Genomic DNA, 288,358 nt, shown 5'->3' with positions numbered 1-288,358 from the left:
AATCGAAAGGTGCTAGTTGGAGAATGATTAAGGATTTACACCCTTTTATTGACATTGTACAGGCAGAGTTCTCAGTGGTTCTGAACCCTGCTACAATATTGTGTAATATACCATTTCACTGTTGTGGACTTGAAAAATGCTTTCTTCTCAGTGCACCTGCATCAATATTCGCAGTATCTCACCATGTTCACCGGGAGCCGATTACAACATACTATGCTTCCTCAAGGGTACTGTGAGTCCTTGAGTATTTTTAAAAGGGGGTTACATGAACATTTTGGTACCATTTCGGTTCCCAGTACCATAATCCAATATGTGGATGACTTATTGGTGTGTAGCAGTACAGAGTATCAATGCAGGGAAGACTCCATAACGTTGTTACAATGGTTGGCTGACAAAGGGTACACGATGGATTAAACAAAATTGCAATATTGTCAGCAGGGAGTGTTGTATTTGGGACAGTTTATTTCCATGAATGGAAAAAGAATAACCCCCAAGCAAGCAGCAGCAGCGTGCTCCACGCCCCAGTCAGTGACAGAGAACGATATGCAGACATTTCGGGCCTATGTAATGACTGGAGAGCATGGATTTTTGATTACACATCATATACCAAACCATTGCTTCAGGCCCTCAATGAAGCACAGTGTACAAAGAGTATGATTATTTGGACTGCTGAGATGGTCACTAACTATCAGGATCTTAAAGATGTTATTTCAACCTCCCCAGTATTGGCTACCCCTTTTTACAAGTAAGAGCTTTATCTCTTTTCACATTCTGATGGTCAGATGATGAGTGCTGTACTGACACAACACAGCACAATGGGGCATAAACCTTTGGCCTAGTACAGTGGCATGTATATTCCGTTATGGAAAGACAGTTTCCATGTGAACAAACGCTGGCTGCTGCTTCTTTCACTATTGAGAATTCTGCAACTGTTGCCATGGGTTGTTTACTAACATGTTATGTGGCACATGCAGTTTCTGCAATACTAGAGCGGTCCAAATCCCCTTTGACCACGCAAAGGGCTTCTGCATATGAAGTAATATTGTTAATCCTGTCTATTTATATTGTTTGTTGCAAGACAGTGAATCCAGCAACTTTTTTGACTGAATACATTAGTGACGATGATGAGGTGGATCACTGTGTCACCTATAAAGGCCCAGAGGATGGTGTTCCTAAGGCCTGTGAATATGCCCTTGATGGGGGAGAAGAGCATTTTGTTGACGTGTCGTCAACTATCGACCAGGAGATGGGTCAGAGACATACTGCAGTGGCGGTGGTACATCTGGTAGAGGTAAAATTTGAGGTTGTCTTTCAGAAGAGGCTTCCAGGTCATTATTCAGCACAAGTAGAAGAACTGATGGCCCTTACTGAAATGCTTGAGGCAGCACAGGGAAGCCGAGTAATGATATATTCAGACTCAGCATATGTTCTGTCGACTGTCCACTCAGGATTGTTGAGATGGATGAGGGGAGGGTTTAGTAGAGCTGATGGATCTCCCGTACAGTATACAGCTTTGTTGTACAGACTGATTAGCACGCTCGCACAACCTATGCTTGCCAAAATAGTAAAGTGAGCCACCCACACAAGCGGCATAAGCTTTGTCTCTCTCGAGAACGAAGCAGCAGACAGTGCGGCAAAACAGGACGCTTATTTGCCAGAGATACCTGAGCATTCAGCGTTTGTGAACAGGCAGCTCCAGTTGCAGGTGACATACACAGCCACCCCCAATAAAGAAATTATTGAGATACAAGTACAGTGAAAAGTTAGTGTAGCAAAAGAGAGGGTGTGCACAACACTCAACGATTTGGTGTGGAGGCAAATGAGTATAAGGAAGGTCATGATGCCTCAAGTACTGGCTTTGGGGGCCTTTGACCAGCTCCATTACCCTATCCACCTATCTAAACAACATATTGCAGCACATATTTAGGAAGATGGGTATGTGCCTAATATTCAGGAATTGTTATCTTTGTTTACAGTCAATTGTGTGGTGTGGCAGACTTATAACACAGGGCAAACTTTTAAAACTTTAAAAGGCACCTTGCCTCTCCCTCTTGGCCCATTACACAATTTAGATATAGATTTTTCTGACATGGGAGAGAGGTGTAACTCATTTCCGTACTTGATAGTGATTGGGTGCATTGTCTGCCCTTGGCCTTGTTCAGTTTAAGGACCCAAACCTGTAAGGATCATCACCTCTCCCCTCATGAAATTGTGACGGGAAAATGTATGCACATGCCTCTAACTCCTGTGCGGGTTGCTTCAGATGCTCAAAAGAGTACATCAATCTTGAGGGATGAATTTCATTAGTATTTGACTCAGTTAACAAAGTATATTAAATACTTTTTTCAACAGATTGCTCCACCGAGAATGGAAACACTGATTAAAGCGCTGCAACTGAAACTGCAAGTTCGCCACCATTACAATTGTTCCCAAGTGACAAGGTGTATATTAAATATTTTTGTGAGCACATGTAGAGAGCCCCGTTATAATGGCCCATAGACTGTAGTATACGCTACTCCCCTCGCTGTTAAAGTAAAGGAATTGCGGTATTGGGTACATTTATCTGATGTTCGAAAAGCACAATACGTGCTCCCACCTGCGAGCATTCTGACCAAATGTTTTTGAGCTATTGTTAATGTATGATGAATATAGGGTTTTATTCATAGCAGTATTGATTGAATTATTTTGAGTATTTTTAGTTATTATTGTTGGACCATGTTCATTCAACTACTGAGATTGTGGCACAAGTTCAAAAAAGTGTATTATTATCGTATTTGCAGTGCAATGTTATATCTGCTTTTTTGTGGGTTTGTTTTTATACTGTTTTTATATATTTAGTGTTGTTATATGGGTAGGCCATATAAAGGGGGGGAATGGAATGTAGTAGTAGTACTTAAAAGGAATGTATAAATGTTCACATTTTTGCCACATTCTTTGAAGCTACAACACCAAATGATGAATATCTAACCACGGTGGGAAATTTTAAGTGGACAAAGATACAGCATACTTTATTATGGGATCTCAAGATACGACTAAACAGGGTTTAGAGGAGGAAAAAGAATATTGGTCTCATTACAACCCTAGCACTTCCCTAATGAAGGGGGCCGGTACGGGACCGGCCCCCTTTATTAGGGAACGCCGATTACAAGCTTCCCATCGCGGGACCCAGATCGGACGCCTGGTAAAACCAGGCGTGCTTTCTGGGTCCCGCGAGGGGAAGAAGGAGGTAACAACGGGCCAGTTGTAATCTGCCCGTTGTTACCTCCATCCCCATTCCCATTGAGCCCTATGGGGGCTCAAATGGGAATGGGGAATGGTTCCTGCAAGAAGGAATAAGCGGGTCCTCCAATGTTGGAAGGACCCGGTTATTCATCATTGCAGGAACCCGGTAAATGATCCCGGTTTGGTGGCAGCCATGGAGCTAACAGCTCCATGGCTACCGCCAAACTCGTAATGAGGGTCTATGAACATTACAAAGGAATAGTGCTTTATACAATGTCCTATGTGCACCACCCAGAGTTTTACAATGTATGGTACAGTTATATGAACTCAGTGGAGAAACAGAGGTACAGCAGGAGTGTATATGTGTGTTCCCTCACCCCCCATGATTCGGGAGCACCCAAAATGTTAGTACGTCAGCAGATATTGCCCTTAGAGGCTCAGTGTTTGGTACACTTAGCACTGTGTCGGGTTTGAAGTCTACTCCAGCGCACAAAGTACAAGTTGCACTAATGGACAAAGATTAAGAAACATGCGCAAAGGACAACAGTGCCCCCAATGCAAGTCCTCGCCTATGTTGAAATTGGATGGAGTATTGTTTATATAGAACAGATGGCAGAAGGCAGTGGTGAGCTGTGTAGCAAGGGGGTTGACAGGGTTCAGAGAAGAAGCTACATGCCATCTTAATAAGAATTGTTTCGAGATATGGTCTGCACACATATCTAAGCCGACATGGATTGAAGCAAGTGAAGCACCAGTAAGAGTTCAAGCGAGGGATGAATACAAGTTTTGCTTTCAGGGCATGGAACTGCTCCAGAAGGCACTAACACTAAGTGCAATAAGACACTGTAGTAGAGAAGCAGAAATATACATCTGCAGGAGATCCTATCCCCCTACCTCCCCTGTATTATAGACATGAGACCGTGCCCTAACACCAGATATTGTACCAATATTGTAGCAAGTATTTGTAAGACAGTATCCATTAAGACAACCATATCGAAAGTATCCTCAAGTTCATGACAGCTTGCAGGAGGAGATTCCTGAAGCAATATGAGAAAAAGCTTAGCAAATGGACTGATGATATCATAAGAAAGTGTGCGCATAGTGCTGAAATACTGAATAAATACAATGTCTGAATCCTAGAGGAGAAATGACAAAGTAAAGAATCAAGTGAACCTTAAAAGTGTAAAAGAGAAAGATTACTTGGTAGAAAGTGCTGCAGAAATCAGAAGTATAATGAATGCACATACGCTGAAACGCAAGATAAATCAAGTAATTCTATAGGCTAGATACAATTAGTGAATAGAATGCAGGCGGAGCCGCCATTATTCAGAGACTGGACATTGCTACCATTAAATAAGTAAGCCAAAGAACCATGAAGAGAAAATGAAAGACTGTGTCGCAGTAGAATAGCATGTTGTTGGAGCTGCCTTGGGAGGCTGTCTGGCCTGAAGTCAATAACCGAGAAGTTGTGGTGAGCTATCTACCCTGAAGAGGAACATGTGTACGGAGAATGAATCCTCTCACATTAAGCTGCAAGAAAGAACATAGAAGATGGCAAGTCTTCATTCATTAAAACGTTAAAAAATGTGCAGAATTGTGGTCTCTTGTCACGTGAGTTGAGGCTGAAAATAGGACTTGAACTTGGAGTTCCAGACACGATAGCGAGTGCCCACAGAGATATTGGGCTAATTGGGTGGTAGGGCAGCTCCATGTCCTAGCTACTTGCAGCTGGGTCTTGGCTTATGTGCTGCTAACTGAACCGTATGTTCCAGACATGGCACAAGTGTGCCAAACCAATTAAATTAGTCCATGTAACAAAGGACATTATAGCTTGAGAAACCAATGAAATACTGCTTAACTGATTTTTCTTAAATGACACATATTAATAGGTAGTCAGAAGTTGTCCACCTGATATCTGACAGCCAGTAACAAACCTAGCTCCTATATGATTGTAAATCTAGATGTGTTCCTTAACAAATCCCAATCCTTGATAGGCTTTTGTAGTATTGCAACGTAGCATGTCGTCATTCTGATGCACAAAGAAAGAATATAATTGTATTTCATGTGGAAATCACTGAGAATGAGCGAACGTCCGTTGATGTTCTTTGTAGACTCCCTGTTCTCGATCTTTGCTAATAAAACAGCAACTTGCCATCTTCTTGAGTTTGTCCAATTATTTGGACTCAGAATTATTCTAATTTAATGCCATCCAGTAACAGATGCACATTTCCAAGGGCCAAATGATAACTGTCCATTACAGACAGCGGCTTTGATGCAAATGTACTGGGTATGCGTTTAACAAGCATACCTAAACCTTCCACCCGTTTGGTGAGGCACCTGTGCATTGACAACCCTGCACCCAGCTATCCTGGTGGTGCCAGAAGTACACTTGACACTAGTTTCTGAACGAGAGGTGGTTCAGTCAATTATACTGCCTAACCAAGCCCCCAGGTGAAAAAGAACAGGTGGTCGGTGAAGGTGAGAAGAAAGAGATCAAACTATCTGTCGAAAGAATCATCCAAACTGCTTAAGGCAATTCCAGATAAGGACCAGCTGTAATCTAAACTGAAGTATTCTTCACCTCCCTCATGACCCCAGGAATCCAGGCTGCAGCAAATGCCAAGTGGCTGCAGATCCTTTGGTGGGAAGTGATCCAGTTGCCGAATGACACTGAACAAGGCCTTAATGCTATTGAAAGTGAACGTAGGGCGATTCAGCTGATGACGCTTCAAAATAGATACATTCAAGTTCTCCTAACTGCGATGGAAGTGACAGTGCAAGAATAGAGTTTTGTCATGCTGCATGTGCATAATCCCAAATGAAGTGTAGAACAGGTCCCTGAAGTTGAAGACCGGAATGGAAAATGAAGCAGGAGTGCAGCCTGAAGATTGGTTTGATACATTGTCTCAAGTGGCTGGTTCTGATCATGGTGTTCCTGTAGGTGCTGTTTTTTGACATGCCAGATGATGCTTCGATGCTGTGCCAAGATTATCCCGAGCAGCGCAAAAATGATGGTCACTGGAGGGGCAAGAGTGGCTCTCACAGGCACAAAAGATGGGCAGGCCCAAACTGAGTATTTGAATGAACCACTCATGGTTAGAGTTGAGCAGCCCCTCCAACCCCTGGGAACACTAACATCATCCCCACCAGACGCTGAGAACTACACTGAGCCCTGAGTGGATTTAACAGGTGATGGAGATTGTATATATATATCACATGTGATCCAGAAAAGTATGCCCATGATGGAGGTAGCTTGTGCCATGTGTGTAGGGCATGGGTTCCCAAGGATGAAGCGTATCGGCAAAGAGAAAGAGATGAGTTAGTTAATGAAGTATTAACTAAAGGGGGGGATGTTGGGATGCATTTCCAGACCACCGCCCCTCCTAGACAATTTTGATTGCAAAAAACATATTAGATTATGGAAAAGAACACGGGACGGTGTAGGTGGGAAAAGGAGTGTTATTTGGAGGGGCAATTAGTGGGAATAGGAAAACCATAAAAGGGAAAAAGTTGAGTAAGCAATGTCATAAGTCAATTATGTAGGCTATAGTATGTTTGTACGCATGATAATCATAGCACAAACTAACATCTTATTTACGAGTATTCCTGAATCCTTGTGGGCTGTGTTTCCGTAGACAACACAGAACAATAAGTAAGGCCTCTATTCTTGTCTCACGCTTACATCCCAATTCCCAGGTGCAGCAAAAGTAACACTCACAAGCCCCCACATCAGTTAAAGTCTTTGAACTAATTAGGTAGGATTGTTTGTAGCTGAAGAAGTGAAGGGCTGCGGCTTCGTACCAAGGTTGTATTTCTGAGAACGAAGGCTGAGGTCTCGGGATCCCAAAACACAAACCAAGATTTAAGACGTTAGCGCCCCCCAGAATGATGGTCACTCCATTCGAATTACTAGATTTGTAGAGAAATGGGCTCTAAATCCTTCATGAACTGGATTGATTAGAGGGACATTAAGTTCACTATTGGGAAGGGGGAACTGATAAATAGGAAAACAGAGAAAAACATGATGAACGTTTTGTGCCACGCAGATTTAACGAATGATGCCCATACAGTGTCAAGGGCATGATGGGGGTGCCAATGTGTCTGGGATTATAAAAGGGCTGCTTTGTCCGCAAGAACCAGGCTGACCTTGAGGAGTTCATATTGATAAGCAGGGGCATGTCACGTGGCTAGGATAAAATATAGGGTGGTTCAAGATGATGTTAACCATGTGGGATGTATCAACCCACTCATCCAAGCCCTCCAACATCACTGTGCATTGCTGGCAGCAGAAACATCAGAATGGCCACTGGAAAGCATGCTGCTCGCTCAAAATCACAGAAAATGCGCAGTGAAAACCTGAAAAACAGGCCACCATCCACTTTTGCCTATGTCAGTGGTAACACAGGTGACCACTGCCAAAACCATCCGTTGGCCGCACACAGAGCAAAGTCATTGCAAGAGAATACAGAGCTGTTCAAAAATCAGTTTTCTTGGGTGGCAAATTGCTAAAATCCTGGCTCGCAAATCACCTAAAAGATCCAACCTCTTTGCTGGGTGCTCCACATTATTCTAATGCAAGAATCCACATCAATACAATGTCAGCAAGAATCATATGCTATCAAGCAAAATCCCCTTTTAAAGATACTGATGGAAAGACAGCTGTCAAAAATGGGTGCAATACCGTTACTCACCTCTACCAGAAAGCCGGCGTTTTAAACCATTTTCCTTGTAAAGTTGAACATGGAACCCCAAACTATGCCAAAGAAATACTTGATATCAGAAGCCTAAGGGGTGGAGACAATTTAAAACTATATTCTGAAATGACTTGAAGGAAGCAATTGTTTAATGTATGTATTAAAAATGTGGGTTATATTGTCAGAAAAGACAATTTGTAGACATTGGGTGCAGAGTTAAAAAGTTTCCCACACTGGGATCAAACAGATTCCACACCTTTTCCCTGGACAAAAGAAGCTTCCTTCTGCCCTTGGCCAAGAGATTGACAGACTGATATGAACAGGAACTAGCCAAGGCACCCTGGCATGTTGCTGTCAGTCAAGACAATGGATTCTTTGGGATGAATAGGAATATGCTGATTTGGGTGTAACTGGTCAACAACTCATGGCAGGAAACAAAACATGTGACCCTCTGAGTCAGCCAGCCCGGGGGGCGGAGACAAACCATTGTGTGAATTGAATTGAAAGCAAATGTATGTCTTATAAAAATGCTTATAACAAATTTTACCAAGCTGACAAAAATATGAAACTTTGGGATTCTTAAAATGAAAAATTCACTCACAATTTAAGACTAAGCTGAACTCTGTGCGATGTTCTGAGACTAAACCCCGAAATTATTCATATTGTAGATACCGTGTTTATGCTACAAACATAAAATCTTACAGAAATATGCTCAGAGACGGTGTGCAGGTATGTCGAAAAATTGGTGCAGAAATAATGTTGGGAAACCCACCAAAACCTCGAATAAGTGGTCATTTCTGAACCTAAGCTCGTAGGAACATGGGACTTGAACAGAGACATGCCTTAAACAATCTGGGATGTGTATATGTATTATGAACAACTTGTGTATCTGGGAAATATGTTTTTTGGGAAAAATGATTTTCTATGTAAAAGCAGAGGGGAGGGATTTCAGCTAAGCTATAAACACAGCATCACACTGACTCATTCTGACACGCTGATCCTTTCTGCAGTCAGGGGACAGAGAATCCTCTAACCTATAAAATCCTTAGAGGGTTGGGCATGTAGCATCAGCCTTCCCACCCACTTTGGAAACACATAAAGAAGGACTGCAGAGACCCAGAAAGGCCCACTCTTTCCACTCTTCAACCGATGTCTTGCGAAGCACTCTGCAGGAAGACTCTAGACTCCAGATAGATCCAGACTACAGATAGAACCAAACTCTAGAACCCAAACTCTAGAACCTTGAAGCAGAGATGCCTAAACCAAAAGCTGAATCCTTTTCAGCAGGATTCAGAATCTTTTGCAAACCTGATTCTAACCCCTAAACTTCCACGGGGCCTACCAAACATTTCAACAGCAGGGCGTGCTGTTTGCTTCTAGCGAAGAACCCTGTGCTAGAACCAAGATCCAGACCCAGGAAGCAGCGCTGTATCCAGAACCCGTCAGACCCAGACCAGAGGCCGTGCTGTGAGCAGAACCCAGTACCTGAGACCGTCCAGTGGTGAAAGTGAAGTCCAAACCCTTGACCAGATTTGTGACGAGGCCCATTCCATTCCAAAGCCTAGGAGTGAGTAGCCAGTCTTGAACTGTCCATAACCAATCTCTTAGTTTAAAGTAATCCTTTTCCAACCATTCTAACCTGTCCAGAACTGCATTATAGAATCTTGTGTCCATCCTGTTGATTCCAAATCTGTAAAGCGCGATCTGCCATTTCTGAAATCTTGATTCTATTTCTGAAAAATCTACCTTTACAAAAACCTCTGTAACTTTTGAACCGCACCTCCTAGAAGCAAAATGTAACTGTCATTTTAAAGCTAAGATCCTAAGCGACATTCGCATTCATTATAGTTTTTCCATAATCGCGATTTATGCACGTGGAAAAATTGCCGCGAATTGCAATCTAGCTCAATTTCAACACATGTCAGAATAGCGGTTTCTTGTTTGCAACTGCTGAATTTCGTTTTGAATTTGATAATCATTCATGAATCATTGCTAGTGTTGACCTGAAACAATCTAAAGTAATTCTCATTAGTGCTGAATCTCCTTTAGTGAATTAAAATCAATTTAGCATATTTTCACTTTCACTGCAATCACATTCAAAAGTATTTTTGCCTGTTTTAAAATCATACCTGTTTCTCTAAGCTTGCTGGGGGAACTGGAATTGAACTGCCTTCTTGATTGTATTTCTGAAACCTGTGTGCCCTAATTTACATCTCTTCATATTGCATAGGGGGGGAGTGAGTAGTCACAGGGGAAAAAGTGACCATATTATCTTTTGATTGAAATCATATTGAGTCTATTTCTGTGTTGCATTCTTTCCCATTATTGCAATTTCTGGAATCACATAAAGTATGCTCGGCTACCGTATCCTCCATATTCATACTCTTAAGTAATTAAAGAGATTGTTGATTTTGTGATGTTACCCATTGTTGATTACCGTCCATATTCATAAGTGTGCTATCCAGATATTATTTTGTTCATAAAAGTGTGATATATATATTGTTTAATTCTTCAAATAAACCTTTTAATTTGCAAAAAAAACCTACTTCTTGGCACAGTGAGGTCAGGGGGATTCAAAGAGAGGGGCGTTATATAAGGCTTCATCATCCAGATTTATAGAACTTTGACATACAAATATATAAATAAGGGCTTCCATTGGGCCCTTATGGAAGGCCCAGACTAGGCATTGACTTAGTTGGAGCGCTGCATTGAAGTCACTTACAACCAATTGCTTTGAAGCATTCCATGATGGACGCAGATGTTACTCATGTGTGGTGAAGATGAGTGAACAAACAGCGATACCAATTGGAGAATGGGTCATATGTAATCATTAGCATGTAAATAGGCGGCAGCCAATGAGGGTGGGGGATTAATATGGTATATCAATTAAGTCATGAGTGACGATTTTTGTGTTTAAACCCTGTATCTTGTACGAAAGACGCCAGAGAGCTCTAAAGCAGTGGATTCATAATACCCTGTCACCTTTTCCCTTTTGTATACAAAATAAAACTCTTGTCTTTCTCAAAAGCGGGTGCACCGAGTCCTTTTTCCTAGTGGGTTGTATTTTCTTGGTATGATGATTGGGAGTTGCCCCACAGCTGCCACTCAACCAATTTCTGGATTTGACTTTTAACTTGTTTGCTTGGTTCCTCAGTAACGTTGTCTGCCTAAAGACCTGAATTATGGATTGGACCTATAACTATTTTATCTTGTACTGAAGACTCATTCCCTGCCACAAGACTTGTTTGCTGTACTGTACTGAGGTGGCAATACCTGATTTGAGTTGGCTTAACGTATTAGAGGGTAACTTTTGGAGGAAAACCTTGTCATTTGTAAAAGTTAATTTGAACTGAAACACATAAAGATTATTATTATGCTCACTTGCCTTGTACATATACCCTTACCTCTGAGATATGTCTGCCATCAGACGTGCTTTGGATAAAACTTTTCTTGTACTTTTGCTGGATTCTCAATCTCTTGTTTTATTCCTCGTGTACTCTGGAGCATCCACAGTATTGGTTGTTCCAAAGATCTGCGTCTTTCCTTCAGTTTTGATTCAGTTCCGATCCCCATGGACAGTTCATTATTGTTCCTGTGGTAAGTCAATGTTCCACTCTGTCCTGTGGACTCATGCTTCCCAAAAGAGTATGGAAGAAAGCAAAGTCCACACAAAGAATTTGGCAATGCAATGCAATACTCTTCTGCCTGCTCCCTTGTGAACTGAAAGCAGCAACCCTCTCAGTTTCTTGGTGCTAACAAAGGTTTTTTATCAGATGTCCTTATTTGGCCTTGGAGATTGATGCAATCCCTGCGAAGATGCATTTTCTTGCTGCAGGAAGTAAACTCCTGCATGTCCTTTGTTAGTGTCTCTTATACTTGCCACTTCCTCTGGTCACATTAACATAGTACTTCATGAAATGCCCCATCTTGAAAGTAACCTTCAGAGCTACCTGCCACCTTCTCCAAAGCAGGGCATGCGGTGGGATTCCTATTTGAAACCAGTAGGCCTTTATCCCACATATTGTTGCCAAATTCGTCCCTGTTTCACTTACCTGTGAAAGGATTCATCTAGCAAACTCATCATTTTACATAGGGCCAACAACCCTAGTGGCTGGAGCCTAATATGTTTTCAAGCGACTGCCAACTTCTGTGTTTAATATTTGTTACTAAAATGTTAGAGGCACATGGAGGAATATGATTGTATATATCTCACAGGGAGAAATGCCTACTTAGGTACAATCTTTCTAGTACCCTGCAAGCCGACCCCTCCTACCGCTCGTTCCGCAAAAACCTCAAGATCTTCTATTTTGCTAAATCTGCTTCACCTTTCTCACTTCACCAGTTGTGTTCCTTTGCCTGACGCATATTGCTGATGCCCCCAGGCTTTGTGCGCTTGTACAAATACAAAAATCAATAAATAGGTACCCAGAACGCTACTACTCTCTCTCTCTGAGATACTGTGCAAAAAATAGGGGGCCAGGTGGATCATAACTTGATATTAACTGCCTAGCGAATTTACTCACTTGTGTTTATGATTTATAGCCTGGGGTGGGGGACTTGCAGCATTCCTCTCACCTTTTCAAATGACTGTTCACAACTGTGCTGTTTCTACATCCTACACTGCTCTGTTGGGGCAACGTTTTACTACCATCATGGGTTTACTTGATATTTTGTCATCAGTCTTGCAATTTGTCCACTCCCTCCAAATACAGATGTCATCTTGTGATTTTATATTCCCTCTGGAAACACACTTATTCCACCAAATTATACCTACATCTGTTTCATGAGCCCTGATCTAAATATAATTTTAATCCAAGCTTTTTCCAAATGTGTTCCTAATAATCTATGCCTCTTCTTAACTAATCTCCCTCATTACACACACTCGCCCTGAGCAGAAGATGCCAATGTGCCTTCCCCAACATGTTACTGAACCTCAAGCGTTGTGCCTTATAAAGGTGTAAAGTGAAACTTGTGTAAACCTCATTTAACGCAACCTCAGAAAGCCTCAGGATCAGCGGAGGATGTATTTACTATCTGGGATGAATGAAAGTTGAGCATATGGGGTATTATCATTAGTTTGGTAATGCTTCAAAACGCAATAGGGATAGAAGAGAGAATACCCTCAGTTTGGAAACCTCCTTCAAAATGACCAAAGGGTATTGTTTTCTCAAACCTATTGGCAAAACTAGTTGAGGCAAGTCATCGGATGAACTTGAATTAGCCCAACAAGTGGAATGGTTTATGTTCTTTATAAAGACAAGCCTTCAGGGAGTCTGAGAACAGGGCTAGGAAATGGAAGGCAAACAGGCTAAAGAAATTGGAAGACTCTAGGAAGGTAGGCTCTCTTATTGATGACCAGGTAAATGTTCTGATCCCTTCTAGATATATCAACACAGAATTTCAAGATTATTACCTGCCATATATCACCCATCCAACACCAAACCCTGAAGATCTTAACTCCTTTTTTAGAGACTTTGCTGTCTCATTGATACAGGAAGATAGCAAATGGGCATTGAACCCCACTGTGACAGTGGGTGAGGTTGAGGAGGGACTGATGAACACGAACAGGTGCCTTGGGATCAATGACCTCCCAATGGAATGCTGGAGAATGTTTGGAATTGCACTTGGAATGTTTGGAATGTTGTGGAATCCTTGCTAGAACATATACGCATGAACTTAGATTCAATGACATAGGAACCTATTCCTCATGTACCAAAGACTGTCAGGCCCCATAGCATATGTGGCAATTTTAATCTGATCTCCCTCCTAAACTATGATGTTTAATTGTTGGTTGGTAACTTTAAGTTACTTTCTGCATGGGATAATGGCCTTTCGAATTTATGTTTATTAAGAATTGCCAAGGAACTAATGAAATGAGAGAGTTGACTGCAATGATTCATTTGCATTAAAAAAAATCCCCTACCCCTTGCAGTTATTTCTATCATTACCCAAAAGGCTCTCTGGTGGGGTGGGAATCTCTCGCATATGTTTTGGGCAATATTGGCTTTGCACCAGATTGTATTAACATATTTAGTCAACTGGCCACATCTCAGTAAACGGAATGGTATCTCTGATAGCCTTGTGATTATTGTGGGTATTTGTTGGGGTGCCCTCTCTCACCCTATTATTAACCTGGTTAATTGCAGCCATGACAATAGTCTGAAATGGCAATGCATATATAGAGGAATAAATGCTCCTACTCCAAATAATGACATGCATGATGCGGTTTCCCCTCAGGCCAAGTCCACTGTACTGTGACTTTATGATGGACCCTTGTGGTTGGGAAAGGGAGGTGTGTGCTTTAAACTAGTATATAGAACTGCACACTTTTTCTGGATTCCATAACATAACTTGAGTCTGGCCCATTGCTGCACAACATAGGCCCTTATTCACAGAGCGTTTTCCAATGGGGTTTTGCCATTATAAAACGCGTCTGTGAATTAGGCCCATAGTGTCCCTGTGATCAGGTATGTGCTGTATATTGGTTTTGAGCACCAGGCAGTCATGGTGCACTCGTTCAGGTATGTGTATGCTCGTGGTATTTTTACTACAACTCCTGTCAGCCCTACTCAGGATCTTCAATAAGGATGCCTGATTGGAGTAGTAGTCCAAAACATCTGCCTCCCCATCTTCCCTCGTTATGCAGATGTCAATCTACAGTAGTATTCTACTGTACCCCTGATGTTGGTTAATGTTTATTAATGTTAACTGACCTGACCTTTCTCTATTTCCTACTGCACTGCCCCTCATTGACCCAAATATAAATACATTAAGAATTTTTTCTTCTTTATGTGCAGAGGTAGATTCAGCAGGAAGGCATAAATACATGAATGTATGGATTCATGTAGAATTGAGTTTGCATTCATCCAGGGGGGTTCCATCTGGGAGCGGGTTACTGTGTGTCAGGAGAGTTGTTGTGTGTTCGCCCAATGCGGAAGTGAATGACACTTGCCTGACTAATGAGGGGAGTAGGTGAGTGAGCAAGCAAAACTGTCCGGGACTGTCCATGAACCAGTAGCAATACATTGTTTATCTTATCCTTAATATGCTGGGTGTTGTACCCTATCAAGTGTGCATGCACAAATGACAGTGTAATGGCACTTAGTTTGAGAGACATGGATCTATCTATCTATCTATCTATCTATCTATCTATCTATCTATCTATCTATCTATCTATCTATCTATTTTTTGCATAGCACCACACACCCAGGGGCCTCAGAGTGCTGACAAGACTAACAAACTGAAAACACGTACTCGAAAGCTGTTAGAACCCCAACCTCCTTAATCTTTGCCTTTATCAGAAAAGAAAGTCTTCAGGCCTTTATTAAACTGGGCTATAGATGGTATTGTCCTCAAAGGAAGAGACAATGCGTTCAATAGCAGCCGAGCCCAGATATCAAAGATGGTACCCCATAACCTTTTTAGAAATAAATGTGGACAAACCAGGAGGGCACCCTTATTAGAGCGCAACGTCCATCTTATAGATGCCCTTTAATACGAGAACTAAGATACAAAGGGACACACCTGACAGACACTTGTGTACAAGGGTATTGGCTATATGCCACACTCTTTGCTCCGTGGGTAGCCAATGTAGCATTCGAGAGGCATCAGACACATGCAAATGCCTCCTGAGCCGACAAACTGCCCCATTCTGAATGACCTTCAGTTTCTTAATGTTAGAATGTGAGGTGCCAACCGAAAGACTATCAGGTTTTGTACCGCCCTATTCTATTTAGCCACATAAGGACGTATCTGCCAAAACAGTCTAGTCATGCATGAGCACGATGAACTCAAATGTGCCATATATGTAATCAATGTTAATTGAGAGTCTACATAGACTCCCAGCGTTTTTACATACTGGGAACCAGGAAAAACATTACCCGCAATCAAAAAGTGGCTATATTGGGAGGAATCCATTTTCTTTAGCCTCGCACCAGTTCCATTAATAAGCAGTTCAGTGTTTTTATCATTTAATGCTAGGGAATTTAACACCATCCATGACTAAATTGCCAGAAAGACTTGATTAACCCTGTTCACATCCTGGGAATAAACTCCATAGTTCAAGGAGGATCTGGGTGTCATTTGCATAATTGGCGAACTTTACACCAGACCATCCAAAAGGTCACATAAAGACCTGATGTAAATATTAAATAATAAAGGAGAAAGGCATGTTCCCTGTGGCACACCATTGGTGGTAATTTTTAATAACGTTGGCGTGTCTGGGCCCAAGTAAAGAATTGAACCATTTTGCAGCATTAAATGAACATTTCCCTATCCTGACAAGTCTATCAATCAGAAGTTCATGATTGACTAAATCGAAAGCAGCTGATGAGTCGAGCAACAAAAGCAACACAGTCTGACCTTTGTCAACATTTTTTACGATATTTGACTTCAAATCCAACAAAGCCATTTCCGTACTGTGAACGAAATCCAGATTGACGTGACTCAAGTATTTCATGTTGCTAAATGCATTCATAGTAAGCAATTTTATCGAGAATCTTTAAAAAAAAACGCACGTTAGTTATAGGCCTAAAATTGTGCCAACATACAGATCCAAGTTAACTTTTTTTAGAAGAGATCCAGGCTTCCATCAAATATTTGGTACTTCAGCTTCAGAAAGTGACATATTGATTGATTTCGTCACCCATGGTAGCAGAGGGACAAGAACATCTTTGAATAGGGAGGCAGTAAAAAGTTCACCTTTACATGAAACAGGTTTCATTGCTTGCACAGTGTTTTGGACCTCTATTTCTGATAGCGCCTTAAAAGTAAAGAGCAGTATTGATTCCAGTGATTCACCTGGATCAGCTTGGAATTGGGATTCAGCCACAGGTTTCTCAAGCAAGATAACACACTTGGAAATTCATTCTTGATGACAAGCAACTTTCCAGGAGAAAACGTCCTGGATCTTCTGACACCGGCTATTATCAACTTCAAAGCTAGATTTAGTGTTTTTTCCTTCTAGTTCCTTCTAGTTCATGAAGAATGGAAAACAGTTCACACGAATTGGACTCAGCTGTACTGTTCTATTATTTAGGTTGGCTTGCTTGGCCTTAACAATACCATCTTATTACCTTTTTACGACCATCTTATAGGCCGCCAGTGTGGAGTCACAGGGATTCTTCCTCCAGCTCCATTCAGCTGCAAGTGTATTTTTCCTAAATGAGATTATCTCAGTGGTAAACCAATAATTTTGCTTGGAGGATTTTTTTTGACATACTAAGAGTTAAAGGTACCAAGGTTTCGAATGCACTGTTAGTAATTGATCTAAAATGCTTTGTAAGATTTTCCACGGACATATCATGTGATCGATTAGCTAGCTGAGGTAAGTACCAAAGAGGCAAAAGCCTCAGAGGTCACTTTCTGAACATTTCTGACCATTACACGTTTAATTACCTACAGGTGTCTGTGATGAAGACTGTCAAATGGCGTCCGTCCTGCATACTAGGCAAGGACGTAGCCAACTGCCTGGGTGACAAATCCACAGAGGATTTTAAAATGATTTGAAGAAAAGCCTCAACCGAGGGGGCAGAAAGAACAGGTGCCAAAGGGGACAAATATCTGTTTTTTATGGTATGCTGAGTACTATTAGGCTGATATTCACTATCAGTGCGAGTGTCTGCATTAACCGCTAGATCCATAAATAGATAGCGAGACACTATTTACAACTATTTGCAACATTTTATTTTAACTAGAGCAGCCATTGTATCCTCTAGTTGAGACATATTAAGAACAAATCAACGTACAAAAAAGAAATACAAATTAAAACGATAGCGGAGGAAAAAGCGACTCACCTTCCCTGTGAAAGAAGTACAGCCTGAACAGTACACACAAAGCACTCTCACGCATACCGGCTGTGAAGTGGCGCAAACCGGGAACACGCGCCAGCGCTCACGCACTTGATGAGGTGGTCAAGTAGTACAGGGTAGCTGGGAAATGTTGTTTTTTGCAACGTGGAAGTCAATGGGCACCGTTACAAGAGGATTCTAAAAGTAGCACAGTCAACACTTCTTCTGGCTAAAAACAGAGACTGGCTGACAAAAGATAAGATGTTATAGTCTTTCAGCAATAAAGGAGCTATAAAATCGAAGAGCACAGTACAATATAACATTGTTTCTAATTAATTCATACAAGCATAAAAACAGAGTGCAATGCAAACATACAACATTTTGAACGAGGCAAGTGCTCAAAGCCTTTTTATAATGCCACAGACCGGGCACATGCACCGGTGCTTACACGCCTGATGAGGTAGTTAAGTAGTATAGGAAAGCACAATAAAAGATGAAACTGTTTGGATACCTTGTGGTCAGACCTATCAAAATGTAATAAAATGCAGACTGTCTCACCCAGGTAATGTCTGCAGATGTTACGAATGAGCAGTCTATCTTCTACGGCAATGGCTCTCAACAGACACTTCTTTCTTGGATCCATGGAAAGTGGGAAGGAATCTATGCTACAATCGTGAGCAACTGGGAAAAAGGGGTTGCAAGAAGGAGTTGGGGTTAATCGGGTGCCAATGTCCAGAACACGCGTTAGGGAGAATTCTCCAGAATGGCTAAGTTCCCTTAGCCATTCTGAGTCCCTCCGCAGCTTTGCTGGATTTCTAGGATTTATTTTTTTCACCTGGTAAGAGTGTGAGCCTTTTTTCCCACTCTTACATGTGTTTTGCTGTGTGTGTTTAACATGTTTGTGTTCATAGACTGTGGAGCCTCACCTACTCCATAGGTATCATCTTTATATTGTGTGTTACACAGCACCCTAAGTGCAGTGACACAGGGTTGTCTTTTTCAGACTTCCCACTTCAAACTCCATTTTCTGGGACTGACTACTGTCTCCTAGAACATGTAAAGTTGCCATTGACTTTATTAGTCTTTTTTAACTCACAGACCCAATACAAACTATCTTACATAGAGTCCTGGAAAGGCTTAATCATTATCCCTTTTTGTCTGTTTCTCATGGAACATTATTCCGTTCCCCTTTCTTTAAGATTTGTCTGGTGGCAGTGGTATCTACCCTATTTTTCCTACCGCGGCCTATTTAAATAGCCTTGGTACTGTTTTAGGCTAAATTAGTAGCCTCAAACTTAAATCTGCTGGACCCCATTTACTTTTATTTGGTTCCAGCTGGGTTTATTCTCCATTTCTTTTTGTAAAGGTCTTTCTTGTGTTTTACTCTGCGCACCAAACCAGGTTTGGTTCCTTTGTTCGCCGTCCTTTGGTGGGCTTCTGCACAGAAGCCCTCCTTAGGCGCCTGAATGTCTGAGGGGGACAGGATATGAGGGAGGGGTTTGAGACTCCCTGCACAGGGTCTCCTTGGAGACCCATGTCACACTCTGTATGATTGGCTGTGGTGACTGTCCCGCCGAGACAGTCACCCTGCTGTGTGATTGACAGCCAGGCTGTGTGAATGGGGGAAAACTGCATAAAAAGCAGGTCTCTGGGACTGAGGAGGCAGAGTCGCCACTGGATCGAGAGAACCAAAGAGAAGCTTACAGAAGAGGACCTCTACCATGACTGAACCTCCCGGTGAAGCCCTGCTGTGGGTCCGAATCTCCAAACTTCGATGACGGAAGATCTTTAAGGAATCTTCTCCCCTTGAGCGGTGGGACCAACCAGTTCACCAAACTACAAGCCAGGCCTCCCTCCTCTAGTTGAATTTGCTGTGCACAGCTACAGTGAACCGGATAGCCAGGAGGACCGGAGCCTGCTTGGGTTTTAAGGAGCAAACCTTGTATTCATTGCTTTGCTCTGCTGGTGTCTTCCCTGGGAAGTGCAGGACCCTCCAGTCTTCCTACTTCGTGTCAGTCCAACAGTTGATTCAGGAACCGTGAGCCTGCAGGAGCTGCCAGGAGCTTCTGCCTCAGCTACAGCCTTCTTCTTCATTTAAGGTACTGTTCTAACCCGGTTGTTCATTCCGTCCGACTGCAGTGAAAGTGTTTGAAATCCTTTGCCAATCCGAGGGCTTGTCCTTTTCAATTCTGTAAAGTAACTTTTCTTCCGACCAACTTCGTTCCGAACTCTTGGCAAAGACTTAACTGTAAACTACTCTGAACTGTGTGATCCTCTGCAAAGACTCTGGTCCATTGATATTGGCTCAGGCCTCTTGATTTGATTTCCTCACCATAGTAGCCTTTTCTAGATTGCCCAGCTTATTTACTTGTTGGTGCTGCTTAATTTCTGTCTACCCTTGTCTTTCCCTCCCTTTTAAATTGCTAGAGTGCCATTTTGCTCACACTTCTTTTTGAGCTTAACTTGTCCAGAATCTATGATTCTTCTACTGCTTTACTTTAGTGAATTGTTTTACAACTGATGTGTAAATAAATGTATATTCTTTTACTCAGAAACCTTGAGTCAGTGTTTGTTTGAACCATAGTAATTGCTGTCCTTTGTGTAACTATTGATACTGCTCACTTTACTCTTGAGATAAGTCTGGCTGCTCAGCCATCGCTACCACTTTACTGTGTAGTACAGGCTTGTACCAAAGGTGAATTTGTACTGTCACTTGTAGTCTTAATTGTGTGTGGTGTTCCCAAAGTATCAAGTATAGTGATTACACTTAGAGTGCTGCTATTACCTTGGATCAACTAACCACAAGGCTAAACATCACTAAAAAGCAATATTAATCATGCCTTGTATGGAAAGCTACAGTCAGGAGACCCTCCTTAGTTACACTGCGGAATATCTGAAAAATATGTGTAGAGATAGGAATCTCTCTGTTAAAGGCAAAAAGTCAGAATTGATTGAAATGTTGTTAGAGAAACAAAGTCTGGAGGGTGGGTCTGAAATACCTAACCCCTCAGCAAATGTGGAAAATGATGAGGATGATAGTGTATCAATTGATGAGTTAGATGAGGCAGATGTGTCTCACAATGTAGGCCTCACTGTTCCTCTGCCGGCTCAACATCCTCAATCTTTTCTAGAGCAATGAATTCAGGACTGAGTGTAGGACCTGTAGGGGTCCCAGTGGACAAAGGTTATGATATGATATGATATGATATGACATTTATAACGTGCCTATACACAAGTGCTTTCGTGCCTTGAAACACTTGTGTATAGGTGCGTTATAAATGCCATATCATATCATATCATAACCTTTGTCCACTGGGACCCCTACAGGTCCTACACTCAGTCCTGAATTCATTGCTCTAGAAAAGATGAGGCTGGAATTGGAATTTAAATGTATAAATGCTCAAATTGAACAAAAGCATCAAGAACTTAAGCTCAGAGAAATGGAGTTGAATCATGCCTTAGAAATGAAAAAGTTGTCTTTTGAAAATGCTTTCCTATCAGAGTCCCTCGAAGAGACCCTGTATGCCTAAAGAAATTGTTGGTATGTATGAGGCTAAGCTTGATATTTTTTAGTGGTTGGCAATGTTTGAATCTAACCATGGGATTCAAGACATTACAGGGAATCAGTTGCTTCCTTGGCTCTTCTGTAGGCTACCCACTGTTGCATCTGATGTTGTGATGGATTTGAGGGAGGTGGATAGGATGGATTATGAGTGTGTGAAGCTAGCATTAATTGCTAGATTTGGGAAGACCTCTTCCCAGTACCTTAAGAGGTTTAGTATCCTCAAAAAGCATGATGGTACCCCTTGGGCTACCTGGGTATGTGAATGTTTGAAAAACTTAGACAGTTGGGTTACGTGTTACAGAGTAAACACTTATGAAGGTATGAGAAATCTTTTTATGTTGGAGTCAATTTATGATGCCTGCTCTCCTGAGCTCAGACAGTACTTGGCTGATTCTAAGGAGATAGATACAAAGAAGTTAGCTAATGTTGCTGACTTGTGGGTTGCCAACAGGGCTACTCACACGGATTCTGGGGCAACTCAGAAGAAGGATGAGGGAAAGCAGCCAAATACAGATATCAAGGAGAATTTTAATACCTCCAATCCAAAAGAGGGCCCCAAACAAAACAATATGGGTAAGCAACAAGGGAAACCGAATCAGGCTAGTACACCATCTAGACCCAAACCGGATGGAGGTCAGAACAAGCCCCCATTCATCAAAACATTTGGGAAATGTTATGTTTGTGGGTCAACTGACCATGTGAAAGGGGATCCCAGATGTAAGAGTAAACCTTCAGGGGTCCACACTGTCTCCTTAGCCTTCTCCCCAGAGGAAGAAATACCTATGGCAAGTGGATACTTTCACCTACTGGCTGATGAACCCATGAGAGTCTCAGCTAGTGTTTCTTTAGTGTCCCTGGGTTTGTGGGAACAACAGAATTTAGATGTCTATAATTCCATCCCAGATAATACTAAAGAGTATTATAAAGATAGTGTTCTTGTGAATGGCCAGGAGACCCCTGCCATCAGAGACACTGGAGCCAGCATAACTGTGGTTGATGAAATATTTTTCAAGATGGAGGATGTTGCTAAGGCACCCAGACACCTATCCAAGTTAGCTGGAGACCCTGTATAAATGCTTCCCCAGTTACCAGCTCTCATCCAGTGCAATGACATGACTGTCAAGATACCTGTTAGTGTGAAGAGTGAAGTGCCTGGGAGAGTCCTGTTGGGTAATGATCGGGAAACTCTTGGAGATGTGTCGAGTACCCGCAGGCCTCCCAGTAAAAGGAAACAGGAGCTCACTAGCCCTGCAAGGGAGAGGACCTTAAGAGGCTCTCCAGAGGAGTTGATAGAGGAAACTATCACTCCCAGTCCACAGGAGTTGCTCACTGCTATTTCTGGAAAGAAAGAGGCAAAGGGGAAACCCAAGACCTCCAAGAAAAAGACAGATAGCACCCCTGTGCTACCAACAAGGGCATCTCTAAGATTGTCCAAAGTCACACCTGCCACTTCTCCGCCTGCTAAGGCAGCGTGTGAGGTACAACCCTGTGTGGTTGATCCAGTTTCTGAAGAGCCAGATCTCAAAGAAGACATAGTTTTAGTTGGAGATCTAGACCCTGTTGACCATCCTGAGCTGCAGTCTTCACTGGCAGAAGGTGGACCCAACAGGGCAGACTTCAGCAGAGGACAAAGAGAGTGTCCTACTCTTGAAGGTCTTCGCCTACAGGCAGCTTCTCAGCTCGATGGGCAAAGGCCTGGGAAGCATAGGTTATGCTGGGAAGATGGCCTCTTCTACAGTGGACCGACTGAGTCTATCCCTGGGGACTGCAAAAGACTTGTAGTGCCCCTAGAAAACAGATTTCCGTTCCAACAGTTGGCCCATGAGATACCTTTGGCTGGTCATTTGAGTTTCAAAAAGACCAAGGAAAGGCTTTCCCTATATTGTACTGGCCTAAGATGGGTTCAGAAGTTGACAAGTTCCGTAGCAGCTGTCACACTTGCCAAACCTCTGGCAAGAGTGGAGCCAAGAATGTGGCACCCCTGGTGCCTCTCCCAGTGGTGGGAGTTCCTTTTGAGAGGGTGGGCATGGACATTGTTGGTCCTCTTGACCCTCCCACATCTTCAGGGAACAGGTTTATCCTGGTTGTAGTAGACCATGCTACTAGGTACCCTGAATCAATACCTACGAGGACTGTTACGGCTCAGGCTGTGGCTAAGGCTCTCCTTGGTATTTTTACCAGAGTAGGGTTTCCTAAGGAAGTGATATCCGACAGGGGATCCAATTTTATGTGCCACTACATGCAAGCCATGTGGAAAAACTGTTGTGTCACTTACAAGTTCTCTACAGCCTACCATCCACAGACAAATGAACTGGCAGAGAGGTTTAATCATACTATGAAGAGCATGATAGGTACCGTAGAAGAACTCCTTAAAATAATGTGAGACCTTCTACTGCCATGCCTTCTCTTTGCTTATAGAGAAGTCCCTCAGGAGGGAGTTGGTTACAGTCCCTTTGAACTTCTCTTTGGCCATCCAGTCAGAGGTCCCTTGGCCATGATTAACGAGGGGTGGAGAGTGCTTCTTCCCCCAAGCCAGTCAGAGTGACTAACTATGTGATAGGTCAGAGGAGAATGTCACACATGATGGCAGAAGCTAGTGATAACTTAAAAGCAGGTCAGGCTCTGGTCAAACATTGGCATGACCAGAAGGCCATCATGGGTGAGTTTACTCAAGACCAGCTTGTATGGTACCGACAAGACAGAGGGCCTTGCAGGACAAATGTATAGGGCCCTTCAAGGTTGTGGGCAAACTTGGAGAGGTGAACTATTTGGTGGAATTGGGCAGACCTAAGGAGGCTCCCAGAGTCTTTCACACAAATCGTTTGAAGGCATATGTCTCAAGACCAGAAGTGGGAGCTTTGCTTCAAGCTTCAACTCAAGAGGGGGAGGAGAGTGAACCTCTACCTGACCTCCTCAGAGGCCAACCTTTGGATCAGAACATAGAAGGAGTCAATCTCTCTTCTAGTCTGACATCTGAACAACAGGAGGAGTGCAAGGTTCTGTTAAATCAGTTTGCCTCCCTGTGTTATGCTCACCTGGTCTCTGCGGAGGTGTTGGGGCACAGTTGCAATCCTCCCTGAACTTGAATCACCCTCTTCATGTCTTTCCCTCAGTAGAAAGGCTGTGAGCGGTGGTACATGGTGATACTTCTCCTGCGTGGAGATAACAGTGTGTGAGTGCGCCAATCTGTGATTCTTGTACCTCTCGAACCCTTCATCCCATAGTACGGTTTCTGTGAGCATACGCCGGCCCATAAAGTTCACCTGTGAATTATGGAAGATAAGCTCTCCATCCAGCTACTTCTGGCAGGGGCGCGTCGAATGGGATCTAGTTCCTTCACTGATCCCTGATAAGGATTAGTCCAGTCCAACTGCGACTATGCTTCTCCTTATGATTGGTAAGTCTTTCTTGAGATCTTGTGATGCCGTTCGTTCTGTTCAATGTCTTTATATGTTGCTCCTATTTATGCCCACAAAAATGTCTCTCTTCTATTTTCTTCCCTTAGAAGGAAATGCGGCCTCCATCGAGCTGAGAGACGCGTGACGCGACCGGATGGAAGATGGATGCTGCCGCAATGTTCGACAGCAGGTAAGTGATGGTTTAAGGAAAGCACTAAGTATGGTGAAGCGCAACCTTAAAATGACTGTTTTTTTATGTCTAACCTTGTCTTCTGTTTTTCCTTGCAGGTGCTGGTGTCGACGATGGAGCGTGTCGTGCTGCGGTGCCAAGATGAAGAATTCGGCGTTCCAGAGAGTGTAAAGATGAATACTTGGTTTCGTCGAAGAGATGCACAGGTAAGCACAACTTCCCCCAGTTGGTAAGTATGCTGGCAGGAAGCAGGATGTCCAGGAAGCAGAATCTTCAAAAGTAAGTCTGACCTCAGGCGACGGTGAGCGTTACGCTGCTTGCAAGTGCAGAAGAACGCGAAGCGTCTGTCATGAGGATCGGGGCAGCTTATATAGCTGAGATCATGGGCATGCCCATTAGGGCCGGCTTACCAGCCACACCCTGCCACTCCTAGTGAGTGAGCACATGCAAAGGCAATCCATTAGTAGCCACAACCAAGAATACACTTGGGGCTACTTAATGGGTGGAATGTTCAAGGTTAATGCATCCTGCTTAATGGATGGAATGTTCAAGGTTAATGCATCTGATGCTATGTCCATAATAAAAGCTTTTTGGTGTTAAATGGATGTTCTTGTTTACTTTTGTTCATGAGCCTGGTGCCAAAGGCGCCAGGACAGTGTCCACCCAGATCTCCTGCGCATGCGACCCCTGCATGCCTGTACCCCTGACTTCATGACCATGACACCCTGTTTTCACTCTCACCAGGCTTGACCCCTTGGGGCCAGCATGATATTGGGCCTCATTACATGGTAGGCGGTAGCCATGGCGCTAATAGTGCCATGGCTACCCCCTACCGCTGTCGGAGTCTGGGTTCCCGGAATAGGGACTTGCCGGTCTATTCCGACCTTTGCGGGACCGGTAATTTCCCATTCCGGGAAACATTCCCCATTCCCATTTGAGACCCCATAGGGCTCAATGGGAGTGGGGAAGGAGCTAATAACGGTACCGCAATTTGCGGTACTGTTATTAGCTCTGAGGTCCCTCAGCGGGAACCGTCCATAATGCCTGGGCAGACCACACGTTAAGGATGGGACCCGCTGAGGGACCTTGTAGTAGGGCGGTAGCAGATTACCGGCACTGGTGCCGTTACCGGTGCCGGTAATCCCCTACCGCCTACCGTGTAATGAGGCACATTCTCACTTGTGACTGTTTACCTGTGAAAAGCAGAGGTTACAGAAGTCAGAACATGTGAGATCCCAAATCAAAGGAGAGGTCAACAAGATGCTTGATCTCGGGGTTATATAGCCCTCTACAAGTCCATGGTCTAGTCCCGTTGTTCTAGCACTAAAGGCAGGATCCAAGGAGTTGAGATTCTGTGTGGACTATAGAGCTCTAAATGCAGTCACTAAGACTGATACTCATCCTTTGCCAATAAGAACAGATGAACTGGTGGATAAACTTGGTGCAGCCAAGTACCTCAGTACATTTGATCTGACGTTAGGCTATTGGCAAATAGCCCTGACAGACCATGCCAAGGAGAAATCTGCATTCTCAACCCCAGCAGGCCTCTACCAGTTTAAGGTCATGCCTTTTGGATTAAAGAATGGATGGTCAATCAAGTTCTAAATGGGATGGAGGACTTCTGCATGGCATACTTGGGTGACGTTGCAGTGTTCAGCCCTACTTGGAAAGAACATGTTGATCACTTAGGATATGTTTTGCAGGCTCTTGAGCAGACCCATCTGACCATAAATACAAGCAAATGTCAAATTGGTCAGAGCAAAGTGGTCTACGTTGGTCATGTGGTAGAAGGAAGTGAAATAAGGCCATTGCCTAGCAAGGTACAAGCTGTACAAAACTGGGCCACCCCTACTACTCAAACCCAAGTAAGAGCCTTCCTATGTCTCACTGGGTACTACAGGAATTTCATTGAGAAATATGAGTCCATAGCTTCTCCTTTGAGTCTAATCTCCTCTCCAAAATTCCCCAAAAAGTTTAGATGGAATGAGGAGTGCACTCAAGCCTTTGAAAACCTGAAGAAAGCCCTTTGTCAAGCTCCAGTCCTAAGAGCTCCTGATTACCACCAACCCTTCATTGTGCAGACAGATGCATCCAATACAGGTGTAGGTGCAGTCCTTAGTCAACTGGATGAGAAAGGTAGGGAGCACCCCATTTGCTTCATCAGTAGGAAGCTGAAGGAACCAGAAACAAGGTGGGCAACCATAGAGCGTGAGTGTTTTGCCATTGTGTGGTCTCTGAAGAGGTTTAGACCATACTTGCATGGATCTACTTTTGTGATTCAGACAGACCACTAACCCTTCAGATGGTTAATGCAAATGAAAGGGGAGAATCCAAAACTTATAAGATTGTCAATCTGCCTGCAAGGGTTTGATTTCAACATTGAGCACAGGTCAGGATGTCACCACAATAAAATTCTGATGGTCTCTCTATGATGTGTATAACTGACTAGAGTGAAGACATTCATGCAGGAGTAGATTAAATCATCCTGTCCCTTAGTCTGTGGGGGAGAGTGTTAGGGAGAATTCTCCAGAATGGCTAATTTCCCTTACCTACTGAGTCCCTCTGCAGCTTTGCTGCATTTCTGGGATTTATTTTTTTCACCTGGTAAGAGTGTGAGCCTTTTTTCCCACTCTTACATGTGTTTTACTGTGTGAGTTTTACATTTTTGTGTTGATAGACTGTGGAGCCTCACCTACTCCATAGGCATCATCTTTGTACGGTGTGTTACACAGCACCTTTAGTGCAGTGACACAGGGTTGTCTTTTTCAGACTTCCCACTTCAAACTCCATTTTCTGCGACTGACTACTGTCTCCCAGAACATGTAAAGTTGCCATTGACTTTATTAGTCTTTTTTAATTCACAGACCCAGTACAAACTATCTTACATAGAGTCCTGGAAAGGGTTAATAGTTATCCCTTTTTGTCTGTTTCTCGTGGAACATTAATTCCCCTTTCTTTAAGATTTGGCTGGTGGTAGTGATATCTGCCCTATTTTTCCTACCGCGGTCTTTTAAAATAGCCTTGGTACTGTTTTAGGCTAAGTTAGTAACCTCAAACTTAAATCCGCTGGACCCCATTTACTTTTATAGGTTCCGGTTGGGTTTATTCTCCATTTCTTTTTGTAAAGGTCTTTCTCGTGTTTTACTCTGTGCTCCAAACCAGGCTTGGTTCCTTTGTTCACCATCCTTTGGCGGGCTTCTGCTCCCTCCTTAGGCGCCTGAATGTCTGAGGGGGACAGGATGTGAGGGAGGGGTTTGGGACTCTCTGCAGAGGGTCTCCTTGGAAACCCATGTCACACTCTGTATGATTGGCTGTGGTGACTGTCCCCCCGGGACAGCCACCTTGCTGTGTGATTGACAGCCAGGCTGTGTGAATGGGGGAAAACTGCATGAAAAGCAGGTCTCTGGGACTGCGGATGCAGTGTCGCCACTGGATCGAGAGAACCGAAGAGAAGCTGACAGAAGAGGACCTCTACCATGACTGAACCTCCCGATGAAGCCCTGCTGCGGGTGCGAATCTCCAAACTTCGACGACAGGGAAGATCTGCAAGGAATATTCTCCCCTTGAGCTGGTGGGACCAACCAGTTCACCAAACTACAAGCCAGGCCTCCCTCCTCTAGTCGAATTTGCTGTGCACAGCTACAGTGAACCGGATAGCCCGGAGTACCGGACCCTGCTTGGGTTTTATGGAGCATACCTTTTATTTGTTGCTTTGCTCTGCTTCTGGTTTCTTCCCTGGGCAGTGCAAGAACCTCCAGTCTTCCTACTTTGTGTCAGTCCGACAGTCGATTCAGGAACCATGAGCCTGCAGGAGCTGTTAGGAACTTCTGCCTCAGCTACAGCCTTCTTCTTCATTTAGGTACTGTTCTAACCTGGTTGTTCGTTCCGTCCGACCACAGTGAAAGTGTTTGAAATCTTTTGCCTATCCGAGGGCTTGTCCTTCTCTATTTTTTAAAGTAACTTTCTTCCGACCAACTCCGTTCCGAACTCTTGGCAAAGACTTAACTGTAAACTACTCTGAACTGTGTGATCCTCTGCAAAGACTCTTGCCCATTGACATTGGCTCAGGCCTCTTGATTTGATTTCCTCACCATAGTAGCCTTTTCTATATTGCCCTACCTATTTACTTGTTGGTGCTGTTTAATTTTTGGCTAACCTTGTCTTTCTCTCCCTTTTAATTTGCTGGAGTGCCATTTTGCGCTTAACTTGTCACTACCACTTTACTATGTAGTACAGGCTTGTACCAAAGGTGAATTTCTACTTGCATTTGTAGTCTTAATTGTGTGTGGTGTTCCCAAAGGGTACTGCATATGATTCTGCCTAACAACACGTTGAGTTGATATGGGTGAAGGCTCCAGACATAATGCTGTTAACGCATAGATGTCATGAAGCATCTAACGAGGGGTGATTTCAGGGTGGCAACAGCCAGGTTTGGAGGGCAAGGTGTCATGGACCAGCTAAGAGACTAGGGTGATTGCTAATGTTGTAGACTGGGCATACGGGGTACCCAAGATCACCTGCAGTGCCATCTGAGGGTGATGGGGTGCAGGTCATGGATGAGCAGGGTGCACGTCATGGAGTCCTCATACTGGGGCTATTGATTGATGATACATTGTAAATCTATTGAAGACAGTGTCCACTTTGGCAAATGTAGCTTAGAAGCTATCCCCCATGATCCTTTTGCACTGTTCTCCTTAGAAGGAGCACACCGTTTCATAAGAGTGGCAAATGCTGCTTCAGGTGCACAGTTCTGTTTAATTCCTTTGTATCCAGAAGCTCCGGGTGTGTGGGCAGACCTGCAGGTGCTGGGGATATTGCTGGGCTCCAGGAAGCTGTTCTTGTTCATATGAGGGACATTTCTTCACTTACAGGCCATCAGCCTAATCATCAACATCTGCTCCTGTCATCTCTATGCCATTACTGAGAGCATGTGCCTGGCCCCAATGTGTCTCCCACCCCCTGGTGTCATCCAGTGGGAATGCCCCCCCAAGAAGACATCCTTCATTCGTAGAACTAAAAGGGTTTTTGGCGCCAAAGAAAAGAATCATACTGCATAATCTAATGTATACACACAAATGGGAAGAACACAGCAGACAATACTGTACCTTCACAGGATAGCAAACTCTTCTGATGTCAATTGAGAATGAATGAGACACTGATACTAGGAAGGGCTGTCATGGGCTGTGATAGGACACACATAACAGTTACAACTGTACCCAATAATAGCATCAAGCCCTTCCAACGCCAATATAGGAATAGAAAATGTAATATTTGACAATTTGTGAAGAGGCAGCGGAGAGACACACCTTACAGTGGAGTGCACCAATTTACCAGGGATCAAGACGATGGATTTGATTTCCGCTGGAGCCTCTCTGGGTTATAAATGAAGGCACACTTTTTGCTGGGTGTTGTGTGCTTCTCACTGTAGACCTTGCTTTTCCCCATTTAGAGATTGGTGCCATCGGATTGGGTTGGGTTTACTGTGTTCAGGATTAAGGCAGCAGCCAGCAGTGAAGACACACTTGGCGATCGCTACCTGGGCTTCACATGCTGCAAGGGCCACAGTCTCGTCAGTATCATTTGCATCATGCATATGCCTTGCTTTTTTCTGTGTGTAGTGTCTCCATGCTATGGGATGGGGTCACTGTGAGGCTTTAAATCCCACTCACTGCAAAAGGTAGTGCAGTACTGCGCCGCGAAATACCCTTGATGGACCAAAAAGCCACAAAGTTTAGTCCTTGGCACTCCGTCAGGTGTGACATATCAAGGAGGGAATGGCTTCGAGGGGCGGGCAGTTTAGGAGTTAACTTAGGGTATTTTGGTGTTGGTGTTACCCAGGCGCCCCAATGCCTGCTGGCTTTCGGCGCAAGATATAAATACAAATATCAAATAAAAATACAAACAGTGATTTGGAAGAAGTTGGTGCAGTGGAGGGTTTGTGCATGGGATGGCGGTGTGATGGTGTTCTCATGAATTCTGGCACACTTAGCCCTAGATCTCTAGAGGGAAAAGGAAAGGCAGCTGTGCAGGTCTCTAATGCCGCACTGCTGACGATACATGATGCCTAGTCGCTGACTGTCCTGTAACGCCCAATGTCAGAATGGGCCTCATTACGACCCTGGGGCTAATGGGTTAACGGCGCCGTAAAAGGCTGCCGCGCCGCTAACCCATTAGCGCCTGATTATGAGGTCCCTTTGCAGGACCCAGACCTTAACGTAAGGTCCCGCAGTAGTAGTAGGGACCCGCAAAGGGACCTTGGTGCTAAGTACGGTACCGCAATTTCCGGTACCGTCCTTAGCGCCTTCCCCATTCCCATTAAGCCCTATGGGGCAAAAATGGGAATGGGGAAGGCCCATGGAGGAAGGGGGAATTACCGGCCCGCCAACCTTGTAATGGGGTGGTAATTCCCCCTTTCTCCATGGCGGAGTCGGTAAGTTACCGGCATGGACCATGGTGCTATTAGCACCATGGTCCTCCGCCTGGGTCGTAATGAGGCCCATTGACTTTCAAACAAGCATGTAACCCAGTAACCCCATTGTAGGGTAGCTTGATTCCTGCTCTCTTCATTTTGTATGCGCTGTACAGTACTCTAGTTATTTATTTTACAACCAATCAACATTTGTATTATCGGTCTATTCTGGCAACACACTGGGCCTGATTCACAGAGGCGCAATCCCATTGGACAACGTTCTGTGAATCAGGCCCACCATGCACTCTTTGCTGTAATACGAGGCCTTCTGTGTCGGTGAGAAGCCTTTTGGGAGTTTAATGTATTTCTTTTTTCTCCCACCGACAGTATCAGCTAAAAAGAGCGCATTGATTGATTTTAGGGAGCTATCCCCATATGTCTGCTTTACAGTGAAACTGGGAAATATAGTACTCTATACAGTAATGGCGTTACACTATACTGTGTCTTCTAAAAGCAATACAAAATAAATGTATTAATAATGATGCCTGAAAACAAAACCTAGAACGCTCAGTGTTGTTGGCAGTAAATGGTGGGAAAATAACATTAGTGCACAGCATCAAAACCTAGTGCCCAATTGTTTGTGCGGGTCACCCAGTTGATGAATGGTTCACCAGGACTGAAACCTGATTCCCAATCAATTCCGGGTAGACCAGGCAGGCACTCAACCTTGAGTTCACCGATTTAGCTGGCAACCAAGGGCACCTGAATCCTTACGTTTTTGAAAGGATGTCTACAACAGATTCTTCTCTTTGCAGTGCAACGTGACCAGAGTCAGCAAATGCTCTGACCCAAAGAAGCCAACCAGTGGTGAAATGAGCAACAGCATCTCAGGGGGATGTATCTTGAGTGTACCAGAGATATGAAATGATATGCTCAATTACTAATACGCCTATACACAAGTGTTTCTAGGCACGATACATTGGCTATAATATAGAGCTGTGATGTGCTGGCGAGATGGCTAATTTGGAAGATAAACTAGAGCGCTAGGTACACATGCCACTCTTAAGCAAAGTATGTAGTAAACATAGTTGAGCATGTTTTCCAACATTCTTCCACGCCCCAAATGTGGGCCCTCTTTTTATTGTGGGCTTCCTGGCAAGCCCAAATCATGCAGCCTGTACACAGTCTATTCGCCTAGGCCTGGGCCGGCTATTATGGGAAACATCTTTAAAGAGGTGTGCGCTGGACATTAATGGTGTTTGTCCCACTCACTGCAGGGAGTCTGAGATCAGGCGCAAGAGGAGAAGGGATCTTGGAGTGGTTTAAAAAAATATTATCTGTCTGGTCACGATTTGACAATGATCCATAAAGAATAACATTAATTCGTTTTTTTAAATATGGCTCTTATCGAAAGCGCTTAACATAGGTTTATTTACATGTATTACTCAATTGAAAGTGGTACTCATTTATCGATTTCGGAAGGGTGAAAAGCTGAGCAGGTATTTTCCAGGATTTTAACCTGCGACCTGCAGATCAAACAGAGATCACAGCAACGGGCGTTTAACCCCCCCCAGCCATCTTAGCAGCATCCCATAATATCCCATAGCAGCAACTGCAGTGTATAAGGAGCCATTTTATCAGCCGATGGAGTACAGGCACATTATGTGTATAGGATTCTAATTTGTTAACCGCTACAATTAAGTTTCTTTTCACACTAGAGTAATCAGTGAAGTTAATGAAAGGAAAAATATGAAAGCTGGCAAATGTGCCCGCACAATGAAATAATTGCAGATTGTTTTTCTGCGTGAATGCCCACTGAATGGTTTATTTCCTTCAACTTTATTTTAGCAATATTATGTCACTTTGCTGCATTTGTTTGGTGTTACGTCGCAGTTACATTTACACCGCATTAATTTCACTGACAGTACTATTATTATAAAACCCATATTTCTGCATGCACGCTGGAAAGGCGGAGAGGCCACGTGCACATGTGTTTTCCTGACCTCTTCCAGCATAGCATCAGTTGAACATAAGCATGTTGGTTTTTGTTTAAATTAGCATATATAGCTTCTATAATGTGGACCCACAGGCAAGCAGGGAATTTAATGAGACGCATTATTATTAAAGATTGATGTTTTTCCTAGATACACCTTGTTCGGGCACAATTTAGCAGAAACATGCCTTTCTCAGAAATCATCAAATGGTTTGCATACAGTGACTTTAGTAAGGATATTGTAATGCTAAAATAGCAAAAGAAACATGTTAATAAGAGCTGAGAATGTATATGTGTCCCTTTAAATATGTTGCATATTGTTCTACAGTTTGTATATTTTCTAATTTGCGACATGTTGTCTATGACTCATGGGCAACGTGATGTGATAAGTCTGTAATAAATTGTATCACCAAAAAATGAAAATAAGTGCTATGCCTAACATACCATCCCGTATAGATATGTGCACTGTAATATCAGGGCAGAAGCTCACTCGCCTACCTAAAACTCTTGGGCATTTGGTGCATTTCATGCCATGCAGCGTTCTACTCTTCCCTTCCCTTTAGAATATAATTATAATTTAAAGATTTATTTTAACCCATAACATATTTTCTCCCATAACAATGACTAGATCTACTCCTTTTGTCTTCATTCAGCTCTCCTCCAACTTCCACAGTCATCCAAGTTCATGCAACATAAAAATATATTTATTATAGGCCGGAGGTCGCTGGCCCCATAGTTAAGGTAAAACTGAGTTACATAGGCAATCGAAAAAATGATTTGCTAATAGCTTTTGACTTGTGTGACGGATTTGGTCGAATAGCAGTTTCGGCCTACTACCCATTATTCATTTTCCCATAGACAAAAAAGGTCAATTTATGCCTGACCACACAGCCAAAATCGCTGGATAGATTTGGGTCAGGTCTGAAACAACCTGAGCACACTGAGTTGACTGACGGTCCCTTTGTGGTTTGAGGTTATTCCACCCAGTATTTTATTTAGTATTTGACAGAGACAGAGTGCACCCTTCTCCAAAATAGAAAGCTATATCTAGGGTAAATTGGCAAGAAACCAGGATTAATCAGCCACCATCATTTATTTTGCTCAATGTGATAGATAACTTTGTCTAAAGCCTTAGTCAGACAAAAATGAAAAAGCAGGATAATGTCATTTGTAGGTGCAAAATCAGGGAAATGCCTTTAGGGTAGAGGTGGGGGGGCGAGGGCTTGGGGTGTAAGAGGACACCAAGTTCAATTTGGTAGCTGGAGGATGTGTAGGGGCTGAGTTTGCAACACTAAGCTTTTCTCTAACCTCAGCTATCTGACAGAATAGCTGTGAATAGTCGACATTTCATAGCAAACCGTGTCACAGAAACATCTAGTGCTGAGGAGGGAATAGGCGAGGGCAGGGGAGGTCAGGAGTGTATCAGGGGAGTGAGGGGAGCAGGCACATATGAGGGGCACTTTATGAGGGTCTGGGGGAATAGAGGTAGCATTTTTGGCTTTCGTAATTTTTCCCAATAACCGCAGGTATATGGACTACAGAATATTAACCGTGGACATAAGTTAGGGTATTTGTAGTTCATAGCCACAGTTATAGAAATATATTAATATTAATATTATAGGCCAGCAATAGGGTCCCTATAGTTAAGGTGAGTCGGACACCCATAGGAACCCTTCAAATTTATATTGTAAATAACTTTTGATTTGAATAACAGATTTGACCGAAATCCATCGAAAGGGATTAGGGACTCGCCCCCCACCCCCACAGAGCAAGGCAAATGTAAAGATGTAAAGATACATTAAAAAATAAGAACGTTTTTAAGAAGACAAAAGATTTTTTTTCTCCAAAAGTGCACCCTACTTCCTATTCATTTTCCCATAGAGAAACAGGGTCAATTTTTGCCAAAGTGCACAGCCCAAACAGCTGGACGGATTTGGACCAGGTCCAAAACAACTTGGGCACAAAGCATTGTCTCGCGATCCATGTATGGTTTGGGGTTATTCCCTGCAATAGTTATTTAAATATTTGACGGAGAAGGTGTGCCCACTTCTCGAAACTGGTTTGTTATATCTCCCATGGTTCATTGCAGGATCATGGTTTTCAGAAATGAAAAAGCCGCCATCTTGTTTTTCTCTAGATGCGAGAGATATTTGAGGGTATAGCCGAGGATATTGGAAAATGAAACATGAAAAAGCTATTTGCAGGTCAGAAAATATGCAAATACCATCAGTTTAGAGGTGGGGAGTGGCTGGAGGGCACCAAGTTAAATGTGGGAGTTGGAGGGTGTCTAGGGACTGATTTTGCAACACAAAGCTTTCTGTAACCTCGGCTATAGCCCACATCTCAAAGCAAACGGCTCAGAGAAACAGCGTGTGTTGTGGGGGGAAAGGGAGAGGGCAGGGGAGGTGAGAAGGGCATTTCGGAAGTGGAGGTAGTTGGCACAGAAGAGGGGGGCACTTGGTCAGGGCCTGAGGGGCAGGAATATGAAACAAATAGTGTCCAATCTATGGACACTCCCGTTCCCTGCACAGCTTAATGCTGCTATATCGGTCAAAATGTTTGTTTTGAATTGACAGAGTTAAAAATAAATTCAAGACAATGGGCCTCACCACAACCCTGGCGGTAGCCCACACAGGCACGGCTGCCGCCAGAGTTGTATTTTTTCCAGCCCCTGGCTATGGGGACGTACAGGGACATTCCGACCTTGGCGGACCCTGTATGTCCCCATTGCCAGGGGCCGGAAAACAATACTTCCCATTCCCATTTGAGCCCCACAGGGCTCAATGGAATGGGTAGGCCGGATGCACCGGCACCGTTTATAACGGTGCCGGTGCATCCAACATGCTCGCGAGTGCCTTTCTGCCCGACCTGGCGGGCAGAAGGGCACCCGCAAGCACAAATCGTAGTTTGCCGGACCGGGAACTACAATACTGGCAAGCTTACCAGTACCGTAGTTCCCGGACCGGCAAACTTGTAATGAGGTCCAATGTCTCATTAACAAAATTCCATTGGAGTCTTTCAATTTTCTTTATTCAATATTCTTTGCATGTTCAAATCACAGCCAGAAGTACTCAATGCATTTTGGGGCTATATTCCCCTTTTTCAGGAGCAGAATTCTGCAGACGCAATCACAGATAAACCCAATTTCTTATACATACAATTTGTTCATATTTGTACAATGTTCCTTAAATCCACGTGGTCAACATGCCAGGAGGTTTCCAGACTAAGTCCTGTGGTTCACTGTGAGCATCCTTCGGGAATTGTATTAATGTATGTGATAAACCAAGCATCCATGAAACAAGTAAACACCAGATTTCACTCACCCCAATTATATTCTCAGTGTATTTAGAACCAACTCTTAATTGTCACCCAAATCAGTGAGGTGGATAGGTAGAACCATAAATCCTACCTGGCCTAAACAACTATTTTTCACCCAGATATTGTATTCGATGGGAACAAACTATAAGGAAAACAAATTATTGAGATACATGGTCAGCCATAACATTAACTTCCAATTACTATTCCAAAGTGCAAAAGTTGATGTAGTGTCCAAGACTGACCTAAGCCTTCAAATAACTTCACATTGGCTCAGACCATAGGTGCTGTGGAGGCTAACTGGAAGTTAATCTTATGACTGACCATGTATCTCAATAATTTGATTTCGTTATAGTTTGTTCCCATTGAATATGATATCTTGGTAAAAAAAACAGTTGACTAGGCCAATGATTTGGGTGACAATTAAGAGTTGGTTCTAAATACACAAAGAATACAATTGTGCTGACTGAATGCTTGTTTTTGTGTTTCATAGATACTTGGTTTATCACATACTCAAATACATTTCCAGAGCAATGCTCACGGTCAACCAAAGACTTAGGGCCTCATTACGAGTTTGGAGGCAGCCATGCCCTCCAAATTCGGGTCTGGGTCCGTGATCCCTGAATGGGGAAATACCGGGCATTCCAACTTTGGAGGGCCCGGTATTTCACCATTCAGGGAACCTGGACCATTCCCATTCCCATTTGAGCCCCCATTGGGCTCAATGGGAATGGGGAGCATGCTAACAACGGGCCCGTTAATGACGGGCCCGTTGTTAGCATGCTTGTCCCCTCGCGGGACCCGCAAAGGACGTATAGTAAAACCAGACGTCCAGAGCGGGTCCCGCGAGGGGACCTTGTAATAGGGCAGTACAGGGTTAACGGCTCCGGCACCTTTACCGGCGCCGTTAACCCCTTACCGCCCTCCTTGAAATGAGGTCCTTAGTCTGTAAACCTCCTGGCATGTTGACACATGTGAAAATATTATATATATAAGAAATTGTGTTTGGCTGTGCTTGTGTCTGCAGAATTTTAGTCCTGAAGAAGGGGAATATACCCACGAAACACGTGGAGTACTACAGACTGTATTTTGAACTCAGAAAATGTGAAGACTCTAATGGAATTTTGTTAATGAGCCATTGTCTTGAATATATTTTGAACTCTGTCAATTTAAAACAAACATTTTGGCTGATATACCAGCATTAAGATGTGCAGGGGACGGGAGTGTCCATAGATTGGACACTATTCATTTAATATTTTGTTACAGCTATGTGACAGGGCTGTTATTCCTCCCGTGACCCATACCTTTACTAAATTATTCATTTTCTGGGTGAGACTACAAAAATTGATTTTCTGTGCACTGATTGAAATTGATTGATTTCCTGAGGGGCTGTTTTTCCAATATTCGCAGCTACATTTAAGGCTATATTTTTTAAAGATATTGTTACAGCTTGTGACATTGGGGGAGAAAAATCACTGCCCATGGCCAGTGGCATGATTGCCATCCAAGTCTCCCATCAATGCAGTAACCAGGATAAATTCTGCTTAGCTTCAAAGTGAGGAAGGGGTCGGACTCCTCAAGCCATGTTGGCCAATAAATGAGTCAAAGTTACAAAACCACTTAGAGAAACGGGCCATCCCCTTCCCTTGCTTTGAAGCTAAACAGTGTCAGTCTAGCTTTGAAGCTAAGCAGGGTGAATCCCGGTTACTGCATGGATGGGTGACAAAATGGGCATCCAAATTAATTTTTTTTTAAACCATGCCACTGTCAGTCCTTGGATGTTTTGCACTGAGGGACCATTATTTGCCTTTTGCTGAATTGTATTCTGGTGTTTGTAATCTTCCAGTCAATAATACAACAACAATTAATATTTTTACAGCAACAGTGCATTTTACATCCCTGCAGTAACTGGATGAACCCTGCTTAGCTGCAAAGCGAGGACAGAGTCAGCTCCCTAAGGCGTGTTGCCTAATAAATGAGCCCACCTTACAAGACCACTTAGAAAAACATGGCCAAAGGGGCTGGATCCTTCCTCGCTTTGAAACTAAGCAGCGTTGGTCCCGGTTACTGCATGGATGGGAGATAGTCCATAGTCCTGAATGCTTAGTGTTTTTTTAGTTTTAATTATCTCATAGTACACAGCATCCACATTCTTTTTTTAAAACCGTGCTACTTGTACTCCTTGAAAGTTTTGCACTCAGAAACCTTTTTTTGCCTTTAGCTGAATTGCATTTTGGTATTTGTAGTCTCAGTCAAGATGGGGGGAAAATTACCACAAATGTACACTTTTTGCCTAACACAGTTCTATAAGGATTTATATATTTTTGAGTGACATTATGGTATGTGTACTTTTCAAGTTAGCTTTAAAAAGCAGTGTATTGTTGAAAGCCAGATATGGGAGTAAGAAGGGGAAATGATGAGAGGGCAAGTAAGTCATGAGTATTTGCCTACAATGTATCAAGAAAGTTTGCAATCCTGGACACTGGTGCAGGTGTCTTCCCCTGATTATGGCTGCTTTTCAGGGCACCAGTAAAGGACACATGTGGTGAACAGCTTAACTTGTTTTCAGAGGGCAGACACAACCCATTGAGGTTTTTTTAGGTTGGCAAGCTTGCTCAACTATTTGGCTACCAGGATTTTACTCAGATTGTCATGTTCCCAGTGCAGACGTTAACTCACAAGACTGCAAGCACGTGTTTCATATTGGGATTTAGTTTTCCAGGGAATATTTCATGACAGATTGCTAAATTTAAAAGGTGAGCACCTTTTATACTTTGCCAGCAAATTTATTGGAACATTTCTTCTCTCAGGTTATTTTTCTGGTGTTTGTGACTTTTTTTTAGAAGTTCAGTGCTATTTTGTCTTGCACACTTTCGGCTAAAGAGTAGGTCTATTGAACTACATTTCTATATTTCACTTTAAGATATATGTCCACGTACTGTGCGTATATTCATGGGTGCCAACTTTTGATTTTCTCTATAGGGGCAAACGTACCTGGGCATGTGTCATTCTTGCAGCCGGTCATGTTTTTGCCATTTCCGTGCTGATTAAATGTGGTTAGTTGGGGTTGCACGATGTATCACAACAGTCACCAAGAGATGGCCATAAAACAAGGGGCTTGTAGCACACTGCTTAACCAAAGTGTGTGATCCTCGGCAAATCATTTATTCGCACAGGGCATTAACTAAAATCATTGGGAGTTCTCAAAGTCTGCAATCGTTTATACATAATAAAAACATACATATTTTTACAGCTACTGTGACATCAGGGGTGAAATATCACTGGTGACCCAGGTCTCCCATACATGCAGTAAGCAGGAGCAATCCTGTGTTGCTTCAAAGCAAAGAAAATTCCAACCCCCTCAGGCCATGGTGCCTAATGAGTGAGGCAACGTTTCAAGGACACTTAGAGCAACATGTCCTGAGGGGGCTGGCCCCTTCCTCATTTTAAAGCTAAACAGGATTAGTCCCAGTTACTGCATGGATGGGAGACAGTCCACAGTCTGGTGCTGTGTGTTTTCTTGATTTTAAATGTCTCATAACGCATTAAGAAAACACATGGCATCTGCTTTATTTTTTAAACTGTTCTACTTTCAGTCCTTGAAAATCTTGCACTCAGAGACAATTATTTTGCCTTTTTATGAATTGCATTCTGGTATTTGTAGTCTGCCAGTCAAGAGGTGGGGATAATGGCACAATTGCCTAACATAGTTCAATAGGATTTATATATTTGAGCGACACTATGGAATGTGTACTTGTCAAGTTATCTGTATAAAGCAGAGTATTCCTGAAAGCCAGGAAGAAGGGTGTGGAGGGGAAATTATAAGAGGAAGTCATGAGTATTTGCCCATGATGTGGCAAGAGAGTTTGTAAGTCTGGACACTGGTCAGTTATTCTCCCCTGATTGTGGCTACTTTTCAGGGCACAAGCAAGTAAAGGACACATATGGGTGAAGAGCGTAACTTTTCTTTAGAGGGCAGAAGAAACACATGGGTTTTTTGAGGTTGGCATCTTGCTCAAGTATTTGGCTACCAGGATTTTACTCAGGTTGTCATGTTCCCAGTGCAGACGATTACCCACAAGACCACAATCACTTGTTCTGTATTGGGATTTTGTTTACCAGGGAATATTTCATGACAGATTGCTGGGTTTAAAAGGTGGGCACTTTTTATACTTTTCCAGCATATTTATTGGGACATTTCCTCTCTCAGGTTATTTTTCTGGTGTTCATTACTTTTTTAAAGATTCCAATGCTATTTTGTTTTGCACACTTTCTTCTAAGGGGAAGGTCAAATGAACTACATTTGAATGTTTCACTTTAAGATATAGAAAGGTTTGGTGGGGCAAACTGGACAGCAAAGGCGCTTGGGGTATCTTTACCCCTAAATCTGTTGAATATGCAATAGATTTGAATCACCTTGCCGGTAATGTGCTTATCTTATAAATATTTTACTAAACACATTGTTTAATAATCTGTAACTCAAAACAGTAATCCACAATATAGATTTGTTTAATTGTTAATTCCTCAGATTTTGCTGACATGTGTTTTGACCGCTGGTCGTTTTCAAGGCATTGATATGTACTAATAAAACAGGTAATTTGTAATCAAGGTTAATGATATAATATTCACGATAGATTCAAATTGTATAAAAAGACATATAAAACCATTGTTTATACATTGTCATTACCATACCAGTTCAGATGTATATCAATGATTGAGGCAAGGTCTAGATTGAACATACTCTATAACCTATTACAGAGACCAATCACAGTATATTTATCTTTATAGATTTTAAAGCATATGCTGTGCCAAAACATCATTTGGTTTGTTTTAAATTGTCCACATTTGCACTTCCTAGTTATCTTAATTCTCACAACATTTTGTTACTGTGGATAGGTTGCTCACCCACACTTGTGCCTGTAGAAAAGTGTGAATGTGGTGTTGGTTGATTCTCAGCATGCCCCTCAAGTGATATATTTAACCTCATGCATGTAAGCCAATTACCTACTCTGTGGTAGTTGTACTTGTTCATGCGTTATGCATGTTATACCATCAACCCCATTCCAATATTGCTGGGTTTCTGTGTTAGGATAATGGAGATAGCTTAACTCCATAATAAACTCCCCAAGACAGTGTTTCTTCTCTGTACTCCTGATGTTGGAATCTACATTTATGTTTTAATATATAGATCTGCACTCAGTCCATTGCATTGTGAGTATTATTATCAGATTATAATACAGTTGTGCAAGGGCAAAGTTTTAATGTTCTCACCCTTCATTCACTGTTTGAATGGATATCAGATCTGGCTCTCAGAATTGCAAAATTATTATTATCAGCATCTGTGTGAATAATCACCATTGTAGATCCTTATTTATCCTATTGGCGCTGATCTAATGACGTCATGATGCACATTGCATCTAGATCTGCAAGTCTTTTCGACCTGACTACTGTAGTTCGTAAATACCAAAGAATCTAATCTTTTAAAATTTGACTATTTAAATATTTTAAGGAGCCTTGACTCATAAATGGGTAGAGTATTGTTACAATTCTATTGTAGGGTGAATTAACTTATAAATGCCAGTGACTGGTCTAAACAAGTATATTTGTTAATCTCTGATCCGCTATTTATTAAGGTTACGAGACAAACCTCAGATATCCTTCCATTTTGCCTGTGTAACTATGTCAGTCTTAATATAGAGTATGAGATATATATGTTTATCTAGCTCTTTATGGGTACAGGATTATACCCCATTAATTGATGTTAATTCTCTTCATAATGACTCAATCGATTCAATATTTTTGACTCACTATATTGGACCAATAATGAATTCACATTCACATGATTAAACATCGTAAGTTGTCTAACTGAATGGACCATTTAATGATGCCATGATTTCACCCCGTTAATTAACATTGGATGTCATAGATTTGCTATTATTGTGCAATTGCTAACAAATAAGTCTTCCTAATAAGATATCTTTGCCTCGGTCTGGGTGATCGACCAATCCCAATTTGGACTTCATTAATCACAACAGTTTATATAAGCATGGAAAACATTTTACAATTTAGAATTGACAATTTACATACTGTTATGAATATTGGTAGGAATATAACTGAGTATAATAGGCCCAGTTTCTTAAAATCATTACTTATTTTCCTTTCCACATCTGTCAGTTATATTTGATTTTATTTCATACCTCAAAGAAAGACATTCATCTCATGTTGCCAGTTCAATCTGGTTTTTAAACACAGTATTTGACCAGAGGTCGAAACAGGTGTCGGCAATGTCTGAGGAATTAAAAACTAAGCACATCTATACTGAGGATTACCGTTTCGAGGTACAGATTACTTAACAATGTGTTTAGTGAATTATTTATAAGATAAGGGCATTACCCGGAAGGTGATTCAAATCAATCACTTTAAGATATATGTTCACTTACTGTGCGTTTATTCTTGGGTGCCATCTCTTGATTTTCATTATGGGTGCAGGAAGTACCTGGGCATATGCAATTCTTGCAGCCGGTCATGTTTTTGCCATTTTCATGCTGCTTGAATGCAGTCAGTTGGGGTTGTGCAATGTATCACAACAGTCATCAAAAAACCGGCCATAAAACAAGGGGCTTGGAGCACGCTGCTTCACCAAAGTATGTGCTCTATGACAACAAATTTAATCTCACTGCACATTGCCTAAAAACTGGTGAGTTCTCAAAGCATGCAGTCTTTTACAATACCACTGTCAAAACAGGAGAAAATCAGTTTGTGATTTATGAACGTCTTTGAGCGATAGGTTGCAAGTGTTTTAAAATATAGTGTTGCCATGCCCACCAGCCATGGCCGAAGACCATGGCTAGTGTTCTGGTTGCATTTTAAAATGGACAGTGGGCATGGCCGAAGGCCAGGCTAGTGGTTGGTCTGAAAGTGTTCAAAAAAATCTATGGAATAAAAAAACCCTTGAAATTCAAGGAAAGAACTTTAGTTGCAGGGACATCAACGTGAGAACTTATTTGCAACAAAACCCCTGAAATTCAGCTAAAGTCACTTTACCTTTGCACCCATGTTGCGCAGTCTATGACCAAAATTATGACATCACAGATCACATTACTGATGGCATCACTAATGACAACACTAATTAGATTGTATATAACTGATTACATCAATAATGGAATTAGACATAAGATCATTTATAAGTTATCTCATGAAAACGTTGATTACCTTAATAACTATTTAGGGTGTGGACTTGGCCATGATAAAGGCTGGGGTCACTGGCCATATCTAGTGGTTGGTTAGTGTTCAAAAATACCAATGTGCGTGGTTAAAAGCCATGCCTAGTAGTCCATCACTGTTGTAAAATATACAGTGGGCAACGTTAAAAGCTTTAGTCAGTGGCCATGGCTAAAGGCCATAGCTAGTGCCCAGTAATATGTTTGAATATACAGGTGGCACAACCAAAGGCTGTGGCCACTGGCTACTATTGTGTTGAAGAACATGGCTAGTGGCTGGTTAGTGTATATAATATATAGTGGGCAGCCCGAATGCCATAGCTAGCGGCTGGTTAGTGTTGTATAATACACAGTGGGCACGGCCGAAGGCCATCACTTATTGCATTTTTATTATTTTATAATATACAGTGTACATGGCCAAACAATGTACAAACTGCTCAAGGTAAAAGCCCATGGCTAGTGGCCCATTTATATATTAGAATATATAGTGGTGTTTGTGCCCTCCCCGTCTTTCTCATGCAAAGGAACAAAACTGACACACCCCTGACGGGGAATGAGGCAAAGAGAGCAGGCTGCGAGAGTTCAAGGCAAGGTTTATATAAGTAAATGGCATTCAAGATCTCTGTTGCCTCTGAGAGCGCTCTGACCAATTTTAATGTTACAATACATTTTATAGGACAAATGACGCAACTAACATAAGATACTACCTTGGTCCCGGATTGGACAGTCCATATGGTGCCCAAGGTGTGGGTGCATCTCTTCCTCCGGTTGGCTGCTTGGTTGGCGAGAGGGTGGATGTCAGGCATCTGTGCTCTGAATGGGTGAAGGTCAGGTCACTGTGAAGCAGGGTGGTCACTATCTAAGCTAACATAATATATTCTCAAAATACATGCACTAAAAAATAATCATTCGTAGTGTTTGAATAATTCATCATGTCCCTAATAAGTCACACATATATCTATACTATCAATTACATTGGATTATAGAGGCTTTGGGTTAAGGGTCTTGACCACCATAATGACAGTGGTTGAAGTTAGGGTCTGCGTTCATAAGAATCTCTGGTATGTGACATTTGTTAGTGGTAGACAATGATATACTGCAGCACGGGTCTAATGTTAGTTTGGTGGATCTGTTGGGTGGGCATCATGACTTGGTCAGTGATCTGGCACATGAAAGGAAAAGCTTGCAGGGGCACAGGGTCACAATGGCAGTAATTTTCCACTGGTGAGGTTGCGGGGGCAAGCACACGTTTGTGGAGATGGACGAGCTATGTGCTTAGCTCAGGCTGGTTCAGATGCAGGACAGTGATCTCAGAGGAAGATGATGTGTTACATTTATTATTTGTTCTAAGCACCTCCGGCTTCAGCGTGAGAATGGAAACGCAGAGTTTTCCAGTCAGAGTGGGTACTATGGTGGGGGCCATGTGCCCTGTGGGTCTGGCCGTTGCGAGAAAGGGAAGAGAAGCGTTTTGTTCTATCGCAGTGAGGCCTAGTCATCAAGATGGAGTCGAAAGAGGGTACAAAAATGGATGCCCTGTGTCCTGCACAGTGGTCCCATCTACGCAAATGTTAACCGAAGTCGACATCACATAAGGGCGAGGGGCGTACCCATCACTGGAGGCACTTGGTCTGAGTTTCGTACTGAGAAGTAAAGGACGCGAGGGGCCCAGATTGTGGCCACTGGCCAGTATTGTGGTAAAGTCCAAGGCTAGTACCTGATCAGTGTAGATAATGTACAGTGGACACGGTTGATAGCTGTATCCACTGGTAAAGGCAATATATATATACAGTTGGAAGGCTGTTAGTGTTTTAAAATATTCAGTGCACATGGGTGAAAGTTGTGAGCACTGTCCATAATTGACTAGTACCCATTCATGTATTAAAATGTATTTGGCCATTCATACTGACCATGGCTGCAGGCCATGCTTAATGGCAGTTACTGTTGTAATGTAATTAGTGATGCCATCAGTGATGTGATCTGTGATGTGATCATTGTGGTCATAGGCTGTGCAACAGGGGGTGTTTAAGTTAAGGTGGCTTTAGCTTAATTTCAAGGGTTTTGTTGTGTTAAGTTCTCACCTTAATGTCCCTACAACTAAAGTTCTTCCCTTGAGAAAAAAAAAAAAAAAAAAAAAAAATATATATATATATATATATATATATATATATATATATATATATATATATATATATATATATATATATATATATATATATATATATATATATATATGTTACACGGCCAGTAGTGGCCGTGTAGTTATAGGTAAATTGCTGTTTTCATAAGAAGAGCACTTTTTGGCCGGCTTATAACTCCGCTCTCCCTTGACGAACCTTCACCAAACTTTGCAAAAAGAGTATATGGGCCACTCAGAATTTTTTTGCAAAGTCTGGTTAGGTCTGGTCCAGGGGGGGGGAAGTTATAGGGGGGGTCCCAAGTTGTCTTTTTTTCCCATAGACTGAATGGGGGAAAAACTTTGCGCATGGCTACAGGCCAAACCGCTGGACGGCTTTTCACCAAATATGCACAGGGGCAGGAGCTTGGTCCCGAAAGCGTGCTTTTGTAAATTTGGTGACAATCCGTCCAGTTGTTTCCTTTAAAATGACCAAAAAGTATGTCTGAAAAAATTAGTGATATCTATGTCTGCTCTGTGGTCACACTTCCCTGTTCGCTCCGTGGACAAGAAATGGATTGGCTACTCTGTAGCGTCATGTCCGCGGACATGTGACGCATTCACTCATTGGTTGTGGAACAGCGTCAAGTGCATCAGATTGTTTCGCTGCGTCTGCCATTTTTTGTTTGTCGATATCGGCGGTAACACTTATAAAACAAGAGAGTATTGCACTTCTTTCACTTGTGAAATACTGTTTCGGAAGGTGAGCATTAATGAGGGTGGGATGGGATGCGGAAGCAGGAAGTCAAACAGTGGTGTTCTAGTGTCACCAAAGCTATACGATAAATTGGAAGTTCATGCACAATATATGGGCAAGACTTACTGCGTCTGTGTTAAAATGTATTTAGAATAGTATTGCAGTCATACTGGCATCCTACAGTTTGAAATCTGAGCCAGCCACCTGCACTGTTTGATGGAAACAGGAGTGCTGCACGTGTAGGGGAGTCGCGGTTCTCATGAATGGATTCTCATATGTTGTTGCGAAGTGAGAATGTATTTGCATTCTGAGTGAAGGTCACTTGATGTGCTTTTTTTGTTTGCGAGCTTGGTAGGCCCACGCATTCCACTAAACCCATAAGGGTCAATTGTTTTTTGACCTTGAGCAAAAGGGAAAAATAAGCCACATTGCAGGGAGTGAGAGTTTGCAAAAAAATACTATTTGATAAGGTTATGTTTCAAAAACTTTTGTAAGGCACATGAAACATCAGTTCACAGAGAATGTTTGGGGGAAATATATTGTTGTCTGGCTTTATCTAAAACCAATGGAGGCGGTAAATATCATGTAAGTTTAATTTTGACGACTCTACACGGGAAATACTTTAAATTTGTTATTATCAGAATAATAATTTTGATAATCTAACTGAAGTATTATCTGACTGTGCAGTTCTTATTTTTTTTCACTTACGAAGAGTGTAGATGGTCCACGTTTGCAGGCTATGACTAGATTTACACTTGTTCAACACTACTATTTCTGCTTTAAAGTGTCATGTTTGACCACATCGCTTTGTGTAGCACTTTGCACGTTCTTTTGGTCTTTTTTGTAATGACGAGATGTAATTTATTGTTGCTTGGAAATTACTTTTGCCTTTGTAACTGAAGTAACATCTTTCTGTGTAGGTGTCATTTTTGTAAACTTATGGAGAGTGCAGATTTTCGGTGTTTGTAGCCTGTCACTGGATTTAGCCATGTTCAACGTTAATATTACATTAAAATGTCCTGTATGACCAATTTGATTTGTGTATTAGTTTCCACGTTATTATCTTCTGTTTTGAAATTGTTTGGTGAAAGCTGGGTATTGATATGTTCTTTCTCTTACGTTTTCCAACCAGCTATATCCTGCCTCACTGTGCGTGTCATGGATTCCAGATGCCGAGTGGTGGTTTCTTTGGGCGCCAGATGCAACTGATCATCAGCGGCTGCCTGACGGTCACAATTTTGTGGGATGATAGCCCCGGACCCTTTTGTCCGTACGCTGAAGTCGCTATAAGGAGTAACATAAGATGTTTTATGGTGGTGTAGGCGAAAGGTCATGGCGATGTCTTTCAAATCACTGTGCGAACAAAGCAGTTGCTTTATTGAAAATGCATACTTTCTGTAATGGAAAAGAACAACGTGTGACTCACCATTAACATTTTCGCTGACGCACATAGAAACAATGTTACAATTTAATTGAAAATGGCCATAGTCCAATGGTCTCGATCAGTTGCTTGTGAAATAAAAATACTTTACAAATTCTAAAATGTTAATGTTTTATTTTAAAAACCAGTGTATTATTTCAAAATGCAACGTGCTATGTTGTACATCGCTGTATGTTCATTTTCAGGTTGTGCGTCACGGCATGTAGTTTTGCTTTTTGCAGGCTGCCATGGAAAGCGAACAGGGCCCATGTTTGGAAGAACTGCCTTCCCTTTCTATGGTGGCCATCTTGGATACTGCTTTGCAAATCTAGATTGTTAATGGCAAATGTTATTACGTCTATGTCCTTTACTGAGAAATATAAAGTAGATGGAGTGTATGCCATTTTATTTCCACTGTGAAAGGTGGTTCTTAAAAGAACATTTACTTTGTTTACGGATGGCGTTTCTTTTGTTGGTAGGACAGCTAATAAGAACATTTGCGAAAGGCAATGAGGAAAGAGGCATCAAACAGTAGTATGTGGGGGTAGGTGGACTGCTAAAAATATTATGCGTTTGTTATTTGAAAGGTAGGGGCAGTGTTTCTCATGCTTCTTCATTACAGCAGTGGTGCTGTTTCGTTGGAAAGGAGGGATGGCTTTAGCTGATGTCATTTTCAGATGAGTAGACCTTTTGATAAAAGTATGTAATGTGTACTACAATGCTAATGGCTGACTACTAATATGTGTTGGAGCTATGCAAGGGAAATGTTGAAGGTGGACGTTCCTACATCAATATAAAATGTATTTCCACACTGTCAACGAGGCATACATCTTATTGTGAAGTGTGTACGGATTCTCGGACACGTCACCGTGCTGTACGCCAGACTACGGTCATGTGGCTTTCTCCGCAAGGTTTGTAATTAAGTCAGAAGTTACTTTACATTATGGTAACTTGCCACTACTAAAAATCGATGACCTTTAGCAAAAAAACTTTGTTAAAGGGACGTTATGGTTAAGTTGCACTAATACAAACCTATGACATTCAGTCGAAAGATGTTGTTAAAAGGACGTTATGGTTACAAGTAAAATCTAAAAACCCTTGAAATTCGCCAGTTATGGTAAGCTACGCAACCATAACTCGTGCCACCACCGTGCCCTGCTAAGACTAACACCCAGGACATCAATGATGACATGACAAATATCATTGATGACATCACTGATGTCTTCTTTTTGTTCACTGCCATATCTAGGCCAGGTGGATTTATTTACTGACCGTCAGAAACTTATTAAAAGGTATTACATTTACTTATATTGCTATTTTCACATGTTCTTAAACTACTTTACTTACAATTTTATCGCATCTTATGATGTACATATATAGGGGAAGAAGCAGGCTTGAAATATAGCAATAATTTTTGTGAATCCATGCAATTATGTAGATTATGCACAGTTGCAAATAATACTGCCTCTTCTTTGCTTACTTTACTGTCCATATATAAGCCCCATATTTGTATGCATTGTACTATATTTATGTTTTGCGTGCATTCGTACTTATATGTAATAACTGATGCATTATTAGCTACTTAGTACATATTTGAAAGTACGGAAAAGTCTAATACAGAAGCATTCACTGTTTTACTGTATAACTTTACAAAATTACAAATATAGCACCTCTGTGGTGTATGCTGCAGTCAATTCCTACATTTCTGCATGAGTAGGTTCCTATACTAGAAAGAACACTGCAATGAGATGTTCTTTAGGATACTACATTGCGTGATGAAGAATGTAGTGTATTTCACATCTCCCGATAATCCCTGAATTTTTTTTGCCAACATTACATTCACAACCCCTTGTATGAAAAGTAAATGCACAAGTGATGTCATCAGTGATATTTGTCATGTCATCATTGATGTCCTGGGTGTTAGACTTAGCAGGGCACAGTGGTGGTGCGAGTTATGGTTGCTTAGCTTACCATAACTGGCGAATTGGCGAATGTCAAGGGTTTTTAGATTTTACTTGTAACCATAACGTCCTTTGAACAACATTTTTCGACTGAATGTCATAGGTTTTTATTAGTGCAACTTAACAATAACGTCCCTTTAACAACGTTTTTTTATTGAATATATATATATATCTATATATATATATCTATATATATATATTTTTTTTTTTTTCAAGGAAGAAACTTCAGTTAACAGGGATGTTAAGGTGAGAACTCAACGCAAACGAAACCCCTGAAATTCAGTCTAAAGCCACCTTAACTTCACCCCTCCTGTTTTGCAGCCTATGACTACAATGATGACATCAATGGTGATGTCACTAATGACATAATCTACGACATCACTGGTGGCATCACTGATGACATCACTGATGAGATTACTGGTGACATCACTAATAGCATTTATGACATCAATCATTATTTAACAAATTATATCAGACATAATATCACTCTAGGTATTTGCCCATATTTAGACCGCCCTAAGGTTTTTTCATATATGATATTAGCATTTTAGAATAGTACCTAACAAGGAGTACATTGTTTCAAACAGTAAACAGCTACTGATGCATCATATCACTACTTGTGAAGCTTTCCTATGCAGTACGTTGGTAAAAGATGATATCTGAATTATAAATAGTACACTGCTTTGAATGTTCGTGTTTGTGCAAAATATATCTAGGACATGTTAAATATAATTCAATCTGTACATACATTTACAAAACAAATTAGTACAAATAAACAGAAAGGGGTAAATGTTGAACCCTAATCATTTACAACATTTTAAAATAAACATATGTAAATACTAAATTGTTTAATTGTTAGAAAAATGTGTGCGCGTAATGTTTTCTTAATAACATGACAAGTGCTTTAAAGCAAGGAACAACTAAGTATTAGGATATATTTTAAGAATTTTCGTACATCGGTATTGAAAAGGAAGCGATTATTACTCTAAGGGGGTGATTCATAGAATCCAGCGCACAAGTGGCGCACGCGGCTGTCGCACAGTGTGCGCGTGCGAATCCCTGCGCCAGCCGCGTGCGATATAATCCAATTCCGCGCACAGCGTATTCATGGATTCCAGCCACCAAAACCAGCCGTGGCGCACAGTGGCGCAGCGACCCTGCAGCAGCGCCAGTTACGCCCCCAAGAACGCCTCTCGCGCAGGTAAAAGCCATCAATATACCCAATCCAGCGCAAAGGGCTGCGCTAACCCTGTACCAGCACAGCAAGCGGGCTACGTGTATCACTGGGGTGCGCGGGAAGTACCTCACGCGATTCCATCAGGGTACGTGTATTTCGGGGTGCGCGTGAAGTTCCACACGCGATATCAGCAGGGTACGTGTATTTCAGGGTGCATGGGAAGTTACACACGCGATTTCCGCAGGGTACGTGTATTACGGGGTGCGGGGGAAGTCTCACACGCGAAATCAGCAGGGTACGTGTATACCAGGGGTGCGCAGGAAGTTCCACACGCGATTCCATCAGGGTACGTGTATTTCGGGGTGCGCGTGAAGTTCCACACGCGATATCAGCAGGGTATGTGTATTTCAGGGGTGCGCGGGAATTTCCACACGCGATTGGGCCCATGCGAGCAGGGTACGCGTATCTCAGGGGTGCGCGGGAAGTTCCACACGCGATTCCATCAGGGTACGTGTATTTCAGGGGTGCGCGGGAATTTCCACACGCGATTGGGCCCGTGCGAGCAGGTACGCATATTTCAGGGGTGCGTGGGGAGTGAATTGCACATGTGGGTCCTCCCAGGTGTTCCCTCTACACCCTCCACGGCTCCTGCAGGTGGCTCACACCACAGGGGCCTACCCTGCACATGTCCTGCAGCACCCCATCCACCATGGCCATGCCCCCCAGCCAACCCACATGTCAACTTGCACTACTGCCCACCAACGCATGTCCCCCTGCACCCCCAGCCACCAGGGGCACCCTCCACAGGCCCCCACCCATGTCTCCCAGCACCCCCACCCCCCAGCAGTGCAGGGGCAGCCTCCACCAAGCCCCCCACCCATGTCTCCCAGCACCCCCACCCCCCAGCCACCAGGGGCAGCCTCCACCAGGCCCCCACCCATGTCTCCCAGCACCCCCACCCCCCAGCAGTGCAGGGGCACCCTCCACCAGGCCCCCACTCATGTCTCCCACCCCCCACCCCCCCCAGCACTGTGGGGCACCTGCCAGCAGGCCCCCACCCATGTCTCCCAGCACCCCCACCCCCCAGCACTGTGGGGCACCTGCCAGCAGGCCCCCACCCATGTCCAACTCATGTTGCCCACCCCCCCAACCCCCCAGCACTGTGGGGCACCTGCCAGCAGGGCCCCACCCATGTCCAACTCATGTTCCCCACCCCTCCCCCGACCCCCCAGCACTGTGGGGCACCTGCCACCAGGCCCCCACCCATGTCTCCCACCACCCCCACCCCCCCAGTCACCAGGGGCAGCCTCCACCAGGCCCCCCCTCATGTCCCCCTGCACCCAGGTCCTCACAATCCCCAATCATGTGCGTTATGGTCAGCCTCCACAGCCAAAAGGCCCTACCAAGTAACCCATTCACCCACATGGAAATGGAAATTACATGTTACACCCCCAATGTTCATAAAGCAAATTAACCCATGTCCGTCACACACAATGGTTGCAAATGAATGGGAAAACACCCAACATGACATGCATGAAACCAATGAGATGATACCACACAGTGAAGTATGAAAACAAAATTGTATTAAAAAAAATTGAATGCAAATGAAATGAAACAAACTACAATGGCAATGAAAAAAAGATAAGCTGCATGTCCGTCCAAATAAATCAAAACTACAAATCCAAATCCAAAAAAAAGTTGTTCAAAGTCACAATAAAAATAAAATCAATCCAATGAAGAACTATGTACAAAACATCCAAGGGTCCATGAGCCCAACTGAACAAAGGAAACCTACAAAAAACCCTAACTAAAATGCAACTATATACAAAAAGTGGAGCTGTGTCCGTCGACTCCAAATCATAAGAAGAAACAAATGAAACCTAAAACTAAAGAACTATATACAAAGGCGGCGGGCAAGTCCAGCGGCTCACTCCATGGTGTTCCGGGCCAGGGCAAAATCAAACTCCTCGTCTATGTCCCGGAGGCGGTCCTGTTCCATGGCCCCGAGGGTCCGCAGGGACGACGCCATCTGCTCCTCCAACCCCCTGCGGATTGCCTCTAGGCACTCGGCCCGCCTCAGGGCCCTCCGCATGGAGTTCTCCGCCCTGACCATTGTGAGCCGCGCCTCTTCCGCCCGCCGCCGCTCCGCACCTATATGCTGGCCCAACCGCTGCCACACGGAAGACAGTTCCCGTCCTGGGTCCTCCTGCCCTCCGGCCGATGCCTGCCCCTCCGATGTTGATGGCCCCGAACCATGATGCCTCCCAAGTTGACTCCGCTGCTGCCTCCGACGCCACTGCCTCTGCCAGCACGACGGCATCCAGGCTGATGGAATCCACCGACGCCGTCGTGCACGTGCCCTGCCTGATGATGCCGGCACATCCTCCATCTGCTGGGGTACAGTTGCTGTGGTGTCCACCCTTGCTGGACCTCTGACTCCCGACTGTGGCAGGGATGGGATCCCCACCGAGCTGGCTGCATTGGTCAGGGCAGGTCCACAGGGGGCCCTGGTGCCATCTGGGCCGGAAGACGGCAAGGAGAACGACTGGCGTATAGTCTCCACAGAGGAGGAGAGGGCCGCCAGATTGGCCGACACATGCAGGAAACCCCCGAACATGGACAATCCCAATTGGGCCACGTCGGCACGGTGCTCTTCGTGATGACGTGCGTGCTCCTCCTGGGAAGCACGCACGGCATCACGAATCACAGCCGTGCGCATCGCGACCCCAATCAGGACCTTCTCCATACGGCCAGGGGTCCCCTCGTCCGTAGGTGGAGGGGAGTCAGATGACATGGACATCCCCTCTACCTGCGGACCGGCCTGGGACGGGGCATCCCTGCTGGTGCATGGTGGTGCACCCACAGGGTCAGGGACAGCGACATGCACAGGCCCCTCCACGGTGACCTGTGCTGCCTCCTGCCCCTACCCCTGGACTGCACCACTTGCACCAGCAGGGATGCCCCCACCAGGACCCATGTGCGCCTCAGTGGCGGCCTCCTCCTCCTCTGTGGAAACCACCAACCTGGATGGCTCCTCACCGTCTTCCGCCATAGCAGGCCCCTGTGGGGGCTCACCCACCCCTTCCGCTGCAGCCGTGGGGGCATCCCCGCCGCCTTGCTCCACAGCGCCGTCTCCGCCCTCTTCTTCACTAGCCGCTGCGTAGAGGGAGACATAGAACACAAGCATCAGGGTACTGTACAATGGTCCCCTAGACAGGAAGCAATAGCAGATGAGTGCCACTGTCAAAGTACACTTCCATCATGTCCCTCCACAACACATGTGTCAGTCCAGGCAAAACACACACAGTGACAGTCATGGTGCATGCCATGGACATTTCTATACATGTCCAATGGACTCTCGAAACATACAATGTAATGGAACTCACATGCATCATGGGTCATGACTATCACATGCACACACTTCACCTCAGTCACATCCATCTGGCCCCGTACACCCCAATCACAGTGGATACAAGGATGACTAGGCTGCATCAGTGAATCTGTACATTGTCACAGACATGTGTCATGCATCCATGGCATCCACAAGTCACAGACACGCAGGTCAGGCACACAGACATGGACACCATATATGTACCTGGCATTAGCACCCATCCCTCACCCCCACCCATGTCCAGGAACAGAGACTGCCATGCTCTCATGTGTACAATCTGCATAGGGCTCCCCATGTCGCATTTAAACACATGCAACAACCGTGCGGTTCACACATACTGGTCGCACATGCATTACCATGATGTCCCTGCACACATACATGCGTACATGGCCTATGTCACACATACAGGCAAGTATCAGACAACCAGCACACTGCAACATGCCCTGTCTCACACAGCAATGCTTGGCCACTTACCGCTCAACTCCAGACGGGTCTCCCTCTCAAGGACCTGGGCGTGGAGCGCTGGGTGTACGCGTTCCAGGACCCCCATCTGGATGGAAGTCATGCGGCCCCGGCCCCCCTCCACGAGGCGCCGGGCCTTCATGAGGGTCCTGGACCTCATGTCTTCCCAGCGCTTCTTGACCTTCTGGATGGTGCGGGTTGCCACCCACTCCGCGTTGATGGCAACCACACAGTCGGCCCAGATCCTCTCCCGTCCTTCCTTGTTGGCGCGGGACGATCCGAAGAGGGCATCATACTGCCCCAGGACTTGCTCCACCAGGACACTAACTTCGGTGGCAGTGAAGCTGGTGCCCCTCTGGCCGGGGGTTGCCACTGGTGCCAGATGTGGATGTGCCCGACATGGCAACCCCAGGGGCAGGAGTGGGTGGGCAACTGGGTCCTGGGGCTGGTCTGTGGAGCGATGTTATCTGAGTCGGGAGTCTTCTGTTCCAGCAGGGGTGGACACAGCAACTGGACCCCTGCAGATGGCTGATGTGCAGGCACCAAATGGCAGGGCACGGTGGCAGCAGGCAGGCAGGCAGGCAGCAGCAGATGGCACGTGGGAGGCTGCTCGGGGCACTGGGGGGCAGTAATTCGGCCTTCTGGGCAGGAGCGTGGTCTTCCGTGTGTTTTCGCGTGGCCAGCTTGATACGGAGTGATTTGGCACGTGAAAATCCTGCACATCAGCGTGAAAATCGAGGAAAGGCCCTTAGCGCGTAAGCGCGTCAGCACGCGTACGCGATTTCATTGGACCAAAGGCCCTTACAGCGTAAGCGCGTCTGTGACTTTTGCGCACGGGCGTACCTTTACACTGTTCTGTACGTGCTTTTCGTGCGGTGCGTGTGTTTTCCATCTGTTGGGGTTCACACGCTATTACTTCACAGCGGGTGTTGGCTACGCGTTCTTCTACACGCAAGGCAGACGGTGAGTGGTACCCCGCTCCCCCAGGCCCGATCGCGTGTAAAACTTCACGCGAACCCCTGATGTACACATAGCCCGCTCCCCCAGGCCCGATCGCGTGAAAAACTTCACGCGAACCCCTGAAGTACACGCAGCCCGCTCCCCCAGGCCCGATCGCGTGAGAAACTTCACGCGAACCCCTGATGTACACGTAGCCCGCTCCCCCAGGCCCGATCGCTTGAAGAAGTTCACGTGGACCCCTGAAATACACGTAGCCCGCTCCCCCAGGCCCGATCGCGTGAAGAAGTTCACGCGAACCCCTGAAATACACGTAGCCCGCTCCCCCAGGCCCGATCGCGTGAAAATGTTCACGCGAACCCCTGAAATACACATAGCCCGCTCCCCCAGGCCCGATCGCGTGAGAAACTTCACGCGAACCCCTGAAATAAACGTAGCCCGCTCCCCCAGGCCCGATCGCGTGAAGAAGTTCACGCAAACCCCTGAAATACACGTAGCCCGCTCCCCCAGGCCCGATCGCGTGAAGAAGTTTACGCGAACCCCTGAAATACACGTAGCCCGCTCCCCCAGGCCCGATCTCGTGAAAATGTTCACTCGAACCCCTGAAATACACGTAGCCCGCTCCCCCAGGCCCGATCGCGTGAAGAAGTTCACGCGAACCCCTGAAATACACGTAGCCCGTTCCCCCAGGCCCGATCGCGTGAAAATGTTCACGCGAACCCCTGAAATACACGTAGCCCGCTCCCCCAGGCCCGATCGCGTGAAGAAGTTCACGCGAACCCCTGAAATACACGTAGCCCGTTCCCCCAGGCCCGATCGCGTGAAAATGTTCACGCGAACCCCTGGAATACACGTAGCCCGCTCAATCGCGTGTGTAACTTCCCGCGCAACCCCGAAATACACGTGCCCCGCTCGCACAGGCACAATTGCTGTATGTTGCCACTTTTGTAATGCGCAGGGACGCTACCGCCTGCCTTCGTGTGGCGGACGTGTTTCGGCTTGTGCATGTCTTTCGCTGTGCGTGGCTTTGCCCTATTCGATTCCATGAATACGTGTGGTTCGGGTGCGTGTGGGCGTTCCGTCTGCTTCCCTGCAGTACATCCCCAGTTACGCCCTTGTTTTCGCGAGTTGTTCCCCATTCCGCGCGTTACGCCTCGTGTTCCGCCCACTTTCTAGTGTATGCGCCGAGGTTGTGCGCTTTCACTGTGCGCGTCGCGCACGTCTTTCGGGATGTTGCAGTGACGTGTGCGCCATGCACGGGTTTGGCGCACATCCCGAGGAAAACACGCGCAGGGACTTCCATGAATCGCACGCGTGCGCGTGCGCCTGTTTTTTTGCGCTTGCACCTGCTTGCGCCTGCTTGCGCCTGCTTGCGCGAAGATTTTCGGCGCACGTCTGTTCCATGAATCGGCCCCTAAATGTATGTATGTATAAAAAAGAAATAACGTTTTAAAATAAAAAAATTGCTTGAAAACATGTAGATAGATGGTTCTTCTGTGTGTTTTTTGCAACTTATTAACATGTTAAAATTGAAAAAACTCATACTGTGATAAGTTAAAGTAATATTTAAATAGTATCCAATGTTTAATGCATTGACCTGTGTGTTTGTCATAGATGATGTAATTAATGATGTCACCAGTGAAGTCATGGGCTGCGCAACAGGAGGTGCAACAGCTTTAGCTGAATATAAGGGGTTTTTTTTACATTGATTTCTCCCCTTACCGTCCCTGCAACTGATGTTTTTTCCTTGAATTTCAAGGGTTTTGTAATTGCATTGATTTTTTCCACACATGGCCAGTGGCCACGGCCTATGCCATGCCCACTGTGTATTTTAGAAGACTACCAGACCACTAGCAAAGGCGTTTGGCCATGGCTGGTGTGCACAGCCGTTGGCTGTGCCCACTGCCCATTTTAAAACACTACCATACCACTAGCCATGGCCTTCATCTGTGTCCTGTGGGCACGGCCACTCTATCTTTTAAAACACCTGCAACCCATGACTCAACGATGTTCATCAATTACAAACTGATTTTGACCTGTTTTGACAGTGGTGTATCAAATATTGCAGACTTTGAAAACCCACAATGTTTTTGGGCAATGTGCAGTGAGATTACATTATTTCCTGAGGATCTCTCACTTTGGTTAAGCAATGTGGTACAAGTCCTTGTTTTATGGCTGTCTGTTGGTGACTGTTGTGATACATAGCACAACCCCAACTAACTGCATTTAAGCCACATGGAAAAAGGAAAAGCATGAACGGCTGCAAGAATAACATATGCCCAGGTACTTTTGCCCCCATAGAGAAAATAAAAAGCTGGCACCTATGAATATACACACAGTAAGTGAACATGTATCTTAAAGTGAAATATACAAATGTAGTTCAATGGACCTTCCCCTTACAAGAAAGTGCACAAGACGAAATGTTCTCTGAGTGCAAAAGATTCAAGGACAGTAGCACAGTTTAAAAACAATAATGTGGATGCTGCGTGTTATGAGATTTTTAAAACTATGAAAACACACAGCATTCTGGACTATCGACTGTCTCCTATCCATGCAGACATTGGGATGACCCTGCTTAGCTTCAAAGCGAGGTACGATCCAGCCCCCTCAGGTCATGTTGCTCTAAGTGGTCTTGTAACATTGCCTCATTTATTAGGCGACATGGCCTAAGTGTGCTGGCCCCTTCCTTGCTTTGAAGCTAAGTCAGGGTCAGTCAGTTTACTGCATGGATGGGAACCCCACTGTAGCAGTAAATATATCTTTTTTTATGACATATAAAATATTGCAAGCTTTGAGCACTCGCAATGTTTTTAGGCAATGCACAGTGAGATTCAATTATTTGCAGAGGATCTCACACTTTGATTTGATTAAGCAGAGTGCTATAAGCCCCTTGTTTTATGGATGGACTCTTGGTGACTGTTGGGATATATTGCATAACCCCATCTAACTGCATTTTAGCAGCAAGGAAAAGGGAAAAAAGAAACTACTGCAAGAATACCATATGCCCAGGTACTTTTCCTCAATAGCGAAAATCAAAAGCTGGCACCCATCAATATAAACACAGTAAGTGAACATATAACTTACAGTGAAATACACTAACACAGTCCATTAGACCTTCTCTTTAGGAGAAAGTGTGCAAGACAAAATAGCATTGGACTTGGTGTTCAAAAAGTAATGAACACCAGAAACATAACCTGAGAGAGGAAATGTTCCAATACATATGCTGGCAGCGTATGAAAGGTGCGCACCTTTTAAACCCACCAATCTGTTTTAGAATATTCTTTGGAAAACAAAAATCCCAATACGAAACCAGTGCCTGTGGTCTTGCGAGTAAGTGTCTGCACTGGAAACATGACAACCTGAGGATATTCCTGCTAGCCAAATACTTGACCAAGTTTGCCAACCTCAAAAAACCAAAGGGGTTGCATCTGCCCTCTGAAAAATAGTTATGCTGTCCAGCGACATCTGTCAATTACTGGTGCCCTGACAAGCAGCCACAATCAGGGGAAAATAACTGCACCAGTGCCCAGGATTGTAAACTCTCCTGCTACATTGTGGGAAAATACTCATGACTTACTTGCCCTCTCATAATTTCTCCTCCTCACCCCCATATCTGGCTTTCAAGAATACTCTGCTTTACAAAGATATCTTGAAAAGTACAAATTCCTTAGTGTCACTCGAATATATAAATCCTTATTGAACTATGTTACACAAAAAGTGTAGAAATTGTGACATTATTCCCCCCTCTTCATTGGGAGACTACAAATACCAGAATGCAATAAAATAACTTAAAACAAGGGCTGGTAGCAGGCTGCTTAACCAAAGTGTGTGATTTAATCTCACTGCACGTTGTCTAAAAAATGTTTTTCTCAAAGCCTGCCATCTTTTATACCTAATAATACCACTGTCAAAACAGGTCAAAAGCAGTCTGTAATTGATGAAGGTCTTTGAGCGGTGGTTTGCAAATGTTTTGAAATACAGAGTGGCACCACCTGTGCATGGCTAGTTATCTGGTAGTGTCTTAAAATGGACAGTGGGCATGGAGGAAAGCCATGGCTAGTGGTCTGGAAGGTTCCTAAAATATACAGTGGCCATGGTCAAAATTCATGGCCAGTGGTGCCAAAACAATCTATGGAATAACACAACCCTTGAAATTAAATGAAAAAACTTGAGTTAATGATCAGTTAAGGTGAGAAACTTATTGCAAAAAAAACCTGTGAAATACAACGTTTTGGGGAACTCTATACCTTAACTCAGCACATTCCTGTTGTAAAGCCCAAGAGGACATATTTATTAGAACAGAAGGGATTCACAGTGCCATACAAAATGGTATTATGGTGGGTATAGTACTGTAGGGGAGATCAACAGGAACACGCTGAGTTAAACCGTTCCTGAGTTCCCCAATGCGTTGTATTACAGCGGTTTTGTTGCAATGCGTTTCTTACCTTAACTGATCATTAACTAAAGTGTTTTCATTGAATTTCAAGGGTTTTGTTATTCCATAGATTGTTTCCGCACCACTGGCCATGAACTTTTCCTTTCTGTCGGAGTGGATGATACTTGTGACTGGAGTTTACCCTCACATTTTGGGGGACCTTTCTTAGCAGGAGGGTGTGAATCTTTATCCTTGCTGTTATCATGTGCCTTGTCATCTGGTTTAGATGTATGTGTCTTAGCCTTCTTTTAGACCCAAGTGGTCACATACTTGTTTGCTGCCTTTGAAAGTTCCCTACAGTCTGTGATACCCTTGTCCACTACATGCTGGTATAACTCCAATTCATGATTTGTAAAGATGTTCTCACAATCAACCAAATTAAACATTCCCCCAAAAAAACGCTTTTTTCTATTCAATTGCATTTAATAGTTTACACAAAACCATAATAGCACTATTAAATGCAATAACATACAAAACATTTGTTTCTGAGAATAACTACAAAGAAGAGACAATTTTAATACTACATTTGGCTTGGCGAAGCCTGTTTGCTGTTACTTCAGTCAGGGAGCTTATAGGACATTACTGTGGCTATGTTTACTGTACCGTATAGAAACTTGGTGTGTGTACTTTGTATTTTGCAAATCTTAGCTCAGGAATCCCAAAATGAAAGCCCTTGGAATTGGAGCCTAGATGCATGTGCTGGATTAGGTAAATGGACTATACAGTAGAGTAAGCACCCACCTTACCCTCACAAGTTGGCATCTGCAGAGTGCATCCCTCGAGATGTTTGGACTTCAACTCCCATAATCCTTCACCATAGAGCTTGTTGGGTAGGGCTGTATGGAGCGGTTGTCTAAAACATCTTGAGAGGTAAAGGATGAAGATCTCTGATTAGTGTAGTGAAAAACCTGTCCCGAATGTTAGGGTATGTTTTTAAAGATTTAAGTTGTGCGAATGCTGCAGCCTGTGAACAAGTAGCGATATATACCACTATGTGGAAAGCATAATCTTTCCAATTTGAGCCCCGAAGCTCAACTTCTTTTGACACAAAAACAGCAGTCTGCCCTAGAACACACCTCTCTGTAATCGCCTGTGCAGTCATTTTCAACTAGCAATGTTGCATTGTATTTACACTAAATAAGGCCATTTAGCAAGAGCCCAGTAGTCTGAAATTGATCATTGTAAAGGGTATAGTATGTACATGGAAATGTATTGAGAGAGAAGTAATTATATTCGGAAAACATAATCCATTAACAAACAGCATACAACATGAATACCTAATGAAACTATTTTTACAAACAATTAAAACACTAGACATTGCTCAGTTTAACCTGCTCTCTAAAAGATCCAAGCTAGGCATATTACATCATTCCGTCTTCTGCAAATTTCATAAAAGAATCATTGATAAAATGTCCTGCATCTGATAAAAAATGTACATCATTATTATACATAAAAAGATCATGGCCACCCACAGAAGTCTTTATACTATTCCTGACGAAGTGAGGCTTGACCCACTGCTTCCTTAAATTGATTAAAAACCTGCAGACCTTAAAAACATCTATTAGATCTTCTTTACATTCCAAACTGCACGAACAGGACATCCCTAGTACTAGCCAAGGTGCCCTGGTTCTCACTAATAAAATATGTAACCGAGCCATCACCACATGTCTATGACACTCAGGCGAACTGAACTTATCTAACGTAGGGACCGACTTAGAACACCTAAGATAAATAGAGACAAGCATATCATGATTTAACAAGGACATCTTAGTAATTCTGTCCTGAAATGCAGCCAATTCTAACTCAGCGCTCCTCTTTTAAGATATAGCTTGTGCTGTAAGTTTGTAAGTGCCCCCACGGCTGCCATATCTTGCAGCTTGCAGCATTTCATTAAACTGATCCTGCTTTTATACCAGCAGTTGCGATTTTTAGTTGACTGATGATGTATGTCCCTCAATGTAGCAGCAAGGTTTGTATTTGTGGGGCTAGTAAACTGACGCTTCAATAAAACCTCCAGAAACTTTTGTTCAGCCAACAGGGTAATGATGACTAGACCTAGTTCATGTATGTCATCAGGGGCACTTGGTGCAAGCCCAGGAGTTTGATAGCTTCCCAGGTGCCCACCTAATGACGCACCCTAGACTTCCGAGCCATAAAGGACTGCCATATTAGTTTTAGATTTCCTCATCTGGAGGCATTTGTCTAGATGTTTGCCACTGAATTTGTGGTAGAAACGAGTGAGTCAAATGAGTGAGTCCTCTAAAACCCATGGTTGCCTTATTTTCCGTCATGTTTACATGGCTTCACCAAGTACCACCATTTGTAAAAAGCAGACCCAAATGCCTACATTAATTTACAACTTTTATTGTCTAGTTGGCGAGAGTCCATTTAAAATTATTCTTACCCCTACCAAATACTAAAATCTTCATTTTACACAGAGTCAGTTAACACCATGTGCCTGGAAATGTTTACTTGCATACTCTTACAACCAATGTAATCCCCTGGCTGTCAGATCCTTAAGGACCATATCATCAGCGAATGAAAGCGTGCTAAATTTAACTCTGTCTACCAAAGAGCGAATCAGGCATTCTGTGGCATTGTGAGGGTTAAAATCGCATAGATATAATGAGAATAGGAGTGGGGTAAGGAGGCAGCATTGCTTTACTCCCTTATTAGTAGAAAAGGATTGTGAGTACCTATGATTCTTGTCACATCTAATGGCTGCCAAAGTGTTCGCATAGAGAAACTTCATTCATCACAAACGCCCAATAGGGACCCCAATTCTGTTGAGCTTGTCCCATAAGAGCTTGCGACATGTTGATTCAAATGCCTTGTACAGATTCAAAAAGGCAGTGAACCAGCAGTTGTTCTTCCTCTTTGTATATTACTCCACTAGTGAATTCTGGATAAAACACTGATCTATAGTGGAGAAGCCTTTACGGAATACAGCCTGTATCTCTGGGAGAACTGAATCCTCTGACACCCATTCCTCCAGGCGTGCCACAAGACAGCCTGCAAAGATCTTATTAGAAGTGTCAATTAGACAAATTGGCCAGTAGCAATGGGGGTCGGTCAGATCTCCTTATTTAAATAAAGGGACTACTAGACTTTTCCAGAATGACAGGAGTAAACTTGCATTGACTAATGAGTTAAATACCAGACAGAACACAGGCATCCACCATTCGCTCACGTCCCCATATTTCTAGAATGTACCCATCCGCCCCTGCTGCCTTACCCTTTTTTAACGTTGTCAGTTGCACCCTGTTTTCTGCTTCTGAGAATGTCATCTCTTCTCTAACCTTAACTTCATCAGTGGATCTTAGAGGTTCAATTGATGAAGCCTCAGCATCTGGGTCAAAGAACAATTCTTTAAAGTGAGAGATCCAACTTTCCCGGGGTGACTAGTCCTGCATCTCCCTTGTTAGCTTCCTCATACCCCTTTGCCCACTAATCTAAACTGTTCTGTCTCAAATCCACCAGTGTGAATACATGCATTTTACTCTGCAGGAGTATAAGGATGAGTAGTGACTAAAACACGTACTCAACCCCCAAACTGCTACTAAAGCAATAGTGATCCCAATCATATAGGCGAAATAGGCACAATTAAGAGATGTACCTCCTTCACCTTTTGCAGTAATGTGGATGAGGGAAGGCTATACTCTCAGAAGGGTTGTGTCTGTGATCCAGTAGTACCTAAACAGCAAAGTACAACAGCCCAAAATGAAAGGAATGTCTGATCAAGGTTCTATAAAAATATACATACCTTGATTAAACACAGCAATGAACAAATAACTATGAAAAACACTGTATAAACACCGACTCATATAAATGAAAGTCAGCGAAATGCAGAATGTAATAGTCTAGCACTCTGGGTCTTCAGCAGGGAGGAAATGCAATATATAATTAAAAAAGGACATGTTCTTAGTGGGAAATGATGCAAAAGTGACTTAGCTAACCTCTAGGGACCCAAAAGGTGGACAAGGTGGAAAGTATCAATACAACATAACTTAATCCAATGTTCTGCAGTTCAACAGCATTGACCCAGACTTCAAGCATCACTGCAGTGTGGGTCAAACCAGGTTTGGTTGTGGTGAGTCATGCTGATACAAGCAGTGATCTGGCATCTAGTCAGATTGAATAAGAAGTTTGGTGTGATCAGGGGCAGTGTTTGCGTCATGAGTTTGGATGGCTCACCACAGTGGATTTGAAGGTTGAGTTGGTTTGAGGCGTTGCTAACCATTGTTTTAGGCAAAATTAATGATAGAAATGTTCCAGAGGTTTGAGTCAAGGTGCATTAGTTCAATAAAGTCACCTTGGTTATCAGATGCAGGGTTCAAAGTGGTGGACGTTTCAAGTTTGTCTACAGTGGTGATCTAGTTGCTCAAGCCATACAGGTGGCATGCTCCTCTTGGTGGTTCAATGGATGCAGAAATGTAGTGGTTCAAAGTACGATCGAGTATCAAAAGTAGCACCTGAGGTTCCCATTGGTTTGAGTGCAGTGAACACAGTTCAAATACGGCTCAACTGGTTCAATGCTGTAGAACAGGAATGCTGGCTGTTTTGGCACTCCAGATTCTGCGATACCCAGTGCAGGGGTTCTAGAACAGGGTGAGTCCTTTCAGAATCTGCTCTGTCAGTTTAGGGAGGCTTGGTGCAAAGTGATATGTCATTGTCCTCAGCATATGTCACTCGCAATGTGCCCGGGGAGTGGATAGAGAGCAGCACTTGCCTTTGCCTTGGAACATTCATTAATCATTGCAATAGCTGATGGCTTTGCAAATATCAACTCTCCTAAACGAGGTCCAAATTAATTCTTTCTATTGACCTCGAAAGTCCAAAAGTGAATCAAGGAATGAGTCAGAGACCGTCTCTTTTATAGGCAAATATCAATAGGTGGTTGGACAAAACCAAGCCTTTGTTTTGGGGTCTTCTACCTATCCCTTTGACAAGTAGTTTTTGACTTCTTGCATCATACCCAATATGCCTGGTGCTAAATGAAGTTGAGGAAAAAGGAAGGAAGGAGATGTTGTTAAGGAGAGTCATTTTTTTTGCTTCATCCCCTCTCCTAGTGAAACCCCCAACACCTTTTGCAGGACTTCTGGACCTTTTTCTTTCAATCCTGAATGCGTGGAGCCTTTGTCCTCTCATTTTTTCTTGTTGGCTGTGTCTTTTGGAACTCGATTCTTTGTATTCTACCTAAACCATGGAGTATGTCTGCTCCATAGCTCTTAAAGGCATCTGTGTTTTTACTACTGCAGCACACAGCTCCTTATGGGCAGTGTTGTTGGGGACCCTTAAGGCCCTTCTTTAAGATTGTTTTTCTGTATCCTCAAGTAAATACAGTTCTTAAGGATAGAGGGGTTCTTAGTATCTCGCCCAAAATTCTAAAGTCTGAGAGATTGGCACACACTACCTTCAGTGGGGTGCCAAAGGGATACCTAGTGCCCCCCTTCTCTCTGCGCCTGTGACTTTTTAGTCACATAGACAATCACCTAGTTATGGCTGGTGGCAGTGGATGTGTTCTACCAACAATTGTGTATTTTTTTGATTTTGCATTTTATGTCCATAGCCTTGGCAGTGCACAACAGGGGGACCCACATACCAACTTGGGGCCTCCCTTCTTTTTTCGCCATTACTAGCATGGTTTTTCTTTGTTAGCCCTTCTTCTACCATTCTGAGAGGTGGTGGTCAATGTGTGTGTTTTGCCTCTGGCGGGAACAAGTAGGTATCCCCGCCTAGGCTCCAGAATGTCAGGGCAGGCAGGAAGTAGGGGAGGAGTTTTCTACCCCCCTGTTCTTTGTCTGCAAGAGTGCCTGAACAGGTCCAGCTCCCAAAGATGGTCTGGCTGTCCTGATTGGACAGCCAAACGCCCCTTTCTGTAAAGTGCTGAGAGAGATTGCAGAGGAGTGTCTGCTGGAATTGTATAAAAGGTGAGGTTTCTGGAGTGAAAAGCAAGTTGATCATTGGAAACAGAAGTAACCAAAGAAGAAGACAACCAGAGACACCTGCAGACTCATTGCAAAACTGTGAAGTAACCACTGCTGTCCTGACCCTGTATTCTGTGTGACAGAGGTGCTCTGAAGAGGATGACTCCTTCCCTTGGCTGGTGGGAACAACCAGTCCCAAAACAAACTTTTAAACAAGCTATTTCCTGAGGTTGCAGGAGCTTACACATCTGCAGAACCCCAATGCCAGGAGACCTGCTGCCCATTTTGTCTGCATCATTTTGGAAAGGCAGGATCTGTCCACATTTTTGATGAACCTGTAAGGACACGCCAGAGATCCGATCCAACTCACCCAGACCCCCTCACCAGAGTGTGGGACTTCAGGAAGCAAAGAAAATTGAAGTGGCAATCTGTGTAGTTTGTTGGTGCTGCAGAAAAGGTGCCAATACCACAGAGTGAACCAAGAAGTTGCAGAAAGTCATGTCCCACGTCCTCCCTCGAGACTGCTGCTAAGAGATCTCATCCATTGTCCTGCCTTCAGTCACCAGACCAAGGAATCTGAAGGTCGGGTCCAGAGCTACAACATCGCAGAGTATCCAGCACAAACATGTTCTTCTAACCTAAGGTACTGTGGGGAAAAGGGTATGGCTTACCTGATTTCAAGAAGTCACCACAGAGCATTGGGGTGCACATAGAGGTGTCCAGGGAAAACCCCTCTTACCTCTGACCCAAGCCACTGCTTGTGTCCCATTCCCGAGTCCGATTTAAGGTCTCTCTTTGTTAGTTGTTAACTAGCTGCTTCAATAACTCTACACACTGGAAGAAATCCACAAGAACCCTTTGTAATTCGCTGCTTGGCAAGACTTCAAGTCTTCTCTAAACTGCCTTTACATAGGGTTGCGTTTTTGGACTTAAAAGAGTTACTAGGTGAAGAAACCATCTCTAGAGCCTTGAACTTAGCTTATGTTGCACTAACTAACCATTTATCTCCCTTTAAGTGACTTTACAATATGTGTTTGCAGAGTAAATGTACTACCGTATAAACCATTGAAAACCACATAAGTGCACAATAACCGATAATACGATAACATTGTCTTTTCCCTTTCTAACATTGCTACAAATGTAACCGCAAACAAACACAAAAGTGAAAGTGCCCTTTGAAGTGTATTATCAAGTAATCCTAAGTGTTCTAGTATAAACGTATGAAGTATTTAATATGATTCTGGTGTAAATATAATAAATATATTCTTTGTATATAACTATATGTGTAAGTGCTTCCTTGTTGTGCCTGTCTTAACTAAGATTCAGTGTACTTACCTAGAGCTCACATCTTCCTCTTAAGATAAGCCTGACTGCTGTGCCACTCTACCAAGGCCCTGAGCTAGTACAGACTGATAGTAAGAGTGGAGTACAAACCACTGGGATAGAATACTAACATCTTGCTGCCAGCAGGACTTTAGAAAAAGCTCCTCTAACAGAGGTACAGAGATAAACAAGATGGTGGAATTGTTCACCAACTATGCTGAGCTATCTCCTTCTATATAAACCCTGCCCCCTTCTCAGACCCATTGTATCAAAGGCCCTTTGGTATACAGCAGCCTTGTGTCAGGTCATTCCTTTTGTATAGGGTGTGCCCTTTAATCCCTGTTTCTCAGGACAGATCCTGATGAGGGGCTGATTTGCTGGAGAGAGGTGTTTTCTGACATCATAAAGGATCAAAAAAGAGTCAGCACCCATTGGCTATGGTCCTGTTTGATGCAGCAGAGACAGACATCCTAGGGAGAAAACACACATCCTCTCCATTGCTGGCCTGGTTCAAAGCTTTGGCACAAGAATGATACAGATCAGGTATGGCTACAGATCAGGTATGGCTTTAATCATTATATGAAATACTAGGCTAAACTAAGGTATGGCTTATGCTTAAAGATTACACTGCCACCATGATGGTATTTCCTTATAATTATTTGCAGGTTTGGAACAGAGGTACACATTTGAAATGAATTTGTATTCGTTAAAGGGTTGAGCATATAGATACTACAGTTTCTGCACTACATTCTGTTTACTCTTGGTGGACAAGACAACAGAACTGGCACAAATATAATGGCTATGCTCAATGCCACAAACAAGAATTGGTAACAATTATGAGTTTGTGCCTTATATGCACTCATGTCCCATTCAGTTTCAAAATTGTCTCTTCATTGCAGTTATTCTCAAAAAACACTTTTTTCTATTCAATTGCATTTAATAGTTTACACAAAACCATAATAGCACTATTAAATGCAATAACATACAAAACATTTGTTTCTGAGAATAACTACAAAGAAGAGACAATTTTAATACCACATTTGGCTTGGAGAAGCCTGTTTGCTGTTACTTCAGTCAGGGAGCTTATAGGACATTACTGTGGCTATGTTTACTGTAGTGTATGTTTAGACATTCATGCCACTAGATATGTAGCTACATCCTTTTAAATGAACAATATAGAAACTTGGTGTGTGTACTTTGTATTTTGCAAATCTTAGCTCAGGAATCCCAAAATGAAAGCCCTTGGAATTGGAGCCTAGATACATGTGCTGGATTAGGTAAATGGACTATACAGTAGAGTAAGCACCCACTTTACCCTCACAAGTTGGCATCTGCAGAGTGCATCCCTCCAGATGTTTGGACTTCAACTCCCATAATCCTTCACCATAGAGCTTGTTGGGTAGGGCTGTTTGGAGCGGTTGTCTAAAACGTCTTGAGAGGTAAAGGATGAAGATCTCTGATTAGTGTAGTGAAAAACCTTTCCCGAATGTTAGGGTATGTTTTTAAAGCTTTAAGTTGTGCGAATGCTGCAGCCTGTGAACAAGTAGCGATATATACCACTATGTGGAAAGCATAATCTTTCCAATTTGAGCCCCCAAGCTCAACTTCTTTTGACACAAAAACAGCAGTCTGCCCTAGAACACACCTCTCTGTAATCGCCTGTGCAGTCATTTTCAACTAGCAATGTTGCATTGTATATACACTAAATAAGGCCATTTAGCAAGAGCCCAGTAGTCTGAAATTGATCATTGTAAAGGGTATAGTATGTACATGGAAATGTATTGAGAGAGAAGTAATTATATTCGGAAAACATAATCCATTAACAAACAGCATACAACATAAATACCTAATTAAACCATTTTTACAAACAATTAAAACACTAGACATTGCTCAGTTTAACCTGCTCTCTAAAAGATCCAAGCTAGGCATATTACATCATTCCGTCTTCTGCAAATTTCATAAAAGAATAATTGATAAAATGTCCTGCATCTGATAAAAAATGTACATCATTATTATACATAAAAAGATCATGGCCACTCACACAAGTCTTTATACTATTCCTGACGAAGTGAGGCTTGACCCACTGCTTCCTTAAATTGATTAAAAACCTGCAGACCTTAAAAACATCTATTAGATCTTCTTTACATTCCAAACTGCACGAACAGGACTTCCCTAGTACTAGCCAAGGTGCCCTGGTTCTCACTAATAAAATATGTAACCGAGCCATCACCACATGTCTATGACACTCAGGCGAACTGAACTTATCTAACGTAGGGACCGACTTAGAACACCTAAGATAAATAGAGACAAGCATATCATGATTTAACAAGGACATCTTAGTAATTCTGTCCTGAAATGTAGCCAATTCTAACTCAGCGCTCCTCTTTTAAGATATAGCTTGTGCTGTAAGTTTGTAAGTGCCCCCAAGGCTGCCATATCTTGCAGCTTGCAGCATTTCATTAAGCTGATCCTGCTTTTATACCAGCAGTTGCGATCTTCACTTGACTGATGATGTATGTCCCTCAATGTAGCAGCAAGGATTGTATTTGTGGGGCTAGTAAATTGACGCTTCAATAAAACCTCCAGAAACTGTTGTTCAGCCAACAGGGTAATGATGACTAGACCTAGTTCATGTATGTCATCAGGGGCACTTGGTTCAAGCCCAGGAGTTTGATAGCTTCCCAGGTGCCCACCTAATGACGCACCCTAGACTTCTGAGCCATAAAGGACTGCCATATTAGTTTTAGATTTCCTCATCTGGAGGCAGTTGTCTAGATGTTTGCCGCTGAATTTGTGTTAGAAACGAGTGAGTCAAATGAGTGAGTCCTCTAAAACCCACGGTTGCCTTATTTTCCGTCATGTTTACATGGCTTCACCAAGTACCACCATTTGTAAAAAGCAGACCCAAATGCCTACATTAATTTACAACTTTTATTGTCTAGTTGGCGAGAGTCCATTTAAATTATTCTTACCCCTACCAAATACTAAAATCTTCATTTTACACAGAGTCAGTTAACACCCGATGCCTGGAAATGTTTACTTGCATACTCTTACAACCAATGTAATCCCCTGGCTGTCAGATCCTTAAGGAGCATATCATCAGCAAATGAAAGCATGCTAAATTTAACTCTGTCTACCAAAGAGCGAATCAGGCATTCTGTGGCATTGTGAGGGTTAAAATCGCATAGATATAATGAGAATAGGAGTGGGGTAAGGAGGCAACATTGCTTTACTCCCTTATTAGTAGAAAAGGATTGTCAGTACCTATGATTCCTGTCACATCTAATGGCTGCCAAAGTGTTCGCATAGAGAAACTTCATTCATCACAAACGACCAATAGGGACCCCAATTCTGTTGAGCTTGTCCCATAAGAGCTTGCGACATGTTGATTCAAATGCCTTGGACAGATTCATAAAGGCAGTGAACCAGCAGTTGTTCTTCCTCTTTGTATATTACTCCACTAGTGAATTCAGGATACAACACTGATCGATAGTGGAGAAGCCTTTACGGAATACAGCCTGTATCTCTGGGAGAACTGAATCCTCTGACACCCATTCCTCCAGGCGTGCCACAAGACAGCCTGCAAAGATCTTATTAGAAGTGTCAATTAGACAAATTGGCCAGTAGCAATGGGGGTCGGTCAGATCTCCTTATTTAAATAAAGGGACTACTAGACTTTTTCCAGGATGACAGGAGTAAACTTGCATTGACTAATGAGTTAAATACCAGACAGAACACAGGCATCCACCATTCGCTCACGTCCCCATATTTCTAGAATGTACCCATCCGCCCCTGCTGCCTTACCCTTTTTTAACGTTGTCAGTTGCGCCCTGTTTTCTGCTTCTGAGAATGTCATCTCTTCTCTAACCTTAACTTCATCAGTGGATCTTAGAGGTTCAATTGATGAAGCCTCAGCATCTGGGTCAAAGAACAATTCTTTAAAGTGAGAGATCCAACTTTCCCGGGGTGACTAGTCCTGCATCTCCCTTGTTAGCTTCCTCATACCCCTTTGCCCACTAATCTAAACTGTTCTCTCAAGTAGATCCCATTGAGCCTAGATGAATTGGTACTTCTTATATTTTAAGAGGTTCTTGTAGGATTTCTTGAGGGAGTAAAGGTGACGTGCAGATATTGAAGACTGCTGTGACACTTGATAGATTGCCGGTTTAGCTGGCATTCATTTGCCATTGAACCAGGGTGCATCACCACTCAATGACCTGCTAATCATTCCATTGGGCAAGATATAGGGCACACTAAGGTGATTGGGGTCTGTAAGAGTTCAAAGAGCCGGACCACTTCGTACTGGTCCTCAGCTCCTTAAAGACTCTCTCGGAGTGTGCTGTTTATGCTATCTTTGAAAAAAGATGACATATCCAAGCTCCTTGTTCTTTGCATTGGGAGTATCTGAATCAGATCCTTGCTATACCGTTCCTGGTGGTTGGTGAAAAGGCCGAAAAAAAAATCCTGAATAACAAAAATCTCGAAAAAAAAGGCCGAAAAATAAAATATAGAATTTATTATTTTTTTATATATATGTATTTTTTGGGTCAGGTAAGTAAAAAAAAGCGTTAAAATAAAAAAAAAAATAGAAAAAAGGGGGGTTGGGCGGGGAACTCCCCCATTTTGAAAAAAAAAGTCATTAAAAAAAAATCTATATTTTTTTGTTCGGCCTTTTTTTTTCGTGATTTTTTTTTCGAGATTTCTAATTTCGGTTTTATGACCATAAACCACCGTTCGTTGGATATAGGCGGTGTGCCTGTCTGTCATTCAACAATCAGAGGGTTATTGTCGCTCTCTGACCTATCAAGAAATCTTCCTTGCAATTACCAAATTGCTTACTTTTGGGAGTTATATAAACATTTATCACTGTTAGGTTCTGAGCCTTAGGATCTTTATTTCTGCCAAATGATACTGTGAGTAGCTGGGGGTTTTCAGCGGCTCTCCTTACTAGTGCTAAATTGTAGGACTTCTTCTCCATTGTCACCATGCCCCTATGCAATCTCTCAGTTTTTGAATGTGCAGCTTTGACATCATAAATGTTATCATCAGGGAATATTATTGCAGACACAACATGTTTCCTGTAGGCATATCACATCACACCTGCTAAGCCACTGTATCCAATCAACATTGTACAATATATTGTTTACGCCAGCAATATTCCAGCTTGCATGAGCCAACTACCACGTCCCTTACACTAAATACACTGTGGGGCTGTACAAGAGACATGTTCATATACACTTTCTTTTGCTTTCCTGGATATTGCCTATGGTATTGCCTTTACCATGTTTTGCCTCTGCATTATGCCCATCAGTACTGCATTTGACACATTTCTGAGTGAAGTTGCGTTCCTGGCACCAAGGCAGAGGCTGGCCAACACTTGATTCAAGCTAGGCATCATGCTGTGGGCATATGTTAAAATTCAAGTTAGGATAGACTAAAATGCATATATCTGCAAAGGCTTATTGACAATTACATATACATTGCCTAATATATGTATTGTCAAAGCCAAAGCGAAGGCTCCAAACCCCAGAATACATACAGTCTGATAATATATGACAAATGGTAAAATTCCTAAAAGAAAGGTCATCCACCCCCTGAATTTCAGTCATTGCTTTAATCAAAAGTCTTTTATACATGTTCTTGTTGCTGTGTGGCTGCCCTTTAAAAGTGCAGATTACATCCCCCTTAGCTGAAACAACACACTGGTAGCCTCACTGAAACTATGCAATGACTTTGCAGACCACTTTAATAAAAATCAGTGCCATCCACCAAATCATACAAAACAGACAGATCAACTAAAACATACAACCGATCATCTCAACCCAGGATCATCAGAACAAACTCCAAAGCTTCCCCGAAATCTCAGAAGAGACATAAGTCAAGCTGGTAAGAAATAGAAACAAAGCAGGCTCCCCCTTGGACCCCTGCCCTCCAGACACATACAAATCAATCCTCACACAAGACACACAGCTGGAATACTACAGAAACCTCTTCAACTTATCACTCTCAACAGGGAAACTACCGCGATCTTACAAATTGGTGTACATCAAACCACTACTCAAGGACACAGCAGGCAATGTGGAAGACCTCTCCAACTACAGACTCATCTCAAACATCCCCTACCCAGCAAAACTACTCTAAACCTACATATATGGAATAACACAAGAACACGTAGAAAAACACCAACTGCTGGACCAGGCACAAGTTGGCTTCAGACCTATGAGAGGAACGTAAATGGCACTCCTCTCAATCTGGGAAAATCTAAAGATAAATGCAGACTCTGACACAAGCTCAGCTCTGATACTTCTGGACCTATCAGCAGCATTCACCATAGTCAACCATTACATCCTCATCAAGAGACTGGAAGAAATAGAAATCCCCGATCTAGCTCTACTCTGGTTCAAATAATTCCTAACAGATAAAAGAGCAACCGTCTGGATTAAACCTTTTAAATCCACTCCAAAGAAAACCACCTGTGGAGTACCACAAGGATCATACTTATCTCCACTGCTCTTCAACATCCACCTGACTCCACTAATCAAGCTCAATAAAAAATGTGGTTTCACATGCTACAACTACAATGATGATACTCAAATAATCTACAAAATACAAGACACACATGAAGAAAACACAATGCTGGAAGACTGTCTAGAAGAACTCTATGGTTGGATAAACACAAACAACCTCAAACTCAAGCCAGGCAAAACAGAAAAAATGTTTATAACCAAACGGGGGAAACAACCACTATATCCCATTGCTGACAGAACTAGGAACAGCACTGATGCCGTTGACAACAGTAAAACATCTTGAGTCCTGATGGACAACAAACTAACACTAGAACCACAAGTAAACGCAATAATCAAGAAATGTTTCTTCCGCCTGCACACAGTAAAAAGGATCCTACCATTCCTCTCCTTCTGCCACAAAACACTCACTATCATCGCACTCATCATGTCCAGAATAGACTACGCCAATAACCTATACCTTAGAATGCTGAAACGCATACTAAAGAAACCAAAACGTATACAAAACATAGCGGCCAGACTGCTGCTCATACTACCACGAAGCGAACACATCACCCCAGTGCTAAAAATGCTACACTGGCTACCCATCAGACAATGAATACGGTTCAAAACAATGTGCATAACGTACAGAGCAATCCATGGCCAAGGAGCAGAATTCCTACAAAAGAAATGACTCATCTACCTCCCGGCAAGACCACTCAGGTCAAGCGACGACCTTCACCTAAAAACGAAAACCATGCAATTAAAGAAAATGTGGAGGGTCGTCTTTCACCACCGGACAACAAAAACCTGGAATTGTCTCACATAAACAATACAAAGTATCACCTAAAATTCAGAAATCTACTAAAAATGTGGCTCTTCACATCAGAATCAGAAGTGAAAGACTAAGAAAAACAAAGACTCTGCTGGAAACAGAACTCACCCCGACAAACTTAGATTGAAAAAACAGGGAGAAAGCTGAAGAAAGAACTACTCTCTACAATAAACAAAGGGGGGTTTGGGAATCTCTCTACCAGCACAAACACAGCCAAATGACCTGTTCTTGGTTGAATAACCCCTGGGAGAGACTCTACCAAATCTTTAGCTCACTGTCCTTTTCACAGAAAAGAAATTTCGCCGCATATCAGCCTTTGTCCTGCCCAGGGGCAGTCCAGTGCCGAAATGCTAGGCAATTCTCCTCTGAACAAGAGTACCATCAGTAACCCCATACATGTGTTTCAGCCTTGTTGGGCATCATCAGTGAAGTGAAACTGTTGCCTCTCTAAGAACAGTGAGCAAGGGGTCCACGTCTGGATTGCCCTGTTAACTTAGGGTGAGACCCAAAGTTAATGTATGCAAACAAAGGGGGGTCTGGGAATCTCTCTACCAGCACGAACACAGCCCAATGACCTGTTCTTGGGTGAATAACCCCTGGGAGAGACTCTACCAAGTCTTTAGCTCACTGTCCTTTTCACAGAGAAGAAATGTCCCCGCATATCAGCCTTTGCCCTGCCCAGGGGCAGTCCAGCGCCAAAATGCTAGGCAATTCTCCTCTGAACAAGAGTACCATCAGTAACCCCATACCTGTGTTTCAGCCTTGTTGGGCATCATCAGTGAGGTGAAACTGTTGCCTCTCTAAGAACAGTGAGCAAGGGGTCCACGTCTGGATTGCCCTGTTTACTTAGGGTGAAACCCAAAGTTAATGTATGCAAACAAAGGGGGGTCTGGGAATCTCTCTACCAGCACGAACACAGCCCAATGACCTGTTCTTGGGTGAATAACCCCTGGGGGAGACTCTACCAAGTCTTTAGCTCACTGTCCTTTTCACAGAGAAGAAATTTCCCCGCATATCAGCCTTTGTCCTGCCCAGGGGCAGTCCAGCGCCGAAATGCTAGGCAATTCTCCTCTGAACAAGAATACCATCAGTAACCCCATACACGTGTTTCAGCCTTGTTGGGCATCATCAGTGAGTTGAAACTGTTGCCTCTCTAAGAACAGTGAGCAAGGGGTCCACGTCTGGATTGCCCTGTTAACTTAGGGTGAAACCCAAAGTTAATGTATGCAAACAAAGGGGGGTCTGGGAATCTCTCTACCAGCACGAACACAGCCCAATGACCTGTTCTTGGGTGAATAACCCCTGGGAGAGACTCTACCAAGTCTTTAGCTCACTGTCCTTTTCACAGAGAAGAAATTTCCCCGCATATCAGCCTTTGTCCTGCCCAGGGGCAGTCCAGCGCCGAAATGCTAGGCAATTCTCCTCTGAACAAGAGTACCATCAGTAACCCCATACACGTGTTTCAGCCTTGTTGGGCATCATCAGTGAGGTGAAACTGTTGCCTCATTAAGAACAGTGAGCAAGGGGTCCACGTTTGGATTGCCCTGTTAACTTAGGGTGAAACCCAAAGTTAATGTATGCAAACAAAGGGGGGTCTGGGAATCTCTCTACCAGCACAAACACAGCCCAATGACCTGTTCTTGGGTGAATAACCCCTGGGAGAGACTCTACCAAGTCTTTAGCTCACTGTCCTTTTCACAGAGAAGAAATTTCCCCGCATATCAGCCTTTGTCCTGCCCAGGGGCAGTCCAGCGCCGAAATGCTAGGCAATTCTCCTCTAAACAAGAGTACCATCAGGAACCCCATACACATGTTTCAGCCTTGTTGGGCATCATCAGTGAGGTGAAACTGTTGCCTCTCTAAGAACAGTGAGCAAGGGGTCCACGTCTGGATTGCCCTGTTAACTGAGGGTGAAACCCAAAATTAATGTATGCAAACAAAGGGGGGTCTGGGAATCTCTCTACCAGCACGAACACAGCCCAATGACCTGTTCTTGGGTGAATAACCCCTGGGAGAGACTCTACCAAGTCTTTAGCTCACTGTCCTTTTCACAGAGAAGAAATCTCCCCACATATCAGCCTTTGTCCTGCCCAGGGGCAGTCCAGCGCCGAAATGCTAGGCAATTCTCCTCTGAACAAAAGTACCATCAGTAACCCCATACACGTGTTTCAGCCTTGTTGGGCATCATCAGTGAGGTGAAACTGTTGCCTCTCTAAGAACAGTGAGCAAGGGGTCCACGTCTGGATTGCCCTGTTAACTTAGGGTGAAACGCAAAGTTAATGTATGCAAACAAAGGGGGGTCTGGGAATCTCTCTACCAGCACGAACACAGCCCAATGACCTGTTCTTGGGTGAATAACCCCTGGGAGAGACTCTACCAAGTCTTTAGCTCACTGTCCTTTTCACAGAGAAGAAATGTCCGCGAAATTGCCCCTGGGCAGGACAAAGACTGATATGCGGGGAAATTTCTTCTCTGTGAAAGGAACAGTGAGCTAAAGACTTGGTTGAGACTCTCCCAGGGGCCATCCACCCAAGAACAAGTTAATGGGCTGTGTTCGTGCTGGTAGAGAGTTTCCCAGACACCCCCTTTTTTTGGCATAAATTAACTTAGGGTCTAACCCTAAGTTACCAGGGCGATCCAGACGTGGACCCCTTGCTCGCTGTTCTTAGAGAGGTGCAGCTTCACCTCACTGATGATGCCCAACAAGACTGAAACATGTCTATGGGGTTGCTGTGGTACTCTTGTTCAGAGGAGAATTGCCTAGCGTTTCGGTGCTGGACTGCCCCTGGGCAGGACAAAGACTGATATGCGGGGAAATTTCTTCTCTGTAAAAGGAACAGTGAGCTAAAGACTTGGTTGAGACTCTCCCAGGGGCCATCCACCCAAGAACAAGTCAATGGGCTGTGTTCGTGCTGGTAGAGAGTTTCCCAGACACCCCCTTTTTTTGCATAAATTAACTTAGGGTCTAACCCTAAGTTACCAGGGCGATCCAGACGTGGACCCCTTGCTCGCTGTTCTTAGAGAGGCGCAGCTTCACCTCACTGATGATGCCCAACAAGGCTGAAACACGTGTATGGGGTTGCTGTGGTACTCTTGTTCAGAGGAGAATTGCCTAGCATTTCGGTGCTGGACTAACCCTCGGCAGGACAAAGACTGATATGCGCGGAAATTTCATCTCTGTGAAAGGAACAGTGAGCTAAAGACTTGGTTGAGACTCTCCCAGGGGCCATCCACCCAAGAACAAGTCAATGGGCTGTGTTCGTGCTGGTAGAGAGTTTCCCAGACACCCCCTTTTTTTTGCATAAATTAATTTAGGGTCTAACCCTAAGTTACCAGGGCGATCCTGACGTGGACCCATTGCTCGCTGTTCTTAGAGAGGCGCAGCTTCACCTCACTGATGATGCCCAACAAGGCTGAAACACGTGTATGGGGTTGCTGTGGTACTCTTGTTCAGAGGAGAATTGACTAGCATTTCGGTGCTGGACTGCTCCTGGGCAGGACAAAGACTGATATGTGGGGAAATTTCTTCTCTGTGAAAGGAACAGTAAGCTTGAGACTCTCCCAGGGGCCATCCACCCAAGAACAAGTCAATGGGCTGTGTTCGTGCTGGTAGAGAGATTCCCAGACACCCCCTTTTTTTTACATAAATTAACTTAGGGTCTAACCCTAAGTTACCAGGGCGATCCAGACGTGGACCCCTTGCTCGCTGTTCTTAGAGAGGCGCAGCTTCACCTCACTGATGATGCCCAACAAGGCTGAAACACGTGTATGGGGTCGCTGTGGTACTCTTGTTCAGAGGAGAATTGCCTAGCATTTCGGTGCTGGACTGCCCCTGGGCAGGACAAAGACTGATATGCGGGGAAATTTCTTCTCTGTGAAAGGAACAGTGAGCTAAAGACTTGGTTGAGACTCTCCCAGGGGCCATCCACCCAAGAACAAGTCAATGGGCTGTGTTCGTGCTGGTAGAGAGTTTCCCAGACAGCCCCTTTTTTTGCATAAATTAACTTAGGGTCTAACCCTAAGTTACCAGGGCAATCCAGACGTGGACCCCTTGCTCGCTGTTCTTAGAGAGGCGCAGCTTCACCTCACTGATGATGCCCAACAAGGCTGAAACACGTGTATGGGGTTGCTGTGGTACTCTTGTTCAGAGAAGAATTGCCTAGCATTTCGGTGCTGGACTGCCCCTGGGCAGGACAAAGACTGATATGCGGGGAAATTTCTTCTCTGTGAAAGGAACAGTGAGCTAAAGACTTGGTTGAGACTCTCCCAGGGGCCATCCACCCAAGAACAAGTCAATGGGCTGTGTTCATGCTGGTAGAGAGTTTCCTAGACACCCCCTTTTTTTTGCATAAATTAACTTAGGGTCTAACCCTAAGTTACCAGGGCGATCCAGACGTGGACCCCTTGCTCGCTGTTCTTAGAGAGGCGCAGCTTCACCTCACTGATGATGCCCAACAAGGCTGAAACACGTGTATGGGGTTGCTGTGGTACTCTTGTTCAGAAGAGAATTGCCTAGCATTTCGGTGCTGGACTGCCCCTGGGCAGGACAAATACTGATATGCGGGGAAATTTCTTCTCTGTGAAAGGAACAGTGAGCTAAAGACTCGGTTGAGACTCTCCCAGGGGCCATCCACCCAAGAACAAGTCAATGGGCTGTGTTCGTGCTGGTAGAGAGTTTCCCAGACACCCCCTTTTTTTTGCATAAATTAACTTAGGGTCTAACCCTAAGTTACCAGGGCGATCCAGACGTGGACCCCTTGCTCGCTGTTCTTAGAGAGGCGCAGCTTCACCTCACTGATGATGCCCAACAAGGCTGAAACACGTGTATGGGGTTGCTGTGGTACTCTTGTTCAGAGGAGAATTGCCTAGCATTTCGGTGCTGGACTGCCCCTGGGCAGGACAAAGACTGATATGCGGGGAAATTTCTTCTCTGTGAAAGGAACAGTGAGCTAAAGACTTGGTTGAGACTCTCCCAGGGGCCATCCACTCAAGAACAAGTCAATGGGCTGTGTTCGTGCTGGTAGAGAGTTTCCCAGACACCCCCTTTTTTTTGCATAAATTAACTTAGGGTCTAACCCTAAGTTACCAGGGCGATCCAGACGTGGACCCCTTGCTCACTGTTCTTAGAGAGGTGCAGCTTCACCTCACTGATGATGCCCAACAAGGCTGAAACACGTGTATGGGGTTGCTGTGGTACTCTTGTTCAGAGGAGAATTGCCTAGCATTTCGGTGCTGGACTGCCCCTGGGCAGGACAAAGACTGATATGTGGGGAAATTTCTTCTCTGTGAAAGGAACAGTGAGCTAAAGACTTGGTTGAGACTCTCCCAGGGGCCATCCACCCAAGAACAAGTCAATGGGCTGTGTTCGTGCTGGTAGAGAGTTTCCCAGACACCCCCTTTTTTTTGCATAAATTAACTTAGGGTCTAACCCTAAATTACCAGGGCGATCCAGACGTGGACCCCTTGCTCGCTGTTCTTAGAGAGGCGCAGCTTCACCTCACTGATGATGCCCAACAAGGCTGAAACACGTGTGTGGGGTTGCTGTGGTACTCTTGTTCAGAGGAGAATTGCCTAGCATTTTGGTGCTGGACTGCCCCTGGGCAGGACAAAGACTGATAGAAATTTCTTCTCTGTGAAAGGAACAGTGGCCCTCATTACGACCCTTGCGGAAATTGACTGACCGGACCGCAACAGCGTAAATAGCGTTTCCGCCATTGCACGAAGGAGCAAAGTGCGGCTAATTACGACCCATCGGGCACGAGCATTACGCCATGGCGGAATCCGAAAGGCTGCGATGGCGGAAATGACCCCAAAACGGCCCTTACCGCCGCCGTACGCTGCACCAGGTGCAATACCGCCACCCATCTTAGCGGTCACCGTAATGAGCGGGCACCGTAATGAGCGGGCACCGCAAATTACGGGCACCGTAAATATACGGAAACGGAAGTAAAAGCATGTGGCCGGAACGGGAAACAGCACGCCGCACAACTATAAAATCCGAATCCCAACACAACCATTAAAAATCCGACCCTGACACACATCCCAACCCGTTAGCAACCCCAGTTAAAAAAATAAATATGGGAAAGGTAGCCAAGAAAGCGTGTGATCGCAAGCGGCAGGTCCACTTCTCCCGAGAGGAACTGACCGTGCTGACCGAGACCCTGCAGGAAAATGCCGCCGTCGTCTTCTCCAGTCAAATGACCAGGACGGCCCTTGCCAACAAGAAGGCCATATGGGCCCTTGTGGCACAGCGCGTAAGTGCGGTGGGGACAACACCCCGCACGCCACAGCAATGTCGCAAGCGGTGGGACGACCTGCGGATCCGCGTACGCAGCATACTTTCTGCGAACAGGAACATCGCCACAGCTACCGGGGGGGGATCAGAGTCGCCCATCAAGTTGACCCCCTGGGAGGAGATCTGCGCCTCCACCATAGGAATGGAGAGCATAGAGGGAGTCGGAGGGATGGAGAAAGGAGTGCCGACATCCGGAGAATCAGGTAGGTTTGCCAAGAGAAACAATGCGAAATCCACAAACCACGAACATGTGCAGTACCATGTGACCCCATAGTGCAATACATACTTTGCCCTGACAGCGCCCTCTAAAAGTCAGAATGAATAAACAAATTAATCAAGATGCCATAAACAACCCCTACATGTGCAGCATGCACCCCCTAACTGCAGGCAGCCAAATGAATGCATCCTCAATCCACACGAAAATGAGACCACCTCCAAGGCCCAGTCCCATATCAGCCTCATGTACCACCCCAATGCATTTGATACGTTGCCATTCCAAATCCGACAGACCCATAACTAACGCTCGCCCCTCTTTACTCCACCACAGGGTCCGATACCAACGACGAGCTGCAGGACACCCCTACCAGCACGCCTGCAAAGAGGGCCAGGACCAACGTCCCAAGAGCCTCCACCTCAGGTGCAAGGATCAAGACACGGCAGCAGCAGGAATCAAGTGCCAGCACACTGGAGGGGACTGCAACAGGCACCCCAGCAGCCAGCAAGTCCACAACCCCAGCACCACAGGTCCCCCCAAAGAACGTATCTGATGGCACTGCCTCTGGTGGTAGCAGCACCATAGGTGACACAGCTGTCATGCCAGCATGCTCCGACACGGAAAACAGTGCTGGCGACGTAGGTACCATCCATGACCTTTCCCAATCCCCCTGCATGTTCCATCCCCTACACCATGACGAAACCACGCAGGGGCACCCTGAAGACGACGACTGGCCAACCCCCACAAGTCCTGTGCCAAGGCAACATGTGTTGAGCAGCCCCCCTGTCACACCACCGCAAATGTCCATGGCCCAGCAGAGGCAACAGTCCCTCGACCTGCTGATCGAGCAACAGCAGGAAGCGTCCACGCTACTCAAGGACCATGCAAATGAATGCGGGGGTTCCAGGGCAGCCATGGAAACATCCACCGAGACACTCAGGGCACAAATAGAGAAAAGTAGTGAGAGCCTCAGGGGAGAAATGGAGAGAAGCACCGAGAGCCTGAGAGCACAAATGGAGAGAAGCACCGAGAGCCTGAGAGCACAAATGGAGAAAAGCACCGAGAGCCTGAGGGGGGAACTGCATGCGACGTCCAAAGACGTTTGTGCTGAACTTGCTGCTGTGCGCCGTGTGCTCTCGGAGCTCTCACAAACCCTCAGAGACATGCATGGACGCGAGCAGGCAGAGACGTCATCCGTGGCAAGTTCCGTCCAGGGCAGCCCCCAACGCAGATCTGGCAGGAACCTGCGCTCCACGGGCAGGGGTGCCCCTGATACCCGTAGAGGGGGCTTGCAATAGCGTCTACCCACGGGCAGCATGCATATCTGGACACTGGTGTTGGGGGGGGAGGAAGTAGGGTGGAGGGGGTGTGTTGGGCTTCACTGGGTGGCGGGTCCATAGGGTGTATGAATCAAATCACATTAACAATACAGCACTTCATTATCATCCAATGACATGTGTGGACATTGATATTTGCGTACGAGGCCTTCATAGGCGTACAGTCCACTATGTGCCTGTACTACACACACACAGTGCCACAGGTCCCCTTTCCGTGTAATAGGCACCATGCGTGGTTGCTAGAAGCATGCATCTATGATGCTCTGTCGGATTGCACGTGCATCCTGTGCCTCATGGACTCCCTGGGGTGCCTCCACATCCCCACCCTCATCATCATCATCTTCAGGTGCATGCAGTACAGCGTCAGGGGGCATGGGCACATTCCTACGTATGCACATGTTGTGCAGCATGACACATGCCATGACCATCTTAGAAACCCTCTCATGGCTGTACATGAGTGCCCCGCCAGACCTGCTGAGGCTGCGGAAACGAGCCTTCAGTAGGCCGAATGCCTGTTCAATGACCACACGGCTACGTGAGTGGGCATGGTTGTAGTCCTCCTCATGCTGGTTCTGTGGGTTCCGGATTGGTGTAAGGAGCCATCTCTTCAGTGGATACCCGGCATCACCTGTATGGGACGAATAAAGGGTGTCAGTGGAATGATAGTGCTAAGTAGCCCCCCCCCCCTCCTGCAAGGTCATTGACGCATCAAATGGGCCACGATGTCATGCATGGAATGAGACTCACCGAGTAGCCAGGATCTGTGCCCTGCGTGTCGCTCCATGTAGCGTGGTATTCTTGTGTTCCTCAGGACCATAGAATCATGGGTAGATCCTGGAAATCTGGCACAACAATGCGTAAAGATCTTGTTGGAGTCACACACCATTTGCACATTGATTGAATGAAATTGTTTCCGGTTGCGGTACTGGACCTCCATGGCATGTGGGACAACCAATTCAACATGGGTGCAGTCGATGGCACCAATGCAACCCGGGATGCCGCCAAGTGCATGGAATCCCACCTTTGCGTTGGTAATCTCCTGGTACGTGCGTGGTAGTGTGATGTGGTCGTCGGCGTGCTTCAGGAGGGCATCGTGCACTTGGGAGAGTGTCCGTGAGAACAGTGGCTGTGAAATGCCATGCAACTGTCCCACTGTGTGCTGGTAGGTGCCTGTGGCCAGGAAGTGGAGTACAGACACCACCTTCAGTAGGGGTGGGATGGCGGTTGGGCTATCTATCATGCTCACGAGGTCAGCATGTGTCATGTCCACAATGGCGATTATGGTGTCCCGGTCCAAACGGTAGAGGGTGTGGATCTGCTCAGCAGTGAGGTTGAACGGATCAGCTCGGAGGCGTGGGATTGCGGGCCGCCTGCGTGGTGGTAGTGGCAGTGCTTGTGGGCCTTGCTGACCCTGCCTTGCCCTCCTCCTCCTCCTTCTCCTCCGTCTCCCCTGTGCGCCCGGTTGTTGTACCTGTTGTTGTTCGTCGTCTTCTTGTAGTTGTAGCACTTGCAGTGCTATCTGGTGCCCCAGGCCCAACATCGCTAGTCCTGCCGGTAGCATTTTGGAGTGGGAGTGGTTGTGGGAGGGGTTTGGGTCTGCTATATATGTGCTGTCGGCCTGTATGGCCTCCACCTGTGCTGATTGAATGAATCTGTGGCAGATGCAATCCCTTCTGGCCGAGCACGTCCCGCACGTAAGGCTGCATTTGGCCGCATGGCATCTTGGGATTGGAATCATGTATCAAATCCCGATGGCAGTGTGATGTACTTTGACTGATTTTCATGCTATGCTCCCATTGTTACACATGCTATGATTGCAGCCGCTTACATACCTGTGAAGAGTCAGTGGTATGTAGGGCTCGATCGATGGCCGACCCTCATGCAGCACAGTATCGTACTTCACCGACGGGCGTGGCGTCCCATTTGTGATTGCAGCCAGTTAGCATTATGACACACAGCCGCACTACATTGATGTAATTGTGAATGCAAGCGTTCACAGAAGCCTTTTCGACGTAATGTTGCAAGTGAGGAATTCGAAGGCCAGGATTTTTGGTTGCGAAGTAGCGGTGAGGAGACGCCCACAGGTCTGCCTGGAAATGTAACGTTCTATTGTTGAATGTCCTTGGGACAGGGCCCATAACGAGCAAGCAATGAATGACATGAATTGAATGGGATGCGCAATAGCGTAGTGGACGATAAGGCAGGACGTTCCCAAGTCCATCTAGCTTCACGACACTACAGATCCGGCCAGGAGCACAGTGGTTTTTGCAGACTGCATTACGCACAGACGCGATGGAAGTTTCACATATTATGTGAGTGAATGTTCATGCGTTTTCATTGCGGGATGAGGGAATGATGAATGGATGCATGGACAGATGATTCCATTTAGGGTCTGCCATGTACATGTGTTTTTTGATTCAATCCCCTTCCCCTGCGCTATGTGATGCAAGGCTGCCATAGTGGGACTTACGTCTATCTGCCCTTGTCGGATCCTCCCTGTCTCGACGCGCCTTCATACACTTGTGTCTAGGCACGTTACTAATCCCATGTCATGGGTTCTATCTTGACGGACGCATGCACAGTAACCGACGTTGCCAATGGTGTATTAACCTCGATTGGTTTCGTTATGTATCGATACTGATTTAGGGGTGTGTATATTCCTTTGGAGTGGGCTAGCATGCATATGGGTGTGGATTTGGTGTGTTGAATGAAGATAGTGATGCATCATGTGTCATGTAGTGCAATCGGTTAATTTGTGTTTCATTTTGGTGACAGGTATCTCCTGCCCTATTGCAGATGCCATCTGTACGCCACTCCTCCAGATGGTTTTTACTCTCGACACCTGCAGCTTCGGGTGAATCAGTGGAGCAGCATTACGATCTTATGGGACGATCGCCAATGGGCCACATGCCCTTACGCTGTTCTGGTGGCTAGGTGCAACATTTCGGCCTTTCAGCTGGACTAGTGCCTGCCTCATGGGACGGACCTGCGGTTCTTGCCGCTTCCATGTTGCCTTTTGGAACGTTGATGTTGGCCCTGTGTGCCATGATGGTACAGGGCGTCACACAAGTGGAAGCTGGTCAATTATTGCAGATGCAGCCCTCGGTGATGATGGATGTTTTGGTGTTATTTTACAAATTGCTGTGAGGCCTTTGTCATTTGGATGTGCATTTAAATTGTATTCCGATATTTGGCGTGTTGCGTTATTCTTTGCAGGTGATGTGGCGATTTTCGATTTGTGGCGGTATGTATTGCGAGATGATCTGCATTGTGTTCCGCCTTCTGAGTTGAGTTGTGTGGTACAGTACTGGCCGCTTTTGCCTACGTAGCACAGTGTGGTCACGGATAGGGGCTGCCATTGTGACTGTTTACATGATGTGCTGTTCAGGGGCGGGGGATTGGCTTTTGGCCGACTGGTGCCTGTCAGCCAGGTCGATTGATGGTATGATGGGATGTTCAGAATGTGGCTGGTCACAGGTGCCTGTGTTTGCGTGCGTTTGTTGGAGGGGGACTGGGGTCATGTCCATTGGAATAGCTTCTGTATTCATGCCATCTGTGCCCTGCAGCTCCCATCGGCCCCTCTTGGGATGTGCCTGGCTGCTCAGTCACTCTGCCAACTTGTGTGGTACATGCTTCTGCTGATGGTTGGTTTGTTTACTGGCAAGAGTACAGGTCTGGTGCAATCCCCCTCAGGATGCTGTTTTGGATGTTGCCTTGCGCTGGTGGCAAGCGATGGGGGACTACTGTTGTTTTGTGTCATGTGTTCTTGATTTCCATTTTGATGTCTTGTACCTTCACATGCCTGTGCTGCATCAGTACGGCTATGGTGAAATGCCGTACATGGATGCCCACTCACGGGGCGCTTCGAACACCTGCATGCATTTCTACGTTGGCATGCATGGGTGAATTGTAGATTTCACTGGTTGCATGGTGTGAGTACATTGCGCCTGCCAGGAGTTGTGCAATGTGGCCAGGGAGTGGAGTACAGGCACTCAGTGGGCCATTTACGGTTGGTTCACGATGCCGTATTTCTCGCCATGGCGGAATGGTCCATTCCGCCATGCCTGATGGCGTTAGGTACATGTCCGCTAGGGTCGGAATTGGCGTACCGTTGCACCATGGTGGTGTTTGCGGTTTGGCATGGTGCGCGCCCGCGTGCTTAGTGCAGTTAGCGTTGGCGTTCACTACGGTGTCGCTAATGGCTTCGTACTTTGCGGTGACGGGTCATAGTCGCACCGAGCGCTTTTCGATGGCGGTATTGCATTTCCGCCATCGTTTTCCCCTTTCCGCCAGGGTCGTAATGAGGGCCAGTGAGCTAAAGACTTGGTTGAGACTCTCCCAGGGGCCATCCACCCAAGAACAAGTCAATGGGCTGTGTTCGTGCTGGTAGAGAGTTTCCCAGACACCCCCTTTTTTTTGCATAAATTAACTTAGGGTCTAACCCTAAATTACCAGGGCGATCCAGACGTGGACCCCTTGCTCGCTGTTCTTAGAGAGGCGCAGCTTCACCTCACTGATGATGCCCAACAAGGCTGAAATACGTGTATGGGGTTGCTGTGGTATTCTTGTTCAGAGGAGAATTGCCTAGCATTTCGGTGCTGGACTGCCCCTGGGCAGGACAAAGACTGATATGCGGGGAAATGTCTTCTCTGTGAAAGGAACAGTGAGCTAAAGACTTGGTTGAGACTCTCCCAGGGGCCATCCACCCAAGAACAAGTCAATGGGCTGTGTTCGTGCTGTAAGAGAGTTTCCCAGACACCCCCTTTTTTTTGCATAAATTAACTTAGGGTCTAACCCTAAGTTACCAGGGCGATCCAGACGTGGACCCCTTGCTCGCTGTTCTTAGAGAGGCGCAGCTTCACCTCACTGATGATGCCCAACAAGGCTGAAACACGTGTATGGGGTTGCTGTGGTATTCTTGTTCAGAGGAGAATTGCCTAGCATTTCGGTGCTGGACTGCCCCTGGGCAGGACAAAGACTGATATGCGGGGAAATGTCTTCTCTGTGAAAGGAACAGTGAGCTAAAGACTTGGTTGAGACTCTCCCAGGGGCCATCCACCCAAGGACAAGTCAATGGGCTGTGTTCGTGCTGGTAGAGAGTTTCCCAGACACCCCCTTTTTTTTACTCTCTACAATAACCCACTTGAATAAATACCCTGGAAACATGATCCCCAGATACAGACGGGGGGAGTATTAACCAATACAGGTAACCCAAGAGGCCTCATGGAACCCGATTCCATGGTCGGTAGGGATCCCTGCACAAGAAACCCAGGGAGGCACCCAAAATCCCTAACCTAATATCTAACCCGGGGGCTGTGGGAAGCCGTCACAACCTATCATGCCCACATATCGCAAGAAAGCTACAGAGAAAAGCCACTGACCTACACAGTGCCTGGCGATTAAACTGCCACATAATATCCAACACACATGACGGACAGAGATGATGAGCACAGAAGTACAAAACAACGAGGTATGAAGAAAAAAAGAAAGAAGAAACAAACCCCCTAACCCAAAAAAACCTACATTTCCACATAAACTTCTCTAACGCAAACACACACAACCCCATCCCTGCGCAGCAGGCCACATGCACTTCAACTCACTGCAACAACAAACAACACATAGCCATGCACAACAGCACCCAGGAATTGTACTGACCTGAAAATGGCACCTAAGCTCAGCGAACAGTGCAAACCGAACTGAGGCTGTTAACAGGACATCACAACTTTCACTCTACCTATTCCTTCTATACTCTAGTAACCCCCTCCACACATTCCTTTTCAGATCTGCCAGAGCACCAGGGGACCAGTAAGATGGTGATAGTGCGCAGTGCAAGTGCCCTTTAACATTACCAATAACATTAACATAAACATTCAGCTAACACCAGCCTGCAATAGTGTCTGGCTGTGTAAAAGACCCCTGCCAATTGGTGCCATGCTTCAATTTGCCAGTTTGCATGCTCTCCCATGTGCCTCATCTTTCCCGATTTGCAGGTGATGTTCTCGTAAGGCATAGTTGCTCTGAAGTTATACACTGAATAGCACAAGATGGCTCCATCCTAATAGACAGGGCTCCACGTTTGAATATAGAATATGGCTCTGTATTGGCTGTCCCCTCCCCCAACTCCATCAGTTACCAGAGGGACTTGCTGGGAGCAGTTGCCAAATTCATATTAAGGAGCTCATTGGCAATTAAAACAACTTCATTGTCTTTCGGGGCAGAGGTGGAGCAATGTTAAGGGTCTATTTCCTATGCTACCAAGGTGAAGGTGCTGGACTGATAGCAGCTGACTCCAGATGGGAGGGGCAAACTCTATGATGCTTTGCCCACTAAGTAGGGTTCCGGTTAAGTGGCCTTTGCAAAATCTGATGTCAGGGGAGTGGCTTAAAGTGGGTGTTGAATGCAACATTTGTTTTAAGAGCAGTTAGAGACAGAAAGGTGAGACCATTTAAGTGCATGGTGAATTGGCAGCCGAGGGTATGGGGTTGGTTGGATAACAAGCGACATGAGACAAAAAGTGTGTGTCGCTTCTTGACCCATGGTCTAATTAAGTAACAACACACAAGAATGGTGCTGAAGCTACTACCAGTGGACTTGGGGAGTGTACACTCTACTGTACCATAACATGGATCCATGGAAAAACAGTGGTGTCCCTGTGCAATATTGTCTATATTACTGCAATTCTATAATCTGGGACTTTCGTGGAGGATTAGAAGAGAATACCTATTTAATTTGTCTTTCATCAACAAGGATAACATGAAGGTGATAGTGGCTTGCTTTGTCTGAATTACTGCGGGCCGATTTCAAAATAGATAATTTATATGGTGTAAGAAATGCCGAAAGATACATAGGATACCGTGAGATTTCTTCTGGTTGAGCTAATGAAGATATTGTTCCTATATTAAGTATGTCAAAATTTTCACTGTTATTTCTAGAGTACCACACTGTGGATCCCTCTTGATCTACCATGGTAGTGAAAGTGTTCCCTGAGACTTTGGCTTGCAATATATTAACTAGTTCTAATGGAATTGCATTTCCAGTTCTGGATATTCACCCCTTGTAATTCCTAAAGTGTGCGGCCAGACAAAGTACAAGATTTGCATTCATGTCCATCTCAGCAGCTGGCAAGCTACTGTGTTTCCTATTGTCAGCCCAACAATGCATATGGACACTCAGACATAAACCCCAAAGTGTCCATGAGGCTCCACCTTCACAGTGTAATAGTACTTTATGAAAAGCAGAAAATGAGGGGACTACAGTGGGACAAGATTGCAAAATGGGTTTGCCATCCCCACAGAAGATCACCTGGAGCCAGGAAGATATTACCTCAACCATTAAGAGTTATTTACCATACAAAAGAGAGAGGAAGGAGTGAAGGGGCAGTCTTTTTGGAGTAAAGTCATGTCGACTCATTTGTAACCTGATATTTACACTTTGACGCAAATTTGGTAGGACCTCAGGAATTAGTGTGACGACATTGGGCCTCATTACGAGGTTGGAGGTAGCCATGCCGGTTTTACCGGCGTGGCTACCCCTAAACTCGGATCCGGCACCTGCGAAAGGGGAATCACGGGCCATTCCAACCTCAGCGGACCCGGTAATTCCCCTTGCACGGGTGCCAGAGCCGGTACGTCCCCATTCCCATTTGAGCCCCCCTAGGGGGGATGGGGAGGATGGTAGCAGAGGTACCGTTCATAAAGGTATCGTTGCTACCATCATGTTCTGCTCGTAGGTGCCGGTATGGCCACCTGGTTAGACCAGGTGGCTGCTAGGGCATCTGCGAGCAGAACTCGTAGTATGGCAGTATAGTAACAACGGTGCCGGTAGTAATACCGGCGCCGTTGTTGCCTTACCGCCATACTCCTAACGAGGCCCATATTGTGTTTGTCTAGTAAAGAGCTAACAAAAATCAATGCCCTATATACATCTCACACCCCTGCTTGTAGACGGATCAGACACATAGTGAACATGCATGTATTGTGAGTAGCAGGTAAAACTGCCCTCAATTTATTCCATGATGAGGAAGAAAATGCCGTCTCTTCTGATGAGTTGAGCACATGTGTTGTTGCAATTTCATCTTGTGCGTGTTCTCCATTTGTTTTCATTTCAACTCTCTTGATCAGTGAATCTTTGTACATCTGAACTGTGCCACCTTCTGCTGGGTTTTCAGAGTTCCCATATGGCTAAAAAGCAGCTGGTCTGATCTTGAAAAGTGCAGCAGGCTAGTTGAGCAGTTGTTTGGTGTTATCTTTCAATGAGGTTATGCCTAGATCTGCACGTAGGGTTGAAAACGCATCCCTCCCTGGATGCACTATGTTTACATGTCCTGCCCACTCAGGCCCTTAACATTTTGGATTATCTGAGCTAAAGCTGTTAAACCAATGGCAGTACTTCAAAAAGTCATGCACTCGTGCCAACTAACATGCTTGGCGTGGGTGGAGAGCGTGGTATGGTCATGTGGACCAGTGGGCAGAACATTCTACACAGCAAAGTGGACTTTCTGGCCCTTGCATGTATCTAGTGAGTTCGCCCTCTACAAAGTACCGCATCACACAACTCTGGAACTGCTTTGCACGAAAAGTAATGTCCACCAAACTAGCAACTTCCGATTGGTGATCAACTTTGCTCATGTTCTCACAGACACTAGATATTTTAAAGAAAGAATAATGGCAAAATGTCAGTAGCCAATAGTACCATCAGGATAGAAGTCGAGTATCCTGCATTATTGCTGTCCATATTCAAACACCACCACCAAACTGAGCTAGCAAGTAGGAGTAAAATCACTTTGGGGAGGGACTCTGGAGCTTTGTACATGCAACAATGTTGGCACACCAGCAATGTATGGGCTAAGGTTGGCATTCTGTTGGGCTGCTGGGGCTGGGGCTTGGGTGGCAGTTGAGGACTTGTGGTTTCATCCCACTCCTGATCATGGTGCAGAACATGCAGGACCACATAAATGTGGTATCCAAGTGGGTCACAGGTTTCCACAGGCAAACCCATTTTATATACAGAGTGCAGGCGAGAAGATGTTGATGATCTTAGTCATGGTTGACAATAATTCCACACTTTGGATTATGGCCTACTCTGCATATTTATTGTGAAGGTGCTGTTGGGGCAGTGTTTGTGGTGTTGATTTCAGTGCTCTTGCTACATCACACTGACAATTGCCACTTTGAAATCGTATAGTCTTTATTTGAAAGACACTGTATATGGGTGGATGAATAACTTTGTCTTTCCTTCTTATTGCTCTAACCTTTATATTGTTCTCCTTGGAATCAGTGGATTCTAGAATCATGTGTTGCTGCTGGCTGTGTTTGGGTTTACGATATTTATTCAGCTCATAATCATCATTATTCTCAGAGTGATTGGATAAAGGACATGAATTTCCGTTGTCCTGATCCTCTGCACTGTGTTAATTTTCTCCTAGCTCATCATGCTCTTATGGACTGTGTGTTTTATGTGCTGGCTCGGTCGGCAACAGGCCTTATTGAAATGGTCTTGCATCAATGATTGGTGAAGAGGTAAGGTCTTTCCCAATCGGAAGCCTGCCTGCTGCCCATAGGGATTAAAACACAGGACACCAGGTTAACCTCACAGCGAGAACCCAGCTTGGGGCAAAAACCTTGGTGGGAATAAAATACCCCAGCAGGTGTGTAGGGCTCCACAATAAGTTCTCATTCCACATGTATCTGTCTGGAGCGCCATCAGCCATCTTTAGTAGTTGACATGTGAGCTGTCATCTTGGGTATAGACTAGACTCTAATGCCAAGTTTGAACAAGGACATATGTCCACTGCAGTCAATTATAAATCCACAATTCAGTGCATTCGTGACAGTATGCCCCTTTCTCAGCCCAGACCACCTTGTTTCTAATCCGTCCAGGCATCTGAATATGGTGAGCAGTCTGCAGGGAGAATACACCTTTGCCTCTATAAAGTACTGGAGTCCCACACAATGAAATCCGGGTAATTCCTGCAACCTCGTACTCTAGTGAATGCCCAACTAGTACAGGCGGTTGATAAGACCTGCGTTGACAGTGGAAATGATCAAGTTGGTGCCTGCACTGAAGATATAAGTGAAAAATACAGATAAATCATTTTCCAGGACGCCGGCAATTGACAATTTTAAGTCACAGTGTTGATATTTTGCAGAAAGGGTTCATTGAACCGAGTTGCATTTTTTTAATGTGATTTGATGCCTGGGCATGTTCTTGGACTATTGCCACAATAGCTCATTCACCCACCTTCAAGTCAGTTTCTGTGCCTCTCTATGCGTCGGTATGTTACTTGGATATTTCTGGGCAGCTAAAAACATGCTGCTGAATGGTCATGTGGGTTTGTTTTGAAAGTGAATTGTACATTGGTCTAATGCAAGCATCTGTGGTTCAGGAACAGGGTTTTTTCAGAATATATGAGGATCAACGGCATACAAACAAAGGAACAGGGTCTTCTTAAGAGCTGAATCAACTGAATTGTTATACGCACACTCTGCGATGGGTAGAAGCTCAGATCAATTATCCTGCAAAGGCCTGCTTATTGCCCCATTTATGTGCACCATGGGCTGAGACCAAACCCCAAGGAAAGTACTTTAGAAACATGCAAGGATTACATCTAGACATAAAGCACCTTTTCAATTTTAATATTCTGACTGTCAGTGAACAAAACCACCTGGCCTAGATATGTCAGTGAACAATAACAAGTGGCCCAGATATGTGATGTCATCAGTGATGTCATCAATGACATTTGGAGGATGTCACATATGTTAACCTGGGTGTTAGTTTTAGCAGTGCACAGAGCTGGCACGAGTTATGGTTGCTTAGCTTACCATAAGTAGCACATTTCTGAGGTTTTTCGGTTTAACTTGTAACCATAACGTCCCTTTAACATCATTTTTTCACTGCATTTCATAGGTTTTTATTAGTGTAACTTAACCACTACGTAACAATGTTTTTCAGTGAATTTCATAGGTTTGTTGTAGTACAACGTAACCATCACATCCCTTTAACAAAGTTGTTTCAGTGAATTTTCATGGGTTTTACCAGTGCATACTCATTTCCTACAACTTACTGATAACATGCTTACCCCAATATAGTAACATTTCTGTCCAATTTAGACAGTTTCACAATAAAACTCTGCCATTTACCACCTTTTCGTATACTTTTTATCACCTGTATCCACTTTTTGCAACTTTTTCAGCTGTTCGTGCGTTCGTCGACATCCGCGAATGTCTGATGTCATTGCAGACTTTCGGACACCCTCACGTAACCTCGCACGGGCGCTTGGCATGATGACGTGTCTGTGAATGTGTCTGCACTTCGCTATCGCGTCCGTGCTTGGCGGACAGTTTGGAAATGCACTTTCTGCTGACCTAGCAAATTGCAAGCTCAAAATGTACCCTTACACAGCTCCTACACTTCTTCTTACTCATTATCCATTAACAATCTCGTACAGAGGACATACTTGGAAGAATATTAGTAAAACAGATATTTATTTTAAACATGGTATCAGCTATTGCCATCCTTCCTCCCCAAGAGCCACCATCACCACCACCACCAGCTGGAGGACCTACACGACACAAAAAGCACAATACTTCCAAAGACAATGAAGAGGACCTAGAAGATGAGGTAGAGGAAGTGCCTACTTCTAGTACTCAGAGAGAATCATGGGTGTGACCGTTCTTTACCACTGTTGGGAATGTACAAAAGGCTAAAGCTGCCAACGTCAAATGCACTGAGTCACCGACTACCTGGACAGTACTCCTGTGGCACCACCTCTATGCACCGCCACACCAAATCCAACCACTGCAATGCTCTCAGAAAAGTTGTTCCTTTCTTAGCAAGAAGTAGGCTGTCTTCCTCCACCTCATCTTCCCCAACCAATACTGTAATGACACAGCCTACTGCTGTGGGACACAAAATGCCACCAGCTACCTTACAAGCAATAAAAGATGCTGTTGATCCATGTAGTTCGAAGACAACAGTTCTCTGTATATACTGCAATACACCACTCTGCAGTGGGGAGCAATTACAAAGTGCTTTTGAAGCTGTAATCAAGGAGCATGAGAAATACTGCCCACTACCTTTGATGTTTCACACGAGAAACATCTTGCCCTGTCCACCTGCCCCTCCATATTAGTGCTTGGTGGCTCTTCCCTCATTTCCCTACCCAACTTACTTTCTAATCTCTCCAGCAAAAATAAAGACAACAAAAAAAGGTTCCTTTAGGAACCACCTTTCAGAGTTAAAAAAATAGAACTTAAAAAAATTCTACTTTACATTTCTCAGTCAAGTACATAGACTCATTAATATTATCCAACATTTCCATTAGCATTTTATGTTATGCTAATGGGACTAATGTTGCATTCATCCCCCGTTCCACGCACTGGAACAGGGGATAGCAGTCCAGCAGCCCAAGTTATCGGCCCAAGCAAACCAAGGACAGATAACAAGGGCTCCGGACCATTGTCCCCTGTTTCAGCCCCTGCAATGGGGGATGAAGGGAATTAGCACCCCGGGTTGCCAAAGCGGTAACCCGGGGTGCTAAAATAAAAAAGGAGTTTCCTTCCTATAGCGGGATGCGCGCACCACCCGGCTGTAGGAAGGAACATTCCTTTCCAAGATGGCCACCAAGGAAAGGGAAGGCAGGGCTCCGTACAGAGCCCCTCTTCCCTTTCCATGGTGGCCTGCAGAAGGCGAAGAGAAAGCCTTATGACCATATTAAGCTTACACACACCAACTGCCACATAACAATCTTTTGCAAATCTTTCCCATCACATTTCCCTTACTTATTTCAGAAAATTGTACACAATGCTCCTATAAATGCACATATGCATTATGCAGTGAGAGAAGTGCATAAATGGAAGGTGCATTATGGATGGACAAATGCTCATGAGAAATCCAGGAGGTAAATGCCAAGGTATGCCAGGGTGGGACACCACTGAATAACTACTGGGGCAGAGGAGGCCCAAGGGTGGGATGCATCTTAACCATAACATCCCTTTAACAAACTTTTTTCTGTCATTTTAATATAGTTTTGTAAGTAAAAATATGGCGTTACATCACTGTATAAACATAATTAATAATTCCTCTTTTCACATATATGAAAAAACTATAAAGCCCCTTTAAGAAACATATTTTGTGCAACATATACTTATGTCTGTTGTTCTCAGCAGTACATGCTGGGGATGGAAATCATTGTTCAATTGCCTACAGCATAAGGCACCAGCCTGACCCCAGCAGTACCAAACCACCACTATTATTCACTACACCTACCCTGCATCCTAGTTCAGTGTCCACTATACCATAATATGTAAGCAATGGCCACTGCTCATGGCTTGCAGCTATGGCCATTCTCCAAATCCATGGGCTTCAGCCATGCCAAATTCCCCAATAAACAAATCAGAGTACACAATTGCATTTGCCGAGGGCTAGGCCCACTACCCAGGCCCCAAATTAATATCACTAGTTCTTCTACTTGCATTCTTACACTTTAGAAAAATAAAACACAACACATATTTCCAAAAACATGCTTTCAGGTCCTTGCTAATGCTCGCCACGCAAGTTTGTTGTATTCTAGTCCAGCACTTCACGCTGTAACCAAAAGCAGAATATTATTTCCCATTCAAACATACCTCTTCGCCCATGCTGCATGCCCCAATAAGCAAATTAGAGTAAACATTTCTACTTTTCATGCAGTTTCATTGAGTGGCAAACAAATTATAAGCCACCCAAAAATGGCTTTTCAACATCCCTGCAATGCAGAAATAGGCATAGATACCCCCAAACATTTTAGAAGTCCGCAAACATCACAGGAACGCCTGAACATGTTAACTGTTCGCGGATGTCAGAGCTGAACAAGCACCCATTTTTTGGGCTTTTCAAGGCCATATCGCATCCCATCCTCACCACCCTTCACCTCCCCAGAGATTGTTTAATGATTTTAACAAGTGCAATGTTGTGTTTTAATAATATGTTTTTACCGTGATGCCCGCGGACACCGGCTGCTGTCCACGAATCCAACATGGCGGGCGTTTCCAAGAATCTGACGCACCTCTCGTATTGTATTGACCAATCACGTCACCCTCTGAGCCAATCGGAGGACCGTCCATGGACTGAACAGGGAGGTGAGTCTGCGGACCGAACCCAGACATTACTCATTTTCTCCTTACCTACTTTTTGGTCCTTTAAAATTTACAAAAGCACGCTTTTTGATCCAAGCATCCCACCTGCCACAAATTTAGTGAAAATCCATGCAACTTTGTGGGGGGAAAACACACATTTTGGGATCCCCCTACAACTTTGCCCCCCCTTGATGAAACCTAACCAAATGTAGCATGTTTGATCTGAAGGGCCATATACTGTTGTTGCAAAGTTTAGGGAGGATTCATTCAGGGGGAAGGGGTGAAATTTAAGCCACTCAAAAAGTGCTCTTCCTATGGGGAGCAATTTAGCCATAACTACGAGGCCGCTACTGCAGGCCCTGTAATATATGCAGCCCTGTAGTTATGGTTAAGTTGCTCGACTCATAGGAAGAGCACTTTTTGGGCGGCTTATAACTTTGCTTCCCCTGGACAAATCCATAACAAACAAACTTTACCAAAAGTATATGACCCAGTCTGAATTGTATTGGCAAGTTTGGTGAGGTTTCATATCACGGGGGGGGGGGGGCAAAGTTATAAGGGGGTCCCAAAATGTTTTTCTTGTTCCATAGACACAATGGGAAAATACATTTGCTCACACCTACAGCCCAAACCCCTGGATGGATTTTCACCAAATTTGCAGCAGGAGCGGCTGCTTGGTCCTGAAAGTGTGCTTTGTAAATTTGGTGTGAATCTGTCCAGTACTTTTCTTTAAAGCAGGCTAAAAGCTGGTCAAAATAAATTTGTGATATCTGGTTTCTGTCCACAGACCCACTTCCCTGTTCGGTCCACGGACGGGCCTCCGATTGGCCTAGAGGGCAGTGTGATGACCGCAGACATCAGATGTGCCCACATGCTGCAGCCATTGCCCAGGTTTATGTATGATTATGTTCCTGTATTAACAACAACACTCCAATACAGTGTTGTTTAGATGAGTACATTCTTCAATAGATTAAGTAGTTCATGATAGGCCTCCCGATCACCCCTGACATCTTGTTACCAACATTATAAACACAACCCCTTGTAGGGACTTTTTATCAAAATAAATTTCACATATGATGTCATCATTGATGTCAGCAATGACATTTGTGATGTCATCTTTGATGTCCTGGGTATTAGTCTTAGCAGTGCATGGTGGTGGCAAGAGTTATGGTTGCTTAGCTTGCCATAACTGGTGAATTTCTGCGGTTTTCGGTTTTACTTGTAACAATACCGTCCCTCTTACAACGTTTTTTCATTGAATTTCATAGGATTTTATCAGTGGAACTTAACCATAACGTCCCTTTAACAAAGTTATTTCAGTGAATTGTATAGGGTTTTATTAGTGCAACTTAAACATAACGTCCCTTTAACGAAGTATATATATTTCTGATACCAATATGATCTGGAATCAAAAACAGGGGATTGTATCAAAGCAGTCAGAGTTTGCATTTCCCTGTCTCCAGCCTGGAGCTACTGGCCAATCTCTGACTAAATTCCCATTTAACCCCTAAAAAGGACATAACATCACCTCATGGTTCTTCTCATTTCTCTTCAGCATACAACGAACCTTGATAGATTCTTATCTGCAGAGGTTCCCTTGCCTCTGGAATCGGAATTTTGGCTCGGGAAGGATGACGTATTGCCTCTGAAACTTCTTTCACTCATACTTAAGCTCCTGGAGCAGTAATCCAACTGCAGCACCACAGGTATTAGGTCAGCAATGGCCAGCAATGGTACCTGAGCGTGTTGCTCTGGAGAATCCAGCCTTAACTTCGCCAGATATGCTCTGTAAGAATAGAGTGTAACAATTTTCCTCTGGCCGGCAGGTCTTCTTTACCAGTTGCTTGATCCTGCGTGACCCAGGATAAAGCACTTTCTGACATATTTGTTACCATGAACCTCGTTTTACAGCTGTCAGTAAGAGGCTGATGAGGATGAAAGGCAAAATGAATGGTGAACTGCTCCAGGAAATCTTTCAATCTTTTTGGTGACTCATCAAAGATCATTCTTCCTGTGCTCCCTCCAAGGAGATCCACAGGAAGACCTTCTCAAGCAGTGATTATCAGGTTCTCCAGTCTTAAATCCTGTACCTCTGTCAATATCTTTTGTACAGCATTTGTTTGCTCTTGTAATTGTTCCATGCCTGGTTGAATTAATTGATGTCACAATCTGTCAGTGATTGGCCTTGCCAGAATTGGCTTGTGTCTGCTTGTGTCTGCAGCTGGTGAAGAGGTAAGGATTGTGCCTACTCAAACTCAGACTGCTTCCCAGTGGGATTAGAAAAAGGGACAACAGGTTAATCTCTGAGGAGGAAACCCAGCCAGAGGGAAAACATGTTGTGGGGAAAAAAAAAACAGTTTGCCATATGCAAAGAGAGTCCTGATTGGAAAACCTTAATGGGGGGCTTAATGGAATCTTCACAGAAGCAAAGGTTGCACTTGTCACCAGATAGTGTGCAATGAGTTTCCTGGGCAAAAGGTATCATGGAGCCTGGAGCTCACTACAGTGAGATAAGATAGATAAGAGGAAAACAAGGCATGAAATATGGAAAAGATAGGGAGACAAACAAAGTTCTGGTACTTGGAAATGTTGGGAAACAACACCTCACAGCGGGCAACAGACCTTGAGTATTACAACCCAGCGTGTGCTGTTCTTCATTTCTTGTTATGAAAGTTATCCTTCTACATGATTCTGGAGCACCGTTGGCCATCTTGGGAGGTCTATATAAGGATAATCATCTAGGATATAAACTAGCCTACTAACTCTTATTATGAAAACAGCATAATGATCCACTGAGAGCAAATTAGTCCATGCATAAGCAACAGGTTCACCTTGCTTCTCCGCACTTTGTCTTGTGTCTCAAAGCTCATCATGCTCCTCATTACTGTGTTTTGGTTGTCCCAGATCATCAGTAGATTCTTCTCCTCTTCCCTTTATCCACCAGAGACAGTGGACTAAACAGCCCCAAACATCATTCCCCGCATATGTACTACTATCCATTGTGCTGCTAGTGCTGTTCAATGCAACATTGATTCCTACAATTAGCAACACACAATACTGAAACATAGGGGAATAAAGCCACTCACAAAGAGGGCATAGAGCAGGAGGTGTCAATTTACACATCACTTGACATAGCAATAGCAAATATTTTTAGTCTACAAGGAATAGTCATACTGTTAAGATGGATTTCTAAACTCTGATGGTGGGCAGAGGTTTAGGAGGCCACCTTATTTTAGTGGAACAGGGAAACCTTCTGGACAAACCAGACCAATCCATGGTAGCTTGGCAGGCGGTCAAGACTAAGTCTCAAGAGGGTGAGAGTGATCGGAAGCCCACAATGAGCAAACACAGTAAAACTCCACAGATTACTCTTAGACAGATGTATCATAAATACATTTATTATAGGCCTTATAATCAAAACACAGTTGAACTACAGTTATGAAGAAACAATACCACACACAATCATACACTAACATATATACGATAATGTGATTAGCCTAAGGCTGATGATGGGAGGAGAAAATAAACATGACCTGGTTCAGCAAAGAGGTTAAATCAACACAGCTATCAGTTTAGGAAGTCATTCATCAACAATACCTAAATTATGTAGTCCAGCCCTGCGAAGAGAGGCGCCTAGCACTCAAAGTACAGTTGTGCTTTACCAACGCATGGTGTGCATAATGGAAAAACCGGTTTCTCTTCAGGGGACTGTAGCTGATCAGGAAGGGGCTTGAGGCGATGAAGAATGTGTTCCTATTCCTAGAAGAGGGTCTATCCTTGTGGATAGAGTGACTTTCATAGTTTGGGAATAGCTGGGGAGCGCAGGCTATCCCAGCCAAAGTGAGTATCTTTTGAGGGACACTTGTGCGTAAAAATGAATGGATGTGCCAAGGGCCACCGGTGAATTAGGAAAGTACTCACTTACCCTTGACACAGTCTGGACCAAACTTTGGCAGTCTAGCCCACTTTGTCTGTTGGTGTTAACCCTGCAGTTTCAGGACTCAGTGACTGCAGTACTGAACTATCATCCATGACGGGATGTTTGCTTTTTCTCAGCCCTTGAAGGAGGAAGAAGGTTTGTTCTGGTGCGGCTCTGCTCAGGACACGGATAGCAAGAACTGCAGGCATGTTCGGCGAGGTTCGCCAGAGCAGGGCAACACAGGCACCGCAAATGCTTGTGGTGTGGCACACTCTCGTAAATCACAACCCAGAGGAGTTAGGACAGGAGAGGGACCAAGACCACAAGCTAGCGATTCTCCAAGTCTCGAGTTTCAACTCCAGAAGTTGGCGTTCCTGTGTGATACCCTGGGTTTGAGCTAGTTAGTTCACTGGATGGCCCAGGAATACTTCCGAAGAGGCTCTGTGTGAGGGTAAGTAGGAGAAGCCGAGAGTAGTTCTTCACACTACTCCAGAGGGGTGAAGCGCCCTTGCAGGCCTTCTTGGTTTGATGAAGAAACAGGTGTCCAATGGTACAACAGTGTGGTCAGGGTGCTAAACCTTCCGTCACCGGCGATTCCTCAAGTCTGATTTCTTCTTAAGGATACTTGGCTCCTTATGAGGTTCGGTGTGAAACTCAGTAGATCAACCTGGAATGGATGCAGAGCCCCTCCTCTTATCCAAGATTTGGTTTGTGCTCAAATCTCAGATAGCCAATGGAAGATCTGCTCTCTTGTATGCTTGCCAGATGTGAGCCAGTCGTTGCCCACAGTGGTTCCAGTCATTCGTGGCTACCAGACATACTGCCACCAGTAGTGTGCATTGGGACCAGACAGTCCCAACCCTCTTCCTGGGCACTAGCAGATGCGAAATGCAGCAGCCCGCAAAAGTTGCGCTTTTTTTTCCCAGGAGGCTGCATGCCCAAATAAGGAATACCCGGATCTCTTGACCTGGTGGAAGGAAAAGGGACAAAATGGCCTGAGGACAGAACAAAAGACTTTGTTGCACAGCCATTTTCAGCACTGGCTATACAGTCTTGGGCCAAACATAGTAACCGCAGTATGGTCCACAAAAATGAGGTAAAAATACTTTAAATCTAAACTGATGCCACCAGTTCATCCTAGGCACACTTGTACAAAACACCCAAAAATCCTTAGGGGCTGGCTAGGACCATAAAACAAAAGGACCGCTATGTGCGGTTGTGTAAGGTACTTGGCACATAGATAAAAAGTTACAGAGAAATGACAACAAAGTCGACAACTAAGGAAAATATATTTTCCCAGTACTGACAGCCCGAAGGATGTGGTAGTTTCCCCATAACAAATGAGCAAAAGCCCAGAGGAGTACAGTTGAAGGCTCTACTTCCCTGGGAAAAATCACGTTAGGTACTCCAAACAAAAGCAAAACGTTTGAGGGGGGGTTCACATTTAAAACTTTATCACCGATAATTGCATCCTGTTCATCCAACGATGCAACGCAGAAGTGTGTCATCCTTCAATCCCTTAAACACACGAGGAGGAAGAAACATCTCCATCATTACCAACCCCACAGTAATACTAGATATTCCTGCGTCTCTCAGCATAACACTGGACACCTCCTGTGTCCTGGCCCTGCACATTCCGAGAGTGGAGTGTGCAGGAAGAGTTGATCATAGATCACTCATGTTCAAGTCTGAAACTGTAATTCTATAATGCCTGACATGGGCTGCTAGGGACTCTGGTTAGGGGTCATTGAGGACGGACATCCTACAAGTCCTACCCGTCACCTCTCACAGGCTTTATCCCTCACTCTCAACTGTATTTATACAGCATTCAGAATAGAAATTTCTCTGGTCAATCACAGTTCATGCAAAACTAGCGATTCCACATCTTATCATTCAGCACCATTTTCGAGTGCCCAACCTTTAACCCGGAGCATTTTCACACACCAAATACTTGATCTAATTTGACAAATTCACAAAGGTGGCTCGGTAGCTCTAAGCAAGGTTCCCCATTTCAAAGCTGTGTTTCCCCTGTGCCATGCACCAGACCTTTCTGCTATGTTATGTTATATGGCACTTCTATAGCGCCTACTGCCATTGTTATGGTTTCAAAGCTCTGTGGGGTTGAACGCCCTTCAGAAGACCATAGTCAGAGATGTCAGAGGTGAGAAAGGATTTAAAAAATGTGTGTGTGTGTGTGCATTTTTAGCCAAAGGTGGGAAGGGAGAGGCTAGGTTCTTAGCAGTGACCCATAGTTATCGTATGAGAGAATGGGTGCCGTGACAAATTGTCAGGGGAGTGGGATATTGAGAAGGGTCAGCTTATGTGAACGGCTTGTCCGGATTTTGCATGGCTCTCAGCTGTATTCTATTGGATGTGGTGGTGAATGTTTTGAGTGTGTGAAATTGAGTGATATTTATTGAGAGCAATGCAGGTGAGTGGATTTACTGGAAGGAATCACCACACACAATTCCTCATTTAGGCTAGTATTATACTATGTTGATAGACATAGGTGGCATAAAAATGCCCATATAAGTAAAACACCTACACTTTCTTCAATAAGTGTGGATTTAACCAGGTTGATAGTTTAAAAGACTATAAGGAAGTACCACTGGGTATTTTCCTTTTTCACATTTAAACTCTGCAACTCCTTTACCTTATGAGCTGCATTAGAGTCTAAATTGAACCCAGTTATTAGAGTTGGTAGCTACCTGAGTTTTTTCATCCAAACGCATTCTCCTTTTATAGCCTTTTCAGTTTTGGCTATTAGCTGGTACCAACACAACTATTGCATTAGAGTACAGCTAGGGAGAAATGGCAAATGGGTAGGGATACAAAGGGTGTAGGTGTTGTTTGGTTATTTACCCACCCATTGACTGCCATGCTAATATCTATGGCCATCCCACCCACTTCCTGCCCACCTCCACCCAAAATATATCCTCTTAGGATCTCTTTGAGCTAACTTTATCAAGCCTTACCATCACAATTTACACTGCAAGTCTTCTGAGAGGTAATAACTTAAGTGGCCCTGTAAACCGTTTGTTGTAAAAAAAAGAAAATGTCTTAACCAGGTCAGCCTTCAGCCATTCGATGTATAAGCCTCATGCCTTTCCTTCATTGAAATCCTGTTTAAAAAAAGCTTTGGCAAAGTCAACTGTTTTGGCTCTCATATACATGTATTAGGCATTTTACGCCCACATACTCGCACCAGTTTACAGTTGCTACCACCAATGGTCAGATATTACAACTACGGCAGTGGCTGGCAAATGCCTTTCCCATGCCCACACAAAATTGTTGCCATTGCCAATGCCTGTTATGTTTGTGGCTGGTCTTGGCTCCTCCATCTTGTTTGATGTGTGTCCCTCGTTACCTCTTTGTTTTTCATCCACAGGAGTCTTTGCATCTTCTTCCATGTTCAGACATTATTGAATGCATGATAAGTAATCTTTTTGAACTTGTGTCTTCATTTTAGCTGTTGCCTTGTTTTCTGGGTCCTAATTCATGAGTACATTGTGTTGACTGTGGAGCATGGATATCCTTTGGGTCCACTCTGTATTCCATAGGGGCTGCCTGATTTCAGTACTGCAGTGAGTGCACCTGCTCCTTTTGGAGGATCTTGACCTGCTGCTTCAAGTGTAATGTTCTAGGAACGGTTATACAGTTATAGCTCTTTGCGAAAAAAGTACTGTTATAATCACCCCTGACCCCTCAAACCTTTGTGAAACAGCAACACTAACCAAAGAGCAGTGTATGTTTAGTTCTTGAGGTTTGTCCCTTGCACGATAGATTCCTTATTTTTCCTTGCAGGACTTCAACACACATGTTGATCCAAACAGCACTGACCACGTCCCCCATTTGCAGCTGTCAGCTGATAGTGCTTCTAGGAAATGATGTGTGACTCACATCCTCTCTGTTGCATTCCCTTGAAAAGAGGGGGCACACATTGCTTAGTGCACATCACTCTAGACCTTGCTAGGGACCACCCCCAGTCATTCTAATTTTTAAATGTTTATTTAGCATTTTTATTTCTCGACATTGCAGTAGCACAGTAACAACTTTATAGTAGTTGTTTCGCGATATAACATTAGTAAGAACCACTCCTCTCTCCTCCCTTATGCTATGAACACAGGTATTTATAGAGATTGCCCTTAGGACACACATAATCATAATAAATATAATAAAAGGCCAGATGTATGTTTGTCCGATGCAGTGACGCACAGTAGAGAGTGCCAGCTTCACCTGTTGTAACCGCTAGAGGGAGCTGTTGCCTTAGGAAATCTATTAGTCCAGCTGTGTGCTTGTGTCTGCTTCTCAAGCACGGTGGCTTGTGTAACGGGCTGTCACACTAGTACATAATAATTACCAGTGTATATAAAACAGTCAAAATTACGTATGACCAAAATATTCTACCAACAGCATTATAGATGTTCCATATTTGGCTCTTACTTTGGTTCATGAATAGCATTTGGTACATCAGATGACCTGGATACCTCCATTTTCTAGCTGGGAATCAAGCAAATGGTTTGCACCACAAACATGTCATTAGATAAGCACGGAACTCCACCCTGATATCCTTTGGGCAGCACCTGGGATGTGAAATCATCTGTATTTCCCCTCGATCTCATTAGAAAACACTAAGGAGCACTTTTTTGTCATGGGCACAACGTTAATGGATGCGCAACATTAATGGATGGCGTAAATGCCTTGTGTAAGGTTTTTATACCTTCCATTAACGTCACATCCCATTTTCATCCCTTTGTATGATTGAGAGGAAGGGCGGAATGCAACTTGAGTTTCCACCGCCTCCCTTCCTATCCCCCATACAAATGCCCAGCATTTGCACTGGCATGGATTTTCACGCTGGCGTAAACGCTGGGGAACCCTATGGAGCTGACAGTGGCTCCATAGGGATCCATTGGCAGGCATTATTTACAACAATTAAACGCTGCCTGACCTGCACGCATGGTAGGCAGCTTTTAATTGTAATCGTAAACGGTGCATGCCATGCAAGCATGGTAGGCATTGTTTACTCATTTTCAAGTTGCAGTTGAAATGTGAAGGGCAAAAGGGGTCATACACATGTGCCATGCAAATGACCAAACGTTGCTGGCGGGGAGCACCCTACCCATATGTCTACACATAATGGTTCCCTGCTGACAAATGACCTTATGGAGCAAAACTAGCTCTGAAGTCCATGATTGAATTTACGCACCTCTGCATACTGTTCCCATATGCCTGGGCCCTTTGACTCAAGCCCACCATACACAGGCATAACCTCTGCACAGGGAAGGTGTCCAGATCATGCATATTTTATGCAACATTTTTAAAGGCATTCTTTTTACACATTAATGTATTACGAATATGAGGCTTAGGAGGATGTTAATTGAACTTTGCACTGGTGTTTGTATCAGGGTTTACTCCAAAAAAGAGCACCTGCTGAGATCAGGTGCAATGTTACATAATAAAAATGGCCTTTCACACAGGAGGCACCAATCTTCATAACAAGTCATTCAACCCTCACAACAAGCTGGACATGCAAAGAACCATTAATTGGGGTTGAGGGGAAACATACAAAAACACTGAATACAGCAGGCACACTTGTCCAAGCACCATTGAAAGGGAACTACCCACTTCAAATGAGGCAGATATGGAGAACAATGTTTCATGAACAGTTGGGCCAGCAGCAGCAGTTCCCACCACCAGCAGCAGTCTTCACCCTAGGCAGCTTGGCACCCTGCTCCAATAATAGACATCCCATCAGCCTGGATCCCAGCCCCTATATATGGAGTCCATCAGCCTAGACCTTATCCCCTACTCCAGGCAGCCCATCACTCTGGACCCCAACTCCCACCCCAGGCATCCTATGAGCCTAGACCTCATCCCCTACTCCTGATAATTTTGTCCATTAGGTATGGGGGTGCTAGATTATTCAGGCATTTGGAGTTGAGCGATGCTGCTTTGAGGAGAATTCTATCCGATGTTTTTAGCCAGTTCACCTCTTTCCTAAATTGGATGATATGCTCTCTGTAAGTGATGTTCAAGGCTGCTCTCAGGGCATTGTTCTGCATACTTTGAATTTTGTCTGTAATGTATTTATTAGCTCCTGAGTACAGGCCATTACAGTAATCTAGTCTTGACATAATAAGAGCATTAGCTAGTGTAGTGCAGCTAGCTCTCGAGAGGTACGGTCTAGAGGCTCTGATGAGTTTGCAAGTATAATTTGTAGAGGATGTAAGGGAGTTGACTTGCTTTTTGAGAGTGAGGGACGAGTCCCGGTAGAATCCTAAGGTTTTGACAACGGACATCACCTTGATAGGATTGTTATCAATGTTGAAGTTGTTGTAGTTTGAGATAGGTTTCTGGATATTAGCTTCAGACCCTAAGATTAGAAGCTCTGTTTTTTCGTCATTCAGCAGAGGCCATGGGATTCCATCCATGCCTGAATGAGGGTGTATATCTTGTTCCCACCCCAGGCATCCTATCAGCCTAGACCTTATCCCCTACTCCAGGCCGCCCAGTCTCTGCACCCCAGGCAGCCTATCAGCCTGGACCCCATCTAGGAGAACTTGGAAGCCCTACCCACGAAGAGAGTAAAAGCCTAGGCTGTTCAACCAAGACCACACAGAATGGCAGGTCCTCACTACCTACTGCCTAGACATGCCCACCATCTTCAGCCTCCTGGCAGAATATTAGCTCTACATACAGCCTGACAGCCACCACCCCTCCCTGTTGAAGTTCCACATAGTGCTCCATATCTGGACCTCAGGCAGTTTTCAGCATACTGTGGCCCTGACGCATGACATCACGCAGGAAATCCTCACGCAAATATCATCATCCACGACGAGATGAACACAACACCACAATGCCCTCGCCACAGACCCTGTGGTACTAAATCACATAAACTCTGGACTGCGCACACACACATGGCCCTTGTAGCACCAAGGGCACATGAACAAATCTTCAACAACACATGCATGTGGCACACAAACAGTGTGTAGTTTGGTCTATGTAACACAATATTCTGCAGAAGTACATAAATGAGCAGTGGCTAAACTGTTTACTCATCCACAAACTGCTATTAAACTGCAATTAAACCAGCAGGGATAACAATCTTAAAGGTAAATCAGACACATCCAGATGGGTATATCACCTTTGCTTTTCGAGGTAATATGTGCTGAGGGTAGGCTATACTTTCAGGAGGGCTCTGATATGATGGCAGTAGCAACCCAAACAGCAATAGTACAAAGACTCTGAAATAAAACAATGTCCAATTAAGGTTCTATAAACATATACATACTTTAATTAGACTATCACAAATTCACATAACTAAATAGAAAACACAAGCAAATACCCACCCTCTGTAAGAGGACGCAACACAGAAAATGCAAAACTGGTATAGAATAGCACTGTGGGTACTTGAGCAGTGGTAATCAGGCAAGTAATTGCAGCAATGCCAATATTCAGAGAGCATGTGTCTTTCAAGAAAAGGCTTGAAACGGGGGCATAGGAGTCACTGTTCCCAAAGGTGAACCAGAGTTACAGGGCCAAAGTGAACCGGAAGTACAGGGCCACAGTACTTTATTTTTGGAGGTAGATGGTTGAACCGCGTTGAACTGGGCTTCACAGTGCTTTCCTTGTGGTCGAAGCAGTTTTGTGATGAAGCAAGTCAAACTGATCCAGATGCAGAGTCACCGTCAAGTCAGAATCAAGATGAGTCTTTGTGGCATTTAAGCTAGCACTCAATGAGGTGAAGAGTGCCTAAAACAGCACTGTGGTTCCTGTCTGCTCTACAAGTATCATAGACGGTTGAATGCAGTTTGAAGCTGCGCAAACAGAATTCCAGCTACTCCTGTGCTTTTTGGCTGCTGCAAGTTCCAATTTGTTTACTCCAGGACAAGGACAAATTAAGACCTTTTGTTCTGTACTCCAATTCAAGGGAGATTGGCTGACACCTACAGGGTATCCTTCACCTCCAATGATGTACCTGGTCCCAGTGCAGCTGGCAGAGGGCCAGGCCTTTCTCCAACAGAAATCACACCCACTGTTCCCTTGGAATTGCTAGGGAACAGTGCTCTTCTCTTCATTGGATGAATTCTATATTCACCTAAATGTTGGGGGACTTTCGCTGCACCCCCAATAGAGGTCCAAAGAATTTGTCTTGCTTTCTTGAAAGTCCAAGGAACAATTAAAGATGGAATGGGAGACCCAAACATTACAAATGCAAAATGTCACAGGGGATTGGACAACAGCAAGCCTGCAGTAAGGGATCCAATCCCTATTGCTGTAAAAAGAATGCCTTGTTCTGAAGGACCGGGGTTGAGAGGGTAGAGGGCAGGAAAGAAAAGAGCCTCAACAGAAAACCAAGATGGAAGACCCCTTTCTCTGGTCTGCTTTTCCCTTTTCTGGCTACGGTATCTCCACTCCCTTGCCATGACTGAGAACTTAAAAGACGTGCAGAACTCTGGTATGAGGATGGCCTTTGTTACGTGAGTGCCCTTTTGAAAAAGGGTTCCCCAGATATCTCTTGGTGAGAGCTCTGGGGAATGAGGGGAGATTCTTGGGGAATCAAAGGAAGGCAGCTTTCTGCTTCTTGTCTCATCTGCTGAAGTGGAGACAGCAGGGCTGCCAGGAATACACATTGCCCATATATAATTGGTATGGGCTCAAAGATCTCACACCTGTTTGGCATTATATTGTTGTGGCTTTGCTTAATTGTGTAATCTTATCAGTCACCATACTAGAAACCGACATGGCTTACCCTGCCACCAGACTTATAAGGCAAATATTAAAACGCTTTAGTTCAGAGGTGCAGAACCTAAAATGCCATCTCTGGCTGCAGTGACTTTGAGTCACAGAAGCTGTCAGGAATGTGCATGAGACCTTTTATCCTGCCCAGTGCCACTGAAGAGCTAGTGATGCAGTTGTCAGGATACAGGTGCAGCAAGGGCAAATGTATGCACCATGCTTTTAGCATGGAGATTAATGAAAGGGTGCATGATTAGTAGACTCCCCTGTCAGAAACGGAATTCCATTCAGCATTTTATATAAATAAAAAAAAAAAAGCTAGGACTTTCACACCCTCACCAGATAGCATTCGGTAACAGTCTGTGAAGCAGGTTTTCCGGGCTCAACCTTTGTCTCCATAATCCTTGCTCAGATCAACTAGCCACACCTCATGAATTGGCTACAGCCACGTCGGGCCTGGCTGCTAGGTATGTACATGACAATATATCACCACATTTCAGGTAACCGAAACAGAATACACTGTGCATGGAAATAGGTGCAAGCACCAAGCAGTGATTGGCCACACATGGCTTTTATGGGGGATGATTGTGGTTGTCATCACACTACTGGGTGTATAGCAGTTTACACTGTACATGTATCAAAGCAGGTGGACAGACAACACCATTGCATTTCTGCCAAATGACTCTTGTGATGCCTATTACAGTTCCTTTAGTGGTAACATCTGATATGCCAGTCAAACATACCACTAGCATACTAAACCATCATGCCACTTGTGGCCATGCCCCTGCATGTCTCAATGGCATGTGTGACTAGACAGACCTGTCCAGCTACCATGTCTGGCAACTAGACACTCCCAGCATCTCATCATCATGACTCTTCCAGACCTACAATTTCCACTTCGCAGTCCAGAAGCTCTGAACTCTTACCCAGGCATGTCATGGGGAGAATTCAGAGCAACACATTAGGGAGTATTGAGCCCCTGCCAATCCCACAACAAACCTTGAAGCCAAGTGTACCACATGCAACCCACAAACAAATCCCCAAATCACACCTTGCTTGCACCAGGGTCCTCCACATGAACAATTTGCATTGGTTCATATAGTTGCATGAGTGTCACCTCTCTACCATTGATGCATGAAGGAAATGTGCAAATGTGCATCTGAACCCTGTACCTTCTAACTCCCCCCTAATGTACAAGAGTGTGATCCAACCTTTGCACTCCTCAATGATGCTGATACCCCTTCTGCACTTAGCATATGATGCCACTGTGCAATCCTGTGCTCAGCTATAAAATACCCGCACCTGTGCCCACACAATCATTGAGGTGGCCGTTGGCATCCTGAAAATACTTTCAGTATCTGCACGGAACAGGTGGTGCCTTCATGTACCGGCCAGAGAAAGTCTGCTTCATTGTTGCAATATGCTGCATGTTGCACAATGCAAAAATCAGATGCTACAACCCCATAACCGATGATGGCATTGAAGATGTGGACTCTGATGATGGCAGCTATGGGCAGGACAGACAGCCATCTAGAAATGGCCAGCAACAGGACAACATTGATGGGCTTGTGTTGTTTGAAGCATTTGTCAACAGCTTCTTCAAATAGAGATGACAACATCCCCACACATGTTACCAGATATCACCCCTACAACTCACCCGCCACTCTGATCAAACAGAACCAAAGGACATGCAACAGAACTAATGTAAGAAGGTGATTAATTGAACAGGAAATGAGGCTTAACATGCTGTTCCAACATGTGTGGTCTGGAAAAAGTTTGGGGAAAGAAGCATGTCCAAACCAATGTGGCAAACCACAAATGTCCAGAGACTATGAAAATATAAAGTACATGGTAAAATCCAAGGATCAAGATTCCAGTTTGAGGTCCAACAATTCCTGGTCAAAACAACATAAAAAAACATTGAGGCAGCAGAATAATAAACACAAATAAAATGTCAACTTGAAATTGGGAAGATATTCAAGGGAAGGAACGTTGGAGGGTGGTTCACCTACCCTATAATGGCTCTTTTCCCTGGGTGCCCTGTTTCGGTGATGTTGGTGGGAAGACAAGCCACCAACGGCATAAGTGGTTGCCTGGGGTAGGTCTCACTGGTTACTGATTTACTATTGGGGGAACTAGAGGTGGGATTGGTTCTCTAAGCAGATACCAGTGCATGAGGGTAAGGGACTGCTCCTGGCTGGTCAGCAGGTCTTTTATTGCAACCTGTAACTTGCTATGCCAAATGATGTCCTCTATTCTCTGGCAGCAGAGGGGAACTATGCCCTGGACGAAATCCTGCAGAAGCAGCTGAAAAAGCACGGGCAGCGTTACAGGCAGCATGGAGGCCTACTCACGGGTCATCCATTTCTCTACCAAGGCCCCTGCATAGCCTCCCATAGAGGCAGGAACGGCCAGCTGTCAGATTAGTCAGACATCCTCACTGGTCGCAGCTTAGGCCTCTGATGTCAGCACAGCTGCCTTGCCTTGATTTCCAATTACGAGCGAGGCTGTGACGGATGACTTCTGGTCATCAGTCATTTATGTCTTTAACACGCCAAGCCTGCTGCCAGCGCTTGCATCGTATGCCTAGTTTACTGTGCCACTACCATGATCAAAGACAAACGATCAGGGAAATATGGTTTGAAACCGACTTGCAGATGACATCTCCGAATCGTTGCACAAATTAAAAATGAGGCGTGTGTAATATTTAATGCAGTTTAATGTAACCCATTATTTCTAAAAACATGTGCGCTTATTAGGCAAGGCACGATAATAGCAAATATAAACTAGAAGGCCATCACTCCCAAAAATAAAACAATCACATGAGGGATGAACATCTTAAGAAACAATAAAAACATCATTTTAGTTTATATCCATGAAAAATATTTCTCCGATACTCCATGCCTAGTCTGTATACACGAGACAAGACACTTTATTACGTTGGAAAGAAAAACTGTTTGTACAATAAAAAGCTTCCTCTACTGTGAGCCCTGGTTAGGTACAAGCCCTGGCCTGCTTCATGCTGCTTCTTTTTGCTTCCCCTCTCCCCAGCCCCATTGACTGCTATATGGCTCGCGCTGGTCAGGCAAGACTGCTGACCTTGTGCATTTTTACCCCTGGCCTATATATATTTCTGTTGCTAGCAGAAACTGGCAGCCATTAAATTGGAACAACTCAATGTCTGTTCTTAACAGTCATTAGATCTCTGTTAAGATCTTTGTAACTTCTAATCTTGAAACCTCATTTCATGCAGTCTGGGAAGGCTTGTTACATATGGAAGGTTAGAATTTTTGCTTTAACGTTCAGCTTGTCTAACTGACTTGCTGCACCTTGGGTTTCTCCAACTTCCTGTTTAGCACTGTAGCTAAGAGAAAACAGTTCGAATAGTACTCAATCACACTCTAAACTGAGGTCTGAGAACTGCCCCAATGTCAGAAAACGAACTCATGGAGCCTTCTGTTCTGTCCATGAAGTAGATGGTATATCCACCCCTGTTTTGTTTAGGCCTTGTCTTTTTGAACTTTGTTCCTTCCGAAGCTATGCAATTCGCATTTTCACTCTACAGAAACCTTCTTGGAGCTGACTGTACATTGTGATTACAGAGTTGAGCAAATTCAACTTTGGGCCAAAGCTGTTATGATGGCAATTCTATGTACTATGTAACACTGGAACATTCCTTTTGTGCCCATTCTACAGCCTATTACAGTTGTCTTAAATCAATTGCTTGAGATGAAGTCCATAAGGGCAGGTATCATGTCAGCCTGCTCCCTATAAAGCTGAGGATAGTGCCTCTGGACAGGCATCTGCAGATGCTGCAGTAAACACAGAAGAGGCCTGCTCTCTTGATCATCTGAGCATCCGTTCTGGCTTCTTTCCTTGCTGCTCATACCTCCTCAAGGAGACCTGCCGTCAGTTGGTTGGCTGTCTCTAATTCTTGGTGACAAGCAGGTTTCCAGAATTCCCCTCCCCTTGTCTCTACCCATGTATGGGCTGACTCCATGGCTTAGATGTTCTCGGTGATGTCTTCCACGAGGCTGCCAGCCACAGTCGCAAGTGAATTGGGTGCAGGAGGTAGGCCAGAGATGGTGGATTCCTTCTCTAAAGTTGGGAACAAATGAAGGGTCCCTGGAGAAGGCTCAGCATATTCCATTCTTAGCCTTGGGGGTAATGATCTACTGCACCCCATCAGAGTGTCCTTGGCCCTCATCTGTAGGATCCTACATGGGGCCATGGTGACAGTGTCCATGGTGGTAACAGTTAAAGCAGTGTCCTGGTCATACAGTTGTTTACTATTGCTGGAGGAGGGCTGGTGCTAAATGATGTTGCCTGGTGGTGGGCTGCTGTCCCTTGGATCTTCACTTTCCGGAGCATGTCCATAGCCAGGTTGCCTTACTCACTCCATGGAGTCACTGCCATTGCTGTCATCTTCCTCCACATTGTTCCTATCCTATCAGCCTAGACCTTATTCCCTACTCCAGGCCGCCCAGTCTCTGCACCCCAGTTCCCACCCCAGGCAGCCTATCAGCCTGGACCCCATCTAGGAGAACTTGGAAGCCCTACCCACGAAGAGAGTAAAAGCCTAGGCTGTTCAACCAAGACCACACAGAATGGCAGGTCCTCACCACCTACTGCCTGGACATGCCCACCATCTTCAGCCTCCTGGCAGAATATTAGCTCTACATACAGCCTGACAGCCACCACCCCTCCCTGTTGAAGTTCCACATAGTGCTCCATATCTGGACCTCGGGCAGTTTTCAGCATACTGTGGCCCTGGCGCATGACATCACGCAGGAAATCCTCACGCAGATATCATCATCCACGACGAGATGAACACAACACCACAATGCCCTCGCCACAGACCCTGTGGTACTAAATCACATAAACTCTGGACTGCGCACACACACATGGCCCTTGTAGCACCAAGGGCACATGAACAAATCTTCAACAACACATGCATGTGGCACACAAACAGTGTGTAGTTTGGTCTATGCAGAAGTACATAAATGAGCAGTGGCTAAACTGTTTACTCATCCACAAACTGCTATTAAACTGCAATTAAACCAGCAGAGATAACAATCTTAAAGGTAAATCAGACACATCCAGATGGGTATATCACCTTTGCTTTTCGAGGTAATATGTGCTGAGGGTAGGCTATACTTTCAGGAGGGCTCTGATATGATGGCAGTAGCAACCCAAACAGCAATAGTACAGACTCTGAAATAAAACAATGTCCAATTAAGGTTCTATAAACATATACATACTTTAATTAGACTATCACAAATTCACATAACTAAATAGAAAACACAAGCAAATACCCACCCTCTGTAAGAGGACGCAACACAGAAAATGCAAAACTGGTATAGAATAGCACTGTGGGTACTTGAGCAGTGGTAATCAGGCAAGTAATTGCAGCAATGCCAATATTCAGAGAGCATGTGTCTTTCAAGAAAAGGCTTGAAACGGGGGCATAGGAGTCACTGTTCCCAAAGGTGAACCAGAGTTACAGGGCCAAAGTGAACCGGAGGTACAGGGCCACAGTACTTTATTTTTGGAGGTAGATGGTTGAACCGCGTTGAACTGGGCTTCACAGTGCTTTCCTTGTGGTCGAAGCAGTTTTGTGATGAAGCAAGTCAAACTGATCCAGATGCAGAGTCACCGTCAAGTCAGAATCAAGATGAGTCTTTGTGGCATTTAAGCTGGCACTCAATGAGGTGAAGAGTGCCTAAAACAGCACTGTGGTTCCTGTCTGCTCTACAAGTATCATAGACGGTTGAATGCAGTTTGAAGCTGCGCAAACAGAATTCCAGCTACTCCTGTGCTTTTTGGCTGCTGCAAGTTCCAATTTGTTTACTCCAGGACAAGGACAAATTAAGACCTTTTGTTCTGTACTCCAATTCAAGGGAGATTGGCTGACACCTACAGGGTATCCTTCACCTCCAATGATGTACCTGGTCCCAGTGCAGCTGGCAGAGGGCCAGGCCTTTCTCCAACAGAATTCACACCCACTGTTCCCTTGGAATTGCTAGGGAACAGTGCTCTTCTCTTCATTGGATGAATTCTATATTCACCTAAATGTTGGGGGACTTTCGCTGCACCCCCAATAGAGGTCCCAAGAATTTGTCTTGCCTTCTTGAAAGTCCAAGGAACAATTAAAGATGGAATGGGAGACCCAAACATTATCAATGCAAAATGTCACAGGGGATTGGACAACAGCAAGCCTGCAGTAAGGGATCCAATCCCTATTGCTGTAAAAAGAATGCCTTGTTCTGAAGGACCGGGGTTGAGAGGGTAGAGGGCAGGAAAGAAAAGAGCCTCAACAGAAAACCAAGATGGAAGACCCCTTTCTCTGGTCTGCTTTTCCCTTTTCTGGCTACTGTATCTCCACTCCCTTGCCATGACTGAGAACTTAAAAGACGTGCAGAACTCTGGTATGAGGATGGCCTTTGTTACGTGAGTGCCTTTTTGAAAAAGGGTTCCCCAGATATCTCTTGGTGAGAGCTCTGGGGAATGAGGGGAGATTCTTGGGGAATCAAAGGAAGGCAGCATTCTGCTTCTTGTCTCATCTGCTGAAGTGGAGACAGCAGGGCTGCCAGGAATACACATTGCCCATATATAATTGGTATGGGCTCAAAGATCTCACACCTGTTTGGCATTATATTGTTGTGGCTTTGCTTAATTGTGTGATCTTATCAGTCACCATACTAGAAACCGACATGGCTTACCCTGCCACCAGACTTATAAGGCAAATATTAAAACGCTTTAGTTCAGAGGTGCAGAACCTAAAATGCCATCTCTGGCTGCAGTGACTTTGAGTCACAGAAGCTGTCAGGAATGTGCATGAGACCTTTTATCCTGCCCAGTGCCACTGAAGAGCTAGTGATGCAGTTGTCAGGATACAGGTGCAGCAAGGGCAAATGTATGCACCATGCTTTTAGCATGGAGATTAATGAAAGGGTGCATGATTAGTAGACTCCCCTGTCAGAAACGGAATTCCATTCAGCATTTTATATAAATAAAAAAAAAAAAGCTAGGACTTTCACACCCTCACCAGATAGCATTCGGTAACAGTCTGTGAAGCAGGTTTTCCGGGCTCAACCTTTGTCTCCATAATCCTTGCTCAGATCAACTAGCCACACCTCATGAATTGGCTACAGCCACGTCGGGCCTGGCTGCTAGGTATGTACATGACAATATATCACCACATTTCAGGTAACCGAAACAGAATACACTGTGCATGGAAATAGGTGCAAGCACCAAGCAGTGATTGGCCACACATGGCTTTTATGGGGGCTGATTGTGGTTGTCATCACACTACTGGGTGTATAGCAGTTTACACTGTACATGTATCAAAGCAGGTGGACAGACAACACCATTGCATTTCTGCCAAATGACTCTTGTGATGCCTATTACAGTTCCTTTAGTGGTAACATCTGATATGCCAGTCAAACATACCACTAGCATACTAAACCATCATGCCACTTGTGGCCATGCCCCTGCATGTCTCAATGGCATGTGTGACTAGACAGACCTGTCCAGCTACCATGTCTGGCAATTAGACACTCCCAGCATCTCATCATCATGACTCTTCCAGACCTACAATTTCCACTTCGCAGTCCAGAAGCTCTGAACTCTTACCCAGGCATGTCATGGGGAGAATTCAGAGCAACACATTAGGGAGTATTGAGCCCCTGCCAATCCCACAACAAACCTTGAAGCCAAGTGTACCACATGCAACCCACAAACAAATCCCCAAATCACACCTTGCTTGCACCAGGGGCCTCCACATGAACAATTTGCATTGGTTCATATAGTTGCATGAGTGTCACCTCTCTACCATTGATGCATGAAGGAAATGTGCAAATGTGCATCTGAACCCTGTACCTTCTAACTCCCCCCTAATGTACAAGAGTGTGATCTAACCTTTGCACTCCTCAATGATGCTGATACCCCTTCTGCACTTAGCTTATGATGCCACTGTGCAATCCTGTGCTCAGCTATAAAATACCCGCACCTGTGCCCACACAATCATTGAGGTGGCCGTTGGCATCCTGAAAATACTTTCAGTATCTGCACGGAACAGGTGGTGCCTTCATGTACCGGCCAGAGAAAGTCTGCTTCATTGTTGCAATATGCTGCATGTTGCACAATGCAAAAATCAGATGCTACAACCCCATAACCGATGATGGCATTGAAGATGTGGACTCTGATGATGGCAGCTATGGGCAGGACAGACAGCCATCTAGAAATGGCCAGCAACAGGACAACATTGATGGGCTTGTGTTGTTTGAAGCATTTGTCAACAGCTTCTTCAAATAGAGATGACAACATCCCCACACATGTTACCAGATATCACCCCTACAACTCACCCGCCACTCTGATCAAACAGAACCAAAGGACATGCAACAGAACTAATGTAAGCAGGTGATTAATTGAACAGGAAACGAGGCTTAACATGCTGCTCCAACATGTGTGGTCAGGAAAAAGTTTGGGGAAAGAAGCATGTCCAAACCAATGTGGCAAACCACAAATGTCCAGAGACTATGAAAATATAAAGTACATGGTAAAATCCAAGGATCAAGATTCCAGTTTGAGGTCCAACAATTCCTGGTCAAAACAACATAAAAAAACATTGAGGCAGCAGAATAATAAACACAAATAAAATGTCAACTTGAAATTGGGAAGAGATTCAAGGGAAGGAACGTTGGAGGGTGGTTCACCTACCCTATAATGGCTCTTTTCCTTGGGTGCCCTGTTTCGGTGATGTTGGTGGGAAGACAAGCCACCAACGGCATAAGTGGTTGCCTGGGGTAGGTCTCACTGGTTACTGATTTACTATTGGGGGAACTAGAGGTGGGATTGGTTCTCTAAGCAGATACCAGTGCATGAGGGTAAGGGACTGCTCCTGGCTGGTCAGCAGGTCTTTTATTGCAACCTGTAACTTGCTATGCCAAATGATGGCCTCTATTCTCTGGCAGCAGAGGGGAACTATGCCCTGGACGAAATCCTGCAGAAGCAGCTGAAAAAGCACGGTCAGCGTTACAGGCAGCATGGTGGCCTACTCACGGGTCATCCATTTCTCTACCAAGGCCCCTGCATAGCCTCCCATAGAGGAAGGAACGGCCAGCTGTCAGATTAGTCAGACATCCTCACTGGTCGCAGTTTAGGCCTCTGATGTCAGCACAGCTGCCTTGCCTTGATTTCCAATTACGAGCGAGGCTGTGACGGATGATTTCTGGTCATCAGTCATTTATGTCTTTAACACGCCAAGCCTGCTGCCAGCGCTTGCATCGTATGCCTAGTTTACTGTGCCACTACCATGATCAAAGACAAACGATTAGGGACATATGGTTTGAAACCCACTTGCAGATGACATCTCCGAATCGTTGCACAAATTAAAAATGAGGCGTGTGTAATATTTAATGCAGTTTAATGTAACCCATTATTTCTATAAACATGTGCGCTTATTAGGCAAGGCACGATAATAGCAAATATAAACTAGAAGGCCATCACTCCCAAAAATAAAACAATCACATGAGGGATGAACATCTTAAGAAACAATGAAAACATCATTTTAGTTTATATCCATGAAAAATATTTCTCTGATACTCCATGCCTAGTCTGTATACACGAGACAAGACACTTTATTACGTTGGAAAGAAAAACTGTTTGTACAATAAAAAGCTTCCTCTACTGTGAGCCCTGGTTAGGTACAAGCCCTGGCCTGCATTATGCTGCTTCTTTTTGCTTCCCCTCTCCCCAGCCCCATTGACTGCTATATGGCTCGCGCTGGTCAGGCAAGACTGCTGACCTTGTGCATTTTTACCCCTGGCCTATATATATTTCTGTTGCTAGCAGAAAATGGCAGCCATTAAATTGGAACAACTCAATGTCTGTTCTTAACAGTCATTAGATCTCTGTTAAGATCTTTATAACTTCTAATCTTGAAACCTCATTTCATGCAGTCTGGAAAGGCTTGTTACATATGGAAAGTTAGAATTTTTGCTTTAACGTTCAGCTTGTCTAACTGACTTGCTGCACCTTGGGTTTCTCCAACTTCCTGTTTAGCACTGTAGCTAAGAGAAAACAGTTCGAATAGTACTCAATCACACTCTAAACTGAGGTCTGAGAACTGCCCCAATGTCAGAAAACGAACTCATGGAGCCTTCTGTTCTGTCCATGAAGTAGATGGTATATCCACCCCTGTTTTGTTTAGGCCTTGTCTTTTTGAACTTTGTTCCTTCCGAAGCTATGCAATTCGCATTTTCACTCTACAGAAACCTTCTTGGAGCTGACTGTACATTGTGATTACAGAGCTGAGCAAATTCAACTTTGGGCCAAAGCTGTTATGATGGCAATTCTATGTACTATGTAACACTGGAACATTCCTTTTGTGCCCATTCTACAGCCTATTACAGTTGTCTTAAATCAATTGCTTGAGATGAAGTCCATAAGGGCAGGTATCATGTCAGCCTGCTCCCTATAAAGCTGAGGATAGTGCCTCTGGACAGGCATCTGCAGATGCTGCAGTAAACACAGAAGAGGCCTGCTCTCTTGATCATCTGAGCATCCGTTCTGGCTTCTTTCCTTGCTGCTCATACCTCCTCAAGGAGACCTGCCCTCAGTTGGTTGGCTGTCTCTAATTCTTGGTGACAAGCAGGTTTCCAGAATTCCCCTCCCCTTGTCTCTACCCATGTATGGGCTGACTCCATGGCTTAGACGTTCTCGGTGATGTCTTCCACGAGGCTGCCAGCCACAGTCGCAAGTGAATTGGGTGCAGGAGGTAGGCCAGAGATGGTGGATTCCTTCTCTAAAGTTGGGAACAAATGAAGGGTCCCTGGAGAAGGCTCAGCATATTCCATTCTTAGCCTTGGGGGTAATAATCTACTGCACCCCATCAGAGTGTCCTTGGCCCTCATCTGTAGGATCCTACATGGGGCCATGGTGACAGTGTCCATGGTGGTAACAGTTAAAGCAGTGTCCTGGTCATACAGTTGTTTACTATTGCTGGAGGAGGGCTGGTGCTAAATGATGTTGCCTGCTGGTGGGCTGCTGTCCCTTGGATCTTCACTTTCCGGAGCATGTCCATAGCCAGGTTGCCTTACTCACTCCATGGAGTCACTGCCATTGCTGTCATCTTCCTCCACATCCTCTTCCTCAGCTGTGTCATCTGGGTCCTCTGTGGACACAGGCACCATTTTATTCTAGAAGATAAATAGGGCTATGTGAGCATGAGACAAATGTACAACACGCATGTGTGCATGACTGTGATGTGAACTGTCAAATGCCAACTTGAGGGTTCATTGTACGAGTAAAGGTGCATCACACGCAATGGGTATGTCAATCAACAGGTCTTGGGCATGACAGACTGCACTGTACAGGTTTCCTGCAGCGGAGTACCATGGTGTTGTTTTGCAATGTGTCGTGGCACACAAGACAAGGAAACATGACATTACTGTGTGTACAGAAGGGCAATGCAAAACAGTCCCTCTGGATAGATAGTGCCCTATGCATTTGTTGATCATTCCCGTGGGTAACATTACTGCTGCAAATGCAACCACACATTAGTCATGGAAAAGTATGTCTTTTGCTAGGTGTGCTCAGGCCATCAGTATGACACTGGAAATGTCTAGGCAGTGGAGAGGAGTTCTCAGGAATTGAGGATGGTCTCCCTTCTTCCATGAAACCTATCTGTCTGTGAGTTTTAGATTGTTATACTGAACTCAACGGAATATTGTTGTTTGATTGTCTCAACTGAGCATTATGTTCAATTTCAATTATCATCTGCTGTTTTGTCTGTACCATTTTTTCCTGCATTCCTTCAGACTAGCCTGACTAGTGTCAACTTCTCTAGTTTTGGAGCCATGTTTTCTTTCCACTTGTGTTGCTCCTTCTGCAAATATTTTTTTCTTTGTGTTAAAAATACATTTGTTACACTGACCTTCGGTTTATGGACTGCCTGAGATCTAATTCTTTCCTCAGGCACTCGATCTCTTACATTGCATCATCAAAGTTTATAATTAATGTTTCTAACCAGGCGTCCAGAGCGGCACCCGCGAGCAGACAAGGATGGTAGCAGCAGTACCGTTACATTCCGATTGAGCCCTATGGGGGCTCAAATGGGAATGGGGACGTACCGGGTCCAGGTCCCGCGAATGGGAATTACCGGGCCCTCCAAGGTCAGAATGGCCTGGTAAATCTCCTTTTGTGGGACCCGGACCAGACTTTGGGGGTAGCCATGACCTTATTAAGGGCATGGCTACCTCCAAACTTGTAATGAGGCCCATTGAAGCTTTTGAGCATTTTATGAAAATGAGTGCAAGGAATTTACATTCTCAACTAATCTATCCTCTACCAGCTTAAGGTGGAAGAACAGATGGGCAGAAAAAACCCAGTCATTTCTTTCTCCTCCCTATCTGTATATGTTAAATATAATGTTTGAAATTCATCATCTAGCAGGACCTCTGGTGCTCAAGTATCTATTCCTACATGTTGCACCATGTCTTTCATTTTGTTTTTCCATGACTCAATAACTTGTGCCAGCCACTGCCTCTGCAGGATATATCTAGGCAATGCATGGTCATGGGTCACATTCAAATCAGCTCTGATGTCATGAGTAAATGTGCATATTTTATCACAAGTTTGTATACATCTATATAAAAATGAGCACTACCATAATCAAACATTCTTTCTAACTTATTTTTGTCACTATATATATTTTCCAAAATACAATTTCACAATCTATATCTCAATTCTACTTCTAAAATGTTCGGTAGAATTCTAAGAGGGACAACTTGTCTCTTCTAATGGGACTGTACAACTCGGACCATCTTCACATACATCTGTGATCTTGGACACATTTTGGGTTACTCCATGCATTGGTGTTTCAACCTCAGAAATGGCATCTACCTATTGCCCATAACTAAGTTCCCATGCCTGTAGAGATATTTTGTTGGTATATTGCTCTTTTCTGTAAATGGGCAAAGTTAATCTCACTTCCACTAGTAAAACGTCCCAGTCTACAATTCTGGGACAATAAGCAGGCTATTTGTGATCACAACTCAAATGTACTTAAATTAAACACATCAAAGGTGGTCCACTTCTTTCTGCAGTGGACGCCACCAAAATAAGATACATGAACTATGATGATTTTATTTTGTTGGGCATTTGTAAAGCGCCTATACATCAAGAAATTGTGTTTCAAAAAACCCACAGGGTCAAGGGAAGGGAACAAGGGAACAGCAACACAATAGAATGTGATAACAGATTTGGGCAAAATATAGAAACGGTCCTAGTAGGCCTTGTAAACATTTGGATTGTGCAAGTGCAGAGAGAGTGAGAAGGGAGAGGGGAAGGGGGGGAGTGCTAAAGGTTCCACAGAGGGGTGAAGTGACAGAGAGCCAGTTGCAAGGCAACAGGTAAATGCCAGGCAGTGATCACTAGATGGAAGAGGGGTCACCAGCCCATACAACATGTGCAGGCCTGTGAAAAAACACAGGCCAAGGGGTCCTGAAGGCAAGTGCAGAGGGAGGGCGGATGCCTCGGGCGGTCAGACAAAAAGCTAGGACCCAGAACGGCACATAAGGATCCAGGTCAACAATCACAGCGACTGTGGTGTTTAGCACGGGAGGGATAGAGGCAAGGAGGAGGAGAACAGGAAAGTCTTGAGGTGTTTGAGGAACTTGAGGGGATCCGGCTCAAGATGGAGAAAAAAGGGGAGGCTCTAATGATATGATATGACATAATAATTTATTTGTAACATGCCCATACACAAGTGTTTCAGAGCATGACGAGGCAAGGGAGGGTAAACAAGGGAGGACAAAACAATGATCATACTAGGCCCAGTGACATTGAGAACATGCATGTGCAGGGGCGAGGGAAGGGGAAAGTGTGAGGGGCAGGGGGAGTGGAAAGTGCTGAACTCACGATAGAACAACAAAAGGTAGTGCGGCCAGCAGGTGGTAAGTGAGAGAATAAGGTGTAGACAACAGGTGTCTAATAAGTGCTGGAAGGGGATTGTAGGGTTACAGATACAGATCCAAGTGTAGGGGTTGCCAAGAGGCAGTGTTGGTGTATGGCTGGGAGGGCATGGGTCTGTGCTTGAAATCAGAGGGTAACCAGGTGCCGGTGCCAAAGCAGGCAGATTAGCAGGGGAGAGGAAGAGCGAAGGCAGAAGAAAACAGGAAGGTCTTGAGGTGCTTCTGGAAACGAAGATGGTTCTCCTGAAGTTTCAGAGAGGCAAGGAGGCTGTTCCAGAGGGAGGCTCCAGCCGAGGAAAAGGATCTATCCCCCACTTGTTGCTTGGAGAAGCGACTGACCCTGAGGGAGTTGGAGGTGAAGGAGCGAAGAGCTTGAGTAGGAATGTATTTACGGAGGGAGAGTTGAAGGTATTGTGGGATCAGGCCCCGGAAAGCCTTGTGGACAGTTGACATGGTCTTGAATTTAATCCTTGCAGCCTCTGGGAGCCAAAGAAGAGATTTCAGGGCAGGAGAGATACAATCCCAGGACTTGAGGCCAAGGACAAGTCTTGCAGTCCTGTTCTAGATGAGCTGTAGAGGACAGAGAGTGGTTGCAGGCAGATTTAGAAAGAGGCTGTTGCAATAGTCCATCCTAGAGAGAACCAGAGCTTCTGGGGGAAGGAGAGGAAAGGATGAATACCTCTGAGGAGGTACAGTTGATAGTTGGACTTTTTGGAGACGTCAGAGAACTGCGGAGAAAAGGAAAGCGTGGAGTCAAAGATGACCCTGAGGTTCTTAGCCTCGCACGTGGGAGCAGGGAGAGGGCCAAGGGAGGCCGGCCAGAGAGTGACAGGAAAGGAAGGTGCAGGTGTGCTGGAGGAGAGGAGGGAGCCAGCTAAGGAAAGGGAACCAACATCTGCTCTGTGATTAGAGATTTGTTTATACAATTAGAATTGGACTGGCTGTGACAATTTCACTAGGAAGTGACACAAGCATATTCAATCACCATAATGTCAAATTAATATATTTCTAGCATTTCTAATCAAACAAGTTTTGGTGTTAAACCAAGGTTTCATAGAAAAATTGCATGTATGTTCACATATTCACCTCAATTTGCCCCACTGCGTGAATGTGGGATTGTGGATTTCCAAGGTAAATGTTGGGGGTTTTACCCATAACTACACATGAAAGGGCTCACCTTCATTGCAGTAGAAGGTTATTATTGTAGGCAAATTCTGCCAAGGACATGAAGTCAGCCCAGTCGTCTTGTTTCTGGTTACAGAAGCAGCAGAGATATTGTTCCAAATTGGCAATTAAACATTCAGCTTGGCCATTTGACTGAGGATGGTAACCCGACGATAGTGCTCTCTGGATACCAAACTGATCACATAAGTCTGTCCAGAATTTGGAGGTGAATTGGGTACCACGATCACTCACAAGAGTCTGAGGAAGACTGTGTAGTCTAACAATATCCTGAAAAAAAACAGCTGCAGTCTCTGAAGCCGAAGGTACACCTGGGAAGGTAGAAAAATGGGCCATTTGACTATAATAATCTATAGTAACTAGGATGGCTGTCTTGCCTTTAGAGAGGGGCAATTCTACAATAAAGTCCAGTGAGACATGTGTCCAGGGTCTTGATGGCAGTGAATCTTGTTGGCGAAGGCCCAGTGGTTTGCTTCTAGGAACCTTATGTGATGCACAGAGAGGGCAAGAGAAGACATAAGACTTGACATCCTGACTCAACTTAGGCCACCAAAAACATAAGGATATCAAATCCAATGTAGCCTTCTGTCCCTTATGCCCAGCTAAAGGAAGATTGTGACACCATTGGCGAGCCTTCCTTTGGAGAACTTCATTAGGTAGATACAAGGTTTCCCCTTTAAATAGCAGGCCTTCCTTTTCTATTAATTGGAAATAAAGAAGGTCGCAATTCCTAAGGAGCTTGGACTCCTCTCAAACCTCTTCCAAAAAAGGATGTATAACAGCCAAAAAGGTTCCTTCTGGTAGTAATCTCTCACTGCCCTGATAGATGCCAGTGTCTTCCCCCAAACTATGGGATAATGCATCTGCCACAATATTGAGTGAGCCTGGAATGTAAGTGATGTCAAAATCGAATTGAGAAAAAAAATAAGCCTAGCGGGCATGTCTGGAGTTAGTGCATTCCATCTGTCTCAAAACCTTCACATTTGGATGGTCCGTGCATACCACGAACTGGTGAGTTGATCCTTGAAACGAATGCATCCATTCTTCACATGCTTGCCAAATGGCCAACAATTATTTTTCTAACACAGAGTAATTCCTCTAGCTAGAGGTAAGGGTCCTTGAAAAAATAGGCAAAAGGGTGCTCCAGGTTGTCTTGGGTCTTTTGCAATAGTACTGCTCCTATCGCCCCGTCCCCAAGAGGCATCCACCTCCAGTATGAATGGGGGAGTCTGATCTGGTTGGATCAAAATAGGTGCAGTAATGAACAATATCTTAAGTTTCTGGAAGGCCTTCTGAGCCTCTGAACTCCATGAAAAGGATACTCCCTTCTTGAGTAAGGAGGTAATGGGTAACAACACTGTAGAAAAATTGGCGATGAATCTATGGTAATAATTTGCAAGTCCCAAGAATCTTTGAACTTCTTTAATAGTGGTGTGTGCAACCCAGTTCACAATAGCTTTTACCTTTTCTGGATCCATCCTAATGCCTTCAGAAGATAATATGTACCCCAAATAAGAATCTTCAGAGACCTCAAAAACGCACTTCTGAGGTTTGGCATAAAGCTGGTTGTTCTGAAGACGCTTGAGCACCTCCTCCATATGTTGAATGTGTTCATTCAAGTTAGGGGAAAAAATCAATATATCGTCTAAATAGACAACCACTGAGATGTATAATAGGTCAGAAAATAACTTATCAATAAATCTTTGGAAGAACACTGGAGCGTTTACTAATCCCAAAGGCATAACCCTTTTTTCAAACAGCCCCAGCGGAGTACGGAAGGCAGCGTTCCATTCGTCCCCTCACTTGATTCTGAGCAACTGATATGCCCCTCTGAGGTCCAGCTTGGTAAATACACATGAACCGTGAACTGCTAGTATGTCTCTGATAAGGGGTATGGGGTAGCGATCCCGTATAGTGATCTCATTGAGGCCCCTGTAATCTATACAAGGTCACAATTCTGATGTGCCCTTCTTGTATTTGAAGAAGAGAGACGCCTCTCCTGAAGACTTAGATTCTTGGATAAGCCCGTTCTGCAAACTGGCATCAAGATATTCACGCAAAGCCTCCTTTTCTGGTAAGGACAAAGGATACATTATTCCAAAAGGCACAGGAACATCTGACTTCAGATCAATGCTACAATATTCTGGTCGATGTGGGGTTAGAAGCTTAGGCATCTTGTCCTTGAACACCTCGGAATAGTCTTGGTAGATCATGGGGATGGATGAGATGGTTGACGGTTCCAAGGCAACAGATTCTCCCGGTAGGGTTTCAGTCTCTGGGACTTCTTGACAATGTTGACTGCAGTAATCGGATGCAAACCTTAAGAGATTGGCGCTCCAGTAGATCTCTGGATTCAGTAACCTTAACCACAGGATACCCAGAATAACCGGGAAATTAGCAGCCCGGATCACATTGAAGATCAAAGTCTCTGTGTGACTCCCCATGGTTACTTGGATCGGACCAGTCTCCATGCTTATGGGTCCGGATGACAATGGTTTGCCATCTACACCCTCCAGAGGTATAGCTCTTCCTTCTGTTGGAGAAGTAGGTGGTTTTCTTCTGCCCAAATAATGTCTATGAATTTACCAGCTGCCCCAAAATCGAGCATTGCCAGCACAGTTCGGGAGGGGAGTGAAAAGAAATATGAAAAACCATCATCTTACAGTCTTCCTTAATCATTGGTTGAGTATTGTTGCAGGGACTCTTGCTGCTTACCCCGCTGGCTTGCCTGCTTAGGAACGGGGTGGAGCATTTCCCTGATGCCTTGGTGGTACCTCAGGACAGTTGCGCAATAAATTGGATGAGCCGCAATACATGCACAATCCTATCTCTCTGCGTCGTTTCCTCTCCTCTTGGGTCAGTGGTCCTAGAGCAGCCCCTATCTGCATCTGTTCTTGAAGTGTAATCTTCTCCTTGGGGGTGGCAGGTGGTCCTAATAGGGGAGGATAGCTCCTACCTCTTCTTCTTTCTTGGCGTCTTTCAGTTAGTCTAAACTCAATTTGCAAAGCCAAAGTAACCAGTTCCTGAAAAGTGTTGGGTCTTGCTATCCTTGCCAATTCGTCCTTTATTTCCTCATGTAACCCTCTACAAAACAGCGTTTGTTGCGCTGAGTCTGGCCAACCTGAGTAGGCAGAAATCCTATGAAAGTGTGCGACATAGGATTGCACATCTTGCGCCCCTTGGCGAATGTCCAACATAGCTTCATATGATGAAAACTGTACTTCTGGCCTTTCTAAATGTCTCTTGAATCCTTAAACGAATTGATCATAATCATTCACTGAAGAATCAGCATTGGTGACTATAGGGGTTGCCCATGTCAATGCATTCCCAGACAGATTGGAGATAACGAACCCCACCTTGGCTCTACCTGACTCAAAAGTCTTTGGCCGAAAGGAAAAGTACACTGAACAGGCGTCGAGAAATTCCTTTAAGTGTTTAGGATCTCCATCGAACTTTCCAAAGGAAAGAGGAGTAGGTGGGAGATCCACTCTATGTTCATCATGAGCTACTACTTGCTGCTGTAAAGCCACATTTTCAGCTCAGAGGTTTTGTACCTCCGCTGTCAGCCCTTGTACATTTCTTGAAACTGCTCCAAAGAGGCCATGGGTGTAGTATGGCGTTGTATTCTGTCACGACTTGAAGAAATCTCCCGACCTTTCTCCTCACCTGGGTCATCCACTGTGCTGTCTTGGGCTTCTGAATCCTTCTTCTTCTGAGACCTTCTAGATTCTTTGAGTTTCCTTTCCTTCTTTTGGTGACGATATGGGTGGGCTCCCTCGGAGGCCACCGCGATCAGAAGCAAAACCCTGAATATGGGGACCCCCGGGGAGCCAACCCGAAATTCAGGGAAAAAGCCTTATAGACTGAAAAAACCCTGGAAGATTGTTTGTAGTCCTTTCCTTTTGTTTAGAAATAATATCTGAAGCAGCACAAGATCTGAGTTATCCAAATACAATGTCTGTATAGATGAATACATCTTTAGCAAGTTTGGAATGTGCTTCTGGTTCAGGAGGGAAAGATGACTGTCCTTCAGACACTGGACGAGTTGGAATACCAACTTCAAGAATCTTAACTTCAATGGGAGGTAAACTAACACAAGGTAGAAAATGGAAAACTGAAACGAGGAAAGAAGTAGAATGTTCCGAGGTGAAGGTAAGGGACCCCGGAAGCCTGCAGAGGAATGGAATAGATGTAAACAGAAGCAGAAGAAGAAGGAAGAATGCGCAGCACACGCGAAAATGATGGTAGGAAAAACTAGTACCGGACAAATGTTTGAAACAGTACAGGAAAAAAGGAAGACAGTACAGCTACCAGAGGAAACAGTTGCTGCGGAAGAAATATATGAGTACTACACAAAAGGCGTATCAAGAGTGTAAACAGTAGATAGGGAAACTATGGAGTGAGAGAAAACAGATCCCGTAACCCAGGATTAGGAAGCAAGGGAAAGATCTGAACAATAGCGAAGCATAGTAGATAACAAACCGAATAGGATACAAAGAAAAACATCTCTGGAAAACCCCAAACAGGAATAACGAAGCCTACGAGCACTAAGAGGGAAAAAGCACGAAAAGCACAGAGCATAGAAAGGCGAACAACAGCATTAGACGGATACAACGCAATGAAGGACGTATCCGCCCCCTTCTTATACCGACGACCATGTTGGTGGAAGACTAGACCTGGGCGATAACAAGGGGGAAAAAGAAGGAATTACTGGTGTTTCCAGTGTTGCCATAGCTTCCATGCATGGCGCATGACAATACACAGGATTCCGTTTATGTTTGCTTTCATTAACAAAATGATTGAATGGCAGCGTTGGGAAGTGTACTCTGTTTTACACAGCACACATAGCACAGAAAAGGATTTTTGATCTCATTTAAATGTAATCTCCCTCATTTTAAGTACCATTACATTAGGATATAAATCACAGTAACAAACTAAAATAACCTATTCTCATTCTGCTATTAATAGCATTTCAGACCCGGTTCGCATGTGCTCAGAAAAATGCTATGCTTTCTACATGCAATCAAATCTCACATTTAGAGATTCCGTTCCATTATTTATAAGGAATGAAGTGATTAATTAAAATAAAATGCTACGCTGATTGACTAAGGCAGAATCCCCTATGCAGGGTGCTAAATCTCCCAAAGCAGAAACTGTGCTCATCCTGTGTTGTGATTAACCAACTTTAATATTCTACTGTGCGTGCATGAAATTAAAGTAACAGCCCAGGCAAAAAATGTCACGAATGTAAATAATGAATCATGCTTTAATAACCGCAGTCTAGTTCGTCCTCAACCCCCAACTCCAATTCTAACTGTAATCCCATGCAATCTGTGACCACAGATGCTACTTTACCAAGCTGTGAACCACTGCCAAATGTCCATTAGTGAATTGATTGTAAAACACTGGCAACATTGGCAGCCATTGGCCACCATTGTCAACTGTCAACATCTGTACATTACAAAAGGGGGTGGATTAAAATAGGTCAGGTGCGAATTCAACACTTTGCTGTAAGAGGCGTCAGAGGCAGAACATTCAATTGTAAGAGACCCGTGCATGGGCAGTGGTGAGATGGGGTGGAATAACAACAGAAGGGAGATACACGTGTCTACCTCCTTGTCAGTTGTGCTGCAAGTAATTATGCATCAGAATGGTGGATGACATATCTATATCAGTAACTGTACATTTGAGGGCAATCCCATGTAATGTTGCCTCGACGTTTGGTGCCAAAACCTGGAAATGGTGTGAATGCTGGTCTTTTAATGACAATGCAGTTACGGGTATGTGATAATTATACCACTTGTATGATAGGAATGATAGAGTACATGATGGTAATACACAGTATATGGTGAATACCTGGACAATGTCCTTACCAAAGCCAAAACTAGCCTTCCCAATGCTTGTTTTTGTAACAGTATAAATTGAAACAGACATGCTTAGAACACCAACATGCTGTGAGGACTGTGATATGGTGCAATACAATTGTCGCTGTGTAGCAGAACACATTGTGACATGGAGCCTCATCACGCTTGAGTTGAGTGGTGAACATGCAGTGGTAACACTATTAACGCCACATTACTGCCCTGCACCCGCCCAATCCCGAGTTTAGGTTTAGGTTTAGTTTAGCTCAAAGCTGGAGGTAAATCTTGCGACTTTCTTCCCATTTGTGGTGCTATTACCGCAATGCTATTAGAGCTGGCAGTAATATCACCCACAATGCCCCATTGGTCCAATGGACCCAATGGGAATGGGGATTTACCACCCCCCGCAACTCAGGATCCGGCGCTATTAGTGCCGGACCGAGTTGCAGTAATTTAATTTGTGTTGGACGGTATCTCTGCAGATTTACCGCTGGGATACCGGCCAAGTTGTGAATGGGCAGATGCTTCTCTAAGCTGCTGGCTACACCTTCATGGTGTTGGTTGTTAAGTGGTGAGAGCATTTTCTTGTGGTGGCAGGAATCCATAGGAGGAGATGGGTTCAAGTCCCACCTCCGTCAAAGCCTTTTGGAATGTGCTTTTTCAAACATTTTTTTTTTTTTGTTCTGATGTGTTTGACCAATTAAATTAGAAAACCAGTAATGAAACTACAGAATTCAAAAACTAGTCACAAAATATAGTGCTGTATGTATGCAACAGTTACCATTGTGGCTTAGTTGGCAGAGTATTTCTGTTCACTAACTCGCCCATTGGAAATAGTCTATCAATGCATCGGGATGCCCAACGGTAGCTTAAAATCACCTCTGTAGGTTTCAAACAGTACTGGGTTAGAACTGCTTGACAAGCAATGTAGGTTTAGGTGTTAGGTAAAAAAAAATATAATTTGAATGGTGTCTTTTTGTGACATCTTTCTTGAAATGGGTGCTATGGTTTGCCTTTTTCATTTCTTACTCTTCTAAGAGTACCTTTGTATATTGGACTTTAGTTCTGGGTGAGGGATCGCCACTTATGTGGCAATTGTTAACCTCCTGCAGAGTGCTTTTTACCTTCTGTGTCCATTTTCAAGCCTTTTCACAAGGGGTCCTGATATTGTCAAGAGTTGGCAACTTGGGGAGGTGAGTTTAGCGAGGCTGTAAAAACAGAAAGGAGTTAATAAAATCAGAACAAAATAAACAAGCTTCACTGCACAAAGTCACTGGGTTTTATTTCCAGCTCTTATTTCTATGTAATATGTGTGAAGCCATTATGAAGTAGACAAAGTCAACAGATGAACGTGTGGGATACAAACCTTCATTCAACTTAAAAAAGGTCGGAGAAAGGCTTATCTTGCCCTATGCTATGGTGGAATTTCTGTACCTAAAGGAAACTAATGATAGTCTGTGTCAGGAAGTCCAACGAAAACAACAGTCTCTGTCCAAATCCTACACTTGCCCTCACATCTATTTATATACACTATGTGGGATTCTCAATGTCAAAAGAATACATGTTCAAAGAAAATGTTCTGAGCATCTTCCGCTCCAAAGGAAAAAGTTCTGAGCTTCTTCCAGATCCTGGCCTTCCAAGGGGTTCCCTTCCCCAAGACCCAAGTCCATTCATAATGCCAGGGGTTTGGCTTCCCATAGCTTAATCGTTCTTTCACAACACATTTTCAGGGACACTTTCCAGCTGCTCTGGTTTGGTGATTCTTCACAAGTTTCACAACTACAGTTCAAGCTTCCTTTATTTTCAATCACAGGTTTCTCTGCAAGTATTTTATATGGCTTTTCAATAGGTGGGTGTCCTCTGTCTAGGCGCAGTTGTCAGACCACATGGTCCACCCATCACAGGTCACACAACCGATACACCTTACTTGCTTTACCATAGCTTGCTCTGCCACTTGCTTTTGCCAATCTTTGGTTTCTCAAAGCACACAGTCTCAAATGGCTCTTTCCATTACCGGTTTCACAGATTTCCCATTGGCTCTTGCTAATGCTTGTTTCACACAGTTTCCAATGGCCCTATCCAATGCTTGTATCACACAGTCTCCAATGGCGCTTGCCTATGTAACTCCACTTTGAATAACTTTTGAAGCATCAGCAATGTCAGTGGAGTAATCTTTAATACTCGTATAGCTTTGGTAATGCTGGGTCATATCTTCCCTGTTTGTAACTTGCACATTACATTCTCCACACCGCTCCTTAGACAACACATAATGTACTCTTGGCTTTTTTGGCATAATCGTACAACTATTTCCTTTGTTTCACTTCCCAACAATGCCGGCATCGCAGATTCAGTCTTATTGTAAAGGAACTGTTTGCTCGAAAGCTGTCTATCTACAGCAAAGCTGTTTAACAATGTGTTGCTACTAAGTTGCCATTCACGTGTGAGTTCCTTTTCTCTTGTGAACGTGTTAAAAAATGTCTCATTTACTCATGTTCGCGTTTTAGGTCTATGCAAACCTTCCGGCATTCTTCTTCCACTTTTGGGATTCTTCAGCCTGCCCCATGGACAGTTGATGGGGATCAATGGAATGGCTCTCTTTAGCCCTGCTTTCTGCTGCACCAGCTCTGCATAGCAGAGGTCCTACTCCAGCACCACTCATGGTACCCGACCCAACCAGCACAGGGTTCAGCGTCTCAGCACGCCTTTTGTAACAGAACGGTTTCGCACAGCTCCCTTTTCGCCAGCCACTTCCGCGCCAGTTCTTTCCTCTCCTCTGCTTTCAGTGGCAAAGCCATTTATATTCATTGGGAATGTTAAGTGACCTCAAGTGTGGGTCATTAAGTCCAGTTGCCTGACTCTGGCCAGAGCTATTAGGTGGACTTTCAGAAATTCACAAACTACCAAACCTGCCTTCACGATCACCCCCCGTTGCCCCCAACCCTACTCCACCGAAGCTGGCCCTTACCACCGAACTCAACTGAACCAAGCCTACCACTAGGCCTGCCTCTCTGACCGCCGGCCCTGCACCACCTCAATCCCACAATGCCACACTAATGGTCACTATTGCTCAACAAAGGAAAGCCACCCATTTGCCCTCCTCAAAAGGAATTCGAAGCTCACCCGCACCTCCAGTGCTGACTGCCTCACCTGTTGTACCACAAAATGCCAGGCCCTCATTAGCTCAAGCCAAGCTCACTAGTACTACTCCCATTACAACAGTCGCTAAACGCGACTCACATTCCATCAAGGGAGCCCTAATTAATGCTATATATGTCCCTGCCCATGCAGTGGACATTGCTGACCTAATTACTTCTAACAACTTAGACTTGCTAGCCATTTGGAAACTTGGCACCATGCAGCCTCAGGCTCTGCTCTCTCCCTTACTCTTCCCCAAAACTACACCATCTTCCGCAAAGACAGATCAGATGGGAGAGGAGGTGGGGTAGGTATTATAGCCAAGGACTCCCTAACCATCAGAGACACCAATACCCACATCTTACAATCCAGAGACTTACTATAAGTCAAACGTACCCTCTCACATACAGCCACAACAACCATTCACTTGATATACTGACCTCCTGGCCCTCTACTTTCATCTGAAATCTGAAGATGACACATCCGCTATCCTCTCTGCTAACTCCAAACCCACCTCTAAAAGTTCAATCCTCAGAGACCTAAACCTAGGCCTCTACAACACCACTGACACTAACGCACTGTCCTTGGCTAACACTCTGGACACCGCTGGATTCATGCAGCGTATCACACATCCTACCCATATCAAAGGCCAAATCCTAGACTGGCTTGTGGATTTAAACTGCGACATCACAATCCTCTCTAATGTATCGTGCCCCTGGTCTGATCACAACATCATCACCTTCCAAATACCCATTCAGGTACAGCACACTAGGCCTCCCCCACTGCCTGCCATAGGAACCAGAAATACTAGGAGCATCACACATGCAAGAATTCTACCCTTCCTAAAACCTCTCTAGAGCAAGTCACAGAGTTTAGCAATACTACCATCCTGGTTGATTGAAACAATCAGACCGTGACCACTGCCATCATTGCAGTCGCCCCACTGACCAAGCGGAAAGCCAAACACTGTGCCCATGTCAACACAGGGTTCACCGCAGACCTGAAAATTCTCTGTACGGTGAAACACAAGGCTGAAACATCATGGAGAAACAACTCTCATCAACTAAACATAACCCAATTCGCATCCACAACTAAAGCCTACAAGATCGCCATCCTCGAAACAAAAAGTTCCACATACAATGCCAGAATTCCAAAAGCTAACTCCAGCACTAGAGAGTTCTTCAGCATACTCCATGAGCTTGAATCCCCACCCCCACCTAATACCAACTGCACCAAAGACACTGTCTGGTGCACAAACATCAAACTTGCCTTAATGGGCAAGATTTCTATGCGTCAATGTAAAATCCAGCAAAAGAAAAATACACTGCCTGCCCCTAATAACGCTCCTGACCGGGAACTCAAAGTCACCAATCCCAAAATCCCTCTATTTCAGTTCAAACCTGCCTCAGTCAGTAATGTCAGAACAATAATAAAGGGGCTCAAGCCCAACAGATGTCAAGGAGACATCTGTCCTGCCCCATAAAGACTGTGCAGAAGCTCTAGCACCATTAATTTCCTCCCACATCAATGTCTCCACTCAAAAGACACCTGGGTACTACCACTCTTCAAAAAATCCACACTAGACCCTAACATCCCAACAAACTACCGCCCCATTACCATGGTACCATTCCTTCTGAAAATATTGGATAGATCAGTATATCTGCAGATCCAACAACACCTGGAATCCAAAAACCTTCTAGGCCTGCGACAATCTGGTTTCAGACCAGGCCACGGGATGAAAACAGCCCTACTGCACCTAAATAATCATCTTGATGGATCTACAGACAGAGGCAAACTTGCCATCATGCTACTGCTTGATCTCTCAGCTGCCTTTGATGTAGTGGATCACCAAATATTATGCCAGCGCCTTCTCACTTCATCCCAATTCTCCACCAAAGCCACCTCCAGGATCTCCTCTTTTTTATCAAATAGGACAATGAGAGTCTTCGCCACCACTACCTCGCCACCACTACCTCAGCCCCCTCCCCCCCGGCTCCGGTCACATGTGGTGACCCACAAGGCTCCTGCGTGTCACTGACACTGTACAATATCTTCACAAAGCCACTTTTCAATCTGGTCAATGCCCAGGGAATCTCATATACCAACTATGCTAATGACACGCAGCTACTCCTACCCTTGACCGGTGACTATGCCACTGTCTCATTGAAACAAGTGTACCAAACTATCCGAGACTGCGTGGCATCACATATGCTCTGTCTCAATGTTGACAAAACAGAGCTGCTCATAGTCGGCTCACAAACCTTACTAAATAAACTTGACACAGCATACAAATGCTTTGATCTTAACGGCAGCACTATCCAAGCAGCCAATCATGTCAAAACCCTTGGTGTTTACCTAGACTCTACACTATCACTATCCAGGAAAGTTAACGCCATCGCCTCATCAGCAGCATTCATCACTAAACTTATCTGTGCCTGTAGTACTTCCTCTCCTCAGAAAGTTGCCTCACCATTGCAAGGGCTCTGATAAGGTTGAGTTTCAACTACTGCAACACCCTCTTTGCAGACACCTCATCTGGCAACAAAAACAAGCTACAAGTCATATGAGCTGAGTTGAACATTGTGAAAAAAGAGTACATTTCGCTGGCTATAAGAAATGCTCATTGGCTCCTCATCAAAGAGCTCATCCGCTTAAGAACTCCAGCCATAACTCACAAATGTATGTCAAATTCTGCTCCAAAATACCTCACTTCCATATTCTCAAAAGCCTCAAACTCCAGACCTACTCGATCAACCTAAATGAATCAACTCAACATCCTCAGATTTCGCCTCCAAAGAGCTGGAGGAGCGAGCTTCCTTGTCATCGCCGCCAATTGGTCATTACACAAGCAGCTCAAAACCTTGCGTTTCTCCCAAGATACATAGTGAAGACCCTCCTCATGCAGCTGTGACCAGTCTCCTCAAGCCTGTATTTTATACCATTTAAGACTGTCAATTATTTATTTTTACATATAAATGCTCAAATAAATAAATACAGACTTGCCAGGTTGTTCCAACTGCAAACCTCTATGGGAAAATAGGGGTCTGAACTACAATACCCTGCAAAGGTCTTGGGGCTTGATGGAACATTTTGAAAGGGAAATGGGGGATACCGTGTCTCACCCAAGGGTGCATCATCCGTACTCCCAAAGTCTCCTCCACCCAGGTGATCCTCCCTTGCAAATCCACCACCAGGGTCAGAATCCTAAAGTGATATCCTTTCCCTGAGAGAGACTGATTAGAGTAATTTACAATGCGTGTGTTCATTTTAGCCAATAGTCAGATAGGCAGGGGTGGATAGGTCCCTGCAAGCGACCCATGTAGAGCTGGCTTGTGGGTTAGTGCTGTAAAGGCTGTTGTGAGAGTATGCGAGTCAAGGACAATGATTATGTGTCCAGCTAGACTGAATTTGTATCTTGGGACTTCACTGCATTCTAGTGTCAGAGGTGTTGTGCAAGTTGTCATCAAGTAGCGTTTGATTGCAGATGCATGTGGGTGGGTGGTCATTCCTGTGGCTATTTTCCATCAAAATGGAGTGTGATAGGGACCCAGGAGTCCCAAATGGTTTCTTGTTTCATTGACCTGGCGCGGATCCTGTCTTATGGTCTGCTGAAGTCCTTTCTCTGCATCGTTCAGTAGATTATTGAGGAACTCATTGATGTGCCCACCTAACTGGCAGGGGTTAAAATAACTCGAGGGGTGGAATGGGTTCATCAGGCCTTGAAGGCCTTCCAGAATGCAAGGGGATCCTCTAAGCAGCAGATGCTCATGAGGAATTGCATTCCGAATTGTGGGTTCTTGGACAGAAAAGCGGATCCCCCCATTCCGGTTGATTCAACAGGGGGGATGACAAGGAGTGCAGTGCCTGATCTCATGTTTCTATTGGGCTTGTTAGGGGTGAGCTTGTGTTGCAGATATTCTGGGCCTGTCCTGTGCTCAGCAAGGCGGATGATGCACACAGCTATACACCTAAACAATTACAGTAGATAAAACACATGAAAAAAACAGGCGATGAAGCAAAATAATAAATAAGGGTTTCAGTTGAAGGGATGTTGATATCTGTGAGAAAAAAGGGAAGTGGAGGCACAGTGACTAAGGCCTCATAGTGTCCTGCTCTGTGCATGTCGTTCACTTCATGCTCACACTTGTTATCAGGACTTTAGAGCCTATGAAAGAAATTACCACTATTACCCACACAATGAGATCACATTTCAGCTGGGCTTACCATGCCGAAATACACTCTACTTAATGCAGGTGCACATTATGTTGCCACTGCACAACCTGCAGACCTCAGTGGCCACCCATTGGAACTTTTCACATTTCGACAAGCTACATGAACACTGCAATGATATCACAAACAAATCCGAAACTTACTGCACAGCTCTAGAGGGAGCGTGGGAGCGTTTCTAACCTTGTGTTAGTGGCAGATGCTGGATAATGTCTGCTCAGCTCTTGGATCTTCAATAGAGGCCAAAGTGTTAGCCATCACAATGCATTCCTGAGTGTGATTCTTCAGGCGGTGTGCCTGCTTGAGCTCAACAGGACCAACATGGAGAGAGCCAATGCCAGGAAAGGTGATGACAATGAAGCACAGCTGGTGGGTGACCCCCTTTCTTTCTTGTATTGTGATGCGCTGGTAGCTGTATCAAAAGGTAACATTAAGTGCCTGCTAACCTCGTTTATTGACTGACATCCCAAAGTAAAAGGGTCAGCTTTTCACATGCATGTATCGGGGAAGACACCGTGCAAATATGCACAGATGTTTTGCTACAGTGCCTGAAATATCAATTGGAGAAAGAATGCAAGCATCAGGAAGAAAAATGGCGAAAGGCGAAAGTATCATCCAAACTACAACAGAAATGTCAAGCTGAAGAAGACTGTTGGCATCAATGGGCAGTACATGACAGACACCTTTGAGAGCAGTGTGGCTGCAGCCTATAGGGGGAGAATCTGTAGTAAACCTTCCTAAGCAAATGCAGATTTCATCAGCATGAACAGACAGCAGACCATCAGCCACACAGATGCTGGATGTCGATCGACTGGACACTGCAGTGCTCTCTGATCAGTCTTTCAAATAGAAATAGGATATAGTCACCAAATACCCTGTAGGCTGATCTGCTCGTTGTATCTGGACTATAGGAAATCATATTTAAAGCCATGATTTCTGGATTACATATAAGGTCAACAACTGAAGAGATGCACCACTGTGGACTGACCTGTGATGAGGCAACAGTTTTTGCTGTGGCCAAGTACATGCACAGAGCCTGGCTAAGGAGAAAAGCATTTACATAGGAAAATTGCCTAACGTAGATCACTGTGATAATTGCCTCTTGAAAAACTTGCCATTGATAATGTACTGTACTTCTATTCCTGTAGGCGGGGAGAGCTGGGAGAGAACTATTTATCAATGTGAATGTGCTGTTGTTTTATCTAGGTTAGCAGTGAGAGCTGGGATGCTGAGAACATTGTGCAGCACTTTTTAAAATGTTTTCTGTTGTGATAGCAGCATGTTTTAGTGTTGGTATTTCTCACGTGTACTTATATCGTATTAATGCATACTTTTGTTCTACAGCTGTATAAATTATGCCTTAAGACATTCAGTCTATTATAGGCAAATAAACAAAACAAATGAGACACATAAAATCAATCATACCCTTTGTTGTTAAAAGGGTTTCTAGGTGTACAAGCTGTCCAGATCACAATTTTTCTTGCCAGTCTGTTTTGGAGAAAATGCACTTGTGTTTCAGGCCCATCTGCTCCAATTTGAGCCTCTCAGCATTCCTGGGAGCTTGGACATGAAGATGGTACAGTGCTGTACAAAGAGCAGGTTGTCCAGTAAACTGAGATCTTTTTCCTAAAGCTATCAGTGTTCACCCTACTGCCACCCGTTAACATAACTATGCAATTGCAGCTGAAGGAAGTGGTTGGGAGGGGTGGCTTATATGAAGATTATTCCCAGAGGAGAACAGCAACAATCCAAGAGGGGGCTAGTTTCCCGATATCCCAGGAACCCTTCAAGGCTTGGTGGCCAGGCCCAGTGACTGCTTGGGCAGCAGCCTTGGGTCTGTTTCATCCAGAGGGAATCTGCATACTTATAGCTTCTCTAGCCTGGAAGTGTCTTTATGGTCACCTAGTTATCCCTAATATAGAATTGGCCATTCAGGACCTGATGGAAACTTCATTCCTGATCTTTGGGTGCATTGGTTTCTTGAAGTCTGAATGATTCCCTCCCCACTCCTCATGACTTTAGGTGGCCTCACAGTGGCATAAACCGGTTCAGAAGCAACAAGCTTGAATTAGCTTTATGGTAAATGCATGTAACATACAGAGACCCTGCAAAGGCAACCTGCGCAATCCAGCAACTGGACACTCAGACAATATTTTATCTGAATATTTACCAATTGCCCCCTCCCTCTGCCCAGCTCGCAACATATCCTTGAATGTGCCCAGAGATCTAGTTCTATGTGATATTTCCGTATTTTGAGGTCTGATTTTGTGTGGCCTTCCAAATGCCAAAATATGACTTTCTGAACCCTCCTAACCTTGGGAAGGTGATACGTCCCCCACCCCATCCGCAACCCTCACCAGTGGGAGTTCTATAAAACCCTCACTTTCATCCCCCACCGACCCCCTTCCCAGGCCAACACATTCCCAGTCCAACACATAATCTCCACTACTCACACAAACAGACACACAAACACACTTTTGCCCGCTCCTCCACCTCCTCCCTTGCTCACCACAAACATTCCCTCTCCTCTCCCACAGAGACACACAGACACCACCTCACACCCTCACAAACACACACACACACCCACACACACACATAAGAAACCACTTACCTCACTCCCACTACTCCCCTTGCTCGCTGTGCTTGTCAATCTTGTGCGGCAGGGTCATACAGTTAGATTTAGAAAGAGCTGTCTCTGAGCAGTCTTTTTAAATTGGTCTTTTTAGTTTTTCTAATACATTAAAAAGGACCTATTATCCTTCATGCCAAGTCCCAGACTTGAGGCTGAAAATGGAGCAAATTGGCCTGAAACACAAGTTTATTTTCTCCAAAACAGACAAGCAGGAGCAATTGTGATCTGGATAGCGTTTACACCTAGACACTCTTTTGACATCAGGCATAACATTCATAATTTATACAGTTGCAAAACAAAAGTAATCTTCAAAGATTCTAAATCGACTACTATTTCATCACTGCGCAGATCTCTAAGATAGCTTCTGGTGAAGGAAAGAATCGATTTAAAGATCCTATGTATGGTTGTTAGGAGGAATTCTCAGAAATGTGCTAATTCCCTCCACCTTAGAGACCCCCAGCAACTTTGCTGGATTTTGAGGAATTGATTTTTTTAACCTGGAAAGAGTGAGACCCTTTTCCACCTCTCTCATGTATTTTAAAGTGATTTTGTACACTGTGTTTCTTTTGGTTGTGGAGTCTGATAAACTCCATAGGCATCATCTTTTACATTGTGCCACACAGGTAACTTTCTAGACCCAGCACACACTATCTCACAATAGGGTGCTGAAGGCGTAGCCTAGTATCCCCTTTGTCTAGCTTCTCATGTAAAAAAATGTGTTACACTTTTCTCACTGAATGGCTGGTGGCAGTGGTTTTGTTTGAACTACTGTGGTGTGCATTTACCGCGGACTGTGTTTGCAGCTGCTGTAAAGCACCCAACGGTGCCATTTTTGTCAAAATGGCCGAGTCTTCTTTATTTGCCATTTCTTTGTGGAAAGGTCGTTCTTGAGATTTACCCTGCGCGCCAAACCAGGTTTGGTCCCATTGTTCGATTTGCCTTTGGTGGGATTCACGAGTGAAGCCGTCTCTGGCTCCAGGGTGTCTGGGGTAGGCAGGAAGTGAGGGAGGAGCCTGGAACTCCCTGTGCTTAGTCTTCTAGGAGACCCAAATGCACTCTGCGGTTATTGGCCGGCTGACTGTCCGGCAAGGACAGCCACCCTGCTGCGTGACTGACAGCTAGGCTGGAATGAATGGAAGAGAAATGAATAAAAGGCAAGGCTTTTGGCTTGGAAGGCAGAATCGACCACTGGACGAAGGAACTGAAGAAGAACTTGAAGAGGACGCCTGCTGCAACTCCTGGACCATTGGTTTGCCTGGTGAAGCCTTGTTGCTGTGCTGAAACTCCAAATTCGTTTCGACAGAGAAGCCCCTGCAAGGACGACTTCTCCTTTGAGTTGGTGAGACCAATCAACTCCAAAGTAAGCCACCTGGACATCCATCTCATAGCTGGTTGCATTTCCACAGAGTTGCTGCTGGAGACCATATAGCCAGGGAAAGGAACACCAGATTGTGTGTGCTGCTTTCAAGCTGGCCTAGAGCTTCAGGAAGATCCTCCGGACTCCCAGGAAGCAGGACTGACTGAGTCTGAGCCCCCTCAACAGAGTGCGGTACCCCAGAAGCAAGGAAAGTCCATCTTGACAGCCATGAACCACAGTTTTGGTATTTGCGGTAGACACGAGGAGCTGAAGCACTGAAAAGCCACTGAAAGTGAAGTTTGCTGGTTGCACGTTTTGGCCGTCCCAGCGCGTTGCAGGAGTCCGCTGATGTCCTCCCTCTTGTCCACACGACTGAGCCCCAGGAACAGTGAGATCAGCAGAGCTGCACTCGAAAAAAAGTCATCTGCTGCATCTTTTCTTCATTTCCAAGGTAGTATAAAAAGTCTGAGAGAACTCATCTCTTGCTGTCGAGTTGCTTGCATCTTCTACTTCTCACAAGTCTAATCAGCTTGTGGCCCTATATTTGATTCTTCTTTTCATCAAAGACTGCTAAGAACTTTTGCAAAGACTTTTCCCTTTACTTACCAGAAGTGCTTCATCCTATACAAGACTTTTGCCCATTGACTTTGGCTTAGCCCATTGAAATGATTGACACTTCTAGGGAGATCCAAAAGTATTTGCCTGCTTAAGAATATTTGTGGTCTCTTGTTCTGATAACCTTTGCCTTCTACCAACTTCTAAGAGTATCCTAAATGCCAACAGTAAGATATGAATGTCCCCAGCACCCTAGCTATTGAAGTCACCTGTGGGTGTAGGTTGTGTCTGTGGGTCATCCCAAAAGGGTCTTTATTGATTTAGAAATAAAGAGTGCACAGTATAGAAGTGTATTTGTGTTTTACTATTATATTGCTCCCTTCTGAAGAAGTCTTATTCTAACTGACTGATAAATAAATTAATAATTGTTTATGCAAGAAACCTTGAGTGTAAGAGTTTATTTGAATACATGTAACTGTGAATCTCCGTGTAACTCCACTACGGATCACATTGCCCCTCTTGAGATAAGCCTGGCCGCTGAAAACGCTACCAAAACTGTGTAGTACAGACTTATACCAAAGTTGGGTTTCCTATACCTGTAGTCAGAGTTGTTTGTAGTGTTCCCAGAGGCTACTGCCCACAAACTTTGCCTAACAATGGTCTTTAGATTTCTACATGACCTTGCACCTTCATATCTCACAGAGAAATTGCGCTACTAATGACGAAGCCGACCACTGCGGTCAACTGAAGTTGTTGCTGGTGGTTCCGCCCTCCCGCTGTGTTTCTAGAGGAGATCAGCACTTTGCGGTCCGTGGCTCTAGAATATGGAACACCTTGCCTTGGTCATTACGAAACATGAGAGAGCTAAAACGATTCTGCAAACCCCGTAAAAACATACCTGTTGGAATAAGTTTATGAGCACAGGGTAGCTAATTTAAATCATAGTCCGACAGCCGGATATAGGAATGGAACATTTTTTCTTGGTCACCTGCGTGCAGATGCAGTTAATTCTGTCCGGTTCAGCGCAATATAAATACTTAAAAAAATAAAAATTCAAATTCAATCTAATTCCTTAAGATTTATAGCACATCCGCCCTACAGTGCTGTTCTGCAACTACATTTATCTTTCTCACAGGAAATTCTCGTCCAAGCCACATCTGCCCTCCTCACTTGTCGTCCCAAATTACTATTCAGAATTTGTTCTGTGAAAAGAGTAAAAGGTATCACGGGAAAAAAAGCCACCACAATGTAACTGGGCTGCTGGAGCACATGTCAAGCTCAGTACGCTACGCTGTTGTACACTACATATTAATAACTAGCTTTTGCCCTCCTGTGAAGCTTTCTACAGACAACCCTTTTGATGCCAGATACGTTTTAGACACACCTTCCTAATTACAATCCCAAACTATGGTCTATCTTGATGTATCCATATCCACCAAAGTTATCACAACACATTCCCTCTGCCCTTCAGAAGCAACCCATCCCTACATGCGTTGCCCTTGACCTACTTGACCATCCTCTTGCCTTCTGTCTGTGTCCTTTACCTCCAGAGTCTAAGGTCTAGGTACCCCAGGTGTGGGCACTAAAATGAACTCCATAAAATGAACATTAAGCTAAGAAATGTGTTTAATGTTTAATGTGAATGTCTTGCAGACATAAAACATTTAAAAGCTAAGCCTATTAAAATAGAGTTGTTTTAATAAAACAATAAAACTGTATCACTCGAAAAAAAGTTCATCATTTTTAAACCGTTTTTATTCGGTGAAGAATTTTAATGTAGAATATTGAAGTAACAATGTCCTTCTTTCAGATGAAGCAAGAAGTTTCTGTGAGAAGGACACGTAGTGACAGAATTGTTTGATATGCACTACCAAGGGGAATCGAAGGTATGCTTCTCTTAGGCTCAGATGTTATTAATGTGTGCTTAGGAATATTACTCTGAAATGCAGACTGGTGCAAACATAGCACACAATTCTGCAGTTCTATTCCCAGAAGAACAATGCATCAGAACCACACTTCGAGTGATTTCTTAATCAACAGAGCCTGTTCCACCCTGTTCGGCAACTACTTCTACACGGTTCACATATAATTGTGTTCCAAAACAACTGAAAAGCTTAGACTAAATTTGATATGATATGGAATTTATAATGCGCCTGTACACAAGTGTTTCTAGGCGCGAAAAGACAAGGAGGGGGAGGCAGAGGCAAGACAAAACAATGATCTTACTAGGCTCTGTGTCATTAAGATCGTGCAAGTTCAGGGAAGCGGAAGGGGAGAAGTGCCGTGGGGCAGGGTGGGTTGGAGAAGTGCAGGTAACTCAATAGGTGCAGCCAGCGAGTGGCTCATAAGTGCAGAGAGACAGGACTGTAGGGTTGCAGATATAGACCATAAGTGCTGGGGAGCCTGGAGGCAGTGCAAGGTGCAACTGGACATGTAGGAGCCTGGGACCGAGTTCTGAGAGTGACCAGTGCATAGAGCAGTCAGGTGCATCAGCAGGGGAGCGGAAGAGAGAATGCTGAAGCGAAACGAAAGGTCTTGAGTTGCTTCTGGAACCGGAGGTGGTTCTGCTCAAGTTTGAGAGAGGCAGGGAGACTGTTCCAGAGGGAGTAGGTTCCCATTATGCATACATCGCATGACACACACACTATTTTGCCTGCTAACATACCCTTGTTCTGGAAAATATTTCAGTGTATTAAAACACTTTCCACACCGAGCCGAAACATGGCCAAGCAGTTTATCATTCCACCCAGAGTATTATACCTTTTGGATTGGTAAAATATCTATTCAAACCAACCTGGGAGAAAGCAAACTCAGCTCCCACCATGTGCTTCATTAGAGCTCATCAGAGGAGTATAAATCCTTTGCAGACATGATGCACATTTGTTTTAAGTGTAATGCAAAAACTTCACTACAAGTGTGATATGTTGCAGAATAAAAAAAGAGTAAATCCTCACAAATTCACCCATTATACTAAAGCAACCATAAATTGCCCACCCCATCTTAAAACGACCATAACTCTGCGCTATGATACTCGTGCTCAACTTATGACATCTCTCAATGTGAGGAGTAACATGGAAAATTGATTATTAAAAAAAACGTTTTTGATGTTGCCACTCACATATTACTTAAAGTGGCCCTGGCTTGTTTGGGATAGCAAGGGATTAATGGAAATATGCCTCGAGGAGGTTGGGTCCAGAGAAGGGTTCCAGCAGCATATTACAAATGATTTATTTCTAAATTAAACTAGTTTTCAATGTCGACAAACATATCACTCAAATAATTATGCATGCCTTATGATTGAAAGGTAGCTTCGGAAGGGCTATAGCATGGCAAGCCACCGTTAGAGTCCCTACAATCTAGATTAATTAGGGTACTGGTCAGAGAAAGGGCAAGTGGATCCTGTCACTTGGGATAAGGGGCTTTCAAATCAGAACACTCATATTGAGCTCCCCTGGTACCTCAAAATGTAGAAATGAAAACATGTTGGAGCAGTGGAGAGCAGCAACACTTTAAAGTCTTCCCCATGCTGTCTATCTCCCTCTGACTCAGATCTTAAGTGGGAAACATTCTTGGGATGACAGTGCATCTACACTAAGGTTGGTTTTAGCTAGGCTGAATGGAAGGTCCATCCTTGTGTGAGCTGAGGGATTACCATCTGCCAGCTGGATGTTAAAGACTGGTTGCAAGATCCCTGGGGTGGGATGAGAGGGGAATTTTGTGATCCTGTGGAGGAAGGATTTGAGCTGGAAATGTTAACATTGTTTGCAGAAAGCATCTTTATGAAGTTGCAGAAACAGTTCCCCTAAGCAGATGACCTGCTCATTGCCCCATGTTAGCTGCATCATTCAGCTTCAAAATGTGTTTTCCTTATTACATGTTTTTTTACCAAGTGTCATGGTAGTGTCTCAATCAGAGATTACTCATGTCTGGCTATCAATGTCAAGGCTAGCCTATATGTCAAACAAAATGGTTTCAATTTCAATTCACTTTGATGTTGGGGCCCAGACCTTTTTTTCACCCTGAATGGTTGTAGCATGGTGCACAGCCTTATTTGTTAAAATAGGAACACTCTTGACCTTGTCTTTTTCGATAATTTACAATCCTCCTCAAAGTTCTCCAATGATGTCTCTCCCTCTGTAAACTCTGTTGTTCACTTTAACATATCTATTCTCCACTTTCTACTGCACATCTCCCCTCTTCAATGACTATGAGGAAATTCAGACACGACTCTCTTGGCCCTAACCCTGATGATCTGAAGACCACTCTCCTCTCTCATTGCTCTATTCATGCCTCTTCCATTGACCATACTTTCTATGACTTTCACTATGCACTTATGATTCCATTTGGACAACACTATGCTGCTCGCACATTCACACCTTTCTGTCTTCATCTTCAGTCTCGGATAACCTCTGAAATTCAGATGCTCAAAACAAACATTCATCTTCCCAGCTTTTAGTATCACCTTTTTTCTGATGACACTCAAATATGTTTCTCCTATCCCTCATTCACCCCAGCGGTCTCAGGACCAATTACAAATTGTCCCACTACAATTTGTCACTGGATGGCTATCCATAGCCTCATGCTGAACACATCAAAAATGGAAGTGATCTTTCTCCCAGCATCCGATGCCATCCATGGCCTGCGCTATCCTATCTCCTTCCTGCCTGACCTTCTTACTTTCTCTCCCAAATATATATTGTGGTCTTCTTTGATAGTGACCTGCGACTGCAATAATTCATCACTGCCACAGCCTCTGCTGCTATTATAAATCTCATCAATGTTCAGAAAATTCATCCTTTTCTTTATAAATACTCTGCAAAAAAATCAAATTTCCACTGCTGTACTCCGCAAACTGGACTACTGTTCAAGCACACTCTTTGACCTTCCCCTCTACTCCTTCCTCCCTCTAGACAAAGTTCTCAATTTTTCAGCCACACTCTCTACAACCAACCCAGATCCTCCCCTACTTCTACCTTCTGACAGCATGCTGGTTGGTTGTCCATGCAAAACCGCTCTCTTTCCAAGTTCCTTCTCCTTGTCTACAAAGCTATCAATGGTCTTTTATCCTAAGTACCTGTCTGACTATATCTCAATCTCATTGTCCCTCACCCATACTGTCCCAAACACTGCCTGTGCCGTCTCTAGCTTATGCTTGCTCTCCCTACTCGCCCAGTTCCACTAGAACCGATTTCCCAAATCAATCGAAGCCAGCCTAACTGTGAATCGCCTAAAAGCTTGGCTTAAACGTCATTTATTTATTAAAGAGGGAGCTGCCCATTCGCTATCCCCTATCTGTCCTGCTTGACCCCACCACAGCCTCCAGTGATCCTGAACATGTAATTTTGTATATTAGCACTCATCTTTAGTTGATACCTTAGGTTACTGTTACCTTTTTAACTGACCAGTATTCTTATATGCATTTTGTTTCTTTTTGGTATGTTTATTCCCAGGTGTATGTCCTAATTTTTTACACCATCATAAATTGGCTCACTATTTGTTCTCATCTTTATGATTTGTACAGGCACCATTCATGGGAACTCTTCGGCCATCTGTATATTTGTTATTGCAAGTAATTTCTGTTTGAAATTGACATCACTGTTCTCCAAGTAAATGTAAATACAACTATGGCCCATAAAATTATGAGCACCTTTGGAACTTTAGCATCAATGTAAAACAAAGTAATCCAATTGAAGTTATTGACAGAAGTTGGTAATCCCTTACTGTCTTGCTGCCTTCCATAGTGCCCAGAATGCACACTGCTTTGCCCCTACTTGCTCCGGTTAGGGCTTATGTTTTCACAGCGAGGCTAGTGGGGGTAAACAAACAAGTGTTCTTCCAGGAAGTGTCCAGAACGCACCAACTCACCTCACTTCTAACAATAAATAGTCTATATCATTATGTTTAGAAGTTACCCTAAACATTGGGTGAGCTGGAATATGACCAATGAATCTGGCATTGTAGGCTAAATCCAGCATAATTCAAACAAGCTGCAAGATGCTCACCATCAGAGTGTTTTCTTAAAGATATAAGTGCTTGTGAACCATGCATCCTCAGCCCTAATTTTAATCATCATGCAGCCTTTTCAGGAAAAAAATGGGTTTGCGTTTAAACTTTGTAGACCTTGCCTAAGGTCCATACAAGGAGTTATTGGCCCTAAAATACATGTTTACAAGCCCATAACTCCCAGTATGGCTTGAAGGGGTCTTTACAGCTATTACGGTATATGGAGGTGGGATGTGGATGTTAAAATAAAAGGAGGCAACCTGCCTAGGATGACTGCTGGGAATGGTCTGGTATTCTGGGTTCCCATTTAGAAACATGCAGAGGAATTGGTGGGGCTTGCTAAATCTGGCCTAACTGCCGCTGCCAGTTGCAGCCCAACAATGTTTTTAGAGTGGCGTCTGGAGGCAGCGCTATTCATTTGGGTTGTGTGCATCAGGAGCAACCCGGGTTTAAGGTAAGAACCGAAGAGGGCAGGAGGGACAGGCGGATTCAGACTGCACAGACTGCGTCTTTCATGTGTAGGAAGGTTAAGGAGGGGAGCAATGATGATGGCAGGGCTCACAGTGGCATTTCTGTTATAAGAGGCTCGCTGAGAGCTGTGCCCGCTGCAGGCAACGGGGGAGTAATGGCGAATTTCTGGTTAATTATCAGATTTCCAAGCCATATCGATTGGCATAGCCTGCAAGAGTACTTCACTTATTACTCCATGGATGCCCTTAAAGGTATAGAAAGTCTGTGTTCAGGATGTAAATGTCGATAAAAGTATTTTCCATGAATCCCTTCCTAGATCATTGTCAATATCCACATTAGGTTCACCTGAGGTTACCCAAGACCTTTAATCGATCTTCACAGTGGCAATAGGCCTCCACATTCCTTAGACCAAGCTCACAGATCAGTTCCTTCCCTTTTCCATAAGGTAACATCTCTGGTTCAAATACTCTCTCTCTAGGTCTCTCCTCAGTGCCATCCACAGTCTATGACACAGTTGATGCAAGGTCCTGGCGAATGAATTTGCTGTGCCAGTGTACGATTTATTTCGGTATTGTCTCTAAGATATCTCCAATCCTATTGCTGGAGATCCAGGTTCGTCTTACAAATGTTTCACAGTGTCTCCCAGAGGTTTGGTAGGTCAGGAGGATGTCTATGTGACTAATTGGGCTCCGGTTCACCTCCCCGCCTAAGAGTCTTGAACCTACCACCACCCAACCACATCCTACTCCCTTCCTCACCAAGTTGATGCTCAAGTGTGCTTATGAGCCTGCCACTAGTTTGTCTCTGGACCTATAACTGATTTTGCAGATTTTGCTTATTCTTCCTCTCACTCACTGACCACAAACAGGATTTAGCTGTCTTACATTTTGTCTGACAATATCCATGTGACTCAAATGAGTTTTCCATTCCCCACTCTCTCACTTCCCGCTTCTTCTCCATACCTTGAAGTACCTTCCAACTTCTCTGTCTTCTTTCCTGATGGTTTACTTATTGTCTTGCCTCTTCACCTTCTCCATTCATTTCTATATTCCCCTCTTCCTTCAATGTCTCTTGCTTTCTCCTCTCCTTCTGGATAACTTCCACTGCATCTTGAACTCCTCTGCATTACCTCTAACTCCATGGAAAAGACATTTATACACGATGGGAAATCAATGAAAAATCAAATAGGAAACATACAGCTACCACCACAAGTGTGGGGCCACTTAACCCTCCAACGCTAACATGTAACTCCAAAAATATAACAGCTTCCAGTATTCTACCACTCCTGGGCTCCATTACCTCTCCTCCACCAACGACAGATGACCCTCCTGCTCTGGTGGCTATTTCTAACACCTCGATGGCCTCTGCTATCAACACTGTAGCCCCATTCACCTTGCACAAAGACAAAACTATACCACACTCAGGAACCAAGTCAAGGGTGCACGTGGGGGGACAGAGTCCCCCCACTTTTTCCAGAGGGTGGACTGGGACCCCCCCATCTAAATGATAAACATTGAGTGTCCTCTTTGAATGTATGCATTAAAGCCGACCTCAGGATTGAACCACAGTCATCAGGTTTGCAGGGTGGACACTTCACCACTGCACTATATAACCTGATGAAAAATAACAACTAAGAGTAAAATGTCGCAATTCGGTACTGCATGTCCCAGGGAAAACAATTGTATTGGTTCTTGGAGTTTAAAACATGCTCACCTTTTAACGTTTTCAAAAACACTTTTAGAAGAAAATATCCACTCTTGGTTTTGTGTGTGTGTGGAGTTTATGAAAGGCAAATCCCATTCGTTCTGTGCAATTTGGGTGATTATGCAGAGCCAATTTAATGAAATGTGCATATTTCATCTTGATATGCTAATTTATTGCAGCGTCACATCCCATTGCATTTCTTGATGAGTCCCTCACTTACATTTTTAGGACTTGACCCCTGACCACTGAAACTCCTGGTTCACTCCCAACCTGAAAGCCTTACACATAATAAAACAGTAGGCATAACTCCCATTCTGCGACAACAAAACAACCTTTAATATCCAAGCCAAATCTAACAAGAAAGTACTCCTCTTAGCTAAAAAATCGACCTATAATGACAGAATCACTAAGGCCAATTCCAGGTCCCACAAACTATTCACCATTTTACAGGACCTAGAAATGAGCCCCTTCCAACCACCGGCCTCCCTCCCCACCTGCCCTGAGCTGCCCTAAGGATAGCTAATTGTGCATTAATGTCCAAAATGCTCTGCTGGACAAATTGACTTTGCACCAGAACAAAATGTCATCAAAAAGAAAAACCTTGACCATAGCCTCCACATTGAAGGTAGCTCTGCCCCTACTGCCCACCTAGCCTTAGACTTTAAACCCCTTCAAGTAACTGACACCTTACAAATCAGTAATGGCCTACAACCATCAAGGTGTCAAGGGGACATCTGCCCAGCACCTGTAATCAAAGATTGTGCTGTAGCACTATCTCCCTTCATCACATCCCTGATAAATGCCTCCTTCACCGCAAACACTGTCCCAACTAACCTAAAAGATGCCTGCGTCCTTCCATTGCTAAAAAAAACTTCACTTCACCCAGATATTCCTACAAACTATTGCCCTATCACTACAGTCCCCTTCCTGCTAAAAATACTCAACAGAGCAGCTTATATCCAAATTCTGTCTTGATATTGATATTAATATTGATATTTTATTTCTATCGCGCTAGTACACAAGTGTTTCAGAGCGCGACAAGGCAAGGGAGGGGAACAGGGGAGAAAAAAACAGCGATCTTACTAGGCCCAGTGACATTGAGAACGCGCAAGTGCATGGGAGAGGGGGAGGGGAAAAGTGCATGGAAGGGGGAGAAGTGGAAAGTGCGAAGCAGAGGAGAAACAGATAAATGAAAATAAATAAATAAGGCAACAAACAATGGTAGTGCAGCCAGCAACTGGCAAGTGCTAGGTTTAAGGCAGTAGACAGGGTAGGTCTGATAAGTGCAGGAAGAAAAAAGGGGGGGCTGTATGGGTACAGATACAGACCCCATTGCAAGGGGTGGCCCGGAGGCAGTTTGAGAGGGTGGCAGGATGAGCAGGTACCTGGGCCCAGAGGACATAGGGTGGCCCGGTGCACAGTGCCAAGAGAGAACAGATCAGCAGGGGAGAGGGGGAGCGAATGCAGAAGAAAAGAGGAAGGTGTTGCAGTGCTTCCAGAACCGGAGATGGTTCTCCTCAAGTTTTAGAGAGGCAGGCAGGCTGTTCCAGAGGGAGGCCCCAGCCGAAGATAAAAACAACCCACGACCTAAGACAGTCTGGCTTTAGACCAGGCCATGGTACTTAAACTGCCCTCGTAGACCTAAACAATCAAATGGATGAAATCAAAGGCCCTGGCAAAGCATCACTGCTACTCTTGCTTGACCTTTTAGGCTGCCTTTGACCTCATGGACCATACAATATTATGCCAACATCTGACTTCAGCAGCCCACTTCTCAGATGAGACCTCCACATGGATTCCATAATTTTTATCCAATAGGCGCTCCAGAGTCTTCTCAGATATAGCAGCAGCCCCTCCTGTACCCATCTCCTGTGGTGTCCCACAAGGGTCTCGTATTTCTCCCACACTCTACAATATATTTCCCAAGCCCCTATTCAATATACTAGATGACATGGGCATCTCCTCCATGAACAATGAGGATGATACACAGATTCTCTTGGCCCTCATGGGTAATTACTTGCTTGAGGCCAATGCACTGCACTCCATCTACTAAACAGTCCAAGCTTGGATGGCCACCAGCTCATTATGCCTCAACGATGAGAAGACAGAAATTCTCCTGACCGCTTCAAAACCATGCTCAACAAACTTGACCACAAATACAAGTCTTTCACCATTAACAGCAGCTCAATACCAGTTTCAAGCTTTATCAAAACCTTAGGTGTATATCTCAACTCCACCTTGTCTCTAAACAGACAGGTCAGCGCTATGCCATCGACCACCTCTCACACCACAAAGCTGATTAATGCATGCAGACACTTCCTTTGAGTGGATAGTTGCCTCACCATCGCCCGTGCCTTGATATGGTCTAGGCTAGACTATTGCAACACCCTTTTTTGCGGGCACCACCAATAGGAACCTCAACAAACTCCAGGTCATCCAGAACAATGCTCTCTGGGCAACCCTGAACATCCTTAGACGTAAGCATATATCTATGGCCAGAAGAGAAGCACACTGGGTTCCTATCAGACAACGGATCATCTTCAAGACTTTGGCCATCATGCACAGATGCCTAGCCAACACCAACCCCAAGTACCTCTCACAGAAATTCCAAAAGGCCAACCTGACTAAACTCACTTGATCAATTCACATGATTCAAGCGCAAAAGATCTGGGGGTTCGAGCTTTCCGGTCATTGCATCTGAGAATTGGAACGCCCTGCCCCCTCGCCTTAAATCAGAAACACTGTACTGGACCATCTGTATGAACCTTAAAGCATTGTTGTTTGCACAGGAAATACCCACCTCTGGCCCTACACATCATCATGGACAATAACATGCAATGTCACCTTCAGATTAATTCATCCTGTCATTGTGTGTCCTTCATGTTCAAATTGATCATTGCTACAACCATGTAACTAACGTCCAGATGCCCAAGGGTTTGGCGCATTGCTATAAATGTTAAAAAAAAAAATGAAATAAATAAATAAAACATAACCGCTAGGTATTAACACACATATACAATACCACACAAAATGGGACAATGCAACAGTAAGAACGCTGTGAAAGATACGCAACATATATATCAACAAATATTGAAGAGTTCAAATTACCCATCACCACACCAAAATAATGACATTGTGACATATCCTAAAACCACATATCTAGTTGCCAATTGTCAGTTATCAGAAATATTAAATAGCATAAAGGTCCATGTACTGCTGCTTCTTCTACCCCAACATGTTTCTGTTCATTTAAATGTGAACATTCCTCAGGGGGATTTTTATTTTGACCTTTTAGAACCATATAAAGATTGGTGTTGGAGAACAAATCCTGGTAAGGCTGAAATAAAGAAACATTTGTAATAAATATATTTGAGTAAAATTACCTCTGGTGCAAATTCATTAGCAAACAATTAAGGGGGTAATTCATAGAATTCAGCGCAGAAGCAGCGCACGCGGGCAGCGCAGAAAGGGAGCGTGCACCAGCCATGTGCGCTAAACAGCATTCTGGCGCACCACATATTCATGGATTTCCCAAGCCATTTTGAGCCGTGGCGCAGCGAACATCCTGCAGCGCCAGTTACACCCCCAAGAACATCCCTTGCGCAAGGAAAAGCCATCGAAATCCCCAATACGGTGCAAAGGACCGCACTAACCCGGGACCAGCTTACACCTCTGCTACACTGTAATCGCATGAAAAACTATGCGCACCCTGCTCGCGGCAGCCAAAATGCATGAAAATCTCCCTGCACACCCCTTCGAAATACGTACCCTGCTCGTTGCAGCCAAAACGCGTGGAAATCTACTAGCGCACCCCCATGAATACGCGTACTCCACCTGCGCCAGGCAAATTGAGTGGAAAATGTCCCCACTGTGGTGTGGGCTGCCTGCGGATTATGGTCTGGGGTGATGGGCTGCCTGTGGGCATGCCCAGGGGTGTAGGGTGGTCCCCTGTGGTGTGGTCTGCCTGCGGGTCATGGCCAGAGGTGATGGCATGCCTGCGGGACATGCCCAGAGGTGTAGGGTGGTCCCCTGTGGTGTGGGCTGCCTGCGGGGCATGGTCAGGGTGGATGGGCTGCCTGCGGGGCATGCCCAGGGGTGTAGGGTGGTCACCTGTGGTGTGGGCTGCCTGCAGGGCATGCCCAGGGGTGTAGGGTGGTCCTCTTTGGTGTGGGCTGCCTGCGGGTCATGGTCAGGGGTGATGGGCCGCCTGCAGGGCATGCCAAGGGGTGTAGGGTGGTGCCCTGTGGTGTGACCTGCCTGTGAGTCATGGTCCGGGGTGATGAGCTGCCTGCGGGGCAAGCCCAGGGGTGTAGGGTGGTCCCCTGTGGTGTGGGCTGCCTGCGGGCATGGTCAAGGTGGATGGGCTGCCTGTGGGGCATGCCCAGGGGTGATGGGCTGCCTGCGGGTCATGGTCAGGGGTGTAGGATGGTCCCCTGTGGTGTGACCTGCCTGTGAGTCATGGTCAGGGGTGATGGGCTGCATGCGGGCAGGCCCTGTGGTGTAGGGTGGTCCCCTCTGGTGTGGGCTGCCTGTGGGCATGGTGAAGGTGGATGGGCTGCCTGTGGGGCATGCCCAGGGGTGTTGGGCTGCCTGCGGGTCATGGTCAGGGGTGTAGGGTGGTCCCCTGTGGTGTGGCCTGCCTGCAGGTCATGGTCTGGAGTGAATGGCTGCTTGCAGGGCATGGTCTGGGGTGATGGAGTGCCTGCAGGGCATGCCCAGGGGTGTATGGTGCTTCCCTATGGTGTGGGCTGGCTGCGGGGCATGGGGAGGGGGGAGGCACCATGCACTTGGGAGCCCTGACACATGTCCCTCCACCCCACCCCCAGTGACGGCAACCTGGCAGCAGGCCCCAACTCATGTCCCCCACCCCACCCCCAGTAACGCCACCTGGCAGCAGGCCCCGACTCATGTCCCCCACCCCACCCCCAGTGACGGCAACCTGCCAGCAGGCCCCGACTCATGTCCCCCACCCCACCTCAGTGATGGTAATCTGCCAGCAGGCCCCGACTCATGTCCCCCCACCCCCAGTGAAGGCAACCTTCCAGCAGGCCCCAACTCATGTTCCCCCACCCAACACGTCATCACAATCCAGAACCATGGCCCTTATGCCAACCCAAATCCCACCCCACACCACCCCAGTCCAAACACCCAGCCAAGCATTCCACCCACTCCACATTGAATTCATTCCCCATGTCATGATAGAAACCAAATAACCATCATGGCCATGAATACATGTCCGTCAGCCCCACACAATGTCGACACATGACTGAGAAAACACACATTGTGACATTCACAAACCGAGTGAGAGAAGACCACACAAGTAAAGTAAAGAAAAAAAAACTGTATTAAATACTAAACTGAATGAATAAAACGAAAGCAAACAAGAATATAAAAAAAAAAAAATCCAAGCCCGGATGTCCAAAATTGAGCAACAAAAATGAAGGCTGTAATCAATAAAATCAAAAGTTAAATGGCTCCATAGCATCAGTCCATAAAACAAAATCCAAAGTTAAAAAAAAAAAAGCATTCGTCCATGGGTGAAATAAATAAAGTAAATCCAGGTCCATAACTATATACAAATGAATATGCAGGGTCCATGAGCCCAACAATCCAAATGAAACCTAACCAAAAACCTAGCTAATAAATAACTATTTACAAAAATGCAGGGCATAGTCCATGCGCCCCAAAGAAAAATAAAAATAAAAGGAAACCTACACCTACATAACTATATCCAAAGGCGGCAAGCTAGTCCGACAGCTCACTTTTTGAGGTTCCAGGCCAGGGCATCATCAAACTCCACATCGATGTTCCGGAGGAGGTCTCGCAGGGATGCAGCCATGGCCTCCTCCAACTCTGTGCGAGTTTCCCAGAGGCACTCAGCCCGCCTCAATGCCCTGTGCATGGAGTTCTCCACCCTGACCATTGTGAGCCATGCCATCTCCCCCCGCCGCCGCTCTGCACCTATTTGCTGGCCCAACCGCTGCCACACGGTAGAAACTTGATGGCCCCGAGGCCACATGCCTCCTATGCCGAGCCTGCCGCCGCCACCTTTCTGCTGCCTGCCGCCACAACCACGACTGCCTCCAGGTAGATGACAACACCCGGGGCCATTGTACAGGTGCCCTGCTTGAATGTGCCTGCACATCGTCAGTTGCCAGGGGTCCAGTTGCTGGGTTGACCACCTGTGCTGGAGCTCCGACTTCCGAATGTGGCAGGGAGGGGATCTCCACCAGCCTGGCTGCATTGGTTGGGGCAGGTCCATAGGGGGCCCTGGTGTAATGTGGGCCGGAAGACGGCATGGAGAATGACTGGCATACAGTGTGCACAGAAGAGGAGAGGGCCGCAAGACAGAGCGACACATGGAGGAAACCCCCAGCCACGAGCCCTCTCAAGTGGGCCACTTTGGCACACGTCTCTTCGTGATGACGTGCGTGGTCCCCCCAGGAAGCACATACGTCATCACGAATTACACGTACATGCAAGCAACACCGATGAGGATGGACTCGATCCTGTCATGGGTCCCCACATCCGCAGGTAGAGGAGTGGCAGATGACGTGGACCTCCCCCCTACCTGCGGACGGCCTGGGACGGGGCATCCCTGCTGGTGCATGGTGATGCAGTCACAGTGTCAGGGACAGTGACATGCACAGGCCCCATCCGCGGCGACCTGTGCTGCCTCCTGCCCCTGCCCCTGGACTGCACCACTTGCACCAGTGGTACCACCCCCACCAGGCCCCATGTGCAGCTTGGATGCGGCCTCCTCTGTACACACCACCAACCTGGATGTCTCTGCACCGTCTTCTGCTGTTGTCAGCCCCTGTGGGGGCTCACCCACCCCTTTTGCTGCAGTCATAGTGGCAGACGTGGCACCAGTCCCCTCGCTCCCGGATGATGTAATGTCCTGGGAGGGTGACTGGGCCTTGTGTTGCCGGCCGGTGGAGGCATCCCTCCCGCTTTTCATCACAGCGCCATCTCCGCCCTCTTCTTCACTCGCCGCTGTGTAAAGGGAGACATTGAACACAAGAATCAGGGTACTGTACAATAGTCCCCTAGACACAAAGCAATAGCACATGAGTGTCACTATCAAAAATCACTTCCATCATGTCCCTCCACAACACATGGGTCAGTGCAGGCAACACGCATGCAGGAGCAGGCATGGCACATGCAACAAACATTTGCATCCATGACCAAGGCACCGTAGAAACATCCAATGGTGGGCTGAAACTCACATGCATCATGTGACGTGCTGATCACATGCACACACATCACCGGAGAGTCATGCATCTGGTCCAGTATACCCCAAGACACAGTGGATACAAGGATGACTAAGCTGTATCAGTGGATCAACACATCGTCATGGACATGTGTCATGCATTCATGGCATTTACCAGTCACTCACACACTACTCAGACTCCCGGACATGTACACTATGCATGTCTATGACAGCAGCACCCATCTCTCATACCCCAAGCATGTCCAAGTACACACACAGGCATGCATACACATGTAAATTTGGCATGCTTCTCTGCATGATGCATTGTGACACATACACTATCCATGTGGGTCACGCCTGACTGAACTCACATGCAGCATCATCATGTCCCTTCACACACACATCCATACATGACCCATGTCACACATACAGCCAAGTAGCTAACTACCATCATTCTGCAACCAACATGCACTGTTTTAGACGGCAATGCATGGGAACCTACCGCTCGACTCCAGATGGGCCTGCATCCTGAGGATTTGGTGGTGAAGCACTGGGCGAATGCGCTCCAGGACCCTCATCTGCTGGAGGGTCCTGGACTTGTAGTCCTCCCAGCGCTTCTGGATGTGTTTGATGTCGTGGGGTGACACCCCCTCCGCATTGATGGCACCCACTATGTCAGTGGAGTAATCTTTAATACTCGTATAGCTTTGGTAATGCTGGGTCATATCTTCCCTGTTTGTAACTTGCACATTACATTCTCCACACCGCTCCTTAGACAACACATAATGTACTCTTGGCTTTTTTGGCATAATCGTACAACTATTTCCTTTGTTTCACTTCCCAACAATGCCGGCATCGCAGATTCAGTCTTATTGTAAAGGAACTGTTTGCTCGAAAGCTGTCTATCTACAGCAAAGCTGTTTAACAATGTGTTGCTACTAAGTTGCCATTCACGTGTGAGTTCCTTTTCTCTTGTGAACGTGTTAAAAAATGTCTCATTTACTCATGTTCGCGTTTTAGGTCTATGCAAACCTTCCGGCATTCTTCTTCCACTTTTGGGATTCTTCAGCCTGCCCCATGGACAGTTGATGGGGATCAATGGAATGGCTCTCTTTAGCCCTGCTTTCTGCTGCACCAGCTCTGCATAGCAGAGGTCCTACTCCAGCACCACTCATGGTACCCGACCCAACCAGCACAGGGTTCAGCGTCTCAGCACGCCTTTTGTAACAGAACGGTTTCGCACAGCTCCCTTTTCGCCAGCCACTTCCGCGCCAGTTCTTTCCTCTCCTCTGCTTTCAGTGGCAAAGCCATTTATATTCATTGGGAATGTTAAGTGACCTCAAGTGTGGGTCATTAAGTCCAGTTGCCTGACTCTGGCCAGAGCTATTAGGTGGACTTTCAGAAATTCACAAACTACCAAACCTGCCTTCACGATCACCCCCCGTTGCCCCCAACCCTACTCCACCGAAGCTGGCCCTTACCACCGAACTCAACTGAACCAAGCCTACCACTAGGCCTGCCTCTCTGACCGCCGGCCCTGCACCACCTCAATCCCACAATGCCACACTAATGGTCACTATTGCTCAACAAAGGAAAGCCACCCATTTGCCCTCCTCAAAAGGAATTCGAAGCTCACCCGCACCTCCAGTGCTGACTGCCTCACCTGTTGTACCACAAAATGCCAGGCCCTCATTAGCTCAAGCCAAGCTCACTAGTACTACTCCCATTACAACAGTCGCTAAACGCGACTCACATTCCATCAAGGGAGCCCTAATTAATGCTATATATGTCCCTGCCCATGCAGTGGACATTGCTGACCTAATTACTTCTAACAACTTAGACTTGCTAGCCATTTGGAAACTTGGCACCATGCAGCCTCAGGCTCTGCTCTCTCCCTTACTCTTCCCCAAAACTACACCATCTTCCGCAAAGACAGATCAGATGGGAGAGGAGGTGGGGTAGGTATTATAGCCAAGGACTCCCTAACCATCAGAGACACCAATACCCACATCTTACAATCCAGAGACTTACTATAAGTCAAACGTACCCTCTCACATACAGCCACAACAACCATTCACTTGATATACTGACCTCCTGGCCCTCTACTTTCATCTGAAATCTGAAGATGACACATCCGCTATCCTCTCTGCTAACTCCAAACCCACCTCTAAAAGTTCAATCCTCAGAGACCTAAACCTAGGCCTCTACAACACCACTGACACTAACGCACTGTCCTTGGCTAACACTCTGGACACCGCTGGATTCATGCAGCGTATCACACATCCTACCCATATCAAAGGCCAAATCCTAGACTGGCTTGTGGATTTAAACTGCGACATCACAATCCTCTCTAATGTATCGTGCCCCTGGTCTGATCACAACATCATCACCTTCCAAATACCCATTCAGGTACAGCACACTAGGCCTCCCCCACTGCCTGCCATAGGAACCAGAAATACTAGGAGCATCACACATGCAAGAATTCTACCCTTCCTAAAACCTCTCTAGAGCAAGTCACAGAGTTTAGCAATACTACCATCCTGGTTGATTGAAACAATCAGACCGTGACCACTGCCATCATTGCAGTCGCCCCACTGACCAAGCGGAAAGCCAAACACTGTGCCCATGTCAACACAGGGTTCACCGCAGACCTGAAAATTCTCTGTACGGTGAAACACAAGGCTGAAACATCATGGAGAAACAACTCTCATCAACTAAACATAACCCAATTCGCATCCACAACTAAAGCCTACAAGATCGCCATCCTCGAAACAAAAAGTTCCACATACAATGCCAGAATTCCAAAAGCTAACTCCAGCACTAGAGAGTTCTTCAGCATACTCCATGAGCTTGAATCCCCACCCCCACCTAATACCAACTGCACCAAAGACACTGTCTGGTGCACAAACATCAAACTTGCCTTAATGGGCAAGATTTCTATGCGTCAATGTAAAATCCAGCAAAAGAAAAATACACTGCCTGCCCCTAATAACGCTCCTGACCGGGAACTCAAAGTCACCAATCCCAAAATCCCTCTATTTCAGTTCAAACCTGCCTCAGTCAGTAATGTCAGAACAATAATAAAGGGGCTCAAGCCCAACAGATGTCAAGGAGACATCTGTCCTGCCCCATAAAGACTGTGCAGAAGCTCTAGCACCATTAATTTCCTCCCACATCAATGTCTCCACTCAAAAGACACCTGGGTACTACCACTCTTCAAAAAATCCACACTAGACCCTAACATCCCAACAAACTACCGCCCCATTACCATGGTACCATTCCTTCTGAAAATATTGGATAGATCAGTATATCTGCAGATCCAACAACACCTGGAATCCAAAAACCTTCTAGGCCTGCGACAATCTGGTTTCAGACCAGGCCACGGGATGAAAACAGCCCTACTGCACCTAAATAATCATCTTGATGGATCTACAGACAGAGGCAAACTTGCCATCATGCTACTGCTTGATCTCTCAGCTGCCTTTGATGTAGTGGATCACCAAATATTATGCCAGCGCCTTCTCACTTCATCCCAATTCTCCACCAAAGCCACCTCCAGGATCTCCTCTTTTTTATCAAATAGGACAATGAGAGTCTTCGCCACCACTACCTCGCCACCACTACCTCAGCCCCCTCCCCCCCGGCTCCGGTCACATGTGGTGACCCACAAGGCTCCTGCGTGTCACTGACACTGTACAATATCTTCACAAAGCCACTTTTCAATCTGGTCAATGCCCAGGGAATCTCATATACCAACTATGCTAATGACACGCAGCTACTCCTACCCTTGACCGGTGACTATGCCACTGTCTCATTGAAACAAGTGTACCAAACTATCCGAGACTGCGTGGCATCACATATGCTCTGTCTCAATGTTGACAAAACAGAGCTGCTCATAGTCGGCTCACAAACCTTACTAAATAAACTTGACACAGCATACAAATGCTTTGATCTTAACGGCAGCACTATCCAAGCAGCCAATCATGTCAAAACCCTTGGTGTTTACCTAGACTCTACACTATCACTATCCAGGAAAGTTAACGCCATCGCCTCATCAGCAGCATTCATCACTAAACTTATCTGTGCCTGTAGTACTTCCTCTCCTCAGAAAGTTGCCTCACCATTGCAAGGGCTCTGATAAGGTTGAGTTTCAACTACTGCAACACCCTCTTTGCAGACACCTCATCTGGCAACAAAAACAAGCTACAAGTCATATGAGCTGAGTTGAACATTGTGAAAAAAGAGTACATTTCGCTGGCTATAAGAAATGCTCATTGGCTCCTCATCAAAGAGCTCATCCGCTTAAGAACTCCAGCCATAACTCACAAATGTATGTCAAATTCTGCTCCAAAATACCTCACTTCCATATTCTCAAAAGCCTCAAACTCCAGACCTACTCGATCAACCTAAATGAATCAACTCAACATCCTCAGATTTCGCCTCCAAAGAGCTGGAGGAGCGAGCTTCCTTGTCATCGCCGCCAATTGGTCATTACACAAGCAGCTCAAAACCTTGCGTTTCTCCCAAGATACATAGTGAAGACCCTCCTCATGCAGCTGTGACCAGTCTCCTCAAGCCTGTATTTTATACCATTTAAGACTGTCAATTATTTATTTTTACATATAAATGCTCAAATAAATAAATACAGACTTGCCAGGTTGTTCCAACTGCAAACCTCTATGGGAAAATAGGGGTCTGAACTACAATACCCTGCAAAGGTCTTGGGGCTTGATGGAACATTTTGAAAGGGAAATGGGGGATACCGTGTCTCACCCAAGGGTGCATCATCCGTACTCCCAAAGTCTCCTCCACCCAGGTGATCCTCCCTTGCAAATCCACCACCAGGGTCAGAATCCTAAAGTGATATCCTTTCCCTGAGAGAGACTGATTAGAGTAATTTACAATGCGTGTGTTCATTTTAGCCAATAGTTAGATAGGCAGGGGTGGATAGGTCCCTGCAAGCGACCCATGTAGAGCTGGCTTGTGGGTTAGTGCTGTAAAGGCTGTTGTGAGAGTATGCGAGTCAAGGACAATGATTATGTGTCCAGCTAGACTGAATTTGTATCTTGGGACTTCACTGCATTCTAGTGTCAGAGGTGTTGTGCAAGTTGTCATCAAGTAGCGTTTGATTGCAGATGCATGTGGGTGGGTGGTCATTCCTGTGGCTATTTTCCATCAAAATGGAGTGTGATAGGGACCCAGGAGTCCCAAATGGTTTCTTGTTTCATTGACCTGGCGCGGATCCTGTCTTATGGTCTGCTGAAGTCCTTTCTCTGCATCGTTCAGTAGATTATTGAGGAACTCATTGATGTGCCCACCTAACTGGCAGGGGTTAAAATAACTCGAGGGGTGGAATGGGTTCATCAGGCCTTGAAGGCCTTCCAGAATGCAAGGGGATCCTCTAAGCAGCAGATGCTCATGAGGAATTGCATTCCGAATTGTGGGTTCTTGGACAGAAAAGCGGATCCCCCCATTCCGGTTGATTCAACAGGGGGGATGACAAGGAGTGCAGTGCCTGATCTCATGTTTCTATTGGGCTTGTTAGGGGTGAGCTTGTGTTGCAGATATTCTGGGCCTGTCCTGTGCTCAGCAAGGCGGATGATGCACACAGCTATACACCTAAACAATTACAGTAGATAAAACACATGAAAAAAACAGGCGATGAAGCAAAATAATAAATAAGGGTTTCAGTTGAAGGGATGTTGATATCTGTGAGAAAAAAGGGAAGTGGAGGCACAGTGACTAAGGCCTCATAGTGTCCTGCTCTGTGCATGTCGTTCACTTCATGCTCACACTTGTTATCAGGACTTTAGAGCCTATGAAAGAAATTACCACTATTACCCACACAATGAGATCACATTTCAGCTGGGCTTACCATGCCGAAATACACTCTACTTAATGCAGGTGCACATTATGTTGCCACTGCACAACCTGCAGACCTCAGTGGCCACCCATTGGAACTTTTCACATTTCGACAAGCTACATGAACACTGCAATGATATCACAAACAAATCCGAAACTTACTGCACAGCTCTAGAGGGAGCGTGGGAGCGTTTCTAACCTTGTGTTAGTGGCAGATGCTGGATAATGTCTGCTCAGCTCTTGGATCTTCAATAGAGGCCAAAGTGTTAGCCATCACAATGCATTCCTGAGTGTGATTCTTCAGGCGGTGTGCCTGCTTGAGCTCAACAGGACCAACATGGAGAGAGCCAATGCCAGGAAAGGTGATGACAATGAAGCACAGCTGGTGGGTGACCCCCTTTCTTTCTTGTATTGTGATGCGCTGGTAGCTGTATCAAAAGGTAACATTAAGTGCCTGCTAACCTCGTTTATTGACTGACATCCCAAAGTAAAAGGGTCAGCTTTTCACATGCATGTATCGGGGAAGACACCGTGCAAATATGCACAGATGTTTTGCTACAGTGCCTGAAATATCAATTGGAGAAAGAATGCAAGCATCAGGAAGAAAAATGGCGAAAGGCGAAAGTATCATCCAAACTACAACAGAAATGTCAAGCTGAAGAAGACTGTTGGCATCAATGGGCAGTACATGACAGACACCTTTGAGAGCAGTGTGGCTGCAGCCTATAGGGGGAGAATCTGTAGTAAACCTTCCTAAGCAAATGCAGATTTCATCAGCATGAACAGACAGCAGACCATCAGCCACACAGATGCTGGATGTCGATCGACTGGACACTGCAGTGCTCTCTGATCAGTCTTTCAAATAGAAATAGGATATAGTCACCAAATACCCTGTAGGCTGATCTGCTCGTTGTATCTGGACTATAGGAAATCATATTTAAAGCCATGATTTCTGGATTACATATAAGGTCAACAACTGAAGAGATGCACCACTGTGGACTGACCTGTGATGAGGCAACAGTTTTTGCTGTGGCCAAGTACATGCACAGAGCCTGGCTAAGGAGAAAAGCATTTACATAGGAAAATTGCCTAACGTAGATCACTGTGATAATTGCCTCTTGAAAAACTTGCCATTGATAATGTACTGTACTTCTATTCCTGTAGGCGGGGAGAGCTGGGAGAGAACTATTTATCAATGTGAATGTGCTGTTGTTTTATCTAGGTTAGCAGTGAGAGCTGGGATGCTGAGAACATTGTGCAGCACTTTTTAAAATGTTTTCTGTTGTGATAGCAGCATGTTTTAGTGTTGGTATTTCTCACGTGTACTTATATCGTATTAATGCATACTTTTGTTCTACAGCTGTATAAATTATGCCTTAAGACATTCAGTCTATTATAGGCAAATAAACAAAACAAATGAGACACATAAAATCAATCATACCCTTTGTTGTTAAAAGGGTTTCTAGGTGTACAAGCTGTCCAGATCACAATTTTTCTTGCCAGTCTGTTTTGGAGAAAATGCACTTGTGTTTCAGGCCCATCTGCTCCAATTTGAGCCTCTCAGCATTCCTGGGAGCTTGGACATGAAGATGGTACAGTGCTGTACAAAGAGCAGGTTGTCCAGTAAACTGAGATCTTTTTCCTAAAGCTATCAGTGTTCACCCTACTGCCACCCGTTAACATAACTATGCAATTGCAGCTGAAGGAAGTGGTTGGGAGGGGTGGCTTATATGAAGATTATTCCCAGAGGAGAACAGCAACAATCCAAGAGGGGGCTAGTTTCCCGATATCCCAGGAACCCTTCAAGGCTTGGTGGCCAGGCCCAGTGACTGCTTGGGCAGCAGCCTTGGGTCTGTTTCATCCAGAGGGAATCTGCATACTTATAGCTTCTCTAGCCTGGAAGTGTCTTTATGGTCACCTAGTTATCCCTAATATAGAATTGGCCATTCAGGACCTGATGGAAACTTCATTCCTGATCTTTGGGTGCATTGGTTTCTTGAAGTCTGAATGATTCCCTCCCCACTCCTCATGACTTTAGGTGGCCTCACAGTGGCATAAACCGGTTCAGAAGCAACAAGCTTGAATTAGCTTTATGGTAAATGCATGTAACATACAGAGACCCTGCAAAGGCAACCTGCGCAATCCAGCAACTGGACACTCAGACAATATTTTATCTGAATATTTACCAATTGCCCCCTCCCTCTGCCCAGCTCGCAACATATCCTTGAATGTGCCCAGAGATCTAGTTCTATGTGATATTTCCGTATTTTGAGGTCTGATTTTGTGTGGCCTTCCAAATGCCAAAATATGACTTTCTGAACCCTCCTAACCTTGGGAAGGTGATACGTCCCCCACCCCATCCGCAACCCTCACCAGTGGGAGTTCTATAAAACCCTCACTTTCATCCCCCACCGACCCCCTTCCCAGGCCAACACATTCCCAGTCCAACACATAATCTCCACTACTCACACAAACAGACACACAAACACACTTTTGCCCGCTCCTCCACCTCCTCCCTTGCTCACCACAAACATTCCCTCTCCTCTCCCACAGAGACACACAGACACCACCTCACACCCTCACAAACACACACACACACCCACACACACACATAAGAAACCACTTACCTCACTCCCACTACTCCCCTTGCTCGCTGTGCTTGTCAATCTTGTGCGGCAGGGTCATACAGTTAGATTTAGAAAGAGCTGTCTCTGAGCAGTCTTTTTAAATTGGTCTTTTTAGTTTTTCTAATACATTAAAAAGGACCTATTATCCTTCATGCCAAGTCCCAGACTTGAGGCTGAAAATGGAGCAAATTGGCCTGAAACACAAGTTTATTTTCTCCAAAACAGACAAGCAGGAGCAATTGTGATCTGGATAGCGTTTACACCTAGACACTCTTTTGACATCAGGCATAACATTCATAATTTATACAGTTGCAAAACAAAAGTAATCTTCAAAGATTCTAAATCGACTACTATTTCATCACTGCGCAGATCTCTAAGATAGCTTCTGGTGAAGGAAAGAATCGATTTAAAGATCCTATGTATGGTTGTTAGGAGGAATTCTCAGAAATGTGCTAATTCCCTCCACCTTAGAGACCCCCAGCAACTTTGCTGGATTTTGAGGAATTGATTTTTTTAACCTGGAAAGAGTGAGACCCTTTTCCACCTCTCTCATGTATTTTAAAGTGATTTTGTACACTGTGTTTCTTTTGGTTGTGGAGTCTGATAAACTCCATAGGCATCATCTTTTACATTGTGCCACACAGGTAACTTTCTAGACCCAGCACACACTATCTCACAATAGGGTGCTGAAGGCGTAGCCTAGTATCCCCTTTGTCTAGCTTCTCATGTAAAAAAATGTGTTACACTTTTCTCACTGAATGGCTGGTGGCAGTGGTTTTGTTTGAACTACTGTGGTGTGCATTTACCGCGGACTGTGTTTGCAGCTGCTGTAAAGCACCCAACGGTGCCATTTTTGTCAAAATGGCCGAGTCTTCTTTATTTGCCATTTCTTTGTGGAAAGGTCGTTCTTGAGATTTACCCTGCGCGCCAAACCAGGTTTGGTCCCATTGTTCGATTTGCCTTTGGTGGGATTCACGAGTGAAGCCGTCTCTGGCTCCAGGGTGTCTGGGGTAGGCAGGAAGTGAGGGAGGAGCCTGGAACTCCCTGTGCTTAGTCTTCTAGGAGACCCAAATGCACTCTGCGGTTATTGGCCGGCTGACTGTCCGGCAAGGACAGCCACCCTGCTGCGTGACTGACAGCTAGGCTGGAATGAATGGAAGAGAAATGAATAAAAGGCAAGGCTTTTGGCTTGGAAGGCAGAATCGACCACTGGACGAAGGAACTGAAGAAGAACTTGAAGAGGACGCCTGCTGCAACTCCTGGACCATTGGTTTGCCTGGTGAAGCCTTGTTGCTGTGCTGAAACTCCAAATTCGTTTCGACAGAGAAGCCCCTGCAAGGACGACTTCTCCTTTGAGTTGGTGAGACCAATCAACTCCAAAGTAAGCCACCTGGACATCCATCTCATAGCTGGTTGCATTTCCACAGAGTTGCTGCTGGAGACCATATAGCCAGGGAAAGGAACACCAGATTGTGTGTGCTGCTTTCAAGCTGGCCTAGAGCTTCAGGAAGATCCTCCGGACTCCCAGGAAGCAGGACTGACTGAGTCTGAGCCCCCTCAACAGAGTGCGGTACCCCAGAAGCAAGGAAAGTCCATCTTGACAGCCATGAACCACAGTTTTGGTATTTGCGGTAGACACGAGGAGCTGAAGCACTGAAAAGCCACTGAAAGTGAAGTTTGCTGGTTGCACGTTTTGGCCGTCCCAGCGCGTTGCAGGAGTCCGCTGATGTCCTCCCTCTTGTCCACACGACTGAGCCCCAGGAACAGTGAGATCAGCAGAGCTGCACTCGAAAAAAAGTCATCTGCTGCATCTTTTCTTCATTTCCAAGGTAGTATAAAAAGTCTGAGAGAACTCATCTCTTGCTGTCGAGTTGCTTGCATCTTCTACTTCTCACAAGTCTAATCAGCTTGTGGCCCTATATTTGATTCTTCTTTTCATCAAAGACTGCTAAGAACTTTTGCAAAGACTTTTCCCTTTACTTACCAGAAGTGCTTCATCCTATACAAGACTTTTGCCCATTGACTTTGGCTTAGCCCATTGAAATGATTGACACTTCTAGGGAGATCCAAAAGTATTTGCCTGCTTAAGAATATTTGTGGTCTCTTGTTCTGATAACCTTTGCCTTCTACCAACTTCTAAGAGTATCCTAAATGCCAACAGTAAGATATGAATGTCCCCAGCACCCTAGCTATTGAAGTCACCTGTGGGTGTAGGTTGTGTCTGTGGGTCATCCCAAAAGGGTCTTTATTGATTTAGAAATAAAGAGTGCACAGTATAGAAGTGTATTTGTGTTTTACTATTATATTGCTCCCTTCTGAAGAAGTCTTATTCTAACTGACTGATAAATAAATTAATAATTGTTTATGCAAGAAACCTTGAGTGTAAGAGTTTATTTGAATACATGTAACTGTGAATCTCCGTGTAACTCCACTACGGATCACATTGCCCCTCTTGAGATAAGCCTGGCCGCTGAAAACGCTACCAAAACTGTGTAGTACAGACTTATACCAAAGTTGGGTTTCCTATACCTGTAGTCAGAGTTGTTTGTAGTGTTCCCAGAGGCTACTGCCCACAAACTTTGCCTAACAATGGTCTTTAGATTTCTACATGACCTTGCACCTTCATATCTCACAGAGAAATTGCGCTACTAATGACGAAGCCGACCACTGCGGTCAACTGAAGTTGTTGCTGGTGGTTCCGCCCTCCCGCTGTGTTTCTAGAGGAGATCAGCACTTTGCGGTCCGTGGCTCTAGAATATGGAACACCTTGCCTTGGTCATTACGAAACATGAGAGAGCTAAAACGATTCTGCAAACCCCGTAAAAACATACCTGTTGGAATAAGTTTATGAGCACAGGGTAGCTAATTTAAATCATAGTCCGACAGCCGGATATAGGAATGGAACATTTTTTCTTGGTCACCTGCGTGCAGATGCAGTTAATTCTGTCCGGTTCAGCGCAATATAAATACTTAAAAAAATAAAAATTCAAATTCAATCTAATTCCTTAAGATTTATAGCACATCCGCCCTACAGTGCTGTTCTGCAACTACATTTATCTTTCTCACAGGAAATTCTCGTCCAAGCCACATCTGCCCTCCTCACTTGTCGTCCCAAATTACTATTCAGAATTTGTTCTGTGAAAAGAGTAAAAGGTATCACGGGAAAAAAAGCCACCACAATGTAACTGGGCTGCTGGAGCACATGTCAAGCTCAGTACGCTACGCTGTTGTACACTACATATTAATAACTAGCTTTTGCCCTCCTGTGAAGCTTTCTACAGACAACCCTTTTGATGCCAGATACGTTTTAGACACACCTTCCTAATTACAATCCCAAACTATGGTCTATCTTGATGTATCCATATCCACCAAAGTTATCACAACACATTCCCTCTGCCCTTCAGAAGCAACCCATCCCTACATGCGTTGCCCTTGACCTACTTGACCATCCTCTTGCCTTCTGTCTGTGTCCTTTACCTCCAGAGTCTAAGGTCTAGGTACCCCAGGTGTGGGCACTAAAATGAACTCCATAAAATGAACATTAAGCTAAGAAATGTGTTTAATGTTTAATGTGAATGTCTTGCAGACATAAAACATTTAAAAGCTAAGCCTATTAAAATAGAGTTGTTTTAATAAAACAATAAAACTGTATCACTCGAAAAAAAGTTCATCATTTTTAAACCGTTTTTATTCGGTGAAGAATTTTAATGTAGAATATTGAAGTAACAATGTCCTTCTTTCAGATGAAGCAAGAAGTTTCTGTGAGAAGGACACGTAGTGACAGAATTGTTTGATATGCACTACCAAGGGGAATCGAAGGTATGCTTCTCTTAGGCTCAGATGTTATTAATGTGTGCTTAGGAATATTACTCTGAAATGCAGACTGGTGCAAACATAGCACACAATTCTGCAGTTCTATTCCCAGAAGAACAATGCATCAGAACCACACTTCGAGTGATTTCTTAATCAACAGAGCCTGTTCCACCCTGTTCGGCAACTACTTCTACACGGTTCACATATAATTGTGTTCCAAAACAACTGAAAAGCTTAGACTAAATTTGATATGATATGGAATTTATAATGCGCCTGTACACAAGTGTTTCTAGGCGCGAAAAGACAAGGAGGGGGAGGCAGAGGCAAGACAAAACAATGATCTTACTAGGCTCTGTGTCATTAAGATCGTGCAAGTTCAGGGAAGCGGAAGGGGAGAAGTGCCGTGGGGCAGGGTGGGTTGGAGAAGTGCAGGTAACTCAATAGGTGCAGCCAGCGAGTGGCTCATAAGTGCAGAGAGACAGGACTGTAGGGTTGCAGATATAGACCATAAGTGCTGGGGAGCCTGGAGGCAGTGCAAGGTGCAACTGGACATGTAGGAGCCTGGGACCGAGTTCTGAGAGTGACCAGTGCATAGAGCAGTCAGGTGCATCAGCAGGGGAGCGGAAGAGAGAATGCTGAAGCGAAACGAAAGGTCTTGAGTTGCTTCTGGAACCGGAGGTGGTTCTGCTCAAGTTTGAGAGAGGCAGGGAGACTGTTCCAGAGGGAGTAGGTTCCCATTATGCATACATCGCATGACACACACACTATTTTGCCTGCTAACATACCCTTGTTCTGGAAAATATTTCAGTGTATTAAAACACTTTCCACACCGAGCCGAAACATGGCCAAGCAGTTTATCATTCCACCCAGAGTATTATACCTTTTGGATTGGTAAAATATCTATTCAAACCAACCTGGGAGAAAGCAAACTCAGCTCCCACCATGTGCTTCATTAGAGCTCATCAGAGGAGTATAAATCCTTTGCAGACATGATGCACATTTGTTTTAAGTGTAATGCAAAAACTTCACTACAAGTGTGATATGTTGCAGAATAAAAAAAGAGTAAATCCTCACAAATTCACCCATTATACTAAAGCAACCATAAATTGCCCACCCCATCTTAAAACGACCATAACTCTGCGCTATGATACTCGTGCTCAACTTATGACATCTCTCAATGTGAGGAGTAACATGGAAAATTGATTATTAAAAAAAACGTTTTTGATGTTGCCACTCACATATTACTTAAAGTGGCCCTGGCTTGTTTGGGATAGCAAGGGATTAATGGAAATATGCCTCGAGGAGGTTGGGTCCAGAGAAGGGTTCCAGCAGCATATTACAAATGATTTATTTCTAAATTAAACTAGTTTTCAATGTCGACAAACATATCACTCAAATAATTATGCATGCCTTATGATTGAAAGGTAGCTTCGGAAGGGCTATAGCATGGCAAGCCACCGTTAGAGTCCCTACAATCTAGATTAATTAGGGTACTGGTCAGAGAAAGGGCAAGTGGATCCTGTCACTTGGGATAAGGGGCTTTCAAATCAGAACACTCATATTGAGCTCCCCTGGTACCTCAAAATGTAGAAATGAAAACATGTTGGAGCAGTGGAGAGCAGCAACACTTTAAAGTCTTCCCCATGCTGTCTATCTCCCTCTGACTCAGATCTTAAGTGGGAAACATTCTTGGGATGACAGTGCATCTACACTAAGGTTGGTTTTAGCTAGGCTGAATGGAAGGTCCATCCTTGTGTGAGCTGAGGGATTACCATCTGCCAGCTGGATGTTAAAGACTGGTTGCAAGATCCCTGGGGTGGGATGAGAGGGGAATTTTGTGATCCTGTGGAGGAAGGATTTGAGCTGGAAATGTTAACATTGTTTGCAGAAAGCATCTTTATGAAGTTGCAGAAACAGTTCCCCTAAGCAGATGACCTGCTCATTGCCCCATGTTAGCTGCATCATTCAGCTTCAAAATGTGTTTTCCTTATTACATGTTTTTTTACCAAGTGTCATGGTAGTGTCTCAATCAGAGATTACTCATGTCTGGCTATCAATGTCAAGGCTAGCCTATATGTCAAACAAAATGGTTTCAATTTCAATTCACTTTGATGTTGGGGCCCAGACCTTTTTTTCACCCTGAATGGTTGTAGCATGGTGCACAGCCTTATTTGTTAAAATAGGAACACTCTTGACCTTGTCTTTTTCGATAATTTACAATCCTCCTCAAAGTTCTCCAATGATGTCTCTCCCTCTGTAAACTCTGTTGTTCACTTTAACATATCTATTCTCCACTTTCTACTGCACATCTCCCCTCTTCAATGACTATGAGGAAATTCAGACACGACTCTCTTGGCCCTAACCCTGATGATCTGAAGACCACTCTCCTCTCTCATTGCTCTATTCATGCCTCTTCCATTGACCATACTTTCTATGACTTTCACTATGCACTTATGATTCCATTTGGACAACACTATGCTGCTCGCACATTCACACCTTTCTGTCTTCATCTTCAGTCTCGGATAACCTCTGAAATTCAGATGCTCAAAACAAACATTCATCTTCCCAGCTTTTAGTATCACCTTTTTTCTGATGACACTCAAATATGTTTCTCCTATCCCTCATTCACCCCAGCGGTCTCAGGACCAATTACAAATTGTCCCACTACAATTTGTCACTGGATGGCTATCCATAGCCTCATGCTGAACACATCAAAAATGGAAGTGATCTTTCTCCCAGCATCCGATGCCATCCATGGCCTGCGCTATCCTATCTCCTTCCTGCCTGACCTTCTTACTTTCTCTCCCAAATATATATTGTGGTCTTCTTTGATAGTGACCTGCGACTGCAATAATTCATCACTGCCACAGCCTCTGCTGCTATTATAAATCTCATCAATGTTCAGAAAATTCATCCTTTTCTTTATAAATACTCTGCAAAAAAATCAAATTTCCACTGCTGTACTCCGCAAACTGGACTACTGTTCAAGCACACTCTTTGACCTTCCCCTCTACTCCTTCCTCCCTCTAGACAAAGTTCTCAATTTTTCAGCCACACTCTCTACAACCAACCCAGATCCTCCCCTACTTCTACCTTCTGACAGCATGCTGGTTGGTTGTCCATGCAAAACCGCTCTCTTTCCAAGTTCCTTCTCCTTGTCTACAAAGCTATCAATGGTCTTTTATCCTAAGTACCTGTCTGACTATATCTCAATCTCATTGTCCCTCACCCATACTGTCCCAAACACTGCCTGTGCCGTCTCTAGCTTATGCTTGCTCTCCCTACTCGCCCAGTTCCACTAGAACCGATTTCCCAAATCAATCGAAGCCAGCCTAACTGTGAATCGCCTAAAAGCTTGGCTTAAACGTCATTTATTTATTAAAGAGGGAGCTGCCCATTCGCTATCCCCTATCTGTCCTGCTTGACCCCACCACAGCCTCCAGTGATCCTGAACATGTAATTTTGTATATTAGCACTCATCTTTAGTTGATACCTTAGGTTACTGTTACCTTTTTAACTGACCAGTATTCTTATATGCATTTTGTTTCTTTTTGGTATGTTTATTCCCAGGTGTATGTCCTAATTTTTTACACCATCATAAATTGGCTCACTATTTGTTCTCATCTTTATGATTTGTACAGGCACCATTCATGGGAACTCTTCGGCCATCTGTATATTTGTTATTGCAAGTAATTTCTGTTTGAAATTGACATCACTGTTCTCCAAGTAAATGTAAATACAACTATGGCCCATAAAATTATGAGCACCTTTGGAACTTTAGCATCAATGTAAAACAAAGTAATCCAATTGAAGTTATTGACAGAAGTTGGTAATCCCTTACTGTCTTGCTGCCTTCCATAGTGCCCAGAATGCACACTGCTTTGCCCCTACTTGCTCCGGTTAGGGCTTATGTTTTCACAGCGAGGCTAGTGGGGGTAAACAAACAAGTGTTCTTCCAGGAAGTGTCCAGAACGCACCAACTCACCTCACTTCTAACAATAAATAGTCTATATCATTATGTTTAGAAGTTACCCTAAACATTGGGTGAGCTGGAATATGACCAATGAATCTGGCATTGTAGGCTAAATCCAGCATAATTCAAACAAGCTGCAAGATGCTCACCATCAGAGTGTTTTCTTAAAGATATAAGTGCTTGTGAACCATGCATCCTCAGCCCTAATTTTAATCATCATGCAGCCTTTTCAGGAAAAAAATGGGTTTGCGTTTAAACTTTGTAGACCTTGCCTAAGGTCCATACAAGGAGTTATTGGCCCTAAAATACATGTTTACAAGCCCATAACTCCCAGTATGGCTTGAAGGGGTCTTTACAGCTATTACGGTATATGGAGGTGGGATGTGGATGTTAAAATAAAAGGAGGCAACCTGCCTAGGATGACTGCTGGGAATGGTCTGGTATTCTGGGTTCCCATTTAGAAACATGCAGAGGAATTGGTGGGGCTTGCTAAATCTGGCCTAACTGCCGCTGCCAGTTGCAGCCCAACAATGTTTTTAGAGTGGCGTCTGGAGGCAGCGCTATTCATTTGGGTTGTGTGCATCAGGAGCAACCCGGGTTTAAGGTAAGAACCGAAGAGGGCAGGAGGGACAGGCGGATTCAGACTGCACAGACTGCGTCTTTCATGTGTAGGAAGGTTAAGGAGGGGAGCAATGATGATGGCAGGGCTCACAGTGGCATTTCTGTTATAAGAGGCTCGCTGAGAGCTGTGCCCGCTGCAGGCAACGGGGGAGTAATGGCGAATTTCTGGTTAATTATCAGATTTCCAAGCCATATCGATTGGCATAGCCTGCAAGAGTACTTCACTTATTACTCCATGGATGCCCTTAAAGGTATAGAAAGTCTGTGTTCAGGATGTAAATGTCGATAAAAGTATTTTCCATGAATCCCTTCCTAGATCATTGTCAATATCCACATTAGGTTCACCTGAGGTTACCCAAGACCTTTAATCGATCTTCACAGTGGCAATAGGCCTCCACATTCCTTAGACCAAGCTCACAGATCAGTTCCTTCCCTTTTCCATAAGGTAACATCTCTGGTTCAAATACTCTCTCTCTAGGTCTCTCCTCAGTGCCATCCACAGTCTATGACACAGTTGATGCAAGGTCCTGGCGAATGAATTTGCTGTGCCAGTGTACGATTTATTTCGGTATTGTCTCTAAGATATCTCCAATCCTATTGCTGGAGATCCAGGTTCGTCTTACAAATGTTTCACAGTGTCTCCCAGAGGTTTGGTAGGTCAGGAGGATGTCTATGTGACTAATTGGGCTCCGGTTCACCTCCCCGCCTAAGAGTCTTGAACCTACCACCACCCAACCACATCCTACTCCCTTCCTCACCAAGTTGATGCTCAAGTGTGCTTATGAGCCTGCCACTAGTTTGTCTCTGGACCTATAACTGATTTTGCAGATTTTGCTTATTCTTCCTCTCACTCACTGACCACAAACAGGATTTAGCTGTCTTACATTTTGTCTGACAATATCCATGTGACTCAAATGAGTTTTCCATTCCCCACTCTCTCACTTCCCGCTTCTTCTCCATACCTTGAAGTACCTTCCAACTTCTCTGTCTTCTTTCCTGATGGTTTACTTATTGTCTTGCCTCTTCACCTTCTCCATTCATTTCTATATTCCCCTCTTCCTTCAATGTCTCTTGCTTTCTCCTCTCCTTCTGGATAACTTCCACTGCATCTTGAACTCCTCTGCATTACCTCTAACTCCATGGAAAAGACATTTATACACGATGGGAAATCAATGAAAAATCAAATAGGAAACATACAGCTACCACCACAAGTGTGGGGCCACTTAACCCTCCAACGCTAACATGTAACTCCAAAAATATAACAGCTTCCAGTATTCTACCACTCCTGGGCTCCATTACCTCTCCTCCACCAACGACAGATGACCCTCCTGCTCTGGTGGCTATTTCTAACACCTCGATGGCCTCTGCTATCAACACTGTAGCCCCATTCACCTTGCACAAAGACAAAACTATACCACACTCAGGAACCAAGTCAAGGGTGCACGTGGGGGGACAGAGTCCCCCCACTTTTTCCAGAGGGTGGACTGGGACCCCCCCATCTAAATGATAAACATTGAGTGTCCTCTTTGAATGTATGCATTAAAGCCGACCTCAGGATTGAACCACAGTCATCAGGTTTGCAGGGTGGACACTTCACCACTGCACTATATAACCTGATGAAAAATAACAACTAAGAGTAAAATGTCGCAATTCGGTACTGCATGTCCCAGGGAAAACAATTGTATTGGTTCTTGGAGTTTAAAACATGCTCACCTTTTAACGTTTTCAAAAACACTTTTAGAAGAAAATATCCACTCTTGGTTTTGTGTGTGTGTGGAGTTTATGAAAGGCAAATCCCATTCGTTCTGTGCAATTTGGGTGATTATGCAGAGCCAATTTAATGAAATGTGCATATTTCATCTTGATATGCTAATTTATTGCAGCGTCACATCCCATTGCATTTCTTGATGAGTCCCTCACTTACATTTTTAGGACTTGACCCCTGACCACTGAAACTCCTGGTTCACTCCCAACCTGAAAGCCTTACACATAATAAAACAGTAGGCATAACTCCCATTCTGCGACAACAAAACAACCTTTAATATCCAAGCCAAATCTAACAAGAAAGTACTCCTCTTAGCTAAAAAATCGACCTATAATGACAGAATCACTAAGGCCAATTCCAGGTCCCACAAACTATTCACCATTTTACAGGACCTAGAAATGAGCCCCTTCCAACCACCGGCCTCCCTCCCCACCTGCCCTGAGCTGCCCTAAGGATAGCTAATTGTGCATTAATGTCCAAAATGCTCTGCTGGACAAATTGACTTTGCACCAGAACAAAATGTCATCAAAAAGAAAAACCTTGACCATAGCCTCCACATTGAAGGTAGCTCTGCCCCTACTGCCCACCTAGCCTTAGACTTTAAACCCCTTCAAGTAACTGACACCTTACAAATCAGTAATGGCCTACAACCATCAAGGTGTCAAGGGGACATCTGCCCAGCACCTGTAATCAAAGATTGTGCTGTAGCACTATCTCCCTTCATCACATCCCTGATAAATGCCTCCTTCACCGCAAACACTGTCCCAACTAACCTAAAAGATGCCTGCGTCCTTCCATTGCTAAAAAAAACTTCACTTCACCCAGATATTCCTACAAACTATTGCCCTATCACTACAGTCCCCTTCCTGCTAAAAATACTCAACAGAGCAGCTTATATCCAAATTCTGTCTTGATATTGATATTAATATTGATATTTTATTTCTATCGCGCTAGTACACAAGTGTTTCAGAGCGCGACAAGGCAAGGGAGGGGAACAGGGGAGAAAAAAACAGCGATCTTACTAGGCCCAGTGACATTGAGAACGCGCAAGTGCATGGGAGAGGGGGAGGGGAAAAGTGCATGGAAGGGGGAGAAGTGGAAAGTGCGAAGCAGAGGAGAAACAGATAAATGAAAATAAATAAATAAGGCAACAAACAATGGTAGTGCAGCCAGCAACTGGCAAGTGCTAGGTTTAAGGCAGTAGACAGGGTAGGTCTGATAAGTGCAGGAAGAAAAAAGGGGGGGCTGTATGGGTACAGATACAGACCCCATTGCAAGGGGTGGCCCGGAGGCAGTTTGAGAGGGTGGCAGGATGAGCAGGTACCTGGGCCCAGAGGACATAGGGTGGCCCGGTGCACAGTGCCAAGAGAGAACAGATCAGCAGGGGAGAGGGGGAGCGAATGCAGAAGAAAAGAGGAAGGTGTTGCAGTGCTTCCAGAACCGGAGATGGTTCTCCTCAAGTTTTAGAGAGGCAGGCAGGCTGTTCCAGAGGGAGGCCCCAGCCGAAGATAAAAACAACCCACGACCTAAGACAGTCTGGCTTTAGACCAGGCCATGGTACTTAAACTGCCCTCGTAGACCTAAACAATCAAATGGATGAAATCAAAGGCCCTGGCAAAGCATCACTGCTACTCTTGCTTGACCTTTTAGGCTGCCTTTGACCTCATGGACCATACAATATTATGCCAACATCTGACTTCAGCAGCCCACTTCTCAGATGAGACCTCCACATGGATTCCATAATTTTTATCCAATAGGCGCTCCAGAGTCTTCTCAGATATAGCAGCAGCCCCTCCTGTACCCATCTCCTGTGGTGTCCCACAAGGGTCTCGTATTTCTCCCACACTCTACAATATATTTCCCAAGCCCCTATTCAATATACTAGATGACATGGGCATCTCCTCCATGAACAATGAGGATGATACACAGATTCTCTTGGCCCTCATGGGTAATTACTTGCTTGAGGCCAATGCACTGCACTCCATCTACTAAACAGTCCAAGCTTGGATGGCCACCAGCTCATTATGCCTCAACGATGAGAAGACAGAAATTCTCCTGACCGCTTCAAAACCATGCTCAACAAACTTGACCACAAATACAAGTCTTTCACCATTAACAGCAGCTCAATACCAGTTTCAAGCTTTATCAAAACCTTAGGTGTATATCTCAACTCCACCTTGTCTCTAAACAGACAGGTCAGCGCTATGCCATCGACCACCTCTCACACCACAAAGCTGATTAATGCATGCAGACACTTCCTTTGAGTGGATAGTTGCCTCACCATCGCCCGTGCCTTGATATGGTCTAGGCTAGACTATTGCAACACCCTTTTTTGCGGGCACCACCAATAGGAACCTCAACAAACTCCAGGTCATCCAGAACAATGCTCTCTGGGCAACCCTGAACATCCTTAGACGTAAGCATATATCTATGGCCAGAAGAGAAGCACACTGGGTTCCTATCAGACAACGGATCATCTTCAAGACTTTGGCCATCATGCACAGATGCCTAGCCAACACCAACCCCAAGTACCTCTCACAGAAATTCCAAAAGGCCAACCTGACTAAACTCACTTGATCAATTCACATGATTCAAGCGCAAAAGATCTGGGGGTTCGAGCTTTCCGGTCATTGCATCTGAGAATTGGAACGCCCTGCCCCCTCGCCTTAAATCAGAAACACTGTACTGGACCATCTGTATGAACCTTAAAGCATTGTTGTTTGCACAGGAAATACCCACCTCTGGCCCTACACATCATCATGGACAATAACATGCAATGTCACCTTCAGATTAATTCATCCTGTCATTGTGTGTCCTTCATGTTCAAATTGATCATTGCTACAACCATGTAACTAACGTCCAGATGCCCAAGGGTTTGGCGCATTGCTATAAATGTTAAAAAAAAAAATGAAATAAATAAATAAAACATAACCGCTAGGTATTAACACACATATACAATACCACACAAAATGGGACAATGCAACAGTAAGAACGCTGTGAAAGATACGCAACATATATATCAACAAATATTGAAGAGTTCAAATTACCCATCACCACACCAAAATAATGACATTGTGACATATCCTAAAACCACATATCTAGTTGCCAATTGTCAGTTATCAGAAATATTAAATAGCATAAAGGTCCATGTACTGCTGCTTCTTCTACCCCAACATGTTTCTGTTCATTTAAATGTGAACATTCCTCAGGGGGATTTTTATTTTGACCTTTTAGAACCATATAAAGATTGGTGTTGGAGAACAAATCCTGGTAAGGCTGAAATAAAGAAACATTTGTAATAAATATATTTGAGTAAAATTACCTCTGGTGCAAATTCATTAGCAAACAATTAAGGGGGTAATTCATAGAATTCAGCGCAGAAGCAGCGCACGCGGGCAGCGCAGAAAGGGAGCGTGCACCAGCCATGTGCGCTAAACAGCATTCTGGCGCACCACATATTCATGGATTTCCCAAGCCATTTTGAGCCGTGGCGCAGCGAACATCCTGCAGCGCCAGTTACACCCCCAAGAACATCCCTTGCGCAAGGAAAAGCCATCGAAATCCCCAATACGGTGCAAAGGACCGCACTAACCCGGGACCAGCTTACACCTCTGCTACACTGTAATCGCATGAAAAACTATGCGCACCCTGCTCGCGGCAGCCAAAATGCATGAAAATCTCCCTGTACACCCCTTCGAAATACGTACCCTGCTCGTTGCAGCCAAAACGCGTGGAAATCTACTAGCGCACCCCCATGAATACGCGTACTCCACCTGCGCCAGGCAAATTGAGTGGAAAATGTCCCCACTGTGGTGTGGGCTGCCTGCGGATTATGGTCTGGGGTGATGGGCTGCCTGTGGGCATGCCCAGGGGTGTAGGGTGGTCCCCTGTGGTGTGGTCTGCCTGCGGGTCATGGCCAGAGGTGATGGCATGCCTGCGGGACATGCCCAGAGGTGTAGGGTGGTCCCCTGTGGTGTGGGCTGCCTGCGGGGCATGGTCAGGGTGGATGGGCTGCCTGCGGGGCATGCCCAGGGGTGTAGGGTGGTCACCTGTGGTGTGGGCTGCCTGCAGGGCATGCCCAGGGGTGTAGGGTGGTCCTCTTTGGTGTGGGCTGCCTGCGGGTCATGGTCAGGGGTGATGGGCCGCCTGCAGGGCATGCCAAGGGGTGTAGGGTGGTGCCCTGTGGTGTGACCTGCCTGTGAGTCATGGTCCGGGGTGATGAGCTGCCTGCGGGGCAAGCCCAGGGGTGTAGGGTGGTCCCCTGTGGTGTGGGCTGCCTGCGGGCATGGTCAAGGTGGATGGGCTGCCTGTGGGGCATGCCCAGGGGTGATGGGCTGCCTGCGGGTCATGGTCAGGGGTGTAGGATGGTCCCCTGTGGTGTGACCTGCCTGTGAGTCATGGTCAGGGGTGATGGGCTGCATGCGGGCAGGCCCTGTGGTGTAGGGTGGTCCCCTCTGGTGTGGGCTGCCTGTGGGCATGGTGAAGGTGGATGGGCTGCCTGTGGGGCATGCCCAGGGGTGTTGGGCTGCCTGCGGGTCATGGTCAGGGGTGTAGGGTGGTCCCCTGTGGTGTGGCCTGCCTGCAGGTCATGGTCTGGAGTGAATGGCTGCTTGCAGGGCATGGTCTGGGGTGATGGAGTGCCTGCAGGGCATGCCCAGGGGTGTATGGTGCTTCCCTATGGTGTGGGCTGGCTGCGGGGCATGGGGAGGGGGGAGGCACCATGCACTTGGGAGCCCTGACACATGTCCCTCCACCCCACCCCCAGTGACGGCAACCTGGCAGCAGGCCCCAACTCATGTCCCCCACCCCACCCCCAGTAACGCCACCTGGCAGCAGGCCCCGACTCATGTCCCCCACCCCACCCCCAGTGACGGCAACCTGCCAGCAGGCCCCGACTCATGTCCCCCACCCCACCTCAGTGATGGTAATCTGCCAGCAGGCCCCGACTCATGTCCCCCCACCCCCAGTGAAGGCAACCTTCCAGCAGGCCCCAACTCATGTTCCCCCACCCAACACGTCATCACAATCCAGAACCATGGCCCTTATGCCAACCCAAATCCCACCCCACACCACCCCAGTCCAAACACCCAGCCAAGCATTCCACCCACTCCACATTGAATTCATTCCCCATGTCATGATAGAAACCAAATAACCATCATGGCCATGAATACATGTCCGTCAGCCCCACACAATGTCGACACATGACTGAGAAAACACACATTGTGACATTCACAAACCGAGTGAGAGAAGACCACACAAGTAAAGTAAAGAAAAAAAAACTGTATTAAATACTAAACTGAATGAATAAAACGAAAGCAAACAAGAATATAAAAAAAAAAAAATCCAAGCCCGGATGTCCAAAATTGAGCAACAAAAATGAAGGCTGTAATCAATAAAATCAAAAGTTAAATGGCTCCATAGCATCAGTCCATAAAACAAAATCCAAAGTTAAAAAAAAAAAAGCATTCGTCCATGGGTGAAATAAATAAAGTAAATCCAGGTCCATAACTATATACAAATGAATATGCAGGGTCCATGAGCCCAACAATCCAAATGAAACCTAACCAAAAACCTAGCTAATAAATAACTATTTACAAAAATGCAGGGCATAGTCCATGCGCCCCAAAGAAAAATAAAAATAAAAGGAAACCTACACCTACATAACTATATCCAAAGGCGGCAAGCTAGTCCGACAGCTCACTTTTTGAGGTTCCAGGCCAGGGCATCATCAAACTCCACATCGATGTTCCGGAGGAGGTCTCGCAGGGATGCAGCCATGGCCTCCTCCAACTCTGTGCGAGTTTCCCAGAGGCACTCAGCCCGCCTCAATGCCCTGTGCATGGAGTTCTCCACCCTGACCATTGTGAGCCATGCCATCTCCCCCCGCCGCCGCTCTGCACCTATTTGCTGGCCCAACCGCTGCCACACGGTAGAAACTTGATGGCCCCGAGGCCACATGCCTCCTATGCCGAGCCTGCCGCCGCCACCTTTCTGCTGCCTGCCGCCACAACCACGACTGCCTCCAGGTAGATGACAACACCCGGGGCCATTGTACAGGTGCCCTGCTTGAATGTGCCTGCACATCGTCAGTTGCCAGGGGTCCAGTTGCTGGGTTGACCACCTGTGCTGGAGCTCCGACTTCCGAATGTGGCAGGGAGGGGATCTCCACCAGCCTGGCTGCATTGGTTGGGGCAGGTCCATAGGGGGCCCTGGTGTAATGTGGGCCGGAAGACGGCATGGAGAATGACTGGCATACAGTGTGCACAGAAGAGGAGAGGGCCGCAAGACAGAGCGACACATGGAGGAAACCCCCAGCCACGAGCCCTCTCAAGTGGGCCACTTTGGCACACGTCTCTTCGTGATGACGTGCGTGGTCCCCCCAGGAAGCACATACGTCATCACGAATTACACGTACATGCAAGCAACACCGATGAGGATGGACTCGATCCTGTCATGGGTCCCCACATCCGCAGGTAGAGGAGTGGCAGATGACGTGGACCTCCCCCCTACCTGCGGACGGCCTGGGACGGGGCATCCCTGCTGGTGCATGGTGATGCAGTCACAGTGTCAGGGACAGTGACATGCACAGGCCCCATCCGCGGCGACCTGTGCTGCCTCCTGCCCCTGCCCCTGGACTGCACCACTTGCACCAGTGGTACCACCCCCACCAGGCCCCATGTGCAGCTTGGATGCGGCCTCCTCTGTACACACCACCAACCTGGATGTCTCTGCACCGTCTTCTGCTGTTGTCAGCCCCTGTGGGGGCTCACCCACCCCTTTTGCTGCAGTCATAGTGGCAGACGTGGCACCAGTCCCCTCGCTCCCGGATGATGTAATGTCCTGGGAGGGTGACTGGGCCTTGTGTTGCCGGCCGGTGGAGGCATCCCTCCCGCTTTTCATCACAGCGCCATCTCCGCCCTCTTCTTCACTCGCCGCTGTGTAAAGGGAGACATTGAACACAAGAATCAGGGTACTGTACAATAGTCCCCTAGACACAAAGCAATAGCACATGAGTGTCACTATCAAAAATCACTTCCATCATGTCCCTCCACAACACATGGGTCAGTGCAGGCAACACGCATGCAGGAGCAGGCATGGCACATGCAACAAACATTTGCATCCATGACCAAGGCACCGTAGAAACATCCAATGGTGGGCTGAAACTCACATGCATCATGTGACGTGCTGATCACATGCACACACATCACCGGAGAGTCATGCATCTGGTCCAGTATACCCCAAGACACAGTGGATACAAGGATGACTAAGCTGTATCAGTGGATCAACACATCGTCATGGACATGTGTCATGCATTCATGGCATTTACCAGTCACTCACACACTACTCAGACTCCCGGACATGTACACTATGCATGTCTATGACAGCAGCACCCATCTCTCATACCCCAAGCATGTCCAAGTACACACACAGGCATGCATACACATGTAAATTTGGCATGCTTCTCTGCATGATGCATTGTGACACATACACTATCCATGTGGGTCACGCCTGACTGAACTCACATGCAGCATCATCATGTCCCTTCACACACACATCCATACATGACCCATGTCACACATACAGCCAAGTAGCTAACTACCATCATTCTGCAACCAACATGCACTGTTTTAGACGGCAATGCATGGGAACCTACCGCTCGACTCCAGATGGGCCTGCATCCTGAGGATTTGGTGGTGAAGCACTGGGCGAATGCGCTCCAGGACCCTCATCTGCTGGAGGGTCCTGGACTTGTAGTCCTCCCAGCGCTTCTGGATGTGTTTGATGTCGTGGGGTGACACCCCCTCCGCATTGATGGCACCCACTATGTCCGTCCAGATCCTCCTCCGTCCTTCCTTGTCGGAGCGCAATGGTGAGAAGAGGGCATCATAATGTCCCAGGACTTGCTCCACCAGGATGCTAACTTCATTGGCAGTGAAGCTGGCAGCCCTCTGCCTCTCTGATGGGGGGTTGCCACTGGTGCTGGATGGTGTTGGTCGGACATGGCAACCCCTGAGGCAGTTGTGGGTGGGTAACTGGGTAATGGGGCTGGGCTGTGGAGCAATGGTACACCAGTCGGGAGTCTTCTGTTCCAGCAGGGGTGGTCACAGCAACTGGACCCCTGCAGATGGCTGATGTGCAGGCACCAAATGGCAGGGCACTGTTGGCAGCAGTAGATGGCTTGTAGAAGGGTCCCAGGGTTCTGGGGGGCAGGAGCGTGGTCTTCCGTGTGTTGTCGCGTGATTTGGCACGTGAAAAAACAGCACATCAGCGTGTAATTCGAAAAAAGTCCCTTAGCGCATAAGCACTTAAGTGACGTGACGCGCACATGCATTTCCCTCAGCACGGGAGTGTAGTGAATACACACGTGCAAAAACATCATGTCAGCGTGTCAATGCGTGTAATTCGAGGAAAGGCCATTAGCACGTTAGCGCGTATGTGACGTGGAACGCATGGTCGTTTCTGTGGACAGGGGTTAAAGGTCTGTGTAGGACGCCATTTCCTTGTACGTGCTTTTTGTGGAGAGCGAGCGGGTGATTACTTCTTGTCGGTTCACATGCAATTACTTTACAACGGTTGCAGTGCGTACTCCTTGTTTACTGAGACAGAGCTCAATTCTTCTTTTGGGGGGGTGTTGCCCACGCGCCCACGCTTGTCTTTTTCACATTATTTTTTCAGGCAGACGGGTCGCGCATGTATTTTTTTTTCCACGGTGGTTGTCCCCGTGTGTCGCGTACGCATTCAGAGGTCATTGTAGCCTGCGTGTACCACGCGTACGCTTATTTTTGTGTCTCTGGGTGCCACAGTGTACTGCGGGTCCTTCTTTCCACGCACGTGGGCTACCGAGGGGTCGCGTGCAGGTTACTTTTTTTGGGGGGTTCTTGAGCGTTGCATGACCCATCATCTTCCCCCAGGGGTCACAGACAGCCTTGCTAGAGCACAGGGGTACGTTTTCCATCTAGTACCCTGCCCTCTTTACCCCATTTGCCCAGGACAATTGTTTACTGCACCTCCCATTCACACAAGAACATGAGTGCTATGGTTGGGAGGCGACCAATTGCTAAGGGAGGCAAAGGTGGCCGACCTCCAAGAGGTGTCCGCGGTAGGGGACATGGCCAGGATGAGCAGGGTGGGCATGTCCAAGGTGGCAGTGGTGGCCAATGTGGGCAGGGTGGCCCAAGAGGCAAGTGTGTCAAGGAACAATCAGGGACACCTATGCCCCCCCAATGGTTCGGGGAGATGCAGCTGATACAATCCCAGCTCAGACCCTGTTAACCTGGCCCAGATTGGTCACGGAACTGGCATGGGATGACTCACAGGCCAGCTTCCGTGTCACAATGTCAAAGCCACGTGTGGCGGTGAACGTTGCTGTCACAAGGCCACGTGGATCTGGGGCAGCAATGTCATCTGCTGCCCCAAGTAGCCAGGGTGAGGAGGCTGCAGGGGCAGCTGTAGCTGGATCCACTCCGGCTCTGAGTCACTCAGACGGGACAGTGTTGGTCCCAGACCATCACACCAAGGCAGTTGGGCTGCTTGTTCCTGGCAACACCACAGCCAATGCCTGCAGTGAGACCTTTGGTCATCGTGTCATTGCCTGCTTCCAGTGGCCAGTCCACCTGCACTTCAGCCCCTACTGACCAGAGCCGCATAAGCCACTCGGGGTCCGCTCCACCTCTTAAGAGGAAGAAGCGTGCTCTTGCGGAACAGGCTGGGACCCCAGACACGGCTCGCCCCTCTGGCACGTCAAGGAAGCAGAGTTTCAATGATGTGGAACTAAACCCATCTGTGGGCTACGTGTCGGCACATGGCCACAACATGCTGGTGACTGCAGGGTGCAAGACTATGACTGCTCAACGTAGGGCCCACTGGCAGTACATCACGGACCAGATTAGTTCCCTTGGATTTGTGAAGTGCACAACTGATGATTGCTCAAAGCGGTGGAATGACCTCAAACGCCAAGCAAAAACAAGCGGGCTTCCAATTATGCCTCTACTCTGGTGACTGGCAGTGGGTCTCCACCAGAGGAGGATGAACTCACAGAACATGAGGCAATCGCTGGAGGGTTCATCGCAGAGGATCAGATCCAAGGCGTGGGAGACCTACCAGATCTTGAGGCAATGTCCAGTGAGTGGCCATGCGTGTGTGTCCAGACCATGGGCCTCATTCCGACCCTGGCCCAAATGGATACCGGGCACCGGTAAGGACACCGGTGCCGGTAATCCCTTTGCGCCCTATTCCGAGGTCCCCCAACGGGACCCGTAAGGTGAGTTTGGTCGGACCAAATGTACCTTACGGTTCCTGTTAGGGGACCAGGGCGCAAATAACGGCCTTGGCATGCGCTGGCCCGTTATTTGCACCCTCCCCATCCCCATTGAGCCCTATGAGGGCTCAAATGGGAATGGGATTGCCATTTTCAATGGGGACTTACCAGTCCCGCAAAGGTCGGAATAGACCAGTAATTCCCCATTGAACCAGGGCAGACTCGGTACCATTATTGGAGGCAGTCATGGCGCTAATTGTGCCATGACTACCTCCAATCTTGGAATGAGGCCCCATGTGTATGTTGCTTGGATGATGTGTTCTGATTAAGTGCCAGGTCAGGCTTTGTAGTCATGACTGCTATATGTGACCCATGTGGTGCCTCCAAACCATCCCCCGCCCTTGGGTTTGGGTTTCACAGTATCCCTACTGACCGCTGAAAACACTTTGCCATAATGACTGCACTTGCCCTTCAACTGCCACAACATTCTTAATAGTGTTTTACTTTTCATTCTTCCTGATTGATGGAATAATTTGCATGATAAACACACATATTTGTGCCGTTCTTCCCCAAATTCAACATACTTCAGACATAGATTTCACCCCACAATGCCCCACATTTGTTACATTTAATGGAAATGATTTCATCAATCAGGCTGATTGACTTTTGTGCACCTACACATGCACTGCACCCGATCACTTCGGAGCCCTGTTCGAATGTTCTACATGACAATTGACTTGTGACACGTCCAAGTGACCTACCATTGATGTAGCCATGTACCTCCCATCACTGTATTAGTAAACACTGGCTTTGTTGCAGCGTGTGACACCTGTGTGTTTTGTCACACTCTTTTGCATGTTCTATTTCATGATGTGCGTCTCACATGGATGGGGGACAATACTGATTTACTACCATCTGGGTGTCTTTGTCAATTCTGCCATGACTATGCTACGTGCAATCTGTCTGCTGGCATTGTGGATTGTCCATGCCACTCACAGGCTAATGTGTGATGCAGGTGCTATGCACCATGCAGCACATGTGTTGTTTTTCAATTTTTGGAGTCCTCAGTGTCTGCTTTTAGGGTCCCCTTCCACTTCATTGCCAGTGCATGCATGCCAGAGTTTGTGTAATGCGTGACATGTCTAATTAATGTATTCGAGGTGTAGATTGTGATGCCTATGTGTGTCGGCTATGCTGTTCATGCCTGTCTTCATTACTTTTTTTAAATGTTTGTGCAGGTGATGAGGCACTAGATTCTGTTGAGGAGGAGGAGATGGCACAGGGGCAGGAGTACTCAGAGCACCAACCAGGCACCAGTGGAGGACATGGGGTGGTGGTGCAGGAAAATCCATTAGTCCTACAGACCATCCTGTTCACGGGTGTCTCTGGGTACACCTCTGATGACGTCTATGGCTCAGGTGCTGAATCAGACATTGACACAAATGTCCCGTCGCAGGTGAGTGTTCTGTCCCACGTACCTGCACTGGGGGTAGACCCTTTAATGGGCCATTCAGTGTTGGAATGTCCGCCTGTGGTGGTTACGGATGCAGGGTCACACTCCACTATATTTGTTCCTGTCCCTGGGCCAGCAGATCAAAGGAGGAATGCAGTCCTGCAGCCTCAGGCAGTGCCAGCACAACAAGGTGCTCATCACCTTGGGCCTAACAGGTGTGGTGTCCGCCAACGTGGTAATGCTGTGTGGGAGAACTCCATGTATACTATTGCAGCACAACAGGGGGCATCGTGTGAGATGATGGCTCAGGCCGTGGATAGGGTGACCACTTCCATTCTCCCCCCAGAAAGGCAGGTGGAGCTCCAGCAGCAGGCAACAGAGTCCACGTGCCGCTCACACAGGGTGGACATGTTGGAGTCCAACAGGGACCCACGGGCTGAACTGGAGACTCTACGCACAGCCTTATCTGCAGAGTCACAGGCCCATAGGGATGCCCTGAGGTTAGAACACAGGTCCCTCAGAGATGCTCTGGGTGCACTTGAGGTGTCCCAGAGTACAAGGTCAGAACAGCAGCTGGAGCAGCTAACACGCACAATCTCAGCTGAGCTCCGGCAATCCGTGAGGAGATCCGGCATCACATGAGGCCTTGCATGCAGAAGTCCATGCTACTTATGAGGTGCTGCATGAGGATCTCCGGACCATCATCCTAAAGAACCAAACCTTTCAGATCCGCATGCTTGCTGCCATGGAGAAGCATGCTAGGGCTTTGCGTGGTCTGCCTCCCATACCATGCACACCTTCTAATGTAACACCAGAGGGTGGCCACAGCGACAGCAGTTCTCCCACTATCGGGTAGCCTTGCAGGCCATGAGCCCATGGAGGGTTTTTTTTTTTCTCAACATCCACGCATGTGGCTGTTGGGGTGCACCCTGTACCTCCTCCCTCCTGGGTGGTCCCCCCTACCCCCTGGTCGACCCATGGCCATTTTTGATGTTTCTTTTTGATTTTTGTTTTTCATTTCTTGTTTGATTTTTGATTTTTAATTTTTCTTCTCGATTTTTATTTTTATTTTTCATTTTTCATTTTTTCTTTTTCATTTTTGATTTTGATTTTTCATTTTCATTTTTATTTTTGATTTGAATTTTTTTAAACCATATTTTTATTAATTTTATACACAAATAGTTAACAAAACATTAACCCTTTACTCCCCCCGCCCACCTTCTTCCGGAAAGTCCCCCTCTCATGCGTCTGCTCTTCACGCTCGTTCATCCTTTCTTAACTGAACAAGTCCAGGATTCTTATTTTATACGGGCACGATTTTTCCATGTAATCTCCCTGCAGGATTTCCAATACCTCGCCCCAGTCTTTTCTGAATTTCTGATATTCCCCTTGGATCATATACGTCATGCGCTCCATTGCTATGTGCAACCAGACTCTTCGTATCCAGTCTATTGCCAAAGGAGGGTGTTTTTGCTTCCGCTTTTGGGCCATTTCTAGCCACGCCCCTATTCATAGCCCACAAAGTTCCTTTTCTGTGTCGCAGAGTCATTTTGCTTATTGGGGTCCCACAGGCGGCACAGCCACACTTCTTCCCCTTGGTTCCCCATGCCTGGGAACATCGCCTGCATTTGATTTTTTGCCTCAGTCCAGTAGTGCTGAAGGGTCGGGCACTTCCACCATATATGTCGCCAGTCACCCCCCTCCTCCGCAGGTGTTAGAATTTTTATTTTTATTTTTTTCTTTTCAATTTTTGAGTTTCTTTTTTCATTTTCATTTTCATTTTCTTTTCATATTTCATTTGAAATTAAAATTTTGATTTTTCATTTTCATTTTCATTTTATTTTCATTTTTATTTTTTATTTTTGTTTTCCTTTTTTTATTGATAACTTTTTTTTCAGATTGTACATTCATGTTACAGTGTGTTGCTTTGTGTGGCACCCGTTGGCATCCACTGTGTGTTCCAGCTGGGGTCCTGGCACATATCCCACTCCTCGTTCCCCTTTCCACGGCTCGCAAGGGTGTCACCGTGTGACAGTAACTTACACAGAGGCATTGGGCTTCCATAAATTGTGTGGGCAATCTGTAGTCCAAACTGTGTATACACCCCTAGTGGGGATTGCTGATGATTTCTCCACTGCATGGTTGATTTGTATATTGTATTACATACTGCCCATTATGCATATTTGCATGTCGCTTCTTCATGTCTTAACTTGGCTGTCTCCATTGCAGATGCAGTTCATGTTGTATGCAGTACACTGCCACATTTACCTACCAGCAACACACTGGGGATGGAAGGGGTCGATGTACTGCCTTTGTCAGGTTGTGTCACTTGCACTATTGTGATTGCTTACTGTGATACGTTGCCATTGTTGGGTCCTTTATTAATTTTTTGTCTTGCTGGTAAGTATTTGTTCATATGTACTGTTTCTTTTTCATTGGTGAGAGGGAATTGTCTCTGGCCTGTTTCCATTTGGGACGGAGCAATTTGTGACACTTGTGTCATGTGTTGTGCATTCATTTGGTTGCTTTGACATTGCATGCCATGCCATGGTGTCTTGGGCAGCTGAGATGGGGTTTGGGAGGGGTTGGGTGACATACCAGTATTTGGGTGTACTGTTTTGCAAGGGGGTAGTTCTTCATGCTGCATGAATGTGTGCCTTTTACTGACACAGTATTGGGTCTAAGTAGCTAGGGATGCACACAATGTAGCACTTCCAGGGAAACAATCTCAGGGTGGTATGGTTGTGACAGTTGACTGTCCCTTTTGTCATCATCATCAATTGTCAGCTGGTATGTGCCAGGCCTGTGTGCACTCCGCAGGGGTGGGATTTTAGGTGAAAAAATTTGCCAAAAACTGGGTACGGGCTGCCTCACCATGTGCCTTTTCCCCTCCCATGCGCAGCGGCCATGCATGTGGTTGGGGATGTGGGGGCACCACCATGTCCACCAGCACGCCCAACCGGGTTGCAACGTTGTGCAGGACACATGCTGCCACTATGACCCTGCACACTACTGGGGGTGCATATAGCAGCTGGCCACCAGAGTGGTCAAGGGAGCAAAAACGTGACTTCAGCACTCCGAATGTGCGCTCCACTATGTCACGGGTTGCAATATGGGCTGTGTTGTATCTTACCTGGGGTGGTGTGGTGGGGTTCCGTATTGGCATCATCATGTAGGTGCTCACAGGGTAGGCACTGTCCCCTGGGGAGGTGATAATGGTTGTTATTATTTGGGTTTTTCCATTTGTCAGTGTCTGACATGCATGCATGTGTAGAGGCATTTCTACTCTCCAATGAGCCATGTGTCGCCATGCTTCCCAGTTTCCATGTGCCGGTTTAGGGGTGACATTCTGAATATAAAACTATCATGACTGGACCCCGGTTGTCGTCATATACAGAGGTGATGATCATCACATACAACCTGCACATTGATGGAATGCCAGTGCTTGCGGTTTCGATAGATGTGCTCAGTTGTCCTAGGAGGACATAGAGCCACATGGGTGCAACCAATGGCAACTAGCACTTTGGGGAAGTGTGCCACCCTTAAAAATCCTGGACCCTGGCCTTGCTTTCTGCGGGTGTTCTGGGCATGTATATGTGCCTGCGGACTGAGGGGCGTGCAGGCATGATCGCCAACCTGGTGTAGGCAGCGTGACTGCGTGGCCTGGGAGACACCCCCAACTATGGCACTTGTCCGCTGAAATGACCCAGTAGCCAAGAAATGCAATACATTGAGAACCTTTTCCAAGGAGCTCAGTGCTTGGGAGCACGGGGTGGGTGATGTGATGTGAGGTCATCCTCCCACTCATCAACCAGTTCTAGGATGATTTGGGGTGGAAACCTGTACCTCCCATAGACCTGGTCATCAGGCATCCCAAAAAGGTTGGTCCTGGGTAAATAAAATGTGGGGCCTGGCTATCCTCCTCCTCCTGCGGTGTCCCACGACCACTGCTGCGAGGAACAGTATATTCATCGTAGCTTATGAGCTTGTTTGTTGTTTGCGTGCACTGCTTCCTGCTGGCGTACGTGTTTCCGGATTAACGCATCTTTTGTGGCGCCCGGGTTTCCCCTGTTCGATTCCATGAATACGTGTTGTTAGCGCGCATGTGGGCGTAGCTAGGATTTAGCAGCGGCACTTCCCCCGTAACGCCCACATTTTCACGTGTTGTTCCCCATTCCGCATTTTCTGCCCCCTATTTAGGTGTGTGCGCTGCCCTGTGTGCGCCTTTACTGGCCATCTCGCGCACAGCCTTCTGAATGTCACAATGACGTGTGCACCACATGCGGATTCAGCGCACATCTCAGGTAAGCCACGCGCAGCGCTTTCCATGAATCGGCAAACGCCTGCGTGCGCGGCTTTCATACGCATGCGCTGCGATTTTCACACTTGCGCTCCCCTTTTCAGCGCACATTAAATCCATGAATTACCCTGCAAATGGATGCCTCATGGGTGCATATTTTTTACCTGCATATGCTTCATAGTCTCACAGCAACCTTGTAATGGACTAGAGCATATCTAATTGTTCGATGTGCCTGCAAACAATCCAAAATAAATGGATGTATATCTCACCTTCCAAAATTTTAGATTTTAACAGAAAATATCCCTATAACAAGTTTATGCAGAACATGGACTACCACTCACCTGGGGTTGTATGCAGAAATGGTACAACACTGGTGTACGAGAAAACTTTTTTGAAAATCACATATGGAGACATGCAGTACTAGTAGTCTTTATGTTCGAGATGCCTGTAAATAATCCAAAATATACATGGATTTAAGTGTGTGTTCATCCACACTATGCAGAGAATTGCACATTTGTTATTGTGTATGCATCCTAAAAGGAGCTACAACTCACCTATAAATGGCTATTGAACGGTCGCCAAGCTCGCATATGGCAAATAGATGCTTTGTTTTTCTTTTTCTTTTATCCCGAAGGATGCAAGCACTTGATTGTGAGACAGCATGTTTCTGGATGCAGGCTATGAAAATGAACAACCCGGATAACTGGAAAAGTGTGTCGCTGCGGAGTGGTTTCACTTTCAATAGATACATTAAATGTATATGTTTATCATGCTCACTGTATAAACACACGTGTGCTAGGCTACATATATTCTATATCGCATGTGTATCTAAGCGGGTCTGTGGTGGCGCATATCTAGCTTGTTATGTATTAGCAAGTGGCAGTGCGCAGTATCAGACCCTATCCTGCCTATATACGGGCTCACAATCCTAAACTGGAAACACGTGTACTGTTTGTGCTATTACGCGCTATATGTTGGCAATTAGCGGCACACGATATTTGACCATATTCAGCCTGTATGAGTGCACGAACACCCATGCTGGAAACACATGTAATGTAATTGCTTGTCCAGGCTTTCCGTGCTTATTAGTTAATGATGGTAGGCTTCTGGCGAATACAAAATCGTATTCCGGGAAGTGTTCTTTAATGACGCCATCTTGAAATGGATGCTAGGCTCCAATGAATTAAGTAAATGCTATGTGTAACCCCAATGTTGTGAGTTAAACTGGCGTTGAAGTTCTCCGGTGGGACATAAACTCGCTCATTTGATGTATGTAGTGGCGAGTCTATTGGATGCGCGTATCTCACACACCGTGTACTAGATCATGTTGAAAATTGGCACGTGATGTGTGACCTTATTATACCTATTATATAGGGGGGCTCATGACCCTATTCTGAAGGAATAAGTTTGTTAGCACCAACAATTGATACCTAGGATGATGAAAACATTATTCCGTAGTATGCAGGATAATATTACCAGAAAACGTTCCTCTTGTAAGTTGCAAACTATCATGTGAGCGGCTGCGGATAATATCGGCTCATTTTTGGCCATCTGACAGCAAGCATGTCAAAGCTGCCAACTTAAAATGGATACTGAGCTTGCAAGGTATTAGTAAACAATGGATGAAACCAGAATGAAAACAATGTACAGGCTGAAGACTCGAATTTATGATGAACGGAGAGAAACTCACAACTTGCTGGGTGAGTGTGAACCACTGGTGGAATCTTAGATGTCAAATATTCCAATGTATTTCCTCGTTAAGCCCTATGCAGTGGCTATTTGGTCAGTCTTCGTTCCCACAGTTCTAGAGATGTTATATCTCAACATTTAAGGACAGTCCAAAATATATATTCTGGTGTATGATTGGTTTCCAGACAATTGGACATATTCTTGGTCCATATCTAGCTTCAGTGATCTGAAATATGAATCATCATTTTTGGTTGTCCTGCCTATATAACTTTTAGAGCATGTGGTAAATTACCATAGTTGAACTGCAATTAGAATGCGTTGTTCCATGGGTTTTTAACCCAATGTCAATGGTTTAAGTGTGCTTAGTATACTCGCATGAACCACACAATCACCCTCACTGAGTCCCCACTCAAAAGGAGGATGCATGCACAGAGGCCAATTCCAAACCCCCTAGAAGGTCTAGGGAAAAATCCATTCAGTTGCTAAGGCTACAACTAGACAGACAAACCAAATTGCTTAGGAAAGCAAATTGCTCCAGACAAAGGTGCGGACCCTTGTGCAGAGTCACATGCAGTAGAGGAAAGAGCAGAGTATATAAGCTGTGAGAGGTCCGAAATGAGAGACGGACACAAAGTTGTAGTTTTCTCAATGTTTGCTATATTAAATAATGTTGAATGGGAATGAGATAAACACCTATTTGTTCCTATCCTAACAAGAATGTTCTTAGCAAACTAATACTAAAGACAAGTGAACCTGTGTCCAAATGTATCTGATCCTCACGCTATAATATACAACCAAAGTGCAAAAGGTAAATTGATCTATTTTTTGTTCAACAAAAATGTGTACAGGTTAAAACTCATAATTCTCACACAGCAATCCTTGTGGCCAGGGTTGAATTGCCTTTCCCCGAATCAATTCCGGAAGACCTTTGAAAGAGTTTTGTTTCAGCAGTGGTCTATTCAGTTCAAATGGCTAATGTATTTTCCATCCAACACGTCTTTGTACTGATAAAGAAAAAGTATCTTTCACAAAACCACTTGCTCAAAACCCAAGGAACTGTTTCTTCCACAAAGTACTCTTCTCAAGATGAAAAGGATTATTTAGAAAGGTGTAAAAGTTTTCCTTTCTGTAGAATACTTTTGTCGGCACAAAACAGCAAATGTCTCTTGCTAATTAACCGTTTTCCAGGATGATACAGTAAATATTTGCTTTTCACAACTCTCTTAAGCACAACCAAGGTTTCTTCTGTAAAGCAAATGTCTCTTGCTAAATAATAGTTTGTGAGTATAATAAAGTAAGTATTTGTTTTCTGCAACTCTCTTAACCACAACCAAGTTTGCTTCTTTAAAACAACTTTTCCTTTCCTGGTTGATTCACCTGCCAGAATTAACTTCCACCTCAAACAACTTGGTCCCTTTCCTGGATTACTTGCCTTCCACGGTTAAACCTCATTTCAAACAATTTGTTCCTTTCCTGGTTTACTTGCCTGCCAGGATTACAGTCCACTTCAATACCACTGTCAATGTTTTTTCTGCATGTGGCAGTGCTTGTTCCACGTATCTCCACCAATATCTCATATGGGAAGAATTGTACAATGTTTGCCTGTTTTATAGTCTTGACTGGTGGAAGTGAAGGTTACAGTTTTCCCCAAACTGAAAAGGTCTCGGGAGGATAGCTGAGGGGCAATGTGCTCATCTTGGAAGTAAGACGAAGCGGAGCAACACAGGTTTGATCACCGGGTCTGCGCTTAGAAACCTCTGGGTATTAAGCACATTATAGATAACCAATGATAACCATATCCCGGGTATGGAGAATTGCACCCTATGTGCCCCTTTATCTCCTCTTTATAGTCTCTTGACTTGTGGCAATGAGGGTAACAGGTTTCCCAAAACTGATATCCTAGGTAAGGAGAATCACACCCTCTATCCCCCTTTATCTCCACTCTATAGTCTCTTGGCTGGTGGCAATGTGGGTTCGTTTTCCCCAAATTGATTTCCCAGTTAAGGAGAATTGCACCCACTTTGCCCTTCTCTTCACTTAGTTGGTATTTAAAATGATCTTTCGATTGTAACTGTTCTTTGCGGAATGCCCTGGGATTACCTCTTCCCTTAGGCCAACTCACCTGCTTCTTTCTGGGTCTCCGTGTAGTTTCCTGATGCTGTGGTGCATTTTTGGTGTAGGTTGGACTTCAGTAAACTGTCAGACACTCCGAGGTCCTACAATACCTTTGACAGCTCTACCGCAGCTACTTTTGTGCACCCGGCTTTTCCCAGGAGCTCAATGGTGTTCATCTGGTCTTCCGGCGCTCCAGCACACTGAAGTGGTTCTCTGTGGCTCAAGAGCACTTCTCCCTTCCAGCCGTGCTTCTCCTCATGCTGCCATCCTTCATGGTCCTCCTTCATGCTTCAGGTACTCTGCAGCACCTCACGACTTCTCTTCCAGCGTCGGCCTCGGCTGCCACTTCCACTTCTGCTTCTGCTTCTCTGGCGTTCCTCGCTTCCATGGCTTCTGTCGTTTCACTAGCTCCCCTTTCATGTGGGTGATTATTCAATTTAAATGTCCCACTTCGCTGACTGGGATTGAAGCAACTGGACTGCAGTCTTCTTAGCGGCACACGTAATCATCATTAGCTCTTTGCTCCTGTTCCTTGTCCCACTATCATAAGCATTATGGGTATTGAAGTTTGCAATGGTTTCAGAGTTTTTAATGTAATTTTGTTTCAATTGTTTGTTGAACTGAATGGTATTAGAAACAGGAGCTGTTCAGTGAGTGGTATGTGTAGTTATATTGGGGTTAAGACTTTTATCCAAGACAAAACCATTAAAATCAGGGGGCATTGAATGTGACCCATAGATTCCCATGGTGGAAAACCTATTCTAGTTAGGTGGTTTCTCGTATACCTTTCCTTGGGTTTTAACTTGGGAATGATTTATGCAGTGACATCATGCCATCATGTATTTGGGGCTTATAGGGTCTTCATCCTCACAGAAAGACAAATGCTGCATCCCTCCTGAGGGAGTCACCACTACACTCCGACAGCCATCTCCTCATGCGATTCTCCCTCATAATGCCACGTACAGGGTTAGGATCAGGTAGCTGCTGCCTTCCCCTGGCCACATGTGAGGAGATTTTAGGCGGGGAATCAGTTATGACTCCGTAGGATCCATCACAAATCACAGCAGCTCAGTCTGCAGGGCAGCTGCTGTAGAGAAGATCACCAGAGAATAAGTTCACATGAGAAGGGGCTTAAGAGAAGGCCCCACAGTTAGAAAGGGTCCATGAGGCGGCCCAAAGATGGAACTGAAGGGGTGTGGGGAAAATATCTAGTGAAAGCAGTGCAGGTTTCACTCAGAGTTTTGGATACAGAGGTACATGGGTCACCCAAAGATGTTGAGATAGAGGTGAAGTGGTCATTCCAAGGATCTAGAAATAGGGGGGGGGGGCTTGAGTCACTGTGCATTTGTGGAAGAGAGGTGTCAGGTCACGCTGAGATTTTGAAAAGGAGATGCAGTGGTCATCTCAAAGTTCACAAAAGTGCAAATAAGCTATCCTGGGATTTGGAAGAGTGATGGTGTGCAGGTATAACCCTGAGGTTTTGGAAAAGTGTGCGGGAGTCACCCTGTTTTGAAGAAGGGTGCAGTAGTCACAAGTAATTAATAAACTAATATTTTGAAGAGGTGGCAGAAGAATCACCCTGTGATTTGGAAGAACAGTGCAAGAGTCAAAGCGAGATGAAGAAAAGTGGGTACAGGAGACTTTTGTGATCTACTCTGTAAGATCAGCATAATAGAATGCTGAAGATGTATTTTGTTTTGTATAGCGCACACAAACCTTCAGGCATCAGGGCGCTGGAGAAACCAGTTATATGTAGCCCAGAGATAAGGATAACATCTACTAACATGCATCCTGGTTGAGTACAGCACATCACAGCACATCACAGGCAGGTTTAAGCGAGGTGTTTGTGTTTCAGTTAATTAAAACTTTTCACATCATAAACAATATCATAAAAAAGACAACTATCATATCAATTTCCTAAAATACTTCATCACAAAACATAACATTCAATTATTCAAATCACCAGCAATCAGTGCTCCACAGCCCACAACAACTAAATAAAAATAAAACAACAATTTCATTCAATTATTCACCATTACATAATTTCTCTAGTGTCCCAAAATATGAGTTAACAGTTCATTGAGCCTCTAATAGGCCCAACTATAGTTCATTTTGGTAGAACTTCCTGCCAAATTCTAAAAAAAGTGCTATCTGCAAAGAACTGGATGATGAATTTAAGCAATGTATCCAGAAGCCCTGATCCTCAGAAGTTTCAGGGTTGTGTACTTGGGAACTCAGTAATTTAATATGAAGTGAAGACCCGATCCGGCAGGCTGGATTGAGTCCCTGGGCCGATAAGCACCCAAAATGGCATGTCAGAGAGGGTCTTAAGACTATTAGCATCCCAGTTACCCAAGCGGTAACCCGGGGTGCTAAAAAAAGTATTTCATTCATTGAACGTGACGCTGCACCTTGTGGGATGTTTTTATCCACGCATCCAAGCCCTACCTCAAAACTGTGCAGTACTGACATGGAAAACATCATGATGGCCAGAGCTTCCCAGAAAATGCCCAGGGAAGTGCATGAAGAATAGGCTGCCACCCATTTTTGCCGATGTTATGGGCACAGAAGGGCACTGCCTAAAACCACCATTGGGCTACCCACACAGTAGTCTGAAACCATTGGGAATGGCAATGCTGATTGCCAAAAGCAAACCCATAACTGTTGGGAATTCATTTTCTTAAATCCCAAAAAGGGGTGCAGTACCAGTACTCACCACTATCCAAAAGCCGGCGTTTTAAAACAACACCAGATTTTACTTTTTTGTAGAAAACTGAATAAATGAACCCAAAACATGCCAACGAAAGACTTACTGAGAGGTGGATACAATGTAAGGTTATTTCTGAAGTGACTTGAAGGTGTATAACAAGACTGGCTGAGCTGTGGATTTCAGCAGTTTAAGTAAATTTGGACTGAAAGACACTAAAAATCTAAATGTTTAAATTGACTGAGTGACCTACTTTTGTGTGTCACATAGGTTTCAATTGTTTAAATGTCATAGTTTTAAACTTAGAATCAGCATTCTAGCTGCATATGTAAAAATGTTCAGTTTTATTTGAATGCAGAAGACTGGGGAACAGAAATGACATGTAGCTAAAAACTGGCTTAAAGAGATTCCAATTTTGCCTGGCAACTACCCCCCATCAGGAGTGAAACTTGAGTCACAGTTGTGTTCCCAGGCCTATCTGCCTTTTGCTGGCCACACTAAGGATATGCCATCTCTCTGATAATTGAATTAAGGGGAGCCCCCACAGAATACAGGAGCTCTGAACGATGCAACCCCCTTCACCCAGGCAGATGGTTTATTGCAGATGTCGTAAATGTAGCTTCCTCCTGGAAGGGAAGGGGAGGGGCACTGCCTGTGAGAGCAAGCTGGCTTGGCAGAACTGGAAAAACCAGAAATTCAACCTAGTGCTGGGGGGAAACCACACCCCTTTGGGGCCAGAACATAACTCTAAAAAGATGAATAACTCATAGTACGGACATGTGAAAATTTTATAAATGATACCATAATTCTTGTGATTTTTCTGCCCACATTTTAAGAGGTTTTTAGAACTGGTGGCATGTTCAGGGGGGTTTTAGCGGAAAAGAGGATATTACTCAAAATGTGTGCATGTGAAAAATCTGACACTTCATCAACTAATGTCCATACTCCTTGCGCACATGTGTGTAAATTTGGGGTAATGTCCGGTATTGCAAACCACTTAAAAAGTGCAAAATATTGCCATTTCTGAATGCAAGCCCCCAGGAAGAGCAGAACAGGGGATACCTCCTGTGATATGTGAGGGGTGCGTGTAATTTTAAAACAATATGTACCTCTGCAAATATGTATTTGGTTCAAATCTAGATTTGTGTGCAAGTTGACAGGAGGAGTGGACTTTCTGCAGGCTGTAAAATGACATCACTCTGACACAACTTAGCTCCCCCAATCAGGGGAGAAATGAAAGCTTGGCCAATGGCAAGTGGAGAGGGGTAGAGCCTAGTGATTCTGCACACACACCCATTTTCAAAACACATAAAAGCAGACAGACAGGACAGATAGGGACCTTCAAATCCATTTGCTGCAACGCGCTCTGCCGGACCATACCACATCCAGAGATCCAGACTTCAAATCCATCAATCTCCAGAGAAAGCTGTGCAGAAAGACCCAGAGAAAGCAGAGCAGTATCCAAAACCAGAGACAGAGCAGAGCTGACCCAGATCACTGAAGTGCAGAGGCCAGACCAGAGTTCAGTCTAAAACCTGACCAGATCCGTGGCGAGGCCCATTTAAATCAAGAATATAGTGTGAGTACCTAGCAAACAGTGCAGAACCAATCTCTTAGTTAAAATAATATAATCCAAGCTATTTTAATCTAAGTAGAACTGTCTCCTAACTGTCACCTGTCATTTGTAAAGCTGTCACTTGTCATTTTCTAGTTGCTAGTTGCTAGCTGCACTTGTCTTTTTGAACTTTAAAATTTCAAATCTGAAAAATGACCTTTATTTAATCGCTCATATCTCCGTGACCGTTTGGCCTAGAGACTTGCAGTAACTTTCCTCTGAAAGCTGAGAATCGTGGCTTTTCTAGGAACCTAGAACCCTACCCCCTATAGTTTTGCCGCAATCGTGAAAAACGCACTCGCGAATTTTGCCGCGATTTGCAAATTTCTCCACGTGTGAAAACAGAAGCTTCTTGCTTTCATTTGCCAAAAATTCGTTTAACCTACCAATTACTCCTAGATCCTTGCTAAAGTGAGCCTGGACTAATATTAACTTGATTTCACTCACCCTGAACCTCCTAGAGGGAATTAAAAGCATTTTAGCGTATTTTTCACTTCATTGCCAGCACATATAAAAGCATTTTGGGCCTGTGTTTAAAACTCTGATCTGTAATCTAAGCTTGCTGGGGTGAACTGAATTACATTTGATTGCATTTCTGAGAACTGTGTGCTTTCCTTCCATTTCCTTGCATTGCATAAAGGGAGGGAGGGGATTGCCAGAGAAAAGTGATTACATTGTTTTGTTGAAATCATATTGAGTATTTTCTGTATTGCATTTTCATTCAACATTACATCCATCTGAACTTACATAAAGCATTCTCTACCACCTTATTCTTCTGTTCCTATTCACAAGTGTGCTAGTGCCAAATTCTCCGTTGTTAATCTTTATCATATCAGATTCAGTGTGATATTCAATTATTAAATTATTATAAAGTGTGATATATATATCTATTGTTTATATTATCAAATAAACCTTTTTAACTTGCAAAACAGAACTACTTCTTGGCTCAGTGGGGTCAGGAGGATTCCAAGAGAGGGGTGTTATATAGGGGTAGTCATCCAGAACGCATGAACTGGACATAAAGATATATCAATAAGGGTTTCCATTCAGTATCCCAGACTAGGCATTGACTTAGCTGTAGTGTTGAATTGAATACTCTTACAAATTGGGGGCTCGTGCCGGACGTTTGGGTTAGATCTATCACTTGTGCAGATTAATACAGCGTGCCAGCTGACCAGATACACATATCCGGTCGGATCACCACGCTGTGTTACGCTGTAAAGCACTCCTCAAAGGAACGCTCTAAGAAAAAGGTCTGTTTTGCAAAAATAAAATACTAATTTCTGTAAGTCAGGACAGAGACCAATCTCTAGAATGATGACCTTGGTAGATATGAAAATAGCCAGAGAGCACTTCTTACATAAGTTATTTGTGAGAGGTGAGTGGACTCACCAGGACCGCATGGTCTGGTTGCAGGCCATCACGCAACAGGTCACTGAAACAGGGTCAGATATATGGGGAGATCAGGGTCCCCTACATGTGGCCCTGAGTGAACTATACATGGCTCCTAAAGCTAAGGATGAACAAGACAAGATGGTTAGGATAGCGGCATACCTGTACCTATATATGGGAGACATGCAGGATAAAGGTACTGAAAGCCAAGATCTGGCGAATAAGCGACAGATGGCGTTAGAGAAGGTCCAATCTGATCTGGTCTCTTCTGAGCAGAGGCTGCAGGGGAGCCAGGAGTCAGAAAATGAGAGTAGACAGCACATCATTAAAATAAAGAGGGATATGGACATCCTGCAACAGGAAAAGGCTGACCAGGATACCAGATTTCTGGCCTTGCAGAAGGAGTACCAAGAAGGTTTGGACTCCCTACTGCAGAGCCAGAAAAAGCTGGAGCAACAGTTAGACTTCAATAGGGCATGTGCTGAGCAGGTAGTCACCCTGCAAAGCCACCTAGATAGGGAGAAGGCAGAGAGCAATAAACTGATTTTGAAAGACCTGGATACCCAGGCAGAATTTGACCAGGAGCTCCAGAAAGCTGGTGCCTTCCAAAGGCAAAGGGACGACCTGGCGGCACAGATGCAGGCTCTTAGCCAGGAAAGGGATACCTTAGGCCAGGAAGTCTGCCACTTAAAAAGGAAAATGGAAGAAAATCACCTGGCCCTCCAGGGACTGGGTGACCTCCAAAAAGAACACCAGGACTTGCTAGAGCACACCAGGAGGGTGGAGGATGCTCTGGCAAGACAGGAGCAGGCCAATAGGGACACAGCTCAGGAGGTAACCCTCCTGCAGCAAAGACTGGCCCAGTGCTCCAGGACCAATCAGGAAACGCAGAGAGAGAATGAGGCTCTCTGCCAGCACAATGATAGGCTCCAACAGCAGGTAGCGATGCAGGAGAGACTGATAGAGTCTAGTAAGGCCTTAACTGAGGAAGTGAAGGCGCAGGCTCTTGCATTGCAACAGGGAGCAGGGGCGGATAGAGATGAGGTTCGCTGGGAAAGAGAAACTCCTGAGCATCACCCCAGGAGCCCTAGTACCAGAGGCCTTTATTTCTCTCAGTCCCTGGACTCTGCCACCCCCATGTCCCCTGGCGCACATGAGCACAGGGCCACAGGGATGGCAGATTACTATCCAGCAAGAAGCATGGGGCTCATAGGCCAGTACCACCCAGGAATGGAGGGGCGGGCATCCGGGTATGGGCACCCAAGCACAGTGCAATTTGATGGGGAACCCCAGGAGAGTAGGCCCATTAAGGGCATCCTGAAAACCTCTGCCCAGTTAGGTCAGTGGGGGGGGTACCCATCAAATCCTGGCAGCAAGGAGGGATCTGAAGACTCCTCTGAGCGGTACAGGACACAGGAGACCAGGTCCCCACATTCTGCCAGCCATTCCCAGGCTTGCAGAATCCGGGAAAACCTGGAAGATCTGACGGGAACCTCTGGGAGCAGTGCCTCTGAGTCAGAAGATGAATGGACCAGGGTTACCCGAACCAAAAGGGCTAGTAAGGCAAAAAGGGCCTTGCTTAAGGACCCCTTAAAGCAGATTAAGGCGATCAGGAGCGTCATCACGCCTTACCATAAGAACGCTAAGTATTCTGTTTGGGAGCACTTAGAGTTGTTTGAGCAAATGATGGAGACTTTTCATTTGAAGGACAGCCAAAGCTGTATTCAATATGTAAAGTGGAACTTCTCCCCGGAATACTCCAGTTTCTTTGCGGGGCTGGAGGACCAAAATCATTTAAAATGGTCCACCTATAAGGCGGCCATCTTGAAACATTTTTCTGTTCACAGAAATCCTCAAGAGGCTCGCAAGGCAGCCTACAATTTGCAATGTGGGGAGGATCAGGCCCCACAAGAATTTGTGCAAGAACTGAAACGTGCTTTTGCGCAGACCACCAGAAGGGTGCGCACAGACAGTAGAGAATTCATTAATACATTTTTTCATGCCTTGCCCAAATACATAATGACCCAGCTCGTGAGGGATTTTCACGAGAAAAGATCTTTAGACTGGGTCATTGAACAGGCTACCCGGATCTATGAGGTGCAGAAACCGGTAGATAGCAAAAGTAATGCCCAGAAAAACCCCAAAGCCAACAACACCCCTGCTGCTGCCAAGGTGGCAGAGGTAAAGGTCACCCCCGTTTTGGATTTGGAGATGGGGGGGCCTAAAAACCTACCTGCACCTAATAATGCTAGGCCCAGGAGGTCCTCGGGTCAGTCACAGACAGGGAACCAGGGAGGCAGCCCCACAAATGGGGTCCCTCGCTCTCCTGATTATGTAAGTCCCCGTTACAAGGGAAATCGACCCATCCTGGGTTATGTGTGGACTCCTCCAGCCCAAGGGGGGGGATCCAGCCAAGCACCTAACCCAGGGAACTTCCCTCCTAACTTCCCACCGGAGGGCAGAAATTCTCCAAATCCTGGGCAGAACTTTTTCCCCAGGTATCCACCCAATTTCCAACCCCAAAATCATCCATCCTTCTTTCCCCAATTCCCTGAGCCCAGACAACCTAATCTGGGAGAGGGGAGGCCAAGGGTGGAGGGGTACCCAAATCTTCCCAACCAGGGGTACTACCAAAGAAGGGATAGCTACCCTTCCCGGGATCAGCCCAGGGGAGAAAACAGGGCCCCGTATCAGCATGAGCGGGCTTCCCAGTTAGAGCGCCAGGTTCAAAACATGGCGCGGGATCTGGGTCACATACTGAGGGCTCAGCAGAACCCTCAGATCGGCATGCCGGCGCAGAACGCAGCCAACTCTGGACCTGGTGCCCCAGAACAATGACGGGGGCAGCACCCCGATAACTCACTGGTTCCCAGGGAGGAGGCACAAAGGGAAGGGGGGTGTAAAGCCTTGGAGGAAGCTTCCTTCCTCACTTGTAAACAGCCCCTGGAAACTCAGGAACCGGAAACAAAATCTCCTGCCCCTGAAAGTCTGCCTCCTAAGGAGCAGAGGGGTGGTAGGAGAAACAAAAGACCCAAACAGACTCAGTTTGAGGAGGAGGTACAGATCTTCCAATTTGAGGGAGAGGGATCCTCAGAGGATCCTGGGAAAAGGATCTTCTCCTTCAGAGAGGGGGGAACTCCTCCCAAAGAAAAATGGGTCCCTAGGGATGCAAATCCAGACTGGGGAGATGGGGAGACTGAGCTGCCGCCGCCCACCATCTCATCCCAGAACCAACAGCAAGAAAATCCCCTGGTTCAAACCCATCCTGGTGACTGCCTTCAAAAAGGGGGGGGCGGCCCAGAACCGGAGCCAGGGGAACCCACAATGGCTCTGATCTCCAGTTGCCAACTTTTTCTTTCAGATTCCCAAGACTCTCCACAGAATTCTGCCCAAATCTCTTCTCTCGCCATGTCCAAAACCAGAAAATTAGCCCACCAGTTGTCCAAAAATGTACATTATCTGTGCCCCCTTGAGGAGAAGGAGGGAAGATATTATGCCCCGGTACAAGTACAGGGGCAGGGTACAATCTCAGCGCTGGTGGACACTGGATCTCAAGCTACCCTTCTGTCCAGAAGGGCCTTTGATGAACTGAATGCAGGAAGGGGAGAGAATTACCAAATTCCTCTCACCTCTCTTCCTGGACAACTGCAGAACTTTGACGGGAAGGAAATTCCCGTTGAGGGGACGGCAGATTTGGACATTAAAATTGGGCGACACAAGTTGAAACACCCGGTCATAATAGTGACCCCAGAGGACACCCCTTGTTTACTAGGGAATGACCTCCTGAGAAGGTTGTCACCCCTAATAGATTGTGTAAACAAGGTCCTCTGGACCCAGACTAGCCGACCAATAAAATTAAAACAGAGTGTCAACCATGTTAGTTTAAACGGCACATGCCACATGGTTGAACAAAAATCTGACCAAGTAGAATTCCACTTCCAGAACAACCAGATTCCAGACGTGACAGTAATAGCAGTAGGACAACAGACTGGTGATGGAGGGTCCTCTCTATTTCTGAAAATCAACCTTCCTTCCAGTCTAAAGTGGTACTCCACGCTGGAAGGAAACACCCTGAAATTCTATACTAATCCACAATCAGAAACTCCCATTCCTATAGTCCAGAAAGATGTGAAATCAGCTCAGAGCCTGGCTGATATTCAGCAAATTGGAGAGCAGTTGTTCATCCCTGTCCAATTAAATGATGGGAAGGACTCTGTTCTCGCTCGAGCGTGTGTGAACAACGGTAAGAGCTTCATCAGCGAAGCCATGTTCCGCCAACTCCCAAAAGATCCAGCCATTCCCACATTCAAACTGATAGACAAATGGGAAATGGACCTGGAAGCACCTAATTCCAAACAGCTCCTGCCAAGCAGGTGTATGCTCAAAATCTCCATTGGCAACAAGAGCATAGTCCATAATTGTTGGGTCGTGCGAGACGTCACTGCCGCCTTTTACTTAGGCAGTGACATTCTCAATCGCTTTGCCATTAGTTTGGACCTAATAAACTTCAAAGCTTGGTCCCGATTAGCGGATAATCCCATGGGCTTTGATGATCCAGAAAAAGCATTTAGGTCAGCTCAATTGCTACCTTATGCAGTTGAAATTCAGGTTAAAGAGGAAGTCACCATCCCAGAAAGGACCCGACAATTCTCCCTGGAAGTGAAAGTTAAAAGGGGACAAGAGTTGAAAAACCCTGATGCTTACATACATCTAAATGCTTCTCTCCAACAGCAAGGGTTGGGGGTAAACCCAACACCATTAGTCAACATAGAACATGACACCATTCTAATAGAGGTGGATAACAGCGACTTAAAGAGTATTACTCTAGCCGCAGGCACCATTATTGGAATGGCGGTTGATGACCGACATTTTTCCATAGACTTAGGTAATGAACTGTTAGGGCCAATCCCCAAGGACTGCTTTGACAGTGACAGTGATGACAATCCAACACCAGACAGGATTTTTACCCGGCATGGGGGGAACTTCCTGGTGTACACTTCCTGCCCCTATGGTAAGGAAGATGTGACTTGTGACTTCAGGAGGGATGAGGTGATTTTCCAGGTCCATGAGGGCTGCCTGTCGCACCTGAAGGCTCCGGTCCAAATCAGCACTCTGACCAGGGACTTCTCCACCCAGCTGGAGGAGGCCGCAGAGATAGCCAAACCAGAAGTCTTTCCAGGCTTCAGGCAGATGGTGGAAGAGAGAGTCAACCTAGCTGATGCCTGTGTGACTCTGGAACAAAAGCAAAAGTTGAAACAAGTTTTCTTGGATTTCCAAGATCTCTTTGCGGTAGACTCATATGACTGTGGTCGCACTGACATCCACACAACAACAATCCCCACGGACCCTGGCATGACTCCAGTGTTTGTGAAGCAATATCGCTTGCTTCTCGCATCAATGGAGTCCCTTACTGAAATAATTAAGAACCTTGAGTCCCGGGGAATAATCCGTCCAGTCCACAGCACCTTCAATAATCCGGTGCTCGGAATATTGAAGCCAAACGGCCAGTGGAGACTCTGCGCCGACCTCAGGGAGCTCAACAAACGGGTCCATACTTCCCGATGGCCTCTGCCCTACATTGACCAAGGGCTGGCCCAGATCCAGGGGTCACAGGTATTCACTGCAATAGACCTGACCAATGGATACTGGACTGTGCCTGTCAGCAGGGAGGACCAATACAAACTGGCTTTTACCTTTGGGGGCCAGCAGTACACAAGGACCCGGACTCCCTTCGGATACCTCAACTCCGGAAATGAATTCAACATTTTCCTACATAAGGCCATGCCCGACCTGGGTGCGAGGGGTAACCTGGCTTATGTAGATGATGTCCTCATCAAAAGTTCATCTGTGGAGGAACACATAGCGGAGATCCGTTATGTTCTGACGCAGTTGAGGGCCGCCGGAGCAAAACTTTCCTTTCAGAAAGCACAGTGGTGTAGAACCCGTGTTAATTTCTTGGGGCATGAGATTACTCCTCAGGGTCTCTGTCCCCAGGAAAAGAAAGTGGAAGCACTTCAGAAACTGAAAGACCCCACAACTCTGCGAGAACTAAGGAGCCTCCTTGGACTGACTAATTATAGCAGAAAGTTCATTGAGGGCTACGCAGAGATCACCAGACCCCTGATTCATCTCCTGAAGGGGGGGGTCAAGTGGGAATGGGGTCCAGAACAAGCCGAGGCAGTAAGACAACTCAAAAGAAGCCTCTCACAAGCGCCTTGCCTAGCTTACCCTGTCAGAAACAAGGAGTTCTTCCTGGAGACGGGGTTCTCTAATACGTGCTTGACGGCAGTATTATACCAAAAGCATGACAAGGTCAATAAAGTAATCTATGCGAGCAAAACTTTATCTTCTGTGGAGGAAAAATTCAACGATTGTGAGAAGGCACTCCTGGCAACGGTGTGGGCATTGAAGAATTACCACCCGTTTATCCAGGGGGAACACATCATAGTGGAGACTCCACACCAGCCTCTGCAATATCTCCAAAGTGACAGAATCCGGGCCGGAAATGTGAGTAATTCCCGAATTACTTCCTGGATTCTGTCAATGCAAGGCTTTCCTGTGGAGGTCAGATGTGGCCAAAACAAGAAGAGTCCCCTCGCGCAAGGTCTGGCTGACTTGCATGATTGTGCCAGAGAAAACTGTCTCGAGGACGAAAGTCTAAAAATACAGGACAACATGGAGGCATACCTTAATTCCCCACACAAATTCTTTGAAGAAGACAAGTGTGAGGGAATGCCCACTGTCTATGTGGATGGATGCTCTTACCATGTTGACAACGACGGGGAAAAAGAACTGGTGGCCGGCGTAGGGAATGCATGGGTGAAGGAGTTCCCAGAACCCTCCGCTGGATACAAAATTGGTCCCCGAAGTAGTCAGGTGGCAGAATTGATGGCTGTGCATCAGGCCATCCTCACTGCTGTCAAGCATCAACTCCACAAACTGGTCATAATCACAGATTCGGATTATGTTCGGAACGGGTTCGTGGAGCACCTGGTTAATTGGAAAACCAGAGGCATGTTATGTGCTAACAACAAACCCTTGAAACATGGGAAGTTGATCCAAAACATTGATGATCTGGTCACATCGAATGAGATGACCATCTATTGGAAAAAGATCAAGGGTCATTCCAAAGTAGAGGGACCAGACAAAACTGGAAATGACTTAGCTGATCAGCTGGCCAAAACCGGGGCCATCCAAGGGGATCTAATTGAGATTCAGTCCCTGTTGGGGGAAGTCCAGGTCACTACTATCACTAGGTCCCAGACAAATGCTCACAATGATCTTTCAATTGCACAATGGAGCAAGGAGACCCCTGATGCTGATTTGATTACCGCTCAGAAGGGGGATCCAATAATTGGTAAATTTTACCAGCACCTTGAGGACCCTGAGAACTTTCCCCTGACAGATACCGATTACATTGGGAAAGAGGACCTAAGAGTGTTGATGAAATGTCCAAAAATGTTCCGAATCCAAGACGGTTTGTTGGTAAGGAAATCCAAAGCTGGCCATGACCAGTGGGTGGTTCCTACCTCATTCCGAAGCCTGATGTTAAGTCACGCCCATGATGCGGCCACCGCCGGTCATAGGGGGTTTCACACAACACTGGAAATCTTAAGAGAGGTTGCATACTGGCCACATATGGGGCAGGACCTCGACCAATATTTGAAGGGGTGTCTTGTGTGTGCACAATTTCAGCCATCATCCCTCACGCACCGTGCGCCTCTCCAAAAGAGGGGGATGACACTGCCATGGTCAGATTTACAAATCGACTTTGTAGGCCCTGTGATTCGCTCGTCTAGGGGGAATAAGTACATGTTGACTGTGACATGCTTGTTTACCAAGTGGGTGGAATGTCTCCCAGCCCCAAATTGCAAGGCAGAAACCACAGCTGCCCTGATGATTAACCACATCTTTTCCCGTTTCGGTCTACCTCAAAGGATTGAGTCAGACAGGGGTAGCCACTTCACCAGTGAAGTAATGACAAAGATGTGGGAAATACTGGGGGTCAAAAGGAAGTTGCATATTGCTTACCGGCCAGCTTCTTCTGGGGCAGTAGAGAGATATAACCGGACAATTGTGAGCATCTTAAAAAAGTTTGTGGCCGATTCTGGGCCAAGTTGGGATATCCGATTACCTCTGGTCCTAATGGCCATCAGATCTACCCCTTCATCTGCAACCAAAATGTCACCATTTGAGTTGATGACTGGGCGCAAGATGGTGCTTCCGCAGCATTTGCTCTACAGGACCCAAGAGCAGACACTGATAAATGCCTCCACAACTCATGAGTATGTGGAGAATTTAAGGAAACACCTTCAACATGCTTTTGCCTATGCTCAGCGGAATCTAGAAAGATCAGCTGATAGCATGAAGATCCATTATGACCTGAAAACTTCCAGGAAGGAATATCAGGTGGGGGACCGGGTCTATCTATACAACTTCCAAAGGAACCAGGCCAAGCAGCGCAAATTTTTGCCTACATGGAAGGGACCCTTTGAGATCATCGACAAGATCTCCCCTGTGGCCTACAAAATCCACATCCCCAAAGGTCCTTTGGCAGAAGGGGAAGACAAGTGGGTCCACATTAACCAGTTGAAGTGTTGCCATCCCAGGCACACTCTGCAACAACTGGAGGAATCCTCTGGAATCCTAGCGGGTACTGTCTCAGACTAATTCAGTTCCAACCATAAAACATACCACATCTAGTCTCTAAAATATTGTGATTTGCATGAAACTGTCTCTTAGTTATACTTTTTTTTTTTTCAAAATAAGAATGTAATGTTTTGTTATGATGAAATGCATATGCTGCCCCACTATCTCAACAGTGGTGGAAAAATGTCTATGAATAGGTATTGCCGCTCTTCCTTTGTCGTCCTAGGAGAAAGAAAACCTGGAGACGGGACAAGGAGGACGATCTGGAGACCGGGAGCAGAGACGCCAGGGGCCCAGAGTACCGCCCAATATTCCCATCAGGACCGGCGAGGAGAACCGATCGATCCGACCGGATGGAGAAAAAGATGCTGAACTGTGCCATCTATTGGAAGAAGATGAGGAAACATCCCAGGTCTTGCGAGTCCCATTAGTGAAATAGAATGGCCATCGCAAGAGGGGGGCTTGTGGGATGTTTTTATCCACGCATCCAAGCCCTACCTCAAAACTGTGAGTACTGACATGGAAAACATCATGATGGCCAGAGCTTCCCAGAAAATGCCCAGGGAAGTGCATGAAGAATAGGCTGCCACCCATTTTTGCCGATGTTATGGGCACAGAAGGGCACTGCCTAAAACCACCATTGGGATACCCACACAGTAGTCTGAAACCATTGGGAATGGCAATGCTGATTGCCAAAAGCAAACCCATAACTGTTGGGAATTCATTTTCTTAAATCCCAAAAAGGGGTGCAGTACCAGTACTCACCACTATCCAAAAGCCGGCGTTTTAAAACAACACCAGATTTTACTTTTTTGTAGAAAACTGAATAAATGAACCCAAAACATGCCAACGAAAGACTTACTGAGAGGTGGATACAATGTAAGGTTATTTCTGAAGTGACTTGAAGGTGTATAACAAGACTGGCTGAGCTGTGGATTTCAGCAGTTTAAGTAAATTTGGACTGAAAGACACTAAAAATCTAAATGTTTAAATTGACTGAGTGACCTACTTTTGTGTGTCACATAGGTTTCAATTGTTTAAATGTCATAGTTTTAAGCTTAGAATCAGTATTCTAGCTGCATATGTAAAAATGTTCAGTTTTATTTGAATGCAGAAGACTGGGGAACAGAAATGACATGTAGCTAAAAACTGGCTTAAAGAGATTCCAATTTTGCCTGGCAACTACCCCCCATCAGGAGTGAAACTTGAGTCACAGCTGTGTTCCCAGGCCTATCTGCCTTTTGCTGGCCACACTAAGGATATGCCATCTCTCTGATAATTGAATTAAGGGGAGCCCCCACAGAATACAGGAGCTCTCAACAATGCAACCCCCTTCACCCAGGCAGATGGTTTATTGCAGATGTCGTAAATGTAGCTTCCTCCTGGAAGGGAAGGGGAGGGGCACTGCCTGTGAGAGCAAGCTGGCTTGGCAGAACTGGAAAAACCAGAAATTCAACCTAGTGCTGGGGGGAAACCACACCCCTTTGGGGCCAGAACATAACTCTAAAAAGATGAATAACTCATAGTACGGACATGTGAACATTTTATAAATGATACCATAATTCTTGTGATTTTTCTGCCCACATTTTAAGAGGTTTTTAGAACCGGTGGCATGTTCAGGGGGGTTTTAGCGGAAAAGAGGATATATTACTCAAAATGTGTGCATGTGAAAAATCTGACACTTCATCAACTAATGTCCATACTCCTTTCGCACATGTGTGTAAATTTGGGGTAATGTCCGGTATTGCAAACCAGTTAAAAAGTGCAAAATATTGCCATTTCTGAATGCAAGCCCCCAGGAAGAGCAGAGTTTGAACAGCGGATACCTCCTGTGATATGTGAGGGGTGCGTGTAATTTTAAAACAATATGTACCTCTGCAAATATGTATTTGGTTCAAATCTAGATTTGTGTGCAAGTTGACAGGAGGAGTGGACTTTCTGCAGGCTGTAAAATGACATCACTCTGACACAACTTAGCTCCCCCAATCAGGGGAGAAATGAAAGCTTGGCCAATGGTGATGCTGCACACACACCCATTTTCAAAACACATAAAAGCAGACAGACAGGACAGATAGGGACCTTAAAATCCATTTGCTGCAACGCGCTCTGCCGGACCATACCAAATCCAGAGATCCAGACTTCAAATCCATCAATCTCCAGAGAAAGCTGTGCAGAAAGACCCAGAGAAAGCAGAGCAGTATCCAAAACCAGAGCGAGAGCAGAGCTGACCCAGATCACTGAAGTGCAGAGGCCAGACCAGAGTTCAGTCTAAAACCGGACCAGATCCGTGGCGAGGCCCATTTAATTCAAGAATATAGTGTGAGTACCTAGCAAACTGTGCAGAACCAATCTCTTAGTTAAAATAATATAATCCAAGCTATTTTAATCTAAGTAGAATTGTCTCCTAACTGTCACCTGTCATTTGTAAAGCTGTCACTTTCTAGTTGCAAGCTGCACTTGTCTTTTTGAACTTTAAAATTTCAAATCTGAAAAACGACCTTTATTTAATCGCTCATATCTCTGTGACCGTTTGTGCTAGAGACTTGCAGTAACTTTCTTCTGAAAGCTGAGAATCGTGGCTTTTCTAGAAACCTAGAACCGCATTCCTACCCCCTATATTTTTGCCGCAATCGTGAAAAACACACTCGCGAATTTTGCCGCGATTTGCAAATTTCTCCACGTGTGAAAACAGAAGCTTCTTGCTTTCATTTGCCAAAAATTCGTTTAACCTACCAATTACTCCTAGATCCTTGCTAAAGTGAGCCTGGACTAATATTAACTTGATTTCACTCACCCTGAACCTCCTAGAGGGAATTAAAAGCATTTTAGCGTATTTTTCACTTCATTGCCAGCAAATATAAAAGCATTTTGGGCCTGTGTTTAAAACTCCGATCTGTAATCTAAGCTTGCTGGGGTGAACTGAATTACATTTGATTGCATTTCTGAGAACTGTGTGCTTTTCTTCCATTTCCTTGCATTGCATAAAGGGAGGGAGGGGATTGCCAGAGAAAAGTGATTACATTGTTTTGTTGAAATCATATTGAGTATTTTCTGTATTGCATTTTCATTCAACATTACATCCATCTGAACTTACATAAAGCATTCTCTACCACCTTATTCTTCTGTTCCTATTCACAAGTGTGCTAGTGCCAGATTCTCCGTTGTTAATCTTTATCATATCAGATTCAGTGTGATATTCAATTATTAAATTATTATAAAGTGTGATATATATATCTATTGTTTACATTATCAAATAAACCTTTTTAACTTGCAAAACAGAACTACTTCTTGGCTCAGTGGGGTCAGGAGGATTCTAAGAGAGGGGTGTTATATAGGGGTAGTCATCCAGAACGCATGAACTGGACATAAAGATATATCAATAAAGGTTTCCATTCAGTATCCCAGACTAGGCATTGACTTAGCTGTAGTGTTGAATTGAATACTCTTACAACGTGTCCCGTTCCATGAATAAAAATACTGTCTAAAGATGGCTGTCATTGAAATGGATGGCGGGGCTCCATACGGAGCTCCTCTTCCAGGACCACGGCTGCCACGGAGCGACAGCAGAAGCACGGAGATGTCAGAAGAGCAAAAGCCGCCTCCATTGAAAACAGGTAAGTAGGGTGGGTGGGTGGAGGGAAACATGAAAATGTTCACAACATTGGATAAGATTAGCGGTTTAAGCCTGTGTTTCTAATATACAATCGTCCCAACTCTGAACATTCTGTCATTATGTGTTTCACTGTCACTGTCTCATGTTGCTCCCTGTTTTTAGAAATTCTGTACACTCTTTCAGACATAGGGAGCTTCTCTGCCAGGCCAAGAGAATCTAAGACAGGCAAACAGTCCAATATAGCAATATAAACCATCTCAATTCTCCATATGGAGTCAGGGAAAGGTAGGCATGTGGCTTCTTAAAAGTATAATTCATATATTTTATAAATCCATATGTTTTTATCCTATCCTAGAGAGGTGGTCAAAATTACATCTCCAGTCACACATCTCCAACTTTCTGGTAAGATTCAATTTGAGAGATTGAAAGTTCTCTTCCCAATTTGGTGCCCAGCCCACTTTCTCGAGAACTTGTTTAATTTGTATCATGTAGGCCACCATGTACTTTTTTTCCATCTCTTTCCCTAAGGAGTAGAGTAGCTGCTCCTTTTGTGACAGCGTAGCCTTTAAAAATAGCAACACCCGTTTTAAGGAAACCATGGATCTGATGAAAATGAACCCTAGTTCTAAACGTGTGATTTCCATCTGCACTCAGGGTGCAAGACCTAGTATTTTTCACCAATAGGTACTTTCAATACTATCCAACCATGCCCAATCGCCTATAGTGTGACACTCCAACCCATAAATCACTGCTCGGGTAAAACACTGACAATATACCATTCTTGCACCCAACAATGAGAAGCTTCCAGTTCTCTTAACATGTTGTGAAATCAATACAGTCAGCTGTTTTGCTCTTCTACTGCATTCATTGATACATTCAAGGTAGCCCTTCTGTGGCTCAAGTAAAATCCACAGGTACTTATATTGATCAATGTATTCAATCGGTTCATCGTCAATGCATAGGACCAGTCTAGCTACATTCTTCTTACCAAAGAAAATGACCTGGGTTTTGTTTTGATTGATAGTCAACTTATTAGTAGATCCATTCTTCCATAGAGCCCCCACAACACTCTATAAACCCATAAAAGTATGATCAAAGACAACCAAGTTGTCAGCATAAGCCAGTACAGGGCAAGATTTGCCATCAACCTTTGGGGGACAACCCCAACCAGACCCAGAATACCAGAGACATCTGCTAGGTAAAGGTAAAAAAGTTAAGGGGCCATGACATAGCCCTGTTTCACACAGCTCCAAAAACCTATTGGTTTGGTCAGAGCCCCCTCTCCATCCAACCTAACCTGTACCTCGTTATTCTTGTGGAACAATTTCAGAAAGTGAAGAATTTGATCCGCGCAACCCAAGACTTCCAACTTCTTCCATAATCTGGCTTTACAAACAGAATCGATGGCTGCGTTGAAATCAATGAATAGGACATATAGACCAGGTCCATCCTTTGTACGCATTCTTTCTATTAGCATGTCTATAGTTCTAAGGTTAACCACCGTAGCGCATCTGGCTCTAAAACCCGTCTGGAATCTATCCAGAATACCAGACTGTGTTACCCAGTCCTGTATTCTTTGCAGCAGGAGAGATGCAAATATTTTCCCTATGATGTTTATCATGGATAGGAGCCTATAGTTCCCTGGTTCCAGTGCATCTCCTTTAGAGTGTACAGGAATCAGTATTGCTCCTGCCAGGATTGGGTATCTTTCCACGTATCAGAATGTTATCGAGCAGTTTACACAACATTTTTGCCAATACTTCAGGTTCTTGTTTTAAGACAACATTTGCCAAGCCATTTGGGCCCGGCGTAATAGGTGTATTCAAATGTATTTTGTATAGAATATCCTCCTCTTCCATTATGAGCTCTTTTTTTATAAGTGCACCTGCTCAGCTTGTTTACCGGAATGCTCACCTCATTACTTTTTGCCTCACCTAAGTACTTCACCCTTTAAATCGCATTAATAGGGTTAATTGTCTTTTGCTTTTTTAACCCCTTGCTTCACCCAGGACCTGCCATATATTTTGAGCATTCTCCTTAGTCAACACCTTGACCAACCGTTGCCATTATTTTATTTTATACGTATCCTTCCACCAGGTTATAAAATTCCTATATTTATTTGTATTTGTTTTTGTGGTTGCCAGAGCATTTCGTTTAATTACATTGCAATCTCGCCCCCGAGTATTTCACGGCACATTTCACGCTTCCTATCTCTAATTACATGATCGTATGGTACCTCTTTTTCACCCTCACTGACTATTTGTGGAGCAGTATATTGACCATTTTCCTTAGTGAAATCCGAGATCCACAGTTCAACCTCATCACTTGTCTTTCACTCAACACCACCAACAGGGTCTCAACACTCTTTACAATGGACTCCTTGGCCTTAGAGATATTTTTGGCTGACCTTTTGATAAAGTTCCCAGCATGGTTAGCTTCCATACATCCCCCACTAGGGCTCTTTCGGCTTTGATTTCTTATGGAGTATTGAAAGGAAACCATTGCATGGTCACTGTAAGCATTGTCTTTTATAGCCATTCCTGTAACTTCTGCCAACACCAAAGGACTGACAAAAATGTAATCAAGCGCAGCACGTTTACCTCTAGACCTCTATGTATACTTAGCTGCGCGATCACCAGCTCTGCGCCCATTAAGCATAGGAAGTTCAAACTCCCTCAGCAGTTTCATCCAACTGGACCCTTCTCTAGATGATTTTTTCTGTAGCATTACACTTCTTGCATCCACATGTTGATTAGAGCAGCGTTCTTCCAAACGTACACATCTGCAATTTAAATGTCCTCCCAATATGATAAGGTCACTGACCATTCACTCAACGTTTCAAACAAGGCATCTTGTAGTGTTTCACTCAAAACAGCCCCAGCGGAGTTACATATATTAACAATGAGTTTTCTACCACCAGGCCTTGGGTTAATTCTGTCAACCTCAACTGCTAACAAGGACACAGAGCAATGGGATGGTCTGAGCTTCCGAGCCTTTAAAGAATGTTTCACTCCAATTGACATACCTCCATACGGCTTACGTCTTTCCCCTTTTTTAACCATTGTTTCAACTACTACAAAGCCCTCCACCAATAAATGAACTCTTATCCATGCTTCCTGTAGGATGAAAATATGATTAGTAGTCAACGATACACCTAGCTCAGCAGACACCAACAAATGAGAAAAACCCTGGGTATTCCAGGTTGTTATTGATATAGTTCATTTTGGAGTTACTGGGAGTGTAGCTAACGCATCTACCAACCATTGGAACATTCGCCCAACCCCAGTAATAGTTATTTCACCATAACCCACTGTCACAGACCATGGTGTCAAAGCACCACTCTTAACCACTTCCCTTTCATGAGGGTAGTTTGGGTCTTCTTCATTGGGGTCAACGTCATGCTCAATCCCATTTGCTTGTAACTGAGTACTATAGGATTTTAGCAGAGTAGCAGTTACAACATTTCAACAGTGAACCCTTGAGACATTAGGGTTATTACATGTTAAGGGCTGTACAAACTCAAAGTCCCCTATGACTAAAACTCGTAGTTGGGGAATTTGATTACATGTTTGTAGAAGCACAGCTCGATTCACCCACTCTTTCCTCTGCTTCTGGTGTAAGTGCTTGAGATTTTTGATACAAGATGTATTTGTTTTTTGCATTGCATCATTATGCTCAGTACTCTCCTTTTCACTACTTAATTGTATTGTCAAATCTGAACCACCCCTTTCAGAAGGTAGAAAATCGATTACAGGTGATTTCCTTTTGTTGAGTAGTTACACTTACACCTGATGCTTGTTCTCCTTCAAAGGATTGTAGAGCTGTGTGTTAAGATTGAGTCTGGAGGCAGCACAGGTAAGTCAGACAAGTTCCTTTATTAAGTAACATCAGGTTACATCTTAATTAAGCAGGAACAGGTAAATGAGCAGAGAGTGAAACCCAATGGCTCCCACCACCCAGATTACATGGTTTCAACTGCCATGGGTGGAACACTCACACAGAACAACATTTCAACACATCCACCATTCCACATGTGACATCATTCAGTCCCTGACATCATTCAATCCCTACACACCCTCAAGACAAGTCATAACACCGTGGGCGTCACTGCACTTTCATTAATTAACCAACTAGTCAGCAGCCCTTAGACAGCTGTTTCCTTGCACGGGACACTTTTTTCCAAGCAGGAATATTAGGGGGCTTTATACTTTTAGACTGCTTTAGACAGCTCGAACTGCCTTTCTCTTTTCTTTTCTTGAGAGTGGTGGACTGTCGTAACACCACCATCAATCACAATATTCTCCTCATTCTGAGCTTGTTGAATCAGTGGAGGTATCACGGTGCTGATGGTAGGAACGTGTTGTGTATCACATTGTCCATTAACATAACTCGTACTTCCCTCGTTGGGAGTGGGAACCGTCTCCACCCCACTAAATTCATGTGTAGGTACCACGAGCATAAACAAAGCATTGTGAATTTTCCCACTTTGTTTTAATAACATGTTCAACTGAAATTGTGTAGTCATCATAAAAGAATGGAAGTCCCCATTTGAAGTCATGCTCTTGCTTTCTGCACAGGGGTGTTGCTAGGTCTGGAAAAGGTCTGGGGCTACACTAATGACAGGACTGTCGGGACTGGGGGCTAGCTAACCTTTTGCATTATGAGAAACAAAGGATTTGCAGTGTATGACCAAATTAGAGGATGCCGACAGTCTCTCACTGGGAACATAAGCTCTGCCATCTATGGAGCTGCCTGGAAGAGATGTGGGTTGAACAGACTCAGCTGTCCCACTCTCTCCCACCAGTGCAATACTTTGTTGCAGAGAGTAACAAAGTTCTAACAGGGAGTTCTTATCGACCCGCTCCAGATCAGAAATATCCCCGTGGCTTGACCTGTTCATGTTTACTCTGTCGCCCATTGTGCAATTCTCCACAGGTGGCAGAGTCTTTGACTTTAGTGCAGCAGCTTCTGTTGTAACAAACTCAGTAATTTTACCACCCTTTTGTTTGTCCAGAATGGGAGCAGTCTTATTTGTATTTGTATTTGGTTTATTTATAATGGCACCCGGCCCAGGGACATCTGGGTGCATATCATACAAAGGTTACAGATAACAACTTCAAGTTACATTCTTCTAGGTACAACTACAGTTGAAATGGCACATAAGAGGCACATATTACAGACTCAATCGAGAAATACACATAATTGTAAATAAATACATAGTACAAGTGGAGGAGGGACATAAGAGACAGAGACTATCAGAACAGGCATGAGATACAAGTACGCATGGACATTACTTATGATTAATGTTACCTTCTCCCTCTTCATTTGTAAGCACAGGGGTAAGGGAAGTTAGATGGTTTGATTTCCCTTTGTGTTTTTCGTTGCTCTGCATCTTGGCAGATATAAAGTTAAATATACAAAATCAATTACCACTGAGTAAATGATTTATTTACTTTGTCGCAGTACGATATTGCATATAGTCTTGCCTGTTTCCTGGGCCCTGGTCCTGCAGCCTGACAGTTCGACAGCACTAAACACGAAGTTGCTGGGAGGGACATCCTAGCCCAGAGTCCATAATGCTGCAAAAACCAGGAGCAGCAGTTTAAACAGCCTCCCTCGGAGCTTGACAGCGCTCAGCAGTGGACTCGACCATGTGCGTGCACATGGTGAGCGTGCACCTTCAATTTGTAGCACATCCGGGAACTTGCTGGGAGAGGCGTCCTAGCCCAGAGTCAATAATGCAGCAAAAACCAAGATCAGCAGTTTAAACAGCCTCCCTAGCAGCTTGACAGCACTCAGAAGTGCACTCGACACTGTGGTTTATGATTTAACTCTTTTGGAACGTGGAGTGTTTATTTGATCAATTAAGAAGAAATTGCATTTTTTTAACTTATCAGTAGTAGTTACCCATTAAGTGCACAACATGATACCCTAAGGTTAAGGGTAGTTTTATATCAAGAGTATTGTTCGGGTGTCCTTCCACTCCCTTCTTCTGTGTAGTTTTGGTTCATTTTAATGAATGTTAATTGCTCAGCTTGGAACATGTGAGGCACCTTATTTGGTCAGAAACAACAGACATAGCAGTGCTAAAGATTCCCTCAGATGGCACCCTGGCAGGACAGCAGGTTAGGGATTCTATGGAAACTCTCACAAGTGCAGCTATCCATATGAATCACTTAGTGGATCAGTACTCTAGTGTAGCATCATCCTTACACATGTGGGATGTGTCGAGTACATACGCATCCATCGTCTGTGCTCTGCCATATGTACTTTGTGATCCATCAAAAGTGAGGATTTCTTTTAAATTGAGAATTCCCAACTCAGTGAGAAGTGTATTACACAGGATGCCCATCTATAGCCTATCAGAATCATCCTTAGTGTTCGGAGAAGGTGCGATCTTGTAGGTGACAAAATGAATGTATTTTCTGATGATAAAAAGGGCAATGGTCTTGACATCTTTTGGTGGTGTGCTGAGCACTGAGGTTGTTTCATTTTCTTCCAAACTCTGTTCCTAATGCAATTTAGTTAATACCCACAGCATAAGTGAATATTTTAATATTTTAACTGTGTCCCATTATGCAGACTTCTCAGAGTTTTCAGGTGGCCCTTAAGCATTGATTTTGATCTTGAAATGTGGGTTGAGAAATGGCATAACCAGTTTGTTTATCCTTCATTGAAGCTATGCATGAATCACCACACAAAGGTTGAGGGCATATGTACCATCACCTGTGCTGCATCTGGCTGACCATCCAAAGTATGGGCCCTTATTGTGATTACAGGCTGAGTTTCAGAAGATACTCCAGTGACATTACATCAGTGAGTGATGCATTGAGCCTGTTAACATGGGTGGCAGATTTTCCAAAGGGCCAAATAATGCCGCACACAGATCAGACTGCAGCTGCATTGTCTGGACATAAAGAGTGCCTCATCTAATGCCCAGCTGTGATAATCATTGATGACATTGCATTGCTCACTTAGCCGGTTCAACATGTGCAAAGTAGAATTCTAACAGGTGGCAATTGTGGACTTCATGTTGTACTGTGGCTACTTTCAAAGCCTTTGAATCTATTAACTCTTGGCCCAACGGAGGTTTGAGCTATCCACTAGGCCACAGCAGCTGTTTCCTTTGCAGACTGGCAAATGGCGTGTAATGTGTAACCTCAAGGAGAAGGACATGCACAAAGTGAGGGAACATGTATGGTCTTGCCAATCCATAGGCAGCAAGGATAATGGACCCATAGACAAAAGCAACAAAGCCAAACCTTAGGAGTTTCAGGCTTAGACATTGTGCCACCACCTCCTCTATCATCTCCCAGATGTCAACTCCCCTGTGGCCTCTGTCTTTACATCCTGGGATACACAATGTGACCTGCTGCTGGACCTCATTCACCTTCTGCCCCAATTGATTAATTTTGGCTCAAAATGCCTCATTATACAACTCCAGTACAGCCTTGCATGAAACATAATGTAGACTGGCAAATTCCCATTGGTTATTGACTTTACTCATGAACCAATGAAAACAGGTATTTCTAACAAGCACATATGATAAATGGTACATTGACAACATTATCTCCAGTTTAAAGGTAAACAAAGGCTCTCTGTGATGCAAACTGTGATATTTTTGCCAACCTCAAATACTCCATCAAACCAGTTTGGAGCAAGAGGGATTGACTGCAGGAATTGGAGTTGATATTTGGGGGTCCTAATAATGTAGCAAGAGCAGATGTATGGGTTGAAAGTATGAGCTAGAGGTGTTATGGTGATCGACTGCAGTTTAGGTCTATTTATCCAACATCTGTGCACGGTGCTTCATCGTATGGAATCACAAACATGTGGCATCCGTTGTTCTCAGGCCACCACAATTATCCTGCACAAAATGCAAGGTTCTCGATGATGTTGATCCTTGTCCCGGTAGAACAAAAGTATTAATTTCAGGTGTGTTGTGGGCCGAGAGTTATCTGATTATGCACCTCTGACTACAAAGGTGCTTGGGGTGGTGTTGGTGGTCTGGCTTTCACTCAGTTATATTTTAGATCCTTCAGGTCAGGTTGTGTTTGAAGTAACGTTACATAAGAGGAGCAGTTTTGTCTTTGCCTCCTGTCTCTGTAACTGTGGCAGTGTCCTCCTTCTCTTCCTTGATGTCAGTGTTTCCAAGAATCATGCATTGCAGCCTGAACTAAATTGAGTCATGATCTTTATATATCTAATCATCATTAATCTCAGATTCAATGGATATGGCTAGTGGTAGAGACTGGGATCTTTCCATATCTTGCTCCACTCCACTGTGTATTGTTTACCCTGCATCATCAGGCTTTTCTGCACTGTGTGTTGTCTCCTTCAACTCATAGGTAGATGATGTCTGCCCCTCTTGTCCTTCTGCCCAAGAAACATTGGACTGGCCCCCTCCTCCGACTGCAATACAGTACTACTATATCTTGGGCAGAATATTCTTCTGAATGCAACATTGAATACTTCAATATATAATGTACAGTTTTTACATCTCAAGTGCATGCAGCAGCTGCTGTTGTTGATGTAAAACATCCTCTGTCTTCAGGTTTCTCCCTACCCATGGCATGTTTACTTTCTGTGAACCTGTTGGCAGTCAAGATATTTGTATTCTTCTGTCAATGTAAAATGTGTGTATGTTTTACCTGGTGGTCACTGGGTGTCCTTCCTCTCTCGATTATAAGAATATTTCTGCACTACTAGTATTTTGTCGTGTTGAAAACCCATTAGTATGCAGTGTCTCTTACAGTAATTTACCACACCTAGTACAGTGCACCATTTCAGGGGTCTGACTACAAAATGAAGCTCCCTGGGCCTAAAGCACCCCATACTCTACTTGTAAGATTGGAAGCCATTTGGAATACTGTAACAGACTCCAAGAGGGACATGCGACTGTCTACAGGTTCATTTTTCAAAACACATATATTTTACTTGGCCACGCTTATTTATATATTTATAACGTGCCAACAGCCTGCGGGCATCAGGGCGCTCATATACATAAAAACATAGATTCACGGTACAACAGCGAGGCCATTGAAAGGGGAAGAACTAGATGGGCATGCTGAATCAAGAAACATACCCGATGGGAGAGGCAGTCAGAGATCAATTATTCAAAGAGAAATGTCTTTAACCTTTTCAGAAGATGATTAGGTCCCTTTCCAATCACAGCTCCGGGGGTAATACATTCCAGGCATATGCTGTTAGAGTAGGGAATGAGCGCTCATTTCCTCCTGCTCGTTTGCTTCGAGGGATAACCAGGTACCCTCAGTTACTTGAGCGGAGGGATCTCAGACTGTCAAACACTGTCAGGCGATCTTTAAGGTACACAGTTGAATGTGAGCATCCCCCAAAAACGCACCCCCCCTTAGTGAGAGGCAATAAAGGACACACCCCAGGAGGGGAATGAGACCAGGACCAAGTGCGGGTGAGATCAAAAGGGTTTTATATAAATCAATATAGGGCATGCAAAGGACTCAGCAAACTCCGAGAGCGCTCTGTCTGACAATAGCAAAGACAGTCTTACTTATTACAGAACTAACGTCAAACATGACACAAGCTATAGGGGGTACATAGCCTTAGGGATTGGGTGGTGGAGGCTATGTCGTATACAATGTATACTGTTGCTGTTCCATGATTGGCAGACGTCCGTGCGGTGCCACGCGGGGTAGACGGGTCAGCTGGGCTCTTCGGGGTGGAGCTGCGGGCCGAACATAACTTTTATTGATGATTGGTGGCTGCTCTAACACTTGCCCTTGTTGCCACACATTCGCAATCATTTGTCACATTCTACAATGTCAGGTATCTGATAAATCCTGTGACATATTGACCTTAGCTCAAGGAGGAGACAGGGACATGGATATGTGATAGGGGGTATCCCTATCCATCTGTTGTAGTGGCAGTTGGGTTCAGGTATGGTAGTCCCACGAGTCCATGTGCAGAGTCAGGGGCACAGAGAGGGGTTATTCGATCGCCCTGTCCTGGTGGTTATAATGAAGGACGGTATTATGATCTGCTAGTACAAGGGTGGGTGCCCCCCTTCGGGGGCCATTAACTTGGGGTGAACGGGGATACCAATGGGCCGTGGGGAGCATGTAACCGGTGCCCGGGAGATGGTGGGATTTAGGACCAGGTAGCTCATAATTCATAGAGTCAGGCTGTGGCGGCCTTTTGACATGGGGAGGTGAATGCTTGAAGCGGGTCCAGTAAGATTGGGAGGGGAGGCGAGGCTGTGCTGTTCGAACACCAGGTATCCCTGGTGGGCCTGGGAGGGGGAGGAGGGGGTAGGTGACCTTGCAGCTCTGGGCCTGTTTCCCTGCACAGGGCAGCTTCCCGCACTATTGGCAAGGGTGGGTGACAACACTTGGAGCTTCTGGTATTATACACATATGTTTACATTAACATGGGAACACAGGCTGAAGAGGGTTTTGCCATTTAACACAGTATTTTGCATCAGTAGTTGACATACGAACATGAGGTAGCATTGGGTTGGTTTGTGTGTAAGAAAGAGCACTGCATATTACATCACAGTACAATCTGGCTCTACTGCCTCGGCTGCATCGTGCATTACAAATGCGCTTTGTTACATCATGTACAGGAGTTACCACATATTACTCTTAAATCACACGTCTCCAGAACAGCAGCAAACATTAGTCAACACGACATATATTACACAAATGCTTATTTCGTTATGCAAGGTGCCTCGGGGGTTGGTGGGGGTGGGGGGTGCCACACATTCCAATTTAGAGGGCTTGATACAGGGTCAGGGCATGCAGGATTGGGCTGGTTTCAGTTACCTTCTAACAAGCCCGGTCACGGCTGGGGCAAATGATGTACTGCGGAAGGCCAAGTGATACAGTGTTTATTGTGTTGGTTGTTCGTGTCTGGTTGCTCGTGAGAACAGGCCTTCAGTGGATCTACCATGAGGTGGAGGCTGGGGGGAAGTGTATGCTCCTGTGAGTGCAGTCAAGCAGGGGTCAGGCTGCATCTTTCTGTGTGTGCGAGTGTGCGAGCAACTTTGCAAGGACTGGATTTTAGTGCCTTTTTACACAAAATGGAGTTGTCTTAATACAAAATGGGGTCTATGTTATGCCTTATCCTGTAGTCGTGCAGCCTCACATGTCGATCCGCAGCCACCCTGCCGCCTGGGCCCTTAGGGCGAGCGGGCCGCCAACGAGTCATGAGTCTCCACCTGGGTCGGAGAAGTATGTGAGGGGGTCCTAAAGACCTGTCCTCCCCTACATCTCCCCCCTTTCGTTACTTAAGTAACGAATAATGTAGCTCCCCCAACCGTTCACGTTCCTTCTCATCTAACACTGCCTCCTCCCATGCTTGTGTTCCTTTTATAGGCATCCAGGCTCTGCAGACTCCCCGGAGGCTTTCCCCCCTTCTAGCGTATTCATCTGGCGTGCAGGTCATATATATACAGTCACCCGTTCCCTCTAGGTCTACCCGTACCTCTGTGTACCATTCTAGTTCCAAAGGCTCCTTTATTGTAGTGTGATATAACCTATCCACTATATCCCCATCATAGTACATTGGGACCATCCTATACTTTGGCTCTGAGTCCTTGCCAGTCTGCATGTGTGCCTCCTGTTGCAGTCGTGCCACTCCTCTAGCGTTGCCCATTGTCACCATCATCATTGCTCCATTGGGGACTGCGCCTGCGCAGCAGCGAAGACCCAGCTGGAACACACAAAAAATCAAGAGAAAAAACACGATGAGGGGCCTCAGCATTTTGACGGCGAGTCCCATCCAGGAAGGCACCCATGAAAAGATGTTGTCGAACCATGTGCTTGCCTCCGCACCGCCTTCCTTCTTCGTGCGTTCCGCCAAGTTGTGCTCTGCGGTGATAACATGCAATAGTGTCACATTATCTGCGTCTTCAGAGGCACGAATGTGCAACACGCGCTCCCGATTTTTCGGCAAACATCTCCATCCATCGCCGTCAACAGGTCTATGATATACCTGTTCTGCATCGTCATTAGCCTCAGAGCCCTTAATTCCACCTTGAACAGGTTGAACCCTTCTTCAGTGTCGTTGGCTAGTTGGATCAGCTCCCAACGTGTGATTTGGAGCCACTTTGCCTTTGCTCGTGCCTGGATGCTTGGGACAAGGGATGCAAAGAAAGTTTCGGCAGAGCTGAACAGTCTGTACCGGTCTGGGATTTGTGCCAGTAGCTCCGATGAAGCCTTGGATATGTAGTTAGACGACCTTCATTTCCTGGATACGACCCCTTGGATGTTGTCCATCGACAGGGCATACAGTGGCGGCTCTTCAGTTGGTCGTACACTCTCTGTGTCTCGAGCTGCTGGTGTTCGCTCTTCTCCAATATGGCTCTCTGGTATTACCATTAGAGCAGAGTGCAGTGTCGCAAGAGAGCATGTGCCCCTCCAAGATGGCAGGAGGTGCAGGTATGCTTGTTTGCCGCACACCTAGTAAGTGTCCATGAGTGAGTTCTCTTCTCCTTCTAGTGCCATAAGGAATTGTTTTGCATTCCTGGCTGCTTGTAGTAGTGTATCCCTTTCCCCCGCCTCCCCCTTTTCCCACTCGTCGAACAGGGTCATGAAGTTATTAGTCATTTCTGCATTTTCTTTCATTCTATCTGTGATGTAAACATTTTTTGTTGGTTGACTGGTTGCTGGAGTGAACAGGGTAGCAGTGGTGTCATATAGCCATGATATAGCAGAGGGATTGCAATCATTTAAATCATATACACTAAAGTTTTTTTCATTGAGTTGGGGCTTTGGGAGCGTAGTTGGGCTGTTACTGGTTTAATTTTGCTTCTTAGCCTGGTCGGGGTGCGGGCCGTACCCCCATACCAGCTGGAAACCATCCCATATCAAATAATGACCCTCCTTAAACTGTTTCGTTGCATTCACCATAATGGTTCCATTACCTCCCCCCTCATTTATCTCAATGGAGATAAATGCAACGGCCCAGTAAATGACAAGCCCGAACATTAGTGTGAAAAATATAATTGCACAAGCAGTCAAGCCATACTCGTATGAATAAGTATGCAGATTGAATTGTACATGCCCATTCCTAAATTCCCTATCTCTAGTCGTTGCAGGCTCCCTGTTCGTTGCCATGGATTCTCCTACATATTGAAACATAAAGGGGTATTAAGCATTTTGTCATTAAAAAAACTTACATTTCTCAACTTTTTCAACAGTGTCAGTCGGAAGTGAACAATAGGTAGAGAGAGAGAGAGAGAGGGAGAGAGAGAGTGAGAGAGAGAGAGAGCATTATTTCACTTATTTACACTTTTTTCTTAACGATTGGCACACATACAATAACTATATATATTACATTTATTTTTGATTTTTCTTTTAAACAAATTATTTTTTTTACTTGTACTTTTCGTCATCGTATATCAGCATTTATTTTCATGTGCAAACTTATGTGACTTTTCGTGCAGCTATGCCTTTGCCCTCCTATTCTTGTGTGTCCTGATCCTGATCTGTTTCAGTGCTGTTAGTTGTGTTCACACTGTCATAAGCTTTCCTTACGTCTGTTAAATGTATCCAATATCTCAGGCCCTTCACTTTTACCGCCGTCGACGTACAATAAATTACCTCATATAGGCCATGAAATCTTGGGGCATTCCATCTACGTACAAAGCTTCTGACATACACCATTTCTCCGGGCTCTAGCTGCCCTGCTGGTGTTTCTTTTTCTGTATTTGATGCATCTGCTTCTCCCTCGCCTCTGAATGGCGGTGCAAGCTGCCTTGCTATCATGCGGGCTGCTTTAGTGAGTTTTGTCAGATACTCTTTGAATTCCACTCCCAGCACGGTTGCGCTCCTGTGGGCGTCAGAATGTCTGCGAAGGGGTGAGTTTGCTGGGTGCATTCGTCTTCCTGTCACAATCTCATGGGGTGACAGATGGTGGTCCTTGCTGGGCTGATTTCTCAGCTCGAATAGGGCCAAGGGGAGACAGTGCACCCATTTTTTTTTAAGAGTGAAACAAAGCTTGGAGAGTCTTTCTTTAAGCAGGCTGTTTATTTTTTCTACCACACCGTTGCTTTGTGGGTGATAAATCGAGCACAGTTTGTGCTTAATGCCCAACACTGATGTCACTTTCTTAAAGAGGTCATTAACAAAGTGGGTGCCGTTGTCTGAGCGAATTACATCGCAAATTCCCCAGCGGGGGAATACCTCTCTCACCAGAAACCTTGCAGCGCACTTCGCATCAGGACGTGCACATGGTCCTGCCTCCACCCACCTTGAGAATGGGCACACTACCACTATCATGTACTTAGCTCCATTGCACCTTTCCCCCATGTCTGCATAGTCAATATGCAGCACTCTGAATGGGCCTATTGGCTTGGGTATGGTCCCTCTTAATGTTCTTAGAGTCATGCCTGAATTGTATATCTGGCACGTTGTACATTCCACTGCCAATTTTGAAAGTTGTTCTTGCAACCCAGGTACGAACCAGTGTTCTTGTATTTCTGCAGCAATGTGTTGCTTTGCATTGTGTGCGGGAAAATGCAATTGCTGGAAGGCCCCTTCTAATAATCTAGTGGGTATGACCACCTTCCCTGTGTTGTTTTGTCACCACAATAAATCAGTTGCCGATTGGCTGCATCCCCTCTTTTCCCACCGTTCTTTTTCTTCTTCTGTTGCTCCATCTTGTAGCTCTAATATTTGTGATATGGGCATAGTGTTGTAACCGTCTGGGAGGTCCTCCACTGTTTCCTTCCGCACTAAGTACTCACCTGTCCTTTCTTTTACAAAATGGGATTCTTCTTTCACGGCAGTGTCCGCTGCTGGGTTTCCCAAAGAGACGAAATTGGTGTTGGTAGTATGGGCCTGGCATTTGACTATTGCTACTGCAGTGGAGTCTTTCAAGGCTTCTATGAGCTCTTTCAAGAGTTCTGCATGTTGCACCGGGGACCCATCATCCCTGTTAAATCCCCTTCTTCCCCACCTTGCAAGTCCACCAGGTACTGTTGTGGTCATGTATGTTGAGTCCGTGTAGATTGTGACTGCACACCGCCTTGCAGCATGCAGCACTTCAATCAATGCTATGAGTTCTGCGCTTGTGCTGAGAAATGGGCGGGCAGGCGCTGCTGTATTAGCACTTCGTACTCACCTTCTTCCAATCGCACGACCGCCACCCCTACATGTTTTTCTCCTGTTTCTGAATTTATGGAAGTTGACCCGTCTATGAAAAATATTTCACCTTCAGCTAGAGCGTTTTCACTCATTCTTGTTGCTCCCTGTTCCTCTCGTTGATATGTTGCACAGTCATGTGCATGTACATCCTCCAAAGTGCATGGTTCTGAAATGAATCTTGCAGGGTTTACTACCTTACACCTTACTACATATATGTTGGCGCTTGATAGAATTACCTCATATGCAGTGGCTCTCTGTGTGGTCAGTGTGCTTTTCGATCGTTCTAGTATGGCGAACAAGGAATGTTCCACGTATAGCGTCACTGAACATCCCATTACTATGGTGGCGCTTTTCTCAATGGTGAATGCGGCGGCTGCGAGGGCCTGTTCGCACGCGAACTGTCCCTGTATTACTGCGTCTAGCATCCCGCTGTAGTATGCCAGAGGCTTGTGACCTAGTGATTTTTTTTGTGTTAGGACTGCTGTCATGAGTGTTCCCTTGCAGTGCGAGAACAGGTAGAACTTGCGTTCATAGTCTGGGTTTGCGAGCACTGGTCCGCTTGAAATTAGTTCTTTGAATGAGGTGAATGCATCACATAATTCTGAGTCCCACTGTATCTCTGTATTTTCCTTCTGGGCTTCTTTGAGTGCCTGAAGCAATGGGCGTGTGTATGCAGCATAGTCTAATATCCATGCACGACAGTAGTTGCACATGCCTAGGAATTTTTGCATATCATTCACTGTTTTTGGTCTTCCTACAGCTGATATGGCTGCTACCCGGTCTGGTATTATTTTCTTGCCGTCTTTCAAAATCAGTTGTCCCAGGTACAGTACTTCACGGTGACAGTATTGCAATTTTTCTCTGTCTACCTTGTACCCCTTTTGAGCCAGCAATGTCAAGAGGGCAATGGAGTCTTTTCTACATTCGGCTTCGTTTTTACTGCTGATCAGTATATCATCCACATACTGAATTATCGTGCTGTCTGCTGTCATGTTTCCGAGGTCTTCATGCAATATTCTGTTGAATATGCTGGGGCTCTCACAGTAACCCTGGGGCAATCTGCAGTGTTCGTACCTCCTCCCCCCTACGGTGAATGCTGTTAGGTATCTACACTCTTCTGCGAGTGGTATGGAAAAGAATGCATTCTTCAAATCCACCACAGTGAAGTGAGATGCATCGTTTGGGATACTGCATAAAATTGATGCAGGATTTGGGACCAAAGGGAACTCTTTCTGAATAACGTCATTAAGTGGGCGTAGATCTTGAATCATCCTCCATGCCCCTCCTTTTGCTTTTTTGATGGGGTAAATGCATGTGTTACATGGGGAGTTTGAAGGTATTATTATCCCTTGTGTCAATAGTGCGTTGATCATTTCTTTTAACCCTTCTTCTGCTTCCCAGGACAGAGGGTATTGTTTTACTCGGGGCAGTATGGCTCCAGGTTTAAGGTTAATTTTCACTGGAGTGACCGCGTGTAGTAGCCCTACGTCATGGGGTCCTGATGTCCATAACTGCCAGGGTACTGATTGCATATCGTCATTAAAAAATGACGGTGGGGCCCCCACTACCGCCATGAGCTGTACTGGCACTTGTCTTTGCTGTATCATTATTTCACAAGGGATTGCTATCTCCATTATGATTTCTCCATCACTCTCTGAATCTGAAAAAAGTTCCTCATCTGACAGATCTTGGAGTGCAATGTCAGCGTTTATGCATAACACTGTACGCCACTCACACCCGTGTATGTCCATTGCAATTACAGCTATTCTTTTGGCTGAGATTTGTACTGCATGTATGTCCTGCGACATGACTGTCTCTGGCACTATTTCTGGATGGGCTATTGGACGAAAAACTAATTCTGCTGGCACTCTCCACTCCAGTTTTTTCAACTCTGGGACCACCCGGTCCAATGTTTTTAACCCATGGATGAACATATCTGGGTCCACCGGTATGCCGCGCACCTCTGGGCATGTTGCTCACGAATATATCACTAGCATCACACGCATAGAGCACATCCCTGGGGTTGAGCAAAGAATCCCTCCTCTCCTGGTAAATGAAATAGTCATGTTACGCTTGATCCCTCCCCAGCAGGTTGACAGGGGATTGCTCATAATACAATAGGGGTGCCCTTACTGTTTTTTCCCCCACTGTCACATCCAAATCTTCTGTGTAAGGAACTTCGAGCACCGCCCCAGAGAACCCTTGCGTCTCTAATTTACGATTAGATAGTGGAAACCGACCTTCACGTATACATGACTTCTCAGCTCCGGAATCTACCATAAAGATGAACTGCTTATTCCCTATCTCTGCCCCTATCAATGGTTCCTCATTTGCATTGAAGGTTGTCGATAGGATTGGACACGCAAGTGCTCCCTGTGGGCTGTCCTATGCTGGGTGTCTCGTCGTTCCCCCTTGACTGAAAACATTACCTGACACTACCGCTACTCCTCCATATGGGCCAGGTGCGCCATTTGGTGTCGTGGTGAAGGGGTTATTTTGTGTGTAGGGGAGGTGTTCGCTACTTTGTGGGTGTTGTTGAACTTTATGTGGTCGTTCCCTATTTTGCTCTTGCCCTCTGTATTCTGGCTGTTCTCTTCCTCCATACCGGGGCAATCCATAGGGGCTCCCTGGATGGGGGTGCCCGCAATACTGATCATCTTGATAAGCTGTGTTTGGTCTGCTTCTACACTCACGTGAGAAATGTCCCACCTCCGACAATTCCAACAGTTTCCTTGGCCTCCTCTGGGACCTGGTCCCCCATTTCCGCCATTACCTCCATATCCCTGCCCACCTCCCCGACGACCCCTGTACCCACCTCTCCTGTTGCTGGGGTGCCATACTTGCCACTGCTGCCCTCCGTATTCCTCCTGTCCATTCCACTGCCTTTGCCCGTTGTCTGCCCAATTTGCAGCCATCCTCCTCTGTATCGCTACCAGTCCCTCCTCCTCCTCTGCATCCCTATCGTGCGGGAGTGCTGCTACAGCTGTAGCGACCTTCACTAGTTTTGTTTGTATTACTTTAGCTTCATCTGCCAGCCTTTTTTGTATCACCTCCTTCTCCCTTTCTTTGATTCTTTTGCAATGGTGAACTATTATGCTCTGTATTTCTGGCCATCCCTTCGCCTCGATTCCTGCTATTTTATCAAGCGCTTTTTGGACTTCTTTTGGGAGCCCCCTTTTTTATGAAGTAAAATAAGGATGTTGATTGGTCATACGGCGTACCTGTTTCAGCTCTCCACATCTCCTGCACTCTGAAAATGTAATCCATAGCCTCTTCCCCATCATTCATGGTGCATTGCCTCACTGACTGTAAATCTGGCGTGTCCGGGAAGGTTTCCCTCAACACATCCCAAACTCGCGCTCGCACTGTATTGAAAGCAGCGCCATCATTTCTGTCACTGTCCAATGTTATTCCCGGGAAACCTGCTTTTACCCATACCCGGTCTTATTGGTCACCTACTGCTGACACAAGTAAACTCTTGACATCTCCTATGGCCAAGGGTACTCCCGCGGTTTGCTTCTCGAAGGCATATATCCACTTACTGGCTGCTCCAGATAACGGGGGCAATGATTTTAGTAAATTAGTCTTATCCATTTGTGCCCAGGGTATGTAATTTGGTCCCCCAGGCCCAGGTGTATCAGTGGGAGTAGTAGGCGTCCCTTGCTTTCTTTCCCAATACTCACCTTTGTCCCTTTCTTTCCCACCGGGCCATCCATCCCATCCTGTTCCTTAATCTCCCTGTCCATTCTTGTTCCATTGTTTTTCCTAATGGTGTCTCCCCAAACTCCACTGAATCACCTCCTGTGGCCATCCCTAACCTCCCAGCTTCTTGCTCATCCTCTTCTATATCACACCATAGCTCTTCTCTCCCTTCATCTGCCACTCCTTCCTCCCCTGCACTCCCTCCAAGGTTGTGTGCTCCCAGTTCTGCTATCCTTGTGGGCTCCTCCTGTATCCTGAATAGTATTTCCCCTTTTTTCCACCCCTCCTCATTTGAATTATCTAGGGTGTGTGATCGGGACAATCGCTCTGATCTTGTCGTGCCTGGATCACTTTGTTCACATATGCTTTGTATCCTTGATAGCTCTTCTCTAGCTATTGTGAGTCGTGTATCTAAGTCTTCTGTTAGTTTACATATATTCACCGATGGCGTACTCACCTCCCCACTTGTTTGGGGGCAATCATATGGTGGTGGTGCTGTTGGTCGTGCGGTGGGGGCAGGGGTGCTGGTGGGCACGTATGTGGGATCACTATACCCTTCAGCGGGTGGGTGCTTATTCAAGAGTGGTTACAATTGGGTCACCTCCACCACTCCCTCTTTCCCCCGTCCTCCTTACCACCTTCTGCTCTTGCTGATGGGGTAGCAGTGAGGGCAGGTTGATCGAGTGTGGTGTCTATTTTCTTTGGCGGGGTTATTTCCTCGAATAATCGCCACAGATCTAGTATCTCTCTCCTATTGTGAAAATGTTTTCCTTTGTATTTTAGGAATATGCAGGTGGCTACCATGTCCAGAACACTCTTATCAAAGGACCCTCCTTGTGGCCAAACCTGGGGGAGACCCTCCCCCTTCAGTTCCGTGACCCACCAAGTCATGATACTTAGTTTTTCTTTCCGCATGTCCCGGTAAACTTTTACAAATGTGTGCTAAGGGTGTCTCTGCCCCCATCTTTAGACCTGTGTTATTCTATTCTCTTGGGTCAACCTCTTCTATCACTATGCGTGTGTAACTGTGTGCGTGGGGCTCTAATCACTGTGAGTTTCTAATGATCAATTTATACTTTTACTCAACAAAAGACATTTCTTTGTCAAATCTTACCAGGACACACTTACATTGACCACACCACCTGGAAATCACTTAAATCAGTATTATTATATAGAGACAATTGATTGCAAAAAACCATAAACACACGATGTGCACAACACATGACAGACATTCATCATACCTCAGCATACACATATAGCATTTACCCTCCCTGCCTGGCCCTTCGCCTTCTACGGCGACACCTCTAACCCTCACACAGCTTCTTTTGTTTATATATATATATATATATATTATTTTTTTCTATTTCCTTATGCAGACCTTGTTTTACCCCAGATAAGAAGAATAAGAGAAAGACAAGCTAGTTCTAACGTATATGTCGTGTCTCTTCACTCAGACACCCTCAATTTATTTTTCCACTGTTTTACTTATTCCCAGCACTAGTCGAGATAGCACTACGTGGCACCGCCTTCTACCCCCTTGCAGAGTTAGGTTCCAGTCCTCTTCTCCCTTTTTCACTTTTATATCCTAATGGCCATATGCAAAGAAATAGAAAGTATTAGAAGTTGAAAGTCCCCTCTATGTCCCCAACTTATTTCCTTTTGTTCTCTTGATTTTTTCCCCTTTTAGTATCGCTCTCACTTAATACTCACATGCCCGTCTTGATCCGAGACTCTCCGGACTTGGTCCATCCAAGCGGGGCGGCCTCGCACTCAATGGCCCCACCCGGCGAGCGGTACTAAGGGTTTTTTCAAGCGGGACCCGTACCCTCTCGCCCTAACTGCGCGCGCACATCTCTGCGTACCAGTTGCCGTAGGTGGGCAGCTCTGTTGGGCGGGCGCGCCGTACGTCTCCACTGCGACCGGGGCCGTCTCGTGCCAAGGGGACAATTATTAAAATATATCACGTCTATGGGGTCACCACTGAATGTGAGCTTCCCCCAAAAACGCACCACCCTTAGTGTGAGGCAATAAAGGACACACCCCAGGAGGGGAATGAGACCAGGACCAAGTGCGGGTGAGATCAAAAGGGTTTTATATAAATCAATATAGGGCATGCAAAGGACTCTGCAAACTCCGAGAGCGCTCTGTCTGACAATAGCAAAGACAGTCCTACTTATTACAGAACTAACGTCAAACATGACACAAGCTATAGGGGGCACATAGTCTAAGGGATTGGGTGGTGAAGGCTAGGTGGCATACAATGTTTACTGTTGCTGTTCCAGGATTGGCGGACATCTGTGCGGTGCCACGTGGGGTAGACGGGTCAGCTGGGCTCTTCAGGGTGGAGCTGCGGGCCGGACATAACTTGTATTGATGATTGGTGGCTGCTCTAACACTTGCCCTTGTGGCCACACATTCACAATCATTTGTCACATTCTACAATGTCAGGTATCTGATAAATCCTGTGACACATTGACCTTAGCTCAAGGAGGAGACAGGGATATGGATATGTGATAGGGGGTATCCCTATCCATCTGTTGTAGTGGCAGTTGGGTTCAGGTATGGTAGTCCCACGAGTCCATGTGCAGGGTCAGGGGCACAGAGGGAGGCTATTCGATCGCCCTGCCCTGGTGGTTATAATGAAGGACGGTATTACGATCTGTTAATACAAGGGTAGGTGCCCCCCTTCGAGGGCCATTAACTTGGGGTGAGCGGGGATACCAATGGGCCATGGGGGGCATGTAACCCGTGCCCGGGAGATGGTGGGATTTAGGACCAGGTAGCTCGTAATTCATAGAGTCAGGCTGTGGCAGTCTTTTGACATGGGGGAGGTGAATGCTTGAAGCGGGTCCAGCAAAGATTGGGAGGGCAGGCGAGGCTGTGTTGTTCGAACACCAGCTATCCCTGGTGGGGCTGGGAGGGGGACGAGGGGGGAGACGACACAGGGCAGCTTCCCGCACTATTGGCAAGGGTGGGTGACAACACTTGGAGCTTCTGGTATTATACACATATGTTTACATTAATATGGGAACACAGGCTGGAGAGGGTTTTGCCATTTAATACAGTATTTCGCATCAGTAGTTGACATACGAACATGAGGTAGCATTACGTTGGGTTGTGTGTAAGAAAGAGCACTGCATATTACATCACAGTACAATCTGGCTCTACCGCCTCGGCTGCATCGTGCTTTACAAATGCGCTTTGTTACATCATGTACAGGAGTGATCACATATTACTCTTAAATCACACATCTCCAGAATAGCAGCAAACGTTAGTCAACACGACATATATTACACAAATGCTTATTTCGTTATGCAAGGTGCCTCGGGGGTTGGTGGGGGTGAGGGGCGCCACACATTCCAACTTAGAGGGCTTGGTACAGGGTCAGGGCATGCAGGATTGGGCTGGTTTCAGTTACCTTCTAACAAGCCCGGTCACGGCTGGGGAAAATGATGTACTGCGGAAGGCCAAGTGATACAGTGTTTATTGTGTTGGTTGTTCGTGTCTGGTTGCTCGTGAGAACAGGCCTTCAGCGGATCTACCATGAGGTGGAGGCTGGGGGGAAGTGTATGCTCCTGTGAGTGCAGTCAAGCAGGGGTCAGGCTGCATCTTTCTGTGTGTGCGAGTGTGTGAGCAACTTTGCATGGACTGGATTTTAGCGCCTTTTTACACAAAATGGAGTTGTCTTAATACAAAATGGGGTCTATGTTATGTCTTATCCTGTAGTTGTGCAGCCTCACGTGTTGATCCGCAGCCCCCCGCCTCCTGGGCCCTTAGGGCGAGGGGCCGCCGACGAGTCATGAGACTCCACCTGGGTCGGAGATGTATGTGAGGGGGGTCCTAATGACCTATCCTCCCCTACAAGGTGCATCACCATAAATGCACCTGTGGGCCAGAGAGAGGGCTTTGAAGCATATTCTGTCCTTGACCACCAGCCAATGGAGATTTTTCCAGGCACCTGATATGTGACTTTTCCCTGGATATCGCAAACCAAACAGACGGCTTTGTTCTGAAGGAATTGGAGCCTGTTTAAGCAGTTCTTATTAGCTCCAATTAGAAGCGTGTTACAGTAATCCAAACGGGGCATGATAACAGCTGTGACTACGGTCACACAATTATTGGATGATAAGAAAGATTTAATGTGCTGCAACACTCTGGTGATACTGAGAGTTACGCACAGTACCATCCACGTGTGCTTCGGCCCCCGAGAGAGGCTTCCAAATGGGCTACTCAAGTTTTCAACTTTCTTCAATTTGTATACCAATCCCTTTGATTGTCATGCTGCCGTATTCATGAGTGAGCTTGAGCCCGAATTTGTGAAGAGCCAAAAATCATCAGCTCCGTTTTTTTGCTGTACAAACACATCCAATGTTTTGACATCCAGGCTATAACAAGCCCATAGGTGTGTTCCAGTCTGATGGAATCTTTGCTGTATTCCCCACGCAGCTACATAAGGAGCTGAGAGTCGTCAGCATAGTTTGTAGATTTGCATCGAGGTCAGTATATCGCAGAGAGGTTTGATGTAAAGGTTGAACAGTGACGGGACAAACGAGCCCCCTGGGCGACAACGCATTGTTTTGATTCTGGTTCTGAAGTAGCTGTTTGCCAGAATACTCTGGACAACCTGTTTTTCAAAAAAGGAACAGATCCATTCTGAGGCAACTGCAGAGCAGTTTCCCAGGGAGACTAATGATTCCAAAGGACGTTCATGGTCAAGCAAGTCAAAGGCAGCCGACAGGTCCAGTAAAATCAACAGCCTTGAACAACATCCTGCTTTCCAAGCGGATCCTGTCCACCATCTGAGGGTTCTGCCTACACAATGTAGCTCTCTCGGCCTAGAACACCCAAGACTCTGCCTGCAAGAGCGGAAATAACAGCAACTGACAAACCAGATGCCTTAATACCGAAGATACGAAGGGAGATCAATCTTAAACTTCACGCATCAACCTTGGCTCAATAATATACGGCCAAGAGGATACCAAGGGGCCTACGTGTCAACCTAGAGCCAACACTCTGCAAAGAGAACCCGACCTTTGTCAAACGTTGGCATCAAATTCTTAACTCACTTGATCTTTTACTCCTCACTATTGAGGAATTAGCACACTCACTACAAAATCTGAATGAGGATATAGAAGGACTCAAAACTTCACTCAGTAAGGGGTTACACTGCTGATCAACTCAAGCAGAATTTGGAAGAGACAAACCAGAAATTGTCAAACTTCAAACAAGAACTCGAGGTCAAGAAAATTCAAAAATTTAGACGTGACACTCAAGATTATAAGCTCAACATTGTTTACAGTTGCCAGGCATATTACGGCTACATTCAAAACAAACCCAACTTCAGTAATCCATGGAAACCCAGTCAACCTCCAGCAGAGAATACTTCATCTTACGTTTCGAGTGCAGAACTTGAAGTTGTCCCAGACCGGAGCAGAGATACCACACCTGGACCTGCGGTAGAGGAACCAGCAACCACCCCCACGCCTTTTTTAGAAAAAGGCCAGTCCGAAGAGGAAAAAAGAAAAAATCCTCAGCGGAAGAAAACAACGAAGAAACACTGATTGTCAACATCTCATCGTATCAGTTATCTAAAATGGAACTACATGTTTTGAAAAAAGGCCTATCATTTGTCCCTAACAACAACAGTACCCTCCTTCATGAAAAAATAGATTTTTTCAAACTGATGCGTAAATTGAAATTGAAGGTGTTCTTTGACTCATTGGAGGAGGACTCTACCACCAAAGAACCACACAGATTCTTAGAACTCAATCCCAAGAGTTCCTTCAATCCACCGCTACAGAACCGCATCCTATCTACCTTCGAGAAGACTGTACTACAGGAGTTCAAGAGAATTCAGTTTAAAACCAACACACAAGGCAACTTTACAGTAAGAGAACACCAGACATTAAAACAATCGAGATGTTATTTTTAAACCAGCCGACAAGTGGGGAGCCCTTGTACTAATGAATAAACGAGATTACATTGATGAAATTGAACGCCAACTGAACGACCTAGAGACATACATGGAAGTACCCCAGAATCCAACCGAAGCAGTACGATCACTTATCAAGGTAGTACTTGATGAAGCAGAAACCAATGATGTTATCTCAGAGAAAACACGACTCTTCCTTGAAAACAAACACCCTATTATGCCTGTTATGTATATACTACCCAAAATACATAAGAGACTAACTAACCCTTCAGGACGCCCTATTATAGCGGCCACAGATAGCCTCCTGGAACCATTGGCTCAGTACCTGGACAAGATTCTACAACCTTTAGTCCAGTAAACCACAACATATGTCAAGGATACTATGCACTTCCTGCACAAATAGAAAAATGTACAGTTTGTCCAAGGGAGAGATGTGAAGTTTACTATGGACGTCAAATCGCTTTATACAAACATCGTGCATGAAGCAGGCCTAGAAGCAATTGAATGGTTGTTGTTGCAATCTGATCAATGCAAGGGCGACAGACTTTTTATACTGACCTTACTCAAGTTGGTACTGATGAATACATTTTTCAAATTCCATGATCGATTTTTTTCTCCAAACATCCGGTACAAGTATGGGGGCAGCTATGGCACCCTGCTACGCCAATGCCTATATGTATTACCTTGAACATGAAAATATTCTCACTTCTCCTAGGTGGATGAGACATCTTCCCCTCTACGTCAGAACTATTGACGATATTTTTGGAATCTGGTCCGGGCCAGAAGACGAATTACACAACTTCTATGAAATGATGAATTCAATGCATCTTTGGATCAAATTCACAACCGAGACAAGTGACATCTCTATCCACTCTTTGGATGTTGAAATATACGTAGCTAACACCTCTCTAGAGACCAGGATTTTCACACAAAAAAAAGACAGAAACAGCCTGTTGCTCGCTCCAAGCTTCCACCCCAAGAGAACTGTTGACAGTGTGCCATTCAGCCAATTCCTACGCTACAGAAGGATTATCTCGGAGAACATCGAATATGAACGTTAATCATTACTACTGGAGTCCAAATTCAGGTCTAGAGGCTACAATCAGTCAAGAATAACAGATGTGGCGGAGAAAGTAAGAGGCACTGACAGAGAGACACTGTTGACTCCTAGGCCCCCTAAACAAGGAGAGCCGCTAGGTTACGTTACCACCTACTCTTTGCAGAGCATGGAGATTAAGAGGATCATCAAAAAGAATTGGGCAATGTTAGGAATGGTCCCTCAGCTACAGCAACTTTTTCAGGAACTTCCTACCTTTGCCTACAGGAATAGTAGGTCATTGCGCAAGAGTTTGGTCGAAGCGGAAGTACCATCTACCGGCACTCAGAATTTGTTTAAGGGAACTATTCCATGCTTCAACTGCCAGCACTGCAGTAATATTATAAAAGGCAACAGTATACCACACCCCCATTCTGGCAAACCTATCTCACTCAGACATTCCTGCACATGTGATGCCCAAAATGTAATTTATGCATTGAGATGCCCTTGCGGCCTGTACTACATTGGTATGACCACCAGAAAAGTGAAAACACGGTGGTCTGAACATAAATCCAACATCCGTACAAAAAGTTTAAGGTCCCCAGTCTCTTTCCATTTTCTAGAAGCACGTCACACCACTGCACAACTGAAATGTGTCATCTTGGAACAAGTGACAATGGTTAGTAGGGGTGGGGATGTTCAGCGGAAACTATTACAATGAGAAATCCTATGGATTGAACTTTTGGACTCACTCAGCCCACGTGGCATGAACACTGAGTTTGATCTTATGTGTTTTGTGTAACTCCAAGAGACTTGAGCCTTGTTGATACATACATGTGTGACTATTGATTTTTTTCGACAGTATTTTCTCCAGCATGTCCACCGTCAGCATGTACCTTTCTTGCTAACCTTCATGTTCAGTCTACTATGGTGGACCTCATGTTTTATCAGTTTTCTCTCTGTGTTAATTGATTCCTTTGAAAGTATGCTTGATTCATCACTACAATGTACCCATTTGTTTTCAGTACATGTAGCACTTCATATCGCACATAGGGTAATTGACTGCCTTTTACTCGCTTCGCAAATGCAGTGCCCCTTGAGTCCTTTTCCCATTCCAATGGCGCTTCCAGCCACCCTCTTATGTGCCCTGGGTTGTGTCACGTTGGCACCGTACTTTCTCTTGTGTCGGACACTATGCCCCTTTAGAATTTGTCCCTGTGATGACCTGCAGGATTTTCCTGCACTTTTCGGGTATTTTGTCCTTTTACAATTTTTTACCCGCTCTTGAATTCCATTGCTCACGTGGTGGCCATCTATTGTGGCTGCCCGTACTTACCCTCAAGCGCCATGGGGGCACCCCACAGTTCTTTTTGAGCTGCAGTGTTCCCCCATGCGCGCTCGTGACCTTGCCATTCCTTTTACACGCACCTTGTGAGCACCTTGCGGTCCCTCGTGGGTTGCGCCTGTGCCCCCCTGCTGTCCTTTCATAGATCATTGGCTTTTGGAGTTATTTTCTCATTGGAGTTCTTTCTCCCTCTTAGTGTTTGCTGCATTGCCGTGGTTTCCTAGCTCCTCCCCTTGCCCACTCCAAGATGGACATCGCCCTGGCGAACCATGCGCATGCGCTGGGTGCCAGGACGACGCATAATGCCGTTCTCCAGTCTGAACGCGCGTTTTGTAGCAGTCAGACTCCTCTGACATTTTCGCACGCAGAGGTAAGATATTAGCAGCGCACACGTTGCTTTTTACTCTTACCCGTTTTCCATGATAATGTAGCGACATTTCCACCGGGCATCTCCGGTCTTGCTAGTCCACCCCCTTTTTCTGATGGACGCTTATGCCTGTGAGGTTGTTTCAGCCTCCTGGTTACGCTGGATCCAGCTAACAAACATCACTGCCCATGGCGCGGCTCCTGCCGTGTACATGGCATGATTTTAACATGCTGTGTCGTTCCGAGATGATTTAGCTACATTCCCACCGAGTTTCGCCGGACTTGTAATTGTGCCCTCTTTTGTATGATGGACACGCGTATGCCTGAGAGGTTGTTTCACAGCCCCCTGGTTACGCTGGATCCAGCTTACAAACATCACTGCCCATGGCGCGGCTCCACCGTGTACATGGCATTTTTTCAACATGCTCTGTCTCTCGCTCCAGTTTTCCGTACCAACTAGTAGACTGTCCCTGCGAGGCTGGTATCTGCTTTTGATATATGGGTCCTCTTTGATCTTAATTTTAGATTCCATCTTGGCCGCATCCCATCTACTCCCTGTCCTGTGGTTTGTCCACCAGAAGGCTGCTCTTTGACTGGACGCCTCGCTTCCGTATCAGCAAGGTTAGTGTATTATATCCACTCTATCACCCTAACAGACTCCATGACATATAAGACATTAGACTGAATAGTGCTCTTTCCTTATTACCCTACAGGGTCCATGTTATGAATATTGGTGTGAAATAGGAACAGTGAAGGTCTATACCCTGAAGATGGTTCTCTGAACCGAAACGCGTTGGTCATCCTTTATCTAACATTCTAAAAAAAAGGGGACTTTTTTTGAACCATTGATTCTAGATGGGTGAAGTGATACATGTGCTTAATATTTGTCGCTGATTTACACAATGCCAGTTGTTGTAAGGCATTTTCTATGCTTGATAAAGTTTCTGTACTCTGTATGTTACATGGACCAATATATTCTCTATGGATTAATAGAGGACAATGTGTAAATTTGATCTTATCGCTTCTAATAACTCGTTGGATTTGACAGATAAAAAATTCAAGAGTTGCTTCTATAATCCTTGCTCTGTTGTATATGTGTATTCTCCACTGAAGTTTTAGACGTTATGTCCTTTAGCTTATGAGTAATTTCTGTTTACCTTTTAATATTAAATGTTTGAATACAACTAGGTACTCCAGTACCCAGAAATCCGCCTATACAGCGCCAAACTAGTTGAGCTGTTTACCTTTATATAGGGACTTCTTTCCCTGTGGAGTGCATTTGGGCTTGCTCTGTAGCAATACACAGCCCTGGCTCTGCTTGATTTTCTCTGTCCCAAGTGGTCTTGTGACATACGCTCGCCTGCACCTGAAATTCTTATTATATTGTTCTCTAATCTTTGTTGTTACACATCCTCCTGCACTTTATTTGCTTTCTCAAAATGTTTATGACTGTCTAAACTGTTCTGTGCACCCCTATACCCCACTCGTCTGCAAGTGTGGAAGCCAATGGAACACTGTGACGGGACCCCAAAGAACCATGTGAAACACTGCCTCCCTGATTCAATCTCCTCTGGGTACCCAGCCCAGGCGACTACATCCAAGGGCCAAAAGGAGCAAAGGGTAGCAGCCTGGTGGGGCCTATTTGGGCAGAAAGAGCCTAGTGCTGATCAAGCCAAACTTCACCAAACTCACCCTTTACCTGACTTATGCATGCAAGCATAGGGATTCTTCCACTCATTGACTATAAACTCACCACAGAGCTTCTATTACATCACAGGACCAAGGGGCATTTGTTTTTAGGGTCTGTGAACTGCCATTTGGCTACCTATAGCGCCATTATTGCCCAACTCAGAACTTACAAAAAGAGGTACGGATGCTGTTGGTACTCTTGTTCACAGAAGGATTGCCTAGAATTTCGGTGCTGGATTGCTCAAGTGGGTGGGACAAAGACTGATATGCAAATGAATATTCCTCCTTTGTGAAAGGTACAGTGAGCTAAAATGTGGCTGCAGACTCTTGAGTGGGTACCTTCCCATAGAACAGTTCATTAGGCTGTGTTCGTTCTCGCAACTCAGAACTTACACCTGTTTCTTCTCAGCCAGAAATTCACCCTTTGCCTTTCCGCTACCATCCCTCTCTCTTGGGCTGTACACTTTCTTCAATGTCATCAGTGGTCTAGTTCTTCTACCCTCCATCATGCATCTTCATTTCACTTATTTCCTCCTTCTGCTTCTCCTTCGCTTCATATCATATCCTTTGGCTTTACCTTGGCATCATTCTGCATCCCTCTCTACCCACCCCATCTACCTCCTTCCCTCCTGCAACCACACACTTGAAATAAGATGCTCATGAGCTGCTAGGATCTCCAAACTCACGTATTCCCCTCACCTACCTCACAACGCCTGCTTCTCTCCCCGGCCTCCTGTCACTATTTGACTTTGCCTCTGGAATGCACAATATCCCTGCAAGTCTTCCTACATCACTGACCACTTTGACTGTTATCACCCTCCACTTTCACATCTTGTTATCACCGGAACTTGGATTTCCCCTCATGACTCTCCATACTGACGGTGCTACCATCTACCACTGTCCCAGACCTGATAGGGAAGGGTGGTGATGTGGGGTTCCTCCTCAATAATCCCATCAACACTGCATATAGAATGCTGTCTGACATCATCCCTTGAGTCACTTCCTATCACCATCCCCATTGTCATTCTGGGGGACTTTAACCTTCCCAAGCACTCTGCAGTCACCTGCATTAAAATGAAATCCCTCCTATCATAACTTACTCTACTACCTCCAGCAACAGCCTACCAGCTCTAGTGGGAACTCTTTTGACCTTGTCTTTCTCGCCAATTCATACTCATCCTCTGATCTCTCCACTGACCGCTCTTCCTCTGAATACGCCATTGTTCACTTTAACATCTTGATCCTTACACCTTCTACTCCTCATCTTCTCTCTTTAGGCATCTTTTGCCCCTTTCATTGATGATGTGAGGACATCTCTCTTGTCTCTTTTCCCTATTCTTGCCTCTTCTACTGACCATGCTTTCCCTTGCTGCACTAACCTCTGCACTGGACTCTGGCAAATCCTCCTACTTCACAAACCTAAGTGCCCACTTTCTCAATGTCACTGGAAAACATGAATTTCCCTTCCAATCTTTGCTCACACCTCCAAACCCAAAATCCATTGCCTCCTCACTTTCTGCTAATGTCTTTGAACACTATTTAACTCTAAACTTTCTAATATTTGCAACACTCGCACTGCCTTTGTCTCTCTTCCTCTCCAGCCCTCCTTCCAATCACCAGTGTGTCCTCTACTTCTTCTATGCTCAACTGCTTCTTCCCTACCTCTCCTATCGAATTAGCATCTGTCCTTTGAAGTGCCAACTGGGCCTGTACTCCTATTGACACTTTTGCTCCACAAATGGTCAAAGACTTCGTGTCAAATCACTTGCCCTTATCTCTCTGAGTTCTTTAACCCGACTCTCTACACGGGGCTCTTTCCTGCCTTCTTCAAATCTGCAACGGTCTTACCATATTGAAGAAACACCCTGTTGAGCCAAATGTCTGAGCAAACTATCACCCAGTTTTTCTCCTTCTCTCTTCTACCCTCATCCTTTTGGACATGTCTGATGCTTTTCACACTGTTGACCACTCCTCTCTCCAGGACCTTGGGTTTCACTAATCTGCTCTTGCCTGGATTGCCTCCTACCTGTAAGGTTGACCCTTTAAAATGCCTTCAAACTCACAAACCTGTGACCCCACCACTATCCCTGTTGGCGTCCCCCAGGGATCAGCCATTGGGCGTCGGCTCTTCAACCTAAATACCTCTGCCTTAGGAAGAATCATATCATCCTTTGACTTTCACTATCACCTTTTTGATGATGACATTCAAATAAATGTCTCCTTTCCCTCCTTCTCCCCATCCATCTCCAAACAGATTACAAACTGTCACACTGGATGGCTCTCTGCTGCCTCATGATGCAGAAGTCATCTTTCTCCCATTTTTCATTGGCATCTGTAACTTCGCCTCTCCCATCTCCTTCCCACATGATTTCTTGCTCCCTCACCCAAGGCTGGCAATCTTGGGGGTCCTATTTGATAGCGACCTACTACTGCAGGAATGCATCACTGCTTCTGCTGCTCATATTAACCTTATCAACATTCGGAAAATATGTCCTTTTCTTACTAACCACTGTACAAAAACTCTATTCCCCAGTCTTGTGCTCCATAAACTGGACTACTTCTCAAGCATAATCCTTGGTCTTATCTACTCCTTCCTCACTCTAGTCAAAGCCCTCATCTTTGCTACCCATACTCTCTACAAGCTACCCAGATAGTCCCACACTTCTACCTACTGACAACATGCTGGCTGGCTTTCCATGCATAACCAGTCTCTTTTCAAGTTTCTTATTCTAGTCTACAATGCTACAAATGGTCTTGTGCCTCATTACCCATCAGATTAGATCTAAGTTTAGTCACCATCTCGTTCCCTCTGATCCTCCTCTTCATTAAACCTCACTGTCCCATAATTCCATGTGTCTCGCTTCTGCACTTTCCCCCTACTCAGCCAGCTCCACTGAAACCCGCTGCCCATAATAATGAAAGCCAGTCCAACTGTGCACCTCTTCAAAGCTTGCCTTAAACTTTACGTACTTGGTAAAGAGGCAGCTCTCTGCCCTCCCCCACATCCTCTCTACTTGAACCCATAACTGCCTCCGGTAATGCTTAATAATATTATTTGGTATATTTAATTAGTATTCCTCTTTAATTTGAAGCACATGTCCTCTTAGGTGAATGTTACCTTTGTAAGTCACCTGTTCTCTTGTATTCATTTTGTTTTTGTTTCTTTTGTCCCCTAGTATATGTCTTAATTTATTCACCCTCATAAACTGGACCAGTACTTGTTATCGTCTTTATGCTGTTGTACAGTCACCCTTTGTGGGAATGCTTCCACCATCTGTAAATGTGTTATTTCAAGTAATTTCTGATCGTTATTGACATGCATGTCATTCAAATAAATGCAAATACAAATACAACCACTGAATGTAATCACCTGCCTCCAAACAATTCTAAAAATGTTCTTTACAACTATTTTGTCTCATCACAAAAGAGGGTCCATTCATTTACAGCTCTGAATATAAACTCCTGCCCGACTCCAACCAATTTTGTGATTTTATCCTCATTCATTAGTCGCTGAAAATAAATGTCATGTATATGTTTGTGATGAAATAGTCACTGGGCTTCTCCCCAACCCCATGCCCAAGGAGTCAATTCAACTTGCCTATCCTAGTTAAATGGTGTACCTCTCTCTCAATCTAATGCCCATTTTAATTTTTTCACCTGCCCTAAGTAAACCATACTGCACTTGTCTATCTCTCCTTCAAGTGATGCCTTTTTTAATTTTCTGCAACCAAATACTCAGGGCATAAAGAATCTGTGGTAGCCCGTTATTTATAATCTTTGCATATTTGATCAATAGTGCTATTTTTTCTACTACACATATGTCATTTCAGAATATGGTATAGTTGTCCTACACAGTAAGATTTCTAGCTGACATATCAGTTGTTTCTTATATAGAATGACTATTATTATAATTGGTTATTTATAATGCTCTTAATACCCAGATGTTTCTAAGTGCGGGCCCAGGGATCGAAACTGTGTTGCTTGAGTCGTCTTGCTTCCAAGGCGAGTGCATTGCCTGTGAGCTATCCTCCCGAGACAACATCGTATTTTCAGTTATATTGTCCTCCGCTTCTTCATGTGAATGAGACAGAAACCGTTATGATATGTGTTTTGAACTTCTTGTGCTTTTTCAATACATAATATAGGGGCTGTTAATTTGTTGTTTCGCTTTTTTGTTGTACAATATCTAGTTTTTACTTCTCTGGTGGACTTCAGTCTAAAAAGTTACCCTCAAAACTCCAGTTCAATTTATAGTGCATTGATTGCGCAGCCTAACATTTGAAATTGGCTATATGGATGTATCCACATTAACACTGGGGGCGGAGGAGCCAACCAATCGGGTCGCTATGTATGTAGTCTGAACCTCCCGGTAGAAGCTATTTTCTGAGCAACCTGAAGGATGTTCTCAACCACACTTTCATATTCCTCCCGCCCTCCCCTTCCCTACGGTCAAAGCTCCGTTCCCTCCACACATCCTACCCCACCTAACTTCTTACTTGGGTGGCAGCATGAAAGCCGCCGCCGCTCTGCATTCCGGCTGCCATGGAAATGGATGCAGGGTTCCACATGGAGCCCCACCTTCCATTTTTCTGGTTATCATCTTAGGTATGTTTTTGTTTGAAAGAACGCGACACAGCAAGAGCACATCTTGTTCATTCAAACAAAACTATTGTTATCAGCACTCTGGATTAAAAACCCAGGGTGCTAATAGCAATAATACCCTCGCTGGTGGGGTGAATTAGGTGTTAACAGCACCGGTGCCTCTCGTTAACTTGGTCCAGGGCTGTTACTACCTCATTTAATTAATTGTTGATTGTAATTCTCAGTGTATCTTTCCATTTTTAGTGTCCATCTGTGTTAAAATATTTCCCCTGATTGTTATGGAATCCTTACTATGGTCGTCCATCAGATATAATGTTCGCTTGATGCAGGCTTAAGCCTTAGAGCGCCTTCTGTGTCTTCTGCAATTTGCAGATATTAAAACAGTCCTTTGGTTATTGTCAAATCCTTATAACGGCATCCCTTAAAAGAACATGGGCCTCATTACACGGTTGGAGGTAGCCTTGCCGGCAAAACTAGCAAGGCTACCTCCAAACTTGCAAGAAAGTCCGGCACCCGCGAATGGGCAATTACCGGGGTATTCCGGCCCCGCCAGACCCGGTAATTGCCCTTTCGCGGGTGCCGGAATCGGGTGATCCCCATTCCCATTGAGCCTCAGAGAGCTCAATGGGAATGGGGATGCCTGTAGCACTTGCACTGTTCATAACGATGCCTGTGCTACAGGCATGCTATGCTTGCGGGTGCCTTTCATTCCGCCAGGTCAGTCCTGGTGGAATGAAAGACACACGCAAGCACAACTCGGAGTTTCCGGTCCAGATACAACAGTACTGGCAAGCTTACCGGTACCATTGTATCTAGACCGGCAAGCTCGTAATGAGGCCCCATGTTTGTTTGGTGCAGACTCTCTCTCTCCGCTAAATACTAACGTAACACCCTACTCGACTAGAGCCTGTTTTCATGTTCAATCTGTCGCTCAAGTGTTCTAGCATTCTCCTGCCTCTGCCAACAAGCTTGATCTTTAATTTTCACTGTGCCATGCATATTTGCATTCATTCAGTCTGAATCTCTTGGTCCAAAATTTGAGTGAAGTGTGTCAATCTCGTCTTTTTCACATATCAGTTAATATTCAGTGATTCGAGATAGTCGTTTTGAGGCTGCACAATTAATAGGGGCAAATTTTACAAAGCAACAATTTAGGCTATTTGTGAATAGCTCCAGTAAAAATGTAAGTCTGAAAATTGCACAAGATAGCAACATTTGCACATGCACCAATCTGACACGTAGGCGTGGAATGTGGGTGTACCAAAATAGTTGTGTCTAGAAGAATGGCAATGACGCATGTGCAACTGTTTTTTAATACTAGGAATATGGCACTTGCATGCGGTTAAGTTTAAAATTGCACCTACTGCAATTTCTTTGCACAAAATCTATTTATTTGTAATTTGGCTCGAGTGTGTTTAATGTCCACATTGGCAGACCAATCACAATATAATGCAGAAATGTTAAAATCAGAATTTGAGCCAATTTAGTAATTAAAGTATATTGATCAGTTACAACGAAATGGCATGCCTTTGCTAGAAAAACAAGCGTAGGACTCAGTGATTTGAAAAGTCCATTTCATGCACAGGTGGCCAGGAGAGCGTATTGACATTGTGCTTGCTCTGACATGTGATTTTACAGCTGAGTATAAATGTTGACCAAGGATAAGTCAATGGTGCAATTGAGTGTACAGTTAATTTGATCTCTTTCCCTGAACAAAAGTTGGTAATGTAGTTACATGAACCACAAAGTTTTTCACGCTTATGTGCCCATTCCTTACTTTATAAAGACAAAGACAGTTTGCTGACATCAAGCCAAACTGTAGGCTTTTGGACTAATTTATATATCCACAATGCATTGCTTAGTGCTGAAGAACTGGACTTGAACTTCTAGGGATGGCTACTGAGTGATGCTGTGGAATGTGTGGCTTGTTAACTGAAAGGACTCATTCTTCTCTTGCATTTCAGCTCGAAGGACACCATCGCAGCAATAGTGTTTACTTTTTAAAGACAAACATAAGTGGAGAGATCAAGTCTTCTTTTGTGCATATGGTGGTTATCCACGCATCACAACGTATCGAGGTTGGGGATATATCTAAAAAATACACTAAAACTGGCTTTACTACTTCAATGATAGCAAGGCTAACACAGCTTTGTCATGAGTCAGTTAATGTCATTGTATACTGTCGATTAACAGTTATGTTCTTGTTTGAAGTATAAATGTGCTAAGTGACTAAGTTGATCATGTTTCCATACCACATTGACTGCATGCTGCCTTATCCAGTACATGCCTGCTGAAAGGGTTGACCTGCATGTGTCCATGGTAACCTTCCAGGCTAGGAGGGGCAGAATAAGGACTTATGTTTTCTACTGAGACCCTGGACAGCTCCTCACAGAACCCGAGGATCAAAGGAAATCAGATGTTCAATCTCCATGCATCTTCAAGCTGCTGTGAACAGTCTCTAGCGCTTTCGAGACCCTTTGACTGCATCACTGTGTTGAAGGCAGCCAGGCCCACTCAATGTTAAATTGGAATCTCTGCCTTCTACGCATCTGAGACCCACTGAACCTGAAGCTACCATGAGTCAACATTTTCTTCCATGTCCTTGCTTCTACAAGTCTCAAGCTGTTGTCGCTGACTTCACTCTGAAACAGAGCTTCAGAAAGCACCCAAAAACCCAGATTGATGTCATTGAACCCCAGTATCTAGAGTGACTCTGTCCTTCTAGCCTGGTTTTAAAGTCCCTATTAACATTTAAAACCCCTATCTTGACCTTTTAAAGAAATGGGGGGTCATTACAATGTTCCAAGTGCTGTAAAATTTCCGTTAAACAGGCCAAAAAATCCATTACGAGCACTTCTCTCACACCTGGAGAATACAAGTTTGCCAGTGGGGGTCACTGATTTGCCTTCAGCCAAGAGCTGGAGGTAAATCAGGCCCCCAGTGGCAAGATAGTATTACCAGCACTGGTAATACCCATGCTGGTAATTCCTGCAATCCATGGAGTGGGGATTTACTGCCCTTTCTGCAGCTTGTAATATCCTGATAATACCGGGATATCAGCCGTTGTTAACGGTAGGTCAGTTTCCCGGTCCCCAGCGGTATTACTGGCGAGATACCAAGAAACCTATAATGACCACCTTATTCTTAAAGGTATGAACATTTCTGCAAAGGCAATTACCTGCATATACCAGTCTTTATAGCCAGAGTTCCCATTTGTACCACAAGTCTGCATTTACTGTGTATTTCATTACACAGTGAGTTGTTAGTGTTTTTATTAGTTTGTCTCTCCTTCTAGTTTGATAAAAGTCTTTATTTCTGTTATAAAACATTGCTTGGACATTTCATTTTTTTCGGAATCACTGCACCATTGTTGTTTGGATGCTTTCTTGCTTGCTCACACTCTTCTTCAATTGTACAGCCTGCACTCAGTCCATGCAATCTTAAAGAGGCAAAGGAGCTGTTCTATTCCTGTTGTGCCTCTTTCAACTTTATGATTGAGATCACTGTTTGTTTGTTAGTAATTTGGGGCTGAATAGTGTAGGGGAGGAATGGCCACGAGGCCCTCCTCACCTACAGCTCCCTCCCCAGGTGAGGACCATGGCTCGGTGGGAGCACCCTCATGCCACCCGGGCCCAGGTGGAGGGGGGTTCACCCGCCGACGACATTGCCCACACGCACCCTGTCTTTGCATTTACCGAAACTTAAGTTAGGCCTAGACGCCATCTTGCACAGCAAACATGGTGTGAGTTCAGCACACTGTAACGAGGCCCCCACCTTTGGAGGGCCTTTCATGCATCTCTGCCGCCTCAGCAGCCCTGGCAGATCCGCTGCGAGCGCGTTCCCATGAGAAAGTCGGAGATGAGCTAAACCCGAGATGCCAACACGGCAACATTATATTAGTAACAATGTGATATTGCACCCCGTATGACCCGGACCGCAAGGCCGGGGCAACGGGGAAAAAAGCTGAAGCATCACTATCTGAAGAAGGTAGAAAATAGTTCAAGTATTGGTATTAATGAACTACCTCTGTTTAAAATGTGAACGAACCATAAAAATGTAACGTTATATGATATCCCTCCAGGTCTGGACTAATGCTGCTATAACCACGGAGAAAGATGTTGACCAAACGTGTAACCTCTATTTGTAAAAGTGTTTTTCAATAGTATGTAGAAACTTGAACTCATATATGTTTTGAATCACCCAAAGCGGCGAGCATCAATCTCTGTAGGCCATAACCTAGATATCCCTCGTATAACGTCTAATGTACATACAATACGCACACAATGTAGTGAACATAATGTTAGGTAATGAAAAGGTACTGGAACCGACTGTATTAAAGAAATGTGTAACGAAAATGAAATATATATATATATATGTGTGTCTGAATAACGTTAAAATAAGGCAGAACAGTATAAAACTTCTGCATTCACTGATCAGCAACGCACGAGGAAAATACCTTTGTGAGTATATGCAAGGTCATTCCCTCTCCCACCCCACCAAGCCTGCCAGATAAAAAAGCTAAGACTTGTGCTGCGCTCCCTCACCTCCCCCAACCAAGCTGGCGTTACTTCAGAGAGTCAGAGGCCCCGGCGCCGCAACCAAGGCCACAGCCCGCCACCTGTGTTATTTACAGCACGGTAATAAACCCACGGATGAACCCACTGATCTACCAGCACCCTCTCATAAATCCCCACGAACCCCCCCAAGAATCCTGACCCCGTGTAAGGACGACCCCCATCATTGGGACAAGACACAGAGACCCATCTATATAATAACTTCTAACGCAGCAGACAGACATGTATCACTCGGCCCAGGTCCCAGAGCCCCGTCCCGTGACCTAAAATACCGGTCAATAAGACACAGGTAAATCTCACCCCAACCGACAACCACCAGACCTCTCACGAGGTGCATTCCTCATGTGTTGTGTTTATTTTATAAGATAAGCTGGTGAAGCGATTTATTAATGAACGTAAATGTCATTTTCTGAATAACTGTAGTGTGCATGGCCTAGGGCAAATGAGACAGGAAAGGTATTCGTTATTGTCACAGGCTGCCCCAGCACATCAACACCGCATGGATGACCTCAAGCCGGCCTGCCAGGCCCAACCCAACCCACGAGGCTGACCAGTGACGTCGTCCCGCCAAGACCAACCCCGCGCCAGCAACACCTATAGTTAGTCGACACCACCCAATCCCAATTGACTTGTGCCCCCTATAGTGTTTAGGTGTTGATGACGTTTTTTGTATTAGAAATACGCCTGTCTTTGCTATTGTCAGGCAGAGCGCTCTCGTAGGTTGCAGAGTTCTTTGCATGCCTTATCCTTGGATAAACTCCCACTTACGCTCACCCGCACTCTGTCTTGGTCTTATTCCCACTACGGGAGAGTCCCTTATTGTCTCTCATTGCGGGGAGGATCGTGCTGAATTGGGGGCGCTTCCTTTCAGTGGTGACCCCGATAGCGTGATATCTCCAAACTATTTTTCCTAACTCCTTCTTAAACGACCCCCTTGTGGCACGAGAATCTCCGGTCGAGAAGGGATACGCACGGTGAGCCGTCTCCGGGAGGCCGCCCGCCAACGGCGACCGGCACAATAAGAAGTGCGCACTCAATGAGAAAGGGTACGGGATCCCGATTGGAAAAAAATCCCCTTTGAGTGCCGCTCGCCGGAGCCAGGGGCTGACCGTTGAGTTACCGGTGACGCCGCCTGGACGGACCCAGTTTCGGAGAGTATCGGTTCAAGACGGGCACGTGAGTACCGAGTGCGAGTGATCGTCAAGGGGAAAAGAAAGGGAATTGGGAATAACAGAACGGGGACAGGTAGAGGAGAAGAATATCGGGGGTCTACTACAGACGGGTCTTGAAATTTTCTTTATTCTTTCTTTTGCATATGGCCATTAGGAGTAAGAAATAAGTGACGTGGTAGAAGTGACGGAAACCTAGCTCCGAGAGGGGGTGGAAGGCGGCGCCGCATAGTGCTATCTAGACTAGTACTGGGAATATATGAAGAAGTGAGAAATAAGTTATTGGTGTCTAGCAAAAGGAGACACCGGGAATATTTTTTAGTGATTGTGCTCTCTCTCTCTATTTCTTCTTTTTCCATTTCCACGGGGTAGGGGGCGAAAATGAGAAGGGTATAAAGAAGTTAGAACATCTTAAAAAGCGGGGACTCAGTAGTGGCACGTACAGACGTGAACACAGTAACCTTAGCAGGAAAACAGGGACAGCTGGTTAGGGAGGAAAGGGAGGAGAAAGACAAAGAGTGTGAGTGGAAAGCATTGTGAAGGGTGCGCGCACCGTACGAGTGTGAGAGACGAACGGGTGGCCGCGAGGTGGTGTCAGAGAGTGTGGCCATAACCAGTACTTGATCAATTACAAGTGAGATCACATAAGAGTGCCTGGGAATGGGAAGGAGATGAGATATGGTGAGTGAGAAGAGATTTGTGCAGTGAATAACGGTGGGTGATAATTTTAAGAGGTCCGCTCTTGTCTGTGCCATAAAGGAATACATACGCATATTTACAGCTAATAAAAGGTAACGAAAGCGAACGTGGTAGCGCTAGCGATTTAAAGGATGGGGGCTGAAACTCCCTTGTCACACATTTGCAAGAGCTTGCCGGGATATGCTGAACGCATAAATAAATATCATGATCAATGGTTAACAGAATTGAAAGGGGAGGGGTTGCCCCAGATTTGGCCAGAAGGAGGGTCTTTTGACAAAAGCGTTCTTGATATGGTATGTACATGTATTCGCCTCAAGTATAAGGGAAAACAATGGCAGAACAGGAAGGAGATATTAGATCTTTGGAGATTGTTTGAGGAAGTACCCCCACCCAAAGCTCCAGCTCCAAATATTGATTTACCCTCCACCACAGACAATCCACTAATGATCCCGCGAGAGGAAAAGGAACAGTTAAGTACAGAACAGCCTGCGGAAGTGGTTATGTTGTACCCAATATTACCTAAACCAGCCCCTGCAGCAGGATATAGCGACCCGATTTATGTGCCTCCCCCTTCAACCAGCACGCCACAAAGACCAACTGCACCCCCACCATACGAAAACACCAGAGAGCGCACCCAGGGAGGCACACAGAGAGTGGACATAGAGAAGTTAACGAGTGACTTAGAGTCGAGGCTTACAGTGGCACGAGATGAGCTCTCAAGAATAAAAGACATATGTGAACGCACAGCGTGCGCCCCCACACAATCTGGACGCACGTCTAGAGCGTCGAGCGAAAGTAGACAAATTGAGGAAGGATGGAAAAAGGGGGAAATACTGTTCAGAATTGAGGAAGAACCGACCAGGATAATAGAAGTAGGGACAGCAGAAGGAAGCATTGGTGATGTCTCGCGAGAGAGAGGGATCAGAGAGGATTTGTTATGTGATGTCAGAGGAGGGGGGGATGAGAGTGATAGATTGAGCATGGCAGTAGGAGGAGAAGGCGAGGAGCTAGATGGGGCATGTTCACTGGGGACTATAGAGGATGAATGGATAGGACGACTAAGAAATAGGGTGGGGAAGATGGCGTCATTAGAGTCAGCAGTGACTAAGGAAAAGGAAGCTGCAACGGCAAAAGGGAAATTACAACTACCATTACTCCACAGGGGAGGTGGGAGGCCGAACTATATACCGTGGGCTCAGATGGACAAGGCTAACTTAATGAAATTACTACCACAGCTGTCAGGAGGGGCAAGCAAGTGGATATATGCATTTGAGAAACATACCGCGGGTATACCGCTGGCAGTAGGCGATGTGAAAAGCCTACTAGTGTCCGCAGTAGGGGATCAGGCAGACAGAGTGTGGGCTAAAGCGGGTTTTCCAGCTGTAACTTTGGAGTGTGATCGCCATGATGGGGCTTCTTTTAACACCGTGCGAGCAAGGGTGTGGGACGCACTGCGGGAAACCTTCCCAGATACCCCTGATCTGCAGTCAGTAATGCAATGTACCATGAATGATGGGGAGGACGCTATGGATTACATTCTCCGGGTGCAGGAGATGTGGAGAGCGGAAACGGGTACGCCCTGGCACCAATCCACGTCTCTATTTTACTTCATCATTAAAAGAGGGCTCCCAAAGGAAGTGCAAAAGGCACTAGATAAAATAGCAGGTGTTGAGGCAAAAGGCTGGCCGGAGATCCAAAGCATAATAGTACACCATTGTAAACGGATCAAAGAAAGAGAGAGGGAAGTAGCACAGAAAAGGTTGGCGGACGAGGCGAAGTTGGTGCAATCAAAATTGGTGAAGGTCGCAGCAGCGGTAGCGGGACTCCCACTCATACGGGAGGGAGAGGAAGGAGAGGAGGGGCAAATAGCAATACAAGGAAGAATAGCAGCGAATTGGGCAGGACAAGGGCAACGACAGTGGACAGAGCAGGAGCAGAACGGAGGTCCAACGTGGCAAGAGTGGGCCCCAAGAGGAGGAAGAGGTGGGTACAGGGGGCGAAGAGGAGGACAAGGGTATGGAGGAATGGGAGGAAATGGGTGGCAGGGTCCCAGAGGTCCACAGGGGAGCTGTTGGAATTGTGGGAGATGGGGGCATTACTCAAGGGAATGTAGGAGCAGACAAAACAACGGTTTCCAAGAGATAGAACAGTACGGACACCCCCATCCAGGAAGCCCCTACGGCCTCCCCATGGGACAATACCAGCAACCAGACAATGTAGTACAAAGGAGTAACGCACAACTACACGGACATCAATACCGAACACAAACCAGCCCACAGAATAATGACAATGTGCACTACACGCCTGGTAATACTTTCGCCACAGGAGCTAATGGGGCACCAGCCCCCGCACCTTACAGTGGAGTGTCAGTAGTTTCGGGGAACATTTTCGATCAAGGGGGGGCAATGAGACACCCCGCATAGGACAGCCCACAGAGAGCACTTGCGTGTCCAGTACTGTCTACGACCCACAATGCATCAGAGGAACCATTGATAGGAGCGCAGATAGGAGACAAGCAATTCATATTCATGGTGGATTCGGGAGCGGAGAAATCATGCATTAGAGAGGGCCGGTTCCCGTTATCTAATAGAACGTTAGAGACGCAGGGGTTCTCTGGGGCTGTAATTGAAGTTCCTTACACAGAGGTATTGGATGTGACAGTGGGGGGTAAAACAGTGAAAGCACCCTTACTGTACTATGAAAACTCTCCCATCAACTTACTGGGGAGAGATCTCTTGAGCAAACTAAACATGACCATATCATTCACAGGGAGCGGCATCGTATGTTCAACGCCAGGCATATGCCCCCTCCGTATATTAGCAGTAATACACGGCCACACAATAATAAAAGAGATCAGAGGGGTACCAAGAAATGAGGAGATGTTTGTTGAAGGCATGAGAACATTGGCTCTCATAGTACCAGAACTAAAAAGGGTGGAGTGGAGAATACCAGCAGAATTCCTTTTTCGTCCCATAGCAAGCCCTGACACTGCTCTTGGGGAAGTACTATCATTGGATTTGCATGCAATACATGTATCAGCAAACAGAATATGCGTGATTGGTATTGACATGGAAGGGTGTGAGTGGCGGACAGTATTGTGTACAAATGCAAATATCCCCCTGAGAGAGCTCTCGGACGAGGAGCTATTTTCTGACACTGAGGGAGATGGTGAAGTAGTGATGGAACTGGCAATGCCCTGCGACATCGTAGTTACAGCCAGACAAACTAAAGTTGAACTAATGGCGGTAGTAGGAGCACCGCATACATTTTTTGATGAAGACATGAGTTCAGTACCCGCTAACTTATGGACTAATGGCCCCCACGATGTAGGGTTGCTACATGAAGTTCAGCCTGTGGTGATAAAAGTAAAACAAGGAGCAATACTACCCCGGGTGAAACAATATCCACTGTCGCGAGAAGCAGAAGAAGGGATCAGAGAGACAATAGAAGCACTGCTAGCACAGGGTATAATAGTGCCCTCAAACTCCCCATGCAACACATGCATTTACCCAATCAAAAAAGCGAAGGGGGGTTCATGGAGGATGATACAAGATTTACGCCCATTGAACGATGTGGTAATGAAGGAGTTCCCTTTAGTCCCGAACCCGGCGACAATACTGTGCAACATTCCAAAAATAGCATCACACTTCACAGTAATTGACTTAAAAAATGCATTCTTTTCGATTCCCTTGGCAGAAGAGAGCAGGTACTTGACAGCATTTACATTGGGAGGAAGGAGGTTCGAACACTGCAGACTACCACAAGGATATTGCGAGAGCCCAAGCATATTTAACAGGGTACTACATGAAGATCTGGGGAATTTGTCTGTAGAAAGCACAGTGATTCAGTACGTTGATGATTTATTGGTTTGTGCACAGGCTGAGGAAGAATGCAGACAGGACTCGATAACACTCTTGACATTATTGGCAAATAAGGGGTACAAGGTGGACAAGGGGAAGTTACAATACTGTCTGACGGAGGTCCTATACTTGGGTCAGTTGATATCAAAGGATGGCAAGCGAATTATACCAGACAGGGCACAGGCGATTAGAACAATTGGGGAGCCCAAAACAGTAAAAGAGATGCAGAAATTTCTGGGTATGTGTAACTATTGCCGAGCATGGATATTGGACTATGAGGCGTACACAAGGCCCCTGCTACAGGCACTGAAAGAAGCACAACAAGAACACAAACACATAGAATGGACAGAGGTGATGAACACAGCATTTAACTCACTAAAAGAGCTGATATCAAGCGCTCCAGTACTAGCAAACCCAGATTATGGGCGCGAATTCTTCATATTTTCACACTGCAAAGGAACATTGATGACAGCAGTACTGACACAGAAAACATCCTTAGGGCACAAACCACTAGCTTACTACAGCGGCACCCTAGACGCAGTAATGCAAGGTCATTTCGCCTGCGAGCAATCCCTAGCTGCAGCCGCGTTCGCAATTGAAAAAAGTGCCACGATAGTAATGGGCTGCCCGGTGACACTGTTTGTGGAACACTCACTTTTTGCAATATTAGAGCGAACAAAGAGCACATTGACAACACAACGCGCCACAGCATATGAGATAATACTGTCCAGCGCTAACATCCATATAGTAAGATGTAAAACAGTGAACCCAGCCACATTCATCACAGAGGCATGCACCATAGAGGACATGCAAAACCACAACTGCGCCACGTACACAGGTGACGAAAGTAAGGATACAGTGATTTTTGAAAATGCCCTGACCGAGGGTGAGGTGTATTTTGTGGACGGGTCAGCATCAATCGACATGGAGACAGGAGAAAAGCATGTGGGTATGGCAGTGGTACGATTAGAGGAAGATGAATATGAGATACTAGTACAACACCGCCTCCCATCACACTATTCAGCGCAAGCAGCAGAACTAATAGCGCTAATAGAAGCATTGCATGCCGCCAAGGGATGCGCAGTGACCATATACACAGACTCAGCATACATGACAACAACAGTTCACGGTGGGTTGGCCCGGTGGGGGCGGAGAGGGTTTCGGCGAGCAGACGGAACGCCAGTCCAGCATGCAGAATTATTGAAAGAACTGATTGAGGCCCTGCAAGACCCCACGGCAGTGGCCATCGTAAAATGTCAAGCTCATACCGCAAATACAGATTTTATATCTTTGGGGAACGCGGCAGCAGACGCCGCTGCCAAAGCAGCTTCATATCTACAAAAAGGTGAAATAGGAGAGTACATGTTGCACCACACAGCAAGCCAAGAAGTCCCCACAGGATACAACATGATGTCCACACAGGAGATAATAGAGCTGCAAGAGGGAGCTAGTGCAGAGGAAAAATTGCTGTGGACTAAGAGAGGATGCAGCAAATCACCGACTGATTTATTGTGGCGACAAGAGAGTTCAGGAAAAGTGGTAATGCCAATCACGCTGTTAGAAATAGCATTTCAACAACTACACTTTCCTGCACACAACACAAAGAAACACATAATGGCAGAGATACAAGAAGATTGGTTTACACCTTGCCTCCAGGAACACGTCACAAGGTTAGCTCTAGAATGCACGACATGTCAAATTTACAACTCAGGTATGACATTGCGTACACTAAGGGGTACGATACCAAAACCAAGTGGCCCATTCAGAGAGCTCCACATTGATTATGTAGACATGGGAGAAAGGTGTAACGGGGCTCGATACATGATTGTGGTTGTATGTCCATTTTCGAGGTGGGTGGAGGCAGGCCCTTGTGCCCGCCCTGACGCGAAGGGCGCCGCGAAGTTCCTAGTGCGGGAAGTGTTTCCGCGCTGGGGAATTTGCGACGTTATTCGCTCAGATAACGGGACGCATTTTGTTAATGAACTCTTTAAAGAAGTGACTACATTATTGGGAATAAAGCACAAATTATGTTCGATTTATCATCCTCAAAGTAATGGCGTCGTAGAAAAGATAAACGGCCTGTTAAAAAGCAGATTATCAAAACTTTGTTTTTCCCTTAAAAAGACTTGGATGTACTGCCTGCCTTTGGCCTTGTTTGAACTACGAAACCAGCCAAGTAAGGATCACCATTTGTCCCCGCACGAGATCGTCACGGGAAGAAGAATGCACACAGCGCATTCGCCTCTCCGTGAGCGTTCTGATGCACACAGAAGCGCAGCTATATTGGGGGAGGAGTTCACAGAATACCTGCGAAAATTGACACGGGCAGCGCGCGTAATTTCAAAGCAACTAGCCCCCCCCTCGACAAGAGAGGAGGGGAACGCGACTGAACCAAACGGTTTGCCTGAAAAACCACTACAGCTAATGCCTGGTGACCTTATATATGTTAGAAGTTTTGTGCGGAGGTGGAACGCACCACGCTTCCATGGCCCCTATGAGGTAGTGTTTTGCACGCCTACAGCAGTAAAGGTTAAGGGCCTGCGATATTGGGTGCATTTGACAGATGTACGTAAAGCTTACAGCGCTGCGGAGAGTGAGGTGCAGGATGAGGCACAGGCAACAGCGGACGATGAAGTTGTGCGGAATGAATGATTGGAATTTTGTGTGCTTCATGAGATGAACAGTGAACACAATTAGCGCGCAACAAATGTCCTGGACTAAAACATGTACACATGTATATGTAAATTTTCTTTTTACAATTTTTGAAAGTTTTGCGTGGGGTTCTTTTTTCCCTTCCTGTACTCTTTAAGATGTTTTTTATTATTGTTGTTTTTAAAATGTCATGTTTTTTATTATTTATATATATATATAGTAAGGTACGAATAATATTGACTGAAAGCTACCTTGTCTGTCAACAAACCCCCTTCCTCACCCAACACTATATTTTATCACCGAAACGTTACAATGTGGAAATGCTTACATGTTTGTATTTAATGAACTTTTGTGTCTCAAACAGGATTTATCATGGCATCGAATGGGCAGCCTGCAACTAATAGATATGTTAGATTTAGAGAAATGTTAGTGGCTAGATTAACATATTCATTTGAATGTGGTTTATCAATGTGTGCTATCGTGTTCTTCATCTCAATGTTTTGTCTGGTGTTACACTGGATTATAGCGTTCATCTCTACCGAGATGAACGAGGGGGGAGGGGGGAACAACACCACCCTTGCTCCTGGAACGAAAACAATTCCGACTGTAGGTATCAAAGAAGGTGATTTCTTGATCTGGGATGGATCACACTTTGTGTGGGGATACTATACTACACCACCCACTGCTGTCCTCTCACAATGGAGAACCAAAAATGTAGATAATGACACAATGTCCCAACCTGGAACATACAACAACCACACGATCCCTCCCGCCCCAATTTCAAACAACGATCTCTTGTTTATTAATGAGGATGGAAAAGTGATTATGATGACAGAACACAAGTCCCTATATGAAGAATTAGAAAAGGGGGGTGGGAGGGAGGAAGGGGGGCCTGGTTCTTCACCTCCTATAACGAGAAGGTACAGAAGAAGGGAGAAAAGTAGGCGGAGAAGAGAGACTGGTGGAAAAGGGTATGATGAGTATTATGGGCTAGGGTTAGACAAAATGGAAGACCCACGACACCCTCACCAAGCAAATAAATGGTATGCAGATATGAGCACAACAGCTAAACAAACAACCAATGAGAGCTGTTATGTCTGCTCACTTATCCCCCATGCATCAGGCACACCTAAAGTATTGTTGCCACGAGAATTGCCCATTGTGGATGCCCAATGTCTCCTTCATCTCACGCTGTGTAGAATAAAGAACACTTTCCAAGCACACGATGTCTCTTTCAGAATGGTACAGAACAACAAAACGTGCTATTCGCAAGCGTCTGGAGTGATCTGCCTTAAAGAACCTTTCTTTGCAATACAAGGGACACTGTTTTCCGAAAGCAAATGGAAAGACGAAGAAGTGCTGTGCAAGGCAGAAGCACTGAAGGGTGTTCAACCGGAAAAGTTGCGGTGGATGGAAAGAACGTGCTTGCCAATATGGAAAGAACACATCCCTAAATTAACATGGGTAACAGCGATGGAAAAACCCTTTAAGCTACAAAGTGAAATACAAAACGAACTATGTTTCAAGGGAGAAGGAAAAATGGCAATAGGAACGAACAAGAACTGTAACAAAACTCTCACCATCCCAGATATGAAAAAAGGAACAGCAGCACTAATGGACACCTACTGGGTATGCGGGAACAAGGCGTACCTGCACCTTCCCCAATCATGGAGTGGTAGCTGCTCAATGGCCACTTTGCATTCAACACTAATGGTGATTCCCGAAAGCCATATTGACAGAAGTAACACGATGAACGAAGGCTTGAACCAGAATGCAGCGTCTCCAACTACACAAGCGCACCTTTATGTCCTGTCCTCCGGAGGGAAAGGAGAAGAGCTCTCAAGGAACAAGCGAGCCTCGAACTACATATCACAAGCATCATCTGATTTATTGGCACAGATCCCAGACAAGTATCGCCTGTTCAGCTCCGTGGAAACATTCTTTGCTTCACTAGTATCAAGTGTCCAAGCAAGAGCAAATGCAAAATGGCTCCAGATCACACGGTGGGAACTGATCCAGTTGGCCAATGACACTGAAGAAGGGTTTAACATAATAAAGGTGGAACTACGAGCTCTGCGATTAATGACCATGCAAAACAGGTATGTTCTAGACCTGTTAACAGCAATCGATGGAGGTGTTTGCCGAAAAATAGGAAGTGCATGCTGCACGTTCGTACCTTCCGAAGACGCAGAAAATGGGTCCCTGTCCCACGTTATTGAAGCAGTACATAACCTGGGCGAGAAGATGAAAATGGAAGGTGGAGCTGAGGATAGCTCGTGGTTCGACAATATCTTCTCTTGGGTTCCCTCATGGCTTGGAGTGACAATGAAGTTCCTGATACCAATAGTGGTGATCATCCTTGTGATGTTCTGCCTGTGCCAGGTGGGCCTCCGATGTTGTGCTAATGCAGTCCCTAACGGTGCAATGATGATGGTGACAATGGGCAACTCCGGTGGTACAATTAAAGCAACACAAGAAGTACATGTGCAGACAGGAACAGACAACACCCCCAGGTACCAGTTAGTGCCTATGTGCCGTGACAAGTACATAGTAGATAAGCTATGGCACACCACGATTAAAGAACCACGAGACGTAGAACTGGAATGGTATGAGGAGGTCTGGGTAGATCTGGAAGAGACCGGCGACTGTATATATTTGACATGTACACCAGACGAGTATGCTAGGAGAGGTGAGAGCTTAAGGGGGGTGTGCAGAGCATGGATGCCTATAAAAGGAACCCCTGCATGGGATGGTGCAGTGTTAGAAGAACAAGAATGTAGAAGATTAGAAGAGCTAAAGAAATTCGTTACTTTAAGTAACGAAAGGGGGGAAATGTAGGGGAGGAATGGCCACGAGGCCCTCCTCACCTACAGCTCCCTCCCCAGGTGAGGACCATGGCTCGGTGGGAGCACCCTCATGCCACCCGGGCCCAGGTGGAGGGGGGTTCACCCGCCGACGACATTGCCCACACGCACCCTGTCTTTGCATTTACCGAAACTTAAGTTAGGCCTAGACGCCATCTTGCACAGCAAACATGGTGTGAGTTCAGCACACTGTAACGAGGCCCCCACCTTTGGAGGGCCTTTCATGCATCTCTGCCGCCTCAGCAGCCCTGGCAGATCCGCTGCGAGCGCGTTCCCATGAGAAAGTCGGAGATGAGCTAAACCCGAGATGCCAACACGGCAACATTATATTAGTAACAATGTGATATTGCACCCCGTATGACCCGGACCGCAAGGCCGGGGCAACGGGGAAAAAAGCTGAAGCATCACTATCTGAAGAAGGTAGAAAATAGTTCAAGTATTGGTATTAATGAACTACCTCTGTTTAAAATGTGAACGAACCATAAAAATGTAACGTTATATGATATCCCTCCAGGTCTGGACTAATGCTGCTATAACCACGGAGAAAGATGTTGACCAAACGTGTAACCTCTATTTGTAAAAGTGTTTTTCAATAGTATGTAGAAACTTGAACTCATATATGTTTTGAATCACCCAAAGCGGCGAGCATCAATCTCTGTAGGCCATAACCTAGATATCCCTCGTATAACGTCTAATGTACATACAATACGCACACAATGTAGTGAACATAATGTTAGGTAATGAAAAGGTACTGGAACCGACTGTATTAAAGAAATGTGTAACGAAAATGAAATATATATATATATATGTGTGTCTGAATAACGTTAAAATAAGGCAGAACAGTATAAAACTTCTGCATTCACTGATCAGCAACGCACGAGGAAAATACCTTTGTGAGTATATGCAAGGTCATTCCCTCTCCCACCCCACCAAGCCTGCCAGATAAAAAAGCTAAGACTTGTGCTGCGCTCCCTCACCTCCCCCAACCAAGCTGGCGTTACTTCAGAGAGTCAGAGGCCCCGGCGCCGCAACCAAGGCCACAGCCCGCCACCTGTGTTATTTACAGCACGGTAATAAACCCACGGATGAACCCACTGATCTACCAGCACCCTCTCATAAATCCCCACGAACCCCCCCAAGAATCCTGACCCCGTGTAAGGACGACCCCCATCATTGGGACAAGACACAGAGACCCATCTATATAATAACTTCTAACGCAGCAGACAGACATGTATCACTCGGCCCAGGTCCCAGAGCCCCGTCCCGTGACCTAAAATACCGGTCAATAAGACACAGGTAAATCTCACCCCAACCGACAACCACCAGACCTCTCACGAGGTGCATTCCTCATGTGTTGTGTTTATTTTATAAGATAAGCTGGTGAAGCGATTTATTAATGAACGTAAATGTCATTTTCTGAATAACTGTAGTGTGCATGGCCTAGGGCAAATGAGACAGGAAAGGTATTCGTTATTGTCACAGGCTGCCCCAGCACATCAACACCGCATGGATGACCTCAAGCCGGCCTGCCAGGCCCAACCCAACCCACGAGGCTGACCAGTGACGTCGTCCCGCCAAGACCAACCCCGCGCCAGCAACACCTATAGTTAGTCGACACCACCCAATCCCAATTGACTTGTGCCCCCTATAGTGTTTAGGTGTTGATGACGTTTTTTGTATTAGAAATACGCCTGTCTTTGCTATTGTCAGGCAGAGCGCTCTCGTAGGTTGCAGAGTTCTTTGCATGCCTTATCCTTGGATAAACTCCCACTTACGCTCACCCGCACTCTGTCTTGGTCTTATTCCCACTACGGGAGAGTCCCTTATTGTCTCTCATTGCGGGGAGGATCGTGCTGAATTGGGGGCGCTTCCTTTCAATAGGAGTTTAGAAACCACTAATCATCTATGTCCTCCTGCAGAACAGTACTCATTTAATTACATTAAAATTACAAAAAAACTATGGTGAGTCCATTTGCCATCTCTTTGTGATAATGAAGGAATGCATTGTGCTATGGAGTAGCAATAACCTCAAGACTGGCAACTAGTTCATCAATTGACAGCAAGTGAACTAGATCAAAAGGTGAAATAAAAAGATGGCAGACTGGAGACAAGCATAATACATATCTTGGCCGGCAGGTCTGGGACTCAAGAATACTGATGGCAACATCACCAGATGTTAGATGTATGCTGAAAAATGGGAGCCATCCCACTTGGTGTGATGCTCTGAGTTGTGACCAATATGTATGGGATGATGTGCATGGCTATCTCTGGTATCAGATAAAGCTGATCTGGAGCACGAAACAAGTGGTGAACTGTGTTCCCTTGATCCAGTGACTTTGTTATACAACTTTGTAGAGATACATGCTGATATGTTGCTCTTTTCACTAAATGGCAATTGCTGATATAACACTCCCTGGTATACAACCCCAACCCACAATTCTGCATCAAGAATTGCTGTGTTTATAGTTAAAACTCAAATGTATTTGATCAAAGTTGGTCGCCTTACTTTATGCATGGGAGGTCACCACAAGACATTATATATACACATGGACAGCTTGTCTACAGAAGAAAATGCACCTGCCTATGTTTCAATACACACACACAAAAACACCAGCTCCAATGCATCAATGGCTATATTTCTTAATATCAATCTTCTGTAATGCAAAGTGATATCTAAACAATATGATGTACTTCAATGATTGCCACTTATTGGCCAGTCTGTTCAAACGTTTCCCACTATCTGTACATCACATTCATTTCATTATAACTAATCACCAATTTTGGACCATTTAATTTTTGACAGTGTTAATAACAAGTATTGCTACCAGAGAAAGGTTGCATAAATATCAACACGATTATCCTTCAATAGAAATCAATGCTCGCACCCATGTAAATATGTTGCTCTTTGTTGCTAGAATGTGCATACAATTTGAATGCATGCTATCAGGACTTGCATCTAATTTGGCAGGGGTTTGGTTTAGGGGAGCAGTGCTACCAGTTTAGAGCACACAGAGAGTTTATTTATGCATCCCAAGTTGTGCAAGAATCACTCCAAAATCTGAGATAGTTCAATGGTTTTTATGAATGTCTTGTAGAAGAGCAGGTGACATCATCTCTAGTGCCTGCCTCCTCACCTCGTCATACTGGGCGGATACCATTAGAAGAGCCCTATGCATGACACCAGGTATTGTCCCAGTACCGCATCGAGTGTATGAGAGACTTTATGCACTCAGACAACCATATCGGAATACCTTCGTATTGAAGTGGTGGAATGATGGTGACATACACCATTGGACATAGAAGACCTATAAGTGCATGCTTGCACCTGCAAGGTGACATCATAAAGGGAAAATACGAGGACGTACAGAAACGATATCCAGATACTTAAAGAATGAAGGTGAAATTGAAGTAACAAAGTAATCAAGTGTAAAGAGTTGGAGAAATTGTGTACAAAGAAAAGACAAGTGAGATGAAGCTCAACAAATGTACATATGCAGAAATGCAAGGTAGATGAGTTGCATAGAAGCTTGCTGCTGTAGAAAATATAACATACCTATAGTGGCCATGATGAAAAGATGGTCGTTGGATCGTGCTGAAACTACCCCAGAGACAAACCAAGGCTGCAGAGTTGTGAGACTCTTAAGAAACAGCTTCATTCGAGGGACAAGGAATACCTGTTTTGTTAAGATGTAGGATGAGACAGCGAGGTATACCTGGAAAACACAAAGGGAGTTAACCAGGATAAGCTACAAGTGAAGGGCACATTTCTCTAAGTTTAAGCAGGAGCAAAAACATCTGCAAGTGGCAAGTATTATTATTATTATTTTTTTTTTTAACGTTTTAAATGGTTGTGTCTAAAATTTCAACCTTTAAACATTTGTTTCCATTTCATTGCGGTACAAAACTGATTTTTCTTTCCTTATTTACAGAAAAACATTGTCTATTTTCAATACTTTTTCAAAGAGATTTCAAAGCGTCAATTGTTTGCCCTATTTTCTTGGCCAACAGAGTTCTCTCCCAGGTGACGTCTTCACCATATCAATCAAAGTCCGGCTATAGGAACTGTAGATCCACGCATCTTTCTTTACTTAATTTCGGGGAGAGCAACAATAGATGTTTAGTTGTTTCAATAGCATCAGGATTTACACAAAAACGGCTAACTGCCTCTTTGGCCATTATCATCTTTCTGTCCAGGAGCAGTTCCTTTGATGGTAGGATGTTTAGCCTGCACCTCAGAAGCAAATCTCTGAAGTATAGTGAGGGGAATCTCGTCAGGTAGCCCGGTAGTTCATTGAGCATTTGACGCTCCCCAGCGATAGGCAAACACAGCTTACTCTGTTGTTTTTGCTCGATAGTATCTCAAGATAGCCTTTTTATTCTTTAGAGTATCGCAATCAGTTCCCAGATTTATCAAGTACTCTTTACAGCGATCTTTCCATCTTGAGAGGTTTTTGTGTTTGTTTGCAACCATCCCTTTTAAGACCTCGAACGGATCAGGAGGATTATCAATGATACATTTCCGGAACATTGATTGAGACTTCCAGAGTACAACTGACGTTGTCTTAATTCAAATTGTATCACCGCAGCAGAGACAGAATTCGGTAATCGCAGAATTTCCCTCCAGAAGAAGGCTTCACAGATCTCCCAAGGTTTCCAAGACAGAGTTAGGAGTGCTTCTGCTCCATAGGTTATCGCAGGCATTACCTTTTGCTTAAAGAAAATGACATTTGGTTTCAGGGAGTAGGTTCCATAGCGATGGTCGAGTGCTCTCCCTTGATGTGTCAGTTTTGCTAATGTCTCCCTTATTAATGAATAATGACCTAATTCATTGATGTTTTTGTTGATGAAAATTCCTAAATAGAGAATGGACTCTACTGATTCCAGTGGGCGATTATCAATTTTCCATGTGTAGGTTGTCCCTCTATTTCTGTTGCTTCCTTGGGCTGATCACATAATCATTATCTTTGACTTATTAGTGTTAATTTTCATGTCATTTCTATCCAAATATGTTTGAATGTATTCAGCCTACGTTGCAGTCCGATTGGTGTTAAATCAACAAAGACTCGATCGTCTGCATCTAGGATCCATGGAATTATGTCATCTTCAATTGTTGAAGGAAAAGCTTTAATTTCGTTCTGTGAGCTAATCATGCCCGCCAGGTAGACTACAAGCAAGAAAGGTGCAAGGGCACATCCTTGCTTGATTCCCCGAAATGTTCTTATTTTCTTAGTAAGAGTACCATCTCTGGAGAGTTGGATTTGAATGGAAGTCTCTGAATACAGGGCTTGAATTGCTTCCAAAACGATCTACCGGGCACCCCCATTTCTCCAACTTTTCCCATAATTGATTTTGGTTTATACAGTCAAAAGCCTGTTCCAGGCCAATAAACCCCAAATAGACCTTGGTCTTTGTTTCCAGGGCCTTTTCTTTCAAAACATTTTAAATGAATAGGTTAAGGGAGGTGCCCACTCTACTGACAAAAGCAGATTGTCTCTTGTCAAGGATATTTCCTTGTAGGGCCCATTTCTTCAAGTCCCGTAGCAGTACCGAGGCAAAGAGCTTACCTATAGAGTATAGGCCTATAGTTCCCGGGGTCACTACGGTCTCCTTTTAAAAAATGGGTACCACAACAGCTTCTTTCCATGTCGATGGGATCGTTTTGGTTTTTACTATACACTCAAATAGTAGATTGATGAATGTTGCCTATTTGTCTTTATTTTCTTTTAGAATTTGATTGGAGATACCACCCGGGCCAGCTGCCCTAGATGTACTTAGCTTACCAATCATTTCATGAATTTCTGTAAGGTCGAATTTAATCAACCATGATTGATTTGCTTTAGTCTTTGTTAAGTAAGCCGGGGTCTCTTTTTTTGTGAAAAGGGAAGCATAGTGTTTGACCCAACTGTCTTCTGAGACTTGATCTGTCCCAACTGCAGATTGAAAGTCTGTTTGATTATTGATGATGTCCCAGAGATATCTTGGGTTACACGTGTTGATGGCAGCAAGCATTTTCTCTCCATCTAGTTGTAGTCTACTGGCTCTTGTCATCTTGAGCCAATTTTTGTAGGTTCGTTTGCATTTTCTTATTGCTTCCTGGTTTGCCGGATAGAATTCTTTCTGAAGATGCCTTAACTGTGCTCGATATTCTTTTCTCTTTTCTACTACAGGTTTTTTTGTAGGTGTGTTTAGTTTTTATTTCGTAAAACTTCTCTGAATTTTGTTTCATTTGGTAGTCCATCAGGAGCCATCCATAGTTAACTTCATCTGGGTTATCAGATCTTTGCCTCTTGTAACCCTTTATTAGGTCAACTACATTCCTTTCCTTTATTCTGATTCGATTCCTTCCCCAGCATACTTCGTTGGGAGTGATTTTAGTTTTCTCTTGGGCCTTCCCAACGAAGATTGCTTCTATACTGAGGAGTGCCTGGTCACTATAAAGTTGCTTTTGTACTTAAAATGTTTTGATTGATTCCCATAGGTTATTTGAGACAAAGCAGTAATTCAGACAAGCACTCGTTTTTGCACAGAACCAAGTATCAGCACCTCTCAAGTCGCCTTTAGTTGCTCCATTAAGCATCCTCATGGAGCGACTCTCCATGCAAAGCTTCCAACTTTGTTATTTTTCGCCTAAAGGGATTATGATCTCACTTTTGGCTTTATTTTTTAGAAGTTTGATATTCAAATCGCCACATAGAGCAATTAGTTGTTCTGGTTCCTCGATCATGGATTTGTCGATTATATTCTCAATTCTCTCTATAAAGTTAATGTTCAGTAGTTTGTTTTCACTCCAGTAGACGTTGATTAGGAGGATAGAGGCTTCCCTTGCTTCTCGCGTTAATTTCATTTTCAGCGCTTGTATAAAAGGGCTCGGTGTTAGATGCTCAATTACCCAAATTCCTTTAGTCACTTTTATCAGCGTTAACAAGCCTGCATAGGGGCGACCAGTAGATCCTTTTTTAGCTGGATTAATAAATACCTCATATCCCTCGCATAGTGGTTTCTCTCGTAACCAGGTGTCTTGTAGACAAATTATTTCATAGCTGCTTAAGAAGTTGTCCGCGCCTGGGAACAGATGATTAAAGCCACGAGTATTCCATGAGGCTATGTGCAGGCTTGTTTCCTGGCTCTTTACACTGGCTTATTGTTTTATCTTGGCTACTAGAGCTTTAGTCATCCACGCCCAATCGTCTCCATTGACTGACAGTTTTCCCCGACACATCTTTAGGTTACTTGTCATTCTGGAATCGTCGATCGTAAACCTATACTTCCTTCCTTCATTTCTTGAGGGTAGGGTAGTCTGGTCCTCTTTTTGTTTTACATTTTGAGCCAGTGGGTCCTCAAATGTATTCTCCTTTTTCACTATTAGGGGACGCCCCTTAGGCTCCTTGCTTTTGACTTGCTGTCTTTGCTGATGTTTGCTGTTATAACCATCATCCTGGGCCTGGCTTTTTTCTGGGATTGTGGGGGTTCTTTTCTACCACTTTGTCCTTTTTTGGTCTTCTTTCCTTCTCTGAGCCGTCCATAATCGGGTGAGCTATTGTCTTTTTTCCACTCCGATAAATCATATCCAATGTTCTGTAGCTTTATTTTCATCTCTAGGAGAGCTTCTTTTATTGTTTCTGTCCTCACATGCAGAATGACTAAGTCCATTCTCTTTTATTTGGGAAATTATACTATAACAATGTCATTTGAGGACAGAAATCTGAGCATTGGGATCTGCCAGAATGTGGTCATCGCACTTTCTCGGTTTAGGATAAATCCTTTAGCACTCCTCAAAGTTTTTTCCAATTGTAATTTCAAAGCTTTTTCACTTCTGCAGTCAACTTTCTGCTTCGAGTGACTAGACTTTCTTTTTTCTGTTCTTTTTTCCATTTTATCAATTTTTTTCTTATTATCAGGTTTGAATGCGACTCCCTTTACTTTTGGGATTTTACTATTCAAACACTTTTTTCTTTTTTTGTGCAATGTTAAGAATGGCTTGGCAGCATCAAGGACTGCATCTTTTGGTTGTTTCGGGGCCATCTGGATGTCTTCCTCAATAGGCTTCACTTGTTTATCCTTCGATGTTTGTTTGGAATCGGGGAAAACTGAGGATTGCTCATTGAGCCTCGATCTGTGCCTTTGATTTGCTGGATCATCTAATTGCTCCCAATCTGCTGAATTGAAGCTGTTCCAAGTGTTTTCGTCTTCATTATCTTGCATGACCTCAATTAGGTCACTTAAGCAGACATCTGATACAAAAGACTCGTCCGAGACCATTCCAATTTGGGGCACTGTTAATTGATCATTTTCATCTTGTTGGCGTTGAATTAGTGCCAGTTCCTTTCTTGATCTTTTGGCACATTGAGTTGTCTCCAAATTTGGTGGGGTCCTTATAGCCCTTAAGAAGGCCCTTGAGCCATGCTGCTTTCGGGATCCAGTTACATTTTTGGATTTCTTCCCCTTTGTTTGGTCAAGTTGAGGATCCTGTGGTTGGACTTGACCTGCCCCTCCATTAAAAAACGAAAAGCTTTTGGACCGGGGGATTCCCCCATGAGCCTCCGGTGGTCGTGCCCCACTAGTTTGTTAGTTTGCAATCTGATTTCCGGTGCCTTTTGGGCTGAGCCCTTGAGATTCTTAGCCAGTTTAAGAGGTCCCTTTTTTTGTCCAAGTCAATTGGCTGGATACATCTTGCTTTGCCAGTTCCATTCTTTTTCCTCCTCAGGAGATTTTGCTCCAGACGCATTAATGATGACGTCCTTGTTTTCTCATTTCTTATTGGCGTCAACATTTAATTGATGAAGATTCCTCATCCACTTACAATCCTCAAGGATTGCTTCCATAAGTAGAGACTGGCCATGTGTTTTGTTGCAAGCTAGATCCCCAAGTCGGTTTTGCCATAGCCTGGATTGTTTGGCTTCATAATTGAGCCTACTCTCAATTGATGTTGAGAATCGCTCCAAAGTAGCAATTTGTTCTTGAGATTTCAAATTAGCTCGTAATAGGTCTTGCATGGAATTGTTAATTGATTCATGTAATTTCAAGAATGGGGCCACTGAAATTGTGAGGGCTCCCATTACTGTGCTTTGCAAGTGAGTAAATGGAGCGCCTCCCATTTGGCAAATTGACCATCTTCAAGGTTGTCATTGCGGGTGCGATGGAGTCATTCATTTTTTCTGGAATTAGAATGCTCTTTTTCAGATTTACAGAGAAAGTATCCATCTTTGGGGGGGCCGTATCAAGAGCTGCAATTTTGTCCTTTATAAAGGATAGGCTCCTCCTTTTTTCCTGAGCAATTTTCCCAGTCAGGGTGGCAATGTCTTTGATCAATTGGTCCGTCAATTTAGAATTGCTCAAGTCGCCCAAGGGTGGGGTTGAGGGGAGATCTTCAAGATGAACATCTTCTTATAAAGGGTCTTGGGGGGCCTTTGCGCCCTTTTTTACAGTGCGTTCTGGTTTAGTTTCTCTTGTTGGCTGGGTAGAGGATAGTGTATCCAGTGTTGGTTCTTCTCCATTGCTCGCCTGGGCAGGGCATTCTGAAGCCCTACCTTCCAGGGTTTCTTTTGGCATCTGTTCAAAGACTTCTCTGCTATCCAAGTCCTCCCAGTCTAATAGGTCGAGGTCTTGGGTACTTTCCTCCTCAACCCCTCCTAAAGCCTGCTGATCAGGGGTTGAGGAGATATTAATTTCCAACTCCATATTTCCTAAATTCGTTTTATCATGCAGCGAACGAATTTCATTTGTTGATCCAGCCTGGAGGTCTTGAGGATGACATTCGCTTGCCGGTGGTTCCGGGGCCGTATACTGGTTTGGCTCCTTTAAGGGCTCTAACCGTTCTTCTAATGCGATGGGGCTGCGGTACCCACAGCTCACCTAACCAGTGAAGGGGGCAGTGCTCTCCGGAGGCTCCTGCCACACAGGACTAGCATTGACTGCCGGCACAAGTCCTGGGGTCGAGCGGCCAGGCACCACATGCGCCGTTTTAGTCCCAAGGCGGGGCCTCACCCCACGAGGGGTGCAGGGCACAGAGCTGTGCTCACACTCAGCACTAGGCAAGGGCTCTCCTTCACGGTTTCGCTCCCCCAATGCAGCGGGACTACAGTTCCCTTGCAGCACCGCGCCACTGAGGGAGGCGGCGCTTGCCAGCGGCTCTGGCCACACAGGACAGGCACACGCCTGCGGCACCGGTCCCGGAGTCAAACCGCCAGTCCCTGCATGCATCAATACCATCGCATCGTCGGGGCTCGCCCTCTGAGGAACACCGGATGGAACACCGGATGTGGAGCAAGGGATTGTCTACTACGCTAGGTAAAAGTTCCCCTATCTGATTTAGGGATGAAATTTGAAGTTCAGCCATTGAGTATGGGTTGAGTCCAGGGGCCGGGAGCAGTGGGCTAGTTAGAGCTGCAACTTCTCTAGATTGGAGCGTTGGGGTTTCACCTCGTTCAATCCCCCCAATCCCCTCAACATTCTTGGAGACTCCATTTGAGTCTATATTTTCAGCCTCATCCCTCCCAGAATGTTCAATGCACTGTGGATGCGAAGGCTGTTTGTCCGAGGACCTCATTGTTGGTTGGATTTACCAGGGTAGCAGTAGTCAGCAGGGATTGGCAATGTTGTCTCACCTGCAGTCTTGTGCGGGAGCCTCCAGCACTCCCGGTTTTGCTCATCACCTCGCGTTGAGTTGAATTTGATTTCTTCATTCAAAGAAGCAGGTTTTTTTCTTCAGTGTTGAAGGACCGCTGCATACAAAGCCCCCAAGCACAACAAAGCACACCAAGAACACCACTTGCCAAACACTTTCACGGCCACTTTTGCGATGTGGGCTGGTTTTGTAGGGAATCCCCCAGAAGGCAGCGGTTTCCAAGTCTCACCTCCAGGTGGACTTAAAGGAGCAGTTAGCAGGTAGTGGAAAGCCAGCCAAGTCACCAAGAACACCACTTGCCAACCACTTTCGTGCCAAGTATTGGACAATCAAGGATGCGAAAAGCATATGTGAGATGGAATGTCCAAGTCTCCAGAGGCCAAGAATAGTAATAGCACCCAGCAAAATTAAATCAAGTAGCAGTAAATAGAAGGATGAAATGGACACATTCATGGTCTACTTACACGTGATTCAGAACTTGAAAACAAGGCCTATTCATTAAGCCTCAGACAAAGATAGTGGTGAACACTGACTCCCTTAAAAGTTCCAGAGAAGAAACCAGCTAGCTAGGTCAACTAAAAAAGGAGAAGCACTGGCTTGTGGCCTAACTGATGAGAGATGGTAGGCTTATTGGCCAGAGTGGGCAGTGCTCTGACGTTGCTCTCTGCACCTGGATTTCATTTTGTTCACCTGTTGCTTGCAAGCCGAATGTCCAAGGTTGGGAGACTATGCCAACCAATCATGAGTGGTTATGAAGCACCATGCTATACAATGTTGCAGAAGCCAATACACTGTTAGTATTTTTGCTATAATCAGTATTATACGTATTTTAGAGGTAGTTTGAGGTGTGCCCACCAGACAAGGGGCAGCCAATGATGTTATTAACATTTACACATACTATAAGTATATATGTCCCCCCTAAAATGACGTCATAGCTGATTTACATTGACGTGTAAAGTCTCTGTGTAAGAGAAAAATAACAGAGTGTGTGAGTTGTGACTTGTTGTTATTGCCAAATTTCCCTACTTTATTTGAGTTGTCAATAAAATAGTACTTTGCCATATTCTTTGAGTCTGTCTGGTTATTTGGGTGCAAGGTCATTTATTATGATAATTCCATTCTGTGCATGAGATACACTCCAAGGTGCTACTGTACATTCTCAATTGGCCGTAGGGCCGTCCCTCTATCTCTCATCTTGATTCACCCCTCCCCTTCCTAATCAAGGCATCCATAACCCCAGGTTAATGCTACCAAAGACCTACTATCTAAAGACTTGTTTATGCTAATGGGGGTATTCTAAGTGTTGGCTATCCAAACTCCCTCTTGTACTTCCTAATTATCCCTACACTATCCAATTGTTAGTGTGCTAATGGGTGTTGGGATAATGCCTTTCATATACACAGTTGGATTCAAGCTTCTTCTGACATGCCCACACTCACCGTTCTCCACCATACTCTCACTACCTTCCATTCCTCCTTACTCCTATCACCACTTCTTTGTCCCTAAGATGTTTCACAGTTCCTAGACCTTCCTCCACCCTTCAATTTTACTATTCCTTCCTCTATGTACCTGGTCTTCCCTCCAACGCCATACCACTCCCTTCAAACCACTACTCTTCCCTCCAAACCAATATACCTACCTCCAAAATACTACACTTCCCTCCAAACCACTACTCCTCTCTCTAAACTACTCAAATGTCCTCCTTACTCTGTAATATTGACTTCACATTCATGCCTTACTTTACATATTCAACACACAATTGACACATATTTATGCAACCTCAGACAGCAGTACAATTTTCACTCACAAACCAATACCTCAACTTTTCCCTAAGTCTTCTCCACACTCCACCGGTCCTTCATCCCTGGAACTGGTCTGTTGATCCTCCACCTTCTGTGACCTTATTCCCCTAATCCACACTTCCCGAATCATTTTGCCCCTTTTATATCCAATCCTCTTAGTGATTGGTGCATTTCCTTTGTCCAATCTTTTCCTGTCTTCCCCACCCAGGATGGTTGGATTGTGGCAAACTAATTCCAATCCATTTGTTCTGCATTGCTTCCTCAGGGGGAACAAAGTCAATGGTGGATCAGACAACCCAATGTCCCAGTTCGCATTGCCTTTGTGGGAAAAACCAATACGGTCCTTGGGAGGGTGAGTCTTGGTTTTCCTCCCTGTTTCCAGATTGTCTGGGAGAACATTCCTCCTGTGTGGGTGCTCACTGGTGCCTTCAGAAGGCACAAAAAAGCTCTTCTGTCTGCCTCTCAGGTTTGCAGCTTTTGTCGGTGACTCTCTCTGAGGTTGATGTTTCTGGCATCTTTCACATAGTGAAAGAAGGTGGCATTCATAGAGTGAGTCATAGTGCCAAGTGGGCACAAGAAATGTGAAAAGACTCAACAATACACAGCACACGCATTGAAGAGAGAGTGAAAGGTGATGAACACAAAAGGGTAAATCCAAATAAATCACAGGTCTCCCTCTGACCCCTCGGAATGCCTGTCCTTCATGACTATGACCTCAACTTCCTCTTCCTACACCTTGCCATGCAGGGGCAACTAGCATGGCAAGATGAAGAAGAAGGATTGGCCCACTGCGAGTCCCTGCTGGCCATCACCAGTCATAGGAGGAGTGAAAGTAGCTGATAGTGCAGGGGACCACTGAGGAAAAGGGGCTACCTGTGTCAGAGACAGATGAAGATGGATTACACCAACAGCATCCTTGATCTCCCTCAGTTCCCCTTTGTCCGCTCCTCAATTCTGCTCTCAGCCCTGTGACCTCCTCCATCAAGTCTTATGTTCCTGAAACTGTCTCTCCTCTACTACCCTCACCTCCCTTGTCAGCTCATGCAGGATCCCCAGCAATCTTTGGTAGAAGTTCACACTGGCACCTCCAGGTGTGGGGACATGAGCCATGGTGACTCAGGAGAATAGCTCAGGGGCAACATGCTCACCTTGGAAGCAAGACGACATGGAGCAACACAGGTTCGCTCCCAGGGTTCACGCTTAGAAACCTCTGGGTATTAAGTGCGTTATAAATAACCTATCATATCATATCCAGTTGGTTCCCTGAAGGTGCAACAACAGTGGTCGCTAGGGCGGCACTGTATCCTCCATAAGTGGACACTCCTCACCCAGCAGAGATGACCTGGGTAGCGCAATGGGCAGAGTGGGCCCCTCTGCTGCAGGTGTTGCCTATGCAGGGAGCAAGGAGGGTTACACTTCATGCACACTTGTGATGGCCCAGCTTCAAAAGGGGGGCAGGTCTCACAAGGGAACAAGGGAGTGAGACATTCCAAGAAGGGGAGCTGGTCTCATTCAGCTGCCTGGAGGACACACAGATGAGTGGCAGAGTGATAGGTGGAGCAGGAGGAGACACGTGAGCCACAGCAAGCGGAGATACAGTAGTCCCTTGAGGACTACATGGCCATGAATACACTGTCTGCTGCTGCTCCTTGGACTCCTCATGCCTCACCTGGGCCTCCACCTCTCTGCATCCCGTCGGTGGGTCACAGCTCTGGCACACTGCCATTGTCCTGGGCTATGGTGTGACTGGCAACAGAGGCTGCTAAATAGGAGAACGGTGCTCATAAGATAATGCACACACCAAGGGGTGTATGGCACAAACATGTGCTGCACACATTACATCTACAAAGGCAACAGACATGAGACACAGTAGAACATCCAGATACCAAGCCAACACTATCCTGTGTTGGGGTGCAGTGAACATGCATTGTGCAAACACATCCGGGAAATGATAGGCATGACACCAGAATCATTGACATGCCGTAGTGGCTGATAAGGTGAACACCTAGCGGGTATATGCAGGTGCCTGACAATGTGTACGGCCCTGTGGTAGTACTCTGGGCAAGTTTGGCATAGAACCCAGAGTAGCAGGGGGCTGTTCCATGCCTGCAGTTTGGGCATGAGGATTCTCTGACCCCGCCTCCAGAAACCTCTGTGCCTTTATGCCAGTGACCCACTTGAGGACATACCAGCGCTTCCTGACCTCCTTCACCTTGCTCTGGTAGAACTCAAGTGCATTGATGTGGCATGCGATTTTGGCCCAACTTGGGCTGTACTGCCACCTCAGTGTGCAGCGAGCTTTGACTGATGAGGTGCTCATACTACATGAGCACCTCTGCCCCTAGAACCTCCACCTTCTGTTGGTTGAAGGTATTTTTTAGCAACCCAGGATGTGGAGAGGAGGAGTTATCCCCGAAGGATGGAGAGTCGCCCCGCAGTGTGAGGACAGGATGGTAAGTGCCAACTGCATGGTGGGATTAGTCATGACTGGTGGTGAGGCAGCAGTGCCCTCCCATACTGGGGGGTGTAGGTCCTCATCCTCCCCCTCTTCCCTGTCCAGATTTAGGGGAGATAATTTGTAGACGTGCCCACAATGTCTTTGTCAGGGCAGTGGGGATGTTGCACTCACAGATGCTTCTGACTGATGAGGCGAAGGTGTCCTTCATGGTGGCTCGCCTGCCCCTGCTCGTCGTGGTCCTCCTGTATAGACCACAGGGTCCCTCCTGGGGATCTCAGTCACCCTTGGCTCCACTGAATTTCCTGCTCCCTTCCAAGTCAGCTGTCGTCTATGTGTACTGGCATGTGTACTGGCACGGTCACCCTTTAGGTGACAAAAGAAGCCTATGGTTGCTGGACGTGCTCACTGCTCACGTGCTCACTGCTGCCATGGCGCCAGACTGAGCCAGAAGTTACGCCATGGGGTGCCATTCTGCATTGGACTGGGTGCATTCACGACTTTCACATGTGTACCAGGATAGTTGAATACAGGGATCTTGCACTCTTCCATGCATGTATGGTCTCATCCAGACACATTCACATGCAGATGCACTAGGGCACGCAAAGCAGCATTGTCATGTTTGTGTACCACCTGTGTGTGCTTCTTCTACTTGGAATCTGTGGTTTGTATTACTCACATTGAACTAACAGGACTGTGCCATGTACTGTGCAATCTGTGCACATGCTTGGGACATATTGACCCTGTTGGTCAGGAATGTGATGCTGTGTCTATGCATGGGCACTCATGTGATACATCATTATTTGCACGTAGTGGTGGTGGCGGCCCACTGGCATGTATGTACCATGTGTGCCTTTGAGTCGTGCCATCGGGTGTCAACTGTCCTTGATAAGTGGTGTGCAGCAGACTTGGTTGATTGGCGTGTGTGCGCCTGCCATGATTGTCATTGCATCCACTCTGGGGGCTGACTGTTAGTAGTGGCTGTGTGTTGCCTTTGACTGCGAATGTCATGCACATGATTAGCATGTGACATAGGGAGGATAATGGATGATCGGAATCATAACATTTCCATTGTGTGACATTAAGTATTGAAGTGTTTGCTGAGGCATGGACTGCAGAATAACTGTGAATTAAGTCTGCAGATATTTTGGCAGTTTCTTTGTGTGCTAGATATATGTTTCTGTGGTGTTGCCGCTATATGTGCAAGTTGTGTGCCATGTCAATATGGCAGGATCTGCTTCACCAGGTATGAATACATATCATGAACGTGACACAGACGAGTGGGTCACATTTGTAATGTGACTGTCGGTTGTATTTAGTGCAACCTTGCACGCAGCAATGTTGCCTGAGATGAATGGCAACACTGGTTGATCACTCCTGCTAGTGACATGGCAATTGGTCAACCAGTGTGTGCAAGACATTTGTGTGTATGTGGGTGATGGTGTACCAATGTCACTGCAGAAGTCGGTTGGGACTGGAATACTGCACAGCATCTGTTGTCACATGACTGATGCGTGGTTGTGTTGTTTGGACGCATGCCAACTTTTGCAACAATGAAGACCATTGCCTTGGTGCAGGTCGATGTGTGTAGTGATATTGTATATGCAATGCACGTGTGTGAATGTGGCAGCTTATTCACATGTTCACAATGTGTCTCTGACTAGGACTCGCCATGCCCAGTGACAACGTCCCTCCACTCACATCCATTGCATGTCTCTGCATCTTGAAAGTCACATCAGAAAAGTTGTATTGAAAATGACGATATCTATTCCTTGCTGTACACAAAGTTGATATCTGCAAGTGTGTATGGTATTGTACATGTGGCAATGGGGGATTTGAAATGGTGTGTATGATGGTGCTGTGCGAGTTGGGTGTGTTTCAGGATTAGGCGCTATGTGTGGCAGGCGGGGGAGGAGAAGAAGGGTGTGTAGGAGGAGAGGAAAGAGGTGAGTATGTGGTGGGAGTCGGGGGCCCCTTCCTGGGCCTCCCGCATCGCTGTTTGGCCTGCAGATCTTCCTGGGCTGCTTGTAAGGCCAGGGATGCTCGGGAGGGCAAGCTGTACTCCTCCCCAATGGCTTGGCTACCTCCAGGCTGAGTAGCACTATGGCGAGGGATTAACTGCAGGCAGGTTGTGACACACAAGGCAGAGTGCCAGTCAAATGTGTAGCACTGTCCACCATCTTGGGTCTCCTCCTCTCCACGCCTTGCCATCTGCACATCTAGTTGGATTGACACTCCCAGGTGTGCCTCTGTTGAGGTCTTCAAGCCAGTGCCCAACCCAAAAATGTATTGCTGGCTGTATTGCTCTCCCAGTGCCATTAATGTCATCGAGATAGCTGTGCATGCTTGCGAGTTCCCAAGTAATGTTGCATCCTACCTTGGATACTGTCTCGATCATCAGCTGCTGCTGCAGATGGTGCTGGTTGTATAGCCTGAGGGTGGTGTCTGCTGGCAGCAGCAACTTGGGCAAACATACTCAGATGCTGCGCGGGTGAGGCACAGTGTTGCGCGTGATGATGTGGGGCCATGAGGTGCGTGGAGTCTCCGCTGTTGCTGGACTCAGCAAATTCCTCTGCCTGTGCAATGGGCATGCTGTCCTCTGTGAGCACATCCATTGCCTCCTCTGCAGGCAGGGTGATTTGGAGGACCACACATCCGCATCCCGATGGTGAATTTGCATGGTGGTCCTCCTGTCTGCAAGAGACATAGTCCCCGAGTCCTCCTCTTCCTCCTGGGTCTCCTCAATGGGCATGATCCGGACAGCCAGGTGTTGTAGTCCCTCCTCACTGCTGTTGGAGTAGTCAGTGGTAACCCCTTCCTCAAAGTCAAAGCTGCAAAGTGGAAAGAAAAGGAGACATGTCAGTCCTTGACATAGAAATGATGTGTGCAAATAAGTGGCATTACTATTGTAACATGTTGCTATATATTGCCATGTATGTGGTCCTCGCGCATCTACCCATAGCACTGTGAACCCACTGTCATCGTCCATGTATGATTGATCAACGTATCTGTATTGGGGCGGTTATTGGTGATGAGTGGTACAGGTGTAATGTGGAGATATGTCAGGTGTTTGTGTGTGTTGGTATGGTGGTAGCCCCATGAGTCATTGCATGGCAATGTGTGTGAGGGAAGGTGTGTTGCGTTTAGCTGTTCTTTCCCCTGTGTCCATGTGGCTTGAAGTTAGATGGTAATTGGGATTGTCAGGGGGTGGATCGTGTGTTGCATGGCTCGATTGGTGGTGGTTATGGGGTTTATATGCAGGTGGTGTGGGAAATGTGGATGGTTGGCAATGCACATGTGGTGTTGTGGAATTCTCTCAGCACTCAGTGTCATTGTGCTTCACCCATTGCTTCTTATTCAACTGCTTTTTCTTGACGGGTGTTGCTTGATGCCCAGGGCATTGATTTGCTCAGTGAGTCTGAAGCAGCTTGCGTGCCTCAGCCTCTGGCTCTGAGTGGTGTGATGTCCAGGAATCCGGAGCATGCAGGTCTGGTGGCTGTGAATGAACTCCACCATCAAGTCCACCTCACCTTCGATGAAGTTCATCTTGCACCATTGTTCCTTTGCAGCCTCCATCTTGCTGGACAATACAACCGCTTCAGTGATTGGGGCCACTGGTGTGACAGTATTTATTGATTATCAAGCCTGAAGCGTTTGACGCTGATTAGGATGTGTGCGCCATACTATTTTGTAGTGTCATCCATCCATATTGAATTGGTTGAGTATGTGCTCAGGTGTTGTGACCACCATGTGATCAGGGCTGCATTTCTCTTCTAGTGTGCATCTTATTTGCTGATCGGGAAACCATGAGATTTTGATGGTGTCACAAGTTTGGTCATGTCATTGGGTGCTTTTCGTGTATTTATGTCTTGGTATCTGTTGGAATGTGTCTGTGTCACTGCAATGTGTGTTTCCTGTCAGTGCAGTGTCTATCGGGGTAGAGTGTTTTGGCAATGTTGACACTGTTGGAGGAGTCCTGGCATTGATGTGATATTCGGCGGATGCTCTGGCATTCCATGGTGTAATGTCCAAGTTGGAAAGTTTGACATGTAAGGTGCACGCACCGGTGGCGTGCTTTCCGCTTTGTTCTGGCATCTCCAGGCCACGTTTTATGTGTGACTATTTTAGTGGGTGTGTCAGTGGGGGTGTCCACACTTTGTGGGTTGTTTCAGTTGGTGTCTTCCTCTTTTGATAGGCATGTTGCGGGTGTTGTGTAGTGTTAGAGAGAATGTTCAGTTCTGTACTAATTCCCTTTAACCTTAGAGACCCTCATCTCTTTTGATAGAATCTGGGATCTTTTTTGATTTTTAACCTCTTGAGTCAGTAGTACTTTTTGCCACTCACACATTTGTTTTTCTCTGACTAGGATTTTTCACTGTTTAATGGAGTCTGGTAAACTCCATAGGCATCTGATTTTTGCCTAGTGACACACAGCACCCTCTGTGCAGTGTCACTGAGAAGTCCGTTGGACATCTCTTAACGTTTAAATACATTTTCTTGTGTGAACTATAGTCCCCAAGAATAACTTTTATCTTCCTTACCGTTACCTTTTGTGGGTCCAGCAGACACCACCCTATGTGGAGTGCTGGGGGATTACATAGTAGCTCCTTATACCACTTCTCATATAACTTTCTGTTACACTAACTAACTTGAATGGCTGGCGTAAATGGTTACCTTTTACTACCTTTGGTGCAGTACAGCACCCATGGGTGACCATTATTCCAAAATGGCCCCTGTCTCCTTTGTTCACCCTTTCTTGTTTCTTAGTCCCTTCTGGGCTTTTACTCTGTTGTTTAAACTAGGTTTTGGTCCTTTGTGTGTTTTGCCTTTGGCAGGCTTCAGCCCTGAAGCCTGCCCAGGCTCCACACTGTCTGGGAAGGCAAGAAGTGAGGGAGGAGCCTGAAACTTCACTGACCTATGTTTGTAGACATGCCTGGCAAAAACCAGTTTCAACTGGGTGGGTGGCTGTCCTAGAGGGCGCCCCCTCCCCTGTGTGATTGACAGCTGTAGGGCTGTGAATGAATGAGATTTTGCATAAAAGGCTAGGATTCTGGGACTACATTCCGAGTCAACTACTGGAACATTATATCAGATGAAGAGGATGTGCAGAGATGTCAGCTGCACCTCCCAGGACCGCAGAAGTGCCAGTGAAACCTTGGCTGTGCTGACACCATTTTCATTTCAAAAGGGAAGATTTGTGCAGGACAACTTCCTCCCTTAGGCTAGTGGGCCCAACTAGCCTCAAGACCTACTTCATTTTGGCTCATGCCCTGATTTGCTGAAAATTTCCAAGGCTGCAGAATCCCAATGCCCGGGGACCCCTGATTATCATTGATTGCATCATCTTCCAGAGAATTAATCCAGCCAAAATCTTGTGGGCACCTTCAGGGACCTCCAGAAGCAGGACATCATTATCCAGGGTCTCCTCACCAGAGTCCGGGACGAAGGACTGAGGAAACTACAAACAGAGCTTTTTGTTTCTCTTTGGTGCTGAGAAAAAGGTGCCAAACCACAAAGAGCCACTGAATCATGTGGAATCCATTGCTGCCGAGTGCTGCCACAGAATCCCACCAGACTTTCTCCCTTTCGTCACCATGACCAAGGACCAGGAACAAGGTTCTGTATCACTGCATCAGGAAGGCATCCAGCTGGAACCTCTTCTTCAATTCTGAGGTACTGTGGGACTAGGGATGTAACTACCTTTTGCCATTTGTAGGGCGACCTGGCTTGGAAAGTACTATTTAACCCCCCTAGAGTTGACCTCAACCTGTGCAGGCCTTCTAGTTTGAGCACCATCAAGTGGGCTCCCCTTAAGCACTGTGATTTTTCAAAGAAATCCTAACTTTTTCTAACAAAAATTGCATCAGAACTGGAACTGTCCCATTGACTTTGGCTTTCCTAATTTCCTAAAGGCTCCTCTTCTGAACCCTGTTGGCTTTGGCAGTGCTTGTTTCCTTACATGTTTTAATCGCTGGCACAATTATTGCTTGGATAAAAGACTGCCTACATGCCTCCGGGAGAAACTAACTAATGAATCAGTTGAAAGTGTGTTCTACTTTAACTCTAATCATTGTCCCTCCTCAACCCAATTTTGGTGAACAAAAGTAAGTGCTAAAACTGAACTTGATTGATGTCACTCCATGTGCTTGTGCTGGAACATGTTTAGCATAGAAATAAATAACTCAGCTGCATTATTGGTTCTTGTTTAAATGAATTCTGTCTTCCTTTGAATGATATTAGTAATTGCTACTCTCTTTTAAAGAATGCTTAATTTGCCTGGTGTATATATAAATAAATCATTTAATATAACTTTAAGTGTGTATGTGTTTAGTTGGTGCCTTGTGTTTACTGATTTCCTTGTGCTACTTTACAGCTCACATTACCCCTCCTAGGATAAGGTAGGATGTTCAGTCACTCTACCAACTTGTGTAGTACAGGCCTATATTAAGAGTTGGGTCTGCCTAATACCAAGAGATAAGTCTTGTGAAGTCCCACATCATTTGGACTTCACAAAATCTTACCTAACACTGGTGGCAGGCGGTGGGATTGGTGTAGAGTGGATCACAGTGACTATTGGTTATACTTGTTCCCAAGAAAACCTTCCACAAGGCTAGCTCCACCCGAACAAAAAGTAACTTATAACTTAAGGAAATGGATAATTTTAATGAACAGTCCCTTACTGCATATACAATTGAACAACTGAAATAATTATGCAGGCCTAGGGGCTTGAGTTGTAAGGGACAAAACATTGAGTTGATTCACAAATTGTTAAATCATCAAAACCCTGGGAGTAGGCACATAACCCCTACTACTCAGATTGATATGGAAGTAGATTCTGAGAGTGATAATTTGGAACATAGTTCTTATCTTCCAAATGGGTTAGAAGGTAGAGAGGCTTCATAGGGGGCTGCAACCCCCCCTCAGCAGCCTTCTACTTTGTCTCAAATATCTCCTACCATGACCCCGAAAGGTCACAATGTAAGCCCAGAATACCTATCCTTAGAACGGATGCAACTTGAGTTAGTATTCAAAAGACTAGTCTTACAATCCGAGGACAAAGAGAAAGAAAGAAGGCACAGAGAAAAAGAAAAGCAGCATGAATATGACATGAGATCAATGTCCCTTGACTCTGCTAGCTTTTCAAGGTCTTCTCAGTCCACTAGTCCCAAGAAACCTACCAAAATAGGCAGTAAGTATGTATGATCCTAAACTTAATGTGTTGGATTGATTGAGTACATTTTAATTCACATCTGGTTTACAAGGAATTAGTGGGAATTATTTAGTTTCATGGATTATGTCTAGGCACCCCCAGAATGGTTGTGATGCTATCATGAAGTTGAATGCTGATGTCAGGAATAATTAGGAACTAGTCAAACAGGCTTTTATAGCCAGGTTTGGGAATACTCCTTCCCACTACCTAAAACAATACAGAGACCATAAACAGAGGGATGGTAGACCATGGGCTACCTGGGTGTGAATGCCTGAAAAACTTTGATGGTTGAATTAAGGGTTACAAAGTGAACTCCTTTGAAGGAATGATAAATGTGTTTTTACTGGGGAATATGTTTGATGCCTGCTCCCCTGAGCTGAGACAGGACCTGCTTGACTCTAAGGAAATTGATCCAAAGAGACTAGCTTAAACTGCTAACTTATGGGTGGCCAACAGGGCCACTCATAAGGATTCTGGGGCAACAATGATGAGGGGAAGAAGCACAAGAAAGATAGTAAAGAAAATGTGAATCCTCCAACACCAAAAGAGGGCCACAAGAACCATAAGGGTAAATACCAAGGGAAGCCATATAGGTCAAGTGAAACCTCTGGGGCCAAACCAGGGGGAAGCTGCCAGAAACCGCTATTCCAGAAATGCTTTGGTAAATGTGTGGTTTGCGGGTCTGGTGACCAATGGAAAGGGGATCGCAGATGTAAGATTAAACCTTCAGGGGTCCAATCTGTCTCCTTAGCCTTCATCCTTGAGGAAGAAGCTCCAATGACAGTTGCTCATTTTCACCTACTAGCTTAAGAACACATTGGATTTTGTATTTGTATTTATTTTGGTTTTATATAGTGCCTTAATCCAAAGCGCTGCACATAAGAACAGCATAATAAAACGGTACAATGATCTGGAGTTTTAACAAGATTAGCCTGTGATCAACCTTGCTGGATTAGATGAGATTTCAGTGATTTACGAATCATAGCGTAAACAGAAATGGCGCATAGAGAAAGGGGGAGAGCGTTTCAGTGTAGAGGAGCAAGATGAGAGAACGTTCCAAAACATGACTGTGTACCAGGAGGAGGTGGTATCACAAGACGAAATTGAGAACTAGATTCAAGAGAACGGGAAGGGGTGTAGAATGAGACCAGCGAGGAGAGAGAGTCACGAGCAAGGCCATAGAGTGATTTAAAGACAAGACATTAGAAGTAAGATCTGAATTGTGCTTGAAAGGAAAGCCAGCCAAGAGTAAGAAGAGCAGAAGAGATGGAATCATGTGGAGTCAGACAGTAAAGTACACAAATAGAGGGGCTGAAAACAGCTTTAAAGGGGAAAGTCGAGAAAGTGGAAGACCAAAAAGTACAGTAGAACCATAGAATAAACGTGAACAAATTAAAGAGGATATCAGTACTTTAGTTGCATCAAAAGTCAAGGAAGAACAAACTTTTTGAATGTTAAATAAATGGTAGCAACTGGCACGTGAAAAGACCGAGATATCTTTCTTTAGTGATAAAGTTGTATGTGCTGTTAATAGGCCTAAAGCACTATTTGAGTTAGTCCACACCTAAGGAAGCTGGTGCTTCAATTGAATCTTCACAAACTGTCTGTGACTCCCTTTCCTCTTTTTTCATTCTAAAATGTAATCTATTCTTGAGGATATTCGAGAAAACTCTATCAGAAGTGCCACTGTTCAGGCACCCACCTGAACTGCCAGCCCCCAACGCTTCTTGGCTATCCTTCCCTGTCTTCTCCAAGCAGGACATTTCCACAGCCATTGATAGCCTTAAATCAGCTTTGCCTACGGACGCTATACCGCTATATCGCTATATCGCTATCTGTGTTTAAAGAGATCTATGTAGACCTCATTTCACATATTATTACAACAGTGAATCAGTCATTTCAAGAGGGATTTATTCCCAGCACATTTAAGCATGTCCATGTGCTACCTCTTCTGAAGAAGCCCTCCCTGGACCCTAGCGTCCTCGCTAACTTCCGGCCCATTTCTCTTCTTCCCGCTCTGATGAAGGTTTTGGAATCTCTGGTCTCTCCCCTTCTGTCATCCCTTTTGGAAACCTCTAGGTTTTTCGATACATTTCAGTCCGGTTTTTGGCCGGGGAGAGGAACTGAATGAGTACTTAACTCTGTGCTAGACGATTTAACCTGCCCAATTGATCAGGGTGGGGTGGGAGCACTTCTCCTGTTGGACTT

Source organism: Ambystoma mexicanum, chromosome 6p (assembly GCF_040938575.1).
Source record: "Ambystoma mexicanum isolate Mex_15411 chromosome 6p, UKY_AmexF1_1, whole genome shotgun sequence".
Classification (NCBI taxonomy): Eukaryota; Metazoa; Chordata; class Amphibia; order Caudata; family Ambystomatidae; genus Ambystoma; species Ambystoma mexicanum.
Note: the sequence above shows the minus strand (reverse complement) of the source record.